Source organism: Barbus barbus, assembly GCF_936440315.1.
Source record: "Barbus barbus genome assembly, chromosome: 12".
In the NCBI taxonomy this organism is placed as follows: Eukaryota; Metazoa; Chordata; class Actinopteri; order Cypriniformes; family Cyprinidae; genus Barbus; species Barbus barbus.
In genome coordinates, this window is record NC_136740.1 from 12,296,640 (window position 1) to 12,560,356 (window position 263,717).

The 263,717-nt window shown below is 37.4% G+C and overlaps 3 protein-coding genes across 6 annotated transcripts; 2 read left to right on the forward strand and 1 right to left on the reverse strand.

Annotated features, from left to right (window-relative positions):
* Positions 1-3,714: 3,714 nt before the first annotated feature.
* LOC306878341 (FH1/FH2 domain-containing protein 3-like) lies at positions 3,715-193,402 on the forward strand. The gene is made up of 26 exons (XM_079430621.1): positions 3,715-4,176; positions 17,806-17,912; positions 35,124-35,188; positions 112,472-112,539; positions 117,853-117,958; positions 155,253-155,347; positions 157,338-157,449; positions 158,149-158,243; positions 158,364-158,507; positions 158,688-158,929; positions 169,312-169,425; positions 169,727-169,861; positions 170,394-170,444; positions 172,737-172,924; positions 175,554-176,045; positions 176,611-177,521; positions 181,064-181,222; positions 182,384-182,566; positions 183,430-183,549; positions 184,831-184,992; positions 185,443-185,633; positions 185,932-186,124; positions 188,154-188,177; positions 188,836-189,016; positions 189,141-189,302; positions 191,085-193,402. Exons 1-26 carry the CDS (start codon positions 4,012-4,014, stop codon positions 191,165-191,167), a joined length of 4,548 nt encoding a protein of 1,515 aa, XP_079286747.1. The 5' UTR covers positions 3,715-4,011; the 3' UTR covers positions 191,168-193,402.
* A 3,215-nt stretch (positions 193,403-196,617) lies between these two features.
* Positions 196,618-223,130, reverse strand: LOC306878342 (retinoic acid receptor RXR-beta-B). Of its 4 annotated transcripts, none has more exons than XM_079430623.1 (12): positions 222,988-223,101; positions 222,148-222,175; positions 221,791-221,991; positions 221,546-221,693; positions 215,887-216,066; positions 211,348-211,496; positions 200,664-200,793; positions 200,397-200,529; positions 200,267-200,308; positions 200,089-200,180; positions 197,353-197,458; positions 196,620-197,169 (listed from the first exon to the last, which is right to left on the reverse strand). In XM_079430623.1, the coding sequence occupies exons 3-12, from the start codon at positions 221,935-221,937 to the stop codon at positions 197,031-197,033; spliced, it is 1,266 nt and encodes a 421-aa protein (XP_079286749.1). In that variant the 5' UTR covers positions 221,938-221,991; positions 222,148-222,175; positions 222,988-223,101; the 3' UTR covers positions 196,620-197,030. The 4 variants fall into 4 exon arrangements, with proteins under 4 accessions (XP_079286748.1, XP_079286749.1, XP_079286750.1 ...); XM_079430624.1 differs by having other exon boundaries at positions 221,791-221,988; positions 222,988-223,047; XM_079430622.1 differs by lacking the exon at positions 222,148-222,175 and having other exon boundaries at positions 196,618-197,169; positions 222,988-223,130.
* A 1,541-nt stretch (positions 223,131-224,671) lies between these two features.
* Positions 224,672-233,070, forward strand: LOC306878343 (macrophage mannose receptor 1-like). Its single transcript, XM_079430626.1, has 8 exons — positions 224,672-224,720; positions 224,874-224,989; positions 225,202-225,579; positions 225,750-226,079; positions 226,191-226,220; positions 226,651-226,722; positions 227,434-229,444; positions 231,552-233,070. The coding sequence occupies exons 2-7, from the start codon at positions 224,962-224,964 to the stop codon at positions 227,802-227,804; spliced, it is 1,209 nt and encodes a 402-aa protein (XP_079286752.1). The 5' UTR covers positions 224,672-224,720; positions 224,874-224,961; the 3' UTR covers positions 227,805-229,444; positions 231,552-233,070.
* The last annotated feature ends 30,647 nt before the right edge of the window (positions 233,071-263,717 follow it).

Sequence of the window (263,717 nt, forward strand, 5' to 3'; positions counted from 1 at the left end):
CTTTCTCTGGGGGAAAGAACAACACTAAATAAGACTCACAACACAGATCGACACACACACAGAGTAGCAGTTGCTGAATGACAAAAAGCAAACACCGGTTCCACCGCACGTGCTTTTATGCTTCCTGGTCGATTACGTCACTCGCCCGTGACGTCTCGCCCTTCCATTGGACAGATTACACACGTGATTCAGAGCGCGGTCACGCTGAAGGCATTCCCCTAGCGTTTTCGATACGTGTACTACGACATTTGAGTGTTACATTGAGAGTTATTATATCCTCCTGACAACTAGGGAAAAAAAAAAAAATGTTTTGTGAATTTAATATTTTGTCATGTCATTACATTGTTTAGAGAAACGAAATGAAATTAATTTGAAAAATGAATTTTATTCATATGTTATGCCATGTAAGAGGAGATTTTATTCATATGTTATGCCTCTGTAGAGGACATCGGGAAGTCCTGTTTTTTTTTTTTGGGGGGGGGGGGGGGGGGGGGGGTTATAAATAAAAAGACATGAATAGACATAAAAAGGCAAAAACAGTGGGATTTTTGTTTTAATCACACACAGTGTGAAGCACTTTGGTCAGTCTCGTGGCTGTTTTAAATGTGCTATATAAATAAAGTAAACTTGAAACTTGAATCACAAATCAGTTTTCATTTTATACCAAACTTTATATAAAGACAATTCTCAATGTTATGAAAGATATTTTTAAAAACATTTTTCTTTTTGTAAAATGTGTGTAAAATGGCCATACATATACATTATATACAATGTATAAACTGTATCTAATTTGCATTTTAATGTGTTTTTGGGGCAACATAGAATGAACACATAAGTGCAATAATGGGAGTAATAATTAGCAAGATTTTCATAATAATATATAATATTTAATAAGAATATTGATATATTATTTTTCTCTATTCATTTGTTTTGTGTCCTGGTTTCCTCTAGTGGACATTGATGTCCTGTTTCATAACAGAAGGTCATATTTTGATTTGAAACCCCATTACATTTTCCTGAGATTTTCCTTGAAAATTAGTCAGATTTAAATGATAATTACAAAATATGATCATATTTCCATAAGCGTCTTACACTTGATCACAAAAAGACCAAGGAGAGGGAGTGGTCATGGTGAAACATGAAACATCCAGTCATTTGGTATCTCTGAAAAGCCCTGAATGTGCTCTGTATAGGACATCCAGACTTAAAACTGTGACATGTAACGTCTCAGAGAAATCGCTAAAACATAATGTCCTCTACAGAAGACAAAACTCCATTGCTGGTGGTCAGTGTTGGGAAGGTTACTTTGTAAATGTAATAGGTTACAGATTACAAGTTACCCTACTTAAAATGTAATAAGTAGTATAACTTTTCAATTACTTTATTAAAGTAATGTAACTGATTGCTTTTTGATTACTTTTCTAAATTCCTAATGTTTTCAACTGTTAATCATTCAAACAAGTAAAGCAGACAGGGTTACCTCACAGTAGTGCTCAACACTGATTACTGTCAGACTTTCGAAATCCTTCATCACTTGAATTAAGATTATATTATTTTCATTTCAAAGGAGACATTTGGATGCCAAATATCTTCATTTGCATATAAATGTGTCTTGGCAGTGAGTGGAACATTTTAAAATGATAAAAAGCCCTTTTTTTTAATCCCCCAAAAACCTAAACAGTCTCAATTATCAAGCCACTTTGATTTTTGAGTGAATAACCAGCGCTCTCTTCCACCTTCAATACCATGAGGTGAGACCCTTGAGCAAGAACCGAACCCCCAACTGCTCCCCAGGTGCCGCAGCAATATGGCTGCCCACTGCTCTGGGTGTGTGTGTGTGTGTGTTCACAGTGTGTGTGTGTGCACTTGGATGGGTTTAATGCAGAGCACAAATTCCGAGTATGGGTCACCATACTTGGCCACACGTCACTTCACTTTCACTAAATTTGTTTATGTCTGGCTGCGCACATCACTTTGCTCCAGACTGTTTACTGAATGAGGAACAATTCAAGGCAGGTTTTGTTAAAAAGTTAAAACTCAAGGATGGAGCAGTACCCATTGTTCATAATCCAGCTGCACCTCCAGAAGAAGTAAGTCTCACACTTTATATTTTTTATGATTGTTTGCGAATCGCCTTTGCTCTTCCACAGAAGAGAGGGGCGGGGTGAACAGAGCTCATTAGCATGTAAAGAGATATGCAGCCAAACAAGTTGCTGTGAACAGAGCTGTTTTTGACAAGGTTAAAACGGTGTTGTTTTTCACGACCACTGAGACCATTTCGAGAAGACCCTAAAGAATCATACCAACTTGTGGAAAATGGGCATCCAATGTCCCTTTTGAAGCACAGCCACCACAAAATCAGACTCACTTTAAAATCATTCTGAGGTTAAATACAGATTTAAAATCATAACAATATATAGTTTAATAGCGATGATACTGTTTTTGAAATCAAATCTTTGCATAGCTATGACAGGAAACACTGGAATCTAACAATGCCTTAAAAAATAAAAATAAAGCATATACATAAACCCATATAGGAAATATAAGAGTTATAGGATAAGCATGTTACAGTATAAACTTCTGAAACATTGGTGTTTCATATTTTAGAGAAGTCACTGCAGAAATCAATTACATCTTTATGTGGGAGTGTGTGTGAAAAAAACATTTTCATAAGTAACTAATTCAATTACACATTTTTTTTTAGTAACTGTAACTAATGACTTTTATTTTGTAATTAAATTACGTAGTTCCGTTACATGTAAATAGTTACACTGCTGGTGGTCAGATATATTATTCTGTCAGTATATCCGTTTTCAACATGTTTGTTCGTTTACACTGCCCCCTAGCGATAGCTAGCGGTAACACAATAATCACTTAAAAACTGATGAGCAGGTGGTCTGAGACGCACGCGAGATGAAATTGATTGTTGTTCAGGCCACGTGCCCTAAACTCAGTTATATTTGCGTAAAGGAAAATATTAATGTCTTTCAGAGACATGCTTATGTGTGATGGAAAATGCATATCCACCCAACCAGGGATGAAGTCTAGCGTCTGACTCTGAAACAGATTTTTTTTTTATTATTATTATTTTTTACTAAGCATAGGTTATGTTTAGGCCGACTATCGGTGCTGATGTGCTTTTACAAGGGACTTCAGATAAAAAACACGAACAAAATTCACAGTCCCAGAGTGAGAGTTTAAGCAAGTGACTTTAAAATGTGAACCATATTTCAGCCAAATCACAGACTATAGGTAACTAATACTATTTTATTTCCAAGTTATGGCTACCATAATAACTTTTTAAAGTTATGTTGCAGTTTGTTGTGAAATTATTATTTTTATTATTATTGTAGTTGTTAATCATATTGGATGTGCACTTGTAATTATCTACAAGTACATTTAAAAAAAAATTTAGGCATGCTTGCAGATAATATAGCCTAATAGCCCCATTAATAAAGTTATTATTAATAAAAATGTTAAAACTTTGTAATAATATCAAAAAGTTTAAATTTAAGCTACATTTTCATTTAATTGTTAATAACATGCAGTTGTCTACAAACATTACATTTAGTTTGTCCTTAAGTATGTTTTTAAGTATATTATTTCCGTAAGTAGGCTATTTATAAAAAATATAATGCTAGGAATAAATAAATGAACAAGTTGTGATATAAATGTTACCATATAGGTGTCGCCAGAGCTCCGGCTCTTGCCCTTATACTTCACTGTTGTGACTGGAGAAAGTCCCCCAACCCCGCTGTAGTCATCAGACAGACTGTAGATGTCCCAGTCTGCCTCAGCACCTTGCCTGCCCGACATGCCCTTGGATATTACCAGCCCTCCTCTTGCGAGAAACTACTGTAGAAATTTAGAAACCACTAGACATTAACAGAGGACATCGCAGTAGGACGGAGCGTACCTGGATTCCTGACACTTTTACACTGCGTCTGAACTAAAGGGTTTTTGTTGTTGTACCGACTTTTCCCAAATCGACGTGTATGGATGTAAGTTATCATGGCTACGTTTGCATGCAGGGTGCAGTTCTTAGATGATACTGATCCATTTAATAGCACAAATTTTCCTGAGCCGACCAGACCCCCACATTTCACATTCAGAGAGGATATTCCGCTCATCAATCAGATCGCTGGAGTTCACAGACTTCTGAAAGCCCCACACAAGGTAGGACAGACATAGTTTTATCCACTCTCTGTAAATGACTGTTTATTAGAGGTATTTACATCTATATCTGATGCAGTGGCACCAATTTTTTGTTATTGCAGTAATTCTGGAGGGCATCATGCAGTTATATGGCAAGCCTTTTTAACAATTATTGCCTAAAACTTAGAACTAGCATTTATATTTATGTCATTAGTTATTATTTTCTATTTACTATTAAATGCTCGAATAGTGATTAGTATGTTAATGATTAAAGAAAATACTGGTAATATAAGGTACATTGGTTAAGCTTAAGTTTAGAGTTAGTACCTAGTTATTACCCAGTTATTGTAATAACTGTAATAAGTACATGTATATGTGGAACAGGTAAAGTTGTAAAATAAAGTGATACACTTACATTAGATATTAGTACTTATTCATTAGTTATATGTTTCAGTTTTCTAATTGAATAGACAGAAGTTCTATACCAGTCTAGTAAACTAGTGTAATTTAACTATAAAGTGGCTATTCTGACTAATAATTTGTAAACAATAATTCTAACTCATTGTAACAAAGGAAATGTTTCTAATAGCAGTTTGGATATATAAATGTATCTAACAAATAGGTACTAGTCTATTAGAGTTAGTAAATAAGTAATCTGTTTAAAAAGCACATGGAATGGACATATGTAACTATTCAAATAGTGACACATAACTAAAAATACTATTACTGGTTACTAGTAAAACGGGTATTTGAAGTCTGAAGTAAATAGTTGATTTTTAAACCACAGATTCAGTTGACAAAAAATAGCAACCGAAAACTTTATACAGTAGTTAATTCTTGTCACTACTGGGATAGTGACTAGCAACAAAAGAATAAGTGCTAGTGACTAACTGAAATAGACTGGTTACTGTTGGCAACCAGTACTAGTAATGAATACTCACTAGTGAACCTGAAAAATATACTGATCACTTTTGGAATAACTAGTACACTGTAGGGGTGGGCGATATGAGCTAAAATTCATATCACAATATTTTCCACTGTCCAGACATCATCGATATTATATTGCGATAAGAGGAAAATTCGCATTTTAGTAGAGCTTAGTTAAATTAGAGACAAAATATGTATTTTAACCTTAAATAACTAGAAAAAAAAACATGATTTCAAGATCTAAGGCAAAAATAGAATGGTCTGACTTTAGATGTGTGAAATTATGCTACATAAAGGGCCGGGTATACTTCACATTCAGCGCTCCGTTCCGTCTTGTGCACAGTCGACAAGCTCGACACATGCGCGGTACCACCTACTTGACTTGCACTGTCTCAACATTCACCTCGCATGCGCTGTTGGTCACGGACCGGCCACGCGGTCTCAAAAAATCGCCTGCACGTTTGCGAGCCCTCCTGATGATGAAAATGACGTAATTTTATTCCTATATTTCGAGCATTGTGAACAGTGATCTTGCGCTGCCTACTACAGTATTTTCTCTCTTTGTGTCCGTGTTCTGCGTCTCTGTCCTGTAACAGTGTAAAAGAATGAATGTTAAATTGGCTTGCCATAGCATCTATGCAGTGCCAATGCACTGGTAGAGAGAAGTGGTATGATGGCAGGATACTTCAGTGCGTCTTGGGCTGCACTGCACCAAAGTCTGCACTGTCCTGTGCACACAGGGGGTTGTTTGCTATTGTCAGTGCCTCTAAAGCACACCTTTTCAGACTCAAATGTTCGCTGTTCTATTTAAATACAGTCAATAACAAAACTAATATAGCGGCATTGTTTATAAGCAATCGATTTTCTGATATCATAATAGGAATGACAGGTAACTGGTGTTGATAGTGTAGATATTCACATCCTGTCTCTCCTCGCAGCCTGTAATAAACCTCACCTCTAAATTACCCAGCTCTCCTTCATTACAGGCATGACCCAAAACAACTGAGGTTCTTCTCCAACTGTGTAAGATATAATTGTTGTCTTAAACTTGGTTCATTTCCACCACATAAACAGTGTTATCCTTTAAGCAGGTTTTAGGAGTGCTGTTATTGTGGTCTTAGAGGAATGCACAGCAGCTGAGTGCCATACTTGGGTGGACTGAATGCTTGAACATGCCATGTCCACATACTCAGGATTCTACAGCTGTCATTGGGACTGTCAGTGATGACCGTCCACATAAAAGGGTCCTCCAAGGGTCCAAACTGACCCGTTTGCTGTTTAGCTTATTCGTTGTTTGTTTAGGAACATTACTGTTCTCTTGTGTACTCAGAGCTCCAAACAGGTGAATGTCAACTCTGTGTTACCATTAGTTGGTTTGCGATTGTTCGCTAGGTAAAAGTTAACGTGACTCACCCTCTACCAGTCATCGATGGAACTTTTAGTGCATCACAGCTGCTTCATTATGAGTGGATCATTACTGTGATTTGAAGCACTGACCTTTCCAAAACAAACATGCATGGAAGTATTTCGGCGACTCAGTCCCCATCATTAAGACGGTTCCTTAAATCACTTGAATGAGTAATGAAACATTTTCAGCAGATGGATAAATAAGTCCAGATGCTCATTAGTTATTTGACTTTTGTTTTAGAATTAGAATTTTGTACAACTTTATACTCTCCGATGACCCTAATGACATATTTTCTGTGAAACACATCTGTTAACACTGTAGTCCAAAAATGGTACCAAATTTTTAAAGAATGATATAATTTGATCTTTCTAAGCTCAGTTTTCTGAACAAAACATCTTAGTTATATAAAAAGTTTATTATTCAAATATATGGGGGTCAGTGACAAAAAGGGGTTTTCCACTGTCAAAACAATAAAAGTTTAATGCAGCTTTAAAATTATTATTTTTCTCGTAGAACACGTCCTGTTTCATTGCTTTTTTTTCTGAGCAAAAAATAATGTCTATCATTTATTTTTACCTCGATTTACAGAAAATGCCTACTAAAATGTCATTCCATGCAACAAAAAAAAAAAAAAAAGACCCCGAATAATCAGATGTCATTAAAACCTTATTTAAAGATTAAATTAAAGTAATTTTAAATCTTTACCACTATCCTTCATACACTAGGTTTTACCCATTTGTAGGGAAGTTTTTAATCGTTTTAAAATATAATAAAATTTCAATACTATCACATACTTAAGGTGCATTTTCATGAACAAATTCCATGCATTTTAATAGGAAAGACTTCCAGGTAGATTTTGTAACAGGTTCAAGTTGGTCGCATGGTTTTGCCGCATTGACCAACAGAAAGTAGCTTGATATGAAAGTCGCTTCTGTGTAAAATTTGCTTAATTTATTGTTCATTTATATCTCCGAACTACAGATCTAAACATGCATAATCAAAATTGGAGTTGATAGCTGTATTTTGAAATGACTTTCACGCAAACATGTCCTATCATGTAAAATCTGGTTCACTTCTGAAGGCACCAGATCTGAAGGATTCTTCCAGTAAACAGCATCCATTGGAACTTGTGAGCACCATTATAAATCCGTTATTATGATTTCTGAGTTGCTTTTATCCAGCTTGGGATGAATCCTCAAGGGCATCATTTCTCCAGTGCATCAGGAGGTCCCAGCAAAGCTTTCGACGTCCTCCACACAATTCTCAGTTTAAAACAATCCATTGTTGGCAGCTTAGCAACATGAGATATGATTCAAATTCTTTTTGAGCCAACAGTTTGTTTTTCCCAATTTCACAATGAAGCAGTCAGTAGTATAAGGAACCACAGAGATAAAAGGAGTGTCATTGAAATAAAGAGCTGTATATGATGACCATTGAAACCGAGAGAGAGAGAGAGAAGAAGAGGAAAGGGGATGCGATGAGCTGGCATGTTATTTAACATCAGCCTGCAAATGAGCCAGTTGGATTCGTTCAGTTGAACACAGTTCATCTTTGTCTTGATTGCTATTTTCATTTACAGCAAGACTAACAGATGTGACATGCTTTATTATGTGATGTCCAGAGTGTCATACAAGGATGTCGTAACTTTTATGTCGTTAATCAAAAAGTGCATTAGTAGAGTATTTTAATATTGTCAAACAATTCCATCAGGAGTTTGGAACTTGGTTATAAAATTCCTGGGACCTATTTGTCTGTTCATACTTGAATAAAATGAAGAGGAATTCTAATATTTATATGTAAGATACACAGACATGTTTTAGCAGCATTATACATAGTTTATCCAGAATGCAGGGGTTAGTGAAACTGATCTTGGCTGAGAAACATGAACCATATGGTGTGACACTGGTGTTGGTTTTGATTAGTTAGAGGCACTTGGGTGAGCCTTTATTGCTTAACTGGGAAGAACAAGTAATGTTTTTGTTGGACACCGGAGGGTCAGTATATATACTGCCATTCAAATCTTTGGGATCAGTATGATTTTCAGTGTTTTTTTGTTTTTGTTTGTTTTTTAAGTTTCTTATGCTCATCAAGGCTGCATTTATTTGACCAAAAATACAGAAAAAAACAGTAATAATATGAAATATTGCTATTTAAAATAAGTTTTCTATTTTAATATACTTAAAAAATGTAATTTATTTGTGTTACGCAATGCTGAATTTTCAGCAGCCATTACCCCAGTCTTCAGTGTCACATGATCCTTCAGAAATCAATGTTGGAAATAATTGTGCTGTTTAAAAAAAAACTTTTTTTCAGGATTCTTTGAGGAATAAAAAGTTAAAAAGAACAGCATTTATTTAAAATCTTTTGTAGCAATATACCATTCAAACGTTTGGGGTCAGTATTCTTATTTATTTATTTATTATTATTCAGTAAGGATGTGTTAAATTGATAAAAAAGTGATAGTGAAGTCTTATATTGCTAGAAAAGTTTTTGAAGTGCAAAAGGGTGAAAAGTTGTCAGCGTAATGTAACTGTTGGTCCGCTTCCAAATTCTAGTGATATGGTTTGCGATACATTATTGGATAGAATGTATTTTCAGATGGTTTAGTTATCTTGTTTCTGGATTGATTAGTACTAGTTAAGGATGTCCTCCTTTTGGAAAACATCTGGGCCAGATGCTTCTTTTGGTCCTGTTTTATCTTACAGAAGATTAAAACATCCACCAGACTGATGTAGTGATATAAAGCACACACTGTATCCTTAAACCTTAAAGTCAGCATGAAATCAAAATTCATCCTATTTGCATATTACACGATCTTGTCATTATTGTGTTTAGTGATTGAATGATTTATTGCTGCATGCTATTCCAAAGGATATTTGAATTTGAAATAATCAATCAAAATGCGGTAACTTGCTCTTCATCTGAAACGACTTTCACTTTCTGCTGATGTCACTGAGGCCAGACGGGCTATTGGTTATTTTTATCCAACACCCTAAAAGCTACCAAAAAGGGTGGTGATGGCGCAGTGGATAAGACACATGCCTTTGGTGTGAGAGACCCGGGTTTGAATCCACTGTGAGACACCAATGTGTCCCTGAGCAAGACACTTAACCCCTAGTTGCTCCAGAGGTGTGCGACCTCTGACATATATAGCAATTGTAAGTCGCTTTGGATAAAAGCGTCAGCTAAATGAATAAATGTAAATGTAAGCTACTCAGGCATTGTTTTGGTATGTAACACCCATTTTTCATGATTGAATCAATTCTTCACAGATATGTTTTTCATCAAATATCCTTTTTCACTCCAAAATACGACGGAATTTTACAGAAGTAAAATTCGCTTTACCTTCATGATAATGATTTGAAGTATTTTTAATGGTTAGATTATTTGACATTAAGGTGAATGACTATGAAAAGTATATAAACTTGAAGCAATGCCATCTTTAATTTTTATTAATCTGGTCTTTTTTTTTTGCTTTCTGTTTCATTTCTCTCTCTCTCTCACTCACACACACATACACTCACACACATACACATGCACAAACACGAACTTGCACACACACGCATCTCTCACTCATACTCTTGATGGATGTAGCCCTTCACCGAGTTACTTTTTTCGGGAAGCCTTTTCTGTTTGCGCATGAATTTTGCCGAAATTACAGAGTCTGGTAATGAGAAGTTATGCTAAATGCTGTAAAATATAGGCTAGCCTTTCACATTTGCGGCTGAATTCTGGATTAGCCTTACACATTGTTATGCAGAGTTGAGGTTTTTGCAGCCCAGTGACTTTTCCTCTGTATTTTTCGGCACCGTCTGCAGAAAAAAGCTCCACATTTTTCGTTGGTTTCACACGCCTTTGAAATGCAAATGATTGCTGTTGTGGTCATCATACATGCGACAAACCCTTTTTAACATATTTGTAGAATAAGAAAGCAACCACAGACACTGTTATATTTATATAATGGAAACAAACCCAGAAATACTTATTGCTAACACATCAAGCGGCTGAAGCGTGTCAACGAGTGATTCATTTAGCCGCTGCACATTGTTATGTCATTTAATTATGCCTTTGATGTAGAACTAGACTTTCTTGAACTCACAGACCGCTGTTGGTTTCACAGTTCACAGATTTAATAAAAGCAGCTTGGTTAATATGCTACATTGCAGTTAGCAGGATGTTGTTTTATATTTTATCAGCCATGACCTGAGGAGTCCAGGGTGTCTTGTGGCGACTGAAACAGAGCAACTTTTCTGAATGACAAAAGTTTATTCCCTTCCTTTACTGGCTAAAACTGAGTTTGGAGTTGAAATTGAGGATGAAATTTTGCGTGTGGATTTGGAGAGCGACTCTAGTTCCCAGTGTGCTCTTATTTTTAGGCCATCCCCGTATCTGTGCTTGCTTGCCAGTGCTGTATTCTGTGGTTGGAAGAGGAAGTCCAGGCTTGGCTTTCCATCCCCATGACCACAGGGTCACAGGGTCAGTGGCTGGGTGGGGAACCGTCAGTTATACGGTTAATCCAGGAGCACTGTGCTCAGATTAGCAGCTCTCCTGGACCTGCAGCCTTTGCTACCGCTTTAATCCTTTGCACTACTGTTGATTCTGGAGCTTGTTTATTTAGTCCTACCTCTTTGTTTTCAATTTTTACATATGGTTCTATGTAGTAGAGTTCACTTCTGTTGCGCATTTTGTGTGTGTTGGTATTTATGCGTGTAAATGTGATTGGACAAATGACGGAACAGTCGCTGCATCTTACATTTTTGATTTCATTTATGTGGACTTTCTGTGTGTCAGCTTGGTTCAAATGTGCTAAATTTCCAGATAAAAGTAAATTATAACATAAGACATTAATTTAGGGGTTTTTAATGACTGAATGTTATGAAAATGACAAATTATCTATGTCTTGGAGCTTTGTGTACAGTTGACTGTATAATTCCAATTATAATTGAAGAAATTTCTTTATAAAAAAATTTACATTTAATGAAAAAGAAATGCAAATGATAAATAGTAATAATATATATATATTTTTCAATATTAAAACAAAAAATTGTCTTGTTAATAAATAGTATACATTTTTATTCTTTATGAACATTTCAGAAACAGTCACCTCCCTATTAAAGGGGCTGATGTCATTCTAAGGAGAGGATGATGAATCTCACACCATCACTGTGAGCCTTATGAAACACTTCCTCCAGTTAGAGTTTGATGAAGAGCACAGAGACACTGAGATTGTAGAATTTACATGATGAAGAACATTGAAGGGGGACTCTTTCCCACCAAACACCAGCACATTGGGTTAAAGCTGTCCCACACCTTTTCACCGTCTGTTGATAGTAATGTAAGGCACCTGGCAGTCAGCAGAACGCTGTTCACTGCTGCAGAGTCTGATTGATCCTACGGTACAGCTGACATGAAAGCACATGGAGCGGAGCCCACCGCTGGAACTCCAGCGCCGACTGAAGCGAGCGCATCCGTCTGATGCTTATCAGAGTCCCTGCCTCGCTCCCGGCCGGGTGACTAATCTGAAGTACCTGTACGGGGTCTCTTGCAGTGAAATATCTGGGTCAATCTGAGAAAGATGGAGCACAGCTGGAAACCGCAAGAAAAAAATGAACCAAAAATGTTTTTTCCCCCACTCAATTACCCTGCCAAGTTCTTAGGAAGCAATCTACGTTCTGCCTCTTGAAGTTGTAAATACATTACAACTCTCGAGCCAAGACAAGGGAGTTCTGGCTCGAGAATGAAGTGCAACACTTTAGTTTAAGGGACTAACATAAGTATTATATATACTACTAACATATATATTATATATCACTTTAATGTTTGCAATGTTTTAAAAGGAAGAGTTTTTTAAGCTAACAGAGCCTGAAGTTATGAGATGATTTAGGATAAGTTCTTGCTATTGTAAGGGGATAGTTCACCCCAAAAATGAAAATTTGTTGTTAATTTACTCACCCTCTAAAATGTAGGTGACCATTCTTCTTCATTAGTGCAGTAAAGAAGAATTTTAGCTGAATCCGTGGTCCTTGGTGATTTATAAAATGCAAGTCAACAGCTACCGGCACTTTGAGAGAAGCAACACAAGCCAAACAAAATGAATACCCATGGATTCTGGTGATATAGTGAGATCTTGTTAAGTGAAATCATTGATTCAGAACCTGAGGCAAACGGGGAAGATTCTTTTTTGTGAACTAGTTCTTTCGCTCAGTTTGTTTCAAGGAACTGGTTCAAATCAAAACGTGTACACAATTATATTATTAAAGCACTGAAAAATGATGTGGAAAAAAGTCACCTACTTAGATGGTTTGAGGGTGAGTAAATTAAAAGCTAAATTTCATTTTGGTTGGACTATGCCTTTAAGAGGAATGAAATGAGTTAAAGTAATAGTTCACTCAAAAATGAATATTAATTAAAAAGATAACATTCAACATTGGGATCCAAACAACATTGGATGCCATTGACTTTGATTGTATAAACAAAACTCTTTTTCTGTAAAATATATAATAAATAAAAAATAATAATAATTACACAGGTTTGGAACAACGTAAGGATGAGTAAATGATGACAGTTTTCATTTTAGGGTGCTTAATCCCTCTATGATCCAATCTGAACTGCATTCCTGGTATTTTCTGTAATAAAACTTTCAGGCCAGGATAAGCTGGAAGTGATAAACCTGTGAAATCTGTTCCTTTAATCTTAGTTTTTCCCAACTTGCCATGACAAACAACAGCATTGTGCAATAGAGCATTTTATCAGTAGCTGTTTTTTTATTTTCATCATAGTCATCTTGCCATAAATAGCCCTGTCCACACTGAAATCTCATTGGCCCAAAATCCTGTTCCACTGACCTTGATTTAATTTTTTTTGGTCAATGAGTAAGAAGCGAAATAATCTTTTAGTTAAAGGGATAGTTTACCCAAAAATGCTAATTCTGTCAATAATTACTCACCCTTTTTCCAAACCCGTAAGACCTTCGTTCATCTTCGGATCAAAAATTGAGATATTTTTGATGAAATCCGAGAGCTTTCTGATCCTGCATAGACAGCAAGGGAACTACCATATTCAAGGCCCAGAAAGACAGTAAGGACATCGTTAAAATAGTCCAAGTGACATCAGTGGTCCAACCGTATTTTATGAAGCTGCGAGAATACTTTTTGTGTGCAAAGAAAACAAAAAATAACACCTTTGTTTTAAAAATGTCTTCTTTTCCAGGGCAATCCGCCGCCATTCACGAGAGTACCATGACGCATGCATGTGCCTTGTTAAAAATTTTACATTTACATAAATTAACATTCATTGACAAATTTGTCATGCTGTAGCCATCAAGAAAAAGAGAAACACCCTTTTTCCTTAAATACATGTGGGTCTACTCATTTAAATCATTATTTATTTGAAATGTTTGTAAGTATTTCAAGGCAAAAGTATTTTTTTTGACAAATATCATCGATTATTTATCATTTCCCTTTAAAGAATTTGGTACTTTTTTTTCCTTCCTTGAAATATAAGCTCTGTTATGACCAAAATTCTCACTGTATTGTAAATGGATTTAAAGCTGGTAAATGGAATGAGAATGAGTGGAACTTCCTTTTTTTTCATGATTACTTTAACATCACATCACCTCCTATACCTCTAGCAGACATGCCGCTACCAGGTCCATGTGTCCTAAATATAGCCCGACTTTGGCTTGCGTGTCTGGATTTCCTGTCAGCTTCAGATCTGGACTGTAATCTTGTGTAGAACTCTTTCTATATTAAGGACATGTTAAATTAAACTCTGTCTATTTGTAACTGCCCTCATCATTTTCCTTCTAGTCCCCTGTCCTGTATCATGCTTATCTGAACTTGTTGGATTTTACGGATTGATGAGAAATGTAGACCCTTGAAAGATGAAACAGTGCAGTCATCGTTGCCATGGCTGACCACATGTTGTGTGTTGTTTCTCCGACATGACAGGGTTTTTGGGCGCCACTAGCTCTTTGAAAGGAATAGAGTGGCCATGGGATCAAAGCTTTTCTGGCCTTAATGCCTTTACCAGTTACAGTAGCATCCTCGCTCGTTCTGTCTGTTCCGTTCACTCTTTCTGTCCACTTTTAATTAAAATGACTGTAATTTGTGGCAGGAAGTTGAATAACAGAGCCTGTTAATGGATAATGTTAGGACATGTTATGATGTAATGTTTTCTTACTTTTAAAATTTCTACTCTGCATACTTAATTATGTTCACTGATGATTTGTCAGGATAGACTTGTTGTCAGAAACTAATGTTGTCCCGGGCCCTGTAATGAACCTATAACAAATTTTGTCCATGGCTCCTAGAATTTCAGTGACAAACCTACACACAGCATCTACTTAGTAAGTGATTACAACTTTGTTTTCCTATATGTTTAGGTTTGATATTGCTTTAATTAGTGTGCTGACGGATTACTTGTTAGTCAGTTTTCATGATAAAACCTTTTTGTAAAAGTAGTGCCCTTAAATTTCGCCATACAAGTTTAGATTTTAAGTTTTTCAAGCATCTTGCCATGTGTTGTCAAGTTAAAAAAGAGTTTTGAAAACAAGCCTTGAACATTCAGCTCCATTCTATTTTGCTTTGTCAAGATGTCTTATGTAAACGCCTCTATAAGAAACATGTCCAATCAGGTTCAGATGAACCTGAAACTAGCCTAATTATACAGAGTTTCCATAAGCCGATTAGTGGACTAGCCATTCAGACAGATCAATGAATGGTCACTTTTAAAAATATGGTATTATGTACATCTCTAATATTCACATCAAGCGCAAAGTTCAACTCAGGTTAAAATGTTAAAATTGCTCAAACATTCTGTAAAAAACATAGACAAATACAAAATAATCGGCTGTGGTTTACATGACTCCATCCCAGGACAATTGAAATCTAGAGATTCCAGACATTTTTGCAGCAAATCACTCATGCGTTTTTCTGTACAGACCAACTCCTTTTATTGTTAGCTATGTTGACATTTATTCCTGTCAAATTCACAAGCACAGAAAACGCGAAACCTCTGACAGTGTGAATGAACGAATCCTTCAGTTCCGGAGCAGTTGCCGGAACTACTTTTCTGGAATTTCTGTGGAAAGAGGCTTAAGGTTTCTAGCTGCCACACCTAATGGTGTTGACTGGTGTGTAATTCGCAGCAGACAGGCAGTCAAAGGTATTGGGAGGTGGAGAAGAGTGGTAATGCTGTTACCAGGCCTCTTGCAATCTGCTCGAAAGTCTGTTGTCTTTATCTCAGTGCTGCCCAAGATAGAGGAAGAAATAGAGACAGTGGCTTTATGGTAAACACAGCCCAAAACTCTGGGCTGGATTAATCATGCACAGAGATTGTAGTTATTTCCCCGACAGAGTCAGGTTTGGGCAAGGTGCTCCGTTAAGGGTAGCAAGTGTTCTTTTGGTGCAGATCTATATAATAATTTATTTAAAAAAACATTTACAATGCAATTCATACGTAAAGTTACTTGAATGCACCTCTTCTATAATACTTTTTGGAGAAGTTATCCAAATTGTCAGGGTGATACTATTTTCTTGGTGTCATACTGAGAAATTCTTGAAAGGAAAACATTATATTTGACATTGTCCACCAAGTCATGTGGAGCAGAAAAGAGAAAACAAAAAACAGGAACTGACCCCTCATGACTTTGAGTCAAGGTCAATAAGTCTCCTAAAATATCAAATATTTTGACTTTTTAATAACAAGGCAATTTCATGTGGTGCGACTCTTCCGGAAAGTAATATTAGTAACACATCTTAATTTATTATACTTGAAAAAAGTACTTTTTACCTTGAAAAAATATCTAAAACAAAATTCCAAAAATTGTGGATCTTTCGACTTGGTAATAGCAAGGCAATGTCATGTGGTGCAACTCTCCCAAAAAGTAATATTAGTAACACACACACACACACACACACAAAATCTAAAAACATGCAAAAATAATAAATAAATAAAATAAAAAAAATCTTCAAAAACCTGTTTGGAAATAATGATTTTATTAAATGGTTACACCACTGAGACATTTTAGAGGCATTAACCGTAAACTTTCTAAATAATGGTATTTCATATGTAAATAGAATAAAAGTGTGTGAATACAAAGAATACATTGGCATGACTTGGCATATATGTTTTAAACTCATTTTATTTTTCTTAATCATAGACACTCTATTTTGTTATTGACCCAAATATATTTGCCCCAAATGGTATCCCATGCCCCATATTTAGGCTTGACATTTAAGACTTTTAATTCTAACTCTTGCACAAAGTACTCCTGAGGTAGCTTTATAGTCATTTTAGCTAAATCAGTTGTCCAAGTATATGTTTTCAGAATGATGCAAATCAAAACTTCTATGATTCCAAAGATCTTACAGGTGAGGACAGAGACTTTCAGCAAAGACCCCTTTGGTATTCTAGACATGCTGGCAAAAGTAAACTCCTCTTGGTATCCACGCATGAAGGATTTTCTTACCTGTCCCAGGGGCTGGATGTGGTTTAGTAAGCCAGGCAGGGGCTTAAAGGCCTGATCTGGTGCTGGGGCTAGTCAACTGGGAACAGTGTGTGTAATTAGCATGTTTAGAGTTGCGGGTGACCCTGCTCACGCATTGATTGACAGTTCATGCTGCTGCCCGGCAACGGCCCCCTGCTAGGTTTCAAATCCCATCACTGGGCTGTAATTGAGTGTCAACAAACAGGCAGGCCTCCAACGGAGAAGACCTCTAAAGACTGCTGCAGATCTCCAAATGGTGTGGATGAGCTTCTCACAACACTTATATAAATCAGATTCAGTCTGAATTCTTTGAATGAGAGTGCTTTGAAGTTATAACAAGTTCTTTTGATTCCTCAGTTGCGATATTGATATGCATCTGACACGTTTTGAAATTATGTTCTGGCAAAATGTGGCTATCAATGAAGGTAGTGTAGAAACATGACAGCATAATGACTTTAAGGAACATTTAAGCTTTAGTAACACCTAGTTTTATACAGTATCTATATAAATGAGTTGATATTGAAGTGAAATATGAATTACAGAATGAAAGGACCGCTTAAGTGTGGTATGTCACTGTTTATGAAGCTGTGTGATGTTATGAATAAAAAAAATAATAGTGCATTCCTGTAAAGCACATAGCTGACATGTCAAGGCTCAGCATGATGCATATCCAATGCACTGGAATTACTGATGGTTTACTTGAATATGTATTTATGATTGCACTAAGATGTAATGTTCCATAATAATTATTTAAGACGTTAGTTTGATTCTTGTTGCGTATGAATATATTTTTAAATCTGTCTTTTTCATTTTGTCCCTCTTTTAGCTCGATGACTGTGCTTTACAGTTGTCTCATAATGGCAGTTATCTGGACTTGGAGTCCACCTTGGCCGAGCAGAGAGATGAACTTGAAGGCTTTCAGGTGGATGGAGGGTAAGCAACAACAACAAAAAATAAGATAAATAAAATAATAATAATTCACCTTCACGTCGTTCCACATCCATATGACTTTCTTCTTTGGATTCTATTTTAAAGAATCTTCAAGCAACTGTTTTCTATACAACAACTGTTCATCTCCAAAAATGGCACGAAAAAAAAAGCACCATAAAAGTATATTTGATATGTGAACTGAATCGACCAGTGCATTAAAGGGGTTCATGAAATGCATTTTTTATTATTTTATAACGTTCTCTGGGGTTTAAATGTTATTAAGATTTTTACATCAAAAAATATCATAATTTCGAACTAATAGGCTATATTCTATTCTGTTTTTGACCCTTTCTGCAGAAATAAAAACAGTCTGTTTTCATAGGCTGGGTGCATTCAAGGCTCAGAAGTAAACGCCCACTGCTATGATTGGCTACCAGTTTTGCACATTAAAATAGTAGATGGACACTGCTGTGATGTACTCTAAATACAACATGGATTATTCTGGTTAAAAATTTATAAATACTCAGTATATATCAAACAATCTGGAACAGACAATGCAATAGTGGTAAAAACATGGTTACTCACTATGTGACGTTATTGTTACATTTACATTACATTTAGTCATTTAAAGACTGTCGTTTGTTGGATCTAGTATAGTCAGACTTATCTTTTACTTTCAGTCTCTCTGAAAAGCTTCATTTTAACTGTTTAAAAATGAATCCGGAGTAAAGTAAAGCAAACAAACAGTGTTTCAATCAAGTGTTGACACAATCTGGAGCTCTTTCCTAATGTTACCTCATGTCTACACCATACACAATTGGCGCACCGCTAGTAAAGACAACGGAACCCATTATAATTGATTTTGTCTGTGGTGCAGATTGACATGACAAATCCCCAAGAGTAAACTGATACTCTGTTCTATTTCTGATGTACTTCAAGCACTTGCTCTTTTGACCAAGAATCCAACAGCTCTTGCATCCGATGTAGATACGGTGTTAGGATCACAACGAGGGCAATTCAAAGACTGTTTTTTCACAGCTTACTTGAAATCCTCAGAGGATCTCTGTTTTGTTGATGGAGTAATCCTGTGTTTGCATCTCTCTTGTATTTCCACTCCTCCTACTACAGGCATGAATCAGTGGGCGGGGCTAAAGAGGCAATAATATATAGGCGTTGATTTTGAGGCGGTCTTTTGTCGCACTATGATGTCATAATGTGACAAATTCCAAAACAAGTTGTTTTTCAGCTTGGTTTCAATAAAAGGTGTTTTTGAACTCAAGAGAAAGTTTTGAGTTCTGAAACTTACGGCATGTTTTTATAGTACGTTGACTTGTTATATGTCAAAAGATGAAGAGAAATTTGATTTCTTAGTTCATAACCCCTTTAAAAAGAAACTGCTTTTTAAAAGTATGATTTGTTCACTAATCCAGTTGCATTGGCTCTCTTAAAGTTCAGTCTGTTTATGGTATTTATTTTTTTGCCATATTTGGAGCTTTAGAGCTGCCTGAAGATTTTTGTTTTATGTTCCATGAAAAAAATAGCATTTTGGTGTGGCATGACATGAAGGCGAATACATAATTACAGATTTTAACTTTTGGCTAATTTATTCCTTTAATTATTTCCATGTTCTGACTTCCACACTGTCAAAAAACAAAACAAAAACAAAAGCCCTGTAAGCATATGTGTTTAAAGTTTAATATTACAATAGACAAATATATATTAACTGTATACTAAGTCACTTTGTCAGTTTTAATCACTAAGCCTGAATCACAAATCACTTCTAAAGATAAAATATCTCTTGAGGATCCATGACACTGTTTAATATGCTGTTGTAATGTTTTCTTTTTTGTTGCCTTACACGGTTTAATTTCATTGTGTAATTAGTAGTCTAGATTGCACATCAGTTTGAGTGGTCATTTATCCTGGTCTCCCTCCATTCACATTGAGAAAATTCTTGCTTTGCTTGTAGATCAGAGGGCCAAAAGATGGATAAAGTACTCACATCTCCTTAAAAACCTTTATTGTCTTGGAAGGGGTTAGAATGTTAGAAGGTGAAAGTTGAAGGTGTTGGCTTCATTCTCAATAGCCTCTGGGTGACTATTTTCTTAATACCTTCATTTCGGTCTGTATTCACATATTGTTACATTGGAGACAACTATAAGCACGATCCTGTCACGTGCATTCCATAAAACATTCCATCTAAAGCTATCAGAAAGACCTTAAAATCTCGCAGCACATGTTCCTTTATCTTCAGCGCATACCACACACGTTCTATGACAGGCCTCTATTCAGCCAGCCCTCAAAATACCTGACTGGTTGGCAAGGGCACAGATGATGTCAGCCTCCGGTCTCAAGAAAGCTTGCAAGATTCAGAGTGAATTGTCTTGTTGAGCAAAGTCCAAGAGTAGATTCTTCTTTTAAAATTAATGAAGGTTTAAAATACTATTTAACCCCCAAAATCTGTTGATCTTGCAGTTTTATATGCATGGCATTTGTCTGGAAGCCTGTTTCCGACTTTTTTTTTTTTTTCAATTGTGATTCTGTTTCTTGTCATTTTGACTTTGTAACTCACAGTGTTACTTTTATATCTCACAGTTGACTTTATTTCCCATAATTCCAACTCTATTTCTTGCAATGTGACTTTGACTTGCGGTTATCTTGTAACTGTTTCTTGTAATTACAAATTTATTTTGCATAACTGCAACTTTATCACTCACAAAGTGACTTTATATTTCACAATAGTGACTTTTTTGTAATTGTCACTTTATATCTCACGATGTGACTTTAAATCTTGCAACTGTGACTGTTACAATTGTGACTTGTTGCAATTGGGATTTTATTACACTTAATTGTAGCTCGGCTTTATATATATTTTTTTGTAATTATGACTATTATTCGCAATTAAGTCTTACAATTCAACCCGATCTCATGAAAGTGCGTATAAATAGTACGCCAAATAAAAAAAACTTGTGGCATTGATACGCAAAAATGGACTTTGGCGTGTATTTGCTACGCGATGGGTTGGATTAGAGTTGTGGGGTAGATGCGTATCATATGTACGCGAAAACTGCGTATCATATGCAAGCCAACAAATTTTGTATCGTATGCACACGAAAACAGTGTTCGGCTCTTTATTTACTCCCAAATGCCTTATAAACCCTGATCCTGGCCCCATGCAGTCTCTCCTGGGTCTGTAGAGTCATGCCAGGCACACTCTAACCAACTTTGCCTCCTCACTACCCGCCTGTTTATGGAATATCACACTATGAAGTCCCATAAAGACACAAAAGGAGGGAAAAATGGAGAGGGAGAAAATTACAGAGAGAAGACCCATTGTCGACAGGTAACGTTTACCTCCTGCATACTTGGACCCGGTTCAAAAACAACCATTTGCCTAAAGAGCAATTAACAGCACACTATGCAAGTCCTCCTGGAACAGATATGACTCAGCAAATAAGCTAGAAATTAAGTTTCTGGGCACCTGGTGTATTTATGGACCAGCACTTCTCAAGTATTTCTCAAGAAAAAAATAAAGAATAGTTTACAAAAATTACAAAATTTGACATCATTTACTTACTCTTACTCTTCTTTTTCTTTTCTATGGAAAACAAAATGTAACATTTTGAAAACATTTGTCGATGCACTTTTCCATGCAATTACAATTATTGACTGAAGCTTTGAGCTTCAAAAAGGACACAACAGCATCAGGAAGTATCACGTGGTCCGTACAAAGGTTTAGAACATCACAGAAACCCAAACTTTTAAGACATAAAAACATATGTACATAATATTTACATTGATGAAAAAAATGTAAAGTACAGGTGCATCTCAAAAAATTAGAATATCATGAAAAAAAAATTTGTAACATTTCATAAAAGTGAAACTTTCATATATATTTTACATTCATAACATGTAAAGTAAGACATTTCAAAAGTTGTTTTGTTTTAATTTTGATGATTAGAGCTTACAGCTCATGAAAGTCAAAATCCAGTATCTCAATATATTAGACTATTTATATTTGAGTTTCATTAAACGACCATCTCTACAGTATAAATTCAGGGTATCTCTTGTTCTTTGAAACCACAATAATGGGGAAGACTGCTGACTTGGCAATGGTCCAGAAGACAATCATTGACACCCTCCACAAAGAGGGTAAGTCACAGAGGGTCATTACTGAAAGGAGTGGCTGTTCACAGAGTGCTGTATCAATGCATATTAAATGCAAAGTTGACTGGAATAAAGCAATTGGGTAGGAAAAGGTGCACAAGCAACAGGGATGACAGCAAGCTTGAGAATACTGTCAAGCAAAGCTGATTCAAACACTTGGGAGAGTTTCACAAAGAGTGGATTGAAGCTGGAGTCAGTGCATCAAGAGTCACCATGCTCAGACGTCTTCAGGAAAAGGGCTACCAAGCCACTTCTGAAACAGAAACAGCATCAGAAGCATCTAACCTGGGCTAAGGAGAAAAAGAACTGGACTGTTGCTCAGTGGTCCAAAGTCCTCTTTTCAGATAAATTTAAATTTTGCATTTCATTTGGAAATCAAGGTCTGGAGTCTGGAGGAAGACTGGAGAGGCACAGAACCCAAGCTGCTTGAAGTCCAGTTTGAAGTTTCCACAGTCAGTGATGATTTGGGGTGCCATGACGTCTGCTGGTGTTGGTCCATTGTGTTTTATCAAGTCCAGAGTCAATGCAGCCATCTACCAGGAGATTTTGGAGCACTTTATGCTGATTTGCTTTTCCAGCAGGACTTTAGCATATTTTTAGTATATTTTCAAGAGAAAGATGAGAAACAGTCGATCCAACAATACAGATGAGCTGAAGGCTCAATAGTGCCTCAGCAGACCCACAGTCTGATCGCTTCCATGCCATTCTTCACTGATGCTGGAGTTTGTGCTAAAGGAGCCCTGACAAAGTATTGAGTGCATAAATGAACATACTTTAAAGAACTTGAACTTTTCTGCTTTGCAAATCCTTTTTTTGATTGATCTTAGGAAATATTATAATATATTGAGATACTGGATTTTGACTTTCATGAGCTGTAAGCTCTAACCATCAAAATTAAAGCAAAAAAACTTTTGAAATGTCTTACTTTACATGTAAAGAATCTAAAATATATATGAAAGTTTAACTTTTTGAAATAAGTTACAAAAAAATTCAGTTTTTCACGATATTCAAATTGTTTGAGATGTACCTGTATACGCCAAAGTCCATTTTTGCGTATCAGCACCACGAGTTTTCGTTTTTATTTGGTGTACTATTTATATGCATTTTCATGCAATTACAACTTGTTTTCTCACAGTGTGACTTTATCGCATACGTGCGATTTTATAACTTACAATTGTGACCATTTCTCTTAATTATTACTTTATTTGTCAATTGCAAATTTTATTTCTCACAATATTAATTTTTCTATCTCGCAATTGTGACTTTGTTTCTCATAATTGTGATTATAAATCTCTCAATGTTGCTTATATATTTTGCAATTGACTTTATTTCTCAAAACTGCAAATTTATCACTCACAAAATTACTTTTTATTGCACAATTGTGTGACTTTTTCATTTTATATCTCACAATGTGACTTTCGATCTCGCAGTTGTGACAGTTACAATTGTGACTGTTATTATTGTGGTTTTATTTATCTTAATTCCAGCTTGACTTTGTCACTTTGTTTATCATAATTGTGACTTTATTTCTCACAATGTGACTTTTCGTAATTGTGCTTTTGTCTTATAATTGCAACTTTATTTCTTACAATGTTACTTTATCTCATAAATGAGACTTTATATCTTACAACTGATATCTTACAATTGTGACCATTTCTCATAATTACGACTTTATTTGTCATAATTCGAACTTTATCACTCACAGTGTGACTTTTTATCTTCACTTCTCTCAATGTAACTTTCCCATAATTGCAATATTATATCACACAAAGTGTGAGTCACAAGTCATGAGTCATAAGTCAAAATTTATAACTTGATTTATATTTTTATATGATTTATAACATTATTTCTTGTAATTTTGGATATATATCACAGTGTGACTTTCAGTGTGACTTTTCTTATTTTAAACTTTATCCCACAATTGCATATTTTATTTTTTAATCTGATGCAAAAGCAAGTTTCCATAAATTAGTGCTCACAGTGGACATGAACTCTCACATTAAACGGATCAGAAACCAAACATAACAAACAAGTTTTTCTTTGACCCCAATGAATGGCTTTTGACTCGCAGTTTTATTAGACAAGACTGCTATCTTTTCTAGCCACTGAGTTGACATAGCTTCCAGAAACTGCCAAACGCCAGTGATTGAATGCTAGATTTTGGCATTTGAGGCCATTAATGGACAAGGCCGCAAATATTTAGGGATGTATTTATGTCAATGTGGAGGCAGGTCTAGCCCCATTTTATTTCCACTTGGATTGGGCTCAAATCTGAAATACAGTTGAAGACATAGTAGTGAATGGATGTCTTTTGGATGAATGAGAGGCAGAAGGGCCACTTCTTTAGGTCTCTGAGAAATGAATGATAGCGCCAACTGGCATGTTGTTCCGCTCTTCTGTCTGTCTTCATGACCCCCCCCCCCCCCGACCACTTCCCAAGAGGCTATCAAGGGTGTGCATTATTAGACCCATGCAGAGTGTCTGAGTGGGCTGTGGAGAGCAGGAATGGAGGACTACATTACTGTTAATAACAGGGTAATTCAGCACAGTGGGCTTTTATGGCCTGGATGGGCTGGTGTTCACAGCCCCCTCCATTTACTGCAGTTGCACTTTATTACGGGGTCTAAAAACCTTGGCCAAAGTATGTGATTAAAACTGAACCCATTTCTCCTCCTCCTTCTCTGTTTTGTGGTTTTCTATCTTGCTTCTTGTGATGTGTCTGACCTACATTTCATCAATTGCTGAAAACACAAAAAAAAGTTGGCTAATTGACTCAAGGAATCATTTGAAATCCTTTTGTTGCTGCCTCATTGTTGCTACTGTATCTTCTTACTGTTTACATTAGGCCTGGAATGAATTACCGAGCTCTGCTTAATTCTCTTTTTCCCCCCCTCTTTTGGAGTTCAGTTATTTTCAAATCGAGATTAACAGTTCTGAGAACTGCAATAGTACATTTCTTCCATTTCTTTGATGCACATTGTTGAATAACGTCATTATGTACAAATGCGTCTTATTTTTGTTGCTTATCCATGTCCTTAAAGATTTCTTTCTTGATGTGGAACCTGGAGGCCTGTGATGGGATTCCAAAGGGACAATCAGAAATGGATACAGATTACAAATTGCATTCCACAGGTGCCTCAGTCACATGAAGTCACTTTGCTCTCTGATTAAGGAGTGATCCTCTAACGCCTCATTTTGTAAGGTGGATATCTCTATGTCATAGTGGCTTAACCATCCTAATCATTACCACACACTACCTCATGCAGAAAAAGCTGTCGGAGCCTGACACGGGGCCCCAAATTTAATCCCACATTGCTGTTAGTACGGACCCTCAGCTTTGGCAGACTACCAACAAAATTTCTCTCTTACACCAGGGCTCAACAGTAAGGATCGTTTTTGTGGGCCATTTAGATTTTTACTTTTCTTGCCAACATTTTTATTGACCCTACCACAAAAAATTTAAATATGGTTTACATTTTTTTTATCTAGAGTTTATATATATATATATATATATATATATATATATATATATATATATGTATTTATTTATTTTTATTGTATTTTATTTCTTTGAAACATAACATTTATAATATTATTTAATATAAATAAAAAATATATTTTTGTTAAATATTGTTATTTGTATTTAATATTAAATATTCTTTACAAAGAAGTAAATTACATTTTAGTAGTTATAAGTTTAAAATAAGTGGGAAAAATAAAATATAAATATTAGATGAAACTGCAAATTAGAAATGTTGCCATGGCAGCTACACTGTAAAAATAATAGATCAGAGAATATATTGTTTATATCAAAGTTGAAAATAAAAACATTATTGGAGTGCGTTTGATAAGAAAATACTATTTCAAAATACTTTTTACTTCAAATTTTACTTCCATGTTTAATTTAATGTTACTTGCTGTTTCTTTGTAATTATTTTTACTAGCAATTTCTGACTGAACATTGCTACATTAAAGTACTAAAATTATTTAAACTAAAATTGGAATAAAATAAAATATAAAAATACTAATTAAAACAATTACTATTAACTATAATATTATATAATATTAATATACTAAAATAAGTTTACAAGATTTAAAAAAGTTATACAAGTTATGTAAAAGTATAACTAAAAGTTATGTAAAATTAATACAAGATCTAAAACATATGTACATTGGTGAAAGAATGTAGAAGATATAGTGATAACACAACACTGGGATTAGATGGGAAAAGTGACAATTCTGTCGACTCAAAACTCTTTCACATCACTGGCCCTCAATCCCTGAACTCTCTTTTACTAAGAAATCTGTTAACATTAATAAATAAATGTCCAAAAATCTAACTTTCTTTAAATATTGAAACCTCTGCTATTCTCTCTCCTTCTTGCCTTCACTGTCATCTTATATTTTTCTTGAACTCGTTTTTTTTCCTGGCTGATGTGCCGGAGGAGCTGTCGTCGGACTCGGTTAGCCTCTGGCCCTGGAGAAACGCCTAGTTCTTTTAATGGGAAAGCTTCAAATATTTGTGCGGATTACATGGATAGAGGGGTAGGAGGCTGCTCAGCTGGACAGCTGGGTTTTTCCTTTATTGCTGAAGTAAATGGCAGGCAGAGGATCTGTGGTCGAAAGTGTGGAAACACTGAGGTGCCGTGTATGTGTTACTATGATCTCTGTTTTAAGAGAGTCTTATGAATAGATTGACAGGTGATAGTACTTCAGCAGCTTTTTACAAATTTAGGGTGCTTCAAGCTAAATATAGTTTACGTGAATAAAATATAAAAAGGCTCTGTGGAATCTCACCACCAGTGGCACAAAATGGTACTGCAGAAATAATTGTTTTCAAACAGGTTTCTTTTCCAATTTGGGCCAATTGTATGCCCAAAACAAACCAGATCAGTGTGATTTGTAATTAAATCATTCAGACCATCTTTGTTATTACTATACAGGTGCTAAAAAAAATTGAATATCGTGAAAAACTGCATTTTTTTTGTAACTTATTTCAAAAAGTAAAACTTTCATATATATTTTAGATTCATTACATGTAAAGTAAGACATTTCAAAAGTTTTTTTGTTTTAATTTTGGTTAAATGGTTAGAGATTACAGCTCATGAAAGTCAAAATCCAGTATCTCAATATATTAGAATATTTCCTAAGCTCAATCAAAAAAAGGATTTGCAAAGCAGAAAAGTTCAAGTTCTTTAAAGTATGTTCATTTATGCACTCAATACTTTGTCAGGGCTCCTTTACAGGGCTGCACAAACTCCAGCATCAGTGAGGAATGGCATGGAAGCGATCAGCCTGTGGGTCTGCTGAGGCACTATTGAGCCTTCAGCTCATCTGTATTGTTGGATCGACTGTTTCTCATCTTTCTCTTGAAAATATCCCATAGATTCCATATGGGGTTCAGGTCAGGCATGTTGGCTGGCCAATCAAGCACAGTAATATCATGGTCAGCAAACCACTTGGAAGTGGTTTTGGCCCTGTGGGCAGGTGCTAAAGTCCTGCTGGAAAAGGAAATCAGCATCTCCATAACGCTTGTCAGCAGATGGAAGCATAAAGTGCTCCAAAATCTCCTGGTAGACGGCTGCGTTGACTGTGGACTTGATAAAACACAGTGGACCAACACCAGCAGACATCACGGCACCTCAAATTATCATTGACTGTGGAAACTTCAAACTGGACTTCAAGCAGCTTGGGTTCTGTGCCTCTCCAGTTTTCGTCCAGACTCGAGACCTTGATTTCCAAATGAAATGCAAAATTTACTTTCATCTGAAAAGAGGACTTTGGACAACTGAGCAACAGTCCAGTTCCTTTTCTCCTTAGTCCAGGTTAGATGCTTCTGACATTGTTTCTGTTTCAGGAGTGGCTTGGTAACCCTTTTCCTGAAGACGTCTGAGCGTGGTGACTCTTGATGCACTGACTCCAGCTTCAATCCACTCCTTGTGAAGCTCTCACAAGTGTTTGAATCAGCTTTGCTTGACAGTATTCTCAAGCTTGCTGTCATCCCTGTTGCTTGTGCACCTTTTCCAACCCAATTTCTTCCTTCCAGTCAACTTTGCATTTAATATGCTTTGATACAGCACTCTGTGAACAGCCACTCCTTTCAGTAATGACCCTCTGTGACTTACCCTCTTTGTGGATGGTGTCAATGATTGTCTTCTGGATCATTGCCAAGTCAGCAGTCTTCCCCATTATTGTGGTTTCAAAGAACAAGAGATACCCTGAATTTATACTGTAGAGATGGTCGTTTAATGAAACTCAAATATAAATAGTCTAATATATTGAGATACTGGATTTTGACTTTCATGAGCTGTGAGCGCTAATCATCAAAATTAAAACAAAACAACTTTTGAAATGTCTTACTTTACATGTTATGAATGTAAAATATATATGAAAGTTTCACTTTTTTGAAATAAGTTACAAATTGTTTTTTCACGATATTCAAATTTTTTGAGATGCACATGTACTTTAAATTTTTTTCATCAATGTACATATTGTGTACATATGTTTTTATGTCTTAAAAGTTTGGGTTTCTGTGATGTTCTAAACCTTTGTACGGACCACGTGATACTTCCTGATGCTGTTGTGTCCTTTTTGAAGCTCAAAGCTTCAGTCAATAATTGTAATTGCATGGAAAAGTGCATCGACAAATGTTTTCAAAATGTTACATTTTGTTTTCCATAGAAAAGAAAAAGAAGAGTAAGAGTAAGTAAATGATGTCAAATTTTGTAATTTTTGTAAACTATTGTTTATTTTTTTTCTTGAGAAATACTTGAGAAGTGCTGGTCCATAAATACACCAGGTGCCCAGAAACTTAATTTCTATCTTATTTGCTGAGTCATATCTGTTCCAGGAGGACTTGCATAGTGTGCTGTTAATTGCTCTTTAGGCAAATGGTTGTTTTTGAACCGGGTCCAAGTATGCAGGAGGTAAACGTTACCTGTCGACAATGGGTCTTCTCTCTGTAATTTTCTCCCTCTCCATTTTTCCCTCCTTTTGTGTCTTTATGGAACTTCATAGTGTGATATTCCATAAACAGGCATGACTCTACAGACCCAGGAGAGACTGCATGGGGCCAGGATCAGGGTTTATAAGGCATTTGGGAGTAAATAAAGAGCCAGATACTGTGCTAGCTCATCTCAGAGGTCTGAGTCTGCATTAAACTTCGACTTTCCCCACAGACAAGCATTTGTTATGATGGTCTGTTCAGGGGTTGTGATGATTAAGCTGCAGAGGCTAGGTTTGTTCATTCATTTGCCAGAGTAGAGTCCTGAATACAGAATCCCTTGCTCACTCTTTCTGCTACAGACTTTAGTCAGGATAGACACTATACAGTATTTAATTGGTCAGAAATATACATAAAGAGGCTGTGAGGGATTGAAGCAAAAGTCAAATTTGGATATGGTAGGTGGAGGAACCCTATGATTTGGAAACAATCTTGGTAATTGTAAAAATTGAGTGGTACTTTGTCTTAATTGTTGCATCTTGTGGCCTAAATACAGTCTCTATATGTGTTGATTTTTCTGTAACATGAATTTCAACATTTCAAATTGGTCAAAAGGTCACTGTGGTTTTGTGGTCACTGCAGATTGAAACCTTGGCACCAAAAATTTGATTTTATTTATTTTAAAGGTAGCGTTCACTAAGAAATGAAAAATTGCCGAAAATGTACTCACCCTCTGGTCATCCAAGATGTAGAAGACATTTTTTTTTTCTTCAGAACAGAAATTTAGCATTACATCACTTGCTCACCAATGGATCCTCTGCAATGAATGGGTGCCGTCAGAAGAGTCCAAACAGCTGATAAAAAACATCACAATAATCCAAAAGTAATCCATATGACCAATTAATGTTTTATGAAGTGAAAAACTGTGTGTTTGTGGGAAACAAATTTCATTATTAATGGAATTAACTTTTCAACTTCAAGACATAGCTTTCGCCTAAAATATGAGTCCTTTAACCAAAGTATTACCTTCTCCGGTGATGACTTACCGATAATATGAAATAAAAATAAAAAAGTCGTGACGTATTGTCAAGTATGGTGACCCATACTCGAAATTGGTGCTCTGCGTTTAACCCATCCAAGTGCACACACACAGCAGTGAGTAGTGAACAAATGCACACACACACACACACACCGTGAACACACACCCGGAGCAGTGGGCAGCCATGCTGCAGCGCCCGGGGAGCAGTTGGGGGTTCGGTGCCTTGCTCAAGGGCACCTCAGTCGTGGTATTGAGGGTGGAGAGAGCGCTGGACATTCACTCCCCCCACCTACAATCCCTGCCGGCCGGGGACTCGAACCCGCAACCTTTCGATTACGAGTCCGACTCTCTAACCATTAGGCCACGACATCCCCCAAATCTTTGCATTACTCAATATTGTTGTATCTTTAATAGCTGGCATGAAGTTGCAGCTTGCCACTAGATATATAAATATGGAACAATAATTTGTATTGTAAAAAAATTAAAATTTTGAGTTTGTACATTTGCTAAATGGATAGGTTTTGGGTTTGAATCCCAGGCAGTAAACTGATAAACATGTTTTTCTTGAATCACTTTAAGTTATTTTGGCTAAAAGTTTCCAGTTGCCAGATGAATTTAATTTGGCAGAACTCTATTGCAGATTGTTAATGCCAGATTATTAATGCCAAATTAACTAATTCCTTGCTTATCAACTGATTTTTGGATTACCCATTTACATCTGCTTTCAGTGCAACAGTGTTTTATTTGTCTTCTTATGCAACAGAGATGCTGCGAATGATCTCTTCATGCTTGTGAAATTTTAACGTCAGGATAATTTGTCTTGGATAAGCATAATGAGGTTGTCTATGTCTTTTGCTGGTGTTACGTGGCCGATGTTGGAGACACTTTCTCCATTTGGCCCCAAACAGATCTTAGGTTGCAGGGGCTATTCTGTTTCACAAAGCTGGGCACGTTTGTCTGGGTAACTCAAATCATTGGGCCGTGAGCTGTGGAAAAAGACTGAGTCATCCGGCTGCAGATCTTCTCTCCAGCAGAGCTGCGCTCTGGGAAACAGTGTGGACAGCAGTGCAGGATGATACACGCTATGTCAGCCGTACCGTATGTGCTAGACTGTCCACAGCCATGTAGTCGCTTGGCAGTCGCCCACATGCAGAAATTCTCACAGTATCAAGCCAAGACGAAAAGCCAAGACATACAGCTTCACCCTCAGAATCTAGTTCTCCTGCGCTTTTCTCCGTATTGCTCCAGAAATACAAAAATTGGATTCCTCTGGGTATCTCATCCGTATTCTTAGACTCGCCGTTTAATTTATAATGAGCATGTAGGGCGCTGTAGAGTACGGTCATGGTTAGTAGCCAGGCTAATGTTACTGGCGAGGAAAGCGCAAGTTCATTATGAAATAGATCCAGTTACTCATTAGCTTCAATGGCAGAAAGATTAAGTTGCAAGTGTTGTCAAGTTGCTTTAGTAAACGTTGTGCTGACAGATGCTGTTTGTGTCTGTTGCTTTTTATGTGTGTCTGGCCTAATAGCCATGGTCCCGTATTTTATATTTCGAAAATTGCACACTTCATGACATGAAAAAAAATGTAGGTGACCTATTAGGAAAATAGTTTATTTTTTTTTTACTTTTATCACTCTATATTATGGTATTGCATTACATTACAAAATAGGTTAAAATGTAAAATATAGTTCTGGTAAAAATTTAAATGAAATAGATGTAAATAATAACAACAACAAATATGAATAAATAATAATATTTTTTTTATTAATAATAAAATATAAACGATGTCTTAGGCAAGCCACAGACCTTCCGCAAAGCAGAAGTTCTTGATTATTGAATTCCTCTGTATGAATATGCCTTAGTAATTCTTGTTTTTTACTTTTTAGTACTTTTTAGTAAAAGGTATAGAGTGGGGAAAAAATTATTTGATCCCCTGCTGATTTTGTACGTTTGCCCACTGACAAATAAATTATTAGTCTATAATTTTAATGGTAGGTTTATTTTAACAGTGAGAGAAAAAAAAATCCAGAAAAACACTTTTCAAAAAGTTATAAATTGATTTGCATTTAATGAGTCAAATAAGTATTTGATCCCGTATCAATCAGCAAGATTTCTGGCTCCCAGGTGTCTTTTATACAAAAGTGACATGACATACAGCCAAGTATGGTGACCCATACTCAGAATTTGTGCTCTGCATTTAACCCATCCAAAGTGCACACACACAGCAGTGAACACACAGCCGGAGCAGTGGGCAGCCATTTATGCTCAAGGGCACCTCAGTCGTGGTATTAAGGGTGGAGAGAGCTCTGTACATTTACTCCCCCCATCTACAATTCCTGACGGACCTGAGACTCAAACTCGCAACCTTTGGATTACGAGTCCAACTCGACAAACCATTAAGCCACGACTTCCCTTTTATTTGTTTCCCTTATACAGGTAAGGAGCTGAGATTAAAGGGAGTGCTCCTAATCTCAATTTGTTACCTGTATAAAAGACACCTGTCCACAGAAGCAATCAGTCAATCAGATTCCAAATTCTCCACCATGGCCAAGACCAAAGAGCTGTCCAAGGATGTCAGGGACAAGATTGTAGACATACACAAGGCTGGAATGGGCTACAAGACCATCGCCAAGTAGCTTAGTGAGAAGGTGACAACAGTTGGTGTGATTATTCACAAATGGAAGAAACACAAAATAACTGCCGATCTGTGGCATGTTGCCAACCAGACCAGACATCAAACTTTCATTGTATAACTTGCACAATGCTGCATTTGTTTACAGGTCTCCGTGTTGCTGTCCTGCTTTCGTGAAGCAAATCTGCTTTATCATATGCTGTGGGTTTGAGAAAGTAAATTTTTTAGAAGAAAAATATCTTTTCTCCAATCTCCATGAGTTTCTGTTTTGTCTGCATTTCTTTACTGTGTTGCTTCTTGTGTTTATCTCATGTCTGGTAAATGGAGGCTTCAGCCCACACGGATGTTACTGCAGAGTCATTGCTGATCCGACTTTTTCTAAAGCTGAACGTTAAGCATCCATCCATCTCCTCCAACTCAAATGCAGCTGCATCTCATTCCATTGTGTGTTTACTTCCAGTTATTCATGACACAGACAGATCCTCCGTTCATCAGGCCTGATAATCTATGGAAGAGACGGGGGTTGGGTCTGTGCCCGTACTTGTCCATCACTCTTTATATGGATGGCGTGACCTACATGTCATCCCCACAGCCACCTCTGCTCTCCAGGTCAGGGGGAGTCCGGACGATATCTGACCCTTTTTTCACAACATGGCTCTCTTCACCCACTCAGTCCCATCCAGTTTCTCCCTCCCATGAGTCACTTGGCAGTTAGTAGTAAGTCACAGGAAGTTAGTTGGATGTTTTGGTCTTTTGGAGCTCAAGGCCACCTATGGTTTTAGTCTCTCAAGACTTTAGAAGCTTAATTCACCTGACCTAAATATACAGTAAGAGCAGACGCAACACAGAATCAGGCTTCTGTAAACAGATGTGCTGTGGAACATTATTTCACCTTCACAAGTGTATATAAATAAGGCTGGTTGCTTTGTGCAGTGTTAAAATGCTCTCCTATATATGGAGTTCCAAATGAATGTTTGGGAGAAGCTTGTTTGTATATTGATCAATCATAACACAAGGTTATTTAACTTACACCTGTGATAATTCATCTAGCATTTGATTAACGATTTACTGGTTTTCAATTCGATACTAAACTTATCGTTTCGTGTTTTTTGCTTTTTTTGCTTTTACTTGTTTTTGCCTTTGCTGTTTAGTTTAGTTTTTGTTTGTTTTGTTTCACTTTTTTTTTTGCATTTTTACTTTGTTGCTTTTGTTTTGTTTTACTTTTTGTTTCATTTTTGTTTTTGCTTTTTTACTTTGTGTTGCTTTAGTTTTGTTTTGCTTTTTGTTTCATTTTTGTTTTTGCCTTTTTACTTTGTGTTGCTTTGTTTTGTTTCACGTTGCTTTGTTTTGCTGTTTCATTTTTGTTTTTGCTTTTTTACTTTGTGTTGCTTTAGTTTTGTTTTGCTTTTTGTTTCATTTTTGTTTTTGCTTTTTTACTTTGTGTTGCTTTAGTTTTGTTTTGCTTTTTGTTTCATTTTTGTTTTTGCTTTTTTACTTTGTGTTGCTTTAGTTTTGTTTTGCTTTTTGTTTCATTTTTGTTTTTGCCTTTTTACTTTGTGTTGCTTTAGTTTTGTTTTGCTTTTTGTTTCATTTTTGTTTTTGCCTTTTTACTTTGTGTTGCTTTAGTTTTGTTTTGCTTTTTGTTTCATTTTTGTTTTTGCCTTTTTACTTTGTGTTGCTTTAGTTTTGTTTTGCTTTTTGTTTCATTTTCGTTTTTGCTTTTTTACTTTGTGTTGTTTTTGTTTTGTTTTGCTTTTTGCTTCATTTTTGTTTTTGATTTTTTACTTTGTGTTGCTTTGTTTTGTTTCACGTTGCTTTGTTTTGCTGTTTCATTTTTGTTTTTGCTTTTTTACTTTGTGTTGCTTTAGTTTTGTTTTGCTTTTTGTTTCATTTTTGTTTTTGCTTTTTTACTTTGTGTTGCTTTAGTTTTGTTTTGCTTTTTGTTTCATTTTTGTTTTTGCTTTTTTACTTTGTGTTGCTTTGTTTTGTTTCACGTTGCTTTGTTTTGCTGTTTCATTTTTGCGGTGTTTTGTTTTGTTGTATTTTGCTTTGTATTGTTTCACTTTGTTTTGCTTTTTGTTAAAAATTTAGAAAAATGTAATCAGTCATCTAAATATCTCAACCTGAAAGTAACATGACTACTTTTACCAAATGTTGCAATTATTTGTCTAAAATATTGTAATATAATGTAATGAATCATGATTTATTTGTTTCTTGGAATATGAATTAGCAGTATTTTTAATCAATGCACTGATAAAACAGTTTGACAGTTAAAAAGTGCACTTAATTCATATATTCGGAAAGAGAAACCATACTTTGGTCCATCATATGTATATACGGTCCACATCATATCATATGGTCTGTAAATTTTTTAACATTTATTAGATTTTCAGCATGATGATATCTTGTTTTGTGTTTTTTTTTCTTTAGGAGAGGAAAAAAGCACAGTATTATCCTGAGAACACAGCTGTCTGTCAGAGTCCATGCCTGCATAGGTGAGTAACAAGATGCCGTTGCTCTTCAAATAAACTATAAATGGTGAGAAAAAAATTTTGTACTCAATCCCCACCCTTTAAAATTTCTGGCTTGGTCAGCAGATTCTTGCTGCGTCAGATTGTTTAGGAATTATTTTCTCATTTGTTGCTTGTTGAATGACGGATGTGTAAATTATACATACCGAGGCCCCTGTCTGATTTTTACTGTGTGGTAAAGTTTTCCTGTTGCTAATAGGCCCTCACGCCGCAACGTTTATGATCTAGTTTAAATATGTTCCATGCTTGATTTCTCAATTGATATAAAACAGCTAATGCAGCAACTTTATATGAATGCCAGGGTAGTGCTTTACACACACACACACACACATACGTCTCAGCTTGTGTCATGTATATTGGAGTTTTAAAACATTAAAATCTAATTCCGTTTTGGCTGGAAAAGGCTTTTTTTAATTTATAACCTGTGTGATCAATTTTAAAAACACTCACAAATATGCCATGGTAACATCTTTCTGCCAGAATATATAAAAAAAGAATAATTGTAGCATGTTTGGACTCACATTGCCTTGCATAGTTATTGTACATTTCTTCACAATCTCGTTGTTTATCTCATGTCCCTAAACCCTGTTGACAGAATCAGGCTTCATTACCTCCGTAAACCTTATCCCAGATTAACATCTGTGTCATTGTGTGGAAGCAGGACAGCTATGGCAATCTCTGCATCACGAAGGATTAAGTGTCACAGACAGCACCCGCAAAACCCATTAAGCATATAAACCGTGTAGTTTATCTGGAAGTGTAGTATGCATGTAACTCACTTCAGGGGTTAATGTTACCTCTGTGACTCTTAGTCTCAGACAGCACACCCACGAACCATACAGTATATGGACCATCTGATGCTCACTGGACATAAAAATGGGTTTTATTAGTGTGCTTGGAAGTTATGTTTTACAAGTTACCAGGCTGCCACAATAGCTGGGTTTCCATCTGTTGTGTTCTTTGTGAATTTTAGAATATCACACAAAACTTCTGATATTCCAATAATGATGTGATGTCTCAGTATCCCATTGTATGCTATCGTTTTACTGCAAAAGTGTGTTGATTAATTTGTGAAGTTATATTAAAAACTGTGTAATTTGTATAACTGAATTAAATTTTTCATGTTCAGAAAACTTATCAATTCTATTTATAATTTATAATTATGTACCTTGCAGTGACATTGTGACATTTCTTTGGAGGATATCTTGTTGCTTTTTATACAAATTGTTTTCATGGTTTCTAAAAATTATTATTATTTTTGTTTTTGTTGTTGTTGCTTAAAATAAGCAAACGTAAGTGTAATCAAGCATATGTTATAACCTCTGGAAAATTAATTTTAGGATTATTATTAAATTTGGTGAATGTAAGTTATGTTCATGTAATAATGTTTATTTGTGAAGTGCACATTACCTTTAACATTTTGTTGTTTTTTCGTCAAGGTTTATGACATCTGATTAGCATATGTGTGTGTGTATATTCCCTTATATATATATATATATATATATATATATATTATCTGTATTAACTAATATTAACTAACAATGAGCAATACATTTGTTACAGTATTTATCAGCCTTTGTTAACTTTTTGTTAATTAACTGTTCATTCTAAGTTAATGTTAGCTCAGGTCCATTGATTAATAATTAAATTAATAATACCAGATAAAACCTTGGATTGTAATGATGTACAGTATTAGTGAATGCAGATATTAATATGAACTGAGATTAATAAATGCTTTACAATCATTTTTCATTGTTAGTTCATGTTAACTAATGTAGTTAACAAATGTTAACAAATGGAACCTTATTGTAAAGTGTTACAGAAAAAAAAAAAAAAAAAAAAAAAAAAAATATATATATATATATATATATATATATATATATATATATATATAAAATAGTATTTAACAGTGTTTACCTGTCAAGTGCACTTTTTTTTATTTAACAGGCCTAAAAATAAATGTTGTATTTTTTAATCAAATTTTATGACATCATATATTTTGAAAGATTCAAGGTTTTATTTGCACACCTTTATTTTAAGCTTTTAAAGTGATCTGATTTCACATTTACCTACCCTTAAGCATCCTGTACAACTTTGGCTGCTTTACATGTCGGTCAGTTGGCTTTTTCATGTCGAAATGGGCTGGAATAATCCACAATGTGGACCAGACTTCATGCCGACAGTCAAACGTCTAAGTGATTCACTGCTGTTGTCTACAGGAACTGGTAGTCGGTGTTTAAGACAAGTGTGTGTCTGTAGCAAGCAGTATAAACTTAGTGGCGTGCTCCACTGCAGCCAAGCACACGTGGCTCGTACGGTTTTCCCTCTCCAGACTGCAGGGGAAAATATAACCGTCAGCCTGCAAAAGCCATTAAGCTTAGAACTGTCAGATTTTAATTTGTACATTTTGTAAAAGTGTTATTTAAGTGTACCAGGGACAAAAATTACCCAATGAAAGAAGTGCAGTTATCTCTCACAGTCAACTCAATTTACCAATCCCGCGTGCCCAACAGATTGCGGCATCGTTTGGAAACTCCAAAGCTGTTCTGCTAGGGGTATTTTGGTCCAAAAATAAAGTTGCTGAAACTCCTGGCAAGGTCTGAGAATCTGTTGAGAGAGATTTTACGAACCAGACCTGCTCAGACACCTGCCCGCGAGTCGTTTTCCCTTTCGTTCTCTTGCAATTTGCGAACCGTGAAAGAGGGCACCAGCTTAGCACAGGTACCTCTTGTAGCAAACCCTTCCGAGAAGCTTCACCTATCAGCAGCTCTGAACGTTTGCTTGTTGATTTGTGTTTTGATAGCATGCTTTGAGTCACTATGTTGTTTGTCTCTGTGGAATCAATGTTCCGTATCTATGATTTAAACCCATATGGAAAGAGCAGCTTGATAAGAGAACCATCATGCTCTGCAGATGTTGCCTTGTCTCTCTTGTTGAATGTTTTCCTGCCATTCTATCCTCTGTCCCGGGACCTGTCCTAAACCACGCTGCATTCCTTGTAGCAATGATGGGATCGTTTTTCTGACCAGCTGCGTGCTTGTGTGATTGAAGGCCTATTTGGGTCAAAGGTGGGTCCTGTGTGTAGGAGATAAGGGCTGGGTAAGACTCTCTTTCGCTCTCTAAGCGGATGACCCAAGATGACATCTGCTGCTCTTCAGGCTTAATGTGTCTCTTAGTTTTTGTGTTAATGAAAGAGCAGGACGACTATTTTGAATGAGTTTTGTTGTAAATGTTCCGTTTTCGTTTTAATTTTAGTTTGTTTTAGTGACATTTTGTGATTTTTTTTTTTTTATTAAATTTTTTTTTCAAGATATTTTAATTTTGCTTAATTTTTATTTCAGTTTTTTATTTTATTTTGCTACTTCAACCTATTTTATTTCAGTTAGTTGCCAATGCAACATTTCATATTTTTTATTTTATTAGTTTGTTTATTTAATTTTATTTTAATGAAAAGATGTTTTAATAGCTTTAGTTTTTGTTTACAATAAAAATACTGGTTAATGTTAATACAATATTTTAAAAACATGCTTTGTAGATTTTGCTGTTGCTTTGAAATTGGTCATTTCACTTTTGGATTTAAATTTGGTATTGAAGACTAGTGTAAACACTCGATGCATATTGCATTCAAAGATTAAATTAATCCATTTTGAATTATTTTTTTATTTGCACATTCTTTGTCAAAGAACTATTATGCACCAAGGCAGTGCTATAATTGGTCCTTAAACTGTTTATTTTATTTTATTTTTTAGTTAGATCAATTACGGCCTTATATTTGTTATACTGCATTTAAACTTTAAGAGTTAAAATCAACAGCAGTTGTGTATTGTTAATCATGTATCATCATAGTTTGTGCCAAATAATTTGATCCACTGATCCTGATAGAATTCCAATTTTACCACAAACTTTTGGAAACAGGGACTTTTAACTCCATACACAGCACTTTTTGGAAAAATAAAGCACGAATCTAAAACAGCTCTTTTCTGGGAAAAAATCCATAGTGTCTCTGGCAAACATTTATTTGTAACAGTAATTTAATGTATGGAGAGATGCATGTTTCCCATAAGCATTGCCCATCTTCAGTGATGTGTGGCCATGCTTTTGATCGCACATTCGAGGCCCTTTATCTCAAGTTTGATGAAAGGAATGAACTCAAAACCACTTTGCTGCTGCTATTCATAGCGGGACTTTACACAGAACACTGTCATAAATCAACTCACCAGAGTGGGCTGTCAACAGACCTGATGACACAACGCCACGAGAACTATTTTCTTGCACTTGTCTGGGCTCATTAGCAAAACCTTTTGCACTTGTGCATTTAAGCCTGATTTATATTTTCCATGTCCATGCTGACCGCTTCATTAAATGACAGGAGTGTTTGGCTACTGCTGTGCCCAGTATGGGCTCTATGATCTCAATGTTTTGACTGTCCATCATTATTATTATGGGAAGTTGCATGGGTCAACTGTGTAAGCGTGAGGCTAATGAGTTCTAGACCAGGGTTTTTTAAAACATTTTGGTGCCAAGGACCCTCAAATGTGAAGGGTATCCCTTGTGAATGGTCCCATTCTGAAAATGTAAAGGCAGTTAAATATATATATATATATATATGATATGATCGTATTATAAAGACAAAAAAGTAATTATTTCCAAAATTAAATAATTCACTTTTACTTTGTCATTTAACTAAAGCAAAATGTTGAAATATGTTAAAATATTATTTAAAAATATTCACAGTTTAAGTAGAATTTTTCATTTATTTGTATAAAAAACTATATATTACATAATATATATATATATATATATATATATATATACATACCATTTAAAACTTAATAAAAAGTAAATAATATAGAATGAAATATAATTATCAAATTTGTGAATGTATAGATTTCATGAAATGCCCTTTAAAATTGCTGCGTATAGTTTGAAAATATGTACTTTTGCATATGCCTTGTCAAATAGTAAATGTGCATTATTTTTTTATGCCAGTGACATGCAATCTGCAAATTATTAACTAGAAATATTTTTTTGATTCATGGTCCTGAGAAATGTAGCGAATTCCAATTCAATGAATGACTGAAAAAAAATGAAGGAATAATTAGGTTTTTGGCTTCTGGTGTGATGAAAATATGTTCCTGGCTCTCATTATTACTCTTTTTGTGTAAGCTGGAAGCAGATCTTTTTGAAAAGGTGTCCAGGGTGGATGTTCTTTCAATTAGTGTAACAGTCAAACACTGCTAATACACTCATCACACCCATAAATTGACCAATAAAAAGCTCTGGCCACATTTGATTTGAGTTAGCATCTTGAAAGCCTGGCATCTGTGGCTCTGTTCCAGTTGTTTCTTTATTGTGCCTCATGTAAAAATGAAGAATCTTGAGATTGATACTTCTGGAGAGGGAAAAGATGAATTTTGACTGGAATGTTTCCTGCAGGCCATGCCATGGTGAAACGAACACAGCTGTAAAGTCTGTCTTTCTAATGAATAAAATCTGAAACTAGAATGACAGTCAGCATCTTGATAATCCATTAGAGAAGATTTGACTCTCTGCCTTTTGTACCTTTGTAGGAAATGAACTAAAAATAAATTATACCCACTGATAACAGCATTTGTTTACGCATGCTGTGCACATTATTTTAGCACACAGTTTACTTGGAATTATGCAAATCATCTCAAATGCACCCATATGTGTTGAACGAGATTTACACGGCATGCACGGTTCGCGTTATTGCAGGTTGTTTCGGATGCAGCTGACTACTGTGATCTGCCATACTTTACTGGGACTGTACAGCACCTAAATCTACTTTTCAATATGTCTTTTTAAAGTTTATTTTATTTCCTTTTGCCACCTGCTTTCTTTCAGGTGATAATAAGGCAATGTTAATACCAGCAGACTGATTGTTTTTATAAAATTAAAGCCGGGGACGGGGGGACGGGGGATGGGGGACGGGGGACGGGTGGGTTTGTATTTGAAGATCAAGGTAAATTGTACTTAATTTGTCTTCCAGGAACCACGCAAGTATCTTCAGTTGCTACCGAAGGGCAGTACTAAATGGAAAAAAATTATATTTCAACAAAATAAGAAAAATTTGGACATCTTCATCCTGTTCAAAAGTTTTCACCCCCTGACTCTTAATGTGTCGTGTTTCCTTCTGGAGTATCAGTGAATGTTTGAACCTTTTATAATAGTTGTGTTTGAGTCCCTCAATTGTCCTCAGTGTGAAAAGATGGATCTCAAAATCATACAGTCACTGCTGGAAAGGGTTCAGATATGCAAAAGATGGTGGAAAACTGAAGAATCTGCAGGACATGGAGGATTTTTCTGAAGAACAGTGTAGAGACCTGCACTCCCGCAGGAGTACCGCGGGAGCCAACGTAACAGGGTGCGGTGCGGGACAACTCTTGATGGGCGAGTGTGGGTGCGGGCGGGAAGAGACTGTGTGTGCGGGATGCGGGAGAATAAAATTATTTGCGGGACTCCCACAAAATAGAAATGATCTGAACATAAAATGTCTAAAACTTATAAATTCTTATTTATCTGTTGCACAAAAGCAAAAGGAACAACTAATATTAACATTAAAATTATTAAAGGGTAGCGCAATGTAGATGGCACGAAGCGACTCAGATGCTTCTGACACCATAGGAGGAGATGGCGGGCGAGTTGCGACATACGACGGGAGCGTAGACCACCCTGTGATTGATGTACGCAACGGTCGCAGTGTTGTCCTGTTGTCCAGTACGTGCTTGCCTCGTAGCAGTGTTTTGAAGCAGCCCTGCGCAAGTCGTACTGTAAGCAACTCGAGGCAATTGATATGCCAGTGCAGATGGGGGCCCATCCACAACTCCGAAGCTGTGGAGTTGTCTGACATTGTTGTTGTTGTTGTCGCTGTTATGTGACGTAGCGGTGTCTGATTAGGGGCGAGACATGGGCTGATGACGTCATCGTTTCAGAAAATATACGGATTCGCCGTCCACACGAAAACATGAAAACGGCATTTTCAAATTTATCCACCCTGGGACCCGGTTTAAAAAATGATCGGTTTCACTCTTCGAAAACGCCGGTTTCGTGTGGACGAAACGCCTATACGGTAAAAAATGTATGCGTATACAGAGAAACGCGTCTTCGTGTGGACGGGGCCTTAGTTTACACTCGAAGATGATAGGGCTCTCAGACGAGATCCCAATTCGTCGGTCACCAACATGACTCGGAGTGACCGACTGAAAGGGAACCTAAAGGTTCCTAAACTCTTGGAGGGGGTTATTTTAATCATTTCAGCAATTTTTTGTCTTGTGGACTATATGTAAACATATTTTATGTAAAATATCTTACTCAGGACAGTACTAAAAAAAATAGCATGCATTTTGTAAGATCTCTCTTATTTTGTTAAAATTATTCACATTTTCACAGATTCTGAAAGGGGTTCCCAAACTTTCGCATGCCACTGTACATAGTAACAGTTACTGTTACAGCTATCATTCTTCGTGTGAATGGGCATGAAATCTATAATGAGCCTAATTTATATAGATAAGAACTGCGTTTGTAGAGTAACAAATGACACTTATGGATTTTATATACAACAGTGCTATTTCAGTGCATTTACTAGCATTTGATTAAACTGGATTGTGTGTGGTTAGCGCCGAAATACTGCACAAAAAGTGTCTTTAGAGTTTAGTGAACAGCACTTCGCAACCGATGAAATCGTTTATCTACATTTTTTTTCAAATTGCAACCATATGATCATCCAAATTTAAACAGGACTTCCTGAATGCGGTGACTTAAAGGTCCAAGTGTTAACATCAGAGGAAGTTGCATATAAATAATCTGTTTATTCATAAACATGAATGATGAGTCTTTTAGGCTCTTATGTGCAATGCCTGTCATTTAGCGCGTTTGTGGAGAACCTCAGCGGTCAATGGCAGTGAGATTTAGCGGTGTGGTAATGTACACAACATAGCTCATGGTTGCTGCAGCAGTCGTGAAAAGCACCAATCACCATCAGATGGCTAATTTTCAGAGCCCAGAAACCCCCGTGCTGCCTGCGAGTAAACCATGGCTTTCCGACAGGGCAAAATCCAGATGCCTTAATCATAGTCATTTACTCGCACAAACATTTGGCTGCAGAGGAGATGCTTTTGTTGGCCTGATGGAAAGCCTGAGCTCTGGTGCACTTGTTTTTTTCTGCCGGATGAGCTAATGGTTTATAAAGGTTTGCAGGCTCGGTGTAGATGTTGACGCTGATTTGCCATAATCAACGTGTCTGGGAGTCGGGGCTATATAATGTGAAAACGAGGCCAGGCTCCTGATTAAACTCAATGATGCCAACGTGTGGTCCCAATAAAACTGGTTTCCGTTTATTACCATTAGACCTCACTGCAAATAAAGACATAATGAATTTTCAAACATGTGAAATAAATCTGAGGTAATGGTCTCGCACCGGGTTCTGGGGGCATTAGTAACAACCAGAACCCTAAACAGACCTGATTGTGAGGTGACTTGAGTGGCAAATTTTCACTAGCAACTCGCCCCAATCCCCACCCAAGAGTAATATTTAAAAGCACATTGTGATTATGGCTAAATTATAGACATATAAGTTAATGGAGGTTGGAATTGTTTACTGGGTTTTGTGAGCTTCCGGAGTAAATCACTAAAGTATGTCTGGGTTTTGTATAATGTACAGAATACAGTGGAATAAGTGCTTCATTAGCCATAGAATGCATCATGTCTTGTATGATACAGTACATGTGCTCATTACCGTCTAAACAATTTTTTTTCAATGATTGATGTCAATATTTAGAGAGGTAAATATAGATATTATATTCTTTCAATTAATAAAATGTAAATTTAGTAAATGAGACAAAAAAATTGTTACACAAGTCGTTTTATTTTTGTTTACACCAGAATTAAAAGGTGCAAAAACATTTTTTTTTACATAATTTAATGCTTGAATAATGTATGTCTATCTGTCTCTATTTGGCTATATTTGTGCCCTTAAATGCATATATCTGTTTCAATTTTTTTCTTTTCAATTTTGTTTTGTTTCTTCTCCTTATTACTATTTTTGTACCATTATTTTTAAGAATGTATGGTTTTGTTTGTTTTGTTTTGAGACAGCGACAGAGACAGCATGTGCAAATGTACAATGTTATAAATGTCCACAAATAATTTTTTAGTGAATTCCTCCCTCTGTTTATAATGAAACATTAAAATTCTTTTATCAGCGCTTACGTCTTTCTTACAGTTACAGTTATTGCACCAAATGAGATCACTTCATCCGCCTACTGTTTGTGCACGTACCCATATGACCATCACTCTATGCTCTTTCTGAATCTCTGCTGTTTTAACTGCAGACACGCACTGAGGTCAGTCAGGACAGGCTGACCTTCAAGAAATGACCCATGAACACCACAGAGTAGCAACCTAACCTACAGTTGACAAGCTCTTATAGATTTTTGTCCGTTAAATGAGCTGTTATGGAAACAACTGCTTTCACTCTACCCTGTGTGATTTGTAGTTAGCTTTGAGTTGTGATTTATGATCCTCTAAAACTTTACATGATGAATTTGTCGCTTTTGGCTTATTGTTTGACACTTTGAAACAGTCTTGTAGAAAGAAAACAATTGTGTGTTTGAGCAGACTCTCAGAGTTGTAAATTTTCAATTATTCCTAGTGCTTTTCCAAGCAGTAAACAATGTTAGAGCAGGAAAAAACGGGACAATCTAAAGACCTAAACTGAGTTCACCACTCTTGGACCAGTCGTTGCCTTAACTGCTTTTTAATTATGTTGCATTGCTCTGTTTAGTTTTCCTTTGCTATTTTAATTTTTGGTTTTTCTTTCCAGAATTGTCATATAAGCGTGGTTGTGTTGAGTCTTGAGTCTGTGTTTGAGATGGTAGATTGAAATTGTGAAAGAACCTGAAGAATTTGTCTTCAAGTGTAATTTTTCCAGGACTCGGGCCTTATTAGTCTTAGCACTCAAGTTCCTAGGCCTTACAATATTTTTTTTTGTATTGAAAAATCTTTTCCCAATGTTCTCCTCAAAATGATGTGCAAATATACAGCAGATAGCTGTCCACAGTTTAAAATCAGCAGGAAACAGTAGTCACCATGGACAGATGTCTCCTGCGGTCATTATCAGCTATATACATTCTTTGGTAAAGTTTCCTCTCGCCAGATGTTCAGCATGAAAGATAATGAAAGACATTCATGGCCAATCCTTCACAAACTTTCCTTATCGTAGTCAGATTCACATCCTTGGCATTGTCAAATGCATACAAGTGTGGAATAGACACTTCAAGTAAAGAGGGAATACAGAAGCCTCATAACAGTAATGCTTTCTCTGCCTCGGCTGGATTTCTGTTTTCTGACAGCCTCAGACTGCTAAAAAATATTCACTTCCAGACAGCTAAAGTCCTACAGCTGATGAAGTCAGCAACTCTGACCCAACTCTGAACTCTCACTGCAAGAACGAGAATGAATTGCTTCACTAATTGAAGTAATTTGGAGGAAGTACACATACGTCTTTAAAGAACGCATTATCCCTGAGTTATAGTTTATTGCTAACTGCTATCTGATAAACATATTCAAAAGAGTGGATTTTAAATTATGAACCATGAAAACATCTGCTAAATATCATTCTAGCATCTGACAGAGAACTTTTCAGAGATGTATTGCAAATGAGAATATGCTCTAAAAATGACATCTTCCAGATGTAAACACACCGAATAGACATCTGGATGCTGTACGTGTGCGATTAGGGTTGATAAAATATATTTTTCATTGAGATGGATGGATGTACGTGTGGAAGTGTGTGTGTGTGTGTGTGTGTGTATGCAAATGAACAAAGTGTAAAGGGTGAATTCAGTTTCAGCATAAACCCCTGTTTCTTTTTCACTCGCGATCTAGTTTAAGCAGGTGTGAAATGTTGAAACAGCGCTGTGCCAGGAATAATGAAATTAATTAATGAAATTAAGTCTTTCTTTTCAGCAAAAACATGCAGACTTTCTGTAAATTAGGATTAGAATGTGTTTTTTTGTAAAATTCAACACGATTTTAATAATCCACGTTAGTTTACAGCAGAAAAAGTCAGCATGGCTGCTGTGATTATTACTTTGTTATTCATTAGAATTTTAGAACACACAAAATTATAGGGGACCCAAGGAGGTGTTTTAGAAAGTCTGTGGAATAGTGTGATAAAATAAATAAATGATTGAATAAATAAATAAAAGTTTAAAAGGCCAATCAATCAATCAGTCATATATAAATAAATATATAATGTTTTATATTTAATCTTAATCTTTGCATAAGCATAATTATGTTTTTCCGTGTGTGTGTGTGTGTTTGTTCACTACTCACTGCTGTGTGTGTGTGTGCACTTGGATGGGTGATATGCAGAGCACAGATTTCGAGTATGGAACCATACTTGGCCACACGTCATCTCACATCCTCACCACTTCTTTTGTTTTGTTTTGTTTTGTTTCATTATGTTTGGCATAATTTTGTTTTTTGTTTAGTTTTTTAGTTTTTTTTGTATTGTTGTTGTTTTGTTTTGTGTTTTTGTTTAGTTTAGTTGTTTTGTTTTGTTTTGTTTTGTTTTGGGGGCATTTGCAAGAAAAAATACAGTGTTAAAGGGATAGTTCACCCCCAAAAAATGGTTTTTTTTTTTTGTCGTCATGTACTCTCTCTCAAGTTGTTTGAAACCTGTATGTGTTTCTCTCTTCTGTAAAACATAAAATAAGATATTTTGAAGAATGTGGGAAAACAAACTGCTGCTGGTCCCCATTGACTTACATAGTATGAAATAAATACTATGGAAGTTAATGGGGACCATTAACTGTTTGGTTAACAATATTCTTCAAAATATCTCTAATTGTGTTCAACAGACATTCATACAGGTGCCCCCCCCCAGTATGGGTCTTTATATATGAAAATGCACAGTGTACTTGCCTGTACAGTATATTTGAGTAGCCTCAGAGTGCACCCTGGATGATGGGGCGGGGCAACACATTAAGGTGGGGTGACACGTGTCGCTCCGCCCACCCCCAATTTCATTGGTTTATAATACAGCAGAGTTTATTGGTGTAGACGTTTGAGCATGAACATTCTTTTATATACCTTTTTTTATGAATGATCTACGCTGTTTGGCTGTACTACAGAAATATGAAGTGCTCACAACAGCAATTTCAGAATCAATTAGCAAAAGTTTTTTTTTTAAACTTATGACTAATTAGTTAGATTAAGTTCCTATCAAACGCTTGGTGGCGGCATCTCCGAGTACTTCGGGCAGAACAGAGCTGTGTAATATGTGTAATATGTAATAATAGCGGCTCATGAATTAAGTCTGGGGAACAAATTCTTAATTCGATATAGTCCTACCTATGCTAGCACGTTAAATGAAGTCAGATATTATTGCACTTTTCACAGTACACGAATCAGACATGCTTTAACATTGAGCAGTTTTAGCTGGGCGATGATCCACTGTTTGAGATTTAGCTGTTTAGTATAATGTATATTTATATGTAGCCTATATTCTTTATTTTAGGATCGGTAATTTAGCAAAAACTTAGGATATGATGATAATTCACTGTAGTTCAGTAAGAAGGTCTCTTTTAATCATTAAAAGTGCTCACGTACCTTTTGCACAGATTTACATCTCTGAGTGATTTAATATTCGATAGTTATGCAGGTCTATTTATGGCTACAATAATCGAGTGTTAATAACTGAATCTAAATTCATCCCGTAGTAGAACACGCACACACATGAGGGTGTGGATAAATAAATAATTGGATTTTTAATACCTGATGTCACGGACACTTATTTACTATAATACAGGAACCTTTAAAAACTGTAAGAGAATCAATATAGGCTCAAATATTTTATTAAGATATAAACAAGGAAACATTGAGCTTGCCATGAAAACATATTTTTTAGCACTTTATAACCTACAAGTTTTTGACGCATTGAGCAATGTAGGCTATAACTCCTCTTTAAACAACAACAAAAAACGGTTGAGCTTTAAAACATAAAATCAGCTGCTTATGTTCGTGTTTGTCTATTTCTAAAATACAGTAGATTTTCATCATTTGCGTATAAAATCCCAACTTGGTGCTGATCCGCTGCCTGCCGATCCTTAAGGAAATATGAATGAAGCGCTATTCAGCCTGAAGAACCCAAGATTTTATTTGTAAACAATGACTTCATCTGATTAACATTACCATGGTTACTAAACAGATAATAATTAAGATAGGCCGCCACCTAGTTAGCACATAATAGTTTTGTAATATGGCCAAATCAAATACAAAATCATACACAAAGGAATGCGCATGCTCTGGTGTACACCAATAAGATTTGCCTGGTTATAAATGGAATTGGGGGTGGGTGGAGCAACACGTGTTGCCCCGCCCCAATCGTCCAGATTGCACTCTGGAGCACTTGGTAAATTTGAGAAGGCTCATCATCATATCAGGAGGCCTGTGGCATCCAAAAGTTTGAAACCACTGATTTAGGGGATTCATTCCTGCATTTGAATGTGGATGTCACTCCCTAATTTTTGTGGTGTGTTTGTGGCCTACCTGATTAGCATAATTCCTTTAGTGAATCGGTTGCTAAAGCGACACAAACAGTGCATGCAAATAAACATAGCTACAAGCCAGTGCCATTCATTCTTTTTTTGGTGTATATGTGCTTTTTATTATTATTACTCTTACACTGCCATTTTGAAAGTGACTTGTGAATGTCTTTAAAGATTCGACTGCCTGGTTGATGACCACAGATTTCTAGCCTCAGCATGTGTAACAATGGCTGGATTATGTCCTTTCAGAGAGCACAGACATGGGAAGCAGAGACTTGCAAACAGTTGAATGATGACAGACACATGACATGGTGTACAGCCTATCCACACACACATAAAAACACATTTGTCCAGACACATTCACAGCATCTCCACCAAACCATCTGGTTTCCATTGTAACCCCCTCTGCGTCCCTCACTGCTTAAAGAGGAAAAGATTAAAACTGTCTACATGTTCATCCGTGGAGGTATTTTTATCTGAGCGTTCAGCAGTAACCTGACTCTGTTTGTCCCACTGGTCTCCATCCCATCTCACGTTTTCTCTGTCGTTCCCTTACTCAAGTTCTCACACCATTTTTTTTTCTCTCTCTCAGTTTCTTAAAGTTTAGGCCTGGTAGTTTAGATCCTCTCATTAAGCCTTCTTAACACTAATTGTAATTCTTATTTGGCCGACCCTGACCTAAAAAAGACAATGGCAAGAAAAATAGAGCTAGAAGTTCAAGTCTAATTCCCAATTCTAAGAAGGAAGCAGGATATTAAAGGCTATAGAAAAGGTCAAAAGTGCCTGTTTCAAGTCGTCAAGTTGAGCTTTATTGTCATTCTGCTACATGTGTGGACATATAGTGGAACGAAATGTCGTGTCTGGCAGGACCACGGTGCTACATACTAGTTAAACATATCGAGTACGCGAATGAAATCGACGAATCGTGACAGCCCTTGATAATATTACATTTTAAAAATAAAGAAACTTTTTTCTCATGTTTTGAAAGTCTCTGATGTTCACTGAGGCTGCAGTTATTGATAAAAACACAATAAAAAGTAATATTGTAAAGTATTACCACTTTAACTCTATTCAGTGTCACATGATCCTTCAGGAAGCATTTTAATATGCTGAATTGGTGCTCAAGAAATATGACTTGTTTTATCAATTCTTAGGGTTCTTTGATGAATAGAAAGTTCAAAAGAACAGTGATTATTTGAAACTGAAACTATTTGTTACGTAACACATATCTTTACACTCACTTTTAATTAATTTAATGCTTCCTTGCTGAATAAAGGTATTCATTTCTTTCAAACACTGATTTTTAATGACGGTAAGTAAATGATAGCAATTTTTTTTTTTTTTTTTAAATAGCATATTTTCCACTGAATCTTTATCGCAATGTCGACTTTGAATGTTTTTGATGACACGGCGAATGTTATTGGTTCTTTATAAATTCCTCTGCTGTTCCAGTAAATGATAAATGAACAGCAATTACAGCAATTCCTATCTGGGCTTTCACAGGTGTAGACATCTTGTCGTTGGCTGTTCACCAAAGTAAAATCACCCACTGCTGCAGTATTAGCCTAATTATCCTGACATTTGAAATTGAATTTTCCACGATTAACCCAAAAACTTGGATTCCTCATCAAGTTGTTCAAAGATCCTCAACCTGCTGAATTAACTTTAACTTATTTTTCTGCAGCAATTTATTCCCTCTCTGATGTTTCAAGCCTCTTACGGGAAAGTCAAATCTTCCTTTACATTAATAATGTTGAAATGCCTCTACATTAGAAACTCGGTAACAGCTGGAGAGACTATGAAAAAACTGTAATTTGGCCAAAATATGTTGGACACAGTGCTGGTGGGCATATGGCCTTCATGTGTGGCAGTTCTCTTACCTGAATGGTTAAAGAAATTCTTGTATTTTTGAATTAATAAATGAACTGTTATATTAGAATTATTATGGATGCAATAGTTTGATCTCTGTTAACCATACCTGGCTTAGGCAGCACAAGGGGTTTCTTTAGGCAATTGGAGAGCTCTATTGATTTCCTGTTGCTTCATTGTCAAGCCAAACTAATTCTTAGCCCAAGGGACTTGGCAGAAAGATAGGATGAGAAAATTATCCTTTGCTTTGGTCGCTAGGCATTGCCTTCATTTACCTCTCAAAAGCCAGGCAACACTCAAACACTAAAGGCCTTTTCAAACCAAAGATCATGCAGCAAAATAACAAAGAATAAAAAGTTCTTTAAAGAATTTGTTCTGGTAATTGTTTTTAAAACTTTCAAATATTTAAATGAATAGTTAATATGTAAACAAATATCAAATAAATGATCTAGCCTAGCTATAAAGAAACAAAGAATTATAAATAATCACACTGCAATATTTCTCTTTAAATAAATTCTAACTTGGCATGAGTAACTTTATTATGACAACATGAACTGTATCCATCACTGTATTCATATGTAAGCAAAACACGAAGACAGATTTCTTTTTACTAAAACAGGGTGACTCTTTGAGTAATGGCAAAATGCATTTAGCAACAGTGTTTTTTACAGTTCTGGTCTTGCTATCAAGACATGACCCAGAATAACTGACATGAAGCAGGCAGTGGCATAAGGCTGTGGGCTACACTGTAGCCATTACTCAGCCATCGGGTGTCCATTTATCAGAATTGGTTGTGTTGAAGGCCAGGCTGCTGTTTTTAGGCTTGATGTAATTGGTCTGAGATTATGCTTAGAGCTGAAGTGCGTCAGTCACCTCACATTCTCTTTCTGTCTTGGCATGGTTTAAATATAAACTGAAAAATTATTTTTGGAATGTGGTAACAAAGACAAATTAGACAAGACCGTGACATGTCACTTTTTTGTACTGATCAAACTTACTTAAATATGTATTACATACATCCTGTACAATGACTTGAGCATGCTTTTAATTACTAAATTAAAACTCATTTTGATATTTTTGGGGGCATGAATTAGTGTTGTTATCATTAACTAAAAAAAAAAAAACAAACAAAAAAAAGTTTTTGGTAATTGAATTGAAGCTAAAATAAAATAGAAAGTTATTTAGAAAAAAAAAAAAAATCCTAACAAAATTTAAAACTGAAATAAGTATAAGTTGTAGTACTAACATAACTCAAAAATAACTGAAAGCTAAATAGAAATATAAAAAACTCTAGTAAAATGACAAAAACACACATACGAGAGTTAATAAATTAATAAAATAAAACATAAACTAAAATTCAAAAGAAAAAAGAATGTAAGAAAATAAAAGCTGATTCAAAATATTAGTAAGTACTACAATAACATAGAAAGAATACTAAATTAACATTTGCATTAATTAAAAAATGCAGAGACATTGCAGGTACATGTGTTCTGATATCATAATGAAGAAAAAGTCTCAAAGTATGGATTTCTTGAAAATAAAACCCTTGTATTATTATTAATATCTGAATATTTTTATGACAAAACAAGGGTAGTTCAGGTTGTAAAATGTTGCATGTGACTCCCCAAAAGTATAAGGATATGAAAATGCTTTTACCTTGAAAAGTATATTTAAAAACTTTATTGAAAAGAATATGTGCCCTCATATGTATTGAAAGTTTAAGGACAATTTATTATTACATTTTATTGATGGTTACACCACATGATATTTAGACCATTAAATCAATATTTTCTAGAAAATGGTATCAAAGTTGTTTAGTATTGTATGAAACCAACATGAATCCATTTCAAGACCGTGTCTCATTTTAAAGTAGATTATGTAAAGGTTTGTCCTTTTCTTTAGCTCATGAATATAAGTCTGTGAATCAGCACGCCCTTCTGCGCCCAAACAAAGGTGTCTTGTATCGCGTTCTCATGGCTGTAAGATCAGTAACCTATTTAAGCTGACACACACAATCTCTCTATCTGCACTTACTCTTCTGTTTTTGAGTGTGGTATAAGCACTCAGTCCGCATAAAGGCCTTTCCTGTGTAGCGGACCCCTCCTCGTCCCACCCCTGCTTTTGAACATTTTCTTGGTGTCGCCCAAGTGGCAGAAAATTGAGAAAGCTTTGTTAGCTGTCACTAGTGAGAAGAAAAGGATGGTGGGTGTAGAAAGGCCCAGGCCCTGTGAGAATGATGGATAAGAGACACATTTAATCTGCCGGGTCATTGTTCAGAAATCACTTCATTACTCCCCGCTCGTCTCCACGAGCAATAAAGGTGCCATGAGAGTCCATTTCTTCACTTTGTACCACGGTACTTGAGGAAGCAAAGAGCCTGTTTCAATTTGATTGGGATGAATCCTATGTTTTGTTGTCACTGGTTTACATTTTAGAGGATTAATTCACCCAAAGAAGAAAATTTGGTCATTATTTACACCTCATGTCATTCCAAACCTGTATCATTTACTTCGTTTTGTGGATCATTGGAGTTTTAATGAATGGCGGCTCAGGCTTTCTTCATAAAGGAAACAAAAGTACAATAAAAGTATCATTCAAGTTATTTTTCGCACAAATTCCAAATCTTCTGGAACTATATTATCACTAAGGTACAGACTAAAATGTACGTAAAATGTAAAAATGTTTGCCTAAAATGTATGTAAATTAATTTTTGGGTGGTGATGGCGCAGTGGATAAGACACATGCCTTTGGTGTGAGAGACCCGGGTTCGAATCCACTGTGAGACACCAATGTGTCCCTGAGCAAGACACTTAACCCCTAGTTGCTCCAGAGGCGTGCGACCTCTGACATATATAGCAATTGTAAGTCGCTTTGGATAAAAGCGTCAGCTAAATTAATAAATGTAAATGTAAATTTATTTTTATTTTTTTCACACTCGCTCTGCTTGGTGAGTTCATGAGAGAAGTAACAATGACAGATTCATAAACAGTTTGTTCTTTCAAGAACTAGATTTTGTTATTGTCAATATTTAGTTTTCATCCAAATTCATGCATTCGAGGAATTTTGTAAACTGGTCGATATTGGATATATTTTTAGCTCGTTGGATATTTAATTGTGCTGGTTAATTTCCCCTATGTTAACATTAGTCATCTGACACTCATGTAAAGTGATTTTTAACTCCGTTTAATGTAATCTTTAACAAAACTCAAAAAACGAATATCCAGTTTTTGTAATGTACATTATACATATTTTTTGTTATGCCTACATTCATAGTCACATTAAAACACTTGATTTATGTAGTTTTCTTGGTTGAACAACATACTATTTTGTCTAAATAAATGTCTTATTTATTTAGAAGATCTATAATGTAGTGCATAAGTTGTATGGACTACTTTAATTATGGCTTAGCATTCTCTTCATCCTTTTGTGTTCCGTAGAAGAAACACGGTCAGATGACAGAATTTACATTTTTGGGTGAACTAATCTAAAAACAGATAGAAAGCGTCATTTGTATGACTTGACAGAAGTTTTGAAAGAGCATGTTTGCGTACATTGAATAATGACTGAACTGTCAGCATGAATTGGAGATGAAACAGACGCCTGAGGCAAACCATTTCCCATCACTTAGCCAATGTAGCAAGTGTTTTTTCATTGTGGCCACGAATCTGTTGTGTTATTTTATATTGTGGTTGTGGTAAGACAGGATACATTAAGGACATAAAATGTTTTCCAAGTCAAGTTACAATACACTTTTTATTCAGTGTAGCCTTTATTCTTTTGTTTGTAAAAGTAAACAGTGGTAAAATGCACACAATCACTGTTTACCAAAATTGCCCACAGTGGCATCATCATTTTAAACTTTTCCACGCTAGAGTTTGGTACCGAAAGGCAAATCCACAAGATGTTCTTTTTTTAAACAACAATTCTGGAATGCTGACATATATTTATGGATTTGTAGTATCAAAGCAGAACAACTACAGCTCAGTCACACAAACATTGTCACTCAGTAGACATTACAGCAAAGATATATTGTCAAACATCAAAAGCAATTGAGCTTCACAGCCTCTGAACAGATGTTCTATCGTTCCATTTCACTGAGTCTTGAGAAATCCCAGCGATGTGGCTATATAAAGACATCTTAAAAGAATAGTTCACACAAAAATTAAACTGAAAAAAATATGATTTACTCATGTTTCAAACCTGTATACTGTTATTTTTTCCATTGAACACTAAACAACTTTTTGTAGAACCATTTCACAGCTTTTGCCATATAACAATAGTCCAGGGCTGCCTTAAGAAAAAAAAAATATGATAGTTTTGTGTGATGAACAGCCTAAAATTTCCATCATTATTCACTGATAATCTTCACCTCAGCTAAACGTTGCTTTGCTGTCAGTAATTTTTTGTTTGTGCCCTGTACAATTGCATAGCTTCAAAATAATATAGAAATATAGAGTTTTATGGACTATTTTATTATACTTTTATAAATAGGATGCACCAATATTTAAATTTTGGCTGATAAGCCAATAATTGTTTTCATGTTATGGCTAATAAATATCAATACATGTCTAATATTAAAATTGTACATTATTTTGTTTAAAAAAAACACTAAAATCAGATATTTTAAATGCCACAAATGAATTAATCATCAGCATCACAGCAATATAATGTACAGTATACTATAATATATATGTTGATACTCTTTTATTAATATGATTAAAGTTTTTTTTAAAGATTAATTATCAATGTGACTATAAAGGTCATTTAAATGAAAAATAATGAAATTGGGCATGTATATTTAAATATCCAATGTTGGCCGATACTAATGAATAAAAAAAACATTTGGCCGAAAAAACAGTATGGTACCGATATAGTGTGCATATGTTGTACCTTGTGTCAGTCCTCTGTCGTGTGTGTCTTGTGTTCCCGCCTCTTGTTTCCATATTTGGTTTGTTTCCTGTCCTTGTTTAATGTGATTATTAGTTTATTCTGTTCAGCTGTGTTTTAGTCATTAACCTGTGTATTTTAGGCTACGTCCACACGAAGACGGGTTTCTCCGTATCTGATCTTTTTTTTTTTTGCCTCAAATTCCGTAAACATGGAGTCGTCTCAGGAAATATCTGCGTCCACACGGAATCACTGAAACCAACTGAAAACGATGTAGTACACATGCCAGACCAATATGAGGCGCTGTAATTCTGCCACTGAGATACACAAAAAACCGAGAAGAAGACTTGGACCATGTGCGTAAACCTTGCGCGATGAATATAAACTAACACACAAAGCAGAAGATTTTGCTTTAATTAAACTAATGAGCTCAGTAGGTTCTGCAGCACGAAGTCTGACATTGTTGTTGTTGTTGTTGTCGCTGTTATGTGACGTAGCGGTGTCTGATTAGGGGCGAGACGTGGGCTGATGACGTCATCGTTTCAGAAAATATACGGATTCGCCGTCCACACGAAAACATGAAAACGGCATTTTCAAATTTATCCACCCTGGGACCCGGTTTAAAAAATGATCGGTTTCACTCTTCGAAAACGCCGGTTTCGTGTGGACGAAACGCCTATACGGTAAAAAATTTATGTGTATACAGAGAAACCCGTCTTCGTGTGGACGGGGCCTAAGTTCCTGCCTGTTCAGTTTTGTGTCTTCTGGTCTACTCGTTACTCCCCGGTGTTCCTGTCTGTGTCAGCCCTGCCCTGCCCTGCCCTGCCCTGCCCTGCCTTGTTTGGATTTGACTGTTATTTTGACTTTACATCCTCATCTGCATGTTCCTGTATCCTCCTCGTGTGTGCACCATGACACCTTGCATGGTTTTTTTTTTTTTTGTTAACGCCTTGTTATTGCATACCAAGTGTTCCACTTTTAAAAAAAATGTTTATGGATTTTGGAAGCATGTTGCTGAATACTCATAGACGTCATTGTCAAACGTCAAAAAATTTTATAAAAGTACTGATATTTTTTTGGGCAGTGTAACATTTTCGGTTCCCTTAAAAAGGAAATTCACCCAAGCTCTAAACTTCTGTCCCTATAATTATTCAGAGAGGATATATTTCAAACTATTCTTTCCAATGCAACAATAACGAGTAGCAACTGGACTGGTAAAGCTCCTACTGAAATAAAAATACTTTTGATCCAGATTGAATGTGAAGCCTGAAAGAGTGTAATTCAGGATTGGGTCATAAAGCAGGTCTGGGCTGTGTTAAACTAACCTATGTGTGCTCTGCTTTGTGCCGTGTGTTTCTTTCATATCGTGGGGTGACAGTAACGACCCCCTCACCTCCACCCAGACACACATACTAAACATATGTACAGCCTGTGTAGTGCCAGTCAGAAATGATTTGTCACGTTGGGTTTTCATTTTCCAGACACACCAAGCTGTTGTGCTCATGTGGGAGACGCAGGTTTGCTTCCAGCTAGTGTCCTGTCCCATTTCCCTTCTCCCCTATGATATTCTGTGTCTTCTCTCTTATCTTTTAAAAGGTATAAGAACCCCTCCACAAATGTGCAAAATATTCTTCCTTAGAAAGGAGGAATATATATAATCTTGTTTAATGACAATGTCAATTCTCAGTACTGACTCCCCAAACTAAACTTAATTGACCTTGTTGTGGGTAACGCCTGTGGCATTGAGTTCACCAGCTGAAGATAGAGACTGAATTGCAGTTTCTCAGATAGCATCTTCCGGCCCTGGCTGCTTACCACCGCAACAACTGTTTCAACTCTCCTCTTCACCGTGAAGAAATCATTAAGCTTAAACCTCCACTTTCTCAGTTGAAACCTTGTGAGCTGTCTCACTTCCTACTGCCCACATGGACAGCTGTCTTCTATGACTGTATGGCCCAGATTTACTAACAGCTTGTGCCAGCGCAAACTCTCTTTTGGCGTTAAAATAGTACTGTCAGGATTTACATGCATGGACACTTATCTTATTAAATATGCATTTGTAGGCGTTTCCCTTTCAGTCCCAAAATTTCTGGGAGGAAAGTATTAAAATGAATCACGCAATGCGATTTACTAACATTTTCGTTCGTCAAATTACTGTTATTTGCGCCATTATTTAATTCCCATAAAAAGCATGTCTTAAAGCATGCGGTAATTTGCGCTGCTCTTGGTAGATTGCGCTAGTCAATGTGGAAATGATCTGTCTGCGTCTTTGTTCTTTAATGTGTGCATTGTTAGTAAATCACCCACAGAATTCTCCCGTCCCATCGGCGCTTTTATAGAATTGCGCTCTTGCACTAATTTGCCCTGCTTAGTTAATCTGGCCCAAGTGTCATAGAACTTCATAAATGATGCTTGGAACGAAATAAACTGCCGTAGTACCGCCTACTTTTCCAGCAGTGTTTGTTCCAGAATTATTATTTTTATTAATTTAATTTTTTTCTAGTCATAGCCTACTGTAAAATTAAATAGTAAAATTAAATATTGAGTACAAAATTGGTTTAATTACAATGAACAAATTTTACTGATTCTTTTCTGTGTCAAATAAAATAATAAAATAGATGTTTATTTAAACATTGCTTTGGTTTGTCTGCCATTTCGGATGCACTTGTTTAGGTTGTCAGTGCATTTCCTTGGATTGCATTCTCCACAATGCAAAGTTGCCTTATATTTGGCCAAAACAAGGTATTTTGTTTATATATTTTGCCTCAGCAATCTAATGAGCTGCCTCAGTTGGCAGCTCATTAGGTTTTGGAACATACATTTCATTTTGATTATCTCAACAACAATAATTCTGTTTCTTATGAAAAAATATTTTTAAATACTGTCCTGAAGGCCTTTGTCAGTTATTGATTAATCATTAGTTTGTGCGGTTATATAGCTGTAATAATTGTTATATGGTCTTTAGTCAGCACCAAACTCACAGAAAATGTTATATTACTTATGTTATGGTTGAAAAACACTCTGATTTTAATGTTTGCATAATGTCAAACAGACTTGGTCTAGGTCATATCAGTTCACCGAATGTAAGTCCATCTCAACACTCTCTAATTACTCCTGTCATGACCCTTTAAAAAGGTCAGTGCTGTTTTCAAATATGACTCGGCCAGTTTATTGTATTTTTGTCTTAACTTGTACTCCTGAGATCTAGAAACTGTGATCTTATTCAGTATTAGGGTTTATAATACTCAAACTAAGTTCAATCAATTGAAAATTAAATGAATTTTAGTCAACAGGTGAGAATGGAACTACCTCACAATGTTTGCTGTGTCAGAATGCAGGACAGACAGAAAGGTATGAGAGATGAAAGAGGGAGACTGACTGCTGGTGACCTTTCTGTAGTCAGCTGCTGTAGTATCTGCAGAACCTCCTAAAATAGCACGTCTGAATCTCTGAGCCATGTGTCTCGGGCCACACTGTCCACATCTGAAGACTCAGGGAGGCCTGAAGTTTTGTTGGCAGGCAGGTACATGTGGCATGAGCTGTTTTGACTGTTTCTGTCAGCCTTATACACTGAAGTAATGAATGTGCAAAAATGAGGAATGTTTTTCTTGTAAATGTACTATGATGTTCACTTTGAGGACATGTCAAATTTAGCATCAACAAATGACAGTACTCAGACTACAGGGGAGACACTAAAAGGGACTGCTGTAAAATATCAATGAATTATTTTTATTAAACTTTGTAATGTTAATAAATAAAGTAAATAAACTGGTATAATAACATATATTATTTTCTTTTTTCTTTTGGGGTGAAATGTGAGTCACATTTTATAAACAAAGAAACCATTCACTAATAATAATAATACACACACACACGCATGCAACAATACAACATATACATATTTAATGTATTAGTGGTGGAAAGGATATACAGTATGAGAGAAGAAATTTAGGCTGAAACTTTGTATAGCATAATAATGCATTTTTTTTATCATTTATAATTATCCATTGTATATGCATTATTAAAATGACATTTTTTAGAATTTATTATGAAAATAAACAACCAAATAAAGAATAAAAATATTTAGTTTTTTTACATTTTCCCCAAAATTAGTTTATCTTCAGTACCTTCACCACTGATGTTTACCTTCATTATTGCATATGGAGAATGCATTACTCTGACTGTAAGCCTAGCAGGGCTTGGTTGGTTTCTTTGTTGTACAGAGAGAATAGCTTACTCTTTTTTGCTTTTTGTGAAAAGTCACAGGTGGATCTTCTCTGGATGACAGCCATGATCCTTTAAGATTATACCCTTTCACCTCCAAACGCTGCCTTGTGACTCTGCAGACTGTGCTGTGGAGAGGATGCGACACACACACACACACACACACACACACACACACACACACACACACACACACAACATACATACTCACAGGCAGACACACTCAAGCATATAAACAATCACAGATGGTCCAGCAATCCAGTTTGTCATGCTCACAGTGAACTAACACCAGAAAGCTGTAGATTTTCTCTTTTTGTTCCATTTGTTTACATTGCTTACAAACTTTTTTATAGTTTGGAAACTGTTTTGCAGACTGTTCCCATGTTTAATGACTTAAACAGTTAGAAATAAGACCATTAGATTATATAGTTGTAAGAATTCCTACATTTACATTGTTTTAGAAAGGTGAATCAGATTTTTTATTTTATTTTTTTTATAATACAATAAATATATAATGAATGGTTTTAATTGATGAATTCAAAAATATCTATTTTTGTATTTAAGTAATTTTTATATACAAGTATAAAAAAAATGTCAGGGTGATATAACTGTCCTAAAAGTATTTTGACGTTATTCATTTATTTATCAATTTAAATATCTTAAAATGCATTTGAATTAATATGAGTTGAATGTACATATTCTATGATGAACAGTTTTAATTGATGAAAAAAAAACAATCATCCATCCATTCTTGATCATTCCAACCCAAAATGTTATACACCAATACACTGATAATCCTGTCTATAAAAATGTTAAAATAATAATAATTTTGATAATAATAATAATAATTAATGTTAAATAATTTTAATTCTAATTTTAATTCTTAAAATATAAGTTAAGAATACTTTACATTCCTGAAAACGCTTCTTCTTGTTTTTTTTTTCTATAATTTTTCTCTTATTTGTGGACGTCTTAAATTTTATCCCGAAAGGATAAATAAATAGAATTTAAAAAAAACCTCACATTTACACTGTTTCAAAAAGGCGAAACTGTCCTATACACACACACACACACACACACACACACACACGTTTCTCTCTCCAGGGGTCCTGGAACACGTCTGAGTCTGAGTGAAGGATTTCTTAGATCATGGTGAATGTGGACTGGGGGTGTTGTGCTGATGAAAGAGCTTCGCTGTGTGCTGTGGTCTCTGGGAGAGCTGGGTGCTCCTCCATTGTCCCATTGACCAGCAGAGGGACGTGCTGTCAGTCCACACGACCCTGCCTGAACCCCCTCAGACTGGCTTTGCTGGAGGGGGTGGACCCCTCCTGTCAACCCCGTCCTGATTGATGGTCCCAAGAAACAATCTCATGTCCTGTGAACACTGTAAGCACTTTCTTTTTCCTTCTCTTCATCTTGCTCCTGCGCTCCCTCGCTTTCTTCGAGGAGACCTGGACTCTATGAATAGAGTTGATCATGTTAAAGAGCTTTGAGAATATCCCACAGTGGCTGAAAAGAGATGCGGACGGGGCCGGTGTGAGTCTTGGCCGCCGCTCATGACATCGGTGCTTGTGCAGGAAATGCAGATGAAAAGAAGTCTGGATTATTTTTGGACATCTGCTGAAATGTGAGCGGTTCACATTCTAAAATGAAAATATGGACTGTATTTTTATCGTGCCATTTATAGCGGCTCTTTAAATTCAGACTTAACATGGCTGATGATTAGCAGGGCAGCTGATGTGGTTCCTATTCAGAGAAAATGCTCAAGGTTGCTAGCACAGAGCAAATGCCTAACGCTGGTATTTGCAGCATAACGCTTTTTGGATTTGTTCTCGCAGTCAGATTGAACAGGTGTGATTCTCAAATTGTCCTCTTCTCTTTTTGCAACAACCATTCATTAATTAATTAACAGATTTTTTTATTTAATAAAACTTTATTTTTATAAAAAATACATAAAAATGCATATTCATGCATATAGTAACTAGAATAGACCTCCTCCGTGATGAACATTCCTAATTTATGAATTCAAAAATATCTAGTTTGGAATATTTGAAGGGCATGAAGAACGTCTTTATCATGAATTAAACAAATAAATTATTAAAAAAGCCTTATTCTTTTAAAAAAACTTAATTAGCATAATTGCATTATTATTATTTTTTTTTATTCATTATTGTTATTTGTTTTTTTATTGATTTAGAAAATAAAGTAAAGAGCCCATTATAATAATACCTTAAAAGTATTGATTGGAACAGAATGGAATCTAAAATATTGGTAACTTAACTCTAAAACTCTAAAAACTGGTAATCTTGTCCTCGCCGAAGCATGCAGTCAAATAAAACTGTTAATTCTAAAAATATAAATTATAATTAATTTCTATTCTTGAAAACACTTCTTAAGAATATCTTTTCTTAAGATTTTAATTTAATTTTAGGATAGCATCAAATGTATTAAATTTCAAAAGGTACCCACTCATATCATTTATTGAGTAGTTGCAAATATGAAGCATTATTATTATATTAAAACATTGTAATGTTATTACTATTATAATATTGTACTGTTGTATTTTAGTGTACTTGATTGATTTGTTGATTGATTGATTGATTTGTAACATAATGTAGAAACAAAAAGGTCAATAAGTCTCTTAAATTATCATATTTTTATTACCTGGCAAGAGTTTTAATACATCATATGGAACACCTCCCTAAAATGTAATTATATTTATGAATTATTAGTTCATTATCAAAAAAAAAAAAGGAAAAAGAAAAGAAATGTGTTTACAAAATTTAAGGAAGTCGCTTCAGTTATAGAATCCGACTGCCACGCTGGTTAGTAACCAAACTGTGTGTGAACATAACTATATTCAGCCCTCTAAAACAGAATTGACATCCAAATTGTGCTACTGTGTGAATGTAGCCTTTGATTTAAGCTTATATTGTCTGGTCCAGGTTATTCGGAAAACACCATGGTTTATTTCCGAAATGAGACCTCTTTTTGTGAATGGCTTGAACCTCAAGATGAAGATTTGTGTGGTACAGCGGCCAAAGCTTGTAAAGTGGAATTCGTTTTTGCGTATCCTGTGGAAAGTTCCTGACCCCGAAGAATGATTTTTCATCTGTTGTCTGTCTTACTCCAACAGGCCTTCAGTCTCACTCACACCAGTGACATTGTGTAGCTTAACTTTTACATTAACTTGATGACCCTGTAGCTCTCAAAACCAATTTTCATGTCCCCCTCTTTCCCAGCAACCTCCTGAGTGAAAAGATGGGCTTTCAGGAAGCAAGAACCTAAATGAAAGCACAAGGAATGTTCTCTAGCACGGGCGTCATGCGGTGTGTGATCTCGCATACTTCCACGGCAGATTTCTCATTACTTCTCTGAGTCCTGCGCCTGCCTAGTTTTGTTTCCTGGAAATCTCAATTTACCTTCTAAAGTAAACCAGGATGGTGATCTTTCTCAGACCTACTGTTCTTTTAGCTCTTCGTAAAGACCAAGGAGGAAATTCTTGAGAAAGTTGCTCCAATTTCCTTGACATACAATTCTGGAATGTTTGAGTGGGAGCCACATTGATTTACTAAAAGAAGAACATATCAACATATACCGTGTGGGTTCGATGAAACTACTTGAAGTGCTTATTTAAGCTTTTTTCTTGCATACACAGTCTTCAATCCCTTCTATATCAGTGCAGCCAGAACAGGGTCGTATTTTAAGCAGCATATTAAATGCCACTGATCTCAGACCTGCAAGGGTGTGGGGTTTGGCCACATGAGGGCCACGCTGCGGGGCCTCAGCCTGGCGGTGAGGTCTGGGGTGTTATCTTTGGAAAGTGTTGACAAGACTGAACCTCAGGAGCAGAGCGAAGTGTGTCTGTTCAGAAGGCACACAGAGTTAGTATTACAGACAAGCTTCCTGTGCACCAACACAGTGAATAGTGAGAGACAGAGAGAAAGGGGCACAGATAGCCATCAGGGAAAAGAGAAGATGCAAAGCAGATAAAAACAGACTGCAGTCATACTGTACAAATCAAAGGAATTCTGTAATTTTAGCTTGATGAACTTTAACAAGGAAGTTCACCTAAAAAAAAAAAAACATTTTCACCATCATGTTGTTCCAAACCATTATTCTGTTGTATTTTACACAGAAAGAAAAAATTGTCATTATAAAGAATCTGTATATAGCTCTTGCCATAGAATTGTACTTTATATTGACCAAAAACAACAATAAAACTTGTTTGCAGGCCAAGATTAAATTTTGTTCTAAATTGCTTTCTTCTTATTTTCTAACTTAAGATACAAATTTTGCATACCTGATAAGACGTCTTAGTAATGGTCTTAACTTTTTCCTTAAAAAACTAAAAATCTGTTATTGTTTATTTATTTATTTTACACAGAATGCAAAATTTGGCATGATAAAGAATCTATATGTAGCTCTTGCCATAAAATGACACTGAAAAACAGCCTGAAAAAAAAAAGCCTGAAAGTTTGAATGTAGGCCATGGTCTATTTAAAAAACAAAACAACTTCTTTACTTCAATTGTTTCTTATTTTCTAACTTAAGACAATAATGAAGAATATTTTGGATACCTGAAAACACATCTTAAGAATGTTCTTAGCTTTTTCCTTAACAAAAATCTCAAGAAGTATTCAAAAAATATTCTTATAAATTATTGTAAATAACCTCTTAAATTTAGGATAGCCTCAAACGCATCTTAAATCCCCAAAAAGGTAAGATTTTTATGAATTTGTTGGGATGATGGTAAATGCCTTTAACACATCTGATGTATTTTAAATAGAAACTTAAGGATTGGATTTGTGCGCACAAAAAGTATTTTCGTAGCTTTATAAAATTAAGGTTGAGAACCACTGATGTCACATGTAGTAGTTGCCTGGCTGTCTATGCAGGGTCAGAAAGCTCTTGTTTGTTCCGAAAATGAACAAAGGTCTAACGCAGAGGTCTTCAACCCTGTTCCTGGGGACAGTTTAGATATAACCTTATTTAAACACACCTGAAGCGGCCAGTCAGGCTCCTCAAGACTGCGTGAAAATTGCATGCAGGTGTGCTGAAGCTGATTGGAAATAAACTTTCCAGGAGAGTGGGTCCCCAGGGTTGAAGACCTCTGGTCTAACGGGTTTGGAACAACATGAAGGTGAGCAATTAATGACACAATTTTAATTTTTTGGTGAACAATCCCTTTAAATATATTTCAAAAATTGTACTTAGTAACATTCTTATAAAGTTCTAAGATTTTATGAAAGGAACTTAATTGTAAACAGACTGTAAATATATTGCAAAAAAAATACAGACTGCTATTATGGTGTGTTATTGTCATTCTTGGAGCTTGACATGTATACATTCGTGCTCCACACAAAAATTTCAACGTGAGGGTGGGTAAGATATAACCAAATATACATTTTTGGTTAAAAATTTCCTTTAAAACCATGGATTCACATAATTTATTTCTATCCTAATTCTTCATTGTTCCAAGTTCACAGTTTGATCTTTGTGTTTAGTCTGCCTCTCATAGCCGCCTGGTTTAATCTGGTACCAGAGTATAAATGTTTTATCATTACTGGAGTTAATCCCAGACTACAAACATAAAGACATCTTTTGTTTCTACTTCTCACACCTTGTTGGTCCAACAGATCACTTAACTAAACAGACATCTCCCAGCACTCGGAGCTTTTCTCACTTCAACATAAACTGTTTGCTGTTGAGTCTGGATTTTAACAAAGAGTGAGAGGGAGTGGGAAAGAAAAAAGAGAGGAAGTGAGCGCCTTCCATGTGGTGATGTGGGAGCTGAATGCGACCCAAGAGCCTGCAGTGAGGGCCTCATTCTCTTAATGCAGGAATTCATTCCTTTTTATCCTCATCTGTGTGTCGTGTTTTATTACACCAGTTATCCGGCTGGAAGGACCCCCAGGATTTGGATGCCCGATAGATAGTTTTTATGGTTTTTGCAAGTTGTGTGGTGCATGACAAATTAGCACTTGGGTGAAGTGGAAAGTTGTATGGCCATCCGTTTCTTTGAAACAGCAAGACGGAGGGTTCCGGCAACATAAATCAGCGTTCGTTCGAGGGGGAAGTCTCTCAGCTTGACCAGATTTCATGCAAAATATACGTTTGCCTTTGCAGCTTGAAAGTTTTTAAAGGGATAGTTCACCCAAAAATGAACATTCTGACATCATTTACTCATTGACGTCTTGCATGAAACACAAAAGATATTTTGAAGAATGTATCAGTCAATGGGGTCCAATCGATGATTTTGAACATTTTTCTGAAATTATCTGTTGTGTTTTATGGAAGAAATAAAGTTATACAGGTTTATAAATGTCTCAAGAGTGAGTAAACAATGACAAAAGTTTCATTTGTGGCTGAACTATACCTTTAAGCTCTCGCGAAACACTAAACAGTCTCCGCCGGTAAAAGCACCATTGAAGTTTGCTGACAGTATGATTCAGCGTTTCAAAGTCAATTTTATTTTGTTTTTCCTCAGTACTTTCGGATTTATTTTTAGCCGTGTTGAGTCTGTTGCCCAGTGTCCTGAGATGCTCAGAAATGGGAGGTGTTTACTTCTCGTGCTTCCAAGACTCGTAAACTCCCGCAGGAATGTGAATACTTTTGTTATATACACTTTAACAAAGCCACTTGTGACTGACTCATTTCTTCTCGCTGGCAAAAACTGTTTCCTCAAGCCTGTACAGAAGATTTTGTCCTCGTTTTTTGAAAATATTATCCGGAGAGTTATTCTTTTTAGCAGCAAAAAGTCAAAACACTGAAAGAACTATAGACTGCATGCTCGTTTCAAACCAGTTGTTCTGTGCTTTACATCAGCCCCATATGGGGTAATATATTTAGCAGAAGCTACTGTACTTACACTCTCAATTAAATTTAGCTCGACTCATCTTCCCATGGCTTCTATTTTTTGTGGTAGAAGTAGTGGATAGGATTTATTTGTCTAACCCAATTTTATCCTGTGCATAGTTAGCCAGGAAGGTTTTGTGTCACTGGCGGATTCAGGTTGCAGGTATAAATACAGTATATGTAGTTCCTTCCATAATCTATTCGGGATCCTTTAGATCCCAATGCCAGATGGTTCTGTGGCCTACTCAAGTTATTCTGCTCCTCTTTGGTTAAAATGTCTGGATACATGTGTGCAACAAGTAGAACAGCAGATAGTGTAAATTCATTTTGACCTATGCATTACAAACTTACACATGTACTTTAAAAAAAAGAAAATGCAATGCAATGCAAAATGATTCAATACTTCAGTGTTGAATAAACATCTGGAAAGCAGATATATCTATTCAGCTTCATACGTTATTACTTAAAGGCTGGAGGCAAGGAACCAAACATTTTATAATAGTTCACCCAACAATGTGAATTCTGTCATCGTTTAATCCCCCTTATATTATTCCATGCCTGAATGACATTTTCTTCTATAGAACATAAAAGGAACAAAGTTATTTTAGTATTAAATTATTATTATGTACTATTATATTATGAACTGTATAAATATTTGGAATATTCTGTTTTCGTTTTATAAAAAGATTTCTATTGAGCTTTAATTTATTTTTATTTAAGTTTTAGTTTTAGTAGTATTTTAGTAGCAGTTTTTTTTTTTTCTTTTTTTTTAAAGCAGACATGTTTCATGTAGTACTTTTATTTTATTTTTTAGATCTGTTTCAATGAATGAAAAGGCATTAGAGAAGTTTTACCTAATAATAGCACAACTAAAAAGGAGAATTGTTGAAAAAAATACTGGCCACTGTTTTCTATGTAATTAAAATGAAAGGGGAAAAGCATTTATAAATCAATACAAGTTTAATTTAAATTTTAATTATTTATTTATTTCCAATTTAATAATCTGAGTAGTTCACTCTTTTATTCTGCTTCTAATAAAAGCTTAGAATAATAGAGTGAACTACTCACCCTCTGTTTGGAAAAAGATAACTGAAAGTTTCACACGTACTGACAGATACACAAACAGCAGTTTCCATTCAGGAAATCTGACTGAATCCAGATGATTTCAGCAGTTTATAGCAACATTTTGGGTTTTGGATTCCGTTCCATGTAGATTAATGATCATTTGGAGGTAAATGTGGTTCTCCTTTTAACTGTAATTAGATTTTATGATGATCAAGTTTGTCATCTTTCCCAGTGACCTACTCCTGATAATAATTTTATAATTTATGGCAGTGATTAAAAGAAAAACATAATGTAATAACCTAGAAATCACTTTATTTTTTGGTTTGGAAGGACATTAGGGTGAGTAAATGTTAAAAAACCTTTAAATTTTTTGTTTTGTGGTTGTGTTTCCCATTCACTGTTTTGTCATAGTGGGCTGCAATTGTGAAAAAAAAACTGTTGCTTATACAGGTTTTGGAGTAAAAGTTTGTTGCTGTAGAGATCAGATTTGGTCCTTACTACCACTATGTTCGTATCACAAAGTTTGACACAGATGGGATACATGAATGCTCTACATCTCCAAATGCTTGGAATACAGTAAATCGAGGAAAATGCAGGGAAAGGAAATACATGTCTGAGAAGGACCTGAGACATTTTGACAGGCCAATGTCATAGCAGCCCAGCACAAGTGCTTAACTCATCAGCCCATGTTTTGCTTAAGCCTCTCACTTTGGTAATGGATCATACTTTGATTTTCCGCCTCATCTGTTTTCTCAGTCAAGCTGTCAGAGTGATTTTCATGTGCTGTTGGTCTGCTAAAGAGCCACAATCGATGTTGACCAGTTGTACGGGCTGGATGAAATTCTGTTCCTGAAAACATCACTTTTATATAACAGTTTATCAGACAGCACGGGCCACTTGTAAAGGATTTTTCTTGCTCATGATGGAAATTCATGGATCCGTTTGAACCTGAAAGCTTTCATGTACCATCACAGACCTTTAATCACCATGCTATACCAGCCCTAAGCCAATCTACAACTTTACATTTGGTACATTGTGATCTTAAAGCATTTTTTTTGTTGTTGTTTGTCATTTATCACAGGCATTTGGATATGAAATGGGGGGTTCTAATAGAGGGAGTCTAAAAGGTTAATGCTCTATCGTGTTTGAAAATAATGTACTACCTGCACTAAACCTAACCAATAGCAAACATGAGAGAAAAATGCATTTTCTGAAGCAACCATGCCATTTTTGGGGTTATTTTATTGCGACTCGTGTTTCCAAGTGCTTTACATTGCAAATACAATGCTGTACCAGGTGAGCTACCAAGCACGTTTGCTATGTCAACAAAAGCCATTCTTATGGAGCTGGTTATGTGATGCAAAAGTCAAAATGTATTGATTTACAAATCATGTGCTATCGTAAAAGTGTTTTAAGGTCATGGCATAGCATTGGGGAAGTCGTGGCCTAATGGTTAGAGAGTCGGACTCGTAATCGAAAGGTTGCGAGTTCGAGCCCCCGGCTGGCAGGAATTGTAGGTGGGGGGAGGGAATGTCCAGCGCTCTCTCCACCCTCAATACCACGACTGAGGTGCCCTTGAGCAAGGCACCGAACCCCCAATTGCTCCCCGGGCGCCGCAGCATGGCTGCCCACTGCTCCGGGTGTGTGTTCACGGTGTGTGTGTGTGTGTGTGTGTGTGTGTGCATTTGTTCACTACTCACTGCTGTGTGTGTGCACTTGGATGGGTTAAACGCAGAGCACCAATTTCGAGTATGGGTCACCATACTTGACAATACGTCACGACTTTATTGCACAGGGAACCACTCAAAATAACTGTTATTTATCAATAATCTGTCTCTGTAGTCATCATTTTTTTGTGAAAATGGAATTCCCTTGAGCCTGTATGTTGGTCAAACGCTACCATATACAATATCCTCCACACACACACACACACACAACACAAGGGCCTGGTTTCACAGACAGGGCTTAGACTAAACCAGGATTAGATCATAGTTCAATTAGGACATTTAAGTAATTTTTATAAACATGCATAGAAAAAAACATTACTGGTGTGCATCTTGAGACAAAACAAAGGCACCGATATATTTTAAGACCAGTCAGTGCAAGTTTATTTCAGTTCAAACAGCTCAGACTTACACTTTAGTCTAGGACTAGGCTTAAGCCTTGTCTGTGAAACCGGGGGATAGTGAAGTTCACTAAAACTGAATTAGCATCACTGTGTGCTACAAATGCTAAAATCTACTCTTAGCAGTAGCATAACAGAAGAACTTGTCCAACAAACTTTAACGGAGTTGTCATTTATAAGACAAATTAGTTGTTCACTGTGTCACGCACATTTTAATGTGTCATTTTGCATGAGTCTTGTGCGCATAAATAGGCTTACCCATGTCATTGTGGGTTAGCATGTTTAGCCCAGACAAAAAGTTGAGACGAAGCCGATAAAACACAAGGCCTGATTACAATGTGTGCTCAAGCGCCACAACAACTAGCTCATGGGCTTGTAATGACACACAGTCCACACGCCAGAACACACTGATCTTTGAACACAAGTCATGCAGCACATTAAAAACCAGGGGGCCTAAATACGACATGCTAACTAGAGGCTAGTTCACCACAAGCCAAACATTCAAAGCTCTGACATTAATACAGTATGTGTGGATGTGGTACCACTTTGTGAGCTGGGCAGAAAGAGCCTGTGAGGTTAAACCAAAGGCTGAGACTCAGAATTTGAGAGCATTTCTAATATTTATAGTGTCTGGAAATATAATAATGATAGTTTATATGCACATACAGTACACATATCATTTATCAAGGTATAGGCCTGCTTACTATATATTTAAAGGACAATTCTGAGTTGGGTTGTTAGTTATGAATTATTTGTTTATTAATTGGTAATTAGTTATTATTAGTTAAACTTCATATTTAACGTGTTTGCAACGTGTTTGTTTGTGACATAACTAGTTTATTTGAAAATATGCTGATATAGATGAATGCATTGGTATTATGTATAGTCTAAATAAGATGTTTCTTATACATAATCCAAAATGCTGATTGATATAGATATATTCCAGCTGTCTTGTTCTATTTTCACCAATCGGTTTATGGTAAATTATATGAAAATTAAGTGCACTTTGTGCAATTGTATTGAATATGCACCTGTAGTGTACTTCAAATCTTACTTGTGGATAATATAATTTTAATGAAATAAAAAGCCACTTAAAGGGACAGTTCACCTTCACTTGCTGGTCCCCATTGAATTCCATAGTATGGAAAAAAGCACTATCCAAAATGGGGACCAACTGAAAATGAACTATCCCTTTAAGAAGAGTACACTTTCATGCCCGCATTTCTTAACACACTTAAGTTAATTTTGTAATAAGTTCCAATTCATTTGATATGTTGCAGTAATCTTGTGACATGCTTTGAAGAATTTTGATGTTTTGACGGAAGTACTTTGTAAAATGATAATTTTAACTGTAATGTATTATTTTAAATATTACATATATTACACGTGAACTTAATTTGACATAAATTGAACTAAATTGCAACTTAATCATGACAAATGTACTGCATAATTAAATATATGTAATAAAAGTTTCAATAGAAAATGTATGCAAAAAATAAAGTATATTTCAGTTGACCATAATTCCTCGTCAGTAAAATCAACAGTACACTTTAAGATTTGCTTAAAGGGGTCATAGGATGCGATTTCAAGTTTTTCTTTGTCTTTGGAGTGTTACGAGCTGTTTGTGCATATTAAGATCCGTAAAGTTGTAAAGACTAAAGTCTCAAACCCAAAGAGATATTCTTTATCAAAGTTAAGACTCGTCCATGCCTTCCTAAAACGCCTCATTTAAACACGCCCCCACATATCTACTTCACTGTGTTGGAAGATTTGCACTAGGGATGGGCATTTTCCAAAAATGTGAATATTTGGGCTCATAAAGAACCAATATTAATTTATTTAAATGAGGTTTAATGAGAAAGACATGATTTTTTCACGATTTCTGAACAAGCTTATACAGTGGCTGAGAGAGCTCAATGCGCTGCAAATAGAAAAAAATACCTGCAAATTAAGAAAACAACTTCCTCAATTTTACAACGCACATGCTGCAAATGCTCACAAAACAACCAAACAAAGAAACGCACAGCAAATAAAATTTATTTGGTTGTATTGTGAGCATTTGCAGTATGATTCTTTATTTGTTTGTGTTGTGAGCATTTGCACCACCTGCTGTCCAACTGATGAAGATGTTTTTTTTATTTGCTGGCGCTTTTTCTATTTGCATGTGTTTTCTGAAGTTGCAGCGAGTTGAGCTCTCTCGGCCACCGAAAGCTTATGATTACACAACAATGTTCTACAACAGCGTTACGTTATATCTCAAGGTTTTATTTTGGTTGAAAATGTGTAAACAAAAGAAAATATATACATATAAAAAACAAAAGCATTCAAGATCAAGCAGAGCAAACGGAAAAATCAAGCAGACCGTGCCAATTACCGTACAGAATGTATATACTCGAGTCGGCCTATATTTATTGTGTTTACATTGTTTCACATGTTAATTCTGAGAGAAACAATAATATCCACATGCTCGGGTGAAAGTTTATTCCTCAGTCTGATAACAATAAGATCTTGCTGACAAAGATAGCGTGTGCTAACAGTTTCGTAGCGCTTTGTGTTAAACCAATCTCCCGCTAGGTAACTTTATATAGCTATGTCTCAAGATCATTTCGCTATCAGATAAACTCTATTCTCGGTTCACTCGGAATGCAGCTGCGCTTACCTGCAGTCGTGAATGTGTTTGTGTTTGAGATTTCTCATTGTGGTGGTGATATTATGATAAATCAGTTTCACTAATTAATTTGATCAGAAGTAATTACATTTGGCCAAATAATTTATTAAGATCATTTTGATCAAAGTAAATCCAAACTTCGCGAGATCAAATACTGTCAACTTGTTAACACGCTCCACAGCGCCACCCAGTGCATTTAGTTATAACTGCTTAGGATTTATTGCATTTACGGCCAGCAAATAAACACATAGTACAATTCGAATAGTGTTTTTATTTTTCAAATAATAATGACAGACCGAATATTCGAATGTTCGACTATTTGTGCACACCTCTAATTTGCATAACACTGCCCAAATGTTTACGCAAGGAAAGAAGGCGGAACTTTTATTCTCGCTGTATTATTGTTGCCGCCACCGCCATGTTGTGGAGATGCTGTGTGTTTCCAAATATGATAAGGGGCATAACATTTCTGTCACATGCTTGAGGTATTCGGCCAATCACAACACACTGGATAGCTGGCCAATCAGAGCACACTGTATTTCAGAGCGATGAGCTTTGTAAAAATCAACGCGTTTCAGAAAGGCGGGGGAGAGAGAGCAACAATAATGCATGGTATGTGCAAAAAATAATGTGTTTTTTTAACCTTAAACCACGGAAGTGCATTGCATTACACCAAATACACAACATTTAATTATTTTTAGCGTCATCATATGACCCCTTTAAGTCCTGCTTAGATGTATAGGTCCCCAAAAAAAGTTCAGCTAATTGCATTTAATATAAATTACAAGATTTTCATTTAATTGCAAATGTCTGAAAGCACTTTTGATTAATTTTGATTAATATTGGAATATTCCTATTAATATTGGAATTCCTAGTCATTGTGAATTTACAGTGCTGATATCTGGCTAGAGTTAACAACCTTAAACCTGTAATTAAATAAGAGCATTGAACTTTTCCTTTTGATTCACAATTCAGCGTAGAGACAAGAAAAAAGAGCAAGTCCTCGTGGTTGAGGTACATTCTCCATTTTTAGCGCTTTGTCACATTCTAAAATCCGGCTAAACCGTTCCAGTCGACAGAGGTTTCATTTTCACATTTGCAAGTGTGAAGTTTACAACAGACATTGTAGAATGGCATCAGTATGCTGGCAGGAGTTCCATGCAGATCCTCTGCTCCTGAAGTGTTTTGAGAAGTCTGGCGGGAGGGACAGAAAGGAAACCTCAAACTTTCAACAGAAGCTTGATCAAAGCCGCTCTACCAGGGTCTCCATTGTATAACCATTGAATGGAAGGATGAAAATATCATCTGACACGACTGTCAACAATCCTGGAAATCTCCAGATGAGTCTACAGGGATGTCTTATTGCCTGCCCCATCCTCCAGAGGAACAATCGGCCTCTGATTAAGCATTTTGTGAGAGCTGTTGATCCGTTTGGGGTCAGAGGTCACGTAGGTCACAGTTTGAAGATGGAGGCAGTGATATGAGCTGCGCTTCTGAGGGCGAACACATTAGCCTAGTTTTTCTTATTTGTGGGCGCAACTCGTGAAATGAAGACCAGATGGCAGGAGCTGATGTTGATTAAAGATTTTTGAGAATGTTTCTTCATTTTGTCATGGTGCTAGGTCATCTGATGTGATGAAATCTTTGCTTCAGATCATGGAATGCGAGTGTCCTTGTTTTGTGGTCTTGCTACATGCATAAATCGTTTTGGACAGCTTTGTGTTCTTTCTCAGGGGCTAACATCATGCTGAAAAAACTACTTATACCAGCCTATTACACGAAAACAGCAATACAGTGACCAAAATGACTAAATCAAATATATTCGCACTGACAGAAACCTTGTTTTGCGAGAAATCCAGCCGTTTTGAATTAATACATAAGCGCCTGGCAAAATAAGTCATGCAGGGGATGTGTATAAACTGTGTGAAAAGATAAATGGATGTCATTCAAGCTCTGTTTATTGAACTTTTTTTAACCATCGTGACAGCCATTTTGCTCAGCCTGAAGACTGTTTTGAGAATCTTCCCAATCCGATTGGTCATTTCCAATCATGATGATCTAATATTTACATTTGTGTTTTAAATATTTATTACATTTATGATTTGTATATTTCTTATGTACCTTATGTAAAGTAAAACATATGCAACACGCTATTGTAAGGTCCAGTATGTCATTATGCTAAATTAAATTCGACTGCCTATATAATCAGATGAAGTGGATAAAATGGCTCTTTAGTCTTCAGTTTGACATTCTAAACAAACAAGGCTTCTTCACCGCCCCGGTGAGCCTGACCATGTTTGTTTTACTCATTAACTCCTCTCTTCCATCTTCCCTGCAGCGCAATCATATGCAAATCACGTTATGTTACGTTCTTTGACCGCCACTGTACTCTGTGCAAAAACAGCCTGCATCACACAGGTTTCTAATTGTGGAGTTTACTCTGGCCCTGCCAATTGAGCCTCCTTTGTTTTTAATCATATAAAATCGGGGGTGTGTTGAGCGGGCAGCACTGTAAATCCTGCGGCTCTCAGGGGAAGATTGTTCCCCTCTGTGGCCTTTATGTATTCCAGCTGTATAGATGCAGTAGTGTAACTCCAGGGAATCATGAGTTGTAGTAATAATCTCATGCCTCGCAATGTCATGCTAACGCTAATGTTTCAGTCTTTGAACGGTGAATTTGATATTTGTTTTTCAGCTAATTGATTTTGCAAGGTTATTGATTTTCTTATATTTATTTTATGAAGTTTTAATGTTTTCAGAGAATGAATAAAAGATAAAATACTGCAATGCATTTTTTTAAGTTTTATCTAAATTAATAAAGACAATAATATTGTATATTTACTTTTATTTTAAATGTTTTTATGTTAAGTTTTATCTAAGTCAAACATATAAAAACATTGTAGAAAACAGAAACAATAATCAGTACAAATTATTTTTTTTTACTTTTTTTTTTATAAAACTTTTAATGTCATTTTAAAGTTTTAAGATCTAAATCAAATATATAAAAATTCGGTACAAACAAATTGTATTTTTTATTTAATTGTAATTTTTTTTTAAAAATTTTATGAAATTTAAAAATTTTATATAATTCAAAAGTATTTTTTTTTATTAATAAAAATAACATAATAGAGAATAATCAGTACAATTAAATCTGTTTGCTATATTTTTATTTCTAAATATACATAAAATCAAAAATAAATTTACCCTGTTTACTTCATTAATACACATTCCTGGTCATATTGTGCATGGCATTTCAAAGCAAAAAGTCTTTGTTAAGAATCATTGATTAAAATGCAATAACCCTCTCCACCACTGAAATGACTTTATGAATGAAATAACATTATAGAGAATAATAAGTACAATTAAATCTGTATTTATTTATTTATTCATGCATGCATTCATTAATTCATTCATTTTGAAGTCCTTTTGAAGTTACTGGAGAACAAATATTTAAATAAAAAATCAATAAAAATTTATTTTATGCTTCCCTTCTTTCTTTTTAGTTTATATGATGTTTTCCTTATTAGCACAGGGCTGGATTCATTTCCTTGTTTTTTTTTTTCTTCACATACATTTTGTTGTTTATGTCAAATGCTGGACATCTAATAAAACTCTGCAATATTTTGCCACAAATTCATCTGTCATTTCATGGAATCACATTACCCAAGCTGTATTTTGAACTTGCCACTACCGCCACCGTGCTATACATTGGATCATGTGCGCTACCCACCAGGCCTTGTCTCTGACTGTTTGAACTATCTTAAATGTTTCTTTATTTCTTTCTTTTACACAGCATGCTTCATAAAAAAACATTAGTCCCTGATGCAGACCACTTACTGTATTGTTAGCTGAGAATCACAAGCTAGCGGATCAATTGTGCACATAGAGCTCTGATGTGAATGTGTTTTCTGCCACTGAGGCATGAAAAGTGCTCCGAATCTGTGCTATTGCAACCAGCATCGAGCCTATGATTTAGCAGCTGGAAGAGAAACTTCTACCAGCAGAACTAAATGATCTAAATCTGGAGGACCGCCTAGTCCAGGTGGGCTCAGTTTCACACTCACTATGTCTCCTGTTAAGTTTTGCAGCGTTTAATCGTTCACGGCACATGTATCATGCAAGCTGCTTCCCAACATTATGTCTTGGTCTAAATGCATTAAAACACAACATGCTTAGCTTGCTTTTGTAGTGCTAATGCTAGCTAGTCTCACATCTCTTAATTCTCCTCAAAACACTGGCAGTGCAGTGATTTCACGGCTTTGGTAGTTGTGTTTGTGAGTAAAATGTCCTGCTGAACTCACTGTGTGTCCTGTAGAGTTCAGTATTAGGGCTTGCTGGCTGCAGTTTTAACATTTTGATGTGATTGAGCTTAACCACTAGCAGGTGGGCTGAAAAGCTAGCAGTGTGAGTGACACAAGGTGGTGGGGGGTGAAGGGGGCCTCTGGCGGGAAGAGAGGCCAGTGTGTGTGTGGATGGTGAAAAAACAGAGAAAAACAAACATCTAATGGGAATATTATGGAACAGTGTGTTAGTGAAGTTAGTATTTAACTGGTTTGAAGTGAGATTGTGCAGGATGTTGTTATTTTATCAAAGCCGAGGACAAGTAGCTAAGAATACACAACATTTTCTAAGCTAGCTAGGCCTCAAAAGGTTAAACAGTCACAAGGTAGCAACAACAAACATGTATGTAGCCAAGATGAGTCAAAAGTCAAAAACAACAAGGATAGAGACGTTTCAAATGGGTACTTTCGTGTGCAGTGGAGACCAGAGGTGGCTGATCAAAGCGGCCGGGTTGGGGGTGCACAGCTTGATGAAGGATCGAAAGTAAAGTTGGGGGCTAGACCATTTATGGCTTCATAGGCCAGGAACAGTGTCTGGAATCGAATTATACCAGATACTGGCAGCCAGCAACAGGACCTGAGCAGATGTGTAACCTGAGAGTATTTCCAGAGGTTAAAGGCAAGTTGAGCAGCAGCATTTTGGATGCACTCAAGGGTATTACATGCCGGTAACCTGGAAAGGAGGGAGTCGCAGTAGTCATAATGTGATTATTTGTTCATTGCTTGGTATTTTCTGAACTGATTTGGAGGGAAATCTACATGAAATCAAAATAAATGTACCCTGTTCATTAATACACATTCCTGATCATATTGTCCATGTCATTTCAAAGAAAAATGTCTTTGTTGAGATTCTTTGATAAAAATATAATAACCCTCTCCACCACTGAAACGACTTTCCATTTCGGGTGATGTCATCAAGGACAAGTTCTCTAAATCATACATCAGCTATGATTGTCCATTCTGGTACAGTATGAAATGCCTACTTTTCATAGTCCATTTGTCAATGGACAAAGAAAATCTGTTCAGAAATTAAATGTGCCACATACGCTAAACTGTAGCCTAAACCTAACCAATAGCTAAGTTAACAAAATATAAAAACACATTTGCTGAAGCAACCATGCCAAGTCTTTGATCTCTTATCATAACTCATATTGTTTCATGGGACTCTTACCCAAGTGCTCTGCATCGCGAGTGCAGTGCTGTACCGGGTGGGCTATCGAGCAAGTTTACTAAATCAGAAAAGCATACATATGGAGCTAGTTATGTGATGAAAAATGCCAAAATGCATTACTTTACAAATTTTGCACTGTGGTCAAAATCTTTTTGAGGTTATAACACAGCTCTGGGCAAGGAACTGTCCTTATTAATCAAAAACCTGCCCCATAATCATAATTTGTGTGAAAATGAATAAAAATTGTTGGCATTTTACTGCCTTTCATTTCAATGCTGTTCATTTCAACTGGTAACTGCAGTGAATTGAATGTAATTGAATGTAATCGTTTTGTGGAAAAATGCGTAGAGGCACGTTTTTCCAATGAGCCTATGTTGCCAGGGTAGATCTTTGAATGATGGTTGTTCTAATTCTGCAGAGAGCTTTCTAGTGAATTCTGTGGGCACAAATTCCATGTGTGGGACTAGTTATTGCTAACACACTTGATTATTGGACTCAACCAATCCAAACACAATAGTAGGAAAACAGCTTTTTTGGCATAGTTTACCATAAATACACACAGATTTGAACAGATTTAAAGTGTTACATTGCAAATGTTGAATGCAGTGAGTGATATATTGTGATGTGAGGACTTTATTTGTTGTGTGATGGTTGTATGAGCATAACTGGACCATTTTTTATTCAGTATCTCCTCAAGGGTTTACAAGCTCTCTTTGTCTGCTATGTGATGGAGTAATTTGTTTGATTCTCAAGAATGAGGCAACAAATAATGTGTGTTTTTGTTTGATAATACATAGCAGATAGTCTATATACACCGAGGCATCAGGAAGGCCACAGCAGATTCCCAGCGACGCTGTGAAATTCTTTGTGGTTATCAAAGACACATCAAAAAATACTTGCTGCATATTGTGATAACCTCTCGCTCTTTGTTTCTCTCTCTCTTTTCCCTCCATCTACTAGGGAAAAGCTGTAAGAATCTGAGCCTTTTTATTGAGTAACAGCAAGTCTTTCCTGTCTCAGTGTGTGGTGCTGTAAATGAAAGTTGCCCACTGTTATATAAGTCTTGTAGAATTTATGGATTTGAACAGTCATAAATCATTCCGATATTGGGATTAAGAATCCGTCCCTTCTCATTCGGCAGTTTTACAGCGTTTTTGTTCAGCGCTACCCCATGCAGAGGTACAGTTGTACATGGTAACTCCTTACAGAAATAACTACATGACCTCAGCTAGTTATCAATTAACACATCTACACAAAACTCTTACTAAAGGGGTAGCGATGGTTAATTATTGCACTCAGGTTTTGCATGGAGCCAAGTCAAATTCATTTTCTTAGCCAATTATTTTTCTGTCTAAACAAATTTTAAACAAAACTCTTTACAAAAAAATATTATATTATATTTTAATTAATTTAAATTCATTTTTGCTATCTTATTGGCAATTGCTTTGGGCACAAACATCACTAAATTTTATTGTAAAAAAGACTTAAGGATGTTGCTTAAGTATATTATTTTCTGTTATATTTTATTAGATAAAATATTAAGAAATGTCTTTATTTATTTATATATTAATTTAATTTAATTTAATTTTTATACAGTGTATCGTCCACATTTTTGCAGTTTACATATTCCAGTGTGAAATTAGTTTTTGATGGCAAGCTGTGGCTTAACTGAACTCTCCACACTTCTTATCTGGCATTGCACCAGCTCTATGTAGTGACACCCAGAGGCCAACAAGGGAAGTTATTTAATTCCAAAGATTACAAGAGGCTTTGTCTTTAAATGATGGAGGGGACTATGTACATTTCCTATACATCTGTCTCGCTCTCTTTTTTCTTTCTCAGGTCGGTAAATGTGTGAACATACCAGAGCTCGGCTCGGGTCATGAGCCTGTGTAAATATGACTGTAAGTCAACACAGATCATCATTTTATCTGTGATACTTCAGCCAAATGTCTGTGGTCGAGACACATCCTTTGAAAATCGATTTGCTGTAAATGTGAATCTTGTAAGGTAAATCAAATCTAATGGCCCTTCCAGCTCATAATGACACAGACGGAGACAAAAGAATGGGTAAATATGGAAATTGAGCTGTCAAACCATAGCCAACGTTAAGTCAAATGACCTTAGAATGGCTGACAAGGAGAGTCGGGGGGGATTTGCCGGCCCCAGTGTGTTTTCTAGGTTCCTAATGTTCTTTTCATATTTCATGTTTATCATCTGGGCACACATTGTGTTTTCTTTTTCCTTTCTGCCCACAGATGGTTATGATAAGGAAATCTGTCTCTTCAGTAAAATGAGGTCTAATTCCAGGCAGTTTGTTCATTCCTGCCTTTTAAAGAAAGCCAGGGGCTTAATGATAAAAGCTCTTCATCATTCATCATCTGAGCAGATAGTCTAGAATACAGTTTGGATAATTTCACCATACCTTATAATACCACATTCTTCTAGAAATAATGGTGAACATTTAGCAAATATCAATTAAACTGGTGGCCAGTTGATTTACACAATAAGGTGACAAATTTAATTTTATGTGATGACAATATTACAGGATGGAATTTTAGCAGTTGCTAATTTAGCAGTTTACTTAACTTTTCACTGTAAATTACAAAGTGACTTATTTATTTTAATGTATCAAAAGTGGGTTTTTTTGTGTGTGTGTGTGTGTCCTCTGAGAAAAACATGTATATGTTTTTAAATTTATAATCAACTTTCATATTAATTATTATGAGATACATCATGATTTACTCACTCTCAAGCCATCCTAGGTGTATATGACTTACTTCTTTCAGACTAATACGATCAGAGTTACATTAAGAAATGTCTTTGCTCTTTCAAGCTTTATAATAGCAGTGAATGGGGTTTAACTGCTCCGGGGGGGCTAATAAAGGCTTTCTGGAATGCCAGATAAATAAATAAATGCTGGAAGGCCACTCTCTCACGAACGCAGTTAGCAGAAGCTAGAGATTATGGTTTATAAAGTTTTAAATATGGATATTTTTCTTACACAAATGCATCGATTCACTTCACCCCTCGGAGCCATGCAGAGTACTTTTTATGATGTATGGATGCAGTTTGAGCTTCAAAATCTTAAACTATTATAAAGCTTGGACATTTTTAACTCCGATTGCATTCGTCTGAAGAGAGAAAGTCATATACACTTAGGATGGTTTGAGTGTGAATAATTCATGTGGTAATTTAGATTTTTGGGTGAACTATCCCTTTAAAAGTTAGCTATCAATATTTTTTTTTTCAAGACTGGTCATGACTTTTTTAAATTCAGTTACATAAAGCAGTACTGATCTAATCTGAATCCGAAAAGTAAGACTGATTACCACTTGGTTAATTGCTTAGTTAAAACTTGTTCTTAAGACTAGTCTATTGGTAGCACTTTATTTACAGCACGTGTACTTCTCTGGTACATACATGGTAAATATCTTGCACCTACAGGCAAGTGAGTGGTAACACAAGGTACTTACTTGAAGTGTATGTACATGGTAACAAATAAGAAACACGGCTGTACTTAACAGTCATGCATGCATGGTAATTAGTTTGTAAATACAGACAAGTGTGGGTAATACCGGTCACTTACAGGTACATGGTAACTAATTAGATACTTTACTGTACTTTACTAATGTATATACATGGTAAATATGTAGCACCTACGGAAAAATGTGGTGTTATGTGTTACCACTCACTTGCCTGTAGGTACAAGATATTTACCATGTATGTACCAGGGAAGTACACGTACTGTAAAATAAAGTGCTAGGTCCCAGTCCCAAAGCAATGCTAGAGTCTAAGCAGTTAATACAACAGGACCCTGGACATTTCAGCTGAAAATAACATTTTCATGTTTCATTGACACACCAACATACAAGTCAAACTCTTTCAAACTATTTTACACTTACCATGGCGGTCATGCTAATGGTTTGATGGTGATATTTAATCTTCTTATCCCGGTTTGTGAGTTTTGTGGCCAACCAGGGCGGAGAGGGGCGGTTTGTTTTGGAATGGAAGGCTGCGGCGAGGAGGTGGGAAGGGCAGAACTGCCGCAGGACGGCTCGCCCTGTTTCCTCTCACGTTTGGCACTTTTATGAGAGAGAATTTCTTGCCTGAGATTCAAGTGTTCTACAGTGGGGTGTGCGCTCAGGAAGATCTGTCTTCATAAACAGACATTAGTGACTGCTGGTTCTGCTCCCCATTCTTAGATACAGTAACCGAAGCTCAAGCCAGAGACTCGCATCTGTCATCATAATGGATGCCTCTGGTATTTTCCTTGTGTGGCGTGGAAGGAGGAATTTCACACAGCACCTTTATTTTGCTCATAAATCTCTGCAGTGAAACAATACTCGCTGCGGTCAGCGCATACTAATCATCATCCATCTCTCTCCCTCTTTAGCTTTATGTTGCGATTATCTTCAGAAAAAAAGCTGAGCTCTTAGCGAGGTCTTAACGATTCCTTAATGCTCCGAAACTCGTAGCGGTCGGTGGTGCTTGAAGCTCATCTTTCCCCACCTTGACGCTGTTGTGTGTCAACTCCTAGCGAGGTCTGTTGCTAATGATATTCTTTACAGACATCTCCATTTAAGCTTATGTGCTGTTGAAAGTCAGGTAGGTTATGCTTTCCACAACCAAGGCATTTTATATGTTCTTTTTAAACATATGTATTTTCATCACCACTTATGAGCCTTGTTTGCACTTCAACTCAAGTCAGTCAAAACAGATATTTATTGTAGTTAAGAAATCGTTAAACCAATCTCTTATTAAATAAGTTTGCCTCTTTTGCTTACATAGTCTTCATTTATTTGATCAAAAATACAGTAAAAATAGTAAAATTGTGAAATATTATTACAATTTAGTTGATAGATTTTAAAATGTAATTTATTCCTGTGATACAAAGCTGAATTTTTAGCAGCCATTACTGCTGATTTGCTGCTCAAGGAACTTGTTGAAACTTTTGCTGCTTAAAATTCAGTGTAAACCATGATACCCCCCCTCCCCCCCCCGAGATTCTTTGAAGAATAGAAAGTCCAAAAGAGCATTTATTTTAAATAGAAAGTCTTTATTTTCATTGTTGATCAATTCAATAAATCTTTCCAGAATAAAATAATAATTATTATTTTATTTTTTTAAATAAATACTGACCTCATACTTTTAAACGGTAGTAGTCATGTATATAAATTTTGCTAGCTACACTAAAAGCTACTAAAAAATAAGGAATATTTTTCTGTCGCAATAATAATGAGGACCATAATTAGGTTGGCAGCAGCAGATTACAGATAAATTCACATAAAATGCAACTAATAAACTAAAAACATATTAATTTATATAACAAAGTCAAAAACAGTGACAAACGGCAGCATTTAACTAAATATTTTACTGCAGGAAAGACTAAATGCCACACAGGGACTTCTGCGCAGGCATTCAAATGAATGACCTTTTTAATGGGTTTATTTATACAAAGCGTCCAAACAAACCAATTAATTACAACGAATCAGACTTCCCAAGGTTTGAGTGCTTGTCAATTTGTCACGTCTGGTTAGGACACAGTGTTACACAAGATTAACATCCTTGTTGGTCTTAGAATAACATACTTATCAACCAATCAGTGGCCTCAAACTTTTAAGGAAGTGTTAGGGTGAGAGCCAGGAACAACATTTTGGTTGTCCTTTATATGGTGTAGATTTAGCGCAATGGTTTGGTTAAGGATAGTGCTACAGTATTGGCTGATTGGATTGTGTTCTAGAATGTTGATGAAGGTATCCTGTTTGGGTAACTCATTTAGAAGAACAGAGAATCATGCCAAGGTTTTCCTGAAGAAGAATAAAATTGGCTAAAGTCTGAGCTAACTGTAGCTAATTTTGTATGATCTATTTCTGTGCGCATATTCAGCAAAACATAAATTCTCAGAATAATTCAGTAAAGTATGTGGTTTATTTCAAGTCGTATTATTCTATATATAAAGGTAATGATAACTCTGAGAGTGTACAATATTTGGGTCATAGAGGTTAGCATTAAGACAACTTTGTTTTTTTTAAGAAAATGTTTCCCTTGGGACCTGTTCATGAGAGGAGTGGACCAAGGAAAGTACACAGTGATTTATTTTCATTTGTTTGACTGAGATGACTACTAATTAGGTATCTCTTGCCATCTGAGGTCAGTTCTTACCAAGCTATGCTGAGAAATTCACTTTGTTTTTGAAAGATCTACCCGGAAACTTTATGTTGGATGAACATCACTGGGACGGGAGAGGAAGGAAAGGCCAAAGCCGACACGAAGAAGTCCCTCTTGAGTAAACAGGAGCATTGGAATTAATCAAAGAGCCTTTTTTTCTTACTTGGGAAATTGGCTGGAAAACTTTATTAATTATAATTTGAGAGTTTACATGGAGGCAAACACATTTCAAAAAGTGCAGAACATGCATATTTTTGAGATTGTTTTTTTCTATCACTCATCGTAGGAACACATGCTGAATGCTGTTTTCCCACAGCCTGTTCATGTGTTTACTGCAAATTTCAGTAATGCATTACTTTTTGTAGAGGATGGAAATGTTGCATATCAAAACATAGGACTAATTTTGTTGTGTTGTCCACATTTCGCTGTGTTGCATCTTGTTTCCATTGTGCTGCCCTAATTTTGTTGTGCTGTGTTAATATTCAGAGCCGATCCTCCCTATATGCAGAATATGCAAGCTGCGTAGGGCCCCCGAAACACCAGGGGGCCCCCTTGCTCTCAAAGATGTTTTAATTTTAGTTTCGTTTTTGAGTTTGGCCAGCGGTTATTGAAAACATGAATGATAATTTATTTTAATGCGGTGCACTGTCACCCTCTGTACACAAAAAATCTGTCAAATCATGTAACGTGAATGTCGTACAGTCTCTTGCTTGAGACTAAAAAAATGAGTTGAAAGCGTACCGAGCCGCAGAAGAGATACTGTTTCTCGAGCGCTTTCCGCGATTCGAGACGGAGTGAAACATGGACAAATGCGTTAGTTACATCCATTCTTTTGCAACCCCCCCCGGAAAGTTTTACGTGGGGCCCCCAGAAGTCCAGGATCGGCACTGCTAATCTTGTTGTGTTGTGGCTTGTTTCCATACTGCCGTGCAAAGGCAAAAGACCGTACCTTCGATTCTGGTTACTTTTAAAAATGAGTTATTGATATTTTTTTATCATGTGCATAAGTATCTTGAGTCAATTTCATTGTTTTTCCGAGAAAATAAAGGGTGGTCTCAACTGTAACTTCGAAAAGCCCCGGAGAAACCGAGGCAGAACACCATATAACACCAGTTACCGCTCTTTCACTTTGTTTGGAACGCTCAAATTGAGTTAGGGCGTTCTGCCTTTGTTTAACTGCGCGTCAAAATGAAGTTACCGTTACGGCTTGGAGTTATACGATATTCTGCCTTTTTTACTGTCCATTAAAGTCTTCCACATTGAAATTACAGTGTAGACAAATGAATTAGATAGATCTCTACCAAACAGCTCCATATATCAAAGCACTGTAAAGACTAGATACTTTGGCAGCAATACGTAAACGTGAATAACCTTTAAAGATTTGCTTTTCCCTTTTTATAATGCTGATTATTCACCAGGCTCTCATTTCTAGTTGGACATGTGTGGACTCGAATGCCATAGCATGTTGCATGATCAATCATAAAATCAGTAGCCTACTAACAGTTCGCAATTAAATCCATATCCTACCTTTTCTTGTAACCAGATACAATCAATCCATGGCGATGAACGTTGTCGGAGGTATTTAATCCACAAGCATTCTGAGCATTATTCCTGCTTGCTGGCATTCACATAAATTCACAAGTCGTTTGTTATGCTATTTCATTCAAGTCAGTATAAAAGCAATTATGCATTCATTTATGTTACTGAGCATAGCAAATAAATTGTTTGCAAAACGGTCACATGTTTTACTTTTAGTTTGCTTGTTACGGTCAAAAAAGCAAAAAAAAAAAAACTTTAATACAGTCACATTACTATGCAATAGCCTATATGAGACAACCCATGATCACTAGATTTTACACAGGTGTTACTGTAACGTTTTTGTAAATGGTGATCAGCAACCAAATAGTGATAATGTGGAAGTTACTGCCTTTTGCCTTGGTGTGACTTCTCGCTTTTTGCAGACAATGCAAAGGCAGAGTACCGTAACTTCAAAATAGGGGTAAAAAAACTAGTTAGAGCCCACAATTTTTTTATGTAGATCATTTTCATTACTAAAACATCTAATTGCCAAATTTCCAGAGTCCTACCTATAATTAATTTGGCTGGACAAATAAACATTTTTAAAGTCATTTTTCTCAGTTTCACACTCTAGCGAGTTAAGGTCTTTTAACATTTAACATAACATTTATGCATTTAGCAGACGCTTTTATCCAAAGCGACTTACATTGAATTCAAGTTACAGTTTTTACATTTTATCAGCTCTTGCTTTCCCTGGGAATCGAACCCATGACCTTGGCGTTGCTAGCGCTATGCTCTACTATTTGAGATACAGGAAAGCCAAATAGTAGAGTACAAAGTCTTTTGCCTTTGTAGGGGTGCATTGTGTTGTGCTAGTTTCATTGTTTCGCGGATTGTTTCCATTGTGTTATGCTTATTGTCTTGTGTTGAGGCTTGTTTCCATTGTGTTGCACTAATTTCGTTGTGTTGCAGCTTGTTTCCATTGTGTTGCACTAATTTCGTTGTGTTGCAGCTTGTTTCCATTGTGTTGCGCAAATTTTGTTGTGTTGTGGCATGTTTCCATTGTGTTGTGCTAATTTCATTGTGTTGCAGTTTTATTCCACTGTATTGCGTTAATTTCGTTGTTGTAGCTTAGCTTGTGTCCATTGTGTTGTGCTAATTTTATTTTGTTCTGCACTTCTGGACCACCGTATATAGTTGTTTCACCTAAAAATGTTTAGTTTGATAAATTTTTTTTTTTTTTTTGAATTAAATGGGTATAATTTGCTTTTTACATCTTGAAGGCATATGGCTCTTCTAAAATTATTTATTTTTTGTAATTTTCTTACCCTCATGTCATTCTAAACCTGTAAGACTTTCTTTATCCTGTGGGACACAAAAGAAGAAATTTTGAAGAATGTTTCAACTCTTTAACTGGGTGTCCAAACATTGGTCCCCATTCAGTTTCATTATATACACAAATATATGTATTTATTTGTGTTCCAGAAGAAATGACATGAAGCTGAGTAAACAATGACAGAATTTTCATGTTTAGGGATCTTGTTTAGAGAAGCAGTGATGCTAATTCACGGATTGCCCTTTAGTGTATTCAAATGTGATACCTTTAAATTACAAGTCCAGATATTTATCCACTTCACCAGAACAGTCAGAGAAAAGATAATATGTGCTTGCTGCTCTGCAGTCTTGTTACGCCATGTACACATGTAACAGGGCTTTGATGGATACTCTTCATCACCGCTGGTCTGGTGGTTTGGGTTTGCAGATCTCTCCTGGGCCTGTGTTTATTCAGCTTTAAACAAAATAAACCCAGAGTAACAGATCTGTACTGGGACACAGGATGCAGACATCAGCCCTCTCAACCCATCCTACCCAGCTGGGTCAAAACCTTCTCTTTTCATCTCAGTGCCTTTTGTCCCTCTATCCAAAACAATCTCCTCATCCATTAGCACTTCAGGCCTTCTCTACGGTTTGCCAAAGTGGGTTTCCAGTTTAGGACGTTGATTTAACTGATGTTTTAGAACATAAAAACAAAAAGGACAGAAACGGTAAAGGTTAAATGCCTGAAATAAGGTCTTGTGGTTAACACCCCTGTTTAAAAAAACAACATATGCTGGTTAGGTATGTTTTGAAGCATGACAACTGGTTTGAGCTGGTTTAAGCTGGTCCTTAGTTGGTCATGAGCTGGTTTAAGCTGGTCCTTAGCTGGTCATGAGCAGAGGCGCACAGTAGTGAAGTATTTTTACTCAGCTGTAAAAGTACTTTTCAGGTGTCAGTACTTTATCATAGTGTTTTTCTTTAGAAACATTTTACTTCATAACATTCCAAAGCATAATATTGTACTTTTGATAAAACACTTTTAATTTAATACTTAATTACATTAGAAATCTATTACTTTCTTACTTTTACTCAAGTAAAAGTAATTCAAAGATTTACTTGAGTACAAGAAAAAACATTTTTATTATTATTTAATTTTATTATTTTATTATTTAGTATTAAAGGTAAAACAAACAACTTTTATTTATGAAATATAGTATGAGATTATGCTTTGGAGTGTAGTGAAGTAAAAGTTTTCCAAAGAAAAACACTCTGATAAACTACAGATACTTTTTAAATTTACTTGAGTAAAGTAAAAAAATACTTCACTACTGCCCACCTGTCAGTCCTCTGTTGTGTGTGTCATGTGTTCCTGCCTCTTGTGTCCATATTTGGTTTGTTTCCTGTCCTCGTCTAGTGTGATTATTAGTTAATTCTTGTCCAGCTGTGTTTGTGTGATTATCCTGTGTATTTATAGTCCTGTCTATTCGGTTTGATTTCGTCTGGTCTACTCGTTACCCCCGGTGTTTCTTGTCTGTAAGCCTTGTCTTGCCCTGCCTTGATGTGTTCAGTAAAGACTATTATTTGAGTTTACGTCCTCGTCTGGGTGCACCTGTTTCCTCCTCGTGTGTGCACCGTGACACCACCTCTGGTCATGAGCTGGATTAAGATGGTCCCGAGTTGGTTATGCTGGTCCTGAGCAGGAACTAGTTGCTTAGGACCAATTTAGGACCAGCATATGACAAGCTGCCATGATTCAAAACATACCTAACCAGCATATGCAGTTTTTTTTTTTTTTTCAAAAGTGTAGATTTGTTATTTTATTGAACTTTGTCACAAAGCCTTCTGGGATTGGCTTTGTTTTTAAAGGATACTTGAGTTAGAGGGTAGCATCAGTTAGTTACTGAACCTACTTTTTGTAACAGCTTGCACCTCAGGAACATGCCTATGATATCTTAAAATGCTACCTCCATAGGTAGCTCACTTGTTTTTGGAACATAGAAGAGAAAAATGGGATCGTTGAAGGACATCTCTGTGAAAATAAGCAATGGCTTCTTAGTGCAAGATCTTTGGTTATGAATTCTGAAAGGAATTCTTGGTCTAAAAACTGACATTATGCATATTTTCAGATGAGGAGGATATTGTTTTAAGTCTAAAGATAATCTCAGGGTTTAGAAAGAAATTTCTTTTAGGCAAAAAAAAACTTCTTTGAGCGATGAATGGGTTTTAGCCATGGTAGGATTCTTTCCTGTCTTCTGGGTTATTTTTCTCAACTTTATCCATCATGATTGCATTCATTCCTTTCCACTGTTTTCCCATCAGCCCAACCATCCCCTCCCCCCTCTCTCTTTGAGGGCAGTTATTGTGCAGGAGACTCTGATACTGTACTGTAGTTGTGTATTGCAACAAGTGCCATTACAACTGGAATACATAACGAATGAAGGCTGAAGATGATGGGAACGTATTGTTTTAACTACAGCATTCAATCAGTCTGAGAATGTACTAATACAGTAGACTTGTTTAGATTCTCTCTCTCTCTCTCTCTCTCTCTCTCTCTGAGAAATGGCCTATTGTTTCTGGAGTGCTGCTTTTTCAACATACTAAATGCAGTGAGTCTTTAGCGAGTGATTGCTGGCAGGAACATAAGCCCTGTGGCAAACGGGCTTGGTAAGTCTTTTTTTTTTGTGAAAAGATGTAGTAAGAAAAGTGACTGAGTAGAGCAGTACGTGTGAGCTACAGTGATAAACAGTGATTCTGTTTCAGATTATTTCATACAGACTTTTTTCTGTTTATAATTTTCACAATATAATGTTCTGTTACTATAGGTGTAATGATTGTAGTTCAGTACATAAAAATTAGGGCTGTGAATCATTTTGAAAAGGTGTACTAATTAACTGCACAGTTTTCTGTGATTAATCACATTATTGCAATTGTCACAGTATCAAAGTATAGCTAAAAAATTACGTGAATTCTGAATGCATGAAATATTAAAGAAATATTCAATGCATTAAACAGTAATGCAGAATCTTTAAATTAATGTTTTAACAGATCCATTGCATTACTTTTTAATGCATTAAACATTAATAACAGAAACAGATTTTTTTTTCCAGTTTAGTGCAAGTGACTTATTTCCTCAAAGCAATTTTCTATATTCTACATTTAAAATCAGTTTAAAATAATGTGCACTCAAATGAGATGAAGACTCATATCATTGACCAATTAAAAGCTGTATTATTATTATGGAGTGGGTCCCTCTCATGGGGGCAGCCATGTTGAAGTCACATGACTAGACAAATACTCCTCATTTTATCTAGGTGATCTCTATTTTTTTGACACTTTCACTCAGAAGAAATGAATCTTGGTGGATTATGTCAAAATCGACGGTAATATCAGAAAACTGATTTTCACATGCAGCATCCACACCAATAGGTGTCAGTAAACAAGTCAAAGATAACCACCATATCAGCTAGTGCATTTACCTTTAATTAGCCAATCAACTTAGTCCTTTAAGATTAAACATGACTTTATGAACTTGATTAAACTGTTCACACCCAAGATAGGCTCAGTATATTGTTTAAAATGTGTTTAACCTGGTTAAATAATCAGTATATCTAACAGGAAGAGCTGGTTTATTTCTGTAATGTCTATTATATCTGATGATTTCCAGGGGGAAAAATGACAAGATTACTTAACAGTTAATTGAATAAATATCAAATATAAGATTATTTAACAAGTATGCAATTGATGCAATGTACCCTCCCATGAGAGTTGTTCTCAGTTGTGTGAGAGTGTGAGGGCTTCAGATGCAATACAGACTGGCACACTGGATGTGAATCTGTTCCAAATGGGCAAACTATCTTCAGGAAGACAAAGGCCCATTGAGTGTTGGCCGAGTGTCTTTGCCAAGAGTGGATTATGTCCATTTTAGTGACATCACAAAATAAAGCAGCCTATTCCGCGAGCAAAGCTCCTCTGAATGGCACTGTTATCAGCACTTCAATATGCAGTTTGGCTCAGACCAGGGAGTTTGAGGTTCCCTGAGGACCGCTGTAACACCTTCTCCATTGCTGTATTTATTTTGTCAAAGGGGAAATTGTTTACTGTTGTTTATAGCAATGTTTTTTGGCCTAATTGGCTGTCAGAGACTTTATTAGATGCCAGTTGGCTGCATGTATCACTAATAAAATTGCCCTCTTCTCAAATGGCTCTGAATGGGACTGATAATATTCATTGCTTGAATTCATTGGGAGTTGCTTGTCAAAGCTGTGGGTGGGATGGTGATGGAGTTTATGTCACATGGAGTTTTAGAAGCTAATAGATTATCTCACCTCAGTGACTCCCACAAGTCATGTAGCCTCAGTGGAGGGATTGATGAGGTGTTTTAAGATCTTCTTTGTTTTTATCATTTATATATAAATGCCATCTGTGTGCCATGACTTTTTGGAGTACAGTTCTTCAAAAACATCTGTTATGCATGGAGACAGTGCTCAACCCTTAATTATCTCTTTATGCTGACTCTATTCTGATTCTTATATTGATATTTTTTATATAAATTAATTATTTGTATATTTATTTATCAAGTATGATAATGTTCATTTGTGTTAGTACATTTATTAATTTTTTATATTTATTTGTTGTATATAATTGTATTTATATTTAATTACATTTACACATAACTGTACCCAAGTTTGGGGTTGGCAAGATTTTTTAATATTTTTGAAAGAAGACTTTTACCAAGGCTGCACTTGTTTGAACATAATACAGTAAAAAACAGCAATATTGTGAAATATTATTACAATTTTTTTTTATTCTATTCTATTCTATTCTTCTTTTTTTTCGGTGATGGCAAAGCTAGATTTTCAGCTGCCATTATGCCATTACTCCAGTTTGTCACATAATCTGTCTGAAATAATTCAAGAAACCTTTATTATTATGGTCACAGTTAATAATATGCCCAATATTTTGCGGAAACAGTGATACTTTTTTTATTATATTATATTCTGGTATTCTACTTTTACAAACTTTGGTATATTATATTGTATTGTATTATATTATTGTTTCTGTTGAGTATTTTGAGCTACAGAATATTCTGGATTAAATCAGTCAATGTCATTCATTGCTTCAGTTTGCTCCCTGTGCTGCTCTTCTAACCCCTCACAGCAGAGCAGTTGTCAACAGCATTCCCTCCATGCAGCACAGGCATTTCACCTCCTTGCTGGCTTACCACATCAACACCCTGAGCTCTAATGTTCACTGATATCACAAAGCAGGTCAAATAGACCAAGCAAATGCACTGAAAACTGTGATTTTTGCTTTCTGCTCAATTTACTTTGAACATGATATCACAACTTAATTTCATTGGGTGCAGTCCATTCAATCTGGTAAAACAGAAGTGTACTTAATCCATTTGCATCAGGGCTACTTGAATAATGTCTGTTGGCATTAATGTAGCGTTGCTGAAACCGGGTAGGGGATTTCCAGTTCCCAGCATGCTTTGCATGGGACTGGATGGGGAAAGTAAATGTTGAATTAAGTGTAATTTTGGGTGTTTGTTGTGTCGGGATTTAGAATTTCTGTTATTACTATTGTGGCGAAGAATGAAGCTTGTGCTTGGGTTGATGACAGGCTTTAATGTATTTGAAGATAATGCTTTTGCTGTACTCAAAGAGCAATTATTGTGCACTATCATTCATTATATGGTAAAAAGTAAGCTTTGGCATGCAAATCTGCATTGTTTGTAGTTCATATATGCCTGTTTAGTTCAGTGTGTATATTGTGTTTTCTATGTAATTCAGCTAGGCTGCTACTTTTACTTTGACCTTTGGCTTATTTTGGCCAGAAACTGCCCATTTAGACAGAAAGAGGTCACATTACTGACATTTAACAACAATTTGTGTTAAAAAAATTATAATATTTTACTGACCCCCAAATTTTTAAAAGTAGTATATATTGTAACTCCATAAATTTACATTAACTCATCTCTCTAATGGATCTGATGCAACAATGCAAACTTTTGAAAATGAAGCAACTAATTATTTCCAGGTACCCATAGTAATTTTAAACTGGTACATTGTTTCCAAGCAGAATGAGTGCATCCTGACTTATAGCATCCATCCAATCATGTCTATTTCTGCCAGATTTTACCATTTTATTTGCAAAATCTGCATGAGATGATTCAAGGACAAGCTGTCTGGGACTGAGACTACAAATGTTGAAGCAGACTGTGCAATCTCTTCAAAAAGAGACATTTCCAATTCGAAAGACATTTGCATTTGGACATACTTTTGGAAGGCAACTAATATACGGTTATTACTGTCTTGTCCCTCTGCAATCCGTATGATCCTTCGTTTCCTCATTTGTGACAGATTTATTTTGAATCTTGCTTGATTTGCTGCATGGCTGTAAATCCAGCCTGGGAACTGGAAAGGCAGTTAGTCATGTGTGCCCCTGTGTCCTCACAGGCCTTTCAGCAGCGCTGGCTGAAGGACTCTGTAGTATTAATGGTCCTCTTGCTGTGTGTCAGTACGGGCTCACGGCCAATCCCAGAGCTTTGTCTCAAGACAGATGCTTCTTTACTTGACGAGCAGCACGGTTCATGCTTATTTATTAACAATTAGATTTTCCAAAATAAGTTCTCTTCTGTGGGCCTTATGTTTGGCCGACCAGGCGTCAAAGTTCGCCAAGAGTTGCAAGGATGTGGAAAAAGCCTGTTTTAATTAGGAAAAAAAAAAATCTGAATTATTTTGCAGCGTTTACCTCCATTAATTTTCTGCTTTATAGTTGCGTTTAGTATATTTAGAGACAATGTTTTGTGTTGTTGAGTAGGCTCAAGTCCTGGTTCTGGATTCAACTGGAATTGATTTAGGAATTTATTTCTCACTGTTGTTTGTGATTGTTTGATTTTTTGTTTAAAAACTCAAGTAACATTAACCTAAATTTGTTGTGACTACATAATATGAAGACTTTCCTCCTTCCTTAATATTCACTGATTAATATCAGCATCTGTTATCTCTGGAGTCCGGAGTGATGCTCAGAACCTTCCATTGTGGACAACAGAATAAGGCAGTTTCACCCTTTAAGCTAAATCATGGAATTTATGAGACTAGTTTATTTAGACACCTAGAAAAGTTCTGCGTTTATGCATCAATGTTTGTTTTAGGTGCAAAATAAAAAAAAACAAACCGTAGACTTATCAATGTTACGGGGCTGACGAGACGCGAGACATGCGGATCCATATGCAAAGCTTTATTATTAAACATGGTCAGAAACAGGCAGGGTCGGACAGTGGCAAACAGGTATGGCAAGGGCAAGACAGAGCAATCCGTGGAGCAAGCGTGGGTCAACGATCAGCGAGCAATATCCAAAGGGGCAAGGCAGAGAGATAATCCAGAGTCGAGAGCAATAAGTCCAAACGGGGAGCGAACAGAGTCCAAACGGCAGAGGCTAAGGGTAAATCCAGGAAACAAGAGCAGGGTCAAACACGGCAGGAAAACAAGGCAAGACTAAGGCTAAGACAATGACTATGGCTCTGTAAAGTGCTATCGCTAGGTGAGTGATAAATGCAACGATACTCGGACCTGATGCTGAGGAAGTCCATGGTTTAAATAGTGTGTGTGATTGTGAAATGAGCATCAGGTGCGTGTGATGAGTGAATGGTGACAGCTGTGATCTGTGCAATGCATAGTGGGAAATGGAATCCAGTGTGCTGTGTAGTGTGTGTGTCAATGTGGTGAACGGGTGACCTCTGGTGGTGGTAAAACAGGAGAGCATTGACCAGATTCGTGACATAGCCCCCCCCCCAATGAGCGGCTTCCAGACGCTCCTATATAGTCCAGGAGGGTGGTGGAGCGGAGGCGGAACAGGGGGAGGGAACCGAGGGCCAGGTCCTTGAGGACAGAGGCAGAACCGGCAGAGCAGGAAACCAGGGCCGAGCCAGAGGCCAGTTCAGGACCGACAGAGCAGAGGCCCACCAGGGCGGAGCAGACGGGACCAGAGCCCACCAGGGCGGAGCAGACGGGACCAGAGCCCACCAGGGCGGGGCAGATAACCACCAGACCAGAGCAGAGGACCACCACGGCGGAGCAGATGACCACCAGACCCGAGCAGAAGACCACCACGGTGGGGCAGACGACCGCCAGACCCGGGCAGAAGACCCCCATGGCGGAGCAGACGACCACCAGACCCGAGCAGAAGACCACCACAGGGAGGCAGACAGGGCAGGAACCCATGACAGAGACTGGGATCTGGGGAGAACAAGGACAGACAACACAGAGAGAGCAGAGACAGACAACACTGGGAGAGTCTTCGTTGCAGGGCAGGACGGGACCAGAGCCCACCTGGGCGGAGCAGGAGACCCCCAGAGCCAGACAACTGACCACCACGGCGGAGTAGACGGAGCCGGAGCCCACCAGTGTGGCGTAGACAGGGCAGAGTATCTCCACGGCAGAGCGGACTGGTCAGGAAGCCATGACAGGATCAGGGATCTGGGGAGAACAGAGACAGACACCACAGAGAGAGTCCCCATGGTCACAGGAGCCGTGACCGAGCAGGTCGAGAGTTCATGGACGGTCTCTATGGCTGTGGCAGGACAGGGCGAGAGCTCACAGACGCCTCTTTAGCCGTGACAGGACAGGGCGAGAGCTCACAGACGGCCTCTTTAGCCGTGACAGGACAGGGCGAGAGCTCACAGACGGCCTCTTTAGCCGTGACAGGACAGGGCGAGAGCTCACAAACTGCCTCTTTAGCCGTGACAGGACAGGGCGAGAGCTCACAGACGGCCTCTTTAGCCGTGACAGGACAGGGCGAGAGCTCACAGATGGCCTCTTTAGCCGTGACCGAACAGGGCGAGAGCTCACAGACGGCCTCTTTAGCCGTGACAGGACAGTGCGTGAGTTCACAGACGGCCTCCTTGGCCGTGACAGGACAGGGCGTGAGCTCACAGACGGCCTCTTTGGTCGTGACAGGACAGACAGTGAGTTCAGGAATGGCCTCCATGGCCGTGACAGGGCAGACAGTGAGTTCAGGAACGGCCTCCATGGCCGTGACGGGGCAGACAGTGAGTTCAAGAACGGCCTCCGTGGCCGTGACAGGGCAGACCGTAAGTTCAGGAACGGCCTCCATGGCCATGACAGGGCAGACCATGAGGTCAGGAACGGCCTCCGTGGCCGTGACAAGGCAGACCGTGAGTTCAGGAACAGCCTCCGTGGCCGTGACAGGGTAGACAGTGACGTCAGGAACGGCCTCCATGGCCGTGACTGGAGAACAGGATTCTCGGGGATCTGGATCGGCACTCCTGGCCGTGACTTGAGAACTGGATTCTCGGGATACGGGTGTAGGTGCCACCACTTCGAGAGGTTCTGCAGCCGAAGCCGCCACCTCTGGAGGCACTGGAGCAGACTCGTGAACAGGAGAGACCTCAGGAATAGACTCATGGACAGGAGAGGCCTCAGGAGCACAGTGTGCAGCCCACACACTCAAAATGGCGACCGCCATAACGGGAAGCACTGAGGTCAGGGGAACAGTCTCTGTAACAGCCAGGGTTGAGGCCCTGGGAATGCCAGCTACTCGCACCGACATCAGTGGTGGGTCCATCACACTGGATATCAGAACTCGAAGGACTGACCTTGAATCTGTGGTAACAGCCTCTGGCTGAGGAGCTGCGGCGTGAAGAGACTCTGGCTGGGGCACTGAGACGTGCTGTGACTCTGGCTGGGGCAGGCATGACGTGAGCAGACTCTGGCTGGGGCAGGCATGACGTGAGCAGACTCTGGCTGGGGCAGGCATGACGTGAGCAGACTCTGGCTGGGGCAGGCATGACGTGAGCAGACTCTGGCTGGGGCAGGCATGACGTGAGCAGACTCTGGCTGGGGCAGGCATGACGTGAGCAGACTCTGGCTGGGGCAGGCATGACGTGAGCAGACTCTGGCTGGGGCAGGCATGACGTGAGCAGACTCTGGCTGGGGCAGGCATGACGTGAGCAGACTCTGGCTGGGGCAGGCATGACGTGAGCAGACTCTGGCTGGGGCAGGCATGACGTGAGCAGACTCTGGCTGGGGCAGGCATGACGTGAGCAGACTCTGGCTGGGGCAGGCATGACGTGAGCAGACTCTGGCTGGGGCAGGCATGACGTGAGCAGACTCTGGCTGGGGCAGGCATGACGTGAGCAGACTCTGGCTGGGGCAGGCATGACGTGAGCAGACTCTGGCTTGGCAGCGACGACGTGAAGGGGTGTTGTTGCTGCCATTTTGTGAGTGAGTGCGGTGTTGCATTCCTCCGCGACACCCACAGTGAACGGAGAGCCCACACACAGCAAGGCATAGTCCATAAATTGACTGAGAGATGAACGGGGACCCTCGCGGATTAACTGAGTCTTGAGCGGCTGATTAATGCCCTCACAGAAAAAGTCTATGAGTGCGTAGTCCGGCAGATCAGAAAAATTGGCAAGGTCTAAATACTCCTGAATATAATCCTCGAGCGGTCGCAAGCCCTGCTCGAGGGTTAATAACAGCCGTGCAGAGTCCATACCTGGCCAATGTTCTCTTGAAAAGCCGCTGGATCCTTGTGGGGCCGAGTATTCTGTTACGGGGCTGACGAGACGGGAGACATGCGGATCCATATGCAAAGCTTTATTATTAAACATGGTCAGAAACAGGCAGGGTCGGACAGTGGCAAACAGGTATGGCAAGGGCAAGACAGAGCAATCCGTGGAGCAAGCGTGGGTCAACGATCAGCGAGCAATATCCAAAGGGGCAAGGCAGAGAGATAATCCAGAGTCGAGAGCAATAAGTCCAAACGGGGAGCGAACAGAGTCCAAACGGCAGAGGCTAAGGGTAAATCCAGGAAACAAGAGCAGGGTCAAACACGGCAGGACAACAAGGCAAGACTAAGGCTAAGACAATGACTATGGCTCTGTAAAGTGCTATTGCTAGGTGAGTGATAAATGCAACAATACTCGGACCTGATGCTGAGGAAGTCCATGGTTTAAATAGTGTGTGTGATTGTGAAATGAGCATCAGGTGCATGTGATGAGTGAATGGTGACAGCTGTGATCTGTGCAATGCATAGTGGGAAATGGAATCCAGTGTGCTGTGTAGTGTGAGAGTCAATGTGGTGAACGGGTGACCTCTGGTGGTGGTAAAACAGGAGAGCATTGACCAGATTCGTGACAATCAATATTTGTCAGTCGTATGCTACAAGCAGGAACTCAGAATTAAATAGTGAAATCAAACCTCATTAACTTAAGTAAATGAAAGGTAATAATAAGCAATATGTGTTCACTCATATGGCTTTATGTGAAAGTTTCAGCGTGACATAATATGACACAAAGTTGTTAACAATAAATACACAATGACGTAAAAGAACGGCTGCAATTGTGGGTTTTTTTTGTTTTTTTTAACCAATTAATTGAAATGAACCTTTCGAAAGAACCAATTTGGGAAATGAATCCGACTTCCCATTACTATAAGCAAGCAACCAAGAGACAAATTAATGAACATCTATCTACTGCAGTGAAAAACTCTATTAAAGAGAAGTCAATTCCCTTTGATTGAATCATTTCCAACCTTTGGAATCGATTCTTGATTCTGGAGTGGTGGAATGAATTCTTTTTTGAAACAATTCCCAGTCCTACCATTGAATGTTTGTTCTGAAGAACGACACAGGAACTTTTTCTTTCTTGGAATGTCATCAATCTGAAAAGTTCTTTTGTCCACAGATCTTATCTCCTTCACACTATTACATTTCTGGAAAGTTGGAGACCTGTTAGCTTTCTGGCAGGTGAAAGTTCTCTCGCCGACTGAACAAGAGCAGGGAACTCTGGGAGTTTTTGTGTCTACTGCACGTGCTAAGCTGCATATGTCCATTCGCAAGAAGCCATGGCCGTTAAACATGTGTCTTTGTTTATTCCTCTGTGGATTCCCATTGGAAACGGGGACCCTCCCATGGCCTGAGCAGCAGATGTAGCCCGTTTATGACCGTGTTTGATCCCAGAGTCCCATCTTAAAGGATCTGCATTCTTGCTCAAAACCCCTGCCCAGATTACAGAGTAACTGTCCTGTATTGTTCTGTGTAACAGAGATTGTATGATTTATGGTAGGACTGTTTTTGATGAGGGGGTGGGTTGAGTCTCGTTGCTTTGCAGATACTGTAGACAGTGCAAACGATGTTTTTAATCAGCGGTTGACTTGTGAAACCCTTCAGATGCTCCAAATTGGACTTTTCCTGTCTTCCGTAGTGTAGATCTGTTGCAGTGAACAGGAGATACTGGATGAATCAGTGAATCCTGCAGGTGGAATATATTATCTTTGGTCTCTATGAGAGGGAAGATGTGTATGCACAATGAGGGTCTCTTATAGGAGGATGTCAAGTTGGATAGACTGTATTTTTCTCAAATAGCTTGATCTATTGAGTATTGTATAGTTAGCTAGTCAATATAATGCATTATCAGGACTCACATACACCCTGGGGAGGTTTATTCTGCTTGTTACATGACAACATATTGAGTAAAGCAAAAAAAAAAAAAAAAGAACTAACATTCAAAAAGTTGGGGTTGGTTAGACTTTTGTTGTCAGAAATCAATACTATGTTTAAATGCATCGTTGGTGTATGGAAGGCCGTTTTTGCCACTGAATTAAAAAAAAAAGTAATTGCAGCTTTTTATTTAATTCTGACTTTTTTTTTCTTGCAATTGTGAGTTTTTATCCTGCTATTCTGACTTTACAGTTTATATCTCACAATTCTTAGAAAAAAATTCAGAATTGCAAGTTTGTATAATGCAATTCTGAGAAAGAAATGCGAGATAAAAACTCAGAGATCTTTTTTTTTTTTTTTTTTTTTTTTTTTTTTGCGGAAACGGGCCTCCATATTGCTGAGCATAAGAGATGAAAACATTTAAAAATGACCACATACATTTAAACAGTTGTGGACATGATAGATCCGAATTGAAATATTTTATTTTATGAAAAGAAAGAGACCTTAGCAGTAAAAATCTAGCACATCTAGTTAAGAGATTGGCCATTTATACAGTTTCAAAAATATCTGAACAAAGAATCTTACTAGTGTTTCATTTATGGCCTAAAAGTGTATTGTCATACTTTTTCGGCTTAGAATTATACTTAGAACAACAAGATGAGTTGGCATTTGACCCAGCACTTTTTTAGTAGAGTTTTGGATACAAATTCATGATTAGTGAATGATATGCATTCGTATAAGAACCAATACATTTATTGCAAATTTAATATGGCAAATTAATGTTTGTTTTTGCAATATTCATTTTTAATTGCAAATGTGCAAAACTGTCACATTGCACAGCCATGTATGCAAATAGATGTGTAACAACCAATACAATATTGTTCAGAGCAACGCTGGTTTCACGTGTCAGTGGATCTGTGTGTACAAAGGATCTTTGAAGCTTATCAGAACTATTTTCCTCTTGGATGAACTTATGTTCCATTATGACATCTAGGAAAAGAGGGAATCTGTGCCTTGAGTGAAAGTTCCAGATAAGTCACCCAGTAATTGTAGACCCGTATTTTGGTTCAGATCTGCAGTGTTTTGACGGTTACGTACTGGAAAACTGGAGCAAACTTTTGGATGATTCTCCAGAATCTCCAGGTGTCTTAAATACATGACTCTCTCGGCTTGTGTGTATATTTATGTGCTCGAGTGTGTGTGTGTGTGTGTGTGTGTGTATAAAATCCCCATCTGTTTTCCGACACAAATCGTGGCATGTGTGTATCTCCATTTTAGCCAATTTCCTGATGTTGTGCTGACTTATAACTAATTCCTTTAAACTCTAAGAAACCACCACACTGCAATTCACATTCAGTGACAGAAATCTGTCCATCAAATGTGCTTTTTTAAACACGACTGATCAAACGACAGAGAGCGAAAACAGGTTGATGTTACTCTAACAGCTCGTTGACCCAAACTCAGGGTCTCTCTATGATTAATCTCCATTTTGTGGCTGCGAGCACCTGCTTTTTTTGGGGACAGCGGCGCTTTACGAGGCTCCAGCTATGAAAATAAGTGCATGCAGGAGTGGGCCATGCACCGCAGGGCTTTGAAATGCAATTAAGTACTTTCAGCATCTGTTACTGCAACAAGCGCGCTATAGCTTTTGAGGACGACTGAGGAGCTGCCAAAGGTTCTTACTGACTCTCCGCACTCCAGACGTTTGATGCAGCACCCTGTGGATCTGTTGTTCTTGAATGACACTCTTAAACATACACTCGAACTAAAGTCTATACCCTGCGCATGTGCTTCCATATCCTGATACATGTTTACGGGGTTTTCATTGCTTCTGTGGGTTAGTGCGTGGGTTACTATTGGTTAAAAAATTTTGAGGGCCCAGAGATCAGAAAGCCCAGTTTTTTGGTGAAATTTGTATGGTCATATACACAAGCGTTTGAAATGGCCTATATTGTGATCTATAAGATTTTTAACGTTTTTTTTTTTTTTAATAACTGCCTTATGCTCACCAAGGCTGCATTTATTTGATAAATGCAATATTGCGAGTTATTATTACAATTTAAAATAACAGTGTTCTATTTAAATTTATTTTAAGGTGTAATTTATTTCTCTGATGGCAAAGCTGAATTTTCAATCGTTCAGACGCGGGCCGGGCCTCGGGCCTCTGGCCTGTTTTGGGTTTCTCCTTATTTTTATATTGTAGACATCTTATCGATTAGTGATGAAAAAAATTTCCGCGCTGATTCAAGAATTAAAAAATGAAAGTAAATTCTATATTATTACTCAATTTAAGCTTGTAGAAATTAAAGTTTGAACTTGTAAGTATACGTTACTTGGAATTGTTTGTTATGTTTACAAGGATTTTTTAAGTAAATATCAAAGTCATGATCCTGTTGTTCCCCTCATGCACTTGGGCTTGAATAATTAATAAGGTTAACTTTTTTGCTGTTTTCGAGATGTATTTACACTGTTTTATGATTGTTTTTGTTGTTAGGTTTAGTAACTTACTGTTTTGTGACATCTGGAGTTGATTTTCTACTCAAAACAACCCATTTATACTCAAACACTATACACTGATTGTCACCGTCATTGTGTAATGGTGTACCAAGTATTGAGGTCTCTGTGTTCATTTGGGCAATAATTCTATTGAGTGGACATATTATCTTAAAAGGATAACAAGCTGTCTACTTGCTTACTTGCATGTTTGTGAGTGAATCACATGCTTTAATAGCATGTTTTTTTTTTCCAGTGCTACATCGATAGAGTAAAATTTAGAAGCCATGACTGAGTGAAATGTACTTAAGTATTGCAGATTTAACTTAAAATAATTAAGTCAAAATTACTCATCAAACTCTAACTTGCCATATTTACTTATTTCCTTTGCTAATTTTACCTAACTTAGTTAAGTAGATTTTACTTAATTAAATACTTGCATTTTACTTAAAATGTATGTGTGAAAAAACTTGCAAAATAAAAATGAAGTAAAACTTACTTATTGTTGTGATACTGCATTTATTTAACATTTATACATTTTTGTGTCCTTTTTGAGGCTCCAAAGCTCTACAACTTTTTGAAGATCCACACTCCAATTTTTGTGTCATTTTTGAAGCTTTAAAACTCCATTCTCCAGGACTTCAGACTGTACATTACCACCTATCTTGGTGGGATCCTGTGGATGTCCGTTTTTATCACAAGCAGATCCATCTTTGACCTAGTAACAATTAAGATTACTGCACTCTCCCCTTCCCTGTTTAAGTCACTTGGGCAGTACTTTTACAATATAAGCGATCTATTAACACACAAATAATGGGTGTCTCAGGTTTCCTGCAGAGACAATGGTAGCTTGTGGTAGAGGGATTTTCACAGTCTGATGGGAACCTCACAAAGATATGCTGGACGAGCACGATCCCAGGGTAAGATATCAGAATAGGGAAAGGTGATCAGCTCTGGCTTATTCAGCAGGGGTTTCATGTTCCACAGTCCTCGCTGGCATACAGAGGAGTGGAAGAGAAAGCTTTTGTACACGAGTGCAGTTGAGTCAGCATGTATCAGCATGGTGCATTTGTGTTGTAACTGCATCCTACAGCTGAGTCTGGTGGTCATAAAACAGACTCTCCAGATTCCAATGCAAGAACTGGATTCGGTACCAAATTTACAAGTGATCTTTGTTCTTTGGAATGAGTCATGTTGGAAGCTGTGTTTAAAATATTGGGGTGGATGACATTTCTGAGTATCGTTTTTTTTATCTGAAGAAGTTTTTAATGGATTGATCTGAATTTGAATTGATTAAAACAAAACTTTCACAAATAAATGACTCTGTTACCTGGTTCTTTTTAATGAATCACTCAAAAAGACTTATTACACTATGTAATTATTAGTATGTAATTATATATAATTACATAAATTAGTGAATCGGCATCTTGCTCACTGATATCCATCTCAGAAATTTTCTGACCTGAAGATTCATAAAACATAAATCGTTGTCATGGATGTGCGGAAGTGATCACATTGACTGGATTACCTCTGGAATTATTAATATCTGTTATCATATAGTAGAGGTTTAAATATTATACATAGACAAGTTTGATAACACTTAGTATAGGGACCAATTCTCACTATTAACAAGTTGCTTGTTGGCATGCCTATTATTAACATATTGGCTGTTTATTAGTGCTTATAAAGCACATCCTAATCCTAATACCTAAACATAACAACTACCTTACTAACTATTAATAAGCATCAAATTAGGAGTTTATTGAGGCAAAAGTAATAGTTAGCTTTCTGCCGTCTGCCGTCTAGGTCTCTGTGAACTTGAACGAGAAACTTCGAAACTCCGTCTATGAAAAATATACCTATAGAGAGTGAAATGTCTACTTTCAAATGAAAAAAATTCAAATAGAATTAGCATGGATGATTTACGTGAAATTTAATGTGTGTGCAATGCACTGTGCATTGTTTAAGTTGGCTTTCAGTTCAATATAATAACAAAAAAATTACATTTTGGATTTTTATTCAACTAAGATGGGCACGCTGTGATCTGTACTGTATTTTTACTGTAACTGACAGATTCCGGACGAAAAAAACAAAAAAACAACACGGGAGTGGGATGGAATGGGAGTCATTCTTCCGGGATTGGAACGGGATGGGATTTTCCACCAGTTTTTCGTGGGATTTGGATGGGACGAGATTTTTTTTTGTGGGAGTGGGACGGGAGGGGTTTGAAAATCCACTCCCGTGTCACCCTCTTGTGTGTGTGTGTGTAATAATTGCCAATGTTCATGACTGTGACTTAAATAACTTAAATGTTATTTTTTGGTTTGAAATTTGTGATAGATCCTGAATTTTTGCTGATCATCCACCCCTACCATATACCGTACATCAAAGATCCTTAAAATTAGTCAGTTGTTTTTATGAATCACTGCACACTGTGAATATTTTTTACAAATCCTCAGATTCCACGTAGTATGCCAACACATGACTCCTAATTGCTTGCATTTTTCTTAATGTGGTTTCAAGTCTTTTTATCCACCCCGTTTTAAATGTTTTATGAGTTGTTTTCAAATTCACGCTTTATTTAAATTCAGGCGTGGTGGCATTTTGATCATGAATCCTTCACAAAGCCTTCTGTTCCCAGTCAAAATTTTTCCCATAAAAAGAGAGAGCCTTTCTTGTCAGCCTCTGTTGCTGATGAATAACGGACTGAAGGATGGTTGTCTCCTTTGTTACCTATTTTCTCTTGTTTTCTGACAGGAAGAGAGCGTGGTCTTCTGGGTAGGTGATTGCACATAGTTGGTGGAAGCCATGGCCGGTTAGGCTGTTTTCTGCCTGTGTGGCCCATGCTAGGCTAAAACTAATCAAACGCCAAGTACCAGACTTCCATCTGGCTCTCATCAAAGCACATCATTCATCTGAACAAACTTCAAGTGGCAGGAACAAATTAATTAAAAAGTTGCCAGGCTTCCACACACTGTGTTGAAGAGCTGGCTAGTCAACATCGGATGCACATCCACACACAACCGCACATTGAACGTTCTCTTTAAAACCTTCTTTCACACGCACAGCCGTTTAATTCCCTCGCTGCCCCACCCAGTAAATCCTCTCCAGTTTTTGTTTCAACCGCTTTTGAGTGATCTCATCATTACCTGCATTTTTGCCTAATGTTTCCCACCTGCGTGTGTTTATCTACATTTTCTGACCTATCACCCACTCCATGTTTGGACCAACTGAGAGGATGAAAGCAGAGAAGCCTGTTACAAGCCCACACTCATGTTGGGGAGGTTTTCACTGTAATTACTCCGGTTGTCTCTCCATAAATGAAGAACAGAGCAAAAGAGGTTGAGGGAGAGAAAAAACTTATTTAAAGTTGCGATGCAATGGAAGTAGCATCAGATGTTTTCCTCCGTGTTTTTAAGGAAATCCAAATTGAATAGATTATGATAAACAACAAAAAACAATATAGGGTGGGGACTTGGTTCTATGCATCATGAGTTGGACTTTAAGGAATGGGCGGAGTTTTAAGCTGATAAAATAATTGGAGAAGTCTGACATCTGTCACCAGAAAGTTTTTTGTATCATCAGAAGATCAAGTTTTGTCACTTTAATTAAATATTTAAAAAATGATGAAAAATTAACCATATGCATGGATGAATTGTTAACAGTAAGAGCAGTAAGTTTAAAATTTCATGTTGACTTTAAAGGAAATTTTCACCCAAATATCTAATTCTGTCATCATTTAAAAACCCCCATGTCATTCCAAACCCATATGACTTACTGTCTTTTATACATCTGCTCTTTTCCATCTGAATGCAGTGAATGGAGACTGGAGCTGTCATGCTTTAAAATAAATGCAAAAGCACTATTCAAATATTATAAAAGTGATCCACACAACTCAAACGCTGTATTCAAAGTCTTCTGAAATCATATAGTAACTTGACTTGAGAAATAAACAAAAATTTAAGACATTATTCAATGATAATCTTCCCTTCCATTGAGCTGTTAACAGCTGTGAGTCCAGAAGAACTAAATCAGTCATTGATTCACATGAATCATGTGAATCATTTGTGAATGAATCAATCAAACTGTTTTTTTTAACCAGATCAGTATTCACTGAAACGATCTGACTCAAAAGAATGATTCTTTTACAACCTGTTACTAAGCTTGAACAAGTTCTGACAATGAAAGTGAAAATTTTCATCAATATATGAAGACTTCACTCAAGAGTATGTGTGTGTTTTCTGATTTTCCCATTCAGATCCCACTGTATCGCTTCCTTGCAGCCCCTACGGCAACTGAGAGGCAGCAACATTACTGCTCCTACTTTTATTGCTGGATAATTATTATTATTATCATCAGACGGAGGCGTTCACACACCGGTTTCAGAGGAGACATGACCTTGTACCTCAGAAAGCACTGAAAAAGGTGTAAAGTCGTAAGTGCTGATTCATATTTTCAGCCTTGTATTCCCTCCCTTTAGCTTTTATAAGGACTGCTGAGGGGCAGCAGTTGCCATTTGTATGTGAGATGGCAAATTGGTCTATTAGTTCCACCAATAGATTATAGTTAGTGGCGTATTTCATTTTTGACTGAAATGAAAACAAGGCTGTGGTACAGTGTGTTCATGGTTTGTACTGTTGTAAAAAAAAAACATGGCAGTTGTTCTAATGAAACATCTTTCCAAAACTCTTTCAGTAGGCAAAATACCATTAAGCAGTTTTGAAAATTGTGAGTTTTCCAAATTACACGTTATCATGGACTCAATGCCTTTACAGCAATATTTACTTCTGTTGCATAATTGTCACAGGTAATAATTTAAAATTACCTAGAGCAGACAAGTGGACAGTGCTGTGAATATTTTTATTTTATTTTGCATGTTTCTGCATCTATACACAAAAATTTGTATGTGTACCACAATAATTATAGCCTGATATTTTTTTAATTATTTAATTATTTTTTATTTTATTATTATTATTATTATTATTATGCATGTTTATGCATCTATACCACAAAATTTACAAAATAAATCAGTTTACAAGATAATAATTACAAGATTAATATTTATAAATGAGTTTAAAATGAATATAAATGAATGATATTCAAAGCAAAGTTTATCAGTTGAAATACACTGTTAAAATTGTATTTTATTTTATTTTATTCATTTAGTGTTCAAATACTTTTTAGGACCACTGTATATATATAATGCACATCTATAAATATGCACATCTCTTTCCTTGCTTTCTCTGTCTCACACTCTCTGACTGGCTCCTTTGTTTCTCTTTCTCTCTGTCCATTATTATTATTTTTCCTCCTGAACGTGATGAGACCGAGAACAGTACTGCGGGCACTTATCCCTGCCAGCTGGTATGGAACTAATCAGAGCTGAAATATTTCTCATTAAAGGAGGGCCTCACTCTCCCTGTGCTGTGTGTGTGTCTGTATATGTAAGTGTGTGTGTGTATCGGTCTGCAGATATGCATGACTGTATGACAGGCGGGAATAACTCTGTGACAGGTTTATTGGAGAAAGTCTGTGTAGGGCTGAATTACAGTAGACTGTCTGACCTGACATATAGAGAGATCACGCTAACACAGTAGCAAAATTACTGAGCCAGTCTCACACACACATTCCAAGAGAAGGATTCATTGCATGATACAACAAGATCCATGTCGTGATTGTGGTTTTATGACTGTGGAGAGATCGTGTTTGTCACTGTGGGATCTTTGTGATCATCACATTCACGAGGCTCATCCACAAACCGCAGAGAGGAACTGGAGATTAGCTGAATCAGTGCGTGTCTGATTGCAGATCGCTGAAGCTCTCTGTCTCCGTTGGGCCGTGTGGCAGTAAGAGGGTCCGTGAGAAATGATCCCACGCTCACCCTCTTCTTCATTACCCTTCATCCTCCAGTGATCACAGAGCTCTGCTGCCAGTCTGCCAGTTTACAGGCTTAAAGCAGGAGGATGGAGGTCTGGGGTGAGTGTGGAGTGAATTCTGGGTAACGTAAGAGACAGTGATTATATCGGTGGTGCGTTGTGTGAGATAATAGAACAAGAATAGGAATGCACAAACAGTTTGATTCCCGAATTAATGATTCTAATTAACTGATTCTTTTTATTGAATCAAAAACATAAAATTTGATCAATCCAACCTGAGTCCTAAATCAGACTCTTATAAGCCGGTTCTTTTTAGTGAATCAAATACATACTGCATGACTAATATAGGGTGATTCCTGAACGATAGACTCTTATGAGCCAGTTCTTTTTAGTGAATAAAAAACATACAGCATGACCATTATAGTATGATTCCCAAACGAAAGAGTCTTATGAGCCAGTTCTTTTTAGTGGATCAAAAACATACTGCATAACTAATATAGGGTGATTCCTAAACTAAATACTTTTATGAGGCGGTTCTTTTTAGTGAATCAAAAACATCTACAATGACCATTATAGCCTGATTCCTCAAGGAATGACTCTTATGAGCCCGTTTTTTTAATGAATCAAAAATATATAACATGACCAATATAGCCTGATTCCTAAGCCAATGACTCTGATGAGTCGGTTCTCTTTAGTGAATCAGAAAACAGTACAAGTGTAATCTGACTCGTGAACAAATGATTTTTATGAAAAAGTTCTTATTAATGTTTGTTTATTTTAATGTTCTCTCTCTGTAGGAAACATTGTGTTGTGGCATCCACCAGCAGGGTAAAACTGGGTCATGCTAATCAGCCAAACCTCGACTCATTTAGCAAATTTTTTGCAATTCACTGTTTTGGGACAGTTCTTTTAATGAATCTTTCAAAAAGACTTGACTTATATGTCATAGATATGAATCAGTCTTAACAAAGTATTCCATCAGAGTGGGTGTAGATCTTCCCTGCTGCAAAATAAATAAATATTGATATAGATTTTAGAACCACACTTTAAAATATATTTCCAACGATGTAGCGAAAACTAGCAAGTTCTTGTAAGCAGTCTTGAAAATGCTCGTTTGTTGAAATCCAGTTTGGTGAATCAGAGGTAGAGTTAGAGAGAAAAAAATGCTGACTTTTGAGAACACTGAGTTCTGAATGAGAAAATGATTCATGAGAAAAGAGAGAAAGTGAGGACCAAATATGGAAGTCCCTGAGTAAAGGTTGCAGTCCTTTTTGTCTGGTCTCCTCTATTCCAGCAGGATCAGATAAATACCGGATAGAGAGAGGAAAGGATGGATGGAGGCTTCTGCAGAGATGGTTTTAAGGTTCTTGGCAGCAGGAAATAGAGGTTTGGAGTCCAAGGTTGCTTGAACAGAATGTGCTTTTATTGTTGTTTGTGTTGATTCTGAGAGTAATTTTACAAGACATGGTATTAAATGTGAGGAAGAGAATAAATTACCACCAGATGCTGCTGAGGTCTACAGATCATTCCTCAAGTCTTTCAGCCTGTATGTACACTCTTCAAGAACTTGGCTCTTGGCAACTTTGGCTCAACCGGTAACACTTTAGTATAGGGACCAATTCTCACTATTAACTACACTCTTAAAAATAAAGGTGCTTCATGATGCCATAGAAGAACCTTTTTGTCTAAATGGTTCCATGAAGAACCTTTAACAACTGAAGAACCTTTCTGTTTCACAAAAGGTTCTTTGTGGTGAAAGAAGGTTCTTCAGATTATAAAAAGGTAAGGAAGAGATGGTTCTTTAAAGAACCTTTGACTGAATGGTTCTTTGTGGAACCAAAAATGGTTCCTCTAGTCTATGGCATTGCTGTGAAGAACCTTTTGAAGCACCTTTATTTCTAAGAGTGTAGTTGCTTATTAGCAAGCCCATTATTAACATATTGGCTGTTTATTTGTGCTTATGAAGCATATATTATGCATGACCATATTCTACATCCCTAATCCTACCCAATACCTAAACTTAACAACTACCTTACTAACTATTAATAAGCAATAAGTTTGTTACTGGTGAGTTTATGTTTCTGCTGGTGGGTGCTCAAACTTGCAGGTGTTTTTTTTGTTTTGTATTGTTTTTTAATATAAAACACATTTTCACAGCTGTTTTCAAGACTAAATAATAACTGGGATAGGTTATCATACACATACGCAACAAATTTAATATTTTCAAATAGTTAATTCTTATTACTTAGTAATTAATACTGGGTTTTAGTTTTTTTCTAGAGTATACTCTGTTGGATGGTGCGTTTCATGAATTTTCTACACAAAATTTATCTTGCGAAGTGAAACGCACGGACTGCAAATACATTATTCAGTAACCAAATAATGCACACATTTTTTCTATGAGAGCTGCGCTTCACTAAATAAAATGATTTAATAAATACCTGTTTACAAAAAGCACTTATTTGCACGTACACAGGACAAAGTTTGAGGGTGCACACGTTATATCTGAGGGAGCGCAGAGCCATGATCTCTATATATGGGAGAGCAAGCCTGCTGCAAGTGAGAGTCGTGCTGGCACCCTCTCGTATTACAATAATGCACTCTTGACATTTGCCATTAAAATAACTAATTTCAAAAACTGCCTCAAATGAACTATGAAAACGAGAATAAAATAGTACAAGATGCAATCCTTTTCTTATTGGTTAAAATGAACGGAGACTATTTTGTGTTTTTCCGTGGGTGCACGATCGGGGATCGGCGCCCATGCTGTCAGTCCATCCAAGATGTAGTTTGTTTCTTCATCTGAAAAGATTAGGAGAAATTTAGCATTTTTGCTCATCAGTGGATCCTCTGCAGCAAATGGGGGCCATCAAAATGAGTCTAAACAGCTGATAAAAACATCACAATAATGGTATTCCTTTAATTTTCTGTGCATTATTTTGTGACATTAGTGGTGACAGTAAGGTTAATGCTCTATCACTCTATCACCGTTAATGACATTAGTGGCACACTTCATCTTTAATATCTGTTTGATGAGCCCTGCATTCTACATATTGGTATTTGCAAGGGAAATATCATGGAAAACTGTTTTTTGCAAATCATATCTGTTGGGACTTTTACTGTGTAGTCTTTGCAATATTTACAAATATTTAGATGCAAGTTGGAATGAAAAATTCTGAATCTGAACAGGATCAGAACTTTGTGCAGCCCCCATGTGACTTTCTGTTCGAAATGAATGATGGTTTGTCATCTGTTTTTTGTTTTTTATACCATAAAATTCTGGCTTATATGTTAGAGAGAGGTCAAAATGCTGACTGTTTTGTTGTAAGAATGGTTGATTATAAGTGTATTTCACAGAAAAAAAGAACATGGTCCCTTTAAAAGAATGTTTACATTACTAAAAATGATTCGGTAATCTTGATCGCATGATTTGTAAACATTTGTTGAGGTCCACAACAGAAACATATGTAAACCACAGTGGTGTGGTCCTGTCAAACCCAACACAAAACCCTGTCGTTACTGTATATGAAAACAAGCTCTGAAAATGTGCCGGCAAATTATAAAGCCGAACCGGAAGAAAAATTCCTCTCTGGCACACAAACGCAAGACTTGAAATACTTGAGAATATTTATAAAATGGGTGGATGTGGTGCTCCTGTATGGAGTATTGTATTTCTGTAATTATTATCAATGAAACCTGTTAGCAGTTTCATCTCTTCCTGTCTTAGCGATTGGGGATTTAGAGAATTAAACTAGAGGAACTTATTTTCTCCGTACCGGGACCAGAATTCAATCAATAAAAGCCAAATGTGAGACAAATTGCCAGTTGGAAAGTAACTTTTTTAGGCTTACATGTTATGTGTCCACTATATATTATACATTTTATGCAGTTAATGCAAAGTACCATTGGCAGTTGTTGCAAAACTTTTTTGTACCTTTCTGACATACGGTGTAGATGACATTACTTTTGTATTATATTTGCTAGTTAATAGACTAGTATTCCTTCTCATATGCGTATCATAATGTACGCATGCAAAAGCTTGCATTGACACACACACAGACAGAGAGAGAGAGAGAGAGAGAGAGAGAGAGAGAGAGTTTGACATTCACAAACACACACTCAGCAGTGGGCAAGATTAAATTGGACTTTCAGGCTGCCAATATTGAGGTCGGAATGTTAATGAGAGTTCTCTATGGGGACACATTAAGAAAGAGAAATGGAGAGAGAGCACAGTATGTTGTGAGCTTCGGCCTGTGGTTTCCGTATACAGCTCCTCAGAGCCATCGATAAAGAGATAATCAAGGATACTGAGGGAGAGAGAGAGATGCGTCCCCATTATTTCATAGGTGCTGAGTCAGAGGCTAAGTCTAGCTACTGCACTAATGCACACAGACATTACTCTGCTCAACCCTGCCACACGCTGGCAGACTGAAGCACTGCCGTTTAAACAGTAAACACAATAACACAAGCACAGTTCTTTACCTGGGCTCCAAAGTGCTTGAGTTATAGAGCATATGTCCCCTTAATATATTAAAATTAGTCCAAAAGGCTCCATCTAAACTCACAAATGTTAGAAAGGAAAGTACATGAAGATTAACTCAAATCTCTTTTCCCTGTTTTCTCCTGCAGAAAAGCTCTACAATTCGACCGGACGTGAGCTGCGAAGAGCGTTGTTCTCTCTCAAGCAAATCTTTCAGGTAAGCTTTCCCACTTCGACTTAGCAATAGCGCAGAGCACCTGCTAATGTCTTTTGGTCAGCAGCACACGTGTGTGTCTGTGTTTTCATGCATGTTTCAGCTGTACGGCAATGCTGGAATTTCTCTCACTGCACAGAAATGACCAGATACCAAAGCTGGAGTCTCCATCATTGATTGATTTTAAAGCTGTGCTGGAAGCTACTGTTTTTTCTCTAGAGAAACCATGTCTGACCACCGCATTGTGTGTGTGCATGAGATTAAATGTCTTTCCACTAAAGTTTTAGCATTTTTAATGGCAAAAGCGCCTGCAACTTTCACACCTGTCAACAAGTGTGTAATTTAAAACTGCCAGAGGCTATGCATAAACACACAAAAATACTCCGGAGCAGAAACAAACATAAACATATTTGCTAGCTTTGTGAAAGCATATACACAATTTTGCTGGGAAAGCTACTGAAATGTAGCTTGTCAGGCTACAAACTACTCATAATTCATACTTGAACAAAAGTGAAGGTAACCTTTTTACGCTAAAAACTAATTAGCTACAATACAAAATGCTATAAAAATTAGCTAACTACATATGAAGCTAGATAAGAGCACACTATATGATTTAGAATTTAATAAGTGCTGGTGCAAAATGGGTATTTTGAACAAATTATTTCCTGAAGCAAATTAAAAATAACATGGCTAGGCAAATGATATGTTCAGATAATGTGTTCTTCTGGCATTCAAAATAAATTAATACTTGTGAAAAAAATCCTCTCACTTCTACCATGCACGCTCTGTTCTCTGCGGTGCCTCCTCCTAGCAACAAATTGCAGCCACTTCAAGCGCAAAATAGTTTAAGACATGCTTTTTTGGACGTTAAATAATGGCGCAAATGCCAGTAATTTGAAGAGCGCAAACGTTAGTAAAACACATTGCGTAATACTCTCCTCCCATAATTTTTGCATCTGAAAGGGAAACTCCTAGAAAAGCATATTGAATAAGGTCGGTGTACATGCCTTATCAGTGCTAATTCTTGGCATTTGCATCACATAACCAGATCTATGTCTTTTCCAATATAGTATACGGTACAGCATTGCAGTTGAGATGCAGAGAGTATGGGTATGAGTGCCAAGTAACACAAGTCACAATGAGGCCTCAAATAAGCTCAAAGACTTGTAGAAGCAAGCTAAAATGGCATGGTTGCTTCATAAAATGCTTTTTCATTTCATGGGTAGGGTTTAGTGTAGGTGGTATGTAATTTCAAATGTGATAGATCATTAACTTTTTAGCGCTTCTTATTGGACATTTAATTTTCAAATTACAGCGATGTTTACAACAACCAGATGAGGTTGTTTGAATGCACCTTTAGCATCACTCACTGGACATTTGTGACCCTGGACCACAAAACCAGTCTTAAGTCGCTGGGGTATATTTGTAGCAATAGCCAAAAATATATGGGTCAAAATTATTGATTTTTCTTTTATGCCAAAAATATATTATTAAGTAAATTAGTATATTAAGTAAAGATCATGAATGAAGATATTTTGTCAATTTCCTACTGTAAATATATCAAAACTTAATTTTTGCTTAGTAATATGCACTGCTAAGAACTTATTTATTCAGCTTTCAGGTGATTTATAAATATCAATTTTGAAAAATGTACCCTTATGGCTGGTTTTGTGGTCCAGGGTTGGATTTGACTATGAAAATTCAGCAAGGCAATATGATTTGTCAATGAGCTTGGGTTTATTGTAAAACATTGCAAATTAAAAAGGTGAGCTACAAAGTTGAAATATTTAGATTATGAGTGATATAAAGTCACAGTAACGACAAACAAAGTAATACAAGTCAAATTGTAAAATACAAAGTTGTAATTGTTAGCTATAAAGCTGCAATAGTGAGATTTAAAGTCAAAATTATGAGACATAAAGTCACACTTAGTGGAAACAAAGTCACAGTTGTGAGATATGTTGAATTTGTGAAATATACAGTCAAACTGTGAGATAAGTCACAATTACAAAAAGGCACAATTACAAGAAAGAAAGTTAAATATTTTTGAGACATAATAAAGTCAGTTTGTGAAATATATAGTTGCAGTTGTGGGAATTAAAATCACAATTCTGATACAAAAACTTACATATATTTAAATTAGCAGTGTTATGCAGCTATTGTTGGAAAAATGTATTTGGTACTGTTTAAGTTACACTGTTTTAAAAACAGCTGCTGCTTAATTGTTGTTTAGTTAGTTGCAGTGCTACTTTTTGTTAGCTACTCCCACAACTCTGACACACACACACACACACACACACACACAGCCAGGACTTGGACAGAATTCCAATTCAGCAGTTCCATATATTGAAACCGATCTCATAATCCTCCTAATCCCCCTGCATTTTAATCTAACATGTATGAATCACTTGAGAACATTATCTTTGAGCAGTCGTCTGATTGATCGCTTGACTCAGGAAGAATTGTGGTAAAAATTGCATTTTTCATGCTGTCGTGAATTTAAGTATATTTTGCATGTGCCGTAAAGTGCTTTCTCCAGACGTTGGCATACTGTGTCATTATAGACTGGCTGTGCCAATATAAATTCCACAAATCCAACACTCCTAATAATTTTCAGATTAGCCAATAGGGTGTGTCCATGCAAATCCCAAAGCAGAAGAAATAAGCAGGAGCCTGGTTCAGTTCCACACGACACACAGGACGGAGGAAGGTTGCATGCTGTAATCGGAGAATCAGTGAAGTGTGCCCAGCCGTGGGCCTGTGTGCGTGTGAGTGCCATAAATCAAGCGGAGACACGTACTGCTCCTTACACCTCTTCTACAGTGTGTTTAATGGACTCTTTACTGCAGGGAAGCAGTCGATCAGCACTTAGCAACCCAAATTTACTCAAGCCCAAACACAAAGGGTTTCCATGGGTAGGAAGTGAAAAGGATTTAAAACTGTAAGTGCTCAGTGAGGGAGATCTGGAGGAACTCTACAGGGACGATTACAAAACAGCTCTATAAAACAACACTCTGCAGAAGTGTGCTTAAATATCTCTGCAGCTTAGCTTTAAAATATATCATAAAGTAGGTGAAGTGCAGTAATTATATGATATATACTGTAAATAATTGTATTATATTGAATTGCTATATTTTATATGAATTTTAGATTAATACTGTATTCAAATTGCATAAGAAATTGTATATATAATTTGAATTTTAAAATTGTAATACAGTTTAATAGGTTAAAATTTTAAATGAATTGTTTTCTTTTATTTTTCTAATTTGACCTTTCAATCGTTCATAAAAGCATTTTGGGCTTCTTTTCAGGTTATTTTAAGAAGTTCCCAGCACCTGGTGGACAGAGAGTTTGCAGAACAATGCAACATGTGTTGGTGTAGGAGGGGGAACCTTTAGGGAGCGTAGAGAAAATGCTGACAGAGCGTTTGACAGATAGGAATTCATAAGCTTCAGTTGGGCTGTGTCAGTTTGAAATCAAGCCTATTTATGAAAACACAACTGGGCCTTTCTGCAATTCTCTTTGGTCACACTGAAAGTGTGTTGCAATAAAACACAATATTTTTGGTCACATTATGAAGTGTGATTTTCTTGATTTCTGTAGGATGTTTTAATTTCGAGATGCATCAATATATACAGTCATGGCCAAAAATATCGGCACCCTTGGTAAGTATGATCAAAGAAGGCTGTGAAAATCTGCATTGTTAATCCTTTTGATCTTTTATTTAAAAAATTCACAAAACTTGAACCTTTCATTGGATAATACAAATTTAAAATGGGGGGAAAATATCATAATTAAATAAATGTTTTTCTCTAATACACATTGGCCACAATTAACGGCACCCCTTTATTCAATACTTTTTGAAACCTCCATTTGCCAGTTTAACAGCTCTAAATGTTCTCCTATAATGCCTGATGAGGTTAGAGAACACATGACAAGAGATCAGAGACCATTCCTTCATCCAGAATCACTCCAGATCCTTCAGATTCCCAGCTCCATGACGGTGCTTCTTCTCTTCAGTTCACCTCACTCATTTTCTACAGGGTTCAGGTCAGAGGACTTGAATGGCCATAGCAGAAGCTTGGTTTTGTGCCCAGTGACCCATTTTTGTGTTCTTTTTGAGGTTTGTGTTTGGATTATTGTACAGTTGGAAGATCCAAACATAGCCCATTATAAGATTTCTAACAGAGTCAGTCACTTGTTGATTTTTTTATCTGTTGGTATTTGTTAGAATCCATGATGTCATGTGTCTAAACAAGATGTCCAGGACCTCCATCAGAAATATAGGCCCACAACATCAAAAATACAGCAGTATATTTCATTTTACACATGGGGTACTTTTTATCCCTGTGTTCACCAAACCCATCTTGAGTGTTTGCTGCTAAAAGCTCATTATTTAGTTTCGTCTGACCATAGAAGCCAGTCCCATTTGAAGTTCCAGTCGTGTCTGATAACTGAATATGCTGGAGTTTGTTTTTGGATGAGCTTGGAGAATTTTTCTTGAATCCCTCCCGAACAACATGTGATGTAGGTGCTGTTTGACAATTTTTTTTAAGGTTTTCTGACCCCGAGACTCAACTATTTTCTGCAGTTCTCAAGCTGTGGTCCTTGGAGAGTCTTTAGCCACTCAAACTCTCCTCCTCACCGTGCTTTAGGACGATATAGACACACGCCCTCTTCCAGGCATATTCTTTACATTTTATGTTGATTGGAAATTATTAATTATTGCCCTGATGGTGGAAATGGGAATTTTCTCTGCTCTAACTCTATCTTAAAGCTCAATTATCTTTTGCTGCACATCAGAAATATATTGTTTGGTTTTTCTCATTGTGATGGATGAATAAGGGAATTTGGGCTTTGTTTTCCTTCCTATTTATATTTCTGTGAAACAGGAAGCCATGGCTGGATAATTTCATGTTCATAATCACCCTGGAGTGCTCAAAATTGTGAATATGAATGGGAATATACTTCAGAGATATTTTACTCATAAGACTTTCTAGGGGTGCCAACAATTGTGTCCAACGTGTATTTGAGAAAAACATTTATTTCATAATGATATTTTCCCCATTTTAAATTCTTATTATCCAGTGAAAGGTTAAATTTTTGTGAATTTTTTAAATAAAAGATCAAAAGGATTAACAATGCAGATCAATTTTCACAGCCTTCTTTGATCATATTTACCAAGGGTGCCGATATTTTTGGCCATGACTGTATATATTTTTCTCCACAACCTTTGTTGAGTCTATGTAGATTCTGTGTTTCTTCTGGGTATTCCGTAAATACATTGAGTTTCTGCTGCTTGTGTTTCTCTTGCAGGATGATAAAGATCTGGTGCACGAGTTTGTGATAGCTGAAGGACTCACATGTCTTATTAAAGTGGGAGCTGAGGCTGACCAAAACTACCAGAACTACATCCTCAGAGGTACCACATCACCACACATGAATATATGTGATTCATTTTTTAAACAACTACCAAACATTTAAAACAAGCACTTTAGATGTTCAAACGTTTGGGGTCAGTGAGTTAAAAAAGAAAAAAAAAATAATAATACTTTTATTCAGCAAGAATGCATTAAACTGATCAAAAGTGACAGTAAATTGTCAAATCAATTCCATTTTAAAAACTTTGGATTCATCAAAAAAAAAAGCATTAGTTTCCACAAAAATATTAAGCAGCACAACCTTTTTCAACATTAAAATTAATAAGAAATGTTGAGCTCCAAATCAGATTAGAATGATTTCTGATGGATCATGTGATGCTGAAGACTGCTGAATATTCAGCAGTGCTCCGTCACAAGAATGAATTACAATTTAAAATATCTTAAAATGGAATACATTTTAAATTGGAATAATATTTCACATTGTGTTTACTGTATTTTTACCCCCCCCCCCCACACACACAAAAAAAAAAACTAAACAAAATAAAACGTACAGACCCCAAACTTTTGAACAATTATATATGTTTTTATTGAAACATTCTAATATAATAATCATTTGCGAGTGACAGTTCAATTTAACTGCTGAATCAGAATTTTGAATTGATTTCCTGAAATGGAAAGTTTCAGCTGATTTATGGAAATTAATTAAACTAAATAAAATTTTGAATTGTATTTATTGATTTATTAATCTATGTTAAGACAGAGATTGCGAGTCTCAGAACAAGGAAAGATTGTGAAATTAGTCTGCATTAAACTGCATTAAAATAATTATGATATTAATATTATATAATAAATGTGAATATATTGTTAAAATTCAGTATATATCTACAAACTTAATTTACAGCGTCGGCAGAATTGTAAGTTTAAAATTGTAAGGTTAAAAGTAATAAAATGAATAGATTTAAAATGATAATGGTAAATGCTTTTAACTATATGGTTTTGAATTAGAGTTCACTGAAATGTCTGTTGTGACTGTCTTTACATTATACCACATTATAACTCCCAGTGATGTGACTACAAACCACTAATACTACACCACAGTACCAAACACCTATACGTCCAAACCACATCACAAGGAGTTAAATTACTATAACATAATAAATCTTAGAGTTAGGCACCAAATATTTTCTACCCAGCACTATTAATTGGCAATAAAGCATCAGAATGTCTTCTTTTCCTCAGAGGGAGGGGTGCCAGGGGGTTGCTGAAATTCGGTTTACGATCTGCAACATCCTGCCAGGCCTTTTTTATTGGGCATTTAAGCATGTGGGCCCTGCCCTCTCGCAGTCGGCTGTGAAATACGGATGACCTCTCGGGGAGGGTTTCCAGGCCCCTTTAGACCTCCCCATTGGCCTCCAACCTCATCCCCAGGCAGAGGAAGCTCGTAGTGGCCTGTTAACATGCCTGACTTTTCACCTCACATGCATGGGGAGAATAAATTTACCAGGGCAACCAGGAGCAATGCGTTTGTTGATGGCAATTATTGGGGTCAATGAACGGTGTGGGTGATGGTGAATTTCTGTGCTTGTTTTGTTTGCGAATACGCACACGAGTGGTTACATCTGGGTATCTGAAGCATATGCGTGGGGTATACTCGTATGTTTAAGCTTGAGGGTTTCAGCTTCCATTTTTAAAAGCTTGTTTGTGCATGTGGGTGGCGGGGCGTCTGTGTGTATACAAATGTGTAGACAAATACACAAAAGCAGAACATTACATTATAGCCATATGACGTGCTGTATTTACTGGATGCATTGTTAGGAATCTAGTGTAAGCTGCTCTGGTCTGTTATTATTTTTATTCCTCACTTTGAATAGCTATAACTTAATAAAATAAAAAATCCCAGAACTTTGAATGCATAAAGGGTCTGTGGCTAGTTGGATGTTGTTTAATTATGGGATTGATGGAATGTATGGTCACCCAGAAATTATTCAGAATTTCAGCTACACTATGCCATTTTTAATGTAAAGACTTCACATGCAAGTCTCTTTCCTCATGGGAAACAGAAATCAACCACATAATTCATATTCAATCAGCTATATCAGTAAATTTTTTATAAGAAATGAACAGATAAATCAATAATTCAATTTTATCTATCTATCTATCTATCTATCTATCTATCTATCTATCTATCTATCTATCTATCTATCTATCTATCTATCTATCTATCTATCTATCTATCTATCTATCTATCTATCTATCTCTATCTATCTATAGTATCTCAGAGAAATGAGTACACCCCTCACATTTTTGTAAATATTTTATTATATCTTTTCATGTGACAACACTGAAGAAATTACACGTTGCTACAATTTTAAAGTAGTGAGTGTACAGATTGTATAACAGTGTAAATTTGCTGTCCCCTCAAAATAACTCAAGTTCAAGTTTATTTCTATAGCGCTTTTTACGATACAATCCGTTGCAAAGCAGCTCTACAGGAAATTAAGTTTCCACAATATATTTATATATTGCAGAACCTTAATATATTTAACTTATGGCAAAATTTGGTAATTCTGTATGTTGTCTGAGTGTTTGCATCCTCTGAGGTCCTCTGAGGGGTTGGCATCATCTTTTCTCAGGTGTTCGGTCATCTCAGATCATTTAAGGGTTGGATCAAGACTGAAGCTTCTGTAATTCCTAGTTACAGCCCGTGGCAGAAACAGAGAAAGAAATAGAGACATAATTACCGTAGCTGCTGTTCCATCCAAGCAAAATGATTTGTTCAACCCAAGCTAAAGAATAATAATGTACATTTGATCAGATATAACTGCAGTACAAGATTATAAGATGCATTATGTGAATGCTTGGCTAAAGAGATGTGTCTTTAATCTAGATTTAAACAGAGAGAGTGTGTTTGAACCCCGAAAGTTATCAGGAAGGCTATTCCAGAGTTTGGGAGCCAAATGTGAAAAAGGTCCAAATTAGGTCCTCCAGGACCGAATTTGGACAGCCCTTCCCCAATTCATTCATGACAGGCTGCATGGATGGGCAGGGAGTTTTTACCCAAAACAGAACCTTACCGCCAATCCAAAGTCAAGTCAAGTCACCTTTATTTATATTATTTATATTGTATTTAACAATACAAATCGTGTCAAAGCAACTGCACAATTTCACATTAGGAAAATAGTGTGCCAATAATGTAAAATGACTAAGATTAAACACTCAATTTTCAGTTAAAGGCATTTCATTATTGAATTCATTCATTGTCCAGCTCAGTTCAATTAAAATAGTGCCTGTGCAATCAGGTGGACGATATCGCTGGAAATGAAGTGTCCCCAAATAAGCAAGCCAGAGACGACAGTGGCAAGGAACCAAAACTCCATCGGTGACAGAATGGAGAAAAAAACCTTGGGAGAAACCAGGCTCAGTCGGGGGGCCAGTTCTCTTCTGGCCAAACGAACCAGCAGTTTGTTCCAACTGCAGCAAAGTCAGAGTTTAAGGGCTCAACTGGTTCCAGTGGTCTTTTCCCAATGGCTATCTAGGTAGTGGGGTCCTCAATGGGGATCTGTCTCTGGGGCTCATCTAGGTGTCCTGGTTTCCGCTGACGTTCATGGCTGTAGAGGTCGTCTCTGGGTGCTGATCCACCATCTGATCTGGATACGAACTGGATCTGGTGACTGCAGTGTCTATCTGGGCTGGATACGGACTGGATCGGGTGGCTACGGAGACCTCGGAATAAGAGAGAAACAGACTAATATTAGCATAGATATCTTCTTATACGATGTAATAAGTACACCGTGTGTTATGGGAAGTGTTTCCGGTTTCGGTTGACCTAATTAATGCAGCCTGACAATCCTTTAACGGATTTGAATATTAGAAGCGTAATAGTGTGTTATGTGTATGCCAGGTTAAAGAGATGGGTCTTTAATCTAGATTTAAACTGACAGAGTGTGTCTGTCTCCCAAACAGTGTTAGGTAGATTGTTCCAGAGTTTGGGCGCTAAATAGAAAAAGGATCTACCACCCACAGTTGATTTTGATATTCTAGGTATTATCAAATGGCCAGAGTTTTGAGAACGTAATGGACGTGGAGGACTATAATGCGATAAGAGCTCGCTCAAGTACTGAGGAGCTAAACCATTCAGGGCTTTATAAGTAATTAACAAGATTTTAAAATCTATACTATGTTTAATAGGGAGCCAGTGCAGTGTTGACAGAACCGGGCTAATGTGGTCATACTTCCTGGTTCTAGTAAGAACTCTAGCTGCTGCATTTTGAACCGTCTGTAGTTTGTTTATTAAGCATGCAGAACAACCGGCCAATAAAGCATTACAATAATCTAACCTTGAGGTCATAAACGCATGAATTATCATTTCTGCATTTGACATTGAGAGCATAGGTCTCAGTTTAGATATATTTTTAAGATGAAAAAAAGCAGTTTTACAAATGCTAGAAACGTTGCTGTCAAAGGAGAGATTGTTATGAAATAGCACACATAGGTTCCTGGCTGATGCCGAAGAATTTACAGAGCAGCCATCAAGTGTTAGACAGTGTTCAAGTTTATTACTTTTGGGGGTTTTAGGTCCGATAATTAACACCTCTGTTTTTTCAGAATTTAGCAGTAAGAAATTACTCGTCATCCAGTTTTTTATATCGACTATGCATTCCATAAGTTTCTCAAATTGGTGTGTTTTACCGGGCCGCGAAGAAATATAGAGCTGAGTATCATCAGCATAACAGTGAAAACTAACCCGTGTTTCCTTATGATATTTCCCAAGGGTAACATGTAAAGCGTGAAAAGTGACGGCCCTAGTACTGAGCCTTGAGGTACTCCATACTGCACTTGTGATCGATATGATACCACTTCATTCACTGCTACGAATTGATGGCGGTCAGATAAGTATGATTTGAACCATGCTAATGCACTTCCACTAATGCCAACAAAGTTTTCTAGCCTATTCAAAAGAATGTTGTGATCGATAGTGTCGAACGCAGCGCTAAGATCCAGTAGCACTAATAGAGAGATACAACCATGATCGGATGATAAGAGGTCATTTGTACTCTAATGAGAGCAGTCTCAGTACTATGGGATGGTCTAAATCCTGACTGGAAATCCTCACAGATATCATTTTTCTCTAAGAAGGAATATAATTGTGAGGATACTACCTTTTCAAGAATCTTTGACAGAAAAGGGAGATTCGAGATCGGTCTGTAATTAACTAGATCTTTGGGGTCAAGTTGTGGTTTTTTAATGAGAGGCTTAATAACAGCCACTTTAAAGGTTTTGGGGACATATCCTAATGACAATGACGAATTAATAATAGCCAAAAGAGGATCTATGACTTCTGGAAGCACCTCTTTTAGTAGTTTAGATGGAATAGGGTCAACATTAGATGGAATGTTGTTGGTTTAGCTGATTTAACAAATTTATACAATTCTTCCTCTCCTATAGTGGAGAGTGAGTGGAACTGTTCCTCAGGGGATCTATAGTGCACAGATTTTTTTGATCTATAGTGCAATCTGATGCGATACTGCAGTTGACGGCTGCATGGTTACAATTTGATCCCTAATAGTATCGATTTTGGAAGTAAAATAGTTCATAAAGTCATCACTGCTGTGCTGTTGGGAAATGTCAATATCTGTTGATGCTTTATTTTTTGTTAATTTTGCCACTGTATTAAATAAATACCTGGGGTCGTAAGAACCATACCGCCAATCCAAACTGTATGCTAAGTGTCAGTTATTTTGACGATAGTGGTCCTGACAGAATTCTTTTTTATTTTTTTTACCCCAAACTTTTAAATGGTTTTTATGTTTTTTGATTGTTTGTTGGAGCAAAAAGCTTCATGAATTCTGTCTTCATGCTCTGTGGGAGAGCTCAAAGTGATTTCTTTACTGGCCGCTACTTGTTTATAGTCAAAGCAGTTGGATTTACAGGGTCAGGGACTGATGACAGACACCTAAACACTAAATCCGCATGTTGAGACTTACTGGCAGTCTGTATGATTTACAGCCTGTCCGCAATGACAGCGGCTTTCTGTAACACAAAAACAAAGTTACACATTACTCCCCATAGTATAATATTTCAGCTAGCCCAAAATGGAAATACATATTTATGCATTTAAAGGAACGACTGGTACAGCAGTTATACTAGACCTTCCCTACAGAACGTCAAAGTCTTTTTCTCAATGTGATAGTTCTTCAGGTGCTTTATATAGTGAAATAGGCAGTACCAGCGTGGCTATTCCTTTTTAGACTTCCACATTTTATTTCCTAGTTTCCACACCCATATGATTCATACTGCTGCTATGCTTTTATGGACTCTCAGTAAGTCTCTGCACACCTTTGGGTAACAGGATGCCATAATTATCTCAAACTGAGCCTGCATGCTTCTCTTAAGGTTTGTCGTGCATCCTTATATTTGCAACTAAATAAAACACACAGTTGAAATGAAGTTGCATTGTTTTGGGGGGACCTGATTTCAGTGTGTTTACTTGCAATCAGTGCTTGTGCCCTGGTTATAGGTTTGAACCCACATTGACACAAACAACCCAGTTGATTAAGACGCCAAATGCCAAACTCCCATCTGGGACAGGGCGAAACTGAAAGAGAATGAGAGATACAGTGAGAGAGATCAAGAGGATGATGATGATGACAATCTGTCTAAATGATAGCTTCAATCCATTCCTGCTCATTTGCACTTTGTTTACTTCATTTGTCTCTGTTTTTGGTGTTTTTGTGCGAGTTGGTTGTTTGTTTGGAATGGATTGGTCTGGCTGTGGGAAAGAGCTGCTGTTGTAGACTCTCTTCTCTGCAGCATGGCTGTAACCTGGCTCACAGATGACCTAGTTTCTCATGACAAGAAGAAGAAGCACATGCTGCGGTGATCTTTTCTTTCCAATGTTCTTTTGGGGAACATGCACACATGTATACTGCAGACCACATTGAAAATGTGTTATTTGTTCATCAAAAAAAAAAAAAAATGGTTTGTAGACTGAAAGTTTTGGTGACATTTAACATGTTTAAAGCTCCACTCAGCAGTTTAGTTTTTGTTGCGCTGGCTGATAAGGCATTTCCGTCTAACACATACTGACACCTAGTGGTGTGGATGTAGTACATGAACAAAGTTTTTTGGTTACTGATGCCATTGTAGAAATGCAGTATTTACAGTCAACTATTATTATTATAATTTTTTTTTATATATATGAGCAACAGTATCTAATAAACTTAAAGGGATAGTTCAACCAAAAATTTAAATTCTGTTATTAATTCCTTACGCTTATGTTGTTCCAAACCCGTTAGACCTTCGTTCATCTTTGTAACACAAATTAAGATATTTTTGATGAAACCGAGAGCTTTCTGACCCTACATAGACAGCATCGCAACTGATACGTCCAAGGTCCAGAAAGGTAGTAAGTTAAAATAGTCCATGCGACATCAGTGGTTCAACCTTAATTTTATGAAGCTATGAAAATGCATATAAATAAATACATATAAATAAATGTAGAACTTTTAACTTAGTGATTGCTATCAGGATGGACAAAAGCATCTGCTAAATGACAAAAGTAAAAAGTAAAGAGTGTAAAGACCATCAACTCTACCGTGCGACTCCACCGGGCAGGGACACCGGCAAGGGATAGAAGTATCGCTTTTTATTTTAGTTTTTTCATTTATATGTTTATTATTGAAATGTTGTTATATGCATGTGTCAATTTTATTTAATTTCTTTATTTTCTTAAATATGTGGGTATATAGTATTTATAGAGTTGTAACTTTTAGTTTTAGTTACGTTTTCTTATTTGTAAGTCGCTTTGGACAAAAGTGTCTGCTAAATGACAAAAGTAAGTAAAGTAAGGATGTGAAGAGACCTTCAACCAGCATAACAAAATTTTTTTTTTTTTACATAATCACCTACCCTGCCTTTAATTTGTGTTTTGAAGATGAACGAAGATCATACGGGTTTGTAATGAGATGAAGATGACGAATTAATGACAGCATTTTCATATTTTTAGGTGAACTGACCCTTTAAGAATAAAGCAAGTTTTCGAATGGTCATGTGATCTCAAAATGGCTGCCCTCAATGAGGCGCCCGGGTTCATGTAGAATAAAACAGAAAATTGTAGGCATTTTAAGGCTGAAATACATTACACAACTTTTGCCCAAATTTTCCCCCACCTTTTACAGTTTGAAAAAGTTGACGATAGTTGACAAATGTCGAAGTCAGTCTGCAAATTTTCCAAAGTTTGAGTTGACAGAATTCACAAATTTCAGTCTGTTTTTTTAGCTTCAGACCTATGATACCATTCAGTCAGGGGATATCAAACGTTTGATATTTTGAGCCGATTTAACACACATACAGTATTGTTTCAATTTGTCATTTGTCATGTAGCAATGAGGCACGTTTCTGCATTTGTTTGTTGTGTTTGGAACAACTTGAAAGTCTAGTTGTGTATGATCCTCAGTCGTTTAGTGTATGATGCCCAGTTTTCTTTGTAACCATTTACAAGTCTGCAAGTGAATGATGCCTAGTGTTTTCAAATTTGTTCAGATTTTAAAAGTTTGGTGTGTATTATCACCTTTATCCAAAACGACTAATTTTGCATTTACAAAGTATACATTTTATCAGTTCCTGCGTTCCCTGGGAATCAAACCTATGACTTTGGCTTTGCTAGCGCCATTCTCTCTATTTCTAAGCACAAATGCAGCACATGCACGCATTTAAACATGCATTTGTCTATGCAGATCCACATCTTCTCTTGGGGGAATATGACATATCATGGTGAGATAAGTCTGCTCTTCTGCTGGGCCACTCTTGTTGGCTGCTTTGAGCACCTGGGGGATCGTTGATAGGAATACTAGAGGCCTGAGATTTCAGCGCCATCACTTCAAGCCAAGCGCATGAAAAATTGAGAAGTTGGGTCAGTGCCACAGTGTAAATCTGGGTTTACATCTTCCCTCTTAACACACTCTGTGCTCTGTCCAACACATTTGCACGCTTATGATCCTATTTTGCTCTGTCCGTGAAAAATCAAGACGGCTGATTACATTCAGACAGGCTGAACGTAAAATGTTAACCAGGTAGAGTGCGGTCCAGTAAGACCACATAGAAAATCTGTAAACTATTATAAAATTATAAAATCAATACTTTTCAGAAATTAAACTAATCAGAAGTGACAGTAAAGACTTTTACATTGTTACAAAAAATAATAAATGCTGTTCTATTGAAGTTTCTATTCATCAAATAATCCTGGCAAGAAAAAAGGATTGTGGTTTCCACAAAACTATGAAGCAGCACAACTGTTTTCAACATTGATAATAACGAGAAATGTTTCTTTGGCACCAACTCACCATAATAGAATGATTTCTGAAGGGTCATACTGAAAATTGCCGTCACAGGAATAAATTAAATTTTCAAATATTTAAAATATGTCATAAGTGTCAATTTTTCAAAATTGAGATTTCTACATCATCTGAAAGCTGAATAAATAAGCTTTCCATTGTTGTATGGTATGTTAGGATAGGACAATATTTGGCTGAGATACAAATCTGGAATCTGAGGGTGCAAAAAAATCGAAATACTCAGAAAATCGCCTTTAAAGGTGTCTAAATGAAGTGCTTAGCTATGCATATTACTGTTCAAAAATTAAGTTTTCATATATTTACGGTAGGAAATTCACTAAATATCTTCATTGATCATGATCTTTGATGATAAAATCTAATGATTTTTGGCATAAAAGAAAAATGTATCATTTTGACCCATACAATGTATTTTTGTCAATTGCTACAAATATACCCCAACAACTTGAGACTTGTTTTGTGGTCCAGGGTCACACATAATTTTTTTTTTAATTATTAAAATTATTATTATTTTTAAATAATTATATTTCACAACACTAGTATACTGTATTTATACTGTATTTATGATCAGATATATGCAACATTGGTGACTTTCAAAAACCGACCTCAAACTTCTGAACAGCAGTGTGTGTGTGTTTGTGTGTTTGTTTGATTGATTGATTGATTGATTGATTACATATTTATACGTATTTATTTAAGGGTTTATTTATACTTTTAATAAATGTACATTTAAATTAAATTATTACTTTGACAATGTTATTATTATTATTATTTGTAATAGAAAAAAATTTATATACAATCAGACTACTTTCAGTAGTAGTCACACAGAATGGAAATGTGTCCAGTGTTGTACATTTTATTAATTGGTGGTGCATTTTTGTGATTCACTAAATATGTGCTCCTCACATTTAAAACTTTAGCACATATCTCACCATTTTATTTCACTGTTTGATCGTGGATATGAAGCGTCAGAACTTTCAGTTCCCATATAAAATCCCTACTAAAACACACACACACCCTCCCCATTTAGTGTCCCTCTGTGAGCTGAATTCGGCCCTGTGATTGAGGCCCCTCTCACGTGTGCCTCGAGGCAGGAGGCCTCTCAGTGGCTGCCGTCCTTTCCTAGACCTGAGGGAGCTTTTCCCCTATAACCCCATCACAGTGGCTGAGCCTGGGGTCCCACAACCATCTGGACTCTACCAAAGCGGCAGATCAGCCCAGATAAATTTTATGAATGAAAGGATGGAAGTGAAATTAGCAGGAAGAGAGCATGAGACTTTTATGACTCCATTTCTGATGACAGAGTTACGAAGTGCACTAGTAGGCAGTTAACATCAATGGCCATATTTCTAACTCCCTAAAGTCCCTGAAAGCCAGTTCTGCCCTCAAATCACCATCCTTGTGGTTTACAAATAGATATGCTATTAAATTGATTTGAAGTGTCCATGTAAGCTTTTCTTGTAAAATGTGTGATATTGAGTAAAGGGCCTTATGGTCAACATAGAAAATGAGTGAAAATATTTATTATTTATATAAAACCCCACCATGTTGTTTAAGAGAACAAACTTTTGGGTTGCAAGAAAACTTACGTTCTCTTAGATAAGAAGTAAAAATACTGACATTGTGCTCATAATAATGATAAACACTCCTTTTTCCTCATTTCAACTAACAATAAAAAAAAAAAAGTTTTATATTTAATTAAGAATAACCACACTGAATCAAACCAAACACTCCCCAAACCAGACCAGTCCTTGTGACATGCCTGTTAGTACACTAAAATAACAGAGGCTGCCTTGTAGCCTGAACCTGGCCGAGAGAGACAGAGATGAATCAGGCCATGACTCTTGGTGATTTTAAATCATGTGAGGGCCAGAGAACTGCTCCCTTACCAGCCCTAAGTCTCCCTCACCCTGTCCAGCTATCACAGAGATGTTTATGGAAAAGAGATTCATGCTGATGATATTTGTGTATGGTGTATTGTTTGAAAGATGGCACAGCACTATAAGTAGCTACATTTCGACTTTAAATTTGATTTCTGTTTGCATAGTACAGTGTGTTTCACACAATATGATTTATTACAAACAAGTGACCGTCAGTGTGAATTTTTACAGTTTCTTTGTTTTAGTCATAGTTTTGGTATTTTGCCAGAAATATCCTTTGAATGTAGTCATGCCATATTCATTCATTTCAGTCTATTTTACTCTGTTTGACTGAAATGGATTGCAAATTTAGTTACACAACACTTTAATTAATGTTAAACAAAGATAATGAGAAAAAGAATCAAAGATTCATAGTTTGGTCTGTCAATAATTCAGATATTTAAAAAACAAATGTTTGAACATTTAACCATTTCAACACACAAAAAATTTATTTAAATTCTTCAACCCAGCAATGTACTTCAGCAACACAGCATGAGTATTTTACAGTGGCTTAGCCAATTATAATCAAGAAATGGAACTATCAAATAGTGTAATTTTAGTTTTAGTTCGCTGAAATTAGGTGGAGGTTTTTCTCATGCAGTAGCTCTGCATTAAAGGAATAGTTCACCCAAAATTAATACCCATGGCTCCTGACAATATATTTAGTTCTTATGAAGCAAAATGATCTGTCTGTGCAAGAAACCGAACATTATTTACAACATTATTACATGTAATCCGTAGCCTGAAAGCTGACAATCCGAGTGATGCCTGGTTTGGAAGATAATCATTCTTTTGAACTGGTTCTTTTTAGTGAACTGGGTGAATCGTTATTTTTAACCATCTTCTTCATTATCATGTATATATGCTGTATGGTTAACCGGATAGGTGGAGGTTTTTCTCATGCAGTAGTCTAGACTGTGTTCCAGGAGGGAATCTCCAGAACTGGCACAACCGCAACAACAGAACCCAGCTCCATGTTCTCATAACAAGTTCCCAGGAGAAGAAGAGCACATATTTTCCACATATACTCACATATAGTCGTCAAGAACTTTCCATTTCCCTTTGAATCAAACTATTTTTTTTTCTTTATAGCACATTTTAGAAATCTCTCTCTAATTTCAAGGTCATTTGGATCAGTATTTGTTTTTTCTGTACTCTAGTGTCTGCTTACAGAGATAGTTGAATTTTAATGTAATGCTTTATGTGTCAGATGAAGGCTTTCCCATTTCTTGGTAGAGATGACATTTTCTTGAGAAATGATGACCTCATGAGGTCAATGTCAATATATGGGAGGGGATCCTAAATAGTGCAGTCCAGCCCTTGCACCAGGCCTCCTCTGAGCCTTGCTGAAGGGTTTCCCCTCTCTCCAAGACTTAGAATCACACAGCCAAAGCACAGACGAAACAAGACCTGTTGGATAGCTGCCAAACACAGCAAACCACTGCAGATTCTCTACTGCTTGCAGAACACGTGACTTAATGGTTTCAAGGTTCAAATCGCGTTTCAAACACTTCGTAAATGAACAGTTCACTCAAAAATTTAACTGTAGTCATTTACTCACCCTCATGTCTCCTCAAACCTGTTTAATTTTCTTTCTTTCATGGGAAACAACAACAAAACAAACTTTTTTGATTAATATATTGGTCAGGTTTTTTTTTTTAAATAGCAGTTACAAACAACAACAACAAAAAGTGATCTAGAATTTTCAAGTTGAAACAGTTTCACAAAAGCACCATAAAAGTGTCATAAAAGTTGTCCTTATTGCTTGTGCGCTATTTACTAAGTTTTCAGAAGCATGCTAGAGCATTTTGTGAGAATTAGACATAAATTTAGGGTACTTTTCACAGAATAAAAAGTAAATATATAAGACGGAAAAATATATTTTAATACTCTTGTGTTCTCTCGAAAAACTTTGCATTTGCTTACAAGATGTCTGTGCTCTCCTTTAAGTTCATTCACAAAACTTTTGTGATGCAACCAATTTTTTTCCCATCACAATGTCCCCTCAGGAGCACCGTAGCAATGTTCAATTTGTGAATGAATCCTTCTTTTGAAAGAATTGTTCATCCGGTTCACAGAAAATAGTCTGAATGACTGACTGAATTAATTCACAAATCAAAATACATAAACTTGAATGTAAAAATAACATTTACTGATACTGGTCCTGGTGGTTCCACCAGTTTTGTCTGAATTTATTCATTTATTTAAAAACAAAATAATCATTAAAATGTAATATATCCACTACCATTCAAAAGTCTGGGGTCTGTAAGGTTTGGTAATGTTTTTAAGTCTGTAATGCTCACCAAGGCTGCATTTATGTGATCAAAAAATTTCTAATATTATGAAATATTATTACAATTTAAGATTACTGTTTTATATTTGAATCTTAAATGAATCTTAAAAACTGCAGTCCCCTTTCATTGTAATTGCATAAGGAAAAAAAAGACCAATAGATTTTTTTTAAAGTCCCTCTAGAATTTTGAAAAACAGTCTTCCCAAAGGGAATCCTTTCTTGTCTTATCGAAACATAAACCTCCAACAAAAAAACAAACATCCTGGGTTCTTTCTTTTCACTTTTTCATCAGCCTTTGTGCTTTAGATGGCGTTCGCGTGAATCGATAGAAAAACATCCAGAGCATCAAAGCAAAAACAGTCTTTAGTCATTAAAGACTTCCGCCGTGTGTGTATATTATTGTGATGAATAACACGGGTCAAGTCCATTTCTGTATAAAGTGTTTACCAGAAATGCCATCTATTTTTACCATTAGACTTAATTACACATAAGCTCTTGCCAAGCATGAGCAACCCAGAAAAGCAGTGTAGAGTCACAATAAATAAGACTTCCTCTCTTATCCTTTTGTTTTCTTTCAACATAAGTTTGTTCTAATGATCCCGTGACGCCATTAACTTCCTGATTAGATTAAAGAGAGTGTGGTGATTGGAAACATACATCTGGAACAGGAGGGCATATGACACTCTCTGGACTGTGTGTGGCAGCAGCGCTTTTGTTAGCATCTGTTGGAGTCTGTTTACTCTGTTGGGAACACTGTGAATGGCTGCGGCTAAGTCAGTGTGACTTTAGATCCAGAGCCTCTGTCAAGGCTATGAAGGTTACCCTCAGTTTAGCTTGGTTTGGCCCCACCTGACTGACCTACATTCTGACGGACCTGCTCCAAACGGACCCACACCATGTGCCTGAAAGTTTCCTTAACGTTGCAAGACACAGTGTTAGCATATGTGCTAAATTTTCCTTAACATCAGGCCCACACAGAATCTATGCACGCAGAATCAAGCGATTTCCACAGAGTATGTGTTTGTTAATATTTTTGGCTTATGTGATTATGATGCTGTTCAGTACATCTTACCATGGGTTTTCAAGAACTTCTAACCGAAATAAGCTCAAAAGAGTAAACTCTGCCGAATCTGGCTCCACCTATTTAACATTCACATGATTTTAAGAAAACTTTTTCCCTCAGTTTTACAGAAAATGATTTGCGGTTATTGATAATTACAGCTTGCTAGTTTAGTTTACCCAAATATTTCCATTCGCATGCGCTTTAATACAGACTTTAATCTCCTGGCTGGCTGCAACACACAAGAAAACATGAAGTGAAGCTCCTTTTCAGCAGATGTTGTTCTGTTTTCTCCCTCATCTGCTGTCTGAGCCAGATATACAATGGTTTTTGAGCCAGCGATTCATAGCAGCCCATTGGAGATTCCCTGTTTAGTTCAGCTCAGAGGTTTTGATAGTGATCACTAGGTACAAAATCTGTGCCAGTAAAAATGGCCAATTGTTGTCTTGTACTGGTAGAGCAAGCAAGCGATGCAATTGTTGGTGGTTTTTTGCTACCTTGTTTTAAGGGTCAGTGTCAAATGACATACTTTTGGTCTGAATCTCTTTTTTAGGGTGACGTTTTGTCTTCTTTTTCCTGGACATTTCCTGACTGGGATTTCCACAGTAAATTGCCTAAAATGTTGCGGTTTTGTTTTTCTTTTGTGTTCTTACTTGCTGAAGGTAAAGTTCACGTAAGTGTAAGTTCAAAACTTTAGAAGTTGCAGCCAGGATGTTTCTGGGAAAAAGAGGATGTATGGTCAACCTAGTTAATTTATTCAAAAATATAATCAAATTTAATTCATATTTACAGTAACTTGAATATGCCTACTCAAACTAATGACTCAATTTCTGAATGAAAATTCCTTTTATTTCTTTTTAATTCATTCCCACAACTTAATTTGTTCCCTCATTTGAGGTAATTGTGACCACATTGTACTAATTCTGTTCCGTTGTTTTAGTTAAATCTCGGCCACAATTTAACTTAATTTGTGGGAACAAATTCTTAATTCATAGCTATAGTATCATTTGTTCCCCTTCATATGCAGGGCCTTGTGAATTCTTGATATTTGTTAGAAAAAACTAAACTTTTTTTCCTTGAAAAATGCATTTTTATGAAACTACAATCCCGCTGAGATGTGGAAGATAAAGTGCTCGTTTGCGGTTGTAGATGTGTAACGAATGACACAACAAAACCAGAATGTTCACATTATAATCAACAAGTTCCTAGACCCAGTGTAAATAAAACATTTATTGTGCCCTTTACAAAGCGACATGATTGTAAACAGTCGCATGAGTGGCAGTTTGAGTGATTATAACGAAACGGGAGCATTCTAATATTGTCGCATTGTTCTCTCTCTGTGTATAATATATTCAGGATTTGAATAACAGTTTTGTTTTCCATGCTGCTGTTTTTCACGCTTCACTGCACAAGCTTGTAACTCAAGCTTGTTTTTTTCAATCTTGTTTTGATTGATAGGATATATTCGGCTCTGATCATTGGCGGTTTTCGATTGGCCGATGCATTGCTAGGTCAACACACATCGCAACGCAATATACATACAAACCATATAGTGTATTGCATACATTTAGATTTTAAATTTAGCCTGTTTTTCACCATGTGCAGGTGTTAAAGCAGAAGAATTTGTGGTGTTTCCTGCCCTCTGATTATTTGCACAACAAGGACTTGGCTATGCTAAAAACACACTAACACTTTGGCCTTCGTCAAATGTCTCACGTTTTTCATCTTGCCCACTGTAGGCCATTGATATAAGGTCTCGGAGGTGTAGTAATAAGTACATGTCACCACTTTGAAGCCAATAATTTGAACCTTGACCTCACACGTGTTTAGATACATATATTTGCATGTATGCGTCCTAGGCTACGATTGTACATTTGTGCATGTTCATGAATCACCTAGAGAGCAATTGGCTCTGGCCCAAAACATGAAGTCAGCCACTGTATGGAAGATCAATCTATCGTTGGAATGATTCAGGGTGAGAATATAAAGCTGGATTTATGGCCGCAAACCGCTTGGAGTTGTCCATGTTAGAGCTGAACTATATCGCTAATGACTAATAGACACTGCAACCTTTTACAGAGTGCAGTTTCATCATATGGCGTGCGACGCAAAGCATCGTAAGCATCCTCTGTAGTGTCGTAATGATTCACCACGGCTCATCCTTCAGCAGTTTAATGCTCCTGCAGATCTCCAGCGTTTTGTGTTTACTTGGAATTGCATCAAATTAGTCAGATGTCTTTCTTATTGCTGATTGCTTTGTTTTTTCCATTTTATTAAGTATGCCAAAGCATAGACATCCAAAAAAAAAATCACTGGTGTATAGGACACCAGGAGGAGTCAAAGCGGCAAATATACTGTGTGTTTACACTGAATTTTAAATGTATACTGAGTGATCAAAAATGTATAAATATTTAAAAATATTTCTTCAAATAGCTGTAATATCTTGCCAGATATTTTTTTTTTATTCACAAAGTGTAATATTGTACTGTTTTATTCAACAATTGTAACTTAATTTTATGTTATTCCCATTATATAATTTTAATTGTGACTTTATTTCTTGTAATTGATACTTTATATCCTGTAAAGGGAAACTTTTTACCTAGAACACAAATTTATTTCTCACTGTTGTGAATTGCTACATATTTCTTCTAAAATTAATGTTGTATCTCAACCGCAACTTTATTTCTCACACCTGTGAGATTATTTCTCATAATTGTTACTTTATTTCTTGTAATTCCTACGTTTTTTTTTTTTATTCAACTTTAAATTTCAGCTTTGACTTTTTTTCTCAAAACTGACTTTATTTCATGCAATTGCTACATTATTTCTCAGAAAATTAAACTTTACATCTCAGCCATCACTTTGCCAAAATTGTGACATTATTTCCCATAATTGCTACTTCATTTCACATTCAACTTTGCATATCAACCTTGACTTTATTTCCTTAAAACTGTGACTTTGTTTCTCGGAATTGCTACTTTATTTATCATTCAATTCAACTTTATATCAACTCGACTGTAATTTGTATCTCTTACAATTGTGACTCTATGGTATAATTCGTAATTGTGACTGTGTCTTTACATCACACACTATGCACAGGTGCACATAAATTCAAATCAGAGGTTTGGAGAACTTTGGGTTTGTTTACTTAAAGTAGTATGTCTGATTGAATCAGTGCCCCCTTGATTTACCAACTAGCTGTGACCAGACATAGGTGGTACCACAAGAACAGGACACAAGTCCTTTGCACAGGGTTCAGCTGATTGTGTAATGATGAGCTCCTGCTGAATTTACTACATCCAGAAACTGCTCCTAATGGAAATTTAATGGGCACCGGTAATAAAGCTGTCTCATTAGGAAACAGGGAGGTTAAATCAAAACCCAATCAGACAAGAAAGGAAGTAAGAATAAGTCAAAGCTTACGGGAAAAAGTTCGTCATCATAAGACTGCCCCAAAATCACAACCAGTCTGTCATGTCCGGTGGGGGAGAAAACCCACATTATTTCTCTGTGGAAACATTTGCAGAGTGTTTCTACTTTGTGGCTTAACAAAAGAAATATACCTAACTTTAACAGCACCGATAACTGGGCCAGATTTTGTTTCGCTGGATTAAGAAATGTGTTGAGTGCACTAAAAGTTCCCTTGCTTGTTGTAGAGAGCAAGACCTTGATAGAAGGCCTGTAGCCCTATGAAAATAAATGTAGCACGTTGACAGACAGGTCCAAATTTCCCCCAGTTCTAGGGGAAGTTTAAAATGTAAATTAAACAAATGAGGGGTGCAGAAGAAAAGACCATGAGGAGTTAGAAAGAGAAAACAGATTGTTGCCAAGTTATGGCCACTGCACATGAAATCTGGGATTGGGTGGCAGTAAACAAGGGTTAAGAATGTGGACAGAGAGAAACAGACAGGGGGTCCCCAAATATGGAGCTGGCCATGATTGAAGGATTAAAGAGCGCTTTAGAAAGCCAGATTTTAACCTTTACTTCCACCTATCCACAATAATCACTTTACACTAGTGATCAGAATATCTGCACCCCATCGGAGCTGTGAAACACTCCTGACAGCAACCACATCTCAAGGCAGCATCCCACTAGTTGACAACTAATTTTTTGGCAGGGAATGTCACACCTGCTGTCTGTTTTTGAAGGTCTGTCATACTCAACTGCTATTTGTCTTGTTATTTGTCTCCTATGTGCATTTGTTCCCTAAAATATGTCTCTTATCTTTTCCTTAAAAGAAAAAATCAAAAGCATTACGTACACCACCGTTTACAAATTTGGGGTTTTTAAAAGAGGTTATTCGATCAAAAAATCTTCAGTGTCACATGATCCCTCAGAAATAAATAAATATCTTATTTCTCTTAAGAGACCTAAAACCTTTGAGTGGTATTGTATATCCTTCACGGATTCTGGCAATCCCAGAATGCCATGCTACTGGCTGCATTAAATATTTTATTCAAGATGGCGGTTGAAGTTGATGTCAGCAGATAGACATGGGACACAGGGGTAAGTGCAATACAAACAATAGGTTTATTGAAAAGCAGCAGAGGGGAATGAGATGAGCAGTAAGTCCGGGTAAGCAGGCGGGGAATGGGAAAGTCTCTTGGGGCTTATCTGAGTGTTAATGTCCTTGTTCCTTTATCCAGGGGATACAGAGGGAACAGCGAAGCGTGGAGACGGTGGCGCACAGGAGCGATTGAGAACGGGGATAGGAACACAGGAGCAACTGGTAGGTAGACAAAAGGTAAGTGGATCAGGTTAGTCTACATAGAAGACCAGACAGTGAGTGAACGGGAGGAGTGCAGAGATATGGTGCTGCTGATTAGTGCTGACAGGTGGTGGTGATCAGAAATCAGGGGATTGGGATCTGGCAATTGGTGGAGACTGTGGTGACTGTGGTGACTCTTTGACAGTACCCCCTCCTCCAGGGGCGGCTCCTGACGCCCTATTATGGCGACGGGTCGGCCACAGCCTCTGGGTGCGGGACGGTCAGGGTGGTTCTAGTGAAACTCGGCCAGGAGAGAGGGATCCAGCACATCGTCCCGGGCCACCCAGGATCTTTCCTCCATCCCGTATCCCTCCCAGTCAATAAGATATTCCATGCGACCATCCCGTTGCCGAGAGTCTAAGATGTCCTGCACCCTGTAGACTAGGGTCTCCTCGATGATCTCGGGAGGAGGAGGTACTGCAGGCTCGTCGGGTTCTGTGAAAGAGGGAGAGACAGGCTTGAGGAGTGAGACATGGAATGCTGGATGGATACGATACTGTGCGGGGAGTTGGAAACGTAAGGTGACCTCATAGATCTGCCTCTCGATGGTAAAGGGACCGATATAGCGGGGACTCAGTGGGCCATCTTCCGGGATGCCGAAGGTGCGGAAGAGATTATGGAAGAGGGCCTCTGCTGTTTCGAGGGCTGTGGGTAAACCCCAGAGGGGAATTAACTTGCAGGCTTTGGACAATCTGTCAACTGCAACAAGTATGCAGGTATAACCTTCTGACTTGGGGAGATCTGTGATGAAGTCGACTCTGACGTGGGACCAGGGGCAACATGGAATGGGTAATGGGACTAATCTTGCGGCAATGTGGAGTGGAGTCTTGGAGATGGCGCAGGCTGAGCATCCACGAACGTACTGGGAAACATCCCGGGCCATACAGGGCCACCAGTACCGAGCTTGGAGGAGCGAGAGAGTACGCTGGCTGTCTGGGTGTCCAGAGCCCGGGGAAGCATGCAGGGAGCCCAGAAGGGAAGTCCTCAAGGAGGTGGGTATGTAGGTTCTGCCCTCTGGGCCTCCCAGCGGAGCGGGTTCGGTGATGGAGGTGATGCGGATCTATTCATCCAGGGCCCACTGGATGGGGCTCACAAGGATGGCTGGAGGGAGTATGGGTTCAGGTGTGGAGGGTTCGTCGGGGGCATGGATACATGTGAGGGAATCTGCCTTGACATTCTTATCTCCGGGTTTTAAAAAGAAGTTATTCGATCAAAAAAACTACAGTGTCACATGATCCATCAGAAAATTGGAACTGGGTGAAGAAGAGGGCCCAGCGAGCCTGCCGGGGGTTTAACCTCTTAGCACTTCAGAGATATTCCAGGTTTTTTTGGTCAGTGAGGACCGTAAAGGGGTGTTAAGCTACCTCCAGTCAGTGTTTCCATTCCTCCAGTGCCAGTTTAATGGCGAGCAGCTCCCGATTTCCAATATCGTAGTTCCGCTCCACTGGGGAAAGCTTCCTGGAGAAGTAAGCGCAAGGGTGGAGTCGGGGAGGTTCTCCGTGGTATTGAGACAGCACTGCTCCCACGCATGAAGGGTGGAGGCATCCACTTCCACTATGAATGGGAGTTGGGATTCGGGATGTGAGAGGATGGGAACAGTACAGAAGGCCTCCTGGAGCTTCTTGTAGGCGGCTCGAGCTTCGGAGTTCCAGGACAGAGACTTGGGTTTCTGACGGAGCATAGAAGTGAGGGTGGCTGAGAGCAGACTGAAGTTCAGAATGAACCTCCGGTAGAAATTTGCGAAGCTGAGGAATCGTTGAAGTTCCTTTACTGACTGAGGCTGGGGCCAGTCCCGGATGGCTTTGACCTTCCCCTGGTCCATCTGGATCCCATCCGCACTGAAGATGTAGCAGAGGAACTGGACTATGGGGCGGTGAAACTCACACTTCTCGAGCTTCAGGTAGAGGTGGTGTTTCCTGAGTTGGCATAGGACCTGCGTCACGTGATGGCGATGTTCGGCCAGGTTCCGGGAGTAGATCAAGATATCGTCTATGTACATGATGACAAACCGGTGGAAGACGGACGGAGAGTTGGAAAGGCCATACGGCGTGGGGGGCGAGAGGGGCACACCCAAATGAACCCCGGAACTCCGCAGTAGAGGCACAGCCCCGTGGTGAGACGTCGAGCACGCTCAGTGCGTGAGAGGTGATTAGTATCCATTTGCATAGGTTCAGGTACCGGAGGACAGGCAGCTAGTGAGGACGGAGAATGAGCAGTTATGTCCGGCTGACAAGCCGTGAGATGTTGGGAGATCTTAACGGCCTTCTGCATAAAGCTCTCCAGATCGACAGTGTCATCATGTGTCTGATCTGTGGATCCAAGCCCTGATGGTAAGCAGTGAGTAGCGCGGCCTCGTGTGGATCCACACGAGGCCGCCAGAATCCGGAACTGCAGAGTATAGTCACTGGCTGAAGAATCTCCCTGGCGGAGGCGGATGAGTTTGTCGGCAATGGAGAGCGAGTCGGTAGATAGGCCGAAGACCTCCTTGAAGTGGGAAGAGAAAGCATCGAAAGAGTTAAATTATAGTGGTCTGTGAGAGGTATGCCCAGAGCAATGCCCGTCCGGTTAGCAGGGAGATCAGGAAGGCAACTTTAGCCCGTTCGCTGGAAAATATATGGGATTGCATCTATGTAGTGTGAAACTTGGAGTAAAAAACCTCTACATTCAACCACCTCACCCGAATAGTTTGCAGGGATGGCCATAGGACTGGCAGAGGCAGACTGAGGGTGTGTGACCGGAGAGAGAGCTGTTCGAAGAGCGCTGACCAGCTCTTCGAGGGGATCTGCAGTGGCGGCGTTCGGGAACTCCATCTCCGGTCGTTGGTTCTGGTCTGGTCTTCTGTCAGCACATAGACACGGGAACGGGGATAGGAACACAGGAGCAACTGGTAGGTAGACAAAAAGTAAGTGGTCAGGTTAGTCAACATAGAATGTTTGATACCAGACAGTGAGTGAACGGGAGGAGTGCAGGGATATAGTGCTGCTGATTAGTGCTGACAGTTGGCGGCGATCAGAAATCAGGGGATTGGGATCTGGCGAGTGTCGTTGGTGGAGACTGCGGTGACTGTGGTGACTCTCTGACAGTTGAGGGAATTTTACCTTATTTTATTCAATTCTAATTCTACTATTTTAGCCAATATTTATGTATGATAATGATCTATTTTTATTTGTTTATGCTATTCAATGCCAATTCACAGCATTTGTGGCATAATGTTGATTATTATAAACAATAACTCATCCCTCATTTTCTTAAAGAAATTAAATATAAAATCAAGGTCACTGTGAAGCATTTACAATAAAAGTAAATGGGACCAATTTTGGAGGATTTAAAAGCAGAAATGTGAAACTTACATTTCATCTTCCTTAAAACCTGTGTATTATTTTATCTGTAAAGTTGTTTATGGTATTTTATGTGTTATGTTGTTTTTTGTAGATGTGATTTTACGTTTTGTGGCTATACTACTGAAATAGTGAGTATTTCCCTCATTAACTTCTACTGTAAGTGTTTCACTGTAACCTGATTTTTTGGGATAGAGAAGGAAAAGTCCAAATTCATTTTGCAGTAACCAATATTATGCCAAATGTGCTGTCGATTGAGCTTGTGAAATGTTGCCTGTTCAACAAAACAAGCAACATGTTTTACAGTTACCTTTGGTGACAATAGCAGTGCAGAAGTTACACACTTGACCTTTAAACGTCCTATCCAAACATATCTTTTAGATGTGAATCAGCTCGATTTAGCTCCCATTAGCCCCAGCTTTAAGCTCCTGTGCTCTCATTCAGAGCCGGTGTGCTAGAGCGATCCTGTTGGGAGATTTCTGGAATGTTCTGGTCCGTGAAGCATATGAAGAGCAGCTCATTATATCTCTCACTTGTCTCTCAGCAGCTCTCTCACTGAACGCCCTGGCTGTCTGTCTGCAGGGTCGATCAGGTCTTTACAAACAATCTGTGATGTGCTTCATTACAAAATGTGCATGTGCACTACTCTGACAAGATGGAGACATTGCAGCACCACATGAACGAGTGACTGTGCAGGGTCCTTCCTACAAACTGGTGGATTTTATGTACCCATGAAACGATACAGCATATTTTATTTTATCATCTCTCATGCCACATAATTTTCATGCATAGATGTACCTAAAAATGAACACTTATTAAGCACCAAACGCAAGCAAAAATCAACGTTGGCAAGTATGAAACAATGTCCAAGAGCACAATATGTTTTAGCACCTTTATCAAATCACAAACTATGCATTGTAATTATATAAATATATAATCTGATGCACTGCATGTTTGAGAGTGAAGTACAGCACTGTAATCTTTTGCATTTAAATTAATATATTATTATTATTATTATTATTATAGAAATTGAAATTATTGTAAAATACTTTACATTTCAATATATTAATTTATATTTATTGATTGATTTGTTTAATTTTTATAATCTCTTTAAATAATAATAATAAGTAAAAAGTGTTATCAATTGATAATAGATGTCTGCCTTAGTACCAAATAATTATTAATAGCTTTTGAAATAAAGGTCACATATTTTTTTTTTTAGATTAGCAATTTTGAGTATTAGTTTATACATTTATTTATTATTTTTGAAATAAAATGCAATTTATTGTGATACATATTTTTCTTTTTAATGTGTAAGATCATTAAATTAGTTTATGTCTCTCACTCCAGTCCACCCTGTTACATTAGTGCTACCTGCCCTTAAAAATCATGACTTGGTGGAAGTGACATCATTTCCTTGGAGGGAAAGCAACATCAAAAACAAGGTAAATATTAGTAAAAAAATAAAATAAAATCTTTCTAATTTTTCGAAGACTTAATCTGAAGACTTCGAAGAAGCAAATTATTAAAATTCTTCCTAAATGTGAATCAATAGTATGTTTTTGTTTCCTAGCTAGTAATGAGCTTCTTTAGCATAAAATGTCCACATGTTACACATTAAAAAAATGTCATGTAACAGGGTGGCCAAATTTCCTATAGACCACATGTGAAATATTTGGTCAAGATTATTAAGCCCTAGCCTTATCTTGAGCAGTATGCTTTTCTGATAGACAGATGTTTTCACCCTGGGATAAGACAAAAAATTATTGATATTTTTTATATCAATATATATCTTTTTTTATCTGTAGGAATGACCCTGCATGTCATTCCGGTAGTCTAGCAACTGTGCGCGAGTAGAAAAAGCGAATGTGGAATGTTGTCACTGACATGTTTTGAGTAATTAGCCTTGATTGATAAAAGATGAAGAGTCAGTCCAGCAGCCACACACACCAGACGGCTGCACCTGGGAATCTTGGCCTGCGTGTGTTGCATTCATAACTCCTCATTCTCCCATGTGGAGACGCAGTAGACAGAGTTCAGCCTGGTCACTGCTTTGCTCTCCTTCGGTCTCTCTCTCTCTTCCTCGCTATGGGAATCTGGCAGCATTTGTCGTGCAAGGCTCTGCTCCAGCTAAGAGGAATTATTTCAGGTACAATCCGGAGCTGTAAGCTGCAGATGGTGCCAGGAAACAGTAAGGTTTAGCAGTGTTGCTAAATGGGTTTTACTGTCACAGTTGGGTCAGGAGATATAAATTAAATTTTTTATCTAAGTCAGACCAAAATGAAATTATTTTTTAGCTTTGGATGAACTGAGACAGTATGAGGAGGAGCAGACAGGCCACTTGTAGAAAAACTGAGAAATTGCAACTTAGCTTAGTAAGTGTTGCATTTCGGTTAAAAGAGGCTAAATCTTTTGGGGCAATATTAATTTAGTTATATAGGATTTATTTTTATTTAGTATTTACAACAATATTCATTCAGTTTAAATAATTCTAATTTGATATAATAAATAGTAAATAATTAAATATATAAAAATATATTATATGAACATATTGTAGTTCATTTAAAATACATTAAAATCATACGCTTGATTGGAATAGTCATCTTCTGTGATGAATATATTTTTTTAGGGATGAAGTTGCACCACCCTGACATTGTTATTATAAAGAAAATTTGCCATTTTTAAATATATATATATATATATATATATATATATATATATATATATATATATATATATATATACACTGTATATATATTTAAAAATATGCAAATCTGCTTTAATTGATGCACACACACACACACATAGAGAGGTTGGAGATCGTAGATTGCACTGCACACACGCAGTCAACGTTGCCCCATGAATTTTATTAATAAAATAGCCTATATTTTTTACATTTAAATTTATATTTATTCATTTGGCAGATGTTTTTCTCCAAGCAACTTACATTTGAGGAAAACAACAAGCGATTCATCATAAGATGGCAATAAACATGAGAAGTGCCACTTCTGCAAGTTTTCAGTCGTTTAGGTACTATTCTTATCAGATTTGATTGCTGATTTGAAATTGTATAAAGAAAATGCAAAGTGTACGAGCATGTGGAGGCAGTTTGGACTCCATATTAAAGCCTGTGTCCATGTATACACATGTAGTCACACTTTAGGTATGCTATTTATCAAACGACCTCATTGTGTGAGTATAGAGTCCAGTAGGGCTCATCTTTCTTTCAACGATCTGGAATGAAGAGTGTGTCAATCTCAGGTCAAGCAACATTTTGATCCTTAAATGCTCTATCTATCTATCTATCTATCTATCTATCTATCTATCTATCTATCTATCTATCTATCTATCTATCTATCTATCTATCTATCTATCTATCTATCTATCTATCTGTCTGTCTGTCTGTCTGTCTGTCTGTCTGTCTGTCTGTCTGTCTGTCTGTCTGTCTGTCTGTCTGTCTGTCTGTCTGTCTGTGCATTCAGAAAGTATTCAGGCCCCCTTCACTTTGTTCAATTTTGTTATGTTGCAGCCTGATATTGTTTAAATTATTATTTTTTTCTCATTAATCCACACTCCGTACCTCATAATGACAAAGTGAAAACAGAAATGTCTCTTTTATAAATGTCTGTAAATTTATATAAAAAAACAAACAAAACTGAAATATAACAACAACACTTGAAATTTAGCTTAGGTGCCTCCCATTTCTCTTGCGTTGCACCCTCTTAAATCGATTATAAAGAGATTTTGACAATATTGCAATTAAACTTTACCTCACGATAACGCAATACTTCGATCTAAATAATGCAATTAATCTCATAATCATAGCAAGCATAATCCTATTAACATAGGTGGCGTAAGCCAATTTTAATCGAAATATACAGGCATGTAAACAGCTTTCGCAGTATTGCCGCTCTGACCAAAGTGACATACATGAATGATGTGACACACCTGTTAATAATACGCAGATTAGCAACGATGGCGGGGAAGAAAGCATCGCATTTCTAGGGAAAACACAACTTGCATCCACCAGTCTCTGTTCCTTACCCTCATCCAGAAATGGCGAGTAGAATGTGACGGCAGCGTAGGCAAACAAATTTCCATCACATTTCTATGACGCTGAAAAAGCATGGAATACAACCATACAAAGGTGTTTTGCAATAGGCGTAAATAAATTAAAACAGTGGCCAGTAATGCACCAGCTCTTTCTGAGTCCATCATTTGTGCTGTGCAGTGGGGTATATGAATAATGTCAGTAAAAAAAAAAACCTCAATTCTTAGCAAATAATAGGAATAATGGAAATTGCATGTAAACGGGAATGAAGAGCTTTGCTTTTGACATGTAAACATCATAATGATTATTGGAAATGATCGCATTATTTGTGTGCATGTAAACATAGTCATTGATGTGATTTCTACACCTTGATTGGAGTCATGATTTGGACCTGGACATGATTTGGAAAGGCACACACCTCTCTATAAAAGGCCTCACAGCTGACAATGCATATCAGAGTGAAAACCAAGCCATGAGGTCAGAGGAACTGCCTGCAGGGCTCAGAGACAGGATTGTATCGAGGCAAAATTTCTGAACCTTCCCCAAGAGCACAGTGGCTTCCATAATTCTCAAATGGAAGAAGTTTGGCACAACCAGGAATCTTCCAAGAGTTGGTCGCCCAGTCAAACTGAGCAATTGATGTAGAAGGGCCTTTTCTAGACTGGTGATCAAGGACCTGATGGTCACTCTAGTTAAGCTCCATGTTGATATATGCAGATGGGAGAAACCTACAGAAGAACAAACATCACTGCAACACTCCACCGATCTGGGCTTTATGGTGGTGTGGCCAAACTCAATCCTCTCCTCAGTGAAGACATGAAATCACACTTGGAATTTGCAAAACAGCACCTAAAGGACCCTCAGACTGAGAAACAAGATTATCTGGTCTGATGAACCTCAATTCTAAGCATCATGTATGAAGGAAACCAGTTTTGCACATCACCTGCAGAGTACCATCCTAAAAGTAAAGTGTGCTGGTAGCAGCCTCATGCTGTGGGGGTGTTTTTCAGCGGCAGGGACTGGAAGACTGGTCAGGGTTGAGGGAAAGCTTAATGGAGCGAAGCACAGAGATATCCTCAATGAAAACATGTTCCACATTACTCAGGACCTCAGACTGGGCAGAAGGTTCACCTTCCAACATGACAATGACCATAAGCACACAGCCAAGGCAACACGGGAGTGGCTTAGGGACAACTCTGTGAATGTCCTAGAGTGACCCAGCCAGAGCCCTGACTTGACCCTGTCAAAGATCTCTGGAGAGTTCTGAAAATGGCTGTCCACCGACGGGCCCCATCTAACCTGACTGAGCTTGAGAGGATTTGCAAAGAAGAATGGTAGAAAATCCCCCAATCCAGGTGTGCAAAGCTTGTTGCATCATACCCAAAAAGACTCGAGGCTGTAATTGCTGTCAAAGGTGCTTCAACTAAGTACTGAATACTTATGTAAATACTTATGTAGATTGAGGAAAAAAATGAATTTAAACAGCTGTAGTGTCAGGCTGCAACATAACAAAATTTTAATAAGTGAAGGGGGTCTGAATACTTTCTGAAAGCACTGTATCTATCCATCTGTCCATCTATCTATCCATTCATCTATCCAAAATAGCAAGCCAGGCATTTTTCATAGAGTGCATGTATGATTGCAGATTTGCCTGAACCATTCAACGGAGACGGAAATCTTTCTTCAGCTGAACTACGGCTCAGAAAGTCACATTGACCTTCACCTCTTGTTGCTTGTGTCTTTGTCAGAGCTCTCGGTTTTATTTCTTCCTCCAGTCTTTTCTGTCAAATGGAAGCTCCGTGATTTTAGTGGCCTCCTATAGAGTTCCCTGAGCTCTTGTTATGACCCACTTTATGTGTCCTGCAACAAATGGAAGTCATGTTACGCTTGGGTGGATCAGCCTGCTCAGATGTTTTCCCCACTGCACTGCCACACAGGCTGAGATTTCAGGCTTCAAGAACAATATTTAAAATTCTCTATGTGTGCGTGTGAAGCTGTTTGTTAAGACCCCTGCCTGTCCACAGAGTTTCTCAGCTTGAACATATGCTACCTTCCCCTCTTTTGAAGTTCTGACTTTTAAAGTTTGGAAATCATAATTATGATGTGCATTCAAGTAATTTTGGATCAAATGGATGCATGGGTAAAGTCACTTGTTCAAGAAAGCAGTTGTAGTGCTAGTGTAATGAAACGAAGAGCAAAAATGCTATGTATTTTATTATACCTGTCACCCCGTAAAGTTAATTAAGTATTCACTGTTTTTCATTAACAGCTTATAAAATGTATAGAAACTAAGCTTAACTGTCAACATTTACCATTATAACTTATAATTGGAACCAATATGTCCTTCCATAAGTTACTGTTGTTAACTCAGTCAAGTTTTAAAGAACACCTCAGAGGAATGAAGTGGAGATTTCAACGTGATTTATGTCAAATATGCTCATAAAGGGGTAAAGAAACATCTCAGTTACGACTGTAACCCTTGTTCCCCCGAGAAAGGGAATGAGACACTGCATCGGTAACGACACTTTGGGGAACCCCCTCAGCGTAGCGCGTCTGAAGCATGAATGAAACTATTCCAATCCTGATTGGTGTTGCGTCATGACGTAACATGTGACCGCGTACTCTGAAGATACAAAGGGATGCCGGCACACAACAGAGTCAGCTTTTGCGATGAAGCAAGCCGCTCCCAGGCATGGAGAGGTGTGGCAAAGAGACGCAGTGTCTCGTTCCCTTTCTCGGGGAACAAGGGTTACAGTCGTAACCCGAGACGTTCCCCCTCGAGGGAATTCACACTGTGTTGGTAACGACACTTTGGGGAACATATACCCACTATGCCACCCCGAAACATGCCTGTCCTAGTGTGAAGCTGAACCAGGCACAGTTTAGGACGAGAGTACTAGTGCACCCGGCGTGGAGGGAAGGTCCAGTCTATAAAACCTGATGAAAGTATGCGGGGTGGACCACACAGCCGCATCGCAGATCTCCTGCAACGGGACTCCTGAAAGGAGTTCCCTAGAGGATGCCATGCCTCTAGTAGAGTGGGCCCTCAAGGCCACAGATGAAGGCAAACTGTGCACCTGATAGGCCAAGGTAATAGCCTGAATAATCCAATTACTAATCGTCTGCTTGGAAGTCCCTTCTTGGGTGATCCAAAACACACCAACAACTGTTCCGACCTCCTCCATTGAGAAGACTTCTGAATAAAGATATTCAAAGCTCTGATAGGGCAGAGAAGACGAAGCCTCTCTTCTTCCGACGACACATGAGGCGGAGGATGAAAGGCCTGAAGATCCACCGGCCGTGCCACATTAGATGGCACCTTGGGCACATAGCCGGGCCTAGGGTGTAAAATGGCCTTAACTCCTCCAGGGGCAAACTCCAGGCAGGTTGGCGAGATAGCCAAGGCCTGGAGATCCCCCACTCTCTTGAGCGAAGTAATCGCTAGGAGGAAGACCATCTTAAAGGTCAGGTTCTTTGCCGTAGCCGACTCGATAGGTTCGAAGGGGGCAAGTGACAGCCCTTCCAGGACCACAGCCAGATCCCAAGTTGGGACTCTGGAACGAGTCGTAGACCTCATCCTCCATGCACCATGGAGGAAACGCACGACCAGCTGGCCCAACATCTAAAGGCGCGTGAAAGCCGCAATGGCAGCCACGTACACCTTTAGTGTGGACGGGGTAAGACCAGCAGAGAAACGATCTTGGAGGAACTCCAGCACTGAAGCCACCGGGCAGTTAACTGGGTCCAACCCACATTCTCTACACCACGTAGAAAACACATTCCACTTTAGGGCGTACAATCTCCTTGTGGAGAGAGTCCTAGAACTGAGTATGGTCTCGATCACTCCAACCGACAAGCCAGCCTCTAGGTGCTGCGCCCCCTCAGGGGCCAGACCCACAGTTTCCACAGCTCTGGCCGAGGGTGAAAAATTGTGCCCCCTGCCTGAGAGTCCTGCCAAGAGTGACATGATGTCTGAGAACCATACCCGGGCTACCATCAATAGACTGAACGTGGCTACCATCAATAGACTGACCCCTCTTTCCGGACCCTCTCCAGAACTCCCGGGAGCAGAGTGATCGGGAGAAAAGCATACAGGTGTAGCCTCACCCACGTCTGTACTATGGCGTCCAACCCCAGCAGAGAGAAAACCACAGTGGACAGTGGGTCGTCTCTCGAGATGTGAACAAATCCACTTCCACTGGGCCGAACCTCTCGCATATCGACTTCACCACCTTGGGGTGAAGTCTCCATTCCCCGGGGACATACATCGCTCTGAGAGACGACAGTTTCCCCTTGGACCACAGGAGGATCTGGTGCGCCAATCTGCACAGAGGGCGCGACCTCAGACCCCCCTGATGGTTCAAATACGAGACCACTGACATATTGTCTGCTCGTATTAGGACATGGTGACCGCTGAGATCTGGGAGAAAGCTCCTCAGCGTCTTCTAGACCACTAGCATTTCCAGACAATTTATGTGCCATGAGGAATGCCGGGCCTGCCACAGACCTCTCACAAAGCGGCCGTCCATGACCGCACCCCAACCTGTAAGGGATGAGTCTGTCGAAACTACTTTTCGGCTAAATGACACTCCCAAAACTGGGCCTTGGGACAGAAACCAAGGTCTCTTCCATATAGACAGGGCACGAAGGCATCGGCGCGTGACCTTGATCATACGGAACGGATTCCCTCTCGAGGAAAACCCCTTGGTTTTCAACCACCACTGTAGGGGTCTCATGTACAGAAGGCCAAAAGGTATTACATTGGACACAGCTGCCATGAGCCCCAGCAGTCTTTGGAACTGCTTTACAGTGATAGCGTGGCCTAGCTTTATCCTGGAAACCTTCGCCAGGATGGACTCTATACGAGCAGGAGACAATTGTGCCCGCATCGTTACCGAGTCCCATACCATCCCCAGGAACATGGTTCTCTGGGCGGGCGACAACACGGTCTTTTTCGTGTTGAGTCTCAAGCTCCGAATGTGGCCAAGGACGACATCTCGATGCCGAACTTCCATCTCCCGAGACCGGGCCAGTATAAGCCAGTCGTCGATATAATTCAGCACACGGATGCCCTGAAGCCTCAGTGGTGCTAGAGCTACATCCATGCACTTGGTGAATTTGCGTGGGGAGAGAGCTAGGCCAAATGGAAGAACCCAGTACTGGAACGCTTCGCCCCCGAAAGCAAACCTCAGGAACTTCCTGTGAGAAGGAATGATGGAAACATGGAAGTATGCGTCCTTTAGATCTATCGTGACAAACCAGTCCTCGGATCTGATCTGACTCACGATGGTAGGAATAGTGAGCATCGTGAACCTGAATCTCCTGAGAGAATGATTCAAGTGCCGCAGATCTAAAATTGGACGCAACCCCCCCATCCTTTTTTGGAACTATGAAGTACTGGCTGTAGAACCCGGACTCCCTGTCTGGCGGAGGAACACGTTCTATGGCCTCCTTCACCAACAGGGAGTGAACTTCCTGTTCCATCACCCGACCTTGCTCTGGGTGCACTACAGTCTAGACCACCCCATTGAACTTCGGGGGGCGGTAACTGAACTGCAGTCTGTACCCCCTTTCAACTGTACGCAGGACCCATGGAGATATATTCGGAAGGCATTGCCATGCGCCGATATAATCTACTAAGGGAATCAGCCTCTCGAGGCTGACCTCGGGTGTTCTTCGAGTATCGTTTACGATTCCCTGAAGCGGAATACCAGCAGGAAAAGATCGATAACAATTTTCTGTGTGCGGACACTGTCGCTGCCAGGCCGCAAGCCTTTGGGGCGGACACTGCAGCGTGCGCTCACCTGAAATTGATGTGGCCCGAAGCGTACTGGACGGCGGGATACCAACATCGATTTCCTGAGGGTTCCAAGGTGGAAACGACCTTGATCGCTCCACCCCATGGAGGGCAACCCTCAGAAGCCCTGCGAGAGCTAGGACCTCTTTCCCAAAGCCTTTCTAGCCTTTCTAAGGACGGTCCTCAAATCGACCTTCGGCTCGGCAGGCTTCGGGCGAGAGCGTCGCCTCTGTTGCCAAGATCCCTGAGGAGGGGCTCTTGAAGCGACACTCTCTTTCTGTACCTGCCGGTACGAGGAGCTTGTTGACAGCTGGGGCCGCCCACTCAGAGCAGCCTTCTTAGATTTAGAGCGGCGAGGGAGGTACTGCTTAAATGCTGCAGACTGCTTTTTCGCCTCCTGAAACCTGTCGACGACCATATTGACTGCGTCGCCGAACAGGTCAGAAGGCGATATCGGGACATCTAGGAGAAAGGCCCTGTCCTTCTCCTTTATCCCTGATAAGTTTAGCCACAAATGTCTCTCCGTGGCAACCATAGCCACCATGGAGCGGCCGATGGCACGGGCCATCTCCTTGGTAACACGGAGAGACAAATCTGCAGCTCTACGCAGCTCCGCTAAATCACCCGGAGTTGGTCCCTCGCCCTCGTCTAAATCCTTTAAAAAATCAGCCTGGTATGCCTGCATCAGTGCCATTGTATGCAGGCATGCACCAGACCGACCAGCTGCCATATAAGCCCTGCCCACCAATGATGATGTAACCCGACAAGGTTTGGTGGGCAGTACCGGGGCATTAAGGGACGACGCAACGTCAGGGAGAGGTAGCTGTCTAAAGGCTCTTCCACCCGAGGCGTCCCATAACCGTACTCACACGCTGCCAAAATGTTACTATAATCTAACACAGGAAGGTTAGACAGTCGAGTGGAGTACGGTTTATTCCATGACTTACACAACTCATAAGTCAGGAAAAAATGGTAAACCCCGGCGTTGAGGCTGAGACCTGTGCTGCAGGAAGCGCTCATCCAATTTACTTTTCACTTGCACTTCCTGTTTTTCTTGTGGCCAGTTAATATTAAGTTTGGCCACATCACGAGGCAGCACATCAACGAGCTCCTCAAATGCGGGTGAATGCAGTGGCGAGCTCTCTGCAATTCCACCCGCCTCGGTGTTGAGCATGTCTAATTCCTCGGAATCAGACAGCTCAAACATCGGGTCCTCCTCCCATGCGGAAGAAAGTGAGAACATTGGAACTGTCAGACGAGGACTGAGAATGTGCCGCAGCAGTCTCGAGCCCTCCTGACAGATCCATCTGCGAGCCCCACGATCTAAGCCACCACGCCGCCTCGGCGGACGCGGGACCCGCGAGCCTGACTAGCCTCATTAAACACAGCCAGGCTTGAGTGCAGCACTCTGATCGGCAGAGCTTCACAGTCCGCACAGGCAATATACTGCTTGTGACAAACAACACCAAATAAGACACACAATAACACAGAGCGCTTGCTGAAGAGCAAAAAGCTGACTCTGTTGTGTGCCGGCGTCCCTTTGTATCTTCCGAGTATGCCGTCACATGTTACGTCATGACGCAACACCAATCAGGATGGGAATAGTTTAATTCATGCTTCAGACGTGTTACGCTAAGGGGGTTCTCCAAAGTGTTGTTACCGACGCAGTGTGAGTTCCCTCGAGTGGGGTTGACAAACGCGTATACGCGTTTTGGGGCAGATTTTCCTGATAAGGCAGAAATGAGCTTGAATTACTCTGCCATTTTTGATCGTTCAGATAAGAGCAATGCACCATTCGAATCTGTAAGGGATCTACTTTTATTTGTATACACTCATAATAACAACTAACTTTAAAAAGATAAGAGTCAAGAGCCCAACTAAAGTAAACGCTGACCACTATAATGGTGACACATAAATTGTGATCTTTTGAATTGAATTCATAAATTGAAATCTGCTCGTTAACATCAGGTGTCTTAAATAATGGTCAATCACCACTCAATGAATCTCTTAATTACCTCATTAACTTTAACTCTGCTTCAGTGTTAATTTAACACTCTTATTTTAACACTTTCACACTCTTGAGTGTGGTCTCACATGTACTCCCAGGAGAGTTCATTTCACCCTGGATTTTTTGCTGTGTACCTAAAGTAAATAAAATGTAAATAAAGTAAATAAAAATAATTTGATCCTACAGCTCCAAACTTGGTCCTAGAGGGCCGGTGTCCTGCAGAGTTTAGCTCCAACCCTAATTAAACACACTTGAACCAGCTAATCAAGCTCTTACTAGACACACTAGAAACTTCCAGATAGGTGTGTTAAGCCAGTTGGAGCTAAAGTCTGCAGGGCATTGGCCCTCCAGAATCTAGTTTGGAGACCCCTGTCCTACAGAGTTGTTACTTTGCACATGCTTTTTGATCATTACAAATAATAATGCAAAATTATTTTCTTAGAATAGAAGATATGCTGTCTCTCGCATCACATACATTATCAATAATAGAGTATGTGGTCTTGAAGAGGATCCTTTTTTTCTCTCATTTGGACTCGGTCTTGACTTGGACTCAAAATTTTTCGACTTGGACTTGACTTGGACTTGAGCCTCTTTGGACTCGGTCTTGACTCGGTCTCGACTAGTCCTGGTCTTGGACTTGTCTTGGACTCGACAAAGCTGGACTTGACTCCAGCTCTAGTTTACAGTGTTATTAGACTTTAGCCATTTATATTTTTATAAGCAACTGAAAAAAATGTCAGGGCATGTCGAAAGTTCTCCAGGCCCCCAAAACACCCTCAGACCCCAGAGGGTTAAAGAATCTTTTCAGTTACAACTGAAAATCACAATTTTGAGTAATAAGATTAGTTGGTAACACTTTATAATAGGGAACACTTATTCACTATTAACTACGACTTTTCCCTCAATAAACTCCTAATTTGCTGCTTATTAATAGTTAGTAAGGTAGTAGTTAAGTTTAGGTATTGGGTAGGATTAGAGATGTAGAATAAGGTCATGTAGAATAAGGCATTAATATGTGCTTAATTACTACTAATAAATGGCTAATATTCTAGTAATATGCATGCTAATAAGCAACTAATTAAGAGACCCTAAAATAAAGTGTTACCGATTAGTTTATGTGAACAGAACTGTTCCTAATGTTTCTACAACACATTATCTATGAAACTTGGAGTTTCTATCCACATATTTCAATGACCGTTTCTGATGGTTAATACTTAAATAAAGTGACATTAGTTTAGTAGCATTAACTGCAAATGCCTGCATTGGGGTTTCCATCATGTCATCATATGTATTAAATTGCAAAATCTGAATATGTTTAAAGTATACAAACACTCAAGTTTGTCTGGGAAAATGATGACCAACAGTTGTTAAGGTAGGATTGCTATTGCTTGCTTCCACCATCATTTAGTTCCAGAACACTCATGTTGTAATTTAATGCAACTTGAACGCATTAACCTATAAATGTGGTTTTGTGTTGGTGTGTTTGTGTGGAGTCTCGAGGTGTAACAGTTCATTTGTTTATTTGAGAACGGTTCACCTGTTACAGTTTATATCTTCCAGGGAGCATAAGAGTTAGTGTGTGTGTGTATGATACAATAACTCTTTGCAGCAGAGATGTGATTCAGAGACCTCCAGATGGATCTCATTGACACTCTTCTCTTTGATCAGAGCGAAATCCTGCTCTTCACATATAGAGGACTGTATCTGTTTGTACTCTGATTGCTTTAAACTTTGGACACATATGTGAGGGTTCATTGGTGTGTGAAGCATTTTCTTTATGGTTCAGGCTCTGTCACGAGACTTCCCTCACCAGAAGACTCACCAGAGTTGCTAAGGAAGGCCAATGATGTTTTATGAAGACAATGGAAACACTGACCACTGTGCTGTATCACTGCTGTGCACATGCAAACACACACATGCTCATGCACATCAGTGGAGCAAGGCTTACAAGTGAAAATCAATCATCTTCAAAGCACACAGTTTTGCTTAAGGAATATTAAATGCTAAAAACTTTAAGAACTTACACTTTCTACATTTTCTTGTGCAATAAAAGGACTATCCAATGTTGAGGTGGGCCAGAGGTTGAATTCATGCTCCTGGGTTCAGATCCCAAGCTAACACACGCATTTATCCTTTTGTAATAAAATAAAGGTTTAATTTTAATCCAGTAGTTGTAATTGATTCACTTGGCTTCAAAGCAGTGATCTATGTATTGTGTTCCTGTGGCTCAAACATTATAACATGGCACTAGCAACACCAAGGTCATACATGGGTTCAATTCCCAAGGAATGCATGAACTGATTAAATGTATGTCTTGAATGCAATATGGATAAAAATGTTGGCCAAATGCATAAATGTATTCAACTTTACCTCTAAAAACACCTGCAACAAATGAATAAAACATGGAAACCAATCCTTCAAGGCAGCCAAAGCAATAATTCAACATCTCTTTTCAATCAAATATATATGTTTTAATTTCTTAAAATAATATTACATTATTATCTTATTTAAAAATATTGAATAATAATTTATTATTGTTTTTAGTTTATTAGTTTATCTGTATATTTATGGGGGTTTGAACACTGGAATCCAAGCTATAACAAAAGACTTGGACATTGAAGAGTTTTGGTTGTGGACATGTCAGATTTGAACCAATTAGCATTACTCAGAGCATCCTAGCAATCCAGTCACCTGAGAAACTGCAGCAACAAAAATGTATTTATATATTTATCTCTCCTTTTCTCTTTCAGCTCTTGGACAAATCATGCTGTATGTGGATGGAATGAATGGGCTTATTGGACACAATGAAAGTGTACAGTGGCTTTACACACTGGTTGGATCAAAGGTAAAAGAAAAAAAACATTCACTATGAAAATGATCAATGAGTGTATTTCACTTTGTGATTGTTCCCTTATGATATATTGGTACCATATTGGTTATTTATTATTTTCAATGTTTTTTTATTTTTTTATATATCAGTCAATATTTAATATTTAATTGTGCTTACTTAAAGTTAGTCTTTAAGCTAACTAATAATTCGACTAATAATAGAAACTGACAAATAATCTTTAATTTATAATTTAATAACACTGTTAAGTGTAATTTATAAGCAAATATAGCAAAGGAATATCCATTTTTTCACATAGATTATCATGTTTTGATGCATAAATTTTTGGTTAAAACTGCCGAAACTGTTTAAAAGAGTTGATTTTAGTTTTTAGTTTATTTAGACAAAATAGCAGCAATAACCTGAAAATAACTGGCTTATTGGTATCAGCCAGAATTTCAATCATATTGGTGCATCCTTGATGCATATAATAAAATAGCATGAATTATATAAATAAATTATATTTTAAAAAAAATGTGAATAACTCAATTTTGACACACTGCCTGTGTCATATATATAATTTTGCGTATTACTAGGCCTATGCACTTCATTGCAATATTAATACATTTTAGTACTTGGTTTCAAAATCTATTCTTGAAGCAAAAGTGGATGAGAAACTCACTCTTGCTTTGAAAATCCAGATCTTTTATTTTGTTCAGAGGTAATGAATTCAATAAGGCCCGAAAGGTACTGTTTCTTGTATTTATGTTCTTTTTAGCCAATGTTTGCAAATGTTTTAAGTTAGGGCAGCTTCCAGGTGTGCCAACTTGAACAATACTCATAGGGTGGTGTAGTTTTGCACAGAGTGTTCATGACTGACTTTCCTGTTTTTCCCCTGTATTTATGTTCTTTTAAGCCAATGTTTGTAAAGCATGCTTTAACTCAGCAGGGCAGCTTCCAGGTGTGCCAGCACACAGAGTGAGGCACGGTTTTGCACGGCACGATCAAATGTTCTGGACTGATTTCCTCTCTCAGTCCTGTCTAGCCCTCTAGTGGCAATATGAACACATGTGATGAGGACACATGGGTGTGTGTGTGTGTGGATGTTAATGGATGTGTGTGATCACCACATCAACAGATATTAGCTCTTACTTTATTAAATACAGATCTATTTCTAATTTTTTTCTCCCATTCTCCGCTCCATATACACTTTTTTTTGGTCTGTTGGATTTCCGTGGTTTTTCTCTTTTTCACAGTGTCCATTTCCTTATCAGGGAAATACAAAGTCTCAATATTGCCATGTCTAATGCATTTATGAAATCATGTATAATTTTGAAAAAGCTCTAGAAACTTAGATAATTACAAGATGAGAAGAAAAACTGTATACACTAATATAACCATTTTTTTTTTTAGAAAACATATCATAAATTGAGTTTATTTTTTAATCCTTTAGCAAGTTGTTTTTATTTTTTAGCATTAACCTCACAAAATGTTGTTAGATTTATGCTTAAAGCACATAAACGTGTCTTAATGTGTTTTGTTTTGTTTTGTTTTGTAGTGGGGGTGTTTCAGTGACACCTCTATTTAATTGATGATACTGGTTCACATAACGGGCATAAAGTTGCACAAAATGCAGTATTAAATAGAAAACTAAGATATCTAAGGGGGTTAAAAACTAGGAGAACAGAGAACAGACTGGAAAAAATGGTTACAACACCGGCTACTTGCAAGACATTTAAAGTAGCTCCTCCTCCTGTCAGTGTGCAGTCATGTGTCAGAGGCTGTTATTAATATCGTCCATGGTACCCCATTCAGTGTCAAAATGTGTCAAGATATTCTCTGGGCATTTACACTCTTTAAATATACAGTCAATTTAGTCTAGACCGTGTAAGATCATGTGTGAGCTGCAAAATTGAATATTATTGGGTGTAAATGCAAATGTTATGATTAGTGTTATGTTGTTGTATAGAGAGAAATAGTGTTTCTTTTTGTGTGTACATGTGTGCAGTTCCGGTTGGTTGTTAAAACTGCTCTGAAGCTGCTGCTGGTTTTTGTGGAATACACCGAGACCAATGCACCTCTCCTCATCCAGGCCGTCAACACCGTGGACACCAAGCAAGGTAACATACACACATTACCAAAACACACACACACTTATAAATAAGTGTTGATAGGACCAGAGCTACTACGACAGCTAGAATGAAAGTTTAATACTGTTACATAAGAAGAGAGAACGCTGTCTCTGGTCTCCCAGTGAGAGACAGACAGGCTGGCAGATGAAGCAGAACGTCTCCTGCTATTAATCTACATAACAGACATTTTCTCCTCAAACTAATGCTGCTCATTTGTCTCTGAACCAGCCATATTTCAACCGAAAATGTTGAAAACATTCTTCTTTTTTTTAAGACAAAACAAACCCAAAACACAACACAAAAACAAAACAAAACATTTTACATTTACATTTATTCATTTAGCAGACACTTTTATCCAAAATGACTTACAATTGAGGAATACAAGAAGAGATTAATCATAAAGAGGCAAATAAACATAGGAAGTGCTCGTAATACAACGTTTTCAAAACAATGCCTGAAAACACAACACAACATAAAACAAGAAATTTTATCATATCATATGTCATTACTATGTGTTAAGGCTAATAAGTCAAATTATATCAGATAATTTGATCTTTAGTTTTAAAATATCATGTGGTGATATTTATAAATGAATGATTAGAGATATTTGTATATATTTGCATACATTTCACCATAAAAAAGTACTCTATTATGTGTCATTGACCCTTTTGTTTACGTTTTATCCAGGCTGTAAGCCCTGGTCTAATGCCATGGAAATCTTGGATGAAAAAGATGGAATGGACACTGAGCTGTTGGTTTATGCCATGACCCTTATCAACAAGGTACCTGGACAGTATTATGTTTCAAAAATGTCACTCTTTTTACTCCCTCTCAGTCACATGGTGTTATATATAAAGTTACATTAGTACTTTTATTCTCATGTATCTGTGGTATTCCTGCAGACATTGGCTGGTCTTCCTGACCAGGACACGTTCTATGATGTGGTTGACAGTCTGGAGGAGCAGGGCATGGAGGCCATGGCTCAGAGACACATCAACAGGAAGGGCACAGATTTGGACCTAGTGGAACAGTTCAATATCTATGAGGTTAGCGTGTGCTCAGTTTGCTTTTCAATTCAACTTTTTTTTTTTTTTTTTTTTTTTGCACCAAAACGAAAAAGTATAAAGAATTTTTTTTCAACAAAAAGTAATCCTTGATATATAAAACCTTAATAAAGTGCAATATGTGCTATTTGCTGTTAGTCTAATACTTGGGTTAATTCATAGTCAACCCTACGTCATGAAGACGGTGATGATGAGACTCAGCCTCCTCCATCCGGACACAAAAGTCGGCGTCGGGCCAGCGTGGGAGCCACACCTGAGAGGCGGGGTTTGGAACGTCGCCGCAGCCGAAGGCATTCACTCCAAAACGGGAGAGGCCACACCTCTGCTCCTTCTTCCCCCTGTCACAGCCACACGCCCAACATCCTGCCCCTCAATGGCCAGAGGATAGACGATATCAGCGAAAGGTGAGAAGAGAGAAAAAGAGAGATAGTAGTTAACTTGAATACTTTATATTGTGTTTAAGTAAGTTTAATAAAGTTTATTATCCTTTCGGAAATTCTTTTTGTATCTGTGGCAACTCCTCAGTGATCAACAACAATAATTAACACATTCAAACAAACATCAACAGATAACAAATTAATACAAATTAATAGAACCAGCATCAAACAACATCCCTTTCACAACAACAGTCACTGCCAAAGATGTAAAATGACAACTGTGATATCACAAAAATGTATTTAACAGAGCTATACTGGAGGATATAAAAGATCTTTGTGCACGGGCAGTCCGTAATAATGGAACACTGTAACTTCGACCAGATGGTAATAACTCATATTCACCATAAAGAGGAAGAGATGCATCCCGAAGAATTGCATGACTTTTCCTCACAGCTCGAAATTGTCATAGTCTATAGTACATTTATGCTACATTTAAAAACAAGTAACAGAATCCCCTAAACAAGGATGTAACTAAAATTTCATACCGTCGTACCTATACCTTAAGAATGCTGGACATGTAACATTTTTATTTTATTTATTTATTTTTTCATTTATTTATGTCATTTATAATAAACTTCATTTATTAAACGTTGTTAACTAAAATTTCCATTAATATACCTAAAGAAATGTATTTATTTATTTATTGTGGAATATGTATTATTTGTATTACTTATCAAAGTTTTTTACTTCTTCGAATAACTTATTTTAAATAGCCAGTCAAATATGATACATAAGATTATATGCATTTATTTTGAGAAGCAACTTTGTGTGACTATTTTTTCAAATAATGTATATAAAATGTTTCAATTTTAAATTGTTTATTTATTTGTTTGTTTGATTGTTTGTTTGTTTAGACAGTGTATTTATTTATTTAGACAGTTTACTATTTTAAACTATTTCAAACAGTTGATAAAGATTATCTAGATCATTTTGATTCTGAAGTACATTTATCTTGTATGTGTAGATATTTTTACTGGACAACTAAACAATAACTAAACAACATACAGATTATGAAAATGTAAAACCAATGATATGACACTTTCAATTGTTGTCTTGCGACATCTATGAAAAAGCGAATGTGAAATCCTAAGCCATTTTGGGTTTTTTTTACCCTCGCCTGACCACATGTATTCATTTTCAGTAATAAAGCACTACGTGTAGTTCAGGATGTACTGATTTTTAAAGAACAGGAAGCAGTTTTATATTGGGTGTTCTATCACGTTACTTTTGACATTCCCAAAAGAAGATGGAGAATTTAATAATGCTCCGGGGGAGAGACAGAGAGCACTTGCTAGTGCACAGACATTCATATTAATCATATGTACACGAGGGAGGCAGTGGGAACCTGTGAGGCTGAGAGGAAATAGGAAGTTACTGAAATATGGAGGTTCGAGCCATGCAGACTTCTCAGGGCTGTAGCACAGCATGAGGTGCTTGATCTTGTCCTTGTATATTTTGTTGTACAATATAATAATACAACTTAATCCGTCTCCTTTGAATGTTACAAAGGACAAAGGTGAATGCATAGATATATATAAACTGGGAATCACAGTAGTAATATCAGCCACCGAAAAAGCTTCATATGGTTTTTCTCTCATCCAGAGAGTCAGTCGTAAGAAGTGACAGGTCACATAAGGCAGTAGAGAGAGAGAGAGAGTACAGGCCAGTTCAGCTGCTCTGTGTTAGTGGAATGTTGGGGAGTCTGGATGTATTCTGTGTCTCTGAGAGGATCTTATAGAGGTGATACTGAATTACAGTGCCCGGAACATTTACTCACCACTAGATTGGCCATCACATTGAGTCCTTTAATCAAGAGTAGAGATCTAATCAGAAGTTCTTTGGTGTTTTAGCATCATAAAATCCTTGTAAGAAGAAGAAAATGCAAGTATAAATATCAATAACATAAATACAAATATAATATAGTATAATATAATATTATATTATATAAATACAGACATTGCAAGAAGAATGTTTTTTGAGCCTCAAATTATATATAGTTCATAAAATAAAATGAATTTGTATAATATATATTGTATCATGTAATTATTTCCTATATTACTGATGTTCAAAAGTTGAGATATTGTGAAAAGTAAAGAAATTCATATTTTTGTTTTGCAAGGGTGCATTAAATTAAATTAAATGTGACAGTAAAGACAGTAAAGACAAATAGTGTATCATAGTTTCCACAAAGCTATTAAGCAACACATCTGTTTTCAATATTGTTATTAATAAGAAATATTTCATAAGCAGATCAGCATATTATAATTATTTCTGAAAGATCATGTCACACTGAAGACTGGAGTAACGGTTGCTGAAAATTCAGCTTTGCCATCACAGAAATAATTAAAAAATAATACATTTTTATTTTTTTGTAATACAATAATTTTTAATAAGTGCAGCCTTGGTAAGCAACAGACTACAAAATCATACTAATCCCTAAATAAATAATTTTGGATGGTACATATGTTATAAAGGTACATCTTCTAAAAATGATCTTATTTTAGAACAAATCTTATTACCTTCTCAAGTAAATGTATGTTGTTTTAAAGACATTTACATGTTTTTAATGGAAAGTGAAAACAAAATTGATTAAAATACTGATTAAAATATAGTAAAATATCTAAAAATTCCCTCTTAAAATGTTTTGATGTCTAGTTACTGTTAGTATCTGGTATAGTATCTGTTATGTTTGTAATCTCAGCCATAATACTAAATGATTATCGACAAACAACATCTGTAAACTGTAACTACTGACAAAACTGTTGCTATGAAATTATGCCTGTCTGAAAGCAGTACCTGCAGTCAGATAGTGGCCAGAAAAGCAAGAATATGTAAGAGCAAGAGACCCAGCAATATTTCTGTCAATATCTCTTTATAGCTCATGTCACTCTCCTTTTGTTGAGCTGAACAGACTGCTTGTGCTTTCGATTATTGATGACAGGATCTGCTGTGAGTGATGGGCTTCATGGGTTATTTTTCTTTGAGTGGTTTGGTTGACAGATAGTTGAATTCATCTCAGTCAGTCATCTGATCTTGACGTCTGTTAGCTAACCCACCACAGGAAATTAGAAGGACCTTTGAAGTGTGGTGTTTTCCATATCAGTAATAAATACCAGTCTACTGGGAGATGGAGAGAGAGAGAGCGAGACCCTTGAGCAGTGAGGCACAGGACTTCTCCTCTTCTTCCTAAAGGTCTTAATCCTTTGCTGTATATACTGTTGTGTAACTCAGTGGGTCTCAACTGGTGGGTCGTGACCCAAAAATACTTTATTGTTCTGTTTTGACAATGGGAATTGTGATAAATGAAATATTTTGAAAGATTCAATACAATTACAATTGACACGTGATAAATTTAAAATGATTCTTGCAAAATAAATGACTTTTCATGGTATTTTTAGTGGCAGACTGGCAGCCTTTTTCATGTGTGCTTGATTTTATTCAAAAGAACTGACTCATTAGAGTTGACCAACATATTGATAACCTTACATATAAATAACCTGGCAAAGCAAGTAAACCATATTTTAATAAAAAAAAAAAAACAATCAAGTTATTTCCCAGAGGTTGCATCAAAACATAAGCATCCATGTGTTCTACTGAGAGTATTCCATTTGTTCTGTGAGTTGTGATGTAAATTTTTTATGAACTTGTGCCGATAAAACGTTTAACGCATTTACATAACCATAGGAGTTGTCGTCTTATTAAGCATAATCAGTTTAAGAGCATGCATGTAAATGCACTCACTATACGGTTTTGATTGACGAAAAAGGATTGGCTCATAAAAGTAATTTGTTCAGCATTTGGACTACACTGATCATGTTGTCTGTTTTGGGCTATAGATTCATGCTGCTTTCATGTGCTATCAGATATTTCCTACTTCCCACTTCTGAAATTGTAATTACAAGTTTGTCACGTTCAAGTGCTTTGATGTGGGAAAGAATAGGAAACATGGAGGACACCAGGTTCATTATTGCCTATTTCTTGGGGAAAAGGCTTATTAAAGCCAAACTTGATAGAAAATATTTAGTCAATATCCAACCAATTTTGAGGTGTAAAATCCCATTTTCTGACAACTATATAAACATTACCCGCAATTGTTACTTGTGGAATCTAGATAATCATCTTGGAATCATGATTCCATAATTTCAGTCAAATAAATGCTATTTTCATTGTGTTACATACAATATGTATGTTGTGTGACTGTAACGACAAGAGAAAGCAATATAAATGTTGTGGGCAAAACGGATAAAACATAACAGTCACTACAGCAATGGTTTGCTCCTCCTCCATGTTCATAGTTTACAGCTCAAAGTCATAAATGCAGTATCAAAATTATATCTTGGGTTTCCCAGTCATAAATATGACTTGAGAGGCCATTTGTGTCCAATTTTCATCTAGGACATGGGTAGGCATGTTCAGTCCGAGAGAGCCGCTGTCCTGCAGAGTCCTGCAAATCCTTCCCTTAACCCTGGGATCTTCCTCCGAGTCTACACTTTCATGACATAATACCAATTTGACTGTCAGGTAGAGGTCTGCTCGCCTCAGTGCGCATCGAGGGTGCATATCGGCCGCAAAGGGGGCGCTCTCGAGCTCCCTTCTTAAAGCTAAAATGACAAATGGGACCCTCTGCAGTCTCATGCACAAAACCGCAAGTGCACGTGAAGTGTGCCATTTGGGACAGTGCCAATATCTTAAGGATTACTAAGGCTATAGGCAGGTGAGGTTTGTTTTCAGGGTTGGAGCTAAACTCTGCAGGACAGTGACTCTCTAGGACCGACCTTGCCTACCCCTGGACTAGGAAACTAATATTTACAATTATTTTGATAGCTTTTTTAATGGCAGCATCATCCACAGTGGTTTCCTGCATATTGTGTTGATGTGACATGAAGTTTGACCAAGTAACATAACATGACTTTTCCTGAAAGTTTTGTGTTGTGATTACCTGTGTCATATTGTTTGCCGTCAGAGCATGTGGTGAAGGTTCTTGTTCTTGTCCTCTCCTTTCATTTCTGTTCTTCCTCTCCTATCTTTGCTCATCCCTCCTTCCAACCCTCAATCCCTCCTTTTTGCCACAGAGAGGAGGAAGAGGAGGAAAAGGATGAGGAGCTTCAGAAAACAGAGCTCTGTAGACAGGCATCCGAAAGGTATTTCAGTGGAATAGGATTTCGGGGTGTAGTGTCTTAGAGCTAGAAACCAGATTGTAGATCCTTATCCATTTTCTGATGCTATCTCTTCCCTGAGTTGACTAACATAAATGTCTCCCAACATATCATGGTGTTCACCATCATTTACTAGATCTTCTGCTGTTACTCTGTTGTTCGTAGCTGGATGCCATCAACAGTTGATGAAGCTTCTAGCTTGTGTTTGCCTTTAAAGTGCATGGTCAACTTCATTCCCAATGCCGCTGATACAGACAATGAGGAAAACCCCCGGGACAGGTCTGGGATTAAGGTTATCCGCAAGGCCCCAGTGTCTTCCCCTCCTTTTACCCCAGATTTTGGCCCCCCAATATCACCCAGACTGTCTTCTTGGGCTTCGGTCAGGTCCTTGGGAGCCCTCCCGTCCCGGGGTTCCTCTGTCACCTCCTCAGCCTCCACGTCCCCAAGCGAAGACCCCCTGTCCCCTGTCCTTCCTCTGCTGTCTTCCACACTTCCTACTTGCCCAGTGGATTCGGACGAGGTGTCTGTGGGCACTCCGCAGGCTCAAGACCCAGACAAGCACTGCAGGTAGTGCAGATAGATGCCGTAGATTCTCGCCACTCACAGAATTTCCATGCATGTGCATATGGGCTCTGTTCCAAATCTTAGTGAGCTACCTGCGTAATTAAGGATCACAGGCAATGATTCTGTTTTTCTGACACAAAATCTGTTCCAGCTGAGAGTAGGCAGGAATACTCCTTAGGCTTAAAGTAGTCGCAAAATATATCAAGCTGTCAATCTTTCAATCTAACCGAATTTCGAAAATGTTGGGACATTTGTTTTTTAATTTTAATAAAATTAAAACTAAAAGACTTTCAAATCACATGAGCCAATATTTTATTCACAATAAAACAGAGCATAACAAATGTTTAAACTGAGAAATTATAGACTTTTATTCACTAAATGAGCTCGTTTCAAATTTGATGCCTGCTGCAGGTCTCAAAAAAGTTGGCACGGGGGCAACAAAGGGCTGAAAAAGCCAGACATTTTGAAAGAAATTCAGCTGGGATAACATCTAGCAACTAATTAAGTTAACTGACATCAGGTCTGTAACATGATTAGCTATAAAAGGGATGTATTAAAGAGGCAGAGTCTCTCAGAAGTAAAGATGGGCAGAGGCTTTCCAATCTGTGAAAGAGTGCGTAAAAAGATTGTGGAATACTTTAAAAACAACATTCCTCAACGTCAAATTGCAAAGGCTTTGCAAATCTCATCATTTACAGTGCATAACATCATCAAAAGATTCAGAGAAACTGGAGAAATCTATGTGCGTAAGGGACAAGGCCGAAGATCTTTGTTGGATGCCCGTAGTCTTCGGGCCCTCAGACGACACTGCATTACTCATCGGTATGATTCTGTCATTGACATTACCAAATATGCCCAGGAATAATTCCAGAAACCACTGTCGGTAAACACAATCCGTCGTGCCATCTGCAGATGCCAATTAAAGCTCTATCATGCAAAAAGGAAGCCATATGTGAACATGGTCCAGAAGTGCTGTCATGTCCTATGGGCCAAGGCTCATTTAAAATGGACTGTTTCAAAGTGGAAAAGTGTTCTATGGTCAGACGAGTCCAAATTTGACACTCTTGTTGGAAATCACGGACGCCGTGTCCTCCGGGCTAAAGAGGAGGGAGACCTTTCAGCGTGTTATCAGCGTTCAATTCAAAAGCCAGCATCTCTGATGGTATGGGGGTGCATAAGTGCATATGGTATGGGCAGCTTGCATGTTTAGGAAGGCACTATGAATGCTGAAAGGTATATAAAGGTTTTAGAGCAACATATGCACCCCTCCAGACGACGTCTATTTCAGGGAAGGCCTTGTGTGTTTCAGCAGGACAATGCAAAACCACATACTGCAGCTATTAAAACAGCATGGCTTCGTAGTAGAAGTGCTGAATTGGCCTGCCTGCAGTCTAGATCTTTCACCCATCTTTTCACCAAACGAATACATCAAAGATGAAACTTCATCAAACTCTTCAGCAGCTGGAAACCTATATCAGGCAAAAATGGGATCAAATTCCAACACCAAAACTCCAGAAACTCATAACCTTGTTGCCCAGACGTCTTCAGACTGTTTTGAAAAGAAGAGATGCTACACCATGGTAAACATGCCCCCGTCTCAACTATTTTGAGACCTGTAGCAGGCATCAAATTTGAAATGAGAATTTGAAATGAGCTCATTTTGTGCATAACATTTTTCAATTTCTCAGTTTAAACATTTATGTTATATATGTTCTATTGTGAATAAAATATTGGCTCATGTGAAATTCTTTTAGTTTTCATTTTATTCAAATTTAATAACGTCCCAACATTTCCGGAATTCGGGATCTATCTATCTGTCTATCTGTCTGTCTATCTGTCTGTCTATCTATCTGTCTGTCCATCCGTCTATCTATTTTGTGTGGTGTACGAGTGTCCAGTAACGGAGTTGCTGCTTATGTAAAACATTTCAAGCCAAGTTCTATTGGGTTCCTATGTTGAAAGAGAGCCACCTATGTAGACAGTTAAGTTTGGAATAGAGCCATTCAAAGCTGCATGTTATATTCAGAGAATGATATTCACTCCCATATACTGTAAGTCAAGCTATGAGATCCCTGAGAGATGAAACCCATGTCTGTTTTTACTGATTCAAGTCTCAAAAACACTACGACCACAGTATTTGTGGAACTTTCATCCTCTAATAGGAAGGAAGTGTGGCATGGGATTCACTTGATCTCTTGATCTCCTGTGAATGGCGAGGGTTTGTTGTATTGCCTGTTCCATCAAGCCCACCTCTGAAAAGAGTCAGACCCTCACCTAGTGGATCATCACCCTATCCCTTTGTATCCACTTCCAAGAGAACACTGTAAAACGTCCTGTATCTTCCAAAAATTGCACCCTCATAAAAAGTGTTATGCTCACTGTGTCTTAACTTATGGTCATGTGCAATATGTGGCTTATCCTGTCTTATATATCAGATCCTTAGACCAATGAAAGTAGAATACCAGTATGGTCATGATCATACTGGTATCATGGATACCAGTATGATCAGAGCCTGATAAATCATTATTCTCTGTGGGCTTTATGTTGCTTCCTTTATATTTGATGGAATGCAAAAAGACAGATCGTTTTATAAACTAGACTCATTTTTTCAGTTGAACCAGCCACTGTAGTGCAAGACACTCCCTAAAGGATGCTAACTTTTACTGACATTTACAGCTCATCTGACTTTCATTGTTGCATTATACCACTACAAAGCCAAGAGAAGCCTGTAAATTAAGTCACATATAAAGAGGCAATTGTATTTCACCCTGGACAGTGCCTGTAGGGTCCACATTTCATGAGAATAAAGCTGAAAATGCTTTGCGATGTCATGTGCATGTTTGCCTGACATTAAGACTGTGGCAGCTTGAGGAACCCATCTGGATTATAAAGTGGATCAAAGACAGTTCGTTTTTAGTCTCCTGGCACTATGCAAACGTGGACTCTTTAATATTTAATAACCTAATTACAAAGCAGTCTTATGCTAACGGCACAATACGCTATTAAAGTCAACATGACATCAAAATTTTCTCTTTTGGGAAAGCTGGGCAACCATTGATGATACAGCCGATTTACCTGCCATAGACTAGCAATGGCAAGCAAAGGGTGAAGATTTGATTGTTAGCATGGTCAAGTTTGCCCCTGCTGGTAGGTGTTGTAACTACACCAAAAAGCATCTTTCTCCATTGATGACCTTTCAAAATTAGCCTTGTATTTTGTCTTTTTTACATGCAATTGCTAATCTATTGTAGTGTACTGTATTTCATACCACTGATATTATTTTCCCCTTCTGCTGTCCTTGCTGGCTATTTAACAAGGTCTTTAATATTTAAATTAATCAACAGATACTGCTTTGATTCACTTTCCGTCTGTATTGTCACTGTACTTGTCTCTCGACTGCACTTGTCCCTCAGTTCTCTTTTTCTGTCCCAGCTGTCAGTCAAACTAATCATTCTGTATTTTATGTGTCGACTGCTAACTTATTTTCATGTTCTGAATCTTCTGTGCAGTCTGTCAGATGTTAGATACTCAAACACCTCATGCAGTTCATGTGGCAGGTAAGGGAACAAGTTGGAAGCAAAGCAAGTTTGTGAGCTTTGGTGCAAAGTTTCAAAGGAAAAGGTCATGTGGGTTCTGGCAATTTTTCCTAAATTCTTCATCCCATCTTTTCTTATTTATCTCTTGGTGTCTACATAAATAAAGTTTTAAAATTTTGAAAGCATAAAGGTGTGCCATATTTAACCAATTTTAACACTGATATATTTTTAAATATTTGTAATCAATTACAAAAACAAGTAAAATATTATGAAATGAAGACAAAACAATTAAAATTTAATTTAATTTAATTTAATTTCCAGCCAGTTGTACTTACTGTGATTATAATTCTACAGAGCAGGTTTTCATTTGACAAGTCGAAAACAATTCACAACACTTTAAAGTGTGATGGCTCTTTATGTTTTTAGGTGCTGGAACACTTTGGAATTTCGAACAGTGTCTGTTTGTTTAATTGGTAGTATGCCAGGATTATATGTGTAATGAATCACAACAGACTCAAACATTGAGACAAGTGTAGTGAGCGAATGACAGCATGTCACTAACCTCGTTTAATGAAGATGTGGGATTGCACAGAGAAACAAGCCCCTGCATGTCTTGAATCATATCTTCCAATACAAGGTCATATTGCGTACATCTGCAGCCAGTGATCTGAACTGGCAAGCTGCTTTATTTGGGGAGAAGAGTTTATTTTGTCAGTCACTCTTGATTTAGCAGAGCACCTGTGTGTGTGCGTGTGTGTCCTTGGCTGTTTGGTGTTATCGAGTGAGGCTTCACATTGGCCTATTCACATAGTGTGTCTGTTGTGGTCCTGATGGAGGAAATACATGACATCATTTGGAATCAGAGCTTCACCCCCCCCCCCCCCCCCCCCCCCCCTCCTTGGCTGTGTGTACTAGCTGATGATACGTGTGATAAATGAAGTGAATGGAAAATATGGCCATTAGTTCTCTTGGATAAATCAAGACTTTAGCTTTATGCTGTTAAGAGAAAACTTCAGGTCAAAGAAGCCTACATATCAAATAATTTATATATGGCTGAACTTTTAATTTAATTCTCTTTTTTTCCTTCCTTCAGCAATGGTTACACAGGTACATATCCCGGCAGGTCATCTGGAGTGTCCAGTGCCCCCTCCACACCATACCGCTTTGGCCCTTCAGGAGTTCCACCTGCAGACAGTAAGCCCGACAGGTGAAGGACTGTTCCTCTTTGATGTGCATATGACTCTGTTCTGCACATAAATCTTTGAATGTAATAGTTATGAGGCTAAAATGGTTATGATCATAAAAAAAACATCAGATCATTTTCAAAACATGTTTAAAAGGTGTCCTCTACTATGATTGGATAACCTCCTCATACCATAGCATTACATTGTCGTTCATCAGGGCAAGCTAAATACTGACTCTTCAAATGCCCAGTAATATAATTCTTGTTATATTGAGGTATTGTTGTTCTGAAATTCTGTTCATCTTTGGTTTCTCTTGTTCTCCAGGCCTACTCTGAGTGGATTGTTGACCTCCTCCTATAGGCAACATCAGGAGTCTCTGAATGCTGAACGTGAGCGGAGGCGCCTGGAGAGAGAGGAGAGACTTCAGCGCATTGAAAGAGAAGAGAGAAACCGTTTCAAGTGTGTGGCCTTTCTCAGCATTCATTGTGATGCAGTGTTTGTTTTCACCCAGGGCTACATTATTTCATGAATATGACAAATACATCAGCGATTCCGACGTCATCTAGTATCTCTTATTTTGGAGATGGCCATGAGAAATATTTGGTCCAGCAGTTTAGAAAAGCAGCCGAGGCCTACATCCAAATCTTATCAGATATCTGGGAGTTTTCCTGACTGGACAAGTTATTGCTTCTTTTTATGGTCATTCAAATGAAAACTGCATTCAGACCAGACAGTAAATAATCATGGTGGGCTGCAGGAAGACAAATGCTTATTCTCTCTTTATGCTTGTCAGTCCTACCAAGTCTTTTAGTCAGCCTCTTCTGTTGTGTAATATTAAATTAAAACACCAACTTGAATGGTTGCTACTTGATTAACAATAAACATTTAAAACAATATTTAACCCCTTGAACTCCAAATGTCTTTTGTTTTCATATAAAAGGCATTCTTTTTCACTTTTTATATTTTCTCATGTTGATTTTCTTTTTTGCAGTCGGGATTATGTGGACAAGAGAGAAGAGGTCAAACAAGCTCGAGAAGAAAGGTAAATTCAAGAGTGACTTACAATACTTTTTTTATACAGTAAAACAGTAATATTGTAAAATATTATTACATCTCAAAACTATTTTCTATTTTAGCATTTTTAAAAATGTCATTTATTCTTGTGATGGCGAAGCTGAATTTTACTACAGTCTGATTCTTCAAAAATCTGCTGATTTGGTGCTTAATAAACATTTTATTATTACTTATTATTATCACAACAACTGAAAACAGTTGTGCTGCTTAATGTTTTTGTGGAAACTGTGATATATTTTTCAGGAATCTCTTATGAATAGAAGGAACAGCATTTTACAATAATATAACATAATGTAATATATTATAATAGTCACACTTTATTTTAGGGTCCAATTCTCGCCATTAACAAACCATTAACTATGACTTTTTCCTCAATAAACTCCTAATTTGCTGCTTATTAATAGTTAGCAAGGTAGTTGTTAAGTTTAGGTATTGGGTAGGATTAGGGATGTAGAATATGGCCATGCAGAATATGTTCTTTATAAGCACTATTAAACAAACAGTATGTTAATAATAGGCATGCTAATAAGCACCTAGTTAATAGTGATAATTGGTCCCTACATATGTGTTACAAATATAATATTATAATGCTCTCTGGAATACTTGATCCTGATTGGTCAATCATGGCATTAAGTGGTCAAATATTTTTGTATAGTGTACAATAAAATGTAAGGTATATTTGGCTATTGTTCATGGCAGATTATTGGTCCTATCGGTCTCTCCTCTTGTGACTCAAACCTTTACAGTAGCTACTAACTTGGAGGACTTCAGTATTACTTTGTAATTTTAGTAAATTAGTATTGTAATGTTGTTGCAGTGATTGTTTTGATGCTATAGTAAGTATTATATTAAAAAACATCCTTATGTTTCTAACATCGACAACATTTAAAAAAAAAAAATTCTACTTTCTTTATAATGACTTATATCAGACAATTATTTCTCATACAGTATCACAGAAGATTTCTATTATATTGGATAAATTACTGCGGTCCAATTCAATTATTTCATAAAGCCTTGTGCCGTGTTTAATATCAATTATCAGCACAACGGTAGTAATACACCTTGAAAACATTTATTGTACTGAGCAGCAGATGGGAAGCATGTCGGCACGCGCTGCAGGTGAAATATGGGCGTCAGGGCCCCTTTATGCCTGCTGTAGATTAAGACCTTTAAAGACGGCAGGACAAGGTGTGTAATTGACTTTAGACATGGGCTTTTTCCATTTACAGTAAATGTTAAATACATGCATCCTGGCAAGTGGAACGGCTCAATGTCTTTGCATTTATTCAAGATCTTATCAAAAGTCACGGTCTTCCAAACTTTTTTTCCTTCAATTTGATGTGAACCTTACAGTGTAGTATAATGATGTTATGGAATTAAAGGATAAGCCAACTTCAGGTGATAGAAAGGAAATGTTATATAGTTATGAAACATCTGGTTCTTGTTTTTAAAACTGGCGCATATTTCTGGGGTTGATAAGACAGGAGGGGAGCAGACAGCATCTGTTTTGACACCTGTTAAAGGAGACTTATAGGTAACATAGTGTAAGGATTTGGTGTGGAAGAATTTGAAAGTGAAGTTTAGGTACAAAGTTGGAATCCATATTCTCTTGCATGCTGATTGCACTGAAATTGTCTCTGTTTTATTTATCAGTCCACAAGTACAATTCCCCTTGAGCAAATATTAATCATTAAATCATTACAAAATCATTACAAAATCTGGTTTAAAACACACATGCCATACAAATGTAACCTTGTGAGTATAACTATATTTCTTAATCACTACTTTCAAAAGTGTTATATAAATTAATTATTAATTCATAAATACAATTAAGTTTTAGGGGAGTGACGACACATTACATTTTGCAACTTTTGTTTATTTATTTATTGGTTGGACCATAATCTTTTTCAAAAATTAATAAGAAGTAAAGCTGTTTTATTAAAATTATATTATTTTTGTAATTATTTTGTAATTATTCATAAGGATTTTTTATGATATCAGAACAGTTGTATCACCTAATATATATTTTTTTAACTTAATGTCCCCAAATATCAAAGTGAATTTTATTTCAGAAATTAAACACATACCCATCATTGAACAGGTTTATTCAGGTCATTTTATGTATAAGTTACATTTGTACATTAAGTAAAATATTAAGTTACATTTTCTTTTTGAAGTCGGACATGAAAATGAGCATTGTGCAGTTGCCCTGAGACATAATGTTTTTTAGTGACTTTCATCGTTTATGTGATGTGTGCAGATATAAGCAATTGGATCGGATGGCAGCAGAGGAAAATGAAAGGGAACGGCCGAGGACGACACGGGGGCGAACAGAAATCACCCTCAGCCTGAGTTCACGAACATCCAGCAGCTCCTTGTCTCGTTCTGCCACCCCTTTGACTGTTGAGGCTCAAGAGGATAAACATTCTGTCCCACATTCAGCACGAGGTGAGATTCCTCTGTGTACAGTGTGGCATTTCTGGAAAAATCTCTGGTCCTAATTTTTCCTCAAGTGTGGAATCAAGCTGTTACCACACAAATGTTTTGTAAAGAAAACAATGTAAAGCCACTAGGGCAGTCAGCCATTAGAAAAAACTACATTTATTTGAGGTTTATTGACCTCAAATATTAACCACAATTTCAGAAATTGGGTCAGTGGTCAGTCAGCCTTTCATATATAGCCACATCTGAATCCGAAGGGCTGGAGTTGGTATGAACTTGCTGAACGACTGGAGCCTGGTCAATCACTCAGTCTCACTGTGGAGTTCCAGACTAGCTTGAGACACACATATTCACATGAGAATCGCACAGCTGGGTACCCAATGTTTCATTTTAATTTTAGTCGCCTTTTAATCTTAGTTCTAGTTTTTCCATTAGAATTCTCATTCATCTCAATGGCAGCTCTTAGGAAATGAGCAGGTATACAATTTTTAAAGTTTTAAAGTAATAGTTCAGAATTCTGACATTATTTACTCACTCTCATGTCATTCCAAACCCATATGACTTTATATATTCTGTGGAATGCAAAAGAAGATATTTTAAAGAATGTTTCAGATGTTGTACAAAACATTTGACCCCGTGGAAAAAAAAAAAAAACATTTTCAAAATCCTATAGTCATACAGGTTTGCAATGGCATAAGTATCAGTAAAAGATGACAGAATTTCAGTTTTTGGAGAACTGTACCTTTAAAAAAATCTCCAAAAAAGAACCGTCCACTAGCAAAAATGTAATTAAATAAAATACATGTGACATGATTTTATTACAATTAGAACATTTTAAAAATGAGGTATTTTCCATGAATATTTGAGGCAGTGTAACTGAGTGAGTGGTTAAAAGCATTGGTTTGTAAGCAGTAGGTTAAAGGTTTAAACCATACAGGATGAGAGCTTTGAGCAAGAGACTTATCCCTAGATTGCTCCGTGAACAACAACAACCAAAATCAATGTGGCGGTGTGACAGAATATTTTCTAGAATAACAGGGTGATATTTGATTATAGTACAAAATCAGAAAGAAAGAAAGACATCCATCAGCCGTGACATAATAATTGAATGGAGTGGCTTGAGGTTGTCCATTCAGTGAGGCACTAGTTATATCACATTCATGTGGTTTCTGAAGGCCAGAGCATTGGTCACACACTGGTCAGTGAATGAAAGCATGACCAACCGTGTGTAAAAGGATAGCAGTGTGGATCTGACTGTGGTTTCAGAGGTCTGAGCTCCTCCCAGAGTATAAATTGAAAATACGGGACAGATAAACTGGAACAATAAGACAAAAATACTTAACAATACTTTTTTTTTTTTTTGCAGTGTTTTTGTGTGTGTGATTTCAGCGGTATATCAACAGCACACTTCCTTTATCCTTAATATATTTACATAATTAAAGTGTAATATATTTTATATTATATACTATCTGTATACTATAATCATAAAAGTTTTCCATAATGACATTTACTGTTAACAGCTCTCAGTCATTCAGCTTTTATATTTTTCTGTGTATTCAAATAAAACGTTTGATGGTAAGGTCATGTGGAATTTTGTTTTGTTATTCCCCATGCTCCTGCAGGATCACATTTCCTGTATTTATTTGCTTTTCTGAATGTGGAGGAGTAGATGTGGTAATCTTATGTGGGTTACCGTAACACAGACACAGGGAGAGGGGGATGTGGATGTGCAGACTGCACGTGAGGGCTGAGGGGTGCGTGCATTGTATGCATGCAAAGTTTCTGCACTGCATCACTTCAGTGTTCAGATTTGTGGTCATGTTTTCCAGTAAAAACATCTATCATCTTTAAAGTAATATTAATTTATTAATATTAACACGTACATCCAAAGTTCTTTCACAAAACTCTAGATGGCAAGGTCCGATAGGTCAAACTCAATCTGACAAAATTACATCATCACATGGCGCAACTGATTGGTTCTTTTTGTATCAGCAGCCAATGAGCTTGCTGATTAATATTTAAAAACTTGGCTAGTGCTTGCTGTAGCAGTCACAGTGTGCTTCAGAAACCCTCCACCTTCCCCAGCTCCACCTGTATAGATCTGCAGGGGTAATTCATGTATGCTATTTGGGGGTAATTTCATATATGTTAAATGTACAGTAGCAGTATTTCTTAAATGCTCACAGCAGCATGTTGTGGTCTCAGTACTTGCTATCTATTCTTCCAAGACAAAACACATTAACATCGTTATTTACATTACCATGCCAATCCCTCCGAGAGTTGTCATGACAGAAACATATTGATAATCTCTAGAGCAAGAATGGCTCTCCCAATAATAGCGCTTTACTTGACTAGCAAGTATCTTTACATAGCTAACACCTACTGGCAATTTAAATATGCAGATGAACCTCCTATATATCCCTCTCAAACATAGGACAGAGGACATTTTGTTGTGGTCTTTAAATCAGGACATGGTTAGTATAACTTGTAAGGCCTTTAGCATTTTCATTAGATGGAATATTCTTCATCACAAGTCTACTTTAAAATGCCCTTGTTTCATCATTAGTTCCATGGAAGTTGGGCTTCTTATCTGGAATGTGTACCGAGGCCAATTTTATTAATTTTTTCCCCTCAGGAACTGAGTCTGAAACAAGCCGTCCCATGCAGGCAGCAGTTGCATGGCTTTCCTCAGAGCCTCCCTCGGCCTCAGTGTCTGCGCTGGTCTCCAAACCAGAGGAGGAACAGAGACCTGTGGAACCATCAGACATCACACTCTCTCTGTCTCCAACAAACTCTGAGCTAGAGAGACCAGAGACAGAGGAGAAAGCAGAGGAAGCTGAAGCCAAAGAGTGTGAAGAACTGGTAGTGAGTGGAATGAAAGATGTAAAGAAAGAAGAAGCAGAAGGAAACTGTGAGGAAGTGCCAAATGAAATGGGTACAGAGGACTGTGTGAGAGAGCAGATGTTAGAGAAGGATGTAGAGGAGAGTGCCGTCCTGAGTGAGAAAGAGAGGCAGAATGAGGAACTGAATGAGAAAGATAACTGCTCTGCCTCCAGCATCTCCTCAGCCAGCAGCACTCTGGAGAGAGAAGAACGAGAGGAGAAACACATCAGTGACAGTGTCTCAGGTGAGAACAATACATACACAAGTCAAATTCTGTGAATAAGTGCAACACAGAGGGTCTAACAGGGTCCATAGCAAACATTTCTCTCTGCCAAGTATTTCTTATCCACCATGAAACTTTATTTTGCCTTATTTGTTATTTTATTATATTTTAGGTGGTATTTTTATTCACATTGGTTTGCCACGTATCAAATTATGTATTTGTTTTTTTTTTTATAATAATAATGCAAACAGTTTCATGGTCAGAAAGAAATATTTATGGCTAGTTTTGTTCCCAGTTTAAGGTTATTTTCCCAGTTTACCCATCATTGGCAGATAAAATGAAACAAAATATAGTTTCTTAGTTTTGTCACACATTGGCAGGTGTGACAAAAGGTTTTGGACTGTGGCTGCACATTTTCATTGTAAGCTAAATTTTTTTAGCAGTGAAAATTAATTCCAGTTTGGCATTTCAGTTTTTTTTTCCTTTATCAGTGCCAGGTTACAACATAAAAATAGATATGTTTTGTACAGATGGTCTCTAAAAATTTTACATATTGTTTAAACTTGTTCTGAATTTGTACTTTTAGGCCAGTGGGTAGACTGTATGAATACAGTGGATGTGAACGATCAGTGCAACAAAGTTCTTAACAGCAAACGTTTCACGCTGGACATGCTTTATGCTCAAAAAAAGAAGGCAGAAGAAGATGAGAAAGAAAATGAGAATGAGAAAGAGTGTTCAGGTCAGGACTCCTCTGTGACCAGACTTGCTTGTCGCATCTCCACTCTGGAGGCACGTCGGCAAACTTGTGATGACAACATGAAGAAACTTGAAGTGGAGCATCTGGATAACCAGGGTAGCGTACGGGCTGTGGCTGAGAAATTTGGAGATTTGGTGAAAGGACTGGTATCACCTCATGAGATGGAGATTTCTGGGAAGGAAAAGCAGCAAGCACAAGAAAAACCTCTGCCGGCTCCTTCACCAGCACCCCCTAAAAAGGAGTCAGACCACATATGGGACCAGCTGATGGCCACACCACGGGAGCTACGTATCAAAGAGCTGGACTTCACGGACTTGGGAGCGGAGGATGATGTAGACATTTTGGATGTTGGTAATGTGATCGAGTCAAGTGATCTCATGCCACCTCCTCCCCCGCCTCCCTGCTTGCCCAACCTTCCACCCCCGCCACCTTTATTTGGATGCCCTCCACCTCCCCCTATCCCTGGCATGATGATGCCCCCTCCACCGCCTTTTTTGGCTTCAGTACCTCACCCACATCTCGGATCCCCTCAGCTTAGTCGAGGAGAGCCCCCACTCTTCCAGAAGAAGAAGAAGACCATCCGGCTGTTTTGGAATGAGGTCAGACCTATAGACTGGCAGTATAACAATCACAAGAAATGCAGGGAGTCACTGTGGTCCAAACTTGATCCAGTCAAACTGGACATAGCCAAGTTGGAAAACCTCTTTGAGACGAAATCCAAGGAGCTCCCAGTTACAAAGGTACTGTTAAATTATCTCTTCCAAATTTTATTTTAAATTATATCTTCCAAAATTATTTCCTCGTCAGTGTCATTATAGTTAGAGGTAGATCCAGAGTTATCCATAAGTATAGACCAGGGTAGGGTTGCTCTTAAAATTGGATGCAAACACTACGGCAAGGGTGTCCAATCCTGCCCCTGGAGGGCCACTATCCAGCAGATTTTTGCTTCAACCCTAATTACACACCTGAACTAGCTAATCATGGTCTTACTAGGCATACTAGAAACTTACAGGCAGGTGTGTTGAGGCAAGTTGGAGCTAATCTTTGCAGGACAGTGGCCCTCCAGGACTGAGTTTGTACACTCATGCACTACGGTCATTGTAACTACTAGTTAGTTTACGGCTGATGTTTCAGACTTCATTGGTTTCTTGCTGGAGAACCGCTAAGAACTAATTTATTCACATTATTTTCTTTCTCTTAAAATGTAAATGAGTTTAAATGTCAATTTTAGTGGTTTCCGTCCCATGTTTTATGCAAATGTTTGGATGCCGCACGAAAATACTGGATGAAAACACTAAAGCCCCTTTCACACTGCACGTTGGTCCCGGAAAATTGCCGGAAATTTCTGGAGTGCCTTCTGTGTGAACGCAAACACGTCTCGGGATTAATTCTGGGATCGATCTCGGGTTGGGGACCTAGTAACATTGCCGGGTTCAGTCCCGGAATGGGCTCTGTGTGAACATAAGCCAGAACCAATGCTGTAAAGGCTGATGCCTTTTTTAACGCGTGTTATCATGCAACTCTTTTACTGGGTGTTTTGAAGGCAGATCAAAGTTCACACGATGAAAAATGTATAAACTGGAATGAAGCAGCGATCAGGGAGATCCCCACTATCCGCGCTGAAGCTGAAATCGTTCGGCAGTTTAGTGAAATGGTGCGTGGCGCATTATACACGTCACACGATTTTGTTCCCTCGAACACATGGGACGCAAACTATTCTTTGTAAATTTAAAATGTACATTTTATGATCTCTTAACATTTTCAACCTGAGCATTAACCTTAATAATGTTAACCTGAGCATTAATAATACATTAAAGTGATGTAGAACTTACTACGTTTATCTAACGTGTGTACCAGTTTGTTGAGAAAACTAGAAAGGTTATATAAAGTTACTTTTGTGCACCAAAATAAGTTGTATATATTCACTAAAATGGAAGAAATGTTACCGGACACTAATCACACTAATGGTGACTTTACAACAAAATATGTTCCAAAAACACTACATGAAGATATTAACTAATATCTAAATAACAAATATTTATTTTATAAGTCACCATTTTTTGACCAAAAACAAATTACTCAAACAGATCATTTGTGGTCAAACTATATATATATTGCTCTACTTTGGTTTTACCTGGCTTTTATCAGCACATGTGAACACAAGCTATAGCTGCTAAGAAGTTACTTTGATCTTTTCTGGGCCTTTCTTCTGTAACACATGGTATGAATTCTGACACCTTCCGTTGCCCATGTGCTCTTTCTTATGACATGATCGCACGTGTTTAAAAAAAAAAAGCTACAGAATGTAGGTCAGAATGGTAATAGGTTGGTTGATTGGCTATGATGGATTCCTTGTATTACCTAAAAGCTTCATCAAAGGTGCTTTCTGGGTTCCATAAATCCTGCTGCCACTCAAAACAAAGTCAATTCACAAGTCATAGCTTGGCTGAAACATTCTTAACCTAATCAGTACAGCCTGTTATGAGGATCTCAATGTTTGTGTGTGTGCTTTACACTGAAACATGAACTGCACCGGCATTCAAGGTTGTATTACAGAGTTCATTTTATTCTTTCATGTACATTCTTTTTCATGTACAAATATAAATCCCTGACCTGATAGAATGAACACTAATGTTTACCATCATAGGTTTTAAGTGTTAGAGATGAATTGATGTTCTTAGATGAAGATCTATCATATTATTTGGCTTGTTTGCTCTAAGATGGTGTCTCAGAAATGTGGCCTGCATGGGGTTTCCTCTCCTCTGTGCGCTGAGCAACCTTTTCCAGCTGTTTTTCATTTTCAACCCATTCTCCCTCCCTTTTTCCTCTGAGCCCCTCCTCTCCCCCTCTTTGGCAGCAGACAGAGTACCATCATGGCTCTGCTCCTCCAGAAAGATTCTTCATCAAAGTCCCAAAATAGCCCTCAGGTGCTTGCGTGCCTTTTCGGCGAGTAAACATTAAACATATCCCGGTTTTGTGTTCATATCTCAGGAAGCCATTTTTGGGGTAATTATCCACATTAAAGAAATGCCTTTCCTATTCAGCTCAGTGGCCAGCGTGAGAGTAAGAACAGACTGAAGGATCCGTATTTCATTTTAGGTGTGAGAGAATAGATGTGTATCATGATGTGTAAAGCAGGCTTGTTGTGGGAGCTAGAAACTTTTATTTTATTATTATTAATGTTGAAAACAGTTGTACTACTTAATATTTTTGTGGAAACTGTGAAACATTTGTTTCAGGATTCTTTGATCATCCTTTTCAAAAACGTCAAAGCTAATTTTCAGTAGGAGCTATCTTTATTAATAAACTGCATATTTTAAGTTTACACAACTACATTCTTGCCTAAAAACTCTTAAAACTACATTCTGTGAAACAACAAAATATTGTGGGTTTGGTGTAAGCAGAGTGATACAAAATTATGTTTTATTAACAAAGTTCGGGAGGAGCATGTCAGTTACTTATTAACACAAGAGGAACGCACTCAAGTTAATCAACGCACAGGTATAAATATAGCGGACTCACCTCTATCCATTTACGGTTAATCAGCATCCCTCCACCGCCCCTTCTCCACTCTTGAGTTCTTACCACTCGAGTTCTTACCACAATTACACAGGGGTACTCTGAGCTTGGAGCCCTTCCCCGGGACAGCATGCCAACTACACATTACTATACTTGCCAAATACACATTACTGTACTCCAGCTAACTATATGTAAGTGTGAACTCGTGAAACAGTGAAATAAGTCCTGTGGCGATACTGGTAAAATATCTCATGGCTGGCAAGATCTCTCAGCAAATCAGATTCAAGAACCATAAGTAACTGTTTTATCTAAACAGTTTTTCAGCTTAGGCAATACGTGTGTTGGTATTATTTAATTGTGTCATAAAGTGAGATAATATTACTTAACTGATGTGTAAAATGTTAGACATGATATTTGGACTCTTACAATTTTAAATGTCTAAAGTTTTTAAATGGCACATTTTTACCACAAAATATTATCCTTCAAAACATATGAATTGAGATCTGGTATTAAAAATCACAAAAATCTTAAGATTTTCCTGTGATGCATGTGTGTGAACCGTTTGACATTGTTAGAATACAAATTCACTGGGCAAAGTCATAGACTATGGGCGTTTGTTTTTTGTTTTGTTTTGTTATGCACTTTTTCTGAATACAGTTTAACTTCCTGAATACAAGCCAACCAGAAAACCTTGATGTCTTGACCACTCAAAGTGCAGTCACTATGAATAACTCTTATGATCTGGTTATATATCTGATTTCAGAAAACGGCAGCAGATGGGAAGCGTCAGGAGATCATCGTTCTGGATTCCAAAAGAAGTAACGCCATCAACATTGGCCTGACGGTGCTGCCGCCTCCTCGCACCATCAAAACAGCCATCCTCAACTTTGACGAGTACGCCTTGAGCAAAGAAGGCATAGAGGTAATACTGCACCAGTTTAAAATCACATTCCGTTTCGCAAATTATGCCAAATCAATTGCACGTAATGAAGCAAATTCGACATGATGAAATTATTAAGAAAAGCTACAATACATACGTTTCAGTTATAAAGCTAGTACAATGCATGGTTACACTTTAATCCTGAGAATGCCAGACAGGTTACCATGTAGAAAACACATCTGTACTTAATACCAACCTTATTTTGAGTCCACGTGAGTCACATATTCCTAGAACCCCTTTACGGTTCACTTTCACTTTCACGCTCTTTCTCTTTCTTTTTCTTTATCTTGTTACATCAATCATTCAGGCATTTATGATCATCCCCAGACTGCTACATGAAAGCATATTTTTACCAAAATACATGGTTTTCTACAACTGTGTTCAACAAGACAGAGACATACCGACTGAAGTCGAGTTGGCAAACCAAAAGCATTGAGTCAAAGCTCGTGTCCAAAATAACTCAACCTCTTTGCCCTGAGAGCATATATATTTGCTTTGGATTTCCGCAAAACCAATAGATTTTACCCTTAAAACTAATGTTTAGCAAGTTGCTTTGGCCGGCGACTCTAAATATTATGTGGATTTCCTGCAAAAACTGAAGCATTTTTGGCAGCAGCCATATAATTCATCTCAAAGATTAAAGGTTAGAAAAATGCTTAATTTAGGCTGTTCCAGCCCATGATACAGATCTGAGGTAAATGTCTCAATATCAACATGTGAATAATGGAGCTCCCATTTTCTCATAAAGTCGGTAATTTTTTATCTTTCGTCATGGGAAAAATGGATTAGAGTGTTTCTCTCCACCCTTTATGTCTCTACAGAGAGTGTTATATTCTCACAGACAGCCGCAATTTATGTTTCTCAAGATTTTATCAGAAATTTTGTTCTGGTCAGGAGAAATTACCTTTTTTATTCAATTATTCAATTGTGCAATGGCGAGATATGCCCGTAGCAGTTGAAATAGCAATGAAATAGTCATCATTTCCCACATTTTTGAGTAATGCCGTGTCTTTCCAGGTGTTGTTATTCATCAGCACTCACATGATTGATGGAGCGAATGCCTTTCTAGGGGCGAATCCCCATATACAACAGTTTCTGACAGTGATACTAACACTCCCTGCTGGGTCTCATGCTCTTTTGTAGAAAATCCTGACAATGATTCCTACGGAGGAGGAGACGCAGAAGATTCAGGAGGCCCAGCTGGCGAACCCCGACACGCCACTGGGCAGCGCAGAGCAGTTCCTCCTCATTCTGTCCTCCATCAGTGAGCTGTCCGCCCGCTTGCAGCTTTGGGCCTTTAAGATGGACTATGACGCTTTAGAGAAGGTCGGCCTCATGTTCTGTTACCCCACTTGAACAAATGAAATGGCATCATGGTGGTTTGGAGCCAGTTGTTTTTGACCTCTCCTTTACTATATTGTCAGCAGGGGCCCAAAATTGGGGTGACAGGTCTGATGGATAGCAGAAAGAAATCAATGCTAAATATAAATAATAAAGTGCAATTAACTAATATAATCATGTATAATTTGGATCAGACATACTGTATAAAGTTTGCTTTACATGTCCTCATCTTCAAAAACCATGAAACAAACTACTCAAAGGAAAATACAATCATGACTGCATTAAATATGGTCTTTAAAATGTAATTACACGAGTTTTATATAATAAATTATTGGCAGAGAACTTAAAATCTTAGAAATGTCAAAGTAAATTTACAAATTAAACTATAAAAACACATTTGGTGAGTTCAAGAAACATTTCTTATTATTTTCAAAGTTAAAAACAGTTGTGCTGCTTAATTTCCTGGAAACCATGATACTTTTTTTCAGGATTTTTTGATAAATATCAACAGCATTTACAGTATTTACATTTTTTTGTGATATTATAAATGTATTTGATCAATTTAATGTGTCCTTGCACAATAAAATATTAAAAAGTATTCATTTCGAAATAATTCTGTTTTATTACTTTACTTCATTACAGTATATCAATTTATTAGCATTAATATATAAGAAATTCCAATGTGTTGTTGTTGTTAAAGCAATGTTAGGGCTTTTTGAGTTTTTCTGTTATAAGATGAACAATTTTAGTATTGTGTTGTGACAGCAAATCTTGAAGCAAAGCCGCCGGTCTACAAAATTCTTTCCCAGAGGCTATTTATTTCAAACCCATTCTTTTTTCTTTCTCAGGAAGTAGCAGAGCCACTACAGGACCTGAAGGAGGGCATGGACCAATTAGAAAAGAATAAGACGCTGCGTTGCATCCTTTCAACTCTGCTAGCTATTGGCAACTTTCTCAATGGGACCAATGTAAGTGCCAGCGAATTCTACAGCTCTTTTTTCAACCCCTAATCTCTCCTTCTCCATCTCTGTCTTTCTTTCTGTCTGTCTGCTGTATTTGCTTAGATCTTAATAATGTTAAAAAGGCTGATGGAGATAAACCTGATAAGGTGGTGAGTTTGGCATGAAATTTCTTTTTTTACCATAAACCATTGCGAATGGGCAGCAGAACAAAGCCAGCGAGAGTCATGTCACGTCTGTGGGGATTTCTCTATTCCCAGCTCTGTCGTGCCTCGATCACAGACTTGCAGACAGGATTGAGATTCTGTTAATCATATGTTAATGAAGCATTGGTCAGAATCACTATGGGAGCTGCACATAGACTGTGCACACGTTCAAAGCGCTTTTATCTTAAAGCAACTGATGCTAATCAACAAAACTACATCAGAATAATATCAAAATGAGCCTTTTTTAGGAAATGACTTGATGATGGACCAGATCCAGAGTGACTAATGCACTCAAGGTGCATGTGATTTTCTACATCAGAGCTCATTTCATCTGTGCATATTTACACATTCAGATTTATCTGATATAAAATTTCCCTGCTATTCCAGCACACATTACACTTTTTAAAATGCAGGAAAATGCCAAAAGCCGCATAATGTACACTGCAAGTAAATATTTTGCCTCTATATATAATATAATTTTTTAATGAATACAGGCAAAATAAAAAGGCATAATAAAAGGCAAAATACTTTTATTACAAGAAAAATCACAACATTCCAAAATAAATGATTAATAAATCTATTAATTATTTATTAATATGATGTATTATAGCATGATTAATGTGCTAATTTGGTGTGAATTGGGTGTAAAATTAACTAATTTAACACATGTAGCCTATTATAATGCAGTTATATAAATTCAAATATGAAAGAAAGAAAAAATGACACTATGGGTTTTACAATTCAAACAAGTTTGATATACAAAAAGTTAATATTGTGTTAAAAACCGTATGTTTTAATCAACTGTTTTGTTAGAAAATAGTGTTTTGTTACTGAATGAATCCATGGTTTAATGATTTTTAAATGATCTAAATTACAAATGATATTTTAAGGGGTAATTTCTCAGCCAAAATTTATGTGCAGTTAAATAGATTAATTAATCGGCACATCAAGTAATTAATTAGAATAAAAAATTGAATTGCTAAAAAATGTATACATATATATGGCTTCCTAAAAACAAACAAGCAATATGTCATCATTATCAATGATAATATGTGGGTTTATTTATTTATGTGATTGTTTTCAGGCTAAAGGCTTTGAGCTGAGTTACCTAGAGAAAGTTCCTGAGGTGAAGGACACTGTTCACAAACAGTCTCTTCTGCATCACGTCTGCTCCATCGTCGTGGAGAAGTTTCCAGAGAGTTCAGACCTCTACTCTGAGATTGGAGCCATCACTCGCTCTGCTAAGGTTAGCTCAAGTACTACAGCACCATCACCTCTGATTTGAGTGGACTTTCAGTATATAGCATATTGTGCTTCATTGGAAGAACACCTGACCTTTTGTAGTCATACAGCATGTTCAGGTCACAAATGTGCTTATTTGATCAGTGACCTAAAAATAGTGCAGAATCTTATTTAGTCTTTATAACATTTCTTTGTTTTAAATATTTCAAAACATTAAAACTTTCAATTTATTTCCAGATTTAAATTAGATTTTAAATCCCATATTTGCAATATCATCTCAGACGTTTGGACCCCAGTCACAGTGTACTAACAATGGCAGTGTGCCGTGTACAAAAGAAGAAATCAAGGCTTCACAATTCCATGTGGTGTTGCTAAAAGTGAAGCATTGCTTTTGAAGTGAACGGACCAATCATGAGATGCCTTTGTTGATCACCGGTTGTCCTGTCTTCTTCAGGTTGACTTCGACCAGCTGCAGGAAAACCTATGTCAGATGGAGCGCCGCTGCAAAGCATCATGGGACCACCTGAAGGTCATCGCCAAACACGAAATGAAACCAGCCCTTAAGCAGCGCATGTCGGACTTCCTTAAAGACTGTGCAGAGAGAATAATCATCCTTAAAATTGTGCATCGCCGCATCATAAACAGGTGAGAGCTTTAAAGCTATTTGCACAAATCTGATTTGTTTTTCAAGCACAATCTATGAGAACGAAAAAGGATACTTTAAATCTGATCTCAGACTGAGATATATATATTTTTTTTAAATCTGCTTTTTATTAGATTTCAAACCACCTATGAATATGGTTTGGATGTGGTTTGCAAAAACGTGAATTGGATTTTGTGATTTTTGTGATATGCCAAAAGCTTCAGTGTCTTTTTGCTGTCTCTCTGTACTATGGTGTTGTAGAGTTCAGGTAAATTGAAAGTATGTGTGTTTGATCTACAGGTTTCACTCATTCCTGCTGTTCCTGGGCCACCCACCGTATGCGATACGAGAGGTGAGCATCCACCGCTTCAGTAAGATTCTGAGTGAATTTGCACTTGAGTACCGCACCACCCGAGAGCGAGTGCTGCAGCAGAAACAGAAACGAGCCAATCACCGCGAGAGGAACAAGACCCGGGGCAAAATGATCACAGAGGTGAGTGTGAACACTTGCAGCTATAAGATTACTATACAAGGTTTAGTTTAAAGGGATAGTTTACCCAAAAATTTGTCATCATTTACTCACCCTCATGTCATTCCAAACCTGTATGAATTTCTTTCTTTTTTTATTGAACACAAAAGAAGATATTTTGAAGAATAACCAAACAGTTGACGGTAGCCATTGACTTCCATAGTATTTTTTTTTCTAATGGTTGACATATACTGTTTGGTTTCCCACATTCTTCAAAATATCTTTGAAGAGAATAAAAGAAAGAAACTCATCAAGACAGAAAATTCTGTCATCATTTATTCACCCGCATCTCATTACAAAACCTGTATGAATTTCTTTCTTCTGTTGAATGCATAGATATTTTGAAGAATGTTGGGAACCAAACAACATTTTTCAAAATATCTTCTTTTATTAATAATATATGGGGGTGAGTAAACGATGACAGACTTTTTTATTTGTAGAGGAACTATCCATTTAATATTAAGGGGAAAGTAGTAACACTACTGTAAGTTTTCAATTGTTAACATTTCCATTCAGATTTTATGAATTTTACAACATTTATTACAAATCTAAATTGATGTTAATTTATAAAATTCATGTTTAAAGTTGTATAAATCAGATAATGTATTATGAACAAATGTGAATGAACAATGAACAGTTTATTTAACTGTTTATTCTCTTTATTCTCATTCTAACTATTATCTTGTTCTTTGGGATCTTAAAAGTTTAAATCAAATATCAAATATCTGATCTGAAAACTCTACTATTTTCTTAACTCTTTTGTCCCATAATTAATGTACAGAAAAAGCCCTCACCGCTCAGCTTTTTTTTCCTATCGTTTCCTGAGACTTTTGCAAAAAGGAGTGAACAAGCTGCTTAATTTCTGTGCTTCATCTTTGCACCACAAGAGGCAGTCATTATTCTTTTAGATGTTTCCAGTGTCTCATTCACACTTGAGACCAGTGAGGTCTGATTCTAATCGTGTGTATGATCCATTTCTCTTAGGCCGCCCCAGGGTGCTCAGAATAGCCACAAAACACACTCAGCACTTGCATTACAATAATAAAACATTGTAAACCAAGCAGTCTATTGTCACGGGTTTTGTAGCTCTGGACTTGCCCTGGGTATTTGTTACTCCAGGAGGCCAATTTAATGCCTCTCATGGGGGATGTCATAGCCAGGATAGCCCTTCATGGCATGTTATGCTTGGCGTGGGTCTTCCTCGGTCTAAGAGGGGTGTCTAATTCAATCTCGGTTTGAAAATCCAAACCTTTGGATGTCCCTGTAGGAGTGCTGAATGCAAGCTCTGGCTCTGTAGAGGTAGAGCTGAGGTAAAGGAGGAAGTTCAGTTACACATGTTGCTGGAAAACAATAAGCCCAAGTGGATTATGTTAGAACAAGATGTGTGTTTACATTTCTGAAACCATGTTCTGAGAACACCTTGTAACTTTGTGCTCATGGTAAAGTTTTTTGCTGATATTTTTCCATTGTGACATTGTTTATTGGCAGTTAAGCAAATACCCTCACCCTAAATTCTCAACATTGTAATGCATTTTTGTCATTTCCATTTTTAAGGTGTTTCTTGTTAAATTATTGTTTTTATGATCATTTTACTTTAAAATTATTTAACTCAGCAAAAACAACTAGGTCAAATTGTATACCAAAATCTTAGCATAGTAATTAATACATACATATAGTTGTGTTATTTTATAGAGTTGGTGACTAAATGTACTTATCAAGAAAAAAAAGTTTGATCGTTCTGCAAAGTCATTTATCTTTTTTTTTTTTTTTTTTTAATGTGGGGTAATATGTGATGTGGACATATTCTTGGCAGTATTTTTTTTTTTTTTTAGAAAAAAACCCTAGAGTTGCCTAAAGTGCATTAGAATGAAGTTCAGGTTTGTACATTTCGGAATTTGTTTCAAAACCTTTAAGAATCTTGACGTGTGAAACCAAATACCAATTTCCTGCTCATCTTCTCTATCATGTGACTTCTTTAATTTCTTCTCTGTAGAGTGATGAGGAAGAGGACAATGAGGTATCCGTGTAGCCTATCTGTGTGCTTTTCTGTATTTGTGCATGGACAGGTTTCACGTTTCTTCCTGTGACTCAACTGACCTGTAATGTCTAGCATGTATTACCATAGCATATGCAACTTTGTACTGTATCTATAGACTGTAAGCAATTCAGGGAGCAATATTCTTGTTGAAAGCAACTATTACGGTTCTCCATGTGGATTTGCACAGAAGATAAGAGCATGTTAAACTACTGTAAATGTAACATGATGTTGAACAAAGCTGATGCAGTAAAGCTATTTCAAGATCAACTCTGATTTAAAAGTCTGCAATTAATAATTCAAAACTATAATAGATGTAACATTGATTATGTGGCACTTTCAATATGGAGTTTTGCCTGGAGTCTTGATACACTAATAAACGATTGTGTGAATAATATACTAAACCACTCTGAATAAAGATGTTTAGGGTGATATGTTTTTTTTGATTGTGGTGAGATTACTTTTAACCATATATTGGAATAATTTATATAAACATTTGTCTGAAGTGAGACTAATAGTAAATAATATGGAAAATATGGAAAGCACTGATGTTTAGCAACCAAACAAAAGCATAAAAATGCAACTACTCCTATTGAGTGTAATTTTTATGATAAAATAATTTCTTTGTTTCTCTCCTCAGAGTGGGAAGTTTGCAGGAACTCCTCTGGAGGGTCAGGAGAGTCAGCTGCAGGGTTTGGGCTACACAGAGGATGCAGCTGAGCATGAGCAGATGACTGCAGTACTTCGCACCAGCCTGCAGGGCGGCGACAGTCCGTCCTCTGTACTCCCCGGCCTCCGCACACGGACTCGAGCCACTCGAGGTATATTCATATGTTCAGAGATATAGTTGATGCTGATTTGCAGTAGCTGTATGAGTCCTTAAAGGGCTGATGTCGGCACAAAAATATTGAAACCAGTTCTCTCCTTCTCATGTCTCATTTGCAGGTCATACGGCACTTTTATCCACTGCAAACGAAGACACTTCTAATTGCACAAATGATACAGCGGATGAGATCATGGAACGTATTGTGAAATCAGCCACTCAGGGCCCCAGTCAGCGCGCACAGCCCCGTGAGAGGAGACGCTCCAGAGCCAACCGCAAATCCTGTGAGTCTATGCCCTAATCCCTTCAAAGGGTTTACCCTCCAGAGAAAGTTTTGAAGGGAATGTGATCTAATAAAATAATGCATTTGATCTAAATACAGTAAAATGGAAATATTACAAGATATTATTACAATTTAAAATCACTGTTTTCTAATTGGTAATAGATTTTAAAATGTAATTTATTCCAGTGATGGCAAAACTAAATTTTCAGCAGCCTTTACTTCTGTCTTTAGTATCACATGATCCTTCAGAAGTAATTCTATTATGCTGATTTGGTGCTTAAAAACATTTCTTATTATAATCATCAATGTTGCAAACAGTCATCGTGCTTAATATTTTTGTGGAAACCATGACACTTTTTTTCAGGATTCTTTGATGTGTGACCCTGGACCACAAAACCAGTCATAAGGGTCAAATTTTTGAAATTGAGATTTATACATCATCTGAAAGCTGAATAAATAAGATGTTAGGATTGGACAACATTTGGCTGAGATACAACTATTTGAAAATCTGGAATCTGAGGGTGCAAAAAAAAAATCTAAATATTGAGAAAATCGCCTTGAACATTGTCCAAATGAAGTTCTTGGCAATGCATATTACTTATCAAAAATGAAGTTTTGACATATTTACAGTAGGAAATTGACTAAATATCTTCATGGAACATGATCTTTACTTAATGTCCTAATGATTTTTGGCATAAAAGAAAAATCTATAATTTTAACCCATTCAGTGTATTTTTGGCTATTGCTACAAATATACCCCAGCGACTTAAGACTGGTTTTGTGCTCCAGGATCACATATATAGAAAATTGAAAGAACAGAATTTATCTTTGTAACACTATACATGTTGCCTTTTGGTCAATTTAATACATCCTTGCTCAATAAAAGAATTAGTTCTCAAAAAAAAAGAAAATATAGTGGTTAATATATACTGTATTAATAAATAATTTTCATGAAGTTTTGTAAATAATTACAGTTTAAAAGCTATTTGGATGTTTTAAATTAAAATGTAAACAATAAATAGATTTAAAACGAAAAAATATTTTACCACAAACATAATCATCCTTCTTGTTTTGAAAATAGATAATGACGATATGTGGTGATTTATTGATATTATGGTTTAGTTTGAATAGTGTCTACTATAATTTTAGAAAATAGGTTTGAATATTTAAAATTCTCTATCGCTTCTCTCTAGAATATGCTTGTGTCTTGCGTTTTCTCGATAGCTCTTCGTTCTCATTCATTTCCTTTAGTCACTTTATTATTAGTGGGTTTTTTTTTGGATATGTATTTATGACACAATTTACATTGTTAAAAGCGCTATATAAATAAAGGTGACTTGACTTTAGTCACTTTATTTTCAGGTCCAATTCTTGCTATTAACACACCATTAACTACAACTTTTGCCTCAATAAACTCCTAGATTGCCGCTTATTAATAGTTAGTAAGGTAGTTAAGTTTAGGTATTATGGCTGTATAATAAAGTCTTACAGAATGTGTGATTTATAGGTATAATAAACACTCAATATGTTAATACACTGTAAACAAAAAAAAAAAGTTGAGAAAACAAATGTTTAAGGCAACCAGCTTCAGGAGATTTTTGAGTTTTCTCAAATTGTTTTCAGGTTATACAACAAAAAGTTGAAGAAACTCAATCTACAAAAACAAGTCAAAAATCTGCTGAAGCTGTTTGCCTTAAACGTTTGTTTTCTCAACTTTTGATTTTTTACAGTGAGTGAGAATTGGTCCCTATACTAAAGTGTTACCCCTTGTTTTTCTCTACAGTAAGAAGAACACTGAAGAACGGTCTTACGCCAGAGGAGGCGCAGGCGCTGGGATTAGCCAGCAGCTCTGAGATGCAAGTGTGAGACAGCATCTACTCAGGATCTCGGCACACACATCTAAACACAAATGAGCTGGAACAGGTCACTTTAACTCGAGTTTGCTTTCATCTGGAGCAGGTGCATGTTTCTGGGTTTGTGTTTTACGACGGTTATTGCTGTGGACTATTTGTATTCTCACAGGTGAAAGGGATTATAATCACTAACCCATTATACTTTACTTATCCTGGGACATGTAGTCAGACTTTACTCCATTTACTAGCTTATGCATTTTGTCCCAAGGTGGTCTAAGAGTATCATTGAAACCACTCAGGTGCATGTTCACTGTTCCTGCGGACTATTAATGATATCCATTTTAATGCATTTTTGAAAGAGAACACAGTTACAGTGTAACTTCCTGATGCACAACATTTATAGACGCTCACACACACACACACACACACACACACACACACACACACACACACACAGCCTGCAGAATGCTGATTGTCCAGTTCTCCAGTACAGAGACAAATGTCTGTCTCTTACCGCTGTGGCCTTCAGAATGATCCCAAAGAACTGTGTTTGAAGATGACTGGATGCCCTCTCACCATTTTTGTTTGTACTGGCTGTTTGGTTGAATTCAGGTGGCATTGATAGTAGCACCTTCAGCGTTCATATCTCATGTGAATCATCAGCGATTCTTCTCTGGTGTACTGCTGTGGTAAAACGTGTTTGTTTTACCTGCTTTTAAAAAAGTAGGGCTTCTTATGTTACACGTCCGATTACTTTCAGATAGCTTGAAGTTGAGCTGAAGTCTCCTTGTGTGACCGAAACCTGTTTAACATTGATACAGATGACCAAATTATTTTGCACACAAATGCAAACTAACTAGAAAGTCGTTTTTCTCTTTTTTTCCCTCCAGCTGTGTCGTTTCCTCATACGTTATCTCTTTAGTAATACATTCATTTCATAACTTGCAACATGCACAAGCAGGCAATCGTCTATTTAAATGAAAGGACTTCTAGCCATATTTGGTTAAAAAAAATGATGGCATTATAAAATGAGTGCCTTGAAGAAATGTGTTTTTGTAAGAATTTGGTTATTTGGTCAGGAAAGCAAGGAAGAGGGAAAGATTTTAGGGAATCTTAAAGGATTTATAGTTGACAAAAATGTACAATTCTGTCATTATTTATTCTCCCTACATTATTCTAAACTAACCTGGATATTTTGGATATAAATTGGCTATTTCGATCAAGTTGTGAGTTAAAAGTTATCTTTATAGAGATCAGTGTTTAAAAACTTGTTCTGTTTGTCTCAGAACGTTATATTAGGACTTCAAATTATAGCCTACAAGTCATATGGACTACTTGTTTTGTTGCTTTTTCTTAACAATAGGTCAAAGTCCATGGATGAATGGAAAAGAGCTGCATAACGATTCTTCAAAATATTGAACATTTTTACAGACCCACAACAGTCACATAGGATTGTAAATTACCAAATGTTACGAAGATGTAGTGATTAAACCTTTTAATTTTTTTTTCTTTTCAATGCGATAAATGAGAAATCAGCTTTTTTTTTTTTTGACAGATTTACCAGAGAGACACGTGTCCACTGTCAATAACAGTAGTACCATTCAGCACCTTATCATGTATAGCATGCAATTTCGAAAGGAATTGGAAAATTTAGTATTATAGAGACTTTTTTTTCACCTTTTTCCCTCAGATTTTTACTCTGAGTATTATGTGGATAAGAGATTAGGTACGTGTAAAGTAGAACCTTGATGTAGAGGCTAAACATGAGACAGATGCTGTACAATTGTGTAAATGTCACTTCAACGTTTTTATTTTTTTGTTGTGTTCATGTTTTGTTTGTATTTTGTATAGAATAGTGTATTATAGGTCAAAAGCAGTGTTATTCTGTGAAAATTCTAATTTAAGAGAAAATAAGCCATGCATGGTTCAAACAATAGCAATGTCAGTAGGCGATGTCTTTATTTTGTGGCTAAATGGATAGAGCCTGTGATGTCTCGATACCCTGTGAACGTAGCTTTTGTTTCATGTGTTTACGCAGCACAGACTTGAAACATTGTCATGCACCTATCAGCCCTGCTCAAATGGCCTTTGATATTATTGCACTCGCATACAGGATTTCACCCATTGCTTCATGTGCCATAAAAAGTTGCTTTTGAATAGAAGATCGAGAATGTGAAAATTTGACTTCTAAATTCCAAAAGGAAAAAGCATTTACTGTACTTTGCAATAAAAAGCTTTTACAGCAGCACCCAGAACACAGAGTTGGACTCTTTCTTTCTTGTTAACAGTGTAATTGTTTTCAGTTGAAAACATGATTCTGTTGAACCAAATTGTTATGGGAAAATTTACTAGATATATAGAAAAATATCCACAGAAGTCTTTTTGATAAACATTCAAAACGATGTCACGTTGTCAGATATAAAGGCACAGCTGGGAGAAGTTGTAATTGCGAGACACAATGGGAGATTTAAAGTCACAAAGTCAGTTAAATACTGAAGTTTCTTGAAATAAACTGCTATAAACATTGCGAAATACAAAGTCGCAACTTGAAGATGAGTCACAGTTGTGAAGTATAGAGTAGCACTGTGAGATGTAATGTTTCTTGTAATTGCAACTTTACAAGTTATAAGGAATTGAAAGCAATTAAAACAAATTACAAGTTTGATATGAAGTCAGTGCAAGATAAAAACTCACATTGTGGGACGCAATTACAAGAAAAAAAATCCAATTGAAAAATATAGGCATTTGGGAATCTAAAGACGCAAACCCATTTGTGAGGTAGAATTAACATTGCGAGATATAAAGTTGCAATTGAAAAAAAAAAAATTGAGAGGTATAGTTGCAATTAACGAGAAAAAGTTATAGCTGGGATGAATGGTCATATCAGATAAGTCCCCGTTTACACTGGTGTGTTTTCGCTTTAATACAGCATTTTAAAATGAAAAAGATCCTCGTCTACACTGGCGTTTTCACTGCGTTTCAAAATATCCGTCCACACTACACAACCGAAAATGCCCGTCACATGACCATTCATGCAGGGACAATGAGCATGATGTTATTGTTTACATGGTCATCAAGGACACGCAGACTGAGCAAATGTGGGCACGCCATCGTTTTCAGAAGTCCAAACACAATTTAGGTATTTTCTAACGAAAGCGGAGTCTGATGCGTTTTCGAGTAGTGTAAACAACAGGCGTAACCATAGCAAACGTTATGCGTTTTAAAACAAAATGCACTAGTCTAAACGTAGCCAAAGTCAGATATAAATGTGCAATTACGAGATAAAGTAGCTGCTTTTTATAAAGTCCCATTGTGAGATTACAATAAAAAACATATCAATTGAAAAGTATAGCACATGCAATTTACATAAACTCTCCAAGAACAGTTGTTAGACATATCACCACCTTTATTTAGGGTCATGTACAGCAGATGGTTCTTTTGCAGCGTCACAGAGCTCCTCTAAAACGAGCTGTGACAACATCGAAACTGATGGAATCTCATTATAATCATAATTGTATGACAATTTTAGTGCAACAACAGACATGTAACATGCCTAATGCAGTAAAGATGTTGGTTGTACAAGACCATACAAAAACAACCTTGTGTGTTTGTTTTTTTTGTTAGATATATCTATGGCAAAAGTAAGCTTGCATTTGTCCCCATAACTTTTTAGCAAGGACAGAAAAACGCCATGGAAAAGAAAAAAAAAATTCTCAATGGTAGGTCAAAAAGAAGCAAAAAAGCAAATAAACTCAGATCACAGAAAGGAAATAAAAGACAAAATCCAAAGTCTAGGATTCATGGTAAAATCCAGTGCAAACTATGTCTTTACTGCAAGCTGTATGCCAACTACAAACTAAAGAAAGTGATAAAAGCAAGAGAATATATGTTGATTCCTAGCCTGTCTATGTCTACGCAATAGCTACACAATGTCCCTGAACAATAGGGTCTGCACAGTACTAGAAGAAATTAATTGTAGAAATTTCAAGTTGAAAGGTTTTCCAAATACAAACAGCAAGTCCACACCAATGAACTTCCATACTGCTCAGATTTAGTATCTCTATAAAACTGAAGACAGCTGTACTTTTCCTCTTTGCAGTTTTACATGTGCACTTTTTAGGGCTGTGATATCAAATGTCGATTCCAAAGCACCAAAAGTAATTTTTTTTTTTAAATCTGACACTGGTCAAAAAAAAGGAATGACATTTTTTTTGTGTGTAGTGCAGTTAACTTAAGGAATTATCACTCTTACACAGTTACCTGATATGTGATAAGAGAAGAGAGTGTATTATTAACTGACAGTTAACTAGTAAAACCAATGCAGGTTTAAGACAATTTCAGCCTAGGACACTTCAGGCATAACAAAAAGAAAACTGATTTGTACGATGACTGCTGATGACGAACAGAAATTCATCTTTTTGTGTGTCCTTTCTTCTGTCAAACATTAAATCAAAAACATATTAAGCATATGTCAGTTAGGCACTCATGATGTGATAGTAAAATGAGTGCGTGAGATAATAAAACGAGTGCTTGCATTTCCATCACGTCCACCTCTGGATTTAGGCTTAACATTGCACAATATCGCGTAAATTGCTTTTTTGGAGATTAAACATCTAAGTCTTTTCTGTTTCGCATCATTTCAAGCTTCATTGCATATAGATTTCTTTGCCAGATTTCTCAAACTAGCAAAGCAAATGTCAATTTAAACCTATAATACCGATTTAATTCATTCATCTATCTACCCACTTGACCAGTCCTTACAGGTCGGGGCAAAATAAATTAGCCGTACAGGAAGAAAGCACCCAAACTTAAGAGATGGTGAAGCACACTTACATACGATTAAAGCTTATCATCCACAGTGTTTTAAAAGCCTCAAATGGTTCTATCAAAATGTAAACCCCACTTATCTAAACCAGTCAGGTAACTGGAGCATCCATACTTAAAAACATTAAGTTTTAAACTTGTAATATATATACAGAGTTGTGCTCAAAAATATTCAAACCCTTGGTAAATATGATCAAAGAAGGCTGTGAAAAGAAGTCCGCATTGTTTATCCATTTGATCTTTCATTCAAAAATTTCATATTCATTTGCTAGACACTACTGGAACTTCAAAAGGGAAAGATACATGGCATCATGTATTCTAACAAATACCAACAGAAAACAAATTTAAAACTGACTGTCCCTGTTAGAAATCTTATAATGGGCCGTGGTTGGATCCTCCAACAGGACAATGATCCACAAACAAACATCAAAATCAAAACAAAAATGGGTCACTGAGAACAAAAGCAAGCTTCTGAGACTTTCCAAGACTCAGAGCTGTTATCTTGGCAAAAGAAGGTTGCAAAAGGTATGATTAATTGTGGCCAATGTGTATTAGTGAAAAACATTTTTTTTCATAATTATATTTCCCCCCATTTTAAATTCTTATTCTCCAATGAAAGGTTCGATTTTTGTTAATTTTTTAATGATACGAATTTATTTTCACAGCCTTCTATGCTCATATTTACCAAGGGTATGAATACTTTTGAGCACAACTGTGTGTTTGTGTGTGTGTGTGTGTGTGTGTGTGTGTGTATATATATATATATACATACATACATATATCATATATGTATATATAGATAAAAAGATTTAGCTTACTGTTGAAATGTAGCACCAACAATTTTTCATGGCAAGTTTTGGGTCTCTAGACTCTATGGTGCACTTAAGAGATAGTCAAGAGAAAAAAAAAAGTAATATCTGAACTAAAACAAATACCCCCAGACCAGAGGCTGACTAATCGTTGTAATTCCCCTGGGAATAAAAAGTGCAGTCACAGTTATCTCCAGGACCTTGGGTAGAAAGACCCTGTCTCCCATTCTTCCTCTGACGCAGCTAGTGGGGCGACTCCAGCATCTCCATTAGGAAAGTGTCAATGGGGGTGTCTCCAATCAGTTTAAAGAAGAAAAGGTGCTCCAGACACTTAAGGCCAATGGAACGCAATGCAGGAAGTCGGAGGAGGAGCTTGGCAAACCTGTGAATAAGCAAGCGGGCTGATTTTTTTTTTGGGCCTCTTTCATACTCTCACAGCCACATGATGATTATGCCAGTAGTAGATTTAAAGGTACACAAATTTTTCAACACAAATTTAATTCTAAGGCTCAGAGAGACATGAAACTTTTAGGAAATTCCCCCCTTATCAGTACAGAAAACTCACCTCCCCTGCTGATCTGGGTATTTTTGTTTGCAATAGGACTCCAGGGATGCATACACTTTCTCTCTGAGAAGCTCCACCTCACTGCTGCTAGTCAGACCTTTGGCATCTAAGAAATATTGGAAAAATTCAGCACAAACATACACCATTCTTTCTAGTTTTGATGTCAAAGGTGTGCATAATATATGTTCTGCCAAGATGCCTATGAAGGTGTTTACATGCATCAGGGTTCGTACACATTTTTACCAATAAATTTTGAGACAATATTCATGACCTAATGTTCCATTATTTTACAATAAGAATAACAATCTGTTCATATGATCATAGCATATTTTAACTAAAATTAATGACTACTAATGCTATTGTTTGCTTTCTTATTTTAGTAATAAGTACAAGCTGCAACTGCGCCAGATGTTACTCCACACAGAGAACATATCACATCACTGAATATTATCAATTACTAAACTCAGCTAAACGCAGGACCTGAATTTCGTTTTGCAAACTTTTCTCTTCCGCAACTGTTTACAATGCTTATGTGCTACTTGCCAGGATGGCCATTTTAACGTCATTTTGTGTGTATTTTTGCCGCTTAAACGCAACAAGCTGTGCTATAGAGCACTGTATTTCAGCCCCAACTTATTTACAGCTTCAGGACAATATTCACGTCATAGCTCAGACACGGGCCGGGCATCGGGCTTGTTATAGGCTTCCTCATTTTTATATTTTAGATATCCATCAGTTATTATGGTGATGAAAAGGATTAGCTGCACTCGTGGAATCAACACAATGCTACCGCGACGGTCATGAGTGGCTCGGACGGTGTTAAGTGTCCAGGAGCAGCAACAGCCTGGAAGAGTTCCGTGTAAAAGCGCATGCAATAAAACTTGCCGCAAAAGCCCAGCAAGTAAGTACCATGATTAATGTGTCGGGGCCAGGGGAAATAAATATTCATTGAGTTTCGGTTCATTTTTGTGAAGCAGAAAGCGCATCCTGTTTGTTTTCTAAAAAAGCACAACATATGCTGATATTGTGAGTGCACACAAAATAAAAGTAGACCCTTAACAGTCCCGATCGAGGCATTAGAATGATGTATTAGTCTTACCTTTATGAGCAAAAATGACGGTTGTTTCCAGTGTTATAAGAAAAAAATGCAAGTGATCGCGCTGGCGACTCCTGTAGAGTGCACTTTAACTTCCACTCTCCGAACAAACGATTGGATACACGCCTAATAGCACACATTTATCTAGGTTAAACGTTTAAACTAACATTGTGATATGCTTTTTTAAGTAGGCCTATTTTATATATAGATTTTATTTTAGTCAAGTGGTGATGATTTGAGAAGGCTAAATTGATCAAACATAGGCTAACTCGCTGTCTGCCGCTAGGTCATTACGCTACTTACTAAACTCATTAACAAACAAAAAAATTGTCCAAACATATTTCTAAATTAACTTAATAAAGAAACAATAATAAATATAACCACTTTGTCCTTAAAAACAAAACTGAACTATTTTAATGGCTACAACAGCAGCTGTGTAATGGGGAAGAGAGAAAGAGAAAAAAGACACGGGCTCCAGTCGGACTCAGGCCGGTAGTTCTGATAATCATGGGCTGGACTAGGGCATATGTTTGAGGCCCATGCAGGGTACTGAGCTTGTTTGGTACCAAACTCAATTTGGTACTTGCAAGGCGGCTTTGTATGCGTGCCCTTTGGACTCTGGAGCACGCGAGTACCAAATGGCTTAAAAAGACATGCAAATAAATAATACATTTTTGTGACAATACAACAATGACCAGATTAGGCAAGTGACAATTTTGTCAACTGTACCGAAACACGAGCGAAAGTCTTGTATTGCAGCATGCAGCAGCTCTTTAGTGCAGACGAGATGCGCTAATGTGAAGCTGTTTTAAGAGACAGTCAAAGAGAAAAGACGTGGTACAGCTGAATCACTCACGCTGTTTTCAAATGACTGATTTGATCTGATATTCTGGGTGGATTTATTTACTCATCAATCCTACATGCTTAAGGCTATTGAATAAATGTGTGAATATCCATTATTTTAAAGTGGAAAGCTGCAGGAATGAGTAAAACTATGCGATACAGCCTATGCACAATCCCGCACCAAAATTCAGGACCTGATTAAACATAATTCTATTATACAGAGTTTTGTGAAATAGATTTCCATGACTTTTCCAATACTTTCTGGGTTTATTTATTTTTCCAAAACTTTTCCAGGCCTGGAAATTGTTGTTTTAAAATGACTTTTCCAGGTTTTTCATGACCGTACGAACCCTGATGCATAGTCAGTTTAAAGATATTTAGATGTGCAAGTCAGGTTTTGCCTAAACTGTTTATGACCTTCACCTGATAATAGAACTATTTTAAGCATTTATATGACACATTGTCAGGTTATTATAGGTACAATGAATCTAAAAATAAAAAATCCTGACATCATGTTAGTTGGGCCCAAAACAATATTGGACCCCATTGACTTTTACTGTATGGACAAAAATATTGAGACATTTAAAAACATGTCATCCTTTTATTTTCCACAGGAGAAACTAAGTCAAACATGTTTGGAACAACATAAGGGTGAGTAAATTATCTAAATGAATATTTTAGAACTATCGCATGAAAAAATTACAATCAATCACTCAACAAATTCAGAAATATCGATCAAACTATTGCTGACTTTTGGCTTCTAAATAATTTTTAGATAAACCTAAACAAATGCTTACCTGGGTTAAACAGAACTATGGCACGCAGACAGCCAAGTTCAGTTTTGTCCATTTGCATATCACGCATCTTACAGACCAGCTCAGTCAGCACCCTGCAGAGGTGTAAAAAATGAGACTAATAATCATAAATCACCCCAACGACAGAACTGCAAGTAAACACAAGATAAGCAGGTATTACCTGTCGAATAAGGCTCCCACCTCTGCACTGTGTGCACTTTCCCTGTACATTATGAACACATTATGAACACGTTAAGCCTCTAAATCGACTTTATTATTAAACAGAGGGTAAACACAGAGTTCATTGTGACCTGTCAAAAAAGGCCTCCACGCCCAAGTTGTGAGTGCTGTCTCTGGGCACATGGAGACCTGTGGCCAACAGAATCTCATCTTTCACGCTGATGGAGCGATGAGAGAAGGCAGCAATCAAGAGCTCATTCCATCCTGTTATAAAAATATCACAATCGCATAGTAAAATGCTTTTCGTGTACATTTATACATTTGTGTTACAATATAAAACAATATATAAAAGAAACAGACAGTGACAAAATGAGTGTGAGAATGTCAGATGCTCATACCAGCCCTGAGCAGAATGACTTGGTCATCCAGGGGCAGCTCAGAGAAGTGAGGAATTCTCTTGGCCCACTCCACCAGAGTGAACAGCTGTTTGTCTGCAGCCTGGCAGATGTTAGTGACTGGATCATTGGGCTGGAGAACAGAGAAGTCACAGAGTCAGTGGAGGAGAGAGTGAGAGCAAATGCCTCTGGCACTTCTGGACAATAAAAGAGAATCTGAGAGCTGATAAACGTCTGAGTGCTTTATTCTTTGTCAGTCTGTCTATGGGGATATTCAGCTTCAAACATTGAGAATTCAAAAGATCCTAATCTCTAAACCAGCTCTGGGAATACCAGCATTTAAACAGCTTTAAATAAGGGCTGTTTTTCACCCAGCAGGAAAATGACTTTGCCAGGCAACAGTTGACAACAACCAATGCTTGGCATAACTTTGCAAATGAATCACTTACAACCTTTTAACCAACTTTCTTTACAAGCCAACTGCAAAAAAATTAGCATGTTTACATGAACACCAATATTTTGATAACTCCCAAATATTATCTTACTGAAATAACCTACTTTACCAGATTACATGCAAACGAATAATCCAGTAATGCATGTAAAAGTGTATTAAAAAAACAGGTTATTCTCTGCTAGTGACATCAAAACGTAATCATTTGTGTATATGGCTCAGCCTATTGCATTTGTTATGTGAGTGGTGACGTTAAATTAAGCAATAAAAACACCAGAGTATTCCAAAATGCTCTAGGGAAACAGAAAACTTGTATGAACTTGTGCAGTTTCTGCAGATTCAGCATTTTGGCTGTTCCACTTAGGCTGCACAAGATGAGAACACATTGTTATTATTGCTTGGATGAAGAAAGAGTGAGAGTGTACAATATACAGTGGGGCAAATAAGTATTTGATACACGGCCGATTTTTCAAGTTTTCCCACTTACAAAGAATGGAGAGACCTTTGAGAGAGGAAAAAAAAAAAAATCCATAAAATCACATTGTATGATTTTTAAATAATTAACTTCCATTTTATTGCATGAAATAAGTATTTGATCACCTACCAACCAGCAAGAATTCTGGCTCTCACAGACCTGTTAGTTTGTCTTTAAGAAGCCCTCCTATCCTCCACTCATTACCTGTATTAATTGCACCTGTTTGAACTCGTTACCTGTGTAAAAGACACCTGTTCACACACTCAATCAATCAGACTCCAACCTCTCCACTATAGGCAAGACCAAAGAGCTGTCTAAGGACACTAGGGCCAAAATTGTAGACCTGCACAAGGCTGGGATGGGCTACAGGACAATAGGCAAACAGCTTGGTGAGAAGGCAACAACTGTTGGCGCAATTATTAGAAAATGGAAGAAATTCAATATGACTGTCAATCTCCCTCGGACTGGGGCTCCATGCAAGATCTCGCCTCGTGGAGTATCAATGATCCTGAGAAAGGTGAGGGATCAGCCTAGAACTGCACGGAGAGCTGGGACCACAGTCTCAATGGTTACCATTAGTAACACACGTCATGGATTAAAATCCTGCAGTGCACACAAGGTCCCCCTGCTCAAGCAAGCACATGTCCAGGCCCATCTGAAGTTTGCCAAAGACCATCTGGATGATCCAGAGGAGGCATGGGAGAAGGTCATGTGGTCAGATGAGACCAAAATATAACTTTTTGGTATAAACTCCACTCGCCGTGTTTGGAGGAAGAACGAGGATGAGTACAATCCCAAGAACACCATCCAAAACTGTGAAGCATGGGGGTGGAAACATCATGTTTTGGGGGTGCTTTTCTGCAAAGGGGACAGGACGACTGCACCGTATTGAGGGGAGGATGGATGGGGCCATGTATTGTGAGATTTTGGGCAACAACTTCCTTCCCTCAGTAAGAGCATTGAAGATGGGTCGTGGCTGGGTCTTCCAGCATGACAATGACCCCAAAGACACAGCAAGGGCAACTAAAAAGTGTCTCCGTAAGAAGCATTTCAAGGTCCTGGAGTGGCCTAGCCAGTCTCCAGACCTGAACCCAATAGAAAATCTATGGAGGGAGCTGAAACTCTGTGTTGCCCAGCGACAACCCCAAAACCTGAAAGATCTGGAGAAGACCTGTATGGAGGAGTGGGCCAAAATCCCCGCTGCAGTGTGTGCAAAGAACTGGTCAAGAACTACAGGAAACGTCTGACATCTGTAATTGTAAACAAAGGTTTCTGTACTAAATATTAAGTTCTATTTTTTTATTGTATCAAATACTTATTTCATGCAATAAAATGGAAATTAATTATTCAAAAATCATACAATGTGATCTTCTGGATTTTTTTATTTTATATTTTGTCTCTCACAGTTGAGGTGTACCTACGATGAAAATTACAGATCTCTCCATTCTTTGTAATTAGGAAAACTTGAAAAATCGGCAGTGTATCAAATACTTATTTGCCCCACTGTATTTCCTTTTCCCCAACCATGAAATGCTCACTCTGTTTGGATGCACTTACATTCACAGTAAGGACAATTTTTGGAAATACTGGGTGAAAAACAAAAAAAATATTTATTAAAAAAAAAAAAAAAAAAAAAAAAAAGACTTGTCTTCAGCAGTATTTTATTATCATTTCAGAGCTCGACAATAAGGACTGCCTGATGGCCAGGGGGCAGTGTGAAAGACACTTGGGACAGTTGACGAATTTGACCAAATCGAGTTCTCTTACGCATCTTCATGTGCTTAAATGGGCAATTACACCTGGCCAATTAGTGAGCTTCTAAGAGCATCCTGCGCATTCCGATGCGTGTTGATTTATAGATTATAATCAATAGTCGGTAGTGGGATGTGTTCCATTGTCATTACATTTCGGCTGGCAACAGTAGTTGCTTGATAACTACTAACGTGGAAAGTGATTGAATATGCAGTACTGATCACACTGTATTTTTGATCACGGCAGCGTATTACTTCGTGGAAAAGTTCTTTGTATTTAAAAATAATGTCAATTGTTATAGCATGTTGACATATTGTGACCTAAAAGAAGGTGTTTTAGGGGTGACCCGAACGCAGTTTAGCAAGATCTGGACTGTTTAGGCGAGTGCCCAAACATATAAAAAACATCCAAACAAAAGAGGTGATTTAGTGGCAATCAGGACTGAAAAGCCTTGTGTAAGCCTGAATATAGGATTGAATATAGGAACACGGTCACGATAAGATACAAGAAATACAATTGAGGTTGGGCATTAGAGTACAGGAAAATTTTACTAACAAAAAGTATATATAATTTAGAAAAGGAAAAACAACATATTAATAAAATGATTACCAAAATATAATAATTAAGATTAAAATACAAAATAGTAAAAGGAAAATCAAAAGGAAAATTTATCTTTTAAAAATATATATTGATTAGTTAATTATAAATTTAAAAGTCAGGAAAAAGAGAAGGGAGGAAAAAGAAAGAATAAAAATCAAGATTAATTATGGCGGCTACTCCCATAGAAATATTAGGGTTAAAATATCCATTATGTAAAGAATTGGTAGAAGAAATTTCAAACAAATGGCAAAAGAGAACTAAGGAATTGATGACTAAATGGCCAAAAGCAGGAACATTTGATGTATCATTGTGTGAGGAAATGGAAATCTTGATAAAAAAATCATAAGACAAAAGGACTAAGTGCTAAACGTAAAGAAAAAGAGAAAGAAAAACTAGTACTGGCACGGTTTAAAAAAGGAGGAGGAGATGCTAAAAAATATCAAACAGGCAAGGAAAATATTGAAAGAGGCAGACAAAGAAAAATACAAAATAAGAAATGTTAGTTAAAATACCACCACCGCCTTACAGATCTACGGAATGTCAATTCCCAATGCTAAAAGGGACTGTAGAAGTAGTAGGAGAAATGCAAATGGAGGGGCATGTAGATTTACAAAAAGAAAAACAAACTGAATTGGACATAAGACCTAAAAAACTTCAAGAGAAAAAAGGATAACCTGTTTTGCCTCTAGATTGTTATAAACAAGCATGAACAGCATTGGAAAAAATAAAAACAGTATGAGGAAAAAATCAGAATGGGAGCAGGAATCATTTGACCAGTCATGGAGAAGAGAAGAGGATATAGAAGCACACAGGTGATAGAAACAAAAATAGATAAAAAAATAATACAAGATACAGATAAATTGATTAGAACTAGAAGTAGTTTATTAAAGAGTAGGGAAAGAGATAGTGAAGAGGAGTTATCATTTGATGAGGAAAGATGGTCACAAGGTAGGGAGAAGGGCACACTGAGACCAGAGGCAAAACAACTTCCAGTTCTAATTAAAGGTACGCAGGGGCAGTACGTGCCTTGGGCAACTCAGGACCTTGAGGGGCTGATTGCTTGCCTCCCGGATGTCCATGAGGGGGCTGGAAATTGGATTAAAACATTTGAAGAAGAGACAATGGGCAAATTGCTGGCTGTGGGGGACATTAAAGCCCTTTTAGCAAAAATCCTAGGAGGAACAAAGATGGAAGAAATCCTCCAAGCATCAGACCTGGAGAGAGCTGTTGATTCCTGTTATATGGATGGGACTGTGTTTGATGCATACCGCCCGGCAGTGTGGCAAGCATTGCGTGCAGAATAACCAACCAGAGTGGACCCTAAAGCATTAAAGGGAGATCAACTGGGGGAAACAGAAAACCCAAACACCTACACACAAAGACAATCAAAAAGATGGAAACGAGACTGAAGGGAATCCAGAAGGAGACCCATTAATGTGTACATTATTCAGAAATGCCATTATTGATGCCATGCCACAACCAGTAAAATGCAAGCTAGAGGATGTGGTTGGTCTAACCTCCAAATCGCATATGGAGTTTTGTGACCATGCAACGCATGCAGTGGAACAATACCGAAAAAATGAACAAACTACAAAATCAAGAAAAAGAACTGCAGAAAAAACTAACTCAACTGCAGCTTGAAGAATTAGTCAACAAACAAGAAAAAGATTCAAGCAAAAGTAAAGAAAGACGAAGTGGAACAAATGACAATAATGAATCCTGCAAGTGCTCCACCGTCGACAGCTCAAATGACTCCACCACCAGAAGTTCAAATAGTTCCACATGCTGGCATGTCTCCAAATACCTATCAGGCCCCAACACCTATTACCCACATTTATACTCAACAACGAATGATGCAAAGGAAAATGGTTCAAGTAAACCAGACAGATAAAGGACAACCTGAAGGGTTTCAGGAAGAATGCTGGAATTGTGGTCAGCTGGGTCATAGCAGAAAACGATGCCCTCTTATGGGAGGAAGGGGTAGCTGGCGCCAGCCCTTTCAAGGTCCACCACGAGGTCCACCATGAGGCCCACCACAGGGCACGGCAAATCACTGGGGAGGTTCAAAACAAAGGTATTAGGGAGGCCCAGAGAATCCTATTGGGGAGAGTCAATTTCCAATGTTAACAACTAATGCTAATCAAGAACCTATGTTGCAAGTTAAAATAGAGGGTAAATCCACATCCATGTTGGTCAATACAGGAGCAGTTCATGTCTGTAAAATTTGTAAAGACAACAGGATTCTCGGGATAAATGCAGCTAATTCCCATGACTGCTCCAGTGTGTCTACAAACCACAAATAAAAGTGTGACCATACCTATCCTGGTACCAAATCACACTCCGGTTAACTTATTAGGAAGGGATGCATTATGCAAACTAGGCCTGCAAATTTGGTGTTCTCCAGATGGAGTATATATAGATATGCAAGGACTGGAAACTCAAATGGTCATGATTTCAGAACCAACAGCTTATGTGTACTGGATAGGACAAATAGAAGATGATGTAAGACAAATTGTTGATGAATGGGGAAAATTTATTGAAGCACAAATTCATGAGGCACAGGTACCAAAAACGGAATTCCACTGTACAATGATATATGATCCTGAAAAGGATACAGAAAAAGAAAAAAAACTGGCAAGAAAAGACAAAAGGACAAAAAATATAAATGACTTCAGATTACAGGTCCTTTTCAAAAAATTAGCATATTGTGATAAAGTTCATTATTTTCTGTAATGTACTGATAAACATTAGACTTTCATATATTTTAGATTCATTACAACACAATTGAAGTAGTTCAAGCCTTTTATTGTTTTAATATTGATGATTTTGGCATACAGCTCATGAAAACCCAAAATTCCTATCTCAAAAAATTAGCATATCATGAAAAGGTTCTCTAAACGAGCTATTAACCTAATCATCTGAATCAACTAATTAACTCTAAACACCTGCAAAAGATTCCTGAGGCTTTTAAAAACTCCCAGCCTGGTTCATTACTCAAAACCGCAATCATGGGTAAGACTGCCGACCTGACTGCTGTCCAGAAGGCCATCATTGACACCCTCAAGCAAGAGGGTAAGACACAGAAAGACATTTCTGAACGTATAGGATGTTCCCAGAGTGCTGTATCAAGGCACCTCAGTGGGAAGTCTGTGGGAAGGAAAAAGTGTGGCAGAAAACGCAGCACAACGAGAAGAGGTGACCGGACCTTGAGGAAGATTGTGGAGAAGGACCGATTCCAGACCTTGGGGGACCTGCGGAAGCAGTGGACTGAGTCTGGAGTAGAAACATCCAGAGCCACCGTGTACAGGCGTGTGCAGGAAATGGGCTACAGGTGCCGCATTCCCCAGGTCAAGCCACTTTTGAACCAGAAACAGCGGCAGAAGCGCCTGACCTGGGCTACAGAGAAGCAGCACTGGACTGTTGCTCAGTGGTCCAAAGTACTTTTTTCGGATGAAAGCAAATTTTGCATGTCATTCGGAAATCAAGGTGCCAGAGTCTGGAGGAAGACTGGGGAGAGGGAAATGCCAAAATGCCTGAAGTCCAGTGTCAAGTACCCACAGTCAGTGATGCTGGTGTTGGTCCACTGTGTTTTATCAAGGGCAGGGTCAATGCAGCTAGCTATCAGGAGATTTTGGAGCACTTCATGCTTCCATCTGCTGAAAAGCTTTATGGAGATGAAGATTTCGTTTTTCAGCACGACCTGGCACCTGCTCACAGTGCCAAAACCACTGGTAAATGGTTTACTGACCATGGTATTACTGTGCTCAATTGGCCTGCCAACTCTCCTGACCTGAACCCCATAGAGAATCTGTGGGATATTGTGAAGAGAAAGTTGAGAGACGCAAGACCCAACACTCTGGATGAGCTTAAGGCCGCTATCAAAGCATCCTGGGCCTCCATAACACCTCAGCAGTGCCACAGGCTGATTGCCACGCCGCATTGAAGCAGTCATTTCTGCAAAAGGATTCCCGACCAAGTATTGAGTGCATAACTGAACATAATTATTTGAAGGTTGACTTTTTTTGTATTAAAAACACTTTTCTTTTAATGGTCGGATGAAATATGCTAATTTTTTGAGATAGGAATTTTGGGTTTTCATGATCTGTATGCCAAAATCATCAATATTAAAACAATAAAAGGCTTGAACTACTTCAGTTGTGTTGTAATGAATCTAAAATATATGAAAGTCTAATGTTTATCAGTACATTACAGAAAATAATGAACTTTATCACAATATGCTAATTTTTTGAAAAGGACCTGTATATTATAGTGGGAAAATAGGGAGCGGCAATGAACAAATAAAAAATTGGTTCAATGTACCAAATTCTGTTCCACATGTATCCTTATATATAGGAAAAGATTGGGAAACAAAAGATTTAGGACCAATGATGAAAAAGCTAGACAGTGCCAGTGGGAAACAACAATAAATCTGTTAATCTTTCCTTCAGACTGAGGCAGAAGTGACATATTTTGTAGATGGTTCCAGTTTTAAAGATCATTCAGGAACTCATTCAGGGTATGCAGTTGTAAGAAAAGATGGAGACAAATTTGTACCTGTAATATATCAACACTGTGTACAACCCTGCTCAGCTCAGTCTAAAAGCTCTTACAGTTGCCTGTGAATTAGCAAAAAGACAGACAAATATTAGCAAATATTTTTACTGATTCAGCCTATGCTCATGGTGTTTGTCATCTATTTGGAGCAGTTTGGGAAACAGAGAGGTTTCAAAAAGACAGATGGATCTCCAATCCAACATGCTGACCAAATAATTCAGTTAATCTCTGCAATGATGCTACCTAGCAGATTTGGAAGCTAAAAAAGCCTCAGGATGCGAGATACAAGAACAAACAACTTCATATGAACAGTCTATGTGGCAAAAAAGAGGAGCTATTAAAGACACTCAAAATGTTTGGCGTTCACATGAAGGACAAAATGTTGCACCAACCACTCTTCTAAACATTCTAATTCCCGATGCACATGGATTTGATCACTGTGCGAGGGGGGAGGTGGTAAGGAGGAAAAAACAAGGATATTGGTCCCCATATTTAACATCAGTGGTGGATGAATTTCTGTCCTCCTGTGAAATTTGCGCCAAACATAATGTTAGAAAAGGTATAACACCACAAATAGGTCATATACCAGTACCAGAAGGACAGTTTAAACACTTGGTGATGGATTATGTGGACATGATAAAACGGGTGCAAGGTAAAAGGTATATGCTTGTGATAATAGACAGATTTAGTAGATAGGTGGAAGCTGTACCATCGGCAGATGAAGGGGCAGCAACAGCGATTCAAATTCTGACAAGAGAAGTATTTCCTAGATTTGGAATACCATCTGAAATAAGTTCAGATAACGGATCCTCATTCATTCAGAAAACTGTGAAGCAAGTACTGCAACAATTAAGAATAAAACAAATATTAGGGTGCGTCTACAATCCACAATCGCAGGGTATGGTTGAGAAATGAAATAGTACCCTTAAAGCTAAAATTAACAAAATATGTGCAAGTACTAAACTTAACTGGGTTGATGCATTGCCTCTTGCATTAATGAGTTATCGTATGCAAATTAACAGAAGTACGCACTTAACACCGCATGAAATGTTTACGGGTCGACCCATGCCTGCGCCATTCTGTAGGGGCCCCTATAAAGGACCCCCACTAGAACAATTGTAAATGAAACTTAGAGCCTATATGAAGAAACTAACTGCAATACATAAAGCTATCTATTTACAGGAAACAAGAAAGCAGCAGCCTAAGGAGGAAGCAGAGGCAGCTTGTCCAATTGTTCCAGTGGACTTAGTGTATCAGAGTATTCATGAGAAAGTGGAACGAACCCAGGAGAGAGGGACCCTATAAAGAGGTAATGGCTACTCCAACAGCAGTCCAAGTTGAAGGAAGTAATACCTGGTATCATTTAAACCACTGCACCTAGGGCTGTGCAATTAATCGAAATTCGGTTTCGATTTCGGCCTCCAACGATTATGAAATTACAGTAATCGATATAAAATGATTATTGCGCCCCATTCCGCCCCCTTTCCAGCAGCGCGCCTTCACTCCTCCATAAAAGCCCAATTTTAATTGCAAATCAGTAAAATCATGTAACGAGACACTTGCAAAATCAGACATGCTTGATTTATTTAAGTTGATTAGATTTATGTATTTAAAAGCGTGAAAAAGAACTTGTACTTCCTCAGGAAGATTACTGAAGATTAATGTGATACAGAGACGGAACAGAACATGAACATGTAAAAAGTCATCTATTAGCACCTAAATGGTAAAATACACGCAAAAACGTGTCAAAATGCGACGCTTAGTGATTATTCACGTAAGCCCTCGTCGGTTATGTAATAAATGAACATAAACAGTTGAGAATGAAAATACATGTGTAACAGTAAATTGGATCCGTGCAGCTCTTAAAGTGACAGTGGACTGCGGCTGACTGTGTGCAAAAGACAAATTCAAAATCACACACTGCTTTTGACTGAAAGACTTTTGTAGCTTTAATGAGAAACAAAGGAAATTTAATTCTTACATTACCCTCAAGTTTTCCCAGGTCTGTGCGTGCAACAAGTGGGCGGGCAATATGCAAATGTTTCATGTTGACGTCAACATGAAAAGGCTTGGAATTATTTTTTTAAAATGACTCGTTTCAATGATTCAGAGTCGACTCTTTCTTTTCAGAGACAATAACTTTATACACGGTGCACTTTCAGATTTAAAACTTTGCAGGATGTTTTCATTCACTTGGAGCTGTATTACACACTGCATGAATGGTAATTTTCAAAAATCCATAATAGGGGCACTTTTAGAAAGCTTGAACTTTACATTCGTTAGACATTCGTATTGGAGCCGGAATAGAGAATTGTAAAATTGAACTGGTATCTAAAATGTTGATGTCATATGAGCTTATTTATTAGAATACAAGATAACACTGGTCAAAAACAATGATAACAACAACTATAAAAAAAATTTGTGGCAGGGCCAGTGAAAATGTTGGCAGGGCAAGTGAAAAATTTAACACTGGCTTTTCTTTTTTTCTCTTATATTGTTTCTGATGTGTTTTTATTTCTATTGTTATCACTGTACATATTTTTTACTTTTAAATATGTATCATTTTCTGTGTAAAGCACTTTGAGAAGTAACTTTTAAAGGCATTATATTAAAAAAGTTATTATTATTATTTTTATTTAAAAAAAAATATTATATAGACTGAATTTAACCATACAGACCTATACCTAATGCAATTATTCATTATAAGTACAAATATAAATGTCAGTGTTTTTCAATGCAGTGATACTTTAGACCAGACCAGAATGGTTCCAGGTTCCTTAGTTATATTATTTGTTATGTAGACTTTAAACAACAAGGATGATACACAGCCATGGGTGGTGTGTAAAAATACTCACTGAACCAGTGGCAGAGTGCAAGTCTGATCTGTGCTCTACAGCCGTCTCAGCCTCCAGGATCTTTTCCACAGGCATCTCCTCATTGGCTGAACTGCTGCATTCATAGTCTCCATCTCGTTCCTTATTCTTCTGACGCTCATCCTGAACAGCTGGGGGGGAATAAATGAGGGGAAACTCACAAAATGTCAAGGAATCAGCCCGGCCATCTGCAATATACCACTGGGTGATGTTGCCTTGTGGTACATGACCTGGCCTGGAAACCAAAAGATGCAATTCTAAAATCACTGAGAAAAATTACTGAGACACTTCTCTGCAATCGTATATACAGTGGTGTGAAAAAGTGTTGGTGAAAAATTTTATTGCATGTTTGTCACACTTTAATGTTTCAGATCATCAAACAAATTTAAATATTAATCAAAGATAACAAGTAAACACAACATGCAGTTTTTAAATTAAGGGGGTTTTTTTTATGAAGGGAAACAAAATCCAAACCCACATGGCCCTGTGTGAAAAAGTGTTTGCCCATTGTGTGTGTCCCATTACATCTGGCGTAAAAGTAACAGAGCATTTCAGAAAAAGAACATCATACCAACAGTAAAATATGGTGGTGGTAGTGTGATGGTCTGGGGCTGTTTTGCTGCTTCAGGACCTGGAAGACTTGCTGTGATAAATGGAAACATGAATTCAGCTGTCTACCAAAAAATCCTGAAGAACAATGTCCGGCCATCTGTTCGTGACCTCAAACTGAAGCGAACTTGGGTTCTGCAGCAGGACAATGATCCAAAACACACCAGCAAATCCACCTCTGAATGTCTGAAGAAAAACAAAATCAAGACTTTGGAGTGGCCTAGTCAAAGTCCTGACCTGAATCCTATTGAGATGCTGTGGCATGACCAAAGGTGGGTAGAGTACCCAAAAACTGTACTCAAGTAAAAGTAAAAGTACTTCTAGAAATATTTACTCAAGTAAAAGTAAAAGTGATAGTCTGAATAGTTACTTGAGTAAGAGTAAAAAAAGTATCGGATAAAAAAACTACTCAAGTAGTTAGTTACTAGTTACTTTGGATCATATAGGTACTGAATATAGTCTAATTTTATTTAGATTATTATAGATTACATTTATGTAATGTGTATGTGTACACACACACACAGACACACACACACTGCCGTTCAAAATATATATATATATATATATATATATATATATATATATATATATATATATATATATATATATATATATTGTAATGTAATTTATTTCAGTGATGCAAATCAGAATTTTCATCAGCCTTTACCCCAGTCTTCAGAGTCACATAATCCTTCAGAAATCATGTTGATTTATTATCAGTGCTGCTCTTTTTAGCTTTCTATTCATCAAAGAATCCTAAACAAAATGTCACAGGTTCCAAAAAATATTAAGCAGCAAAACTGTTTCCAACACTGGAAATAAATCGATATATTATAATGATTTCTGAAGGATATAACTCCGAAAACTGGAGTAACAGCTGATGAAAATTCTGATTTGCATCACTGAATTAAATGATATTTTAAAGTAAATTAATTATGTATTATCCTATAACCTCTGACACTGAAACCTCTGAAAACGCCTCACATGACTGCTCTGAACATAACGAAACAAATGCATATTGACGGATCTTCTGTTCTGCAAAATGTAAACAAATGTAGCCTATATTCTTGCAAGCGTAAATATTGTAAAAATATGAATATTAATTGTGTCTAGAACAGGCCGCGCGCCGCTGCGCAGAGCTAACGCGGGTTCCGCGGGTGTTCATTTCATACTCTGTGACAGCTTATTTAATGTATAAATTATACATTGTATTTAATGTAAGGTACATGTACATAGGGATGTAACGATTACCGGTTTGACGATAAATCATGATAAAATTCCCCGCGGTTAGTATTACCGTTTCATATTTTAATTATCATTAAAACCGTATTCGATTACCGTGATTTAAACAACTCGCGATAAATAAATACTGTCCGGCATAAAGCAGAGTTTTCAGTAACAGTCTCACGTGCGCACAGCAGCACAGTAGTTTCGTTCTGAGTGAAAACAGGGCGGAAAAGCTGGGAGGTTTTAAAAGAGTGCTGAGGGAATTATACAAATTAATATATCAATGAATTAATTATATGAATGTACCTCTGAAGGTTCGGACTGTCTTCAGAAACGATTTGATGGCATTTTGTTCTCATCTTCGCTCCATGTAATACCTAAAGGAAGTGTTCGCGGAGTTCACAGGAATCAGCTGTAATTCAGCTTTTCCATATAAAGCGCCACCTGCTGCCAGAGAGTGGATTTACAGACACTTATTTACATTCAGTCTGTGTGCAGTTTCTGTCTGGCCAAAAAATGGACCAAATTTGCATGACCTGCTGTAAATTTTAACCGGTTGATGAAAAACAAACTTATGTACATTTAAACAATTCAGATATGCTATATAGAATTATTTATAGAGCAGATAAAATACATATAATCATTTATTAATTATTTTAATTTAACCCTTTTCTTTAAAGGCTGAAATGTGTGGTCTACCTTTTATGTTAAACTTTTTCAAAGCTTTATTTGAACATTTACATTATTTATTTGAACATGCTATTAAACTGTTGTCAGTCAAATTGTCATTTAAAATACAGACTTCATTGGTAATGTTATTGTTTTAGTGATTATGCAAACAAAAAGTCATTTTATTTGCTGTTTGTTGATTTTTAAGTATGAAACTTGGTGAAGTGATTTATGTTTCGGTACTTTTTGAACATCTCCAGCACATTTTAACAATACCGTGATAATACTGATAACCGTGATAATTTTGGTCACTATAATCGTGATTAGAAATTTTCATACCGTTACATCCCTACATGTACAACAAACTGGTAATGTCATAGTGGTATCGTGGCCTATACCTGTGGAACAGTAGACAGCACACGCGGTGTTCATCTAATAAAAGATCTTCATATAGTTCTAGTAAACAAGCCTTTGCAGATTTGCTTTCAACTGACTGTAGATCCAAAGCCACGTCTTCAGCGCTCTTGATGTTCTTAAACTCTCTGTTATCTGAGTGAGAAGAACCGCTTCAGAGACTCAGCGCGTGCGGCAGGGAACTGAACGAATCATTCAAACTGATTCGCGAACCGATTCACTGGTTTGCCAACTGGTTTGATAAAGCCTTTAAACAGAATCGACTCAAAAGAATGAATCATTCGCGAATGGGCATCGTTCATTGCCCAGAGAAAAGTAGACGGCACGTTTGGAATAAACCGAAGCATGTTTAACTTGTATTGCATTAAGATACAGTAACGAGAGGAGAGTCGCCCACAGTAACGAAGTAAAAGTACCGTTTTTTTCTCTAAAAATATACTTGAGTAAGAGTAAAAGTACCCATTTTAAAATATACTCTAAAAGTATTAGTTACCCAAAAAATGTACTCAAGTAAATGTAACTCGTTACTACCCACCTCTGGGCATGACCTTAAAAAGGCGGTTCATGCTCGAAAACCCTCCAATGTGGCTGAATTACAACAATTATGCCAAGATGAGTGGGCCAAAATTCCTCCACAGCGCTGTAACAGACTTATTGCAAGTTATCGCAAACGCTTGATTGCAGTTGTTGCTGCTAAGGGTGGCCCAACCAGTTATTAGGTTTAGGGGGCAAGCACTTTTTCACACAGGGCCATGTGGGTTTGGATTTTGTTTTCCCACACACACATATTACATTTTTAACATATTAACTTGAGCAAATATTATGTAAAATAAATATTAATGTTATTGTAGCAATGTTGTGTATGGGCACTATTTTTAAATTAAAATGATGTGTTTTCCTGTATTGTCCATTTAAAATCCTTAATGACTGACCATTATTTTTGGTAGCATATTTTATTGTGTTTTTTTTTTTCCTTTTACATAAGTAATAAACAGTTAGTAATTACATGTCCAAAAAAAATCAGTAATTACACACGTACCTTTAACCCACATAACACAGCGATAGTTCTCAGCACTTCAGATAATAATTCATGAACCACACAAAGGATTCAGTGAGTGAGGCACTGAATGCAAATACTCAAGAACCGTTAGTGGAACCAAATGTCATGAAAATCATAAGTGGTTCTCAGTTTCCAACCCTAGTTTTTGTCCTGCTGGTTGTTCCCCGGCCCACACATGACATGCTTTGCTTTCCATCAGCTGTTAGGAGCTGTAGACTAATAACCTATTTGTTCTTACATTGTTTAACAAAACCCAATCAATCTGCTGCTGTCACTGTAACTCCAGATGATCTTTGTGCTCCTCTTAGCATGTGCTATATGAAACCACCTTTTCATATGAAAACAATGCAGAATTTCCATCACATAATGCTGATCTACCATTAAATCCATTCAAAACCTAGTTGCATAACATAATGCTGCTACAATGTATTACAATGCTACATGACTCCACCAACAACACCTAGCCTATATTTCGTATTAGTTTACGTATTAGTTCATACTATAGGTGATATATCTTTAGTGGAAGGCTGACAGGTACCCACCCTCTCTTTTCATTCCCATGGCCAGGCACTTCTGATAGCGGCAGTACTGGCAGCGATTGCGCTGTCGTTTATCGACCAGACACTCCTTGTTGTCCCTGCAGGTATAACTCAGGTCCTTCCTGACTGTGCGCTTGAAGAAACCCTTACAGCCTTCGCAGCTGTACACGCCATAATGCTTCCCTGCACACAAATCATGTCCACATTACCTCTGAGCTGCAAAGAAATGTCATTTTTCAAAACATTCACTATAAACAACATCCCCTGTGTAAAGGGGCTATTAGGGTCAATAGAAAATATATACGTTCACGTAAAAAAAATGCAACAAAAGTCCAGTTTAAAGCAAAAGTTTTTACTTTCTGAAAAATGATGTGTGGTGTAACTACTGTTCCCTTTTAGTCGGTCACTTACGATGTCACATTGATACTGACGAATTGGTGGTCCCTCTTGCGAGATTCCCCAATTTGTTGGTATCGACGTGACGTCCCAGTTCACTCCTTCAGGGAACGAGGGTTACATACGTAACCGAGACATTGTCCTTAAACTTTGAATACATGTGAGCGCCACTTATTGTGAAGCAGGAGCGACCAGCTGGCAGAGGATTCCATAGCCTTCCTCGAACAGTTATGTTCAGGATTTTCTGATTTACTTAAATACTGCGTGAGGGGGCAAGAAACTGGCCAAGGGAGGTCCCTTAAGGGACACATAAATTAAGCCCAATATACGGGACGTCCCAGCTAATATAGGACGGTTGGCAACCCTAGCTTTCCCCCACCTGTTCTGGCATCCTGGGCCCGTATTCATGAAAAATCTTAGTGCTAAGAGTTGCTCCTAGTAACAAAATTTGAATAAAATTCTAAGACATGTGGGTGTTTCCTCTTAAAATTAAAGGAAAGATCCTACTAAAGAAAAAAGTAATTCAGAAAGCATCTTAACTCTTAAAAGAGGTCTTAAGGTCCAAAATTTTTAGGAGTACGAACGAGGACTTTTCAGAGGCTTAAGAGTTTCTTTAGCAGTGGAGAAAATGGACAAAGCATGAAGAGGGAGAAGAAATGTGTTGCACACAATGCATGACTGAGTTAATAAGACACTATACATTAGATCGTGCAGGGATCATGTTTGTGACCGATCTTATTAGAGACACGCACACTAACATCTCCGATACCGCGCAGAAATGCCATATTGCCAGAAATGGAAGTAAATCACTACATTAAATACATCAAAATATTTGGCAACTGGAAAAATGCAACTATGCAGCAGTGATGATTTAGGTCTGTTACAGCACTTTCAGAACCTTATTGTGTTGCTGTACATTTCCTATAAAATATGTTAAGTATGACAGCATGGCAAATAAAAAATAAAGAATATATATATGCATAATGTATGTGTGTGTGTGTGTGTGTGTGTGTGTGTGTGTGTGAGAGAGAGAGAGCGCCGCTCTAGCGCTCTCCTGATGGCCTGCCAAAATGGCAGAGTTTAGATTGCGTGACGTCAACCTCCGGAGCTCCATAGGTCATTTGTGTGATTCATGCATGCAATGAGTTTTTGAAAAATCTTTTCTAATGTATAAATATAAATCCAAAAATAATGAGGTTAAAATAACTACAGGAAACCTTCCTCTTAAGCATGGCACGTTTTCCATGAATCACTACTTGAATTAAAAAAAAAAAAAAAAACATCTTCAAAGCAAAGTTTTACATTTACTGTTCCAATTTTGTGTAAATATGTACATTTGCACATTTTTTATAAAAAAACCACAACAACATAAAACCCTCCAGAACTGCTTAACTCAAATGTGAGCAATACATGGCCATCAGAAGTTAAATGGGGGTGTCACTTTTTTCATCCCTGATTGACCTGCAGAAAGTTTTCTGTGATGGTATACATGAAGGTGACAACACTGATCTTGCATACCCCTCAGCAAATGTACAACTGTGTAGCTGGTGGCAAGCCTAGTTACCACCCCTCATTCTGCTCTTGCACCCCCTTTGCCACCCCAAGTATAAAATCCTGGACACGCCCCTGGTCCTTCGCCATTATCACCTTAAGCAGAGGAAAGCAATGCGCATGCGTTGTTAATGACGGAGTACTGTCCTGGGACAATTCGTTGAATAAACTCATTATTTTTGTTTTCTTTGCACACAAAAAGTATTTTCGAAGTTTTTTAAAATTATCGTTGAACCACTGATGTCACATTTTTTATTTTAACGATGTCCTTACTATGTTTCTGAGCCTTGACCGTGGCAGTACCCTTGCGGTCTATGTAGGATCAAAAAGCTCTCAGATTTCATCAAAAAAATCATTATTTGTGTTCCGAAGATGAATGAAGGTCTTATGGGTTTGGAACGACACGTGGGTGAGTAATTAATGACAGAATTTTCCTTTTTTGGTGAACGAACCCTTCAACCTGCTAGTGATGTCTTTATTATATAATGTGTGTTCGGAATTAATCTGTCATGATAATTTTTTAGAACTGTCACTGATTGTTATAAAACACCAACATCTGATTAGAAACATAATTATATAATAAATAATATTAAAAACTATTGCAGCCTATTGTGCACTTTATTTATTTTTTACACAAGTTATTACTGCTGATTATTAGACCTATATCTAAAAATAAGATAGCAAGTGAATTAAATAGCTTTTTATTTTAACCTTTAATATTAAATATCTAAAAGTCAACTAAAGCTTTAAAAGGGGTCATCGGATGCCCATTTTCCGCAAGTTGATATGATTCTTTAGGGTCTTAAGTCTATAACATACTTTGGTTAAAATTTCTCAATGGTAGTGTAAAACAACACCCTTTTTACCCTGTTTTCAGCAAGCCATTTTAGTCCATGTTGCTTTAAATGCTATTGAGTTCTGCTGACCCTGCCCTTCTCTTCCATGGGGTGACGAGCAGTTCTCATGATACTGGTTTACTTTAGCCGCAGAACTTGCTAACTAGCACGTTATTAGGAAAGGCGATTTGCAAAGATTCATAAAAGAACCTTATACTCACTTCTGCTGTAGGCGAAGCTGGATCACGAATGATTCACGCAAACAAATGCATTTAGGTAGATCAGGGGCGCATTCCCTTCAAAAACAAAGGTAATCTACTGCGTCTTCAGCGGCTCAGATGTCGGGAGTAAATGACGACTGCTATGTTCATTATTACATCCAACAACAGAACACCTCAATCGCTTAATCGGAGACATTCTTGTCTACTCCTGCTCTGGCATCGAAACAATGGCAGACTGATCAACCCTCTACGGACACCTTGGCAACTGAATTGCCATTGGCTAGTAAATTTTTTAGTTTACTTGGCAGACTGATATAGTAGGTCTCTCTCTCTCTCTCTCTCTATATATATATACTCTGTAATATACTGTAAATATGCTGTATATGTTTATAAAATGGTACAGCTTTTTAGATATCTGAAAGTACACTCTTAACATCAGTCAGTCAGGCATTATAATATGACATTATGATAATCAAGTATTATTTAATGATACAATTTTAGTAATTAGAATTAAAACTTAGTAACCATGTATAAATGCATAGACATTTTAACTGAATTTAGGACTGGGGGTGGTGCTTTTCTGGTCATTCAGTGTTTCTGTTAAAAAAATGGGAAAAAACTAACAATAATACTAATAAGATGATGATAATAATAATAATAATAATAATAATACTAATTCTGCTAATAAGAACAGTATAAAACGCACTAAGGATTAATGAACTGCTGGATTCATGAATATTAATCAAGTTGTGTGCGGTCACTCGAACTGATTCGCTGAAATCAAAACAGGGACGATAATAGGTGAACACCAGCCAATGAGATTGCCGTTTGCGCATTAGTTACGCCCACTACCAGAGAACCTGGCAGTTCTTAAAAGCTGAAAAAATCCAAAGGAACTACAAAGAAATATCGTTTGTATTTGTTGAAAATACAACAAAGAATATCGTTTACATGTAGTGTGTCAATTCTGCACGTATGCAAGACTCTCTCTTGCTCTCTCCAAAGCGACGGCGAGTCGTGTTCACGGTACGTCAAATACAGGTGCGCTGCGCATCCATTGAGATGAACACAGATCGCTTGACGGAGAGCAAAACTCTGAAGCGCTCTGTCAGTGTTTGGCGAGTGAAAATATATCTGTGCTAAACTAATACTTAGCCTCAAACTCACACCCTGGCAAGTAAAATCTGAGAATTTATTAGCCATTGGCTAATATTAGACATCATTTAGTCGCCCAGAGTGAAGATTTAGTCACATATGCAAGCGATTTACTCGCAATGTAGAGGGTTGTTGATGACAGCTCACTCAGGGCGGGTCTAAGGTAAAACGCTAGTATCAATCAACAATCGTGGGAGGGCCTGGGTCTGTGTGACGTCACACAGACAGTCATCTGAGAACGGCTTGATATGAGAAAGGGGAAATGATTTAACAAGATTAAAAAAAACTGCTGGGTGGATCTTTATCATTATAGGGTGGTTGTGTACACACACTGCCAACACACATTTCAGTTCTAACAACTTGTAAAAGTGCATGTTGCATCCGATGACCACTTTATACTATACAGGGGACCCTGTCAAAAATGTATAGTTTACAGCTATGCTGCCGTGCAAAGGCAAAAGACCGTAACTTCGAGTTTGGTCGAAAATTAGTTATTGATATTTTTGGGATATTCAAGACATCCTTTATCATGTGCATTGAGTCAGTTTCGTTGTTTTTCCGAGAAAATAATGGGTGGTCTCAACTGTAACTTCAAAAAGCCCCAGAGAAACTAAGGCAGAACACCGTATAACACGAGTTACGGCTCTTTCGCTTTGTTTGGAACGCTCAAATTGAGTTACGGCGTTCTGCCTTTGTTTAACTGCGCATCAAAAAGTTACGGTTACGGCTTGGAGTTATACGGTGGTCTACCTTTTTTTTTGTTTTTTACTGTATGCCGCATTTAAATTATGGTGTAGACAAACAAATTAGATAGATCGCGATCTACCAAACAGATTATTCACCAGGCTGTCACTTCTAGTTGGACATGTGTTTACTCAAATGCCATAGCATGATCAATTATAAAATCAGTAGCCTACTAACAGTTCGCAATTAAATGTAATGTTTTTGTAAATGGGGATCTGCAACCAAATATTGATAATGTGTAAGTTACTGCCTTTTTCCTTGGTGTGACTTCTCACTTTTTGCAGACAATGCAAAGGCAGAAAACAGTAACTTTTTTAAGTTTGAGCTCACAATTTTTTAATGTAGATAATTTTCATCACTAAAACATCTAATTGCCAAATTTTTAAATTGCCAAATAATGAATTTGGCTGGACAAATAAAAAACTTTAAAGTCATTTTTCTCAGTTTCACACTCTAGCGAGTTAAGGTCTTTTGCCTTTATAGGGCAGTATATATGAGAAAGATTTTTTTTTTTCTTAAGAATAACTGACATGTACGGTTCCTGATATACATCCTAATTGATATCAAATTGAGAGCCCTGGTGGATAAACTTATTTGTGACTGAAAATCATGCTAAAATAATTTTAAATTTAAATAAGATCTTTACACTTACATTTTATTTCTAAACCAAAACGGTCCTAAAATGAAAACTTGGGTACAAAAAATTAATTGGGTGCATCACTAATAAACAATGTGAAAGCTCTATGTTCTAGTACACACCAGAGGAACGGTCCCCACAAATGGCGCACATGCGTTTCTGGGAGAGCATTGGCCCAGAGCCACTGACAGACTTCAAGCCAAAAGGGGGTTTCACATCATCAGAGCTGCTGACAGCATGTAACCCAGACACAGACATTGAAGAGTTTATCTGCATGAGATAAATAGACAAGGAGTGATGAGAAAACCAGTCATTAGCACAGTAAAAGACTACCAATACAGCCCTTTTATCATATGGATAAGTCTACCTGAGAGTTGCTGATGGGTCCATAGCCGATGGATGGCGTGCCGGGAACGCCGGGAGAGCTGATGGACGAGCTGACGGCTGACAGTGGCGAATCTACAGAGCTGACAGGGCTACTGACGGCAGAAGTGGAAGGCGGTATGGTGTTCATAGATGCACGCTAGACTGACCAATAGATAGGAGACTGTTGATCGTTGATAATCTACTGAAATAGAGTGGACAAAAAAAAGAAAAGAATTTAGACACGATACACTGAGTGCGATGAAATATTTCTGTAATATTCCTGGATATGTCATTAAAGTCCCAAGAAGGCCATTTCAGTTAAGAATGGAAAAGAAAGCAAAGCTGGTGCCATACTCACAATATCCACATTTTCAAATGTGTTTCCTCTTGAGTATCACAGAACATACGGAAAAATATTGCGATGTGTACATTAGGAAAGAAAATGAGGCGTTTTGTCTGCTGTTTACTGCTCTATTAATCCTGCTACAGATTAGGCCGGTGTCTACGGCTGTGTATCAAAAACTAATAAATTGCCTACCAAGACAGCATCTTGGGGAATCATGAAATTGTTCCAACGTTTTAATAACAGTCTATTATGACCTACAATGCAGTCTAGATAGGTAGCTCACTAGGTTCGAAACTTCGAACACGCCCATATCGCCCAAAATGCTGCCTTGGTAGGGAGCTCACTAGGTTTTGGGACGCAGCCCAAATCTGTTCCTTATGATCACCCCCACCAAAACTGACACTATCAGAGCTAATGTTTACCAACTCCATTACTTAATTGATAATATATGATGAACACGGGAAAATCTGTACTATAAGCGCATTTTAACAGGACAATGAGCGTTATTTTGATGCTCCTGACAACGTTTGGATTATGTATTATTTAGCACGCAGCGCGGAGCCCAACTAACATGCTAATAGCGGCTAACGGACTGTTTATGATTAAAAGAAAACAATTTGGTCCACCCCTTTCACTCTTAATACCCTGATTAAAACGCACAAACGAATCTATTTAAGTATAATTATTATTTTGTACAGCAAGCATACAAACATAAAATACAAAACAGGCGAGACGAAATAATACGGCCAGCCCATGTTAGCTTAGCCTAGCTCGTCCAAGTATTTGTTTGTTTTTCCGTCATTTTTACAGAAGTTTGCAGAGTTTATATGAGCATATCGTCTCCAGTCTCACCCATCAAACGCCGAATCCTCCGACAGCAATGATTCGTGTCCTTTTAAGCATCGTTTCATCTATATTTTACAGTTTACGCCATAAATGTTTACGTCCAGACAAATACCTTGTTAGTCAAGCCTCCTAGTGGACACTAAGAGTCTGTTCACATAAGAAAAATATTCAAGCAAATAAATAAATAAACAAATAATTAAATAAATATACACACAGAAAGTACTACATGTTCTTTTAGTTATTAAAATATGTAATTTGGTCTGAGAGCTTTGAAATAATCACATCATTATTATTTAAGTATTAGAAATAAAGCTGGCTGTCTTTTTTTCTCTGTTATTATTATTTAATTAATGCTCGATAGAAAGACAGCTTTTATTTCCCCTAAGAAGATATTCTGCATACAGTGCAAAGGAGAAAAGGCGCATAAATTAAGTCAAGTTAGCTCTCTATGGGACATTGTCATTCATAAATGGTGCTAAGAAAATTGCATTTAAAATAGCCTACAATAATAATGTTCAGCCAATAAAATTATATTTTAGTAATGTCATATGACATCCCCTTCATTCAGTAAAATTCAAATCTATTTGCCATATGCTTCACATATTTGGCAACAAGACAGGGAAGGAGACATTACTCTGAAGTGAGCTCATTTTAGACATAGGCTACATATAAATGATATGCATATAAATGATGGTTTCCATATATATAGTAATGTATATAGAACCAAAACAGGAGTCTTGCTGATTTTCACTTGTGCTACGATAATTTATTTGGATTTCCCAGATGAAACACAATATTGAAGTTGTTTTAATGCTTTTGAGACATTCAATTTTAGACATTTTCACACAAATAAAATATAGCAGCACACAAGGAAATGGAATGATAATAAAGATATTTAATGAAACAGTAAGACCTTTTCACTTCTTTTCAGATAGTGAAAATGCATTTGAATGTGTGTGACGTTTCAGACAATTTGCCAAAAATAATTGACTATAATGGGACAAAGTCAGTTGAAAAAAAAAGGTTGAAGATCTGATATGGAGAGCACAAATTTTGTCCAAAATAAATTTCAAGCTGTGAATTCACAGTCCCATAAAGGGTCAAATAAAAATTCTATATAAACACTATATATTTACCTGTTTTATATATCGTATAACATAATTTTAAAACACATATTTTATTGGTTTCCATATTTTAGCAAATTTCTCTTAAATTGTAGTAATGAGTATTTTGCATTTTCTGAGAACCCATTAATGTTTTGCCCTATTGTTTGGCTGAATATTCACACATTTTGTTAAATTCTAGACAGAAACACGGTCATCTGAGGTGATGTGGTGAAGGTGCCACCTTTTCTTATGAAAAAGGTGATATATTTAGACTGATTAGGGCCCACACACACACACATTCCTCAGGTGTGACATTTCATTCAGTCTAATCTGCAACGTGACCTGTTTACCCCCATTCTCACACAGAATTCATGCCCACATGATCGTTTTTCAACTGTCACAGCAACTTCATAATTATCTTTGAAAATATGTACTCAGCATTCAATACTATACGTAGCAGCTTCATTCTAATCTAATGAAATATGTTGCAAAAGATTGTGGGAGTATGTGACAACATTATTTTTCAAGGGTAGAGTAGATAACAGGCTAAACAACATTCTTAAAACATAGACTGCTTTTAAAACAGTCAGACTCCAATCACACAATCAAGGAGTAAGAACGTTTTAAGCAGATGTAAGTATTATATTTCTACATTACAGATTAAAATATCCCGTCGAATGTAAAAGTATTGTGCTTTAATTGGGATTTTTTTTTATTTTCTTGAGTTGAGAACTATGACATTGCATTCCATGCTTACTTTTTTTGATTTTGATTTGATGGTGTCAGATTGTGTTTGAAAGGAGGAAAAGAAGGCTGTATGGACCATGTGTTACTCACACATTGAGCTTCGTGTTGCTCCTGAAATTACAAAATCATGGTTTACTTTCTCCTTGTTGTCTTTGGTAAGTGTTTTAGCAAAACATGGATTTATATTTTATAATTTTGATCTGATAAAAATAATTTATTTATTCTTTCTGCTGTAATGTGAGCTTTTCAAAAACAATGTTCCATATGTAGACTGTTTTCAAAAGTTTTCGTGCTTGGCATATCATGAATTACAGTCAATGTGCTGGTAATTCTCTTCATAAATAAAATTGTATTTTATTTTTTTCAGGACTTTTGTCCTTCACATCAAGCCAAATATCTCAGCAGTATCACTTCATAAATATCAGAAAGAACTGGACTGAGGCTCAGAGATTCTGCCGTGAGACGTACACTGACCTGGCGACAGTGAATAATGAAGATGAGATGAACAGCTTGTTCAAAACCATAACTGATAATTCATATGATGTGTATACTGGACTTTATAGAGGTGAAGTGTTCAGATGGCACTGGACCCTGCCAGACAGTTTCTACAATGAAAAGACATTCCAAAACTGGGAAAAAAATCAACCAGATAAAAATAATAATGAGGGCTGTGCTGCAATGGACAACAATGGGAAATGGTTTAGTGATAACTGTGATACACAAAGGCAATTTGTCTGCTTTAATGGTAAGATTTTTTATTGTACTATTGTCTGTTCATTGTATTGTGACTATACATAGTTTACAGCATGACCCTCATTTAATATAAGATACAATAGTGCTCCAGTTTCATAAACTTATTTTCATAAACATATTAGCGGCAATAAGAATCTTTTTCTTGTCATTTGTCTGTTACAGCCACTAAAACATATATCCTGATTGAGCAGAACAAATCCTGGAGGGAGGCCCAAGAATTTTGCAGAACTTTTCACACAGATCTAGTGAATGTCAGAACCTCCTCAGAAAATCAAGATGTCAAGAAAACTGCAAAAAACGATGTATGGATTGGACTATTTGAAGACCCTTGGTGGTGGTTGGATCAGAGCAACTCTTCTTTCCGTTTCTGGAATTCAAGTCAGTTAAGTAACAACAGAAGAGACCGGGACTGTGTTACAGTGATGGTGAACCACACAGGGAAATGGAATGACGTTGAATGTAACACCACTCAGCCTTTCATCTGTCACGGTGGTGCGTTTGTCTTTTTTTCTTCTTTGTCTTTAAAACTGCCCAAAGAAGAGACCGAATAATTCAGTTTCCTTCATCGCTGTATAATATGCATCTAATCTGACTCCTTTACAGATCTGAAATCTCAGTCAACTACTAAACCAGGTATATTGCCAACACCAACATTAAAAGGATAGTTCACAAAAAAAAAAAAAAAAAAAACATTCACTCAAACTCATTTGATTCCAAATAGGTATGCACCATTTGAGGACGAAATGTAACTGCATTTTTTTAAGTTTGTATTTCTAAGAGAAGGTATTTTGAATAATGTTGAGAAACAGCATAGAACCCCATGAACTGACTGACAAAAAAAAATTATAATAATAATTCACAGAAGAAGACTTTTTCAAAGCTTCTTTTAAGCTCCACAAAAGAAAGTATGCATAAAGTTTGAGATGAGGGTGACAGAATTTTCATATTTGGGTGGAGTATCGTTTAAAAATGCAGTCAAAAACATTATCCTTTGAACCTTTTAGCACATGAAAAATGTTTAAGCAAATGCAATTTATTCACCGAAATGTTCTCACTGATACAGCTATTACTGATACTGAGGGGGAAAATAGAAGCACACAACCAACACAAATACTCACTACAGGTGCAGAGCAAGGTAAGATACTCTTAATATTTTTGATGCTTTTTGATGTTTACAACAGTTTGTTCCGGTCCTTGAATTTGATTGATTTTTCAGTGTTTGTGTTTCTATCCGCTTGTGTGCATGTTCCAGATAGACTCTCATTAGACAGTCTGTGTATTATTAGTGGAGATTTTTCAGTTATAATTTCTGCAGATAATGCCAGTAAACAGCAACAGATGACCATCTTTATAAGCGAATAATTGATTGATTTGTTAAAAAACACAGATTCATTCAGAAACCAAACACCCCTACTTCGTTGCTCTGAGACATACTTGGCCTTTGTTGGAGAACTCTTTTGTTGGCAGAGCAAAAATAGACAATGTGGCAAAAAAGTTAATATTACCTTCTTTATCATTTAACTTTTGAATTACAACAAATGTACACTTGCTTTTGCGATATTATATATTAGTAGGCTTGCACCCTTTATTATAAAGAATAATTGAACTCATGCTTGCTGCCATGAGAAGGCTATCATTTATCAAGTCAAGTCAGCTTTTATTAAAATAGAACTTAATATAATACAGATTGTGTCAAAGCAGATTCACAGTATGTGCAGAATGCAGTCAAAGCAGTTGAATTGATAATATTTCTAAATTAATTGTCTTGTTATACCATATAATACACTTTTCCTTATTGTCACCCTTACAACTCATAATCCATATTTTTGCCAAATCACCCCAAAAGATAACCTGATTCTTGTCCGTGAGAACCTGACGTGGACCGAAGCTGTGACTTACTGCAGAAAGCACCATGTGGACCTGGTCTCCCTTCACAATGAGGAGCTTCAGAACAGAGCAGCAAGAAAAGCCACCCAGGCCTCCACTTCTCATGTATGGCTGGGTCTCCGTTACACCTGCACCTTCAACTTCTGGTTCTGGATAAAGAACAGAGAAGCAGGCTGCTACCAGAACTGGGAGTCTGGTCATGGGCCACATGGTTATGAGGAGTGTGAGCTGTCAGGGGCTATGGAGTCCACTGGAGGGCACCGTTGGGTCGGGAGGCCAGAGAGTGAAAGACTCAATTTCATCTGCCAAATATGTACTAATGCATTTTAAAAGGCAGGGTAGGTGATGTGGTTCAAAAACATTTTTTGTTATGTTAGTTGAAAGTCTCTTCACATCCTGATAGCAACCACTAAGTTAAGTGGTCTAAATTTATTTACATGTCGTTTGTGGAAGGCATAGGACCATAAAATGTTCGTCCAATCAAAATGTTCAGTCTGAACATTACAATAGGCTGCCCTGCCTGCCTGTCAAAATATGTATTTGTATACCTCTTGCATTAGTGTTACTAATGGTAACCGTTGAGACTGTGGTCCCAGCTCTCTTCAGGTCATTGACCATGGTCCTCCCGTGTAGTTCTAGGCTGATCCCTCACCTTTCTCAGGATCATTGATACTCCACGAGGCGAGATCTTGCATGGAGCCCCAGTCAGAGGGAGATTGACAGTCATCTTGAATTTCTTCCATTTTCTAATAATTGCGCCAACAGCTGTTTGCCTATTGTTCTGTAGCCCATCCCAGCCTTGTGCAGGTCTACAATTTTGTCCCTAGTGTCCTTAGACAGCTCTTTGGTCTTGCCCATAGGTTGGATTCTGATTGATTGAGTGTGTGAACAGGTGTCTTTTACACAGGTAACGAGTTCAAACAGGTGCAATTAACACAGGTAATGAGTGGAGGATAGGAGGGCTTCTTAAAGACAAACTAACAGGTCTGTGAGAGCCAGAATTCTCGCTGGTTGGTAGGTGATCAAATACTTATTTCATGCAATAAAATTGAAGTTAATTATTTAAAAATCATACAATGTGATTTTCTGGATTTTTTTTTTTTTAGATTCTGTCTCTCACAGTTGAGGTGTACCTACGATGAAAATTACAGATCTCTCCATTCTTTGTAAGTGGGAAAACTTGAAAAATCGGCCGTGTATCAAATACTTATTTGCCCTACTGTAACAGCTACACCTTCAGTGACTCGTTTGAATCATTACTTCATGTGAGAGATTTGCTGCCTCTTATGCTAGAACTGATCCACCTTTGTCTGAACTGTCCTCTCCTATGCAGGATGTGAACAGACTTTTTAATTGCTTCAATCAAAAATGTTTGTGTACTCTGAATCTTATTGCTCTGTTAAAACCCAAACGTATTGTTACTAAACCCCAGCCATGATTTAATGATTAAAATCGTTTGTACAGAAAGGCTTGAAGAGCGAAGAGCAGAGCAAAGTTCAGAAGAGCAGAGCGAAAATGGTGCAAGAATAATTTACAAGTCTCAGATGAAATATGGAGAGATTACTTATATGTGTATCAGAGAGCTGTCAAGGCCGCCAAGTCCAAATATCAATCGAGTTTATTGGTGACAATTTACACCGACCTAAGACCCTCTTCTCTGTTATTGATTCTGTGCTCATTCTCCCTGTCAACATTTTTCCTGATGCTTCCGTATCACTGTGTGAACAATTCTGTACATTCTTTCATGAGAGAACCGTTCAATTAAGATCTAACCTGCCCTTGGGGAACTCTGTTCAACCTGAGAGATCAAGTGGTCCGATGTTGTAGAGCGATTTTTTTTTTTTTTTTCAGCCTGTTTTCCGATAAAGGGAATGCTGTGGCTTTGGTGCTTTTAGACTTAAGCTCTGCATTTGATATAGTCAGGGATGGGCAGTATTTCAAATATATGTATTTAACCCTTTAGGCGCCAGGCAAGGCCGTAACCAGGGTTTGAAAATTAGTGAGGTCCGAAGTAAGGTGTTAAGAATTGTGCTATAATAACACCCACAAATGTACTACATATAGCCTAAACTTCAAAATAGACAGACATGTAGATGATTGTGAAATATTTTTTATTCAATATAATGTTTTACATGTTACAAACTATTTACAGGCTATTTGCTATAGTGTTTCTCTGTGTGTGTGTGCGCGTGTTTGTGTGTGTGTGTGTGTGTGTGTGTGTGTCTTTCAATTTAGGCTTTTTTTTAAGAAATACATCTAATGTATTTTGCCGGAACCTTTTTGCCATTCTACACTCTCTCTGTTCTGTCTGTTTTGGAGGATAAACATTGTTAAATTAGACCTTCTTTATTGCATCACAATGGGTTATGTAACAATACTGATTACTGTAATAGATTTCCATAATAAACATTGCTATATGGATAAGTAATAATAACTTTGGCTGTGCTCTAATGCAGTGGTTGTCAACTGGTTAGGCCATTGAACCCACATTTTACCATGGACATTAAGCTGCGACCCTTTTTTTTTGGAAATTGACATATATATATATATATATATATATATATGCCGTCTGAAAATTTCTTCTAGAATGATCATTTTTATCAAGCTCGTATATTTAAGTTCAGTAATTTCACTTAAATTACAATTAAAATGACCTATTAATTGACATTTAAGTGAAATTACTGAACTTAAATATACGAGCTTGATAAAAATGTCCATTCTAGAAGAAATTTTCAGATGGCACTTAGAGGCTTTTGCATATATATATATATATATATATATATATATATATATATATATATATATATATATATATGTATATAAATGTACACACATACACACTGTATATAAGAAAATGCACATACTGATGAGAATGAGGTATAAGGTAACAGGTAAAGGTAAGGTAGCAGTTCCAAAACAGTTTTTGTTAATAAGTTGGTATGTGATGAGACCACAGTCATTTAGAAATACATTACAAAAAAACACAGTGAAAAAAAAGTGGCATTTTGAGGGTTAAGGTCTGTTACCATGGTAAATTTGCGCGTGTAATGGAAGAGTGCGCGCAACCAGCACAGTATGACTGACAGGACTGGAAAGTTCTTTTTTTTTTTTTTTTTTTTAGGTGAGGGAATTTTTATTTTATAACAAGTTATAAAAATAACGTTAGAATAATGACACCGACATAAAACTGGACAACATCTCATTTGACCGTAGATACTGAATGAGGAAAAAGCGTTTTTCTCAGGTAGGCCTACTTTTAGAAGAGTCAACCGCTTTCAAGCACGTCTTTCAAAATAATAGTCTAGCGTCAGAAAAAACAGAATTACGTTTGTTGTTTCTTTGACTGCACACTCCGCGACCCACTCAAAACGTTTTAGCGACCCACCAGTTGAGAAACACTGCTTTAATTAATGTTTTTTGATGACTTAAGGTTAACTAAAGAGCATGAGACGTCTGCTGGCCAGTAACGTTAACGTTATTTGGCATAGTAGCCTATTTCATTCTGTTACAAACAGATTTGTATTATGCTATTGTTTTTGATAGTGTTATACATTTCTTTCAGATATTAACGATGATCACTGCGTTTGTCTTACCGATTGTGGTATCTTCCTGTCAGCAATTAAATTACAGATTGTCTATAAGCTTTTTTTATGAATGTACAATGTTGCCAGATATTGCTACGAAAAACAAGCAATTACAAAAAGAAAGAAAAAGATATCCGAAATAAGTTCAAAGCTTGTGTTTTGTAAATAAGAATATATCACTAACACTAACGTTCAACTTTCCACTTTATAAACGTCCCAAAGTGTCACAATAAATTGGAAAAACGAGTCACAAAACACGTATAATAGGTGGATCTGGCAACAAACGGAGACTGCACCCGCGCTCTCACTCAACGCGCTCTCAAGCCCCGTTCACTGCGCTAGCTTCTCGCAGCAACATGAATTGCAAACACTCATGTGATATGAGGTGGTTTAAACGGCTAAATAATCATTCAGAGAGCTTGACATTTTAAATAAAAAATGACCGAGGTCCGGACCTCGGTGACCTCATAGCTGGCTACGGCCGTGGCGCCAGGGTTTTTTGGAAAAAATGCTGGATTTTGACATCAAGATTTCAAAAGCTTGTGGCTAGAAAGGGCTTAAAGATAGAGATCTAGCCTACTGTAAATTAGAAAAATGTTGGGCATGACCGAAAGTTTATGTGGGGTGTAAATATACTCATCTAATTTGCATATTATGACGTCATCAGGGGCGGCCCTCTTGAATTTCATAATATTTAGGGAATGTTTGATGTTTTTTTTTTTTTTCTCCTCATTCCAAATAATCAGAAAAGAGGAAACCAACAATAAAACAGGAGAAAGTACTAAATTATTACTATATAGTAGTAAAACGCATGTGAACAGTATTTTTGATCAGTTCATCAGTAATATTCAGGAAATAATAGATATTGAATGGATGTTTGAACTTATTTGCATGTTGTTGTTTTTTTGTCTTTTTATCCTCATTCCAAATGATCAGGAAAAGAGGAAATCAACAGTAAAATCGGGGAAAGTAGTAAATTGTTACTATATTACTGTGTAATAGTAAAATACATGTGCCTATTTTTTGATCAGTTGACCAGCTATCTGTCCAATCAGGTATCTATGTGACAGTTTATAGTTCCTGAGAGTATGGTACCTCTCATTGCATGGCACAGCACACAGACCTACCCCACATTGACTGCACCTGTACTGTCTGCCGGCGGCCCTTGGAGCGCGCGCGATCAGAACAAACGGCGCAATCTGGCCGATCATCAGAGAGCAACAGCTCTCCTATGGACACTAAGACCACGTCCACCCCTGCCACCCCCATCCCCGTTGGGCAAAGTGTTGAAATGATCACTTGTTTGTGTTTGTGCTTTGTGAATGATCGTGCCTTGCGCAGCGGCACCATTGAGCGGAAAAGATGTACCAGGAGAAGCGCGATCATTAGACTTCCGCATCAATGACACGATAGCTCACTTGCTCTGCTATTTCCTCGTTTTGGTCTAGAATCGAAGTACTACATGTCTGCCATCTGGTGGAAGGGAATACAAATGAGATATTACAGCATAGGAACTACATGAAGTATGACGTCTTGTAGCAATTTTGCGACTTTGGCGCTTATACACTATTTTGTATTTAAATACCTATGAAAAAAATCAAATATATTTTGTATTTAAATACATTAATCTTAGTATTTTTGCATTTTCAAAATGCAAGTACATTTTCCCAATCAACCTCTTTATTAGACTTCTGATGTCCTGTATCAGCTAGTTGAGACATGCCACTTTCATGCATGTAAGCTACAGCTGTATGACTCCATCTAGAATTGGGTAATGACATTTTCTGGATTCCTGTAAGGAAATAAGGAATAATACTGCCTACGTGTGCTATCGTGTCCTATTTCCAATTTCAGAAGTCCTGATTACAAGCATGTCGCATTCAAGTACTTTCTGATGGAAAGAACAGGAATCGTGGTGGACGCTAGGTTTCCTGGGAAAATCGTATTAAAGTCAAAATCATATATATTTAAGATATTTAATTTTGAATAAAATGTAGCATCCCATCCCAACTATTTCATCATTCACAGTACTATCTTTACAGTTAGCTTATTGATGATTCTGGATTTGCAGTTAAATACATGCTGTTTTGCTGTGTATAAACCATACAAAATACTTGAAATGGTTATGGCACTACTATGTGCATGACTTTAACACATGGTGATCTTACTTTTGTGGGAAAAAAGAACTGTCTCAGATAAATCTGAGTAAATCGATTTAACATTTAGATGTATTTACACAGTTTATGTATTTCAGAGGGGACATGGATGCATTTAAACTGCAGTTACATATGCATAAATAGGCCTAATGTTTTTTAACATAAAATGTTGAATACTGATATATGAAATATTTAGACATGAAAAAAATTGTCGAAATGTGAAATGAAAACCGCCAGGTGACAGCAAGTGACTTAATGAGTGAGTCATTGAAATTCAACCGATTCATTCAAACGGCTGATTCATTCAACGAGTAAACACCGTCCATTGCTCAAAGATGCAAAACAGTGCTGTGATCTTTGTTTGGAATTATTTTCGTTGGCAAAATTGAGCAAAAACAAGCGATATTATGTCTAAACGTAAGTCACTTATTGCTTTACTGAACTTGTATAAAATTATTATTAAATGTGTTATCATGCTTATATCTGCAGAAAAACAGTAGGCTACTCTTTGTGTGATATAGAGTTCCGGGGGATGACGTAGTCACGTGACAGGAAACCGTGCGCACCGCCATTTTGGCAGCATTTGGCAGATTGTGTAGAGCAGTGATGTTTTGGGGCTGTCGCTGGGCAACACGGACTTTCAACTCCCTCCAAAGATTTTCTATGGGGTTGAGATCTGGAGACTGGCTAGGCCACTCCAGGACCTTGAAATGCTTCTTACGAAGCCACTCCTTCGTTGCCCGGGCGGTGTGTTTGGGATCATTGTCATGCTGAAAGACCCAGCCACGTTTCATCTTCAATGCCCTTGCTGATGGAAGGAGGTTTTCACTCAAAATCTCACGATACATGGCCCCATTCACTCTTTCCTTTACACGGATCAGTCGTCCTGGTCCCTTTGCAGAAAAACAGCCCCAAAGCATGATGTTTCCACCCCCATGCTTCACAGTAGGTATGGTGTTCTTTGGATGCAACTCAGCATTCTTTCTCCTCCAAACACGACGAGTTGAGTTTTTACCAAAAAGTTCTATTTTGGTTTCATCTGACCATATGACATTCTCCCAATCCTCTTCTGGATCATCCAAATGCTCTCTAGCAAACTTCAGATGGGCCCGGACATGTACTGACTTAAGCAGGGGGACACGTCTGGCACAGCAGGATTTGAGTCCCTGGCGGCGTAGTAGTGGGTTACTGATGGTAGCCTTTGTTACTTTGGTCCCAGCTCTCTGCAGGTCATTCACTAGGTCCCCCCGTGTGCTTCTGGGATTTTTGCTCACCGTTCTTGTGATCATTTTGACCCCACGGGGTGAGATCTTGCGTGGAGCCCCAGATCGAGGGAGATTATCAGTGGGTCTTGTAAGTCTTCCATTTTCTAATAATTGCTCCCACAGTTGATTTCTTCACACCAAGCTGCTAGCCTATTGCAGATTCAGTCTTCCCAGCCTGGTGCAGGTCTACAATTTTGTTTCTGGTGTCCTTCGACAGCTCTTTGGTCTTGGCCATAGTGGAGTTTGGAGTGTGACTGTTTGAGGTTGTGGACAGGTGTCTTTTATACTGATAACGAGTTCAAACAGGTGCGATTAATACAGGTAACGAGTGGAGGACAGAGGAGCCTCTTAAAGAAGAAGTTACAGGTCTGTGAGAGCCAGAAATCTTGCTTGTTTGTAGGTGACCAAATACTTATTTTACCGAGGAATTTACCAATTAATTCATAAAAAATCCTACAATGTGATTTCCTGGATTCTTTCCCCCCATTCTTTCTCTCATAGTTGAAGTGTACCTATGATGAAAATTACAGGCCTCTCTCATCTTTTTAAGTGGGAGAACTTGCACAATTGGTGGCTGACTAAATACTTTTTTGCCCAACTGTATGTCTTTCATTCTGAATGTGACTGGTTGAATGCTTCTAATATTGAATTTTATTATGGCCTGTTAAAACTTATGCCCTCTCCCAATCTGAATACATTTTGTTTAGAACCACTTAAAATTGGCAAACATGGTAACTAGTATCGAGTTCCTTGTCATGTCCTTTTATCTCTTTGATTGAGATGCATCATGTATTTGATCGCTTACGCAAAGAAATATATTTCCTTATATATGAATGATAAAAATATTACATGCGTTTTGTGGTAATATATTGTGTAATATATTACAATATATTGAATAATACATAAGGAATTGCCACTTTACATATGTTGAAAATTAAATGACAATATATTTACTTGTATATCATAATGCATGATACAACAGCCAGACACAAGAACAGTTTTTCCCCCAGGCCGTATCCCACCTGAACAACACATAACACACCCCGGTACTGTACATCTGTAAATAACTCATCAAACCTTCATCTGTACATAGGACACATGCACATTCACAGTTCTGTCTATGGTCATGTCTCTTTTCTGTATATTTTTATTTTTATTACTATTGTTATTCTGAATTATTGTATATTCTCTTCATTGGTGTTCTTTATCACCTTAATTATATGTTGTCTGCACTATGTTTGTACTTTCTGTACTGGAAGCTCATAACACCTGATGTAATTTTATATTCACTAATACATTTAATAACATATAGATGTACATGTGATATAAACATGATAAAAATTTAAAATGAACATCTTTCTGTCCATGTAAATGACCAATGTGGAGAATCACATTGAGATGTAAACATGAGAATGATGTTGGTGTCCAAAAAGGTGTTTCCATCTGCTACAAGTGACAGCCATCTTCCCACTCATACTACCTGGGACATAACATTTTGGTCAAATAAACTCTTACCATATTAATACAGGTAAATAAGTGCATGAGATAATTAAGAACAAGAGTTAAATCCAACATAGGTAAACATAATAAAAAGGCCAGATTAAACCAAAAACACACATTTGCACAAACAATTACATAAATTGGCAAAAATGAGCACTTCCCCAGAAATGTGTGCTTTGTTTTAAAAAAGGGAATGATATAAACCTCACCTAAATATTATAAAATGCACCAGAACAGTAAGAAGACAATAAAAACAGTGACGGAAGGCAACTTCAAGGTGTCTTCATTACAAGCTGTAATGATTTGACAAATAATTTCATATCAGTCTGATTAATTAGCAGGTTATTACTCCACCGCCTGTAAAATATCATTAATGACAGTTCTATATTGTTGAACCAACATGGTCCGAACAACAGATGTGTGACTATAGTTTTGCGAAAACAAAATATTGTGTATTTGTATGTAACAATTAGTTTTACTGAAGTTTTAAGTTTTAAAATCAAATAGATAATCAGCAAACTACATTATTTAGGAATTTCAGGCAAAAGTGTTTTGTTTGGTTTATTAAAAACCTGAACCCCAATCTGTCCTCAAAAAGTCTGTCCCCATGTGGCCATTGGAGACATTGCTGCCAGTTTGGATTCTGAAGGAGATGGTCCTCACTGCAGAACGCAAGATCCAGGGGGCGAGGTTGGGTCCAGATCCAACTCCTCCAACCTTACATAAACCTAAACCTACCCGTCTCCACCCCTGATCCCTAAACCCGCCCATCCCCACCCCCTAGATGTGGATCCAACCCCGCCTCCTGGATCTTTATTCTGCCATGAGGGGCTACTGTTCTGAAGAGCAGGGGAGTGGCTTTAGACACAACAGTGGTTTTGGGTAGGATCTTTTCTAAAACTATAAGATTTCCAGACCACAAAAACAGAAGCATTCATTCATTTCATCATTAACAGACCTTGTAACTTGACAAAATCGCTTGTGCCTTTAAACAGGGTAAGGCAATTGCATTTAGGATCATTTGATCATTAATAATTTCATCAAATGTGCTATGGATGGTAGTCATATTCTACTTTATTCATTTCTTAATGGACATTTTTTTAAATATCACCCAGTTTAATCAACAACTACCGATATTAACAACATACAAATTTACATAATTGTCACTAAAAATATTAACCTAATGTAAGTTTCAGGTGGTAACGTAACTTAATTGATTATATAAGTCATAAGTTATATATGTCATTAAACATTATACTGACTTACAAATATTTAACATCATTACTGTAATCTTCATTACTGTAGTTAAACCACACTGTAAACAATGTAAACCACAGTTTTTTTTTTTTTAAGTAAAATAAAAGTGGTGCTAATTTGATCAACTTCAGTGTTAAGTTTGTTATGCTTTTAGACCGCTTCTGTAACGTGGTTGACGAGACGTGAGACGTGCGGATCCATTTGCAAAGCTTTATTGTAAAACATAGTTAAGACAGGCAGGGTCAAACAACAGCAGACAGGTATGGTGGAGGCAAGACACAGAACAATCCGAAGGGCAGCGTGGGTCGATGATCAGCGTACAATATCCAAAGGGCAAGGTAGAGAGAATAAACCAGGAAACCAGGCAGGAATCAGAACACAGGAAAACAATCAGGAAAACTATGACCAGAAAACGCTTCGTAGAGTAGACAGGCTAACAATACTCGGCGGTGAGCAAGAGCAAGTCCCAGGCTTAAATAGTGTGTGATTGGGTGATGGTGATTGTGAAATGGTTATCAGGTGTGTGGGCATGATCAATGTGAACAGCTGTGTCATGGCAGTGGCTGATGGGAAATGCAGTTCGACAGAGATTAGTGACAGTAATGTGCAGTAAGAGTCAGTGTGGTGAATCAGTGGAAGTGCATGTCCAGGATTCGTGACATAGCCCACAGGAACCCATGACAGAGACTGGGATCTGGGGAGAACAAGGACAGACAACACAGAGAGAGCAGAGACAGACAACACTGGGAGAGTCTTCGTTGCAGGGCAGGACGGGACCAGAGCCCACCTGGGCGGAGCAGGTGACCCCCAGAGCCAGACAACTGACCACCACGGCGGAGTAGACGGAGCCGGAGCCCACCAGTGTGGCGTAGACAGGGCAGAGTATCTCCACGGCAGAGCGGACTGGTCAGAAAGCCATGGCAGGATCAGGGATCTGGGGAGAACAGAGACAGACACCACAGAGAGAGTCCCCATGGTCACAGGGGCCGTGACCGGGCAGGTCGAGAGTTCATGGACGGTCTCTATGGCTGTGGCAGGACAGGACGAAGCTTCACAGTCGGCCTCCATAGCCGTGACTGGCCAGGACGAGGATTTACAGACGGCCTCTTTAGCCGTGACAGGACAGGGCGGGAGTTCACAGACGGCCTCTTTGGGGCGCTCAGGAGGAGCGGGCACTAGGGGGCGCTCTGGAGGAGCGGGCACTAGGGGGCGCTCTGGAGGAGCGGGCACTTGAGGGCGCTCTGGAGGAGAGGGCACTTGAGGGCGCTCTGGAGGAGAGGGCACTTGAGGGCGCTCTGGAGGAGCGGGCACCTGAGGGCGCTCAAATATTTTTGCCTCCCCTTACCTTAGTACCTGTGGTGTGAAGGATGTACAGTCTATGGAGGCAATTTCTAGGCCCCTAAATGAGGGAATTGTTGCTATCTGCAACATCTGCGAGTCCCTCGAGAAAGCGCATGTAAGTCCCACCACTGGCACATGCTCCAATTACAACCAAATTAGGAAGCAGTGCTTGAAAATATCGGAGACAATGATTAAACAAAAACTGGGATATTTGGATTAATGCATGGAGCAGCTTATTAGAGAGAAACAAAATGTTGAGCTGCAGAAAAAAGAGGAAATCCTGGCCATGAATAATTTACTCATAAAGAAGAAGTCTGCCGAGGAGTCATTAAAGTACACAAAAGCGGCTTTGGAGCAGGCTAACAAAAGTGTAGAATCAGCAAATTATGCCATAAGAGCACATCAAGACAAGATGAGCACGTGTGATGATGTAGCAACTGCAGGGACAGTCCTGCTTGCAATACCAATTATTGGATGGATTGCTGGTGAGAATTACACTACTCTTACTATCACCCTGAATTGTAACAATTTGTGAAATTATGCATTTAAAAATTTTGTGACTCATGCGTATTCAAGAGATTTCTGTTTCCCTCTAGGTCCAATAATGATAATTGAAGGAGAGCAAGGATTTGAAGAAGCTTCAAATGCCTTGAGAGATGCTGAATGGGAGAGACAAACCTTTGTGTCACAAGTGAGGAATTGCAATGAAAAAGTGCTTCATTATGAGAGATTAATCTCTAGGACACAGACTAAAATTGAGCAGACCGATGAAGCACTGAAGAGAACTGGGAGGGAGATTGAAGAGGTTCAAAAGTATCTAACGGGCACAGCTGATATTCAGCAAATGGTCAGGAGAGTTGTGTCCCTTCTGAGTGTTCTTAGTGGAAGAGTCACCCCAGATAGCACACGTACGTCTGCAAGATGTCTGTTAAAGATCTCTTGATCTGGATGCTGTCGACAAACGTCTGGCAGATGTCTTTCAGATGTTAGTTTTACATACATTCTAAATCATAAACATCTTAAAGACATCTAATAGACATCTATTTGACATCTAAAAGGAAACGTCCTATAGACATATTGCAGATGAGCAAACACCCTAAATAATATGTCTTGCAGATGTAAATGCAGACATCAAATAGACGTCTCTGAGATGTATGTGTGCTATCAGGGACTGTACTGCAGAGACAAACACAATTTTTCATCCTCTGGCAGCTTGTGGTAAAGGTCATGGAAGATGTGATGAAGGCAGTAGTAAATATCGCTGAGAATCGGTTTCTCTATTGTAATGGTGCACCAGGCCTTATCAATACTTTGAAGAAGAATGTTGGGGGATTACTGGCTTTATGCAACTCACCCAGTAATTCTGAATATGACAGCTATTACTTATCATCTCAATGTGACTCACATTAGGGTTGTGACGATAAATCAATGCACGCAATTTGTGGATCAATTCTGAGATCTTACGAATACATCGTGATACTCTCTGGAATCAATTCTGAGCTTAATTGTTAACAGCAGATGGCGCTCTAAACTAGTTTTTAACTAAACACACAAAGAATAGTGCTGAATAGCACCTCGGCTCAGAATGCTTTTATGATGCTTTGTAATTAGCTTCAACCTTTTCTAACTATATGAACTATTATTTTAGGTTCAAGTGTGTGTAAGGAATTGGAAGCTAGCAGAGTACGGCTGTTTATAAAGCATGCAGTGCCATCTGCTGTTCAAAACTAAACTCAGAATCGATTCAAGAGAGAATCATCTTGATTCGCAATGCATCGATTTATCATCGCAACCCTAGGGTTAGCTAAGGCTTTCCAAAAATAAAAAAAGGGTTATTGGTGTTTTTAGAATCCACTCAAGTACTCTGGAAATTGTTTTTGAAAGTTAGCCTATAGGCTATTCGCAATTATGTTGTAAACTCACAAATAAATTTACAACAAATGTTGATTTTAATCACAGTGCAAAAGAAAAAAAGAGAGAAACTTGCAAACTAAGTGATAAAATATATGATATATCTGAGGAAAAATATACACATAAATACAGATGTAGTAGTGAATTTGGCATTTTGTCATCTTTCACTTTGTTTGGCACTAGTTTTTGATCTGTTGATAGGGGAGTGACAGCATCAAAGATGTCACTACTCTGACAGTTGGCTGATTCATGATCTGTTTCTAAATGGTTCAGGTTGACTGGCTGCTGGTCAAATGGGTGTCCGAAGTGGAAATCGCTTTCCGCTAGCAGCTACATGCTCATTTATTTTGTTTTGCTTTTTGTTTCGCTCTCTTTTTAATTGTGATGTTAGTTTTGGTGTCAGTTTCTAAGTACTTAGTTAACTAACTAGTTAACTAATTACCAAAAAGCCACTGGGAGGCAAGCCTGCATCCTTTAGCTAGCTAAGATTTTACTTGAAATTAGACTTGAATTGTAATGCCTATTATGGCTGCCATGTTTCTTATGCTGATATAGCTAATGCATTTTAATGAGTAAAGGACATGCATATTTTTTAAATATTGTATTATATATGTTGTTTAATGAAAATAAAAATGTTCTTTTATGGCTTCAATTTCAATAAATAGACTTGAAATATAATGACTTTTTGAATGAATACATCTTTTTATCCAGTTTTAACAGATAAATTACATTTTTAGTTACTAGTATTAGAGTTATGTATGCCCAGTGTATTGGGCATACAAAACACTGTTGTTGTTGTTTTTATTATTATTTAATTAACAGAATAAAACCTAATGTTAAATTGGCACCGCAGTGACCAGAAATTTATGCTTACTGTTGTGAATTCTGGCCACTGAGGTCACCACCATTATATGATTGGCTGAGGTGCCTCATGTGATCCAAGTTGTTATGATTTTTTTAATAGTAAAGGCCCGTTCACACCAAAAGTGGTAACGATAACTATAGATAAAGTTTAAAAAATAAATACATTTAAATTTAAGAGATTGGCGGAAATCACATCACTATAACAATAATGATATAAAGGAACAATTTAATCGGGATCCCTTCCAGAACGGTTTTATACACAGACTGTTTAAAAAAAATAAAAAATATTTGGACACATCTCTAATTCCTTCTGCTGTAACTAAGCCAAAATATACCAGATATGGCAGCTCATATCTTACACTGATGACGTCATTTGTAGCCTAAGTATGTGCAGTAGTGATCATGAGCTTAAAAAAATCATCATGAGCTTGAGCCACAAAGATTACACAGGTCGATCAGTGTATGACATCAAAGTACCGCGAGAGCTATGGAGAGCAGACGGATCTGCATGCTTTCGAATTGTTCTGCGGTACATCAGTGTCATACATTGATCAGTCTGCACAGCACCAAACACACCTACAGTATCAAGATCCCGCCCAGACTCCCACAGACACAATCGCTAACACACAATCATGACATCACACCCTGTTTTTATAACAGCAAATAACCAGTTTTGGGGGTAATGGCGTAATGCATTACTTTTTAATTTACAAGAACATATCTGAGTTACTTTTCAAAATAATTAACGCCAGTTACTTTGTTTTCCCATTTATTGACCGAAAGCTCTCCTGTCCCCATGTTGAAAGAAAACGTGAGGCCCTGTAAGTGCAGAGGCCCTCTGTAAACATGATGGTTAGTGTAGTTCTAGACTAAATCTGAACATGCATTTATTCATCACTTGCATTTCCTCAAAATTAATAAAAACTGTGAAATGCAATCTCAGAATATGGCACATCCCATTTTATTAACCAGTGTCTTTGCTGCTGACCTTTGTGTAACCCAGGTTACCAACACTCAACTGAGCTGGGAGTAGTTATTTTCATGAGTTCTGAAGTGGCCAATAAAAGTATTTTGAAGCAAATAGTATTTTTACATCAACTAGAAGTAAAGTTGATGTAAAAAGTGAATATTAAGTCGTTTTTGGTATCACACGATTACTGAGAGGAGGCCTCGTTTATCACATATGATGTGTTATCCAATAATTAAAAGTGTTTTACACAGAAGCAAAAGTACGGAAGTTCTAAGCGGCCATGCATTGTTCATTTTTTTTTCTTGTTTTCTTGTGATCACGACTTATTTTTCTCGACATAACAAAAGTTGTTTTCTCGTTATCACGACTTAATTTTCTTGTGATTTCGACATAACAAAAGTGGTTCTTTTAAACAATGATTGTTTGATTTTTAAAACAATGCATCGTGAGTCTACTGTTGCTATTGTAACAAACTTTGAAGGGGACATTCTAAAATGCTTAACCTGGCTTAATGCATTAATTGAGAGTGTTTTTAAAAGACAAAACTCAGCATACGCATATTGTACAGACAAGAAGATGAGCCCATAATAAGAACGCGATGCTTTTAAAAAGCCTAAATAAAAGCACCAGAATGTAAAAGCTAAACTTATAAAACGAACTACACCACAACAGTCGCTCACCTTCAACGTCACCACCACCATAGAGAGCACATTTAGGCCACGCCCACACCGGGGTTTGTTTATGCATTAACAAGTCATTGCCACGAGAAAAAATGTCGTTCCCTCAACATAAGAAGTCGTGGCCACGAGAAATTGATGTCGTTCCCTCAACATAGCATCTGACTTCACATCGCATTGCACAACATAAGGATGACGTTACCTCGACAAAAGGATCTCGTGGCCACAACATATCATGTTCCCACAAGTTAATATCTCGTGGCCACAACATATTATGACATTCCCACGAGTTAATATGACATTCCCACAAATTAATAATGTCGTTCCACAACTCTATACTTGCTGGCAAACACTTCTTACTGTTACAAAGTAAACAATTGCTTTACAAAAATGCTACAACGCAATCATGTATTCTGCTGTATTGCACCTTTAATCAGGATGAAACCATATTAAAAGCTTACATAAGCAGTAGCATTTACAAATGACAGCATATCTAAAAGTATGAGACAACAACAAACAAAAAACATACCATTCTGAAACGTCCTGTAAAAGCCATGGTTGGTTCTGCGCGATCCTTTTCATTAATATTCTCTGGTTCATACAATTCTTATTTCCCGACTGGAAAATCTTGTAGGCATGCAGGACACAGTTTTAAAATGGTTTCAGTCCTTTTTAAATAACAGGAAGTTTTCTGTATGGACTTCCTCAGCAGCACATCTCTCCTGTGGTGTTCCGCAGGGATCTATTCTTGCTCCAACATTGTTCTCTTTATACCTGCTGCCATTGGGCTCCATCTTTTTAAAATATGGCGTATCTTTTCACTTATACGCTGATGTCACCCAATTGTACCTGCCATTTAAACATAATGATTCAACTCCATAGAGGTCCTAATGGCCTGTTTACAGGAAGTGAAATTATGGCTTACACAAAATTTTCTGGCCCTAAATGAGAATAAAACCGAAATAGTACTGTTTAGTCCAAGTGATTTCTATGATTTAGGTGACCTTGACCTTGGCGACTTAAGTTCTTATGTCTCCCCATATGTGAAAAATCTAGGTGTGTTGTTTGATTCTGGTCTCAAGTTCGATAAACAGATTAATTCTGTTGTTAAGTCATGTTTTTATAATTTTCGACGTCTCACAAAAGTTAAACCTTTTCTTTCTCTAAAGAATTTTGAAATATTTATCCATACATTTATTACTTCACGCCTTGACTACTGCAATTCATTCTATTATGGCGCTAACCAATCTTCGATTAGACGCCTTCAAATGGTTCAAAATTCTGCAGCCAGGCTGCTGACTGGTGGTCGCAAATTCGATCAAATTTCTCCCATTTTACCTTCTCTGCACTGGCTACCAGTTAAACAGAGAATACAATTTAAAATTTTAGTTTTTGTTTTTGTTTTAGTTTTAGTTGTTTTTGTTTTTGTTTTGCATTACGCGGCCTCGCTCCAACTTATTCATCAGATCTTTTACGTTGTCATAGTCCGTCCAGGGCACTTAGATCCGGCAACCTTGGAGTGCTTTCTGTTCGTCGATCGAGGTTAAAACATTGTGGAGACCGTGCTTTTGTGATAGTGGGCCGTAAACTCTGGAATAATCTCCCGTATTTCATGTATGCTGTCTTATAAATTGTTATAGATCCTGTTTTTTATTTGAGCTTACTGATCTGTACAGCACTTTGATCAACCTTGGGTTGTGTTTAAATGTGCTTTATAAATAAACAATGAATGAATGAATGAATGAATGAAATAAGCGCAGTCAAGACTGACAGTTCTGACCCCTTTGAAGTGGAACAGATACCTACGAGATCAAAGGCAGATATTGCGTTATTCACACTCATGCACTGTGCTGCTGATAAACATGATATAATTTCAGTCATAGGAATAATAATATAAAATGTATAAAAAGAGCAACTGCGCCCGACTGCGCAATCCGACACAGCCGCCTCGCCGTCACAAGAGTTTTTTGGCACTTGTCAGCATGACATCAGAGCATGTCGGACGTAACTTGGGACACTTTTCTAACCGGCATGCATCTAGTGGTGACCACCAGTGATCGGTTGTGTGCAGATTTTGCTCATTTCATACAAGCCTATTGTCAGCGGGAGTGAGCGGGACCAGGAATCGTAATAACACTATGATAACCAACTTAATACACAAATATACCTTTATATAAATAAACTATAAACTGTATATTTTAATTTTGAACTCAATTCTAGTTGCCCTGTTTCTTTTTGCTCTCCTCCTGTTTGTTTTGGTGTGGCTGGTTAAGTGAATGACATACGCAGTCCGTGACAGACAGATTGTTAACAGCTGGCCTATGTGGTATTATAGTTAATCGGGCAGGACATATAAACATTCACCTATCATTCATCGACCTCAAATATGGCTTTTCATCTGAAAGATATATGTAGTAGCAATTTTACATGGCCGCTCAATCTAATGTTAACCTAGAGAAATGTGTGCCATTCAAGTGTCTGTGTGGAGTGGAAGCTGAACAGGTCACTGCAGGACAGATGGAGGTGCCGGTGCACTCACTTGCTCTTAAAATACTCTGTCATTTTTGGTCATACAGATAAAAGTAATACATCTTTAGAATCTGTAAAGACTACGTTTATATGTGTGCACTCAGAATAACAACAACAATGAAACGTTGCACTTCTGTAAAATAATGAAAGCAAACAGGATGTGCGCCGCTTTCTGTCATCTCGGTCTGTGAACTTGAGTGAGAAAACTTCGAAATTCCATGTATGATAAATATGTCTATAGAGAGTGACATGTCTACTTTCTAATGAAACAATTCAAATAGAAAACGTGTGTGTTTGCATATGGATGATTTACATGAAATTCTGTGTGTGTGCAATGCACAGTGACAGTGTGCATTGCATTAAGCTGGCTTTCAGTTCAATAAAATAACAAAAAAACTCAAGAGACACTTGATTGAGGTCATCTGCGAAGCCCCATTGCACACTGAGTCCGAAATTTTCCTATGCGTTTTTCCGGTTTTTTTTCCGTATTCATCATCCTTTCCTATCAAAATGCTTGCTACGGATGCGAAAACACAGAAAATTGAACCTGATCCAAAAAATCTTTATGACGGACGAAAGTTTCAGAGGCAGTGTGTAAACGTGATTGACACAACAAGTATTTATTTTTCAATGTGCGAAAATTTCGGACTCAGTGTGCAATGACCTTTAGCCTACAACTTTTGATACAACTTTTAATTTTAACATTGTATTTGTAAATGTTGAAATTAAAATGAATGTTAATCAATGCATTATTGTGTATTAAACCTTTGTGCTGTATTTTCTGTTGACAACTTGCTATGCAGTTTTCACATGCTACACTTTGCCCACCCAGTTTTAGGCCCACCCACATTTCTGGCCTGATGAATTGAAGATGTCAGCAATCTTGCAGTTTTCCCCTCCCACCGACAAAAAGGCACTTCAACGACTATGGCACGCTACCTATACAATACAAGCCACACTTACTGCATCACTTAGACTACTATTAAGAAATGATATATCCTGGAAATGGCATCCTGAACAGCAGTTAGCACTTGAACAGCTCATGCTTCTACTGGCCAGGACTCACTAATGGCATAAGTACACAGAATGGTGCAGGCCTGTTTTCCCTGTCAAGAGAGACGTCCTGAAAATCAGCCACTTATCTCGCATCCAGTTCCAGTGACTTTCAAGGACGAGCCTTTCTTCTGATAGTCCAACAGCTCACAGACAAAACTTCAGGTTCTCTAATAGTTCAATTCAAGGCAGTGTTTGCAAGACATAGTGAGATCCTGATTGCTGATCATGTCCCCTTTGCCAGTGCTGAAATGACTTGATTTTCCCTTTATTGGGGTTTCAGAATCAAATACTCCAGCCCTAACTACCACAGTCCAATGGTATGGCCAAGTGAGCCATAAAGACTGTTAAAGATATGTTGAAAGCTGCTGATGTTGTGAAGCGATGGTGACAGTGATGTGATCTGAAGGATGCTGTTGCTGTGATAGATAGATGCAGGTACTGTAGAGATATCTGTGCCACTTCAACCAGCTTCTGAAATAGCTCTTTCATGATTTTCTTTAAACTGAAGACAAAAATTCAGGAAACACATGAACTGAAAACTCTAGGCTGGGCACTGCAGCACAGAGATCATATGGATAATGTGCTCAAACTGAACCACGTAGGCAAAGAAATTTAGTTTAGTTTTGTTTTTTAGAAATCTTTTGTTAATAACTACACACATTCTAAATATTATAAAACTTTGTGAGTTCACTTTTAATTACTTTTGTTCCAGTCGCATTACTACTATGTATATAGCCTTCATATTGCACATCAGGCTAATAGTACGTTTTTACCCTACAAAGTGCTTAGAAACACACAACAAATGACAAATGCAATTTTCCCTTTCAAGGAAAGTTGTGAGCTGGCTTCTATTAAATTTGTCACCTTTTTTTTTATTTTTTTATTATTAATTAATGATTAGACGCTTTTTTGTTAATAACTACATTCTAAATAATGTAGAACTCTGTTTGATTGCATTTGTTCCAGTGGCATTCCTACTACCATGTATACACTTCCAGTTCAGTGAAATAACCATAGTTTTTCAAATAAACTGTTTGTGTGTTTGTTTGTATTATTTCTCAAATCTTTTGTAGATGGTTTCAATCTCAGACAGGTCTTAAGTAAATGGAAAACCTATAGCCTACTTGTGCCACATTATTAAGCAAGTCACAGTTCTTAAGCAATATGGGGAGGAAGCTGAAAATCATGAAACAGTGCAATGTCTTGCAAAAAAACATTAAAATTAATATTTAGCGTAAACTGAATAGAGAATATTGAATTGTCAAAAGATTTGTATGTGACTTATAGCACAGAAGAACTTCAGATAAAGGCTTATTAAAGAAAGTTTCCATCAAACAAAATTAATTAAAATGGGCAGCAAGGCCACTGTTGAGCAGAAAACGTATTTAAAGCTGCTGGTGTCAGCTTTTCAATGCTTTTCATTTTCATAAAGATCTTTTTTTTTCCTACCCATGTTGCACAAACACTTACTTTGAAAAACTATATCGTATAATCATATAGCCTAAGTATCATGCTGTCAGATTGCATGTGTTAGTAATACATATAGCACAAAGATAACACTTAAATACACTGTTCTACACAAAACCATTTGAAAATGTGCTATATAAATATATTATGCACTTGAACCACTGGTTAATTAATAATAATAATAATAATAATAATTTGCAAAGGTTTTGAAGCTTCTTGAAACAGTTCTTCAAAAGCATCAAAGGCAATAGTTTCAAGTGTCTAGTGTCTAGTAAACAGATAAAGATGATTGGGCCAATCTTCATTAATTAATATTCTGTCACTGTAATCATAATTTAAGTGAAAAAACGGGAAAAACGTTGCCATTTTACTGCCTTCATTTCGGCAAACTACAGCAAAATGCCTTTTGTCTTCATTTTTAACTAAATTACCTATAACTAGTTTAGATAGTTGAAGGGGCACTGCTATAGTTTCAGAGCCCCCTGAAATGAAATTATCTAATTGAGTTGCACTTTAGCATTGTCCATCAGGTACTGAGAACATATCCACAGAACAACATAAAGATTGATTAGTCTGCTTTAACATAGCTGGTTCTACATTCTTAACATGGTTTCTTGAGTCTCTGGAGACCTGCGATGTATGATGGTTCCTTGGAGGTCGGGTAAATAGTCATTTATACGTTTACAGAATGGTTAAACATGCTTATTACAAGATACTTGTAGCTAGAGCAGGGGCTTTCAAATTGAGATCTGTGAAAAAACTTTGTAAATGTTTTTTTTAGGTAAATGTGTTTAAAGATAACATCATTTTACTTAAGAAAATATATTTAAAATATTATTTTAACCATTTAATTTAGTACAATGACAATATAAAATTCCCTTAATATAAATTGTGTTGTCTTTACAATATAGTATAAAGGTCCTTTCACACTGAGCAAGCAATAAAGCGAATCCATTCACCACTTAAAACGCTCGCACATCTCTTTCAGAATTTAATTCTGAGAGAAGGGAAATAAAAATGAGAGCGAGTAAATAAAACTGTCCTTTTTTCTGCTGATACATTAAATGAAAAATGTTTGCTTTTTCATACATGTTATAAGTGTGTTTATTTTCTGAAAACTTGCCCATTTAATTGCATCTGAAGGTGTTTAAGGTTTTAGTATTAACATCAAAATGTTTTAAAATGTTTAAACTCTTCTTATTCATTTTGGCATTTCTAGCATCTCTACAATCCATTGTGGCAGAAGTTTTTGGCTTTTAATATTATTAGTGAAAAGTGCAGTTTGGATTGTGTATGGACATTTTCATAGAAATCTGATTACTCTTAGACAATACAAGTTCTCATGGAGGACATTTGGGAATGTAAATCAGCAGCCAAATGGACCATCTCGCCATTAATTTGCATATTGCCATTGTCCCCTTAGTTGTTTTCTTGGCTGATTCCCCTTGACCCCCAAGGACAAACCCCACAAATATGTCAACCTGACCTTAGCACAGCTGACCTCACCTTCACTCCTCCCTGAAAGGAAGCAGCCTGGACCTGCATTGGTACCTCTGACCACAGTTATCTCTGCCTGGAACTGCACAGTTAATCCTGCCATGACATTAATTCCCTTATTACATTTTGATTTGAAATCAATTATAATAGCTGTGCATTTTGCCCAGTAATAAATAGACCTGCTGTTTCTGTTTTAAATATTTTAGAAGTTTTATTTTTAACTACAGTTTTTAAGTACTTATGCATTCTAACCCCCGAAATCCAAACCAATTTTCAGGTATTTAAATTTCTTCCTTTTTTAAATTATTATATCTTTTATTTTGTTTTGTAACAAACACGTTTTGTTAAATATTATATATTTAATTGATCAAAATTGATACTACTGTATATGTTGAATTGAATCCCACATGATTCAGATAGATATAGATAGATAGATAGATGGATGGATGGATGGATGGATGGATGGATGGATGGATGGATGGATGGATGGATGGATGGATGGATGGATGGATGGATGGATGGATGGATGGATAGATAGATAGATAGATAGATAGATAGATAGATAGATAGATAGATAGATAGATAGATAGATAGATTAAACTAAAATTTGCATGTTTATTTTGTTTATGCTTCATATTTGTTTATGCTGATAGATAGCAATATAATTTTTGTGTTGTTTTTGAGGTTTGTGTTTGGATTATTGTACGGTTGGAAGATCCAAACATGGCCCATAAGATTTCTAACAGAGTCAGTCACTTGTTGATTTTTTATCCGTTGGTATTTGATAGAATCCATGATGTCATGTGTCTAAACAAGATGTCAAGGACCTCCAGCAGAAATATAGGCCCACAACATAAAAAATACAGCAGTATATTTCATTATACACATGGGGTACTTTTTATCCCTGTGTTCACCAAACCCATCTTGAGTGTTTGCTGCTAAAAGCTCATTTTTTAGTTTCATCTGACCATAGAAGCCAGTCCCATTTGAAGTTCCAGTCGTGTCTGATAACTGAATATGCTGGAGATTGTTTTTGGATGAGCTAGGAGAATTTTTCTTGAAACCCTCCCAAACAACATGTGGTGATGTAGGTGCTGTTTGACTATTTTTTTAAGGTTTTCTGACCCTGAGACTCAACTATTTTCTGCAGTTCTCAAGCTGTGGACCTTGGAGAGTCTTTAGCCACTCAAACTCTCCTCCTTACCGTGCATTAGGACGATATAGACACAAGTCCTCTTCCAGGTAGTTTCGTAACATTTTATGTTGATTGAAAATTCTTGATTATTGCCCTGATGGTGGAAATTGGATTTTTCTTTTAAAGCCACTTCACTAATTTGTGAAGCTCAATTATCTTTTGCTGCACATCAGAAATATATTCTTTAGTTTTTCTCATTGTGATGGATGAATTAAGGAAATTTCCTTCCTATTTATATTTCTGTGAAACAGGAAGCCATGGCTGGATAATTTCATGTTCATAATCACCCTGGAGTGCTCAAAATTGTGAATATGAATGAGAATATACTTCAGAGATATTTTACTCATAAGAATTTCTAGGGGTGCCAATAATTGTGTCTAACGTGTATTAGAGAAAAACATTTATTTCATGATGATATTTCCCCCATTTTAAATTCTTATCCAATGAAAGGTTAGATTTTTGTGATTTTTTAAATAAAATATCAAAAGGATTAACAATGCAGATAAATTTTCACAGCCTTCTTTGATCATATTTACCAAGGGTGCCGATGTTTTTGGCCATGACTGTATTTGTTTATGCTTTGCTTTGCATGTATAAATTATACTTTATTACAATTATTATCCAGCAACTTAAATTACTTACTGAAGTATTCTTTTGCCATTTTTGTTGTTTTGTAACCAACATTTTGTTTAATATTACACATTGAATTGTTACAGATTGATGTTATATATTGAATTGAACCTCATGATAGATAGATAGATAGATAGATAGATAGATAGATAGATAGATAGATAGATAGATAGATAGATAGATAGATAGATAGATAGATAGATAGATAGATAGATAGATAGATAGATAGATAGATGCATTGCAGGAAGCAATCCTGGGACATTCTGCATGCACTGGATCTCACATAAACATGGCACATAATACCAATAAGAGTTTGAAACAGATGTCACAAAATCACTCTTGTTAATAGGCATGGACCGTTACACATTAGTGGGGTTTCTGCAGATCTGGGCATGTTAACTAAAGACCGCTCCATGGATTTCGCACAAACCCTCATTAATATCCTTTATTATTGCGCAGTTCAATGTTAATGTCTTTTTGAAGCCCCTGTGTCAGCAGCTGCAGTCCCACCGCCCCCTGCTCCTTTCTCACCCTCCTCTCCTCTTGTGTGTTGTCCAGCTGCTGGTGATCCCTGACCTCCTGACCCTCACTCCTGACCTCAGCGAGTCTTTCCCACGCCACACCCTTTTGTGTGAAGTTTGCCATGGCAACACAGTGGTCAGTGGTAATATATGCGCTATCCTGCTAAAGGAACATTTCATAAAGGAAGTGATTTGACTTAGTGTCACTAAGCCCACTAGAGATGCTTGGGAATGTAAAGAAATCAACCATTCAAGTGAAGCAAATAACATTTAAAGTAGGTTTTCATATTACATCCTTCCAGTATTTGATAAGGTGTAACTGTGGTGTTCTGAATGGGTTCTAAGGCACCGCTATGTGGTTGTTTACCGGCCCAAAAGTGTCCATATCTCTGATATTTTGAACACTAGATATGGCTTGTGTCCTTTCTTCAATGTATGTCAAGGTGTTTTTCTGCTCGTTTTATCATATGACAGACTCAAATGTTATTCCTAAAAGCTCAGAGAACTAAAATTACATTTTCTCAATAAGCTACATGATTTAAGGCATCATTTAAAACTCACTGTGCACCAAAGTTTAATACTTAGAATTAAAGGTCTGTTCAAATGCCTACTTGTGACAACGACATATAAGAGTGTCCACTATAAAGAAAAATTTAAAATTTAAAATCGAATCATCTCTAATCAATCTAAACAGATACCAAGTTCTTAGAAATGTATCTATAATGTGTTGTCATCATGCATGGATTAATAGCATGTTCCTTGACAAGGAAATAACATTAAAACTAAATGTTTACTGTATTTGGTAAGGCGCTACTATAGTGGCCAAGGCAATTGGATCAGGGACGTGATACAATTTTTTATACATATTTAATATATGCTATAACATGTTTTATGTTTAACTGTTCAGAAGTAGAAGTACAGTAAAAGTGAAAAGAAAGATAGATAGACTTTTAATGTATTTTGTTAACAATATAGTACAAAAATCACCATTACTTCAGATGGACATTTATGCAACAGTGCATCATTTTGTTTGATTTCCTTTAATTTCTGCTTGAGTTTCAGTTGTTTGATTCTTGAAATTCGAGGTGTTCTCTTTGTTAATCTGTAATATGTCACAGATCGACTCTGATTTGATTGTAAAAGCAAATTTTAGTAAAAACTTCAATATAATGTCTTGGAAAAAGTTGCTCAGCATATCATCAAGCCATATTTTATAAGTCTAACTCAAGGGCTTGAGACACTCTCTCCAACCGATTGACTATCTGCAGCATAGCCACACAAACCAATGTAGTTATTCTTGCATCCATCCACCTGTCTTCTCTACTTCTCCCTCTCTCTTTCTCCCTCTCTCTCGACCCCCCATCCCCCATCCCTGTGTCACTTTCTCCATGTATTGTAGTACAAAAGATGTTCTCTTTTCAGGCCTGGTCTCTTAGGCAACCCCACTGCTGCATGTAATGAGATGGATAGAAGGAAAGGGAGAGAAAGATGTGGACACACACAGATACCGACAGAGACAGAACAGGACGCTGATCAAGACGGTCACTGACTACAGAACTCCTGTGTGGATTTATCAACAACATTTGAAGTTCATGAGTGATGAAATTGAACAGTGGAACTAAAGGTAAGGTGGAAAAGAATCGCAGTGTCATGGGATTTCCGGTAATTTAAACAATATCGTAATATAATATAACTGGATGTACTTTATTTGACTGGTTTAGCATCACTGGGAAAAATGTTGATACCGAGTCATGATTACGATAACTGGAATTTTAGAGAGAAACTCTTCATTCTTTTTTAAAGAATTAATATATTCTAACATATTACTTTTTGTAATAAAATATAATGTACTTTATGATTTATATGTATGATTTACTCTCTGTTTCAGAGGACTTTTGGTGTCATCCTGTTATCCGTGTAGCAGTTGGAATGTGTTGGATTTCTGTGGCCTTCTCCAGTTTTTTCCTGTCCTCTACAGCCTGGCAGTCAGAGACTGATTGTCCAAACGCAATTCTTGCATCTTCCTGATCATTGTGCAGGAGTTGTGGATGGACATCACGCCTCTGGCTAGCCGCTCTCATCAGTCTGGAATACGGGTCTAAAGGGATAGTTCACCCAAAAATGAAAACACCGTCATCATTTAGTCACCCTCATGTCATTTCAAACCTGTATGAGCTTCTCTCTTCTGTTGAACACAAATAAGTTATTTTGAAACAGTTGACAGTAGCTATTGACTTCCATAGTATGGAAAAAATACTATGGAAATCAATGGCTACCAGCAACTTTTTGGTTACCCACATTCTTCAAATCAAATGAAAGAAACTCATAAAGATTTAGAATGACACGAGGGTGACTAAATGATGACAGAGTTTAGATTTGATAACATATGTGAGAACCAATCCTAAACTATCCTATTGGGATGAAATAAAATCCTTCTGGAAAAACTTAAATTTCAGCAGAAGTGTTCTTGACTTTTAGAGTTCAGTTATTGTGTAAATTTTAACAGAACCATCCTTCTATTGGAGTCCTGTTTTGCAAATGGGCATTTTCATAAGGAATCCTGATGAAAAATTATGAGAGAAATTTCCATAAGAACCACATTCCTTAAGGATTTTATTTTATTTGCATTTTATTTTTTACTGAAAATAGAAATTGTATGAAAGATCTGTTATTTAACAATGAGAAACAGTTAAGGTAATTGCGTGGGGTGAATTTCTTTAGAGAGGGGTAAGGACAGCTTCAAGAGATCAAGAGAATAGTATTATTGAAGAAATGCAAATGACCAGGTCAAAGCACAACAGGCCCACTGACCAGGCTAATCTCTGTTAGACACACACACACACACACACACACACACACACAAGGGAAGGGGGACTGGGATCAAAATTTTGAAGTATAAAGACTGAAATACTGTTTTCTTATAAAACATAATAAAATTATAGTAAATAATAATACATTATTTTTAATTATTAAATATTAGTTCATTCATAAACTAATATGAACTAAAAAGAGGAATACGTTTGTTTTCTATTAACTTTGTTAATGTTAATTAAAAAAATACAACTGTTCAGTGTTCATTGTAGTCCAGGTCCATTAAATAATATTAACAGATACAACCTTTGAGTTTAATAATGTATTAGTAAGGTACATGTTGAAATGAACATGAACTAAGATTTAATAAATGCATTTGTAGTATTTTTCATTGTTAGTTCATGTTAATGTAGTTACCTGCAAACCTTATATTAAAGTGTTCCTTTGTAATTACACTGTAACAATGTCACCTTAAAACAAACCCAAAGCTACATTCAGGTCTGGCTTCATTTATACCATGAAATGAAAACTTTTTATTATTTACATATTTTCTCTTTTATTACGTAGTTTTACACATACGATATGAGATGGGTTTTGAATGCCATTCCCATGTTTATAAATAATTTGGGTATAGCACTGTATTTTACAGTCCTGTTCCTCATGTACATATGTACGTATTAAAGTAATTACTATAACTAGGTAATAACTAGGTACTAACCCTGAACCTACCCCTAAACCTATCCCTACCCCATATAGTTACCTTATATTACCAGTACTTTCTTAGGTACGTACACTGTAAGTACATGCACTGTAAAATAAAGTGCATCCATAAATTGTTTAAAGAAACTGAATTGAGTTTAATGAAATTGTCTTGGTTTCTGTGTGTGTGTGTGTGTGTGTGTGTGTGTGTGTGTGTGTCAGATTCCTAATCACTGCTCCGAGTGTTTTTCATGTTGGTGTGAAAGAACCCATATGGATTCAGGTGGGGGAGGCATTGAAGGCATTGAAGGGGAAGTCGTGGCCTAATGGTTAAAGAGTCGGACTTGTAATCTAAAGGTTGCGGGTTCGAGTCTCCGGCCGGCAGGGATTGTAGGTGGGGGGAGTGAATGTCCAGCGCTCTCTCCACCCTCAATACCACGACTGAGGTGCCCTTGAGCAAGGCACCGAACCCCCAACTGCTCCCCGGGCGCTGCAGCATAAAATGGCTGTCCACTGCTCCGGGTGTGTGTTCACGGTGTGTGTGTGTTCACTGCTGTGTGTGTGCACGTTGGATGGGTTAAATGCAGAGCACGAATTCCGAGTATGGGTCACCATGAATGTCACTTCACTTCATTGCTTGGCAAACATATGGGTAGATGTAGAAGACATCTAGTACACAGATGTCAAAAAGCATTTGACATTTTTAATAGTTTTTGTAAGTTTATAATAAAGTTACATATTATAGTAAAAAAAAAAAAATGTTTAGAGTTCTGCTGTCACATCTCCTATTTAGCTTGAGATAAAACTGCATGACAATCATAAATATCAACCCGATGATACCGCTGAGCTTGACATTGACGTAGGGGAGCAGGAGAATGCAAAAGTGGCCTTATTATTTGTGGACAAAGCCATTTACAAAACAAACTCACTCCAAAACAGGTGTGTTTTTCAGTCAAAAGCTTAGACCAAATAGACATTTAAGAAAAAATGTATATTGAATCTTTTGATCTGCTCTTGAGATCTTAACTGTATCCCATTTTCCTGTGTAAAGGTGTTCACCTCCATGCAGTCCTATGATCTGTGGTGTTCATATGGTGGTGGAGAGAACACAGCTGCTGTTTTTAATGATGCTGGCCTGGCCTTCATCTCCCACTCAACTTCATTCCGTTCAATGATGAGAAAAGGTACCAAATAATGCTCAAGAACGAATCAGACTGGTTTTACTGGGCTGATCGTCTGTACATGAAAGAGCTATTACAATATGCATAGAATATTTTCAAATTCATTGTGCGTCTAGGTTTCAGCTGCGAGTCTGGTTTTTGATGCAACAAATGTTCTATAGATATTCAAGAAGAAATGGCTAGAAAAGGTATAGTATTGTCAGTATGAATATTTGTTTAACTTTTGTATCAATTCTCAAAGCTTATGTTTTGGTCATTTAAAGGTGCACGCAGTATTGATTTCATTTGTCAATATGGAGGCATTTTGGATTTTTTTAGCCATGTACTGTATTATGATCAGATTGAGAACTTACACCAGCTTTGACCTGGTTTTGCTCTCGAAAATGTCCAATTACTGTCAGTTTCTCCTGCTCATCACTTGTGTAGAAGCTGCATTTAAGAAAGCAGAATTGCAGAAATGCTGTCGCCATGGCTTCACCCTGATTCCTATGAAGTTAACTTGCAAGGAACGAGCAAAAAGAGTGAGCAAAACGGAAAGCAAAGACTGTGAAAGTCTTCCAAGAGTGCTGTGAGTTTGCGACCAAGCTAAGAGACAACAAGAGGAAAGAGGACCAAAGAACAGGGCATGGCAGAAGTGAGTATAACATCTTAATAAAAAGCTATCATGCCCAATCAGTAATCAGTGCAGCGAAGTCATCTGATTTTTTCTTCCACAAATGATTCTCCATCATTTCATTCCCACAGCTGTTAATTCTAATGAAGTCGAGGATTTCTCAGACTTTGGGATAGAATCGGTTTGCCGATATTTCTCTCCAAGCTTTGAGTTTTAGCAGATTGACGTGAAAGAAAAAGTTAGATGAGTAGGTTGTCTGCCTGCAATTATTTATAAATATTACTTCTGCTGTCCGAATCTGGAGTCACAGTCATCTCAAACTGTGACTTTCCCTGCTGTTCCCATGAAAATAGGTGAAATCCCTATCACTATTGAACTTTATGAAGTTGAAGAAGAAGAAAATATAAGAGTGGATGCCATTGAAAAGATGCTCCTGGTCAAGGTAAGGGGAACTGGAAATTTATTGCATATCCTTTCAGTGATTCTAATATCTATCTTTTGTCTTTCTTCTTATGTCTCAGAATGAAGGAGTGGAAATGAGAGAAGAGCTGATGTATTTTATTAGTGAAGTGAAGTGACATACGGCCAAGTATGGTGACCCATACTCAGAATTCGTGCTCTGCATTTAACCCATCCAACATGCACACACACAGCAGTGAACACACACACACCGTGAACACACACCCGGAGCAGTGGGCAGCCATTTATGCTGCGGCGCCCAGGGAGCAGTTGGGGGTTCGGTGCCTTGCTCAAGGGCACCTCAGTCGTGGTATTGAGGGTGGAGAGAGCGCACTCCCCCCACCTATAATTCCTGCCGGCCCGAGACTCGATCCCGCAACCTTTGGATTACGAGTCCGACTCTCTAACCATTAGGCCACGACTTCCCATCCAATTAATCTGGATGGTGAGATTGTTCGCTGTCATTTAATTGCCTGATTAATTTACTTCATATTCATATCTGACAAAGTAACCTCACCATGTATAAAACCCTGAACTCTGCTCATCAGGTAGAAGTGACCGGCGCTTGTTTATCAATGGATTTTTTCCGAACAACACTGTTCCTGAAACAGATGTCAACCTGTTTGTCAAACTAGAAGGTCCAAAACAACATGTTTAAAGTTGTTGCAAATGCTTTCAAATTCTCCATTACTGACTATTCTTATTTAACTTCTTATTCTTATTCAAATCAAAGTGAGGCTGTGAGGGTGTTTTTCAGAACTTAAAAACTCTTAAAAATAAAGGTGCTTCATGATGCCATAGAAGAACCTTTTTGTCTAAATGGTTCCATAAAGAACCTTTAAGATCTAAGGAACCTTTCTGTTTGGTGAAAGGTGAGAGAGATGGTAAAAGCATGAAAAACACAGTTTAAAATTTTATTTTTCACAGAAGTAGGAAAGTCATATGGGTTTAGAATGAAGTAAAAGTGAGAAAATTAAAGCAGAATTTTCATTTTTGGGTGAATTTCCCTTAAACAACCAGCACCAAATATCATTCACAGCCTTGTTGGCATTAATATTAATTAATTTTTTGTCTTTCCTGACAAAGGCCTATGATTTAACACAATTTGATTGTGTCAGGTGATACCCTGCTCTGACTCACATTTTATTCTGGCAGCATATGAACGGATTTTATCATTCAAAAAACCTGATGGATCCTATGGAGCTTGGCTAAACTATCCCACAAGTACCTGGTAAAAATGCCAACAATATGCAGAATCATACAAATGTGACTTGTTTTGTGCTGCACTTGCCACATCCAATAAAATGTTTATATTTAGAATCCCAAACTATTTAAAGTATTAGATGGCTTCTCACTTCTCTTAGGTTGACTGTGCTGGTGGTGAAAGTGTTGTCCTTGTTGCTGAACGACAGATAGAAACTCTTGAATAGCAAGGAATAACAGAGAAGATTATTTCACAGTTGGATATTCGCCATGCAGTCACATATCTGATTAAAACACAGAGCTCCGATGGGTCCTTCACTGATACTAATCCAGTCATTCACAGGGAAATGCAGGTCTAAATGCCTTTCATCATTTGTCAGTACACCAAAGGGTTTTGCACTTGATATCAAACATTGCAAAATAGTATAAACAGGAATTGAATTCCTAAAATAAATGTGCTGATGTTGGATGAAGAAGTAACCGATGTGGTAAGAACCAGTGATTGCATCATTTACACTGGCATCAAAAAGTATTTGGGCACTTAAGCCACAATTTACAGAGCCACTAAAGTGACATGATGATAGAAAAAATATAAAAGGAAAAATTATATTTCAGTGCTTTTGTGTTCGCTTGTAAAACTTATGTTCCCCCCAAGAAAATCTGCATTTACTCAAAAAAACATAAAAAATCCATAATTTCCATCCTTCTCCCATAAAATGCTAAACTTCTGCAAACTAACATCATAAAGTGGGGAGCAAAAGAACGCAGGCAGAAATTGAGAATTTGAATGCAGGATTATTAATGAAACAATACAAAACAGAACAGAAAAATTAAACCAACAGAAAACAAGAACAGGGATCACAATTAGGGGCTCTGTAAACTGCAAAGATTGTGTTAGGTTTCAAAACATTAAAAAAGATCATCAAAGTGAAGACAAAGTCATGGACACTTTATAGTTGTCTAACTGTAGATGTAATGAGCTACACTGCTGGTAGGACACCTGTGTGAACTTAAGATGATATCATGGCCAAAAAAATCACCTTGAGAGCATTTAAATAAATGTTTATTTTGAGACAAACTTTAGTATAGTTTGTTTGCAGATGCCACTTGGTTTGCTATTTTGTATGTAATGCACTTAAAGTCAGACATTGTAAAGTGCGACTTAAGTGTGCAGAGTGTCCACTTTGCGGGACCACTGTATAATATTTATAGAAAGCCTATTAGTGTCACGGTTTGCCTACTGTGACAAGACGAGGAAGGAGGATAAACTCAAAACGACAGTCTTTAATAAACAATCCAGAGGGGTAGCGCAAGGCAGGGAGAGACTCCCATGACAACATCGAAGTTTAATACCAGACCCTGGACAATCGAAAACACAGGGCTTAAGTACACAGGACTAAACGAGATAATTAATCAAACACAGGTGGAACTGAAATAACTAATAATGAAACAATGAGGACAGGAACAGGAACAGAACCAAATAAGGGAAAACTAGGTTAAGGGGAGTGCATGAGACAGAAAAACACATAAAACAGTCCAATGAGTGCGACGATTAGAGGCACTACTGAACGAATGTTTTGACTCCCGTAATGCATTCGGGGTCTGTTTTGACCCAGAAGAAATGAATAAAAATTGTTGGGTGTTTCGTGTTCGGGTCATTTTGGACCCTGGTATGTATGGAGTATCATTAGGTGCCAAAAAAAACTTTCTAAAATTATCTATGAAGTTATATTAATGTAAAAATATACAGATTTTTTTTTATGCATTATGAGGGTTAATAAATAAAGGAAAACTAACACTGTTGTTTTATGCTCATTAGAATAAAAGCATCTCTCTTGCCACCAACTTCCTCCTTAACCGGGCCGATGATCTCAAAAGACCTTATGCATTGGCCATTACGGCGTACTGTTTGTCTGTCTGCCTCGCTGACCGAACTCAATCACTGTCTGCCTGGAAGAAACTCAGAAGTCTTGCAAAACCAGGTATCTTACCACATATTGACAACTTTATGGAAGTGCTGGAAACTTTATATTAGTCATTCATTATTAATATGAGTTTTTTTCTGTAAATTCTTTCTCTCTCCTGCTCAATTGAACTGATTAGCGGACGAGTGTCTTGTTTGGCAAGATGATGAAAATGCACGGCTTAACAGTAGCGTTAACAGTAGAGACCACCGCATACGCTCTTCTGACTGCACTAGCACACAAGGACTTATTAACAGCAAATGCTGCCGCATGCTTCTTGTCTTCACAAGAGAACTGTGATGGAGGTTTCAAATCAACACAGGTGGGTCTAATGAGACTGAATGGTACCTACTATATGTCTTTTACTCTAATACCAAACAATATTTAAAAAAAAAAAATAACACTACTGTTTAAACACTATAGGACACTATCATGACTTTGGAAGCCCTATCAGAGTACGCACTGAGTATACCTGAAGCCCCCTTCCATTCAATCAATGCACAGTTCACCGTTCTAGGGAGGTCTGAGATGGAAAAGCTAACTTGGACAAAAACGAAAAAGTGGAAACAGAATTAAAGGTAAACAGAATGTCACAAATGTATGAATGACAGTACTGCAATTATAGGCTTTTTATTAGCTATATAACACATTTATATTTATGATTTTACTTTCTCAAAAATCATTCTGTGTGATTTATAAGCTTTTGTACCCACGGGAACATCAATTTAGGTCCCCACTGTTACAGGAGTCCCCCATGAGTCTGTGTGTATTCAGGTTTAAGTCCCCACCAGGATATATCAACCTGTACACACACACACACACACACACACACACAAATAGGGGGGTCCATATACATTGAGATGAGGACACTGAGGAGCTACTGTAATTTGGCCTGTTGTCCTCCAGGTGACACTGTAAGTTTACAGTTCTTATCAACAGTGACTTTTCATTATGACTTAGTTATCTTAAGTTACGGATATTCTCTCCTTCTGATATTCTTTCTGGTATTTCTTTTGTCTTTTCAGAGACTAGTGGGAATGGGAAATAGATGTAAACCTTTCCGGTAAAGGAAAAATTAAAATGAAGGTAAGAAGTTTAACAAATATTTCCACAGTGTGCATACATGAGGTCAAAAATTTCCACAATCAATTTGATTATTATTCTAATATTATTATTATTCTGTTTTGTTACTGTAGGTGGCAAAGGCTTATTATGCTCATAAGGAAGACTTCAACTGCACTAACTTGTCAATAAATGTGACCGTAGAGGGAAAAGTGGAATACACAAGTGAGTTGTGAACTATCCATGCCAAAATTCAGGCCTAATTTTACAACACATTTAACCTTATCCATATAATTCATAACTTATTTCTGTAGATACGCAGAATTGTGTGCAATTATTCATATAAAAATATTTTTAAGGTGATGTACGACAATCTTACAATTACTATGAGGACTATGAACAAGATGAAGAGAGGAAGGAGGAAGATCTCCCCCGATCAGCAATCGAGTGGTTTGATGCTCGCAGCAGACAAAAAAGAGACACTACACAAAACACGGAAGATGAAGTAGTCTATACAGTGTGTGTCAGGTAAGAAAATGTACTCTTAACAAACATCAGTCATCTTAATCATAATCTACTGTTTTTGAGGTTATCAGGATCATCTGTCTTCTCTCACAGTCACACACAGGGAAGGAACCTCTCTGATGAAAGTGAAGTGACATACTGCCAAGTATGGTGACCCATACTCGGAATTCGTGCTCTGCATTTAATCCATCCAAAGTGCACACACACAGCAGTGAACACACACACACACCGTGAACACACACCCGGAGCAGTGGGCAGCCATGCTGCAGCGCCCGGGGAGCAGTTGGGGGTTCGGTGCCTTGCTCAAGGGCACCTCAGTCGTGGTATTGAGGGTGGAGAGAGCGCTGGACATTCACTCCCCCCACCTACAATCCCTGCCGGCCGGAGACTCGAACCAACAACCTTTGGATGACGAGTCTGACTCTCTAAACATTAGGCCACGACTTCCCATTACTCTACTTAGCAGCTTTGATGCCATCAGTACATATCTAGAAAAGGTCTGCCATAAACTTATCCAGTGATTTTTTTTTTTTTTTTAAAAAGGAATTATATTCACAATATTTATTATTATAATAATATTATATAAAATGTGTAATCCTAGTCTTTATCCTCTGTTCAATCAAAAAAAATGACCATCATGTCATTCCAAACCCATAAGGCCTTCATCTTCTGAACACAAATTAAGATGTTTTTTTTTAGCTTTCTGACCCTGCATAGACAGCAACACAACTAACACGTTCAAGGCCCAGAAAAGTAGTAAGGACATCGTTAAAATAGTCCATGTGACATCAGTGTTCAAATGTAATTTTACAAAGCTACAAGAATACGTTTTGTTCACAAATAAAAAAAATTATTCTTTCCGTGTCATTCCCCGCTGCCATTCACAAGAGTACCATGGCATATGCGTGTGGTGCAGCTGACACAGGAGCTGGCGTTCTGACATAGGAGGAAAGGAGAAGCTGTCACCCTTAGCATGCAGAGCATCAGTCAACAAGAGCTTCTGCAAGGACCTGAAAGATTTTGTGAAATATTACCAAGTTAATGGATGCAACATGTAGTCTGAACTGCAATTTGGGGGAATTTAATCACTCAACATCTCACTGCAGCACATTTATCCTGAATTGTAAACTTGCGTTTCTTCTTATGCTACCGATTATGGGAACCTTCAGTCTGTCTTAAAATATATGTGCTTATAAAACATTTTAGAGTCAGTTATATGAAACAATCATAATAACAACCATAATTTTCAAAGCTAAATCTTTTTTTCTTTCAAGTATTAGAGACACTTGTATGTTTAAGAGACAGC

What these genes read in the sequence shown, in the direction of transcription:
- LOC306878341 (XM_079430621.1), top strand. Translation starts at nt 4,012, where the DNA reads ATGGCTACGTTTGCATGCAGGGTGCAGTTCTTAGATGATACTGATCCA. An exon ending in ACACACTGGTTGGATCAAAG is followed by an intron (nt 155,348 to 157,337) that starts GTAAAAGAAAAA and finishes ACATGTGTGCAG; the next exon opens with TTCCGGTTGGTTGTTAAAAC. An exon ending in GAAGAGAGAAACCGTTTCAA is followed by an intron (nt 169,862 to 170,393) that starts GTGTGTGGCCTT and finishes TCTTTTTTGCAG; the next exon opens with TCGGGATTATGTGGACAAGA.
- LOC306878342 (XM_079430622.1), bottom strand. Translation starts at nt 221,937, where the DNA reads ATGAACACCATACCGCCTTCCACTTCTGCCGTCAGTAGCCCTGTCAGC. An exon ending in GACCCATCAGCAACTCTCAG is followed by an intron (nt 221,694 to 221,790) that starts GTAGACTTATCC and finishes TATCTCATGCAG; the next exon opens with ATAAACTCTTCAATGTCTGT. An exon ending in CATAGTTCTGTTTAACCCAG is followed by an intron (nt 197,459 to 200,088) that starts GTAAGCATTTGT and finishes AATATTTCTTAG; the next exon opens with ATGCCAAAGGTCTGACTAGC.
- LOC306878343 (XM_079430626.1), top strand. Translation starts at nt 224,962, where the DNA reads ATGGTTTACTTTCTCCTTGTTGTCTTTG. An exon ending in GCAATTTGTCTGCTTTAATG is followed by an intron (nt 225,580 to 225,749) that starts GTAAGATTTTTT and finishes TGTCTGTTACAG; the next exon opens with CCACTAAAACATATATCCTG. An exon ending in GCCTTTCATCTGTCACGGTG is followed by an intron (nt 226,080 to 226,190) that starts GTGCGTTTGTCT and finishes ACTCCTTTACAG; the next exon opens with ATCTGAAATCTCAGTCAACT.